General features: G+C 36.7%; 1 protein-coding gene across 2 annotated transcripts; it reads right to left on the bottom strand.

Annotated features, from left to right (window-relative positions):
- Positions 1 to 51051: 51051 nt before the first annotated feature.
- Positions 51052 to 238117, bottom strand: LOC149569968 (uncharacterized). Of its 2 annotated transcripts, none has more exons than XM_089822626.1 (11): positions 237394 to 238117; positions 210462 to 210669; positions 209519 to 210216; positions 209091 to 209378; positions 191296 to 191453; positions 111962 to 112091; positions 111308 to 111766; positions 110293 to 111062; positions 109927 to 110086; positions 107609 to 107794; positions 51052 to 51596 (listed from the first exon to the last, which is right to left on the bottom strand). In XM_089822626.1, exons 1-11 carry the CDS (start codon positions 237775 to 237777, stop codon positions 51330 to 51332), a joined length of 3708 nt encoding a protein of 1235 aa, XP_089678752.1. In that variant the 5' UTR covers positions 237778 to 238117; the 3' UTR covers positions 51052 to 51329. The 2 variants fall into 2 exon arrangements, with proteins under 2 accessions (XP_089678752.1, XP_089678753.1); XM_089822627.1 differs by having other exon boundaries at positions 209256 to 209378.
- Positions 238118 to 288358: the final 50241 nt, after the last annotated feature.

Here is a 288358-nt window from a genome sequence, read left to right as displayed (position 1 = left end):
AAATTTTAATCATCATTTTCCCATGGCATACCACAAGTTGGAAACCCCTTACACCATACTAGTGGGAGGTTGCAATTCAAATCTATCTAAACTCTATGGACTACCTCATTTCTATCTTCCTAAGGAGGTTTCCTGCTATAGACATTAATACACTAGAAAAGGTATTCGAGGAAGTAGTCACCTTTACTAAATAGGCTAACCCTAATGGAGGAGGTATGATGGTTCCAACTCATGCCAATAGGATAGTGCTACCATACCATGCTAGAGCACAAGCAGTGCCTAGTCAATTCATTCCATTAACTCCTATCCCATTACAATAGGCACTGACTACTTTAGCTCTAGCTATAACCTACCCAAGATATGAACCTCTAAAATCTACCTTCTTTGAGCAAAAGGTTGCACCATCCATTGAGGTAGAAAATAATGTCACAACCAAGCTAGATCAAATGAAAAAGAACGTGTGTCAGATAACCAATGATCTAACCCATCTGAGGTTGTCACAAGAGCAAAACAATAATTTCCAAAGAACTAATACAACTTTGTAAAACAATAACTATGGTCAAAATTACAACAAGAATTATAGCAAAAATAATACTATAGGGAACAATTTCAACCTGCCAGATCACAACAATGATTTCTAGAGACAAAATTGATACTGAAATACTCTTCTAAACAATGGAAGTATCCCTACAGACACTAATAATAATGTTTAGTTCATTGACATCATCAACTCAACACCTATCAAAGTATACCCAATAATGGCAACTCATTTTTCCATTAAAATAGGAGACTAGGTCAACGAAGAATTCATCTTTCCATTCAACCAAGAATCAAACTTTGAACTAGAAAATGTGTTTGCTTTTCAAAATGATAACTAGAAAATTTACAACTTACATAATTGAAGGGAACCCATGACTAACATAATTCCCTCCAGATTACAACCAACACCACCTAACCCAAGAGTGAATAATAATCCTACACTTGCAAGAGCATCCTTCATAGGACAACAAATTCAAGCACAAGGAAACATACCTACTATACTGAAGAATCCTACCTGGTCAACTGAAAAGTATAGTGCCATCGAAGAGTTAAAAAAGAACTAAGGCTAATATCTCCATGTATGATATGCTACAAAGTTGTCCTAGCCAAAGGGAAACACTATTGAAAACCCTTGATCATACAAAGACAACACTTGACACTAGCCCTTAGAAGATAATATCGCCACAGGTCAACAGCTCTGAGGTTATGCCTACCATGTATAAAAACAGAGCTGAAGTGCCCCCTTTTTTTCTTAGCCTCAAAATATTTGGAAGAAACCTTCACAATTACCTAATTGATTCAGGAGCTTCTTGAAATGTCATGCCACTTTTGATATCTTGGAAGTTAGGAGTCACTCTACAACCTACAAATCAAATAGTTTTCTGACTTGACAAAATAGAAGTGAAAGTGATAAGAATTTTGAAGGATGTTCGCATACAGTTGACTACAGATCTCCAAATCTAAGATATCATTGATATACATGTGGTAGAGATTCCAAAACATACAACCTATTACTAAGTAGGGAATGGACTCAGTGCTTGAGAGTATGGTTCTCAACAGACTTCATCCAATTATGGCTGCCTTGTAGGGACTAAACAAACAATTTAAAATATATGCCGAGCCAAAATTAAAGACAATGATTATAGAGTATAATACTTCAAATGAAGTGGCATTTCTTCAATCAGAGTCAGGCTCTTACAGAGTAATGATTATTGATATAACTACAATTAAAAAATCTGATAACATGATTACAGAATCACATAAGCCTACCCCATGAGAAGGAATTGTAACTCAATTCAGATAGAATGGTTGTAAATTTACAGTGTTTGGGGAAAGAAGCATATCCAAATATCTTGCTCCTTCTAGGACTTTATAGGTTGCATCAGGCAAGCCACCCATAGTTTGAGTGCTTAGACTGTCAAGAAGCAATTGCTCAAGTGTAACTCAAATAACACACTCTACAACTAGCCAGACCACAAGTTAAATACCCAAGGATAATTCAAGTTACTTATGTATGCCTAAAATCATGAACAATGAAGAGGAGATAAAAGAATATTTAAATGCTTCATACTGTGACACCTCTTCAGATAGGGGAGCTTTATCTTCTCCTCCATTGAGGGTGATTAAAGTTCTTGAAAGAAGACACTTTGTGAAAGGTCAAGGTTGGACCTTGGTGGTCATTTGACCTAAACCACAAACTACTAAAATCATAGAGCTAATTGAAGAAATTGAAGGTGAACAAAAGAAATGAACATTCACTATATCAAGAGTAACCACTAGTGACTCATCAAGTCCAACATAGGAAATAATGCAAAAGGGTCCCCAAGAAATAGTGTTTCAAATATCAAGTGAAAGAAAAGGTTTGAACAAATAAACACAAGTCAAGGAAACCAAAGGAACAATCAATATGGACACTCAAGTTTGATGGTTCTAAATGAAAACTAGGAGTCAAAGAAGGTATTAAGCTGGTTAATCTTGAAGGTAGGTCTTTTTATGTTGTATATCATTTATAATTCATGTGTACTAACAATGTTACAAAATACGAAGCCTTGATACGCAAACTCCTCTTCACATTATAAAAGGATGTCAAAGCTCTCATAGTTGAAAGAGACTCCCAATTGGTGATTCAACAAGTCAAATTGATCTATTCTTGCAATGATAGAAGATTGCTTTCTTACCAAAAGAGAGTTTGGGACTTGATGGAAGATTTTGAAGCCCTAAAGCCCTAAACATAAGATCTATCCCAAGAAGAAGAAATGTAGTAGCTGATGCCCTTGCAATTTCTGCTAGTGCATTACAACTCATGGAAAGAATGAAACTCAAAAGATTCTCAGTAGAACTTGTGGCTACCCCATCCATCTGAGATAATATTACTCACTTCCAGGTCTTTCAAGATGATCAACACATTTTGGAGTTCATTATGTGCAGTGGTTTGTTTAAAGGACAAGAGATTGACAACACACCTGATGGAAAACCTAAAGAAGATGAACTAGGAGATGAATATGGGATCATATATCTAAAATCTAATACTAGTCCTAAAGGGATGGTGGAGTTGGAATGCATTTTTTACCAAGACAAGTCAACATGCAATAAGAGGACCAATGAAGAAAATGGAATCAAAGAATGTGACTCTTATAACCTAGGCACAAAAGACAACCCTAAGATGGTGAGAATTGGGAAAGCTTATAATTCCCAAGAATGAGAAAATATGCTCTAGTTACTCATAGAATATAGAGATGTCATTACATGGAGTTATGAGGAGCCCAAAACATATGATCCTGACATCATCCCTCATGATATTCCTTTGAAGCCTGATACTAAGTCTTTTTGCCAAAGACAGAGACTGGGGAACCCCATCATTGAACCCTTGATAATGAAAGAAGTCCTAAAACTACTAGATGCCAAGATTATTTTTCCTATCCAACATTCTATGTGGGTCACAACTTGGTGTTGGTAAGGAAAAAGACAGGAGAGATTTTCCTTTTCGTAGACTTCCGAAATTTGAATCTGGCATCCCAAAAAGATAACTACCCTTTGCTTTCACTTGACAAAGTATTACAGATTTTAAATGGGTCTAAGATGATGTCTTTTCTAGATGGATACTCAGGATATAACCAAGTGATGGTAGACGAGGAAGACATATTAAAGACAAAATTCACCACCAAATGGGGAACATTTGCTTACAAAAGGATGCCCTTTTGATTAATCAATGCAGGAGCTACATTTTAAAGAGCGATGGATGAGGCATTTAAGGGATTGGTAAAAAAATGCATAGTTATCTATATAGATGACCTCAAACTCTTTTCAAAAGAGAGGAGTACCCATATTGCTAACCTAAAATAAGTTTTCAACTGATGTTAGAAATACAGTATATCTCTTAACCCTAAGAAATGCTCATTCAGAGTTACCAAAGGGAAGCTCTTGGGTCACATCATTTGTGAAGTTGGTATTTCTATTGATCCTAAAAGGATAGAAGCAATTTTGAAGTTGTTGCCTCCCCATAGTCGCAAAGATATTGAATCTTTCTTTGGGAAGATTAATTTTGTACGCAAGTTCATTAGTGGGTTCGCCAAAATAGTTTACCTCATCAATGATTTACTAAAGAAAGGAGCAAATATTGACTGGGTTCCAGAAGTCAAGAAATATTTGAAGATATCAAAGTAGTAATTTCTACTGCCTTGGTACTTGTGAGTCTTGATTATGAATTGTCTTTTAGAGTCTATTCTTTTGGTTTAGAACATCATGTGCAGGTATCCTCATGCAAAATAAAGATAAAGAAGATGAGAGACCCATCACATTTATGAGTTCCCCACTGAAAAATGCCGAATTGAGTTATCCCAATTTGGATAGACAATCCTTCGGCCTAGTAAAGGTAGTCAATAAATTTTGTGACTATGTACTCAGGAGTAAGGTATACGCTATTGTGCCAGATCTTGCAGTTAAATCATTGTTAATGCAGAATGAGTTAGGGAAAAGAAGAGGAAAATAGATGACCATCTTAAAAGAGTTTAATATAGAAATTCAACCAGTGAAACTAGTGAGAGGACATGGGGTTAACGAAGATGATAGTCGACAATTAAGAACAAATCATAGTGTCTCAAGTAGACACTATTAAAGGGATAATCACAAATGTTTGGTACCAAGATATTGTATTCTACCTCTTGTAAAATCAATACCCTCAATGGATGAACAATTCTCAACGTAGAGGACTAAAAATGAAATGTAAGTCCTACATGGTGCAAGATAAAAAACTTTACAAGAAAAACTATGTTGGGATTTACTTGAAGTGTTTAGGTCATGAAGAAGCGAGAGAAGTACTAGAACAATATCATGACAAGTATGGTAATGGACATGGATTAGTGGAGGCCATGACCCATCAGATTTTGAGATCAACATACTTTTGGCCTACTATATTCAAAGACACATTTGAACATGTACATTCTTGTTACATCTGCCAAACAAGTGCTAACAGGGAAAGAAACCCAACCATGCCATTGCAACCAATATTTGAGGTTCACCAGATGGATTTTATCAAACCTATAAACCTACCATCATCAAAAATGCATATGTTTTTTCTAACAACTACAGATTATTGTACGTGGTGGACTAAAGTTGAAACTTTCAGAAATTGTACAACAAAAGTGGTCATTGACTTCCTAGAAGAACACATTGTGACTAGGTTTGGAATGCCATTCTTCCTAGTGTGTGATAATGGATCATCTTTTGCATCAATTTTTCTTACTCAATGGGCATTAGAGAATCAAGTCATAATCAAATTCTCATCCAATAATTATCCACAAGGGAATGGTGTAGCCAAGTCTACCAACAAGAATTTGATTACAGTCATAAAACACTCGCTCACAAAAAATCCAAAAGATTGACATACCGAATTGAAATATGCATTATGGATAGATAGGGTTGGGATAAAGAATGCTTTGGGAACACCTCCATATCTATTAGTCTATGGCCAAGAACTAGTATTCTAATTCAATCTCAAGATTCCAGTGCTAAAATTTATGAGTAGATACACTGAGGATGCTAATAGGGTCCAAATCAGATTGATGAATCTTTTGGAATTGGATGAGAAGAGGACAATGGATTTAGAACATATGTCAAAACATTAAGCTGCCATAAAATGTTGGTTCAACAAGAGAGCCATGATCAAATCTTTCAGAATCTCAGACCTTGTTCTTCTATGGGATAATTTAATAGAAAAACCAAGCAGTCATACCAAGTTTTAGTGCTTGTGAATTGGTCCTTATTAGATTACAAAGATTCAAGGGGAACCTTTAGGCTAAGTACTTTACAAGGAGAATTGGTCCCATTACCATTTAATGGTTAGTTTTTGAAACATTATTTTGAAGCCCAAGAGAAAAGATAAAGTTGTGTGTGTGATTTTAGTAATGTGTTTACTTTTAGTCGTGTGGTTGATTTAAGTTATGTGTGTTTGTTTTAGTTTGTTTTTCAACTTGGGGTTAAGGCATGATTAGGATTTCTCCTTGGTAACCAAGACCACCCCAATTGGTCTTCATTTTAGGGAAGATGTATTTCTTCGTCAAAGCATTTGGATAACTTTATTTCTTATACCAACTAAAATGTAGGTGTCACTTACAATCATAAAGGACTTCTAGCCTTAAAAGTTAGAATCTATGTTGATCACTCTCAACACTTTACAAATTTAAAGTATCGATCATCTAGGTTGTCTTCAAATCTAGGTTGACAGTAGCAAAGGGACAATTCAAAACTTATCAGTTCAAATAAAGGGTCTCTTCAAAGACCTATAAAGATCACTATTTGGCATGAGAGTTTCCCAAAAATTCATTTAAAGAGGAACATAAGAGTTATCAAACTGGAAATTGATTTAGAAATGGAACACCAACACCTTGGCCACACAATCTAAACATGGTCAAGGTAAGAAAAAAGAAGAAAAATTGTAAAGGTGTCACATAAAAGATTGTAGACAATTGCAAAGGTAAGCAAATATAGAACTAGCATTTCAGTTGCTATCCTATTCTGCACAATGAACAAAAGACATCAAGGAAGAATAAAGTGGAAACACATAAGCTCTGTGAAGCAAGTTAAGAAGATTACCAAAGATTCAAAGAAAATAAATTGATAACTCATTAAGAGCCCTTTGAATAGGTTCTCTCATTTGGTCACACAGTGATGGATAATAGGTTTATGGGGATTTCCAATGTCTACTCTAATTAGCAAAGGATTTTTTTTGCATTGCTAGACATTCATGATGGATGGCATCGAGAGACATCAAAAGGAATTGAAAAACTAAACACACACTGAGCTTGAAAATTTGAGATTCAAAATTTATGGTTTCTAAGAACTTAAAGTCTACTTGTAACATTTGGAGTCAAGTTGTCACTTGACACAAATTAGAAGTATTCTTGCTGACAAAGAAATGCCTTTGTCATTTCTTCCCTTTTTATTGGGGCTATTTTTTGTGGTTTCACAACACACACCCCATTTTGAACTCCACAATGGGGACCCTCTCTATTGTTAGATCCTTTTCAAAGAATCTAGTCAGGTGCCTTGATAGATTAGGATCTCTCTCTAAGTCTAGGATAGTGCTTGGTACCTGAACATGCGATTTTCAGTAATATTAGAAGGTCTGCGAGACAATTTTGGCTTCAAAGTGCAAAAAAGTGCAATTATGCACTAGAGCACCATACACACTCACCTTTAACTATGGATGCACACATACGCATGTGTGCACCCTCGAAGGTGCACACCTTGTGGAGCTCTTGCATATAAATACCTCCTCCCTCTCCCTCTTCATGATTCACTTGTTCACTTCACACTTCCCTGAGCTCCGCACCTCTACATATTTGCAAGACCACACCTCAACCCTCTACATTTTTTAGAGGTAAACCAGAGGGAAGATGGTATGCACATGTGTGCACCCTTAGAAGGTGTGCATAATGCACATAGACAAGGAAACACCCCACTCCCCCGCCCCCCGCCTGCCCCCCAACACACACAAAAGTAAAGTGTGCATGTGTAAAAGGTGTGCAACATGTGCACTCTATATTTATTGATTTTTTGTAACCTTCTAAAGGTGCACATTGTGAACCTTGTGCACATGCGCATGTGTGCCATGTGTACAAGGTGCACATGTGTGCATTCTTTGGCATAATAAGGAGTTTTTGGTCATTTTTCTCCTATTTTGGGCAGTCTTTTGTCAATCTGAGTCACGTTTTAGGGTCGTCTTAAGTTTCCATCATCAATAATACTAATATTTGTTTTGTGCCAATAAAATGACATAATTGTCATCCTCTATGGCTATGAAGATTGCATTAAAACTAGTCGCCTTCAAACATCAAGGAGTGCCTAAGAAATCCTAATTTGGAGACAAGCACTTAGAGATTTGAGACACAAAACTTGGGCATATTGACTGGAATGCCTTTCTAATAATAAAAGCCCAAGAAGAGGTTAGACATGACATCATCTTTGATCAGAAGTGGATTAGTAAACACAACCTCTTATCCGGTGTTAGTTCAATCATCAGAATTGATTATAACTCTAGCACACCATTATGTGCCAGAAGAGAAAGTGGTCAAGAGTGTGACTAAGGAAATTATCTTGGATATTAGACCTTGAAACATTAAGAAGGTCTTCACTCTACCTTGGGTAGATCAGTACTTACAAATCACCTATGACATGACAGATAGATGGTACATAGATAACGAGTCAAAAGCAAAGGAGTTGGTACAAGGAAAGTACCACATTGATAGGACATCATTGAACAAGAGAAGTGGAAAGGTCGACATGACCTGAGGTTATATGATAGATGATACTAGCTACTCTATGATCCTTCTAAGTAGATCCATGGGCCTTCTTGTAGCTGGTCATTTAGAAACATGGATGGTTCACTTCATTGAGACTATGAGGATGGGTAAGATGCCTATTGATTGGGCTACTACCCTCAGTGATGATATGGATGAACAACTAATTTTAGTAAAGAATGACCCCCTCTTCTATATGACTTCTTGTGTAGTATATCTTCTAGCAACAAGATCTACAAATTACTTGAGGTTGCTTAGGAAGGGAAGCATGCAGGATGCAAATGCCTAGCCATACATAATTTATCCCCTACTTGTGAAGAAGAACCTCCCCTTAAAAAGTCCTGAATATAGGTTGGTCAATGAGGGGTTCATATTTTCCATCATTCAGTTTATAAAAGGGGATTATGCCATGAGAATGTCAATAGAAGTAGTACCACAAATAACACAAATTGGAGCATATTTTATCCAACTTAACACATTTTCTTATATTCAGGTAGCTGGTACTCTCCTATGCCCAAAGAAACTCCTGAGATATCCATCAGATAGACTACTTCTATTGGATATAACAAGGCAATCAGACTATGCCTTTGATAGGGTGAGAAAGAGACATTAGAAGACATGGATCTGATCGATCACCATTGGGGCTTTTGAGGCCAAATAGAAGCAGGACATTGCCACTTTAGACTCAGAATGGGACCGATACCCTCTAGAGGATTACCAATCACCTCAACCATATTTTGACAAAATTGGAATGGTACAACATTTGGTGGGGAAGAAGTTTGTACCTAAGATGACGCTTGAGGATCATTGGATGAATTGTGTAGATGACTATGATGTGAATTAGGGACTATTGTAGGATGAGTCTATAGCTTGTAGAAAAGGTGCTTAACCTAGAAATACCTGGCAAGACATGGAATGAGGACACCCCTAAAGTGTTGGATCCCTTATAAAATAAGGATAAGATATACAAGAGGCCCATCATGAATGCAAAAATCAAGTGAGAAGAAAATGATGATAATCATCATAGGGCTTGACATTTTATCAAGTTGACAAGAGAATGGGTTAGAAAACATTTTTGTCTAGATCCAATTCCTCAAGCCCCAACCCTTTAGGCCACAACTTGACCCAAGAAGGGCAAGGGAGCTAAAGTCATCGTACCTACCTACCCTATGAAGTCACTAGTGAGGCTAGAAATGATACATCAACATGAATGAGAGTTAGAATACTTTTAGATTGAGAGTTTAAAGAGCAAGAAGAGAAAGAGGGTCACTTGAGTGAGAGACCAAGAAGAAGAAGAAGCTCAAGTAGAGCCAACTACACAAGAGGAAGCCCAAGTAGAAAAGGAAGGGGCTCAATGAACAAAAGAAGGGGTACAAGTACAAGTAGACCCTACAACCCTAGTAGAAGCCTCCTCGTCACTTTTGAAAAGAGCTCAAACCAAAACCATAGAGCTAGGTAAGAAAAGGAAGTTAAAAAAGAAAACTTTGTCACCTCAGGTTTTAGAAACCATTCCAGAGGTACATGATGAGGAAGAGGGGGAACAAATTGAATATATCCCACTTAACAAGAGGACTCACTTAGCAAGGGTTGTAGAAGAAGAAAGAAGGAGGGGTTTAACTCAAATACCACCTTCTATTTCCCGAGAGTCCATCTAGGTAGAGGCCTTAGAAGAAGAACAAGAAGGATGGACCATAGAGATAGGAGGAGAAGAAATCGATGTCTTTGACATTTTAGACTTTGATTTCATGCTAGTGGGAACCAAAATGGTAGGAGAGAAGATACAATATACCCCTTGGAATGAGCCATTGGGAGAAGATTGGAATTAGTTGCCTCCTTTAACAAAAGGGCCTCTCGGTATACCTCCTCCATCATTACAACCACGCCTCTTTAATTGGAGCAAGAATTAGTTACCTCACCTCCTCTAATATTAGAGCCAGAAAGTCAGACCTTAGAGGAAGGGGAGCATGTCCAGTTACATACTGATGAAATACTAGGACACATTGCTGAGGAAGGAGAACTAAGTCTTCCCAGAAAGGAGGCTAGGTCTTTCACCCAAGCTGAAATAGATGCTCAATCAATGGTTCTCCCTCATTGAGAAAAGACCCCAGAATGAGGCAATAAATGAAAAGGGCCAGCTTCGGAACCCATGTCTTTTGCACAATACATGTCATCTATGGGAATAACTCTAGGATGGTTGAGAAGAGAGGTTTTGATCAGACATAAAAGACTTATGAAGTTCACCAAAGAGGAGGGAATAACAAAATTGATAAAAGTAGTTAAGATGCCAGAACCACCCAAGGGTGATGCTAAAACACTAGCTTTTATCATGAAGAACCAAATAAAAGATTTGTTGGCACATATTGCCTTCTGCCTCCTCACACTAATACGTAAAAATTGAATCCAAAAAATTTCCGGATGAAGGAGATAGTGCTGGGTAAGTCCATAGTGGATACAACTAAGGTCTTAAGCACTGCAAGCCTAAAACAAATATTCTTACACCTTGATAAAGGTGATTCAAAAATCTTGGTTTTGAGGAAGCAAAATGAGCTAGTAAGGGGATACCTAAACAAAATAGTAGGTCCAATAGATCCTGATCACCCAAAGACTGTGCTAGGGTCTTCTTTAGAGAGAAAAGAGACTAAACAAATCTCGGGGGGAAATTGATTCATTTTTGGATGCTTGCAAAAGATGGCATCACAATTTTGAAGATAGAGGAGTACAAATTATAGAAGGAAATTTGAACCTTCTGCACAACATACATAATAATTTTGACAAATTGGTTGTAATTAATTATTAACCAAGATTTTGGGCTAATGGATGAAGTGCATACCTGGACTAATGATTTGCAAGAATTAAAGGCTATTAAAGGGCAAAGGTACTAGATGTTATTGGAAATATATACGGTCAAAGAATTAGATAAGGTAAATGATTGGATTGAGAAGGTGTCAGCATGAAGTGAAGTTATGGAAGGATTATATGAAGATATCCAAGAATTAAAGAATAAAGCTTGAGGGCAATTTTTTGAAGTGAGCAAGTATTATAATGCCACTAGCCTAGAGATTTTTGAGGATGAGCCAAGAACTCAACTATCTTCAGTACAAGAAGTAGTGAAGAAATTCAAAGCATTATTTAAGATAGCTTCATCTGAAGATGATGTCAGACGAATCTTCAAAATAGAAGAAGCATTGCTATAACTAGATTCCAAATTGGAAGATTCTACAGATACTAGAATAGAGATAAGTAATTACCGCCAGGTGGTGCATAATAAGTATGAATTATTGGATTTAAAAGAAGCTAAGGAAATCACAACAATAATTGAAAATTTAAAAGACAAACATCTAGACATCATTTTGGCCAAAGGGAAGAAAACCCAGATGCTGGATATTTAGTTTTGACACTAAGCAAAAATTTGGTATTTTTTCATCTTGTCAGAAGGTGCACTTTTTCAAAGGTGCGCCAAATCAAGAGGTGCGTCGACAATTTTGAAGATGAAGTTGTGTGCTGACAGTTAACTACCAGTTGCTATTTTTTAGCATTCCATGCATCAAAAACACATTTTGATTGTAGTTCAGCTTCCAGAAACACCTAGAGAAGGCAAACCTTCCATTTTTAGAAGTCTTAGTGACTCTCAGATCATCTCATAGGTTCTCTCTTCTTTATCTTCTTCTTCTTTCATTGTTTTATGTCAAGTAAAGGTTCATGCACCCATTCATTTATATAAATAAAGGTGGAGACCTACTTAGCACCATTTAGAGAGTTAGTTTGTATGTAATTAGTTTTATTTTATTAAGTTTTTAGCATGAGTTTGCATTAGAAGAGCTCTCACTCCTAACACAAAAGGAGGGGAGGATTTCTTTTAAATACATGGATGTAATATGTATTCAAGGCTGATATTTTGATACAATAATAAATGTTATTGGTGCTCTCATTTTGAGTGTAGTAAATCTTGCCAAAGTATGTTATTTTTTGTGAATTCATGTTCATGAATGATAATGGAGCTAATAGTTTTATTTTGTTGTTATAATTGCATGATCTTTTAATTGTGGTGTTTGCCTTATGTTAAAAAACTTTGTTGTTGTGATGAATTGGAGAAAGGATCACTATTGTTCTTACATATCGTTTTGTCTTGTGTGAGCGTACTTTCTGTGGCCTCACGATTTGATGAAACATGAAACATCTTTGAGTTTTAATTAAAGTTTCCATGAATGAATGCATCAATGGATTTGAGAAAGTGTTGCTCCTAATTTCATTAGTTTCCTACTAGATCCTTTTGATAATTTAATTTGTCGATGCATTTTACTTTGGCTTATGTTTGTTAGGAATTTCCCTTTCAGTAATTTGCTTTAAATCTCTTGTTACTCTATCTTTGTTATTTTATTTTCAAACACTTGGTTAAAATAAGAATTCATATAGTTGCATTGATAAGAAATTGCATTCATCGTAAAGCAACAAATATATAAATATATTGTTTTTGTGGCTATGTTTCAACAAAGTTGTGCAAAATTGGTAGATACCATCAAAGGCCTCCTTGTGAAGATTCACATTTATCTTCAATTGAGTTACTCCAATAGGTTGAAAATAGCCATTTGGAACCATGGAGTTGGTCATTGATCAAATTTTCAATAGAGAGATTCGAGAGAAATTCTGTCATTAGCATCATGCAAAATGACCACTCAATAATAATTTCTTCAAATCCTCTTCATCGATCAAATCCTCTTCAATCTAATGATGTGGCACTTTACCGAGTTAGCATAATGTCTATCCAACTAAGATTTTGACATCAATGACAATATAACAACTGATATTACTCTTTTACATACATTCACAACATCATCACCTAACAATCTCCCACTATCAATTACATTATTAGTCAGGGCTAACAATCTCCCCCTTTAGCATTGATGGCAACACATAACATAAGATTTTATATTACAAAACATTACATAAGAAAATCAAAAGTATGCATTGATAATAAAATAATGTTTTCGTTATGATTCTTCAAATTGGTACTTGGTCTATTTCTTCAACATTACTCCCCCTTTGTTTGTGATCTCTTAGTGTAGGTTCAATCTTCTTTCTCATCTTCATCTTTGTAGTAATCCCCCTTTGGATAATTTTATCTCCCCCTATGACATAAATTTCTCTTTAATCATTTTCTCCATTCAATTTGTTCTCCCTTATTAGTAGTCTTCACATTTAGTCTATTCTCCCCATTTGATAAAAATGCCAAAGGTCATTATAAATTTCAACATGAAACTTATAAAGCTTTATAGTTATCCTTGTACATTGCATGTACAAATTACTTTAGTTTCATCACATTTAACTATACAACTTCAAAAATGCTCCTAAAGTGTGATCACTTTTGCACCAACTCCATAAAGCTATTACAATCCATCCATGAATTGATGTAGTAGGCAACTTCTTCTAGTGAATTTTAAATAGGGGAAGGTCCCCTAGTTTACCTCTTAGATACTCAAAAGCATCCTTAGGTAGTAGCTTTGTAAATACATTAGCAAATTGTTCCTTAGACTTCATATATTGAAGCCTCACTTGCTTCTCTTGTACTTTCTCCATCAAGTAATGATACTTGATTGATATGTTCTTTGTTTTTGCATGCATCACTAGATTTTTTTGAAATATTTATGGTACTTGTATTATCACAGTAAATAGTGATAGGCTCGGTTACCTCTTCTTACATTCCTTCCAATGATTGTTTGATCCATACAATAGTTGAACAATTGATTGCAGTAACAACATATTCAGTTTCAGTAGTAGATTGTGAAATACAACTTTGTTTCTTGCTAATCCATGTAATCAATCTTTCTCCTAAAAAGAAGCTCCACCACATGTGATTTTTATGTCATCAACATTACCAACCCAATCACCATCTACGTATACTTTAAGATTAAAGTCATCTTCTTGTTTATACCATAAGCCATAATTTTAAATTCCTTTGAGATATGTGAGTATCCTTTTCATAGCAGTCATATGAGTTTCCCTTGGATTAGATGAAAACCTTGCAATAATTCCAATAAATAGGGAAATGTCTGGACTACTATGTACAACATATTATAGCTTTCCAATTATACATCTGTATAGTGTGTGATCAACCTCAACAATAGTGCCTTCTTTTGATAATTTTACTCCAATCACCATAGGTGTACCAATTGGTTTAGACTCATCCATCCCAAATGTTTTCAAGATTTCTTCCACATACTTGGACTTTCTTCCACATACTTGGACTAAGTAACATATATGCCTTTCATTATTTGGTGAACTTGTAAACCAATGAGATTTTTATCTCACCAAACATTGACATTTCAAATTCAGTACTCATTTGTTTAGGAAATGTCATACTCAACATGTCATTTCCTCCAAATATTATGCCATCAACAAATATTTCAAAAATCAACACCATATCTTCAGATTCATTCTTCAAATATAGATTATTATTTTCACTTGTTCTAGAATATCCAATCTTAATCAAATAACAGTGTAGTCTTTCATACCATGCTCTTGGGAATTGTTTCAATCCATATAATGATTTGTTCAACTTGTAGACCATGTCATTCTTTTCAAATTCGATGAATCCTTTAGGCTATTAAATATAAAATTATTCAAGTATTCCATTCATAAATACAAATTTTAAATCCATTTGATTGACCTTTAACTTCTTGTATGTAGCATAAGCCAACAATGTTTTCACTCCTCCCAATCTTGCGACAAGTGCAAAATTTTCACCATAATCAATTCCTTCTTCTTGTGCATATCCTTTGCAAACTAATCTGGCCTTGTTTCTTACCACTTCTCCCTTCTCATTCAACTTATTTTTGAAAATCCACTTGGTTCCAATTACATTTTTGTTAGTAGGTCTTGGTACAAATGTCTAGGTATTGTTCTTTTCAATTTGATCAATCTCCTCACTCATAGAATTAACCCAATATTCATCATTTGATGCATCTTTTACTGTTCTCGATTCAAAATCAACTATTAAACATGCAAATTCTCTTATCTTTCTTCTTGTTTGTACTTCAACACTTCTATATCCAATTATTAGTTAAGGTGAATAGATCTTCCTTACATATTTAACAAATACAGGTTTAGTTCTCCGATTCTCAACATTTACTTCACTTGATAGAGGTTTAACTTTCTGTTTGGGTATAATTATCTGTAACTTGGGTATCCTTGTTTGGTGCTTGGTAGCTACATGTTGTAACTCGAGCAGAGTATCAGGTGTCTCTTCATAGACATAAAGAAACTTGTTGTAATCTTCATGTTCTTTCTTTCTTTCCACATCATTCCTCTTAGCAAACTCATCAAATCTTACATTTTCACTTTCAATCATCTTGTTAGTAGCCTTGTTCAAACATTTGTAAGCTTTAATCTTAGATGAATAACCAAGAAATATACCTTCATCTCCTTGAACATCAAGTTTACTATTCCTTGTATCTTTATGAATGTAACATCTACTTCCAAATATTTTGAAATAACTTACATTCGGTGTATGACTATACCATAGTTCATAGGGTGTCTTGTTTGTTCCTTTCTTCAATTGAACTCGATTGAGAGTGTAAACAACAATACTGATAACTTCTCTCAGGAATATCTGGGGGACTTCCTTCTAAATCATTAAAGTCCTTGCACAATCCATGATAGACCTATTTATCCTTTTAGCAATACCATTATGCTGTGGTGTCCTTGATGTAGATAACTATCTTTTGATACCATCTCAACACAGAAGTTAGTGAATTCAACAAATATAAACTCACCACCTCTATCACATCTCAAAAATTTCAAACATTTACCAATTTCTTTTTCAACTCTAGCTTTATACCATTTGAACATATCAAATGCATATGATTTCACTTTTATGAACATTGTAATCATCATCCTTGAATAATCATCCACAAGAAATATGAAGTATCTATCACCAAATCAACTATCACCACCAATTAGACCACATAGATCCATATGCACCAATTCCACAATATCATTTGAAGTGTGTGCCTTGCTAGAAAAACTTGATTTTGTCATCATACTGAGTTGACATTCTCTACACATAGAATTCTAAGGTTTTTGCAGATTTAGTTAGCCTCTTACTCTTTTCTTTCTACTAATTTTCATCATGTTCTCAATGTTTACATGACACAACCTTTTATGCCTTAACCATACGTCCTCAATTCTAGCATATAAACACATCTCAATTATAGGATCATGGTAGAATAATTTACCTTTTTTGATATTCCCGTTCCAATCAGATTTCTCTCATCATCAAAGATCTTGACCTTTCTTTTCTCAAATTCTAGCTTGTAACTTGTGTAATTCAATTGAGAAACACTCAAAAGATTATATCTAAGTCCTTGAACCCATTTTGCATCATCACATTTGATCTTATTATTCAACATTAATGATCCTTTATCTTTCATTGAGTATGGAACATCACTACCAAACATAATAGTTTCACCATCATCAATTTCTTCAAATTTACCAAAATTGCTTAGATCACCAGTCATGTGATGTGAAAAACCACTATCAATATCCATGAATCATTCTTAGTAACATGTGAAATAAGGGTAGTTTCATTCTCATACCTTTCGACATTTGGATCTTCCTTGATTCCAATATATACCATTTCAACTACTTTCTTGTCATCATTAGAACTTGACTCGGTATGCTCTCCTTCAACAATATAACATGACTTCCTTCCTTTTTCTTTGTAATCTTTGTTCTTCCTGTACTTCAAACCTTTCTTTTCATTTCTATCATTTCTATTAGACTTACCTTAGTTAGGACATTAAGTATCAAAGTGACCAACCTCATTACATTTGAAATAGATCAAGGGAAGTTTATTTTTGTATTTTTTTTTACCTCTTGATAACCTTCTTACAAGCAATGCTTTAATCTCATCTAAACCATCTTCAGTTTTAGACTCACTTTATTCTTTAGATTCCTTCTCTTTCTTTGAATTGTTGATGGTTAGTAAAGACTTACAAGTATTTCCCATTGTAACAATATTGTTATCATAATTTCTCAACTCAAATGAAGTCAACCACCCAACTAGACCATCAAGTGTTACATAATTTCTAGGTATAACTCTTACTTCTTGAATAACATAAACTTTGATAGCATAAACATGCAGAAGAGTTCTAAGAACTTTACTTATAATTTTAGAATCAACAATAGCTCCTCCAACAACTTTGATTGCACTTACAACATCCTTTATTTGGTTCACATATTGAACAACATTCTCACCTTATTTCATTCCCACATCATCATACTTTCCTTTGAGACTTTCAACTTTAACTCTTCTTACATTATCATCTCCTCCATGTACTAGCTTCAGGTTATCCTACTTTTTCTTTACATTTGAACAGTTCTTGACATCCAAGAATAGATTTCCACAATCAGATAAAGTATGAAGATGCGCATTCTGGATTCGATTGTCCTTTTGTCCCTAGTGCGTCCCTTCCTTTCATCGGGGGCATTTCCCACAAAATCTCTAAGATTCTTCTAAAAAGAGGCATTCGTTGCTCTTTCAAGCCTTGTCAAATTTTGAGAAATCATTACCCCCCTCTCAAGGACCGGAGAGACATCTTTCTCGACTCGGGGGTCTATAAGATCGCTTGCTCTTGCGGTGCCCCCTACATAGGGGAAACTGGTCGCTCATTTATTACTAGAATCAAAGAGCACAGCGCTGACATTAACCATGAGCGAACCCTTAAATCTGCCCTCGCGGAGCACTCCCTCACAACTAAACATCATATTTGTCTTGAGAACACTCAGGTGCTCTCTCGAGAAGATGATTTTTTCAAAAGAAAGCTCAGGGAGGCAATAGAAATACACAATCACCCTTCCAACCTTAATCGTGATGACGGTTGGCGCATCAGTGCTTCTTGGCATCCTCTTCTTGCTAAACTTCAATAGCCTTCCCCCCCTTCTCCCGACCGTGGTGCCTCTTCCTTTTTTTGTGTTTTCCATTTTCCTCTTTGGCTTTGGGGTTTTTGCTCTTTCGCTTGTTTCCTTTTTCGCTTTTGTTTGGGTTTAGTGGTGAACCCTCCCCCTCCTTTCCCTCTTTGTTTTATTTTCTTATCTGCAACCTACATCTCATTTACTGTCATTTCTTCGTTCCCCTCCCACACACTTGAACTTATCTTTTGTTTCACTTCCCTCTTTTATTCTTTCGTTCTTTTGTTATTCCTCCCTTTTTTATTTTTATTTTTTTTATTTTAAAATTTTGTATTTATTTATTTATTATTATTATTATTATTATTATTTTTATTTAATTAATTAATTAATTTTTATTTTTTATTTTTATTATTATTATTATTATTATTATTATTATTTTTTTTTTATTTTTATTTTTTTATTTTTTATTTTTTTTATTTTTTTTATTTTTTTTATTATTTTTTTTATTATTATTATTATTTTTTTTTTTTTTTCAAGTCTTTTTGATATTGCCTTCCCTTTTATTATTTTTTCTCCTTCTTTTTTCATTTCCTCTTTAGATTATTTATTTTAAACTCATTACTTATACATTTAATATAGCAAAATTTTACATTAAAAATTGTTATGACCTTGTCTCGTTGTTCTCCGTGTCCATCTCCTCCTCCCACCTAGGCTCTCCCTCTTATATTCTACTGTGGTCTGCAACTCATCATTTTTTCTCCTCCAGCTATTCATATCCTGATGATGAATCACAGAGTGTGATTCGAAACGTTGATGCAAAAAAAATGGCACACAATCGAATCCAGAATGCGCATCTTCATAGTTCTTGACATCATCAAATTCAACATCATTGAGAGCAGATAAAAACTCAATCATCAAACTATTATGGTTTCTATTTTTATTCATTTGTTCCATAGTCAAGGACCAATAGGTGTGGTATATTCATTCTCCAACTAGTGTGTGACATTATATCCAATACCTGAAAGATGCAACTTCATTCAATCTTGCCATGAGGAAAAATTCTCCTTGTTCAGCTTTGGTTCCTCTCCCTTATACATCTTCAATCTTTAGCTCAAGTTCCTTTAAACTTCTTTTTCCAGGCACTTAACTCTAATACCAAATTGTTAGATGATTGGGAGGGAGGTGAATCACTTATGTCTAGCTATTATATAGTCCTTTCAAACATTTCAATACTAACTAAACATCAAAAAAATTAACTTTAATCATTCAGTGTAGTCATCCAACTTAAATACTTAACATTCATTCACTTCTTTACAAACTATTAACAAATTGTTTCCTGTATTACCGACTGATAGTAAAATTCTAGTTATTACTTATGCAGGAGCATCTAGTGGTGTAAGGGCAATCTTGTATTACCCAAACATATGGTTAATGTTAGTTTCTATTTAATGTGTTTGTATTTTTGGATACCCATTTGGGCCAAATAGAGATCCCAACTCTCATAGTTCAACTATTATATTTATGGGTTAGTGTTTTTTAGCACCTCAAGATACGTATCAGTGTAGAAAATGGGTTATTTTGTAATTGAGCGATAAATTTGATGAGTTAGAGGGTGTAAGTTGGAGGGGTGATTATACTTGTAATTTCAAGTACTCAAGAAAAAGAATCAGGTCAAAATGCTTTATGTCTTGAAACTTATTGCAGTTTGAAGTTGCCTAGATACCCCCAAGAATGCTTCAAAGTCAGATTTGAAGCACTAAACAACCTTTATGCAGGCCCAAAAAATGGTAGTCAGTCAAAATATTGGACTCTATCAACCATTACGTATTCCATTAATGCCTTGGGAGGACATAAGTATGGATTTTGTTCTTGGGTTACTAATGACAAAAAGGGGTCATGACTCAATATTTGTGGTGGTTGATAGGTTCTCCAAGATAGTGCATTTCATTCTATGCCACAAGACTCATGATGCAGTGCATATTGCAAATTTATTTTTCAGAGAGGTGGTAAGGCTACATGGGCTCCTCGAAAGTATTGTTTCTGATAGAGATGCTACATTTGTTGGGTATTTCTGGAGGACTTTGTAGAAGAAGTTGAAGGCAAAGTTGAAGTTTAATTTTGCACATCATCGATAGATTGATGGACAAATGCAATAAACAATGTTGGAGAAAAAGATAATTCAAATCCAACCTTGCTCACCAACAAGATAGAATATAACATATTTATATTGAATATCCAAAACTCATACAAAGTGTCATTTAATACTTGTGGGAGATAGGAAGTAAAAAAGATCTTGCAATATGATATGGCAAGTAAGGAAAACTCAGCAAGAAAGTTAAAAATATCTTAATAACATGAGAAAAATACAAATTCTAAGAAAGCTAAGGTTGTTCGCAAGTCCATGTTGTGTTTGTTAAGCAACATGCATCTGTTCTACAAATGTAATTATATTGCCATTGTTATAGATATGTTCCAAATGCATATTTGGATCTCACATAAATATGAGAACAGGACACATGTCTCCAAGGTTTAATCATCATTTAATTAATACATATATTTCATAATAATAATTAGTATAATATATATGTATATGTGTGTGTGTGTGTGTGTATATATATCTAAAATATATGTATATGTATAATATATATGTATTATATATAGTATTATATATATAATATATATAATATGTATATTATATACTATATATAATAATATATATTATTAATAGTTCCTGCCTTGCCTTTGGACGAGAAAGTATTGGAATCATTCGATTCAATTTTTCAATTCAAATGACCAATCAACTCATAGGATTTAAAAGATTAAAATAAACTTCAAGTGTTTATATCTTTTTTAATTTTTCATTTTTTTTCTCATTCATTCTATTGGACCATATTATATTTGGTAGGGAGAAAATTCAATTTTCTCCAACAAAAATACAAATCTTTTCCAACAAGTCTATCATGCATTAATAAATGCATTAATTACAATTTTATCTTTTTCACATTTGTGACAAGTGGATTAACTTTTCAAGTTTTACATTGATGTTTATTTTTGTCATTTGTAAGAAAATACAAATATTTTCTAACAAATCTATCATGCATTAATTACAACTTTACCTTTTCCACATTTGTGACAAGTGGATTAACTTTTCAAAAAAAATCATTTTTATCTTCCACCTCACAAATGAATGTCTAATCAATATTAATTTTCACTATCTAATTTTCTAAATATGGAATTAAATATTTTATATTTCTTATTTTAAATATATTGATTAGTTTTACATTGATGTTTATTTTTGTTATTTGTAAAATATTATTTCTTTAAGTTTACACTATATTTTATTGGCTATTATTTTACAATCTTATTCTAATTTTTTTTATACCATTTTACAAATTGTAAAATTAATACTACCCCTCAAACTAATTAGACATTTTGGTAGTTTGAATTAAGTAATTAAGTAATTTTTTTTTTAATCAAATATTTTAACTTATAACTAAATTGGTAGAAATGACTAGTTCATTCATATAATATAATAATAATAATTATTTATATATTTCTTAAAATAATATAATTATTAATATTTTTAAAATTCTCTTCAACTCTCTCTATCATTCTACCTTTAATTGTCCATATAATAACACATCATTCTCTTTTTTAGCTCTCTTTTCATATCCTTCATTTCTACCTATAAATCTCCATTTTCCTTCTTCTCCAATTATTGGCAAGAACTTTGATGCATTACATCTCTTGTTATTACTTGAATACACATATGTATAGAAAGTGATGATTTGCCAATAATAACAATGTATCTCAAATTGAATTTATGACTGAAGCTACAACTTTAACACTCCCTCTTAGGTAGGCAGGATTTGTAGAACACCTTGTGCTCTCAAATATATGAAGAGATATCAACTCAGTATGATATTCCTAGAATGACATATATAAGGACATCAATATAAATCCATCAACACAAATATACATTAACATATATTACATATGGAATTTGCTTCAATTCATTATGAGACTAAATTTCTCAACACCCCCTCTTTTTAGCAAGGAGAGAATTTTAGCAATTATAATACAAGATTTGAATGCCACCTTAAGTGTGATCCATGATAGGTTTAAGCTATGGTGTTCAACAAAATCCGACTCGAAGAACCATAACAAATTGATTTTCATGGTGTTTGGAAAAATCCGGCCCAAAGAATGATGATAAGTTGGTTATCAAGGTGTCTGGAAAAATCTAACCCAAAGAACCAAGATAACACTTGCTCCAATACATTTTGGTGTTAGGAGATAGGTCAACTTTTGATAAGATCATCACCTTACAGTAGTTACCTTCTATTCATTATCATAACTTCCGGTACTCCGGGATAACAACTTAATGTAATATGTTATGATAACAGGTCCAACTATTAATAAGATCACAATCTTTCAATAATTCCCCTCTAAATATATACATCAATGAAAGATTGTCACCTTTCATGACATAATCACAACAACATCATGTAGTAATTCACATGATATCCACCATGAGCCAAGTCAGAGGGTGGACCCACCATAGCTACTACTAAAAGGTGGAACAAGAGTTTTCACCTCAGACTTCTCTCTCATAGAGGAGAGCACATTACAAATAATTTCACTTAGAACTTCTCCTCATAGAGAAGATATCATCCACAAAGGATTGCATCTCAAAATTTCTCCCTCTAACCAATGATTTTGGGAAGTCGAGTCTTGTAGGTACTCCCTTAGAGACTCTCTTCACCCAAGGATGCCTCTCAAACTCTCTCTAAATATGATATTAATCTTCCAACCTTCAATGATAAGTCATTATTTTCTCATGATGTATATAGGGGTAGGCCCATCAAAATCAAGTAGTCACAAACATATATTTTTAGATTCCCTTTGAGTATCAATCTTCTAAGCTCTTGCATTGCCTTCGAAGAAGTGTCATACTCCCTCTTAATGTAGATAGATAGATAATTTATTAATGTCCAACAAAAGACCACAACTTGGGTCTATGGGACTAGAAGATTACACCAAGAAGATAGGTGACAAATAGAGCACCAAATGGTGTAAAAAAAAAAAAAAGTAAAATAAATGAAGAAGAAGGTAGGAGACATCACGGAAAAGATTAGGTATTCGTCCTCAAAGGGAAAAAGTTCAACAATGAATAATATGGCTAGTAGCTACTAGAGGCCCTGTGGCGAGGCTGAGTGCTATGAGAGGAGTGTCACTGGCAAAGAGGTCCCCTGTGGGGTCTCACAGATCTAGAATGGCCTGTGTTAGGGAAACTGCATAGTTGCTTCACAGATCTGTAGAAAAACCTCATAATTTTAATCATAAAAGATGTTTGCTTCAAGAGCCTCATTTTATCCATCTTGATTATCAAGGTCTTTGGAGCTACTATCATTAGGTTGAGTCTGCACAATATCTGGTAGCATGTGTAAAGTACCAACTTTCTTTTCCTATAAGAACATCCTCAAACATAAAGGAAAAGATCAAGGAAAATAACACTTATAGTATGTATAAAATTACAACTAATAGAAGGAATATAAAGAGTAGATAAATATACTACTCAAAGATAAGAAATACTTATCTACAAATGAATGGAACATCTCACCTTTAAAGTGGGAATGGAACATTGTTTATCATCCCCCCTGCCCCACAATGTGTAAGTTCCCAAACTTTTATCATCAAACAATTTTTCATCACATTAAATATGATAAACTTCATCCTAATGGTATCCTTTACAATGTATGTGAGAGTTTGATTTGTAGTTTCTTCTATCATCTTAATGCAAATTATAGTTGGCATTTATAATTATATGAAATTCACACCACTTCACCCTCATGGGAATGCCAAATAATTGAGTATTACAACCTCAAAGATGCCCCCTTTTTTTCTAATTCAGCTAAAAAAGAATATGAGATTCTCTAGAAGTCAAATCTTGACATAGTTAACCATATTTAAACCAACTTGTAAGTATCATCACTAAATTCTATTAATAATTCTAGATCACGTCCATAATCCCTAAGTATTAGATCACGCAGTGGATGGTATATTTACAGTTGCTCAAGTTTGGACACAATCTATGTGGAGTTTTATTACTCCCAACATGAGCGATTTACTACTACCCCTATGCATACTCCCTATCTACTACATAATTGATACAAATATTCTTATGGTCTTATCCATCATTTACTTCCATTATTAGACTCCTCATGAGAAAACAAACTATAATTTTGTTAGAAGATAATCATATTAATATATGATTACACTCAAAATTATATTTCATTATAATATTATAAATTATCATAATATTTGAGAATAGTTATTTCCCTTTGGAGAAATATTGGTGTCCATAGATTTTGTGCATAGTACCTTTTCGATACTATTAACCATTATGTAAATATATGAAATTATATGAATTATAACCACACATATTTCAAACTCATAATATCTATTTTGATATATCTAATAGAAATAACAATGAGTTAGTTGTACCTTATATGGTATCCTTTGACATACCTCCCTAAGCTTAGGCGGTGTCTCCAAACATTTATATGCTCCTAGGTTATGACCTTGCACTTTGCAAGACTTGACCCTTCTTTCAAGGTCACCTTTGACACATGACTTGTGTAATTACCCTTCGTTCCTTTAATGTCAATTTGCATATTGGTTTTATAAACCTTAATGAAGGGGTTACTCCATGTTAGTCTATCTTTCATGTTTTGGCGCTCTATTAGTCATGTCTTCGATATGATTAGGGGGTGATTGTGTGGGAAAATTATCCTTGACTTTCATAATGCCCTATCTCAAATATATTGTAGGTGTATTACTTGTTTGATGCTTTCTTTGATAGAGTGACCTAAGTGTATTTGATTTTAAATGCATTCCAAGTGCATTCGATGCCTTTGTAAATAGTCTTCCTCACAACGAGTGCTTGGACATGTTGACCATCCACCTATTATACTTCTTACAACTCCTTTCTTGGAGCTTGGTCCACGTCACGTTTTGCCTGACTCACTACATGTTCGAAGGGAATGACTATATCAACAAGGTAATGTAAAATCATTTGCATTTCACTTTTGTTTCTAATCCGCTATAATATCCATTTTAGATGTTCTCTGCTTGTTTGTTACCAACGGGTTCTTGCTTTGGTTATCTACGGGCTTTTGCTCTTTATTGACTTCATTTGTGATGTTGATATGGATAACCCCTCTTTAAATTCACTCTACCTAACTGTGACTTGTGAGATTTATCTTCTCCTTGATATTTAGATGCACAATCCAATCTCCGCTACATCAATTAACCCAGAGTGGTGCTCTCCTAAGATCTGAGTCCATTATAGGAGTTGAGCCGGAATCATCTAACCATTGATCATGATCTATCATCTCCGATATGAATCGAAAATGGATTGAAAATGTCATCTTATCCTCTAGTGCCCACCAAGCCTGAGTTGACAACATCATTAGCACAAGTCATCTCGGTATAAGAGTAACATATCACTCACCAAATCCATCTTTATTGCCTCAATGTGAGCTCCTATCTGATACAAACATCTTGGTTGTAGCAGATGTGAGATGTGCCCCTGTCCATCGAAATCCAAATTCACACATTTTCTCAAGAGATTACTTTAGCAGTGAATCTTTTCCATTTGGCGATCCCGTCTCATGGGTCGATCATCATTTAGAGAATAACACATGCAATGTAGGTCAACCATGTTGTCGGATATTTATCATATTTGGGTCCAACACTCATGGTAGTCACCCATTAGTTATCACATGATTGGTCAAAAATATCAGTCCAATCGCTAATGCAATATACATTTTGGATACATTTATTTTAAACATTTCGCTATCATTTGCATGTTGTTTCTTATTGGCCCACATTCTTTCGCCATTATTACAATCAAATAATTTTCCCTTGGGTTGGGCATTGCCTACCATTTTTTTGACGTGTGTCGACCACCAACCTTGTTTAGCCATTTGTTTCCTATTGTGGGCTTGCATAGGAAAGTGCATTTCGCCTACATTTGACATTCCCGCTTGTTAATCTCGAATAATTTGCCAACCTAGATTGGACTATAAGATATTATTATTCTATAGAATTTGCTCTTTTCTAGTTTGGAGATTGGTATTTCTTATTACCACCGAAGTTTCAGAGTACTGAGTGCATTGCCCATTGACTCATGGACTGTGGTTTTCATAAAAGGCAAGTGATTTTTAATTTATTTTTTATGTCGACAGTGGTATTGGTTATTTTTTTACGTTTACTGTCTAGTGTCCATTGGTGACTGGACATCTCACATGTTATGATAGCCTATAAGTTTGCAAATTATATTAGGTAGTACCATAGACTGTAGTACCCTAGCAGTAGTACCCCTTTTTTGAGAATGAATTATATTATTGTTATTATATGTAGTCTAAGTAGTCTACTGTTATTGTTCATATTCTTTGACTCGTCACTATTTGAGTCTTTTGTTCAACAACTAAGTTGATTTATTTATTTTAGCCTATATTGGTTTGCAATGTCAAACAAGAGGGGTAATAGGGGTTCTGGTAGGATCCCTGAAAGCCAAGAGAGGCCACCATTACCAAAACATAGAACCATAGCAACATATTTTAGTGGTGGAAATGTTGGCAACCTACAAGATTCACAAGTTAGATCTCCAGTGCTTATTGAAAAAAGAGATTCATTACAAGTTGGAGACTCAGACCATATTGAAGAAGTTCAAGTTGGTGAACCTGATATCTTAGTCGAGGACGAACTTGAATATGATTTGGAGGTACTTCCCTTGATTAGAGAGTCACAACCTGATATTATAGAGTTGGAGTCAATTTTGGATTAGTCAGGTGAGAAAACCAAAAGTGATTCCATAAATCATGTTCATGCACAAAAGGGGAAAATAAAATTGGAATCAAAGAAAGATCGATCTCATTGGGATCTATCCAAAATGAATTTTCAATTAGAATGGGTGGAAAAGTTTTGGTTCATTGAACCAGTGGCCAGTCCAATTGATGGTGAGCCTCTTGTAGAATGCATATGTAAGATTTGTATCTCTAGATAACAAAGAAGGAGAAGAGGTTGCAGTTTAAACTTGATATCATAAAAAAGTATGTCAGTAAAGTTTACAAAAAGAAAACTATAGATGGAGTTGAAAACTACGTGCTAACTTGGAAAACAAATGATAACTATCTGCATATTAGGAATTCCAAAATATACGAGTTACACCAACAATTACGGGAGAAGTGTTCTACAGTAAAAGGTTCTATTGAAGATTTCATTGGGAAAGCAATGGAAGTGCAAAATATAAGAAAAGTAGTTCAATTAAGTGTGGTCTTTTATATTTTGAGTAGAGGATGTCCTATGATGGACTACCCTTCAATTACTACCTTATTGAGCTTTTTCAAAGTTTGAAACTATCCAAACAGTCACTAGTTAGTAAACAACGAGTTGGAATGGGTTAGATGTCTTGCACAGGTTGAAAAAGAAGATATGAAGGAAAAAATAAAACACTCAAATTTCATTGCATTGTCTCTAGATGAAGTTACAACAATTGATAATACTTTTTGGGTGTGCATGCATGTTTATACTGTAAAAGATCTTTGTCATCAACCCTTTCTACTATCTGTTGCTAAACTGAATTGTAGTGTGGCAACTAAAAATTTATATAATTTATTAAAGAGTACTCTAATTGAATGTGGAGGTTTGGATAACATGGAGATTGCCAAAAAGTTAATGTGTGTTGGAGCAGATAGAGTTTCAGTTATGCAAGGTCATAAAGGCAGTCTTTGCAAAAAGATTAAGAATGATTTGGCACCCTACGCTATTCTCATTCATTTTATGGCCCATCGAATGAATCTAGCTTTTGGAATTGTAAACAATTTTGGTCATGTAAGTAAAGTGGAATCTCCAATCAAAGAGATTTACCAATACTTTTGTCGAAGTCCAAAATGAGTTCGAGAGTTTCAACACTTTGCTCAAGGACTTATTGATGGGAGGAAGCTTCTCAAAGACAATGATACCAGATGGATCTCTTTGGATGGACCAGCACATCGAGTAATTTCTAAATATCTATCAGCGCTTGGGCTAATCCACTTTGTGTGAGATAGACTCCTTTGGCTATATTCAAGTTTAACTAATGTTAAGTAACTCTTAACTTTAATAGATATTCTCCCCATGCTACAGGACATGAGAAATATTATAAAAAAGGTTCAACAAAGAGCTATGTACATCGAAGAATATAATAAGTTGCATAAAATGACATGTAATAGTATGAATACTCTGTATCAATTACTACTATTAGATGAGTCAAAGTTTGCAAAGTGGATAGAAATCACAGATTTGAACAATCCTGGAAACTTTTTACATATTGGTGCAAATGTAATGGACACCCAGGAATGCCCACAAGCTTAACCAAGGCTGAGTTTATATTAATGCTGAGAATGCTGCAATCAATTACAAAGAGATGTATTCCAAAGGCCAAACCCTAAGGGAATGATGTCTAGAATGTTACAACAAAGAATGAACGTCCTCTATTGCCCAAAAAAGAGTGTGATTCATACATCCAAGCTCTTATCAAATGCAAGTCATAGTCATCCGATGATTAGAAATGAGACTTTTAGCCCTATTTATCCTTTTCTTCATCCTTCTGGAAGGAACTAAAACATTAATTAATTGCAAGGGCTAGAAGCTTCCTCCTTCCAATAATTAATGCATTCTCTAGAAACTCCTCCCTGGCAATAATTAATTAAATCGAGAGGCTTCCATCCTTCCAATAGTTAATACATACCGTAGAAGCTATTCCTTTAATAATTAATACAAGGTCACCTTTTAATTTTTAATTGAATGACTTTAATTTTTCTTATCCTCCACTTAGACTTTGGAGAACGTGAAGGCCAAAAGATGGGATCATTACAAATCCGCCCTCCTTGAAATTGCTTGTCCTCAAGCAATTAAGTAACATAATAGACTCCAACCCCCACCTGGATCCCAATATGTGATATCCATATGGAAGTTAAACCAACTGCAAACTCGCATCATTAGGACCAACCCCTGTAGCCTAGCATTCAAAACTTGTGCTGATGAAGTCAGAATGTCACCATAAGGCAACTCCATAGAAGATCTATGAAACATCTTCTTCCCTTTATCCATCCACATAATATATATTGGATTGGAATGCATATTATCACCATCATGCATTGAAAAAGATGTAGTTGTAGGTGAACCATATGTACTCATGCTAATTGTATCAACAATAGATGTTGCCGCATCAAAATATATGGACATAGGAACAACATTAACTGCTGCAACAGAAAACTGAACTGAATTTGTAGTTGATGAAAACTCATAATCATTAACATGTGTGGCTTCATTAGAAAATACATCAACCACTACATTTATACCATTAAACTCCTCCTTGGATGCTTCAATTGACATAGAAGTGGCTGCTGATATGATAATATCCTCATGTTCTCCTAATCCCACTATTACTGCAGCACCATCTCTCAACAAAGCTTCATATGTGGTCTCCAAAATTTGCACGCATGTCTCTACTGACTCTGCTAAAATACCCACATCACCAACATCATAGCTGGCTAGCTCTATACATGTCTTGATCCCACCTGAGGAATCAACTACCTTCTGCTCTAGAGCAACATACAAATCGTCAATGTTGATGCCCATCTTTCTAGCCATAAGTTGCAACATCATATCCATTTGCCTATTATGCTCCTTTAGCATCCTATTCTGCTCCTGTTGCATACGTTGCCCCTTCTCCAATGTACCCAATAACTGTTTGAACATCACATCTTGATCTGGACTAATATACATTTTTTCAAACACTTTTCCCTTTATCCGGCTATCTATATGATCTCCACAGGATGGCAGGACTTATAATGGGCCCTTGGAATGAGCTCTAATACCACTGTAATGGACACCCAAGAATGCCCACAAACTTAACCAAGGCTGAATTTATATTAATGCTGAGAATGCTGCAATCAATTACAAAGAGATGTATTCCAAAGGCCAAACCCTAAGGGAATGACGTCTAGAATGTTACAACAGAGAATGAATGTCCTCTATTGCCCAAAAAGGAGTGTGATTCACACATCCAAGCTCTTATCAAATGCAAGTCATAGTCATCCGATGATCAGCAATGAGACTTTTAGCCCTATTTATCCTTTTCTTCATCCTTCTGGAAGGAACTAAAACATTAATTAATTGCAAAGGCTAGAAGCTTCCTCCTTCCAATAATTAATGCATTCTCTAGAAACTCCTCCCTGGCAATAATTAATTAAATCGAGAGGCTTTCGTCCTTCCAATAATTAATACATACCCTAGAAGCTATTCCTTTAATAATTAATACAAGGTCACCTTTTAATTTTTAATTGAATGACTTTAATTTTTCTTATCCTCCACTTAGACTTTGGAGAACGTGAAGGCCAAAAGATGGGATCATTACAACAAACGATGAGGTATGTGCTAGGGTACGTGGAATTGACATACCAATGCAGTACTATGCCCGCATCAACCCCAACTCCAACCCCAATGAAGTAGGAAGCGAAGTAGAATCAGAACCAGAGAAGGTACTTTCACGTGTTACAAGTGCAGACTTCAAGAAGATCAAAGACTCTATGCTTGACTCTGTCAAGTGAGTTTGCTATAATCTTTCCTCAAAAATTAGATTAAGATTCCCTCTAGAGGAACTGCTCGAAGCAATGCCAATTGTTTTTCCTCAATACTGGTCTCTAAATTCTCTAACTGATTTTCAAAAAAGGATGACAACTTTGATTCAACATTTTTGCAAACTTAAAGTAATTAATGAAGTAACTATAAATGAAATTTTAGATAAATCTCGACCGAGAATCAATCATATTCTTTTGGAAACATAATGAGAGAATAATATAATCTTATGGAGAATCCAAATGAAGAGGGAGCGGTAACAAAGCTTTGGAAAAACCTTGGTGAGAGCAATCAGTTAAGAGAGTTAATACTAGAATATTTCAAGCTTACCAATTTATGTTTAACAATAATATTGAGTTCAGTGGAGGATAAGAGAGTTTTTAGTACTTTGGGCTTCCTAAGTCAAAGTTTAGAAACAAATTAGACAAAAAATTGGATAATTGTTTGAGACTATAATTATAGGTATGAGGTAGATAGTTTCCCTTATGACAGGGCTCTCAACATTTGGAGAAACAAGTGTCAAAGAAGAGGGATGACCAACATTTCAAACCCAAGTGGCTGTGGCAGTGGTTCATGTCCTGATATTGGAAGCAATGAAGATGATGTTGACTTTGACATGCATATTGACACTGATAGTGAATCTAAAGAAAACACAATAAACAATGAAATGTTATATGCAATAAATGAGGAGGATTCCGATAATAGTGATGCTAAGCCGGTCTAGGCGGAGTGGCAACTGTAACAACTTCTCAACTTCAAGTTCTAACTTCTGCGTGAGTCAAGTAGTAGGCTAGTAGCTCTGATCTATTTTCATTGACTATATTTTTTAAACATGTTGAGATTTTCATTGATTCTAGTTTTAATATAATAGTACATGTTTAACTTGAGATTTTCATTCATTCTAGTTTTTAGACATTTTTACTTCTAGAATTTCATTGATTCTAGTTTCTTTTAGAAATTGTAACATAATGAATTTAACAAAATAAAATCTATTTTAAAATAAACTATATTATAATTTGTAATTATAAGTCAGCCTGTAACATAATACATTTAACAATTACAACCCTTTGCAAATGACTCAATGTCAAATTGAAATGACCCTGAATTCCCTTTTGCAAATACAAAGGAGCAACAATAGCTGTAGGTTGGTTTGTAATTTTATATATAATTAGATTATTACTACATAATACATTGTGTGTACAATCACATTGTCAATTTGCCACATTTCCAATTGTACAATTTTTTCAAGTAGGATTAGGGAAATGTTTTCCATCTACTCTGTGTAATAGTATGCCAGTGCCTGACTGTCCAACTATCCTGATATGCTGGCTCTTGATTCTTGTAATAATAAACATTAAACAAAGTTGAAATTAAATCCAAAATTTGAAATTAAAGAGCAGAAAGTAACAAAACGATTATAGTACTATCACTTACTAAGTTGTTACTTCTTAGTGGTATTAGCTATGACTGCCACTGACAACAATAGTAATAGTTTGAGAAGATGACTTAGCTCCAATGAAGTTCTTTAGGGCGCTCCATTCTGCATCATTTGGAAGCTCTATTTGTTTGAGGTCGTAGATAAATAGTTGTAACCTCATCAACAATGGATACTTCATAGAGATAGTTTTACATGAAATGACGAATTTATCTATAACTGCATTCATTTTTGATAGTGGTTTGATGCAACTTGCAATTCTTTCTAGAGTGGTTTCCTTAAGTAAGTTTCCTAAATCATAATTCATGGTGTTCTGCAACTTTTTCATGTAATCTTCTTTCCAATGAATTTGCCATCTCAGTGAGCTGGATTTGGTAATCCAACATATAGCAAGTTCAGTATGTTGTGATTCACCTTCATCAAGTCTTTGGAAGCAAATTTGAGAGCTTCATCTATTTCTATTATTTGTTCACAATTGTGACAAATAACAAAGGTCATTACAGAGGCATCCAAGTGGTTGTTTATTCCATGGTTTGCCAAATCTCTATCACTAGATCTCTATACTTTATTCAAAATTTGTTTACAAAGATTTTTTAAGGAATTGGTGAAGATTCCTCTTTTACCCTCAACATCTTTTTTACATTTTCAAAGACAAGTCTGAGATTGCTATTTAAATCAAGCCATTCCAACAAACTATCGCTATTCTTCATTATTTTGTCCCAATTTTCTTGTTTGATAAGCTTAACCATGTTTATTATAGTATCCTTGACATGCTGGTCTTTAGAAGATGTCGGTCTATTTTGTGCAATTACATTCTCCATCTTTTGCTTCATTTCAAACATCTCTATTTCACTCTTTTTCTGTATTTCCTCTAGTTGCCCATGCCAATTAGTTGCTCTCTTCCTCTCATCCTCCAATTTCTTCTTCAAATCTTAGATTGTCTTTGCAATAGTTACCTCTTTTTTCTTCTCATCCTCAAGTTCCTTTTTCAAATCATGGATTATCTTCGCAGTAGACTCTTCCTTTTTCCTCGCATTGTCCAATTCCTTATTCAAATCATGGAGTGTTTGAGTAGACTCCTCTTTATTCACATTCTCCAATTCCTTCTTCAAATCCAAGATTTTCTTTGCAGTTGACTCCTATTTTTTCTTTGCATTCTCCAATTCCTTTTTCATATGGTGGATTGTGTTACTGTTTACAGTAGCACTAGACTATGTTTTCTTCGCATTCTCTAATTCCTTCAAATCAAGGATTGTTTTTGCAGTTGACTCCTCTTTTTTCTTTATATTTTTCAATTGTTTCTTCAAATTGTGGATTGTGTTTGCACTAGACTCCTCTTTTTTCTTCTCATTCCCCAATTTCTTCTACAATTTTATCAATTATCCTTGCTGTAGATTCCTCTTTTTTCTTTTCATTCTCCAATTCAATCTTGAAATTATTATTTTTATTGACAACAGATTCCAGGTCAGTTTTTGATTTATTATTGACCTGTGCACTACTCTCTACAGACTTGAACAACTGTGTAGTAGAGGCTTTTTCATGTTGAATTCTTTTTTTGCATTCATCCAATTCTTTAGTCAAATTTGGCACTTGTTCATTCAACTTTTCTTGCTAGACAATTGCCTCTATAGGAGAATAATTCTTTATTCTGTTTTGCAATTCTTTGAACCTATTGTTTGCTGCTTTCTCTTTGGCCTTCACATTATCAAGGTCTGCCTATAACTTTTCTATTTGCTTTGTAAGTCTTTTGTTTTCCCTCTCCGCTTTTAGAAGTGTAGAGTAGAAAATTTTGTTGCTCTCTTTTGATATATTGATTTTGTCAATATTTTTCACTTTTGACAAATCCATTTCAAGAATGGTAAGTTGTACATCATTACAATTTATTACATTTTTGGTGGATTATTATCTCTAGCTAGGGGCATAACAACCATGAAGTTCATCATTTCATTGTTTGGATCATATGTTGGAAATATTCTGTTAGGAGATCCCTGACATTCAGTAACTGATCACTTTTCAAAGTCTTCATAATTTGCCTATTTCTTTTGCGTGTCTGATCAAGCTTTGATGCAAACTCGTTCAAACTAAAATCTGGGTTTGCTGACACAATTGAGTGTTTGAAAGTTGAATTATCGGTTGTATTGTTGTATGCTCCTCCAACTCCAGTTAAACTTGGTCCACCTACAATTGTATTTTGAAGATTGCCAACATACTGAATATGACCCATTCCAAATCTTGGTGTTTTAGGACTATTTTTAGGGTTTTGTACAGAAGTTATTGGTGCATATATTGGTGAAGTAACCGCTGACATTTCTTGTGGTGTAATTGTCATAAATTTTTTCTTTTTTGCACAAGGTTCATCCATGCAAGTGCTAGTGGGATCAACTACAACTGGATTTGAAGATTTAACAAATAATGTGTTAGGATGACCTTTAGAAGTAGAAGTATAATGTTTTTTTGCCCTTTTTAGATGAATCATCTTCAATCTCAACAGAGAGTCTAATGATTGGTTTACTTCCTCTTTTGGGTGGGTCTGGTACTGGAACTGGATTCTAAATCCCTTCACCACTTGCACCAATGGGCCCTATACCTACATAACCCATTTTTTGTATCATAGTTGCCCCTTTATTGTATGATTGTTTAATAGAATCACTCATTTGAAGATTAACAATATGTCTGCCCCTGGTTGACCTAGAACCCTGAATACCTTAAATGCCAACACCAGACTTGAGGTCCTTTTGTCTTTGAATATCACTGCCACTACAATTGCCAAAATCATATAGTATAGTTGGATGCTTTTTATTCCAATAATCAATGAAAAGTTCATCCTCAATTTTCTCAAAACTTGTTGATGTCTTTGGTTCACCCAAATTTTGCCTCATTTTTTCAAAAATCAATCATCTTGGTTTGACACCACAATTTAGATGCACATGTCTCTTTAATTTCTTTCAGCATAGACCTCTTAGAATGTTGAGATGCTTTCTTGTAGAAATTTAAGTATGTCAGAGGCTTTGATTTGTGTGACTAATATGTGCAATGTCATAATTTGGGATGATAATTCTTGCAGTGAAATATTATTCTCTGTTGCATGTTTCTCTATCTCTTTCTTAACCTCATCCCACAAATCCTTGTTTTTGAACTTTTTTATCAATAACATCTCATGATGTTGATATTTGCTCACAGAGTTCCCATTGACAATAAGTCTTGTTTTTATTATGTTCAGTGGATCATAATTCTAGTGACTGAAAAAATCAAAGCCAAAAAAAGTTACCAATTCATTTGCCACTTTGAAAGCCTTTATCTCAGATGTGAGAGCTCCAATTGCGAAAGCAAGGAAGGAAATATCATTTTCTTTTGTTGTCTAGTGAAAAGTTCATCTACGTTCTCCATCTGCCGTACATATTCCAATGGAAAAACCCTTTCTGTATCATGCATTGGAAGTTTGCATGGTTCAACCACTAAATCGTGAAATCTTAAGGCAGTGTACTCTTTCATGAAGAACCAATCAACCAATTGAATTTGATTTCTCAATTGAATGCAATCTTTACAAGACATAAGCAATCTAGACATCGAAGTGCCTGTGATTTTTTGATAAATAGGTGCCAAAGAAAAGTCTACAAAATGGTTGTACTTATTATTGTTAGCAATCATCCTCATCTTATTGTCCACTCATATACTAGACTTGGAGTCTTTGATTTCTTCTGAGTTTTCTCATCAAATTTATAGACCTCAATATCAAGCTTGTTGTTTTCTATGTCAAATATTGGGCGATGCTTTGTTAAAAGAAGATAGCACAAGTAACTTGTGAACCTAAATGTTTTCGTCTTGCCTGTAGTTGTACTTTGTTTAATCATTAGTAATTGTTGTTACATAGATTCAACAATGTGCTGAACAAAATTATATCTTCCATCTACCTTCTCAATTGACTGACCTCGACAATGGATATTATAAATCATTTTAAGAACACTGGCCTTCACTTCCTTGTTACTATCAAATCCCAGACAAAATGATAACAAAGAAATAGTATTTTGAACCCATGACACAAAAATATCATACTGATAAGGAGGCTTATGGTCTATGTACAATGTAACACTAGTAAACGACTTTGAGTTTACTAAACCCTTATATATGAATCTTGAAAAACTCTTTCTAGTTTGTCATAAGCATGTGCTAGTTTTTCCAAGTCAATGCGCTTGTTAAAGCTTTCTAGTTTAAAACCTAGCCCTAGGTCTAACAGAGTGAAAAATTCACTCTCAGTTATGGATAAAATTTCCTCCCGAGTGTTTTGGTTTACAGTTGCCTTTCTATTTTCATCATAATTCTGAGCGCATAACATTACAATTTCAGGGCAAGGGAATACTTCAGGTATAGTGAGGTTTGCTAATCCAATAACCAAAGCAACTAGTTTATTTATATGTGCACGAATACTGTTGTTATATTTCTAATAATTGCTCTTTTTTGTGGATCTTTCCACTTATTAATAACAATGAATGTCTAATTCCTATGATTCTAAAATCTCCATGAATAACAGGATAAAAAATATCATGACATTCATCGGTGAAACCTGGAGTTTGAAGCACTTGCCTGAGTTCTATAATGTCTTTCTTATCCTTTATGCTTGCACTCGTACTGGAGGTTTTTGACTTTGTTTTGCTTATGCCTGCTACTAGTAATTACACAAAATTCTTTTTCAAGCCCTATTTAAAAAAATTGTAAAGTGTAAACCTAAGACGATAAAAATCAAGATTTCTATTGCTACAAATTGCAATGAAAAATAATTTAAAAAATTTAAATACCTACAATCAAGATCCAATAATTGGTGTTGTTCTATGATACTCAAGTTTCACACTTTTAGTCTTCAGAACACAAAATGGAATTCAGTTAGTCTTTGAAAAGTTGAAATTTGAAAACCCTATCGTATCGGACTCTTGACTTGGAGAACTTTCAACTTCATACTCTAAAGACATAGAAGGTAAATAGTTAAAAGTTAAAACGAAAGTATTAAGTAATTAATGGTTTTAGGTACTTTACTAATAGTATGTACAATGTACTTGTAAATGACATAAAGACTCAATAATGTAGTAATGTACATAACTATAATAATAAAAAGTAAAAAATTATTACATTAATATACATTTGAATTTTGAAATTTATTCATTTAAAATAAATTAATTAATAAAAATAAACTTAATTATCAATATGATTTTCGGATCAATTTGTGGAATGCTATCACTGTTGTCAAGAGTCATCCAAAATCGTGACACTTGTCAAGGACACATGTCACAACAACAATAGCAGACCCAAAATTTACTTCAAATTCATCTCGATTCATTGCCGTTGGCGTTGATTTGCCTTTTACTTAACAATCGCAACATCACTGAATCGAGATTAAGTAATCATTTTTTTAAAAGACTAAACATAATAATTATTAATATTAACAGAGTCCCGACACTTAATAGAGCTTTGCAATGACCTGACTCGTGTCACAATTCTGGATGAATCTAGGCACATGAGAAAACATTCCCCAAATCAGCCCGAAATTCATCTTAAGCCGTCGATCTTTCTCCTAGTCAGCGGTTGAGATTTTGGGTAGAATCTTTGAGTACACATGTCTCAATTTTGGGTAGAAATAGAATTTAACTTCAATCTTTTAAAATTTGTCCCAAAATAGAATCGTGGTCGTTGATCTATTATTCATTGAATGGTCCAAATCAAATCGTGAATCGTTAAAACTTAAACCTTTCGAATAACTAATATTAATTATTTAAACAAGTTTCCATAGCAATTGAGTTTGTGGCAAAAAAATGATAGAATTAGTAAAAAAATGATTTTAAAAAAAAAACATGAAAAGAATTTAAATAACATATTAATTAATATAGAGAAAAATATTGAAATAAATATTATTAAATAAATTGTTATTAATTATTATTATTTTATTTTTAAGTTTTCATGTAGTCAGTCCATTTCCGTTAGTCGACCGACAGGAGCAAGAAGTATGGGATATGTCCGGTGTTTATTCCATCAATCACTCGGATCTATGTCGTATATTAATAGATCACGATTTTGAGGGTCATCCATTACGAAAAGACTCCCCCTTTAGTGGATATGTGGAAGTACGCTATGATGATCTAGAGAAACATGTGGTTTCTGAACCAATTGAGATGACCCAAGAATCTTGCTATTTCGATTTCACTAGTCCTTGGGAACAAATGGTGCGTAGCAACGGTTAGGTCAAGTGAGCGAATAGATAGGAAATGCTACAGAAGAATCAGTTGAAAAAGTGCACCGGAGCTATTGAGTCCCCCACCTCGCCTCCCTTGCCAGCCATAATAGAATAGTGGGGGGTGGGCCCCTTCTATATTATTTAGAGGGAAGGTGTAGTTGAAGGTGGCTGGTAGGGTGGGAGAGAAGTGAGTTGGTAGGGGTGGGGGTAGGTACTAGAAAAGTGAGTTGGTGGGGGTATGTAGGGGTCTGGTAGTTGAGGGTAGGAGTTGATGTCAAAATCATGATGTTAATTTAATTATTTATATAAAATATAATTTATAATAATTATATTATTATTATAATAGTTATAATATAATATAAATAAATAATTTTCTTTTCTATCATAAACTTTTTATTGTAAAGATGATATGAAAAATTCAATAAAGATATATTAAATTTTATAAAATAAAATTGGTGCAAGATATGCAATAATAATGACAATAGTTTAATTTAAATAAAATAATTAAAATTTAAAAATATAATTACAAATGCTATATTTTTATTCATATTTATTATTTAGTTTCAAAATTAAAATGTAATAGAATTTAATTATTTATAAATTATTAACATATATTGATAATTGTGATGATTTTCTATAAACTATTCTTCATCATTTAAAATATTTCATAATGAAAAAAAGTTAGGTGACAAGATAGGTATGAAATAAAAAATTGACACATAAATTTCAAAATTTTATTTAACTTTGTTAAGGTTATAATCTTTAATTTTTCTTGAATCCCCTCTTATCACTCCATTTGTTTTAACTAATCAGATTAAAGAAAAATAGTTTTAGAAATTACAAAACTTTTAATTGGATAATTTTCAATTGAATAATTTTTTACTATAAATCGTTAATCAAATATGAAACCATAAAGAGAGTGTTGAAACCCTTTTTTTTGTTTCTAAGTTCTAACTTTATAACTATTAACAATTAATTTTTTATAACAAAGTCCTAGACTAACATTTCAACAGTGCATTGAGATGCCAAAAAAAAAGTCGTAGACTAATAGGACCAATGATTTGATAAGCCAAAAACTATTGCTTTCATTGATAATATTTGAGAGTGTATAATGTACATAATACTGATTCATAGCATAGATATTCAAAATAACTAATTAAATCAGCCTAGTTTTACTATTTCATAATTTACATTAAAGGGTAAGGCCCAATCCAAATAAAAAATAGATATCTTAAAACCATTTTTTTGCCCAAAGGGCAAGGGTTAAGGAAATGAGATTTAGGAAACAGGGAACAGGGAGGCTGGAAGCATCAGTGGGCTAAGGGGTCGAGGGCTTGAAGCCTTCAATCAAAAAGGTCTTCAAGTCTCTTAACGAGGAATTTGTTGGAGAAGATGTCATTGAACTCGTCTAGCCATGTGAAGTCAGTTTCGCTGACGTCGTCCAACAACCATCACTTCCATAGAAAATTCCTTCTCAGTCACGCCTACTTCCGATGGCGAGTCAATTGTCGTTCATTCATGCCGAGCAGGAATGGATGCTTCTGTACAATGTTCCCTATGCCTTGCTCCTAGCACTTGTTTGCTACAGCAAAAGGGATGCCAATGCCTAGGGTCAGTACCTGCTCGACCAATACAAGAATTTTGACATCATCTTCTAAAAATGTTTCTTTAAAAATATTACGTAGAAGCATTAAAATGTCTATTTGACTACCTCCAAGGTCGAGAAGAGATGCAAGGAAGCGAGAGGTAATATTCATGGACACATGGTACCTCTTATCGTTTCTTAATAATTCATGGTCGAGGACCATGAATATAGTATGGCAGATAAAAGGACTTTGGGCATCTGACTTGCAAACCATGGCAAGGACATCGTCAGGACTCCTGCCCAAAAAGGGCTTTTGCAGAGCCATTGTAGTGCATTTTAGGTGAATTGGTGTATCCATGAATAAGATTCAAGAAACTCTACAAATCGAATTTAGATTGAAGAATTTGAGAAATGATAATGAAAGAGGAATTAAAGAGGGTATTTAATGGCAGTTGCATTAAATTGTTTGGCATTCGTGATCTTTCATATCTTATTTTTTCGTATTATTATTAATATTCAAGTGTGCAAAATGTACTCGCATTAATGTTGAACAGTCGAAAGTGCCTGACATTGAGTACATTTCAATTAATGGTTTCTGTGTAATACTTCCCATGTGTCTCCATTCTAGAAAATTTCATGTGACTCCAAGTCTTTTCAAGTGAGTGGCCCCGAAATGCATCTTCTGTTGTTGATCTCTAATTAATCAATAGTTGATAAAACTATTGTATTAACAATACGAAACATGAAAGTGACGGTAGCCGACTTGGTAATAGTGACACTAACGTAACGACGTTATGACATTATTAATAATAGACCTAAGACAACACACAAGTTACAACTTGAAGTGACTACTAATTCACTTTCGGATTTAACAAATTTTCAAATTACCACTAAAGATTAGACAATACCATCATTATTCATTTTCTTACAAAACAAGTAATTCACCTATGACAGCCATCATTTATTTATCTGTCAGCAAGAAAAAATATTAATTCACCACATTCAAAATGATTTTTGCTAGGGCAAGAAAAAAATTGCCATTTAATATTTCCCTATATAGAATAAAAAGATCACCCTCAACATTAAAATTTTCCTGCCCACAAAATGTTGGATTCACTAGTATTTTAGGCTTTTTTTTTTTTTTTCACGAGAGGTTTCTTAAAGTTATCATTAGTTTCCTCAACCTCCTTTGATACATCTCCAAAAAGAAAATTGTCTCCATATACTTTGCCCAATGTTCCTTCCTTGCACAAGGCATGACCATTCATATTCTCCAACGTTACCCTTCTAGGTACACAGATGTGAATTAAATAATCGCACATAACCATCTCTAGTGGTCTTTGTATTTTGAAACTATGACTCCAATAACCATTTTAATGTTTTGAATATCTCCTTAGATTCCTTTCTTATATTTGCAATTGACAACCTAGCTCTGATACCATGTTAAGTAACATGGATCGATTCTGCAAATGTAATTATATTGTCATTGTTATAGCATTTGGATCTCATATAAATATGAGAGTATACATGTCCAAGGTTTAATCATCATTTAATTAATACATACATTTCATAATAATAATTAGCATTATATATATATATATATATATATATATATATATATATATATATATATATATATATATATATATATATATATATATATATATATATAACTTGAATACACATATATATAGAAAGTGATGATTTACCAATAATAACAATGTATCTCAAATCGGATTTATCCGACTGAAGCTACAACTTTAACAGTGTCAACCCAAGCTCTACATCTACAATCAATAATATAAAAAAATTAGAAAATAGGTTTTATATCTTAAAAACTAAGAACCCTTGCCAATACAAAACATTTGCCTCAAAATGACACTAGTTGCAAGCATTTTCCTAGGGAAAAACTTGAACCAAACCAAAATTGTGGAGGAAAACTTAAACTAGAGGGAAGTGCAAGTGAACGAAGAAAAACGTCAAGTGGATGAACAAATAGGGCATCAACATGTAGGAGTGTCCAAACACGTAAAAATCAAAATGTATGTCAAGAGAGAGCATCAAAGATATAATGTGGATGAAAAAGAGAACATTAGATTAAAATATTTTAATCCCACATTAAATCATGAATAAAAGTATTATTTGAGAGCAGATACAAAGTGGAATGGTAAAATGCTAATAGCTCAACTAAGAACTGGCTTAAATCATGAGGTGTGAAATGAAAAAATTAAAAAAATACAAAGAGAGGTGGTTAGGTGGATAGAATATAATGTTTCTGCTCATTGGGTTTATTGGAGACCAAGTAGAACTTACATTATGAAGTGAAAGGCATACAAAGACTTGCAGTACAATGAAACAAATATGCCAGTGTGAGATCTATAGCAACCCTATTTAAATAGAAGAAAGAAAAAATAGAAAATTAATTGATCAAAATCCATAGCAAAAGCAACAAAATCAGCAGAGTCAGAACAAAAAGAATTTACTGGTGGGTCCCATAGAATGGCCGGTCTCATGGATGTCGATAAAACTTTCATTTGACTAGTTGGTCTCATGGGTGTCGATAAACAATTTCATTTCACTAGTAGGTCTTGTGAATGTCAATAAAAACTTTCATTTCATTTCATTGCAATGACAAACAAATTAAGCTAGCATGAATAAAACAAGTGTAGAAGAATGTTGGAAAATCTATGTGTAAGTTTTGAGGCCTTTAACCTTGCTAGACTTACATGTCACAATTAGAATGTGACTGTTTTTGCTGGACGTGGCTATCCTCCATTTAAACTGTACAATTGACCAATTTTCAAAAAATAAAAAACATCATAGATTTTTCTAAAAAATTCAGTGTTTGATTTGCATAGTTTGTAGTAGAAAACAACAAAAAATTTGGAAAAAAAATCATTATGTTTTCATGAATTTGGATTAAAAAAAGTTTGACTTTGTTTTGTCTTTAGTACATTTTGGATGGAGATTAGCATGTCCCATATTTGTTAGTGTCACATAGATGACACATCCTCAAAAGAATGGCATAAAAATATAGAAATTCACAAATTGATTTTTCAAAGTATGACAATTCTCTTCCATATTTTATAGGCAGTAATCACTGGTATTAAATGCACAAAAAGTTTGAATGAGAAAAACTTTCTTCCATTTCAAGTTACAGAAAAAAATGTTACCATATCTAATAAATAGATTGTATAATACCTTTTCTAGTGAACCTTCTCCATGACATTTTAATCAAAACTAGTGTTTTGGGACTTTGTGAGTTCGAGGCAAAGGCGACATTTCTGAGGCAATTGGTATCTGGACTCAGACTCGACCAAGTCCACATGGACTCGTCGAGTCCAAGGACTCGCTAGACTTGCCGAGTCTCGAGCCCAGGACTCTCACCGACAACAAACATAATATTAAAGTGAAAAAATTAAAATGAACAAGGACTTAAGTTGCAAATTTTCTGTTGTTATAACATCTATTTGACCTAGAAAAGTCATTCCACCATTTGGTTATGCTTGTGATAGAGAAGAACGAGTTAGAGAAGTGTATTGGAGTTTTTAGAGAGAAATTAGCAAACTAGTTGATAGTTTGTGCAACTTTGTAGCTTGCACTTAAGCATTGAGAGGAGCTTAAAGAAGCATTTAAAGGAGGCTTCAACAAACTTACTTGCATTTCTATTGTTTGACTTTGTGTGAATTTGAAGAGGTAAGCAACAAGTTGCTTTTATATTTTATATTTTCCATTTTGTTTGCATTTGTTTTAGTCTCTACTTCTACTATCTACTATTTAGAATCTAATTTATTTTAATTTATCTTGATGACAAAGTAAGAAGGCCCTAAAGTATAAAAATATGATTTGATGCTAACTTTTTTCTATTTATAATATATTCATATTGTAGCAGCAAACACATTGACATCATGCCTCAGGGTGAGCCTTCTGGAAGTGGAACTAGGGCTTCATTTAACCCTAATGCATACCCAACTGCAATAGCAAGGGATAGGGTTTGGAAACATGCCATCCTGAGCCACAAAAAGGGAGTTGTTACATGTTGGCATTGCGGTGTAGTACATAACGAGGGAGGCATAAATAGATTGAAGTATCACCTAGCACATATACCTAGGTGTGATGCTAAAAAATGCAAAGATGTATCCCAAGATGTTATGCGAGACATGCAAACTCTTCTAGAAGAAAAAAGAATCGAAAAAGAAGCAACAAGAAGAAATGACATAACTAGCTCAATAAGGATCTTCTAGTTTTTACTCTCAATTATCTCTTATTTCACCTACAGATGCTACTGCTTCTACGAGTGTAACCATTGGGCCTCGCATTAGTAAGCAAAGACCGACACTTGATTCTATGTTTGTTCCACGCACGGCTCTAGGTGCACAACCATCGCTTGAGGGCACGGGTTGGAACAAGTAAAAACATGATTATGCAAAATTGGCACATGGAGACTTCTTCATCTACAACAACATTTCATTCAATGCAACAACGTACTTATTTATTTAAATTTAAATTTATGTCTTACTTCTCTTGCTTTCAAGTTTCAACTTTCAAGAGACAATAATCTGCTTATTTTGTTTATTTTAATTTGTATTTTCTTTTCAAATTTAATTATAATATACTAATTTGTTTAACTTTAAATTTTATTTAATTTGTTTTTAGTTCCCTTATTGACAAATTGCAATTGATGTTGTTATTGTTTGTGGTTTGGGGTTCAAAGCCCCTAGTGTTGACGAGCTAAGAGGCCTTATTTTGACACAAAGGGTGGCTAATGTAGAAGGTGCAATCAAGAAGCAACATAAGGTGTGGAAGACGAAGGGTTGCACCATAATGACTGATGGTTGGATTGATAAAACGAATAAAACACTCCTCAACTTTCTTGTCTACTCATTAGATAATTGTACTTAAGTGATTAAGTTTATAAATTATGATTCATCATTGAACATTAAACTAATTTGTTTCTTTTTCTTCAGGTGCCACAATTGTTTTGAAATCAATTGATGCCTTAGGAAAAACTAAAAATGCTGAATATCTTTGTGAGGTAATGGATGAAGTGATAAAGAACATGGGTGAGGAGAATGTGGTGCAAATAGTTATAGATAATGCAACAAATTATGTTGTTGTAGGAAAGCTTCTTATGGAGAGACACTCTCACTTATTTTGAACTCCTTGTGCTGCTCACTGCATTGACCACATGTTAGATAAGATAAAATAATTTTATTAATGTCCAACAAAATACCACAACATGGGTCTATGAGACTCGAAGCTTACATCAAGAAGAAAACAGACAAATGGAGCACCAAACGGTGTCTATAAAAGAACAAGTACAACAAAAAAGAAAGAAAGCAGAAGACATCACAAAAAAGATTAGGTATCTGTTCTCACAAGGAAAAAGTCCAACAACAATTGATCTGTGTGACTACTAGAGGCCCTGTAATGAAGCTGAGTGCTACGAGAGGAGTGTCACTGTTGAAGAGATCCCCTACGGGGTCTCATAGATCTAGAATGACCCATGTTAGGGAAACTGTACGATCACTTCACACCCCGAGCCAGAGCTAAGGGTGAGAAGGTGGTCATAATAAGTTGTGCTTGGGTCTGACTCCTGGGAAATGATAGCTATAAAGTATGGTCACAAAGCTATAAGGACTCACAGAGATAGAGCGCAATGCAATTCTGATCTGTGTACCTGAAAAAATTCGAGAGGGATCTACAATCTCTAAATAGACAATAAAATCTCCCTCTAATCTCGTAGTATATGGGGCATTTGAAAAGGAAATGGATGTCAGATTCAGCATTAGCTAAGGTACAGAGTCTACACCCCTGATCCTCTCTAGCAATATGGTGATCAAACTGGATCCGAAGTCTGTGCAAGCCCACCCTGAAGGAGCCAAGGGAGATACATAGAGCATGTGTCTAGTAATTGTGTAAGTACTCAAGGCGTACAATAATCTCATCTTGAATATCTAAGTGCTCGACATAGAAATCCATCTCGAATGTAGTCCCCCTGGAGGATCGCCCTAGGTTTGTATGATATACTGCTTGTAAATGTCAAGTTTGACATGCTCGTTCAACTCCTGCCGAGAGGGGAGTAAATGAGTAGGAGTGTCCAATGAGAACTGGTAGGGAGGGAGACGGTCAATGTCGATCCCAACTGAACTTAGCGAGATAGTAGCCTGAGCATACCAACAACGGGCTCTAGTGGCTAGATCATAGTCTTGCAATAACAACTGACAAGCAGTAGGCTAAATAAGGCTATGTTGGCCTTCAACCGAGTCTACAAAGCCACGAAGATGGTGGAGAAACCAGATCAGGTCAAAAATGGCTAAAGCCTGAATGGGTGAGCTCCAAACTCAGCCAAAATAATATTGTGGGGGGTAGATCTATGACATCTAATAATTCAATGGAGGAGTAGAGCCTGGGTACGCTCGATCATGGCCCAATCCGAGTCTAAAAGGGAAGGACCCCAAACCATCGAACCATAGAGCACTGTGGGTCTTACTAAGGAATCCAGGAGGGAGAGCTTAGACGATGTGTTTTGAAAGTGGTATCTGAAGCACTATCTTGAGCATTGCAAGGGAATCCAACCCTTTACTGATCCAAGGCTGAATGGCCGGTCTCAAGTTGAAACAAGATCTAGAAAACTTAACCCCAAGGTATGTGTAAGATGATGTAATCTCAACTTCCCAACTCTGGAAGTGAAAATGGAGATGTGAGGTCTTCAAACCGTTAAAGACCATAACACGAGTCTTCTCAAGGTTCATGACCATCTCATTTCGCGAAAAGATGCATGTCTATCCAAAAGCCTATGAAGATCCTCAAGAGAAGAGGCAAGAAGAACCACATCATCAACAAAGAGAAGGATGGAGATAAATACCTAGTGTAAATGACAACCATCACCTGAAAGCGAGGAGTCACTAAGAAAAGCCTCAAGCTCATCAATGTAGATCCCAAACAAGGTGGGCAAGAGGAGGCAACCATACTTCACCCCACTAGTGCTTTGGATAGGGTCGGGGAGGCCCTCTTTGGTCTTGAGTCTACCAATCACTATCTCATATAACCTCATGATAGTCCTCAGTAAGATCTTAGAAATATTAATATCTCTCAGTCTCTCAAAAAGGGCCACTCTAAGGATGGAATGAAAAGCCTTACAGAAATCCACAAAACAATAGTAGACTTTCTTCGGGTGGTGCCGAGCCTCCTCAATAATAGCTTGTAGTATAAAGATATGATCCATGGTTTGGTAGTCTGTCCTGAATCTTGCTTGACCCTTAGCCCTGCAATTCCTCCTGTCACGCTCACTGGATAAGACAGTATTCAATGCTATAGCATAAAGTTTGGCAAATGTAAGCACAATCATGATGGTCCTATAGTTTTTGGGATCGGAGGCCAGCCCAGACTTATGGATCAAGTGAATAACATGTCTTGACCATGAGTCTGAAAAACCAATACAAACCACTCTATTAAAGACTATAGAGAGATAAGGGTCGAGGATCGTGGTGCTAAGCTTGAAGAGCTCAGCCTGAAAACCCTCCTCATCAGCCATGAAATTGCATCTCATAAGTCTGATGGCCTTGTAAATGTTGGAGGTAGAGAATAAGTAACAATGGGGGAGTGGGTTGAGAAAAGGAGCAAGTTGACTTGGGATGTCATACAACGTGAAGATATGGGAGGCAAGGAGGTGAAGGTCAAGGGTGGACTAGGGTTGGCTACGAAGGGGGAACATGATGCGCCAAAACTTGAGATAATAAGTGTGTCATGGAGGGATTTGCCTTGTGAAGCAATAAATAATCATTACTTATGGCAAAGAAAGTGTTTGAGAGTCGTAAATTGGTGAAAGCGAGGGAATGAGTATCAAAAGCCAAGCGCAATGAGCGGTGGAAAGTTTTACAAGCATCATCAAACCACTAGTTCATGGGACAAGTATTTCGTCGAATAGATCTAGGAGTGTTGGGAATGGAGTGGTGGAGGATAAAGAGGAAAGCCAACTTCCAAATCACGGTAGCTAGTGAGTGAAACATGGTGGACACCTGACTGTGATCCATGAAGCTAACGGGGCAGAAGAATTTTCTCAAATGAAAAATGAAGAAGTCTTGATCACTATCCTCGAAACAAAAACAGGTGTGGGGGCAGATTTGAGTAGGGTGACTAGAGGTGGGTGGTAGAGGGTGGGAAGAAACATGAACCGAAAGGCTAAGGAGGGCATGATTAGCCAAGGGAAGACGAGAGATAGTAAAGTTTTGGATGGAGGGGAGGAAAGAAGCAACAATGAGGATATAATCAACCACACTCGCACCCCTACTATGAGGCCAACATGGTAAAAAGCTCAGAACCTGGAAAGCAAGAGAGGCCATTCAAAATCACTAGGTTGGAGAACTCACATTGCTGGAGAAGATGGTGACAATAGCAAGTTAGAGGTCCACTGTAATCCTCAGACAAACATTGAAGCCCCATACTAGTAGGATCCCTCTTAGTAGTACAAATCAAGTCGGACCTACAATCATATTGGGGTGTCCAGAGATCTTTAGTCCGTGCATTAAAATCTCCTAAGATGATGATGTCACCCATAGCCCCAAACTTGGAGATGCTCTCGGATAGGTCTGTAAAAGGGTTCTTGTCCTCATCATTATAAATGGCATAAGGTGAGGAAGTTGGCGAAAAGTAACATACGACAATGAAGACATCTCTTTGATGGCAACTAGTGCCTCCAACCCGGATCCACATAAATCTAGCATGAATGTTAGAAAGAATCAATGTGGTAGTACTGAACAAATAATCTCTAATCAAACAAGCAACCCCATTGGAACCACACACACCACCTAAAGCGCGAACCTCCTCTCTGCAAACTAAAAACCACTGATACCCTGTGTAACCTAGAAGGGGCTAAGCAAGACTCTCATGAGTCTCGGTAACAACCAACAAATCAACATACCCAATTGCATCATGAAGTAAGCTTGACAAAGACCATGGGGAGACATTGCATTCCAACAGTTGACAAACAAAGAGCTAATAGAGTGCTTAGACTTGCCCAATAGAGGATCTTGGTAAACTCCCTTGGATAAAAACAATTATAGAGCAATGAAGGAGTGTATGCAATTTAATTTCTAATCATACATGTGTCCTCAACCTCACGAGAAAATAGAATGACTAAAAAGAGTTGTATTGTCCATGGGTCACTAAACTTGCAACCAATTTTCTCACTTTCAAAGCTTTGTTTGATTCAAAAGGAGGTTTGAGACGCATGTTTGTTAGTGAGGAGTGGATTGCATCATCATATTGAAAGACCACTGCAGAGATTGATGACGAGGCTTCCTTTTGGACATCAATTGCTGATATTGTGATGCTAATTTTCTTTTTTGTCCTCATTTCAACTTTTTTTACTTATGAAATTATGTTATAAATAATTGTTCATTTAAAAAAAAAAAAACTTAAAGCTAATTGTTTCTAACTTTCTCTTCCAACTTTCATAATGGCTACAATTTGTAAAGCCGATTGTTGTTCTCCTACGAACTACTAATGGAGAGAAGCCCTCAATGAGTTATATTTATGAGGGCATGAATAGTGAGATAGGTATGGGCCCTTATGAGATGTCATTGATAGATGTTGATACAATCTACTTCATAAGCCTATACATGCATCAACCTACTCCCTTAATCCAGTATACCAATTCAACCCACATTTCAAGGTTGATGATGAGGTGTGGAGCGGCCTCTATAATATTGTAGAGAGAATGCGACCTAATTCAAGAGTTGGAACAATTGTAGTCTATGAGATTGAGTTTAAAAAAGCTCAAGGGGACTTTTTTGCACAGGAGTTGTGCAAGAAAAATGGATAGAATTGATGCTTGGTAAAATTCTTTGATTCTACATTTTAATTTTATAAAGTCAAAGTTATTGAATTGATTTTAAATTTTCTTGTTTCAGATGGATGGTGGAAAATGTTTGGCACTAAGGTGCCAAATTTACAGAGAATTGCAATTCACATCTTGAGCCAACCATCTAGTGCATTAGAATGCAAACATAATTGAAATCTATTTGAGCATATACACTCAAAAAAGCAAAATATGTTGATAGTGAAAAAATTGAATGATCTTGTCTTTGTTCACTACAACCTTCACTTTTGCCATAGATAGATCGTAGGCACCAATACATCACCAATTGTATTAGAGAATGTTAATCCAAATGCAAAGTGAAACATAGAAATTGTTGATCTTGTCTTCAGTGATGAATACGTGGAGTGGGTTGATTGGGTGGATCTTGGCAATAACGATGTCAATCAAGGAGGCTAGAGCGCAAGGAAACAAAGTCCCAAACCCTGAGGCTAGGAATGATGGGTTTGAGTCTGATGATGAGGATTATGTGGGTTAGGATGAGAATGAGGTTCAACTTCAAACACGGGGAGAGAGGATGACTCTACATTCTTCTATGACTTATTTTATGCGTACTTGTAGGATGACATAGGATATTATGAGCCTTAGTCTTCTATTGTTCTACACTCTAATTATTTTGATATATGTTTAGAACTTTTGATACCATGGACGAATATTATAGATATTTGACATTGTAGTGCCACTATGTTTATTATTTTAAGTTTATATTGTGTTATTCAAGTTTTTTTCCTTTAGAAATTCACTTTTATACTTATGTAATCTATGCAAAATTGTGTATGTGTATTAAGTAGCTTCTATTTATCTCGATTATTGTGTATTTGATGTTAATTGACTAAAAGATGCATGAAAAAATTTTAAAATCTATAAAAATCTTTGAATTTCATGGGTTTTCCAATTTTCCGAGTTCTTGCCGAGCCCGATCGCTGAGTCCGAGTCTGAGTCGGATTTTGACTTTTTTAATTTAGAGGCGAGTGCAAGTCCTTTAACTATGACCAAAACTCACAAAATTCATGTCAAATAACCATTTTAATGCATCCCACTTGGGATTCCTTTTCTCCCAAATGCTTGCAGTCAAAGATACAACAGTTCAAGAAATAAAATTACAGAATACTAGACACACTCAAAGATTATAAAATTTAAGCAAACTACTGCAAGAGAAACACAATGGTATATGCATATTCTAGAAAAAGGCAATACACAATCAGACTGCAGTTCCCAAAACTATCTGTCTAAAATTCTCAATGACAACTGACTTTATATACATATTTTGTAATCCCTTATGAGAACATCCTCCCGGGAAGAACCTTTTTCTGCAAAAATAGCCTGAAAGCAGCAACTGCTGCATCTTGAAGTGCATGGTCACTGGCACTATCAGGTTGCTCAAGTGGACATGCATCTTTAATACAACTTTGCAGCAAAGCAGTAACTTCAAATGCCAATGATGGAAATGTAATAGCACACCATACCATAGGTTCTAATACCTCTTTCAGAATTGTCCCAGTGTTATTTGCCTTACTCCGCAGATATTTTACAAGTTCGACAACCTGAAACAGAAATGAAGTAAGAAAACATGAAGAATAAGGAAATTTTTTTTTCTTTTTCGGACTTTAAACTAAAATGGCAAAAAGAAAGACACAATACTTGTCAACAGAGTTTATTATCAAAATATAGAAAGCTTCCAATCTTTCTTAGTGTATTTTCAGAAACAACAAAAATGAAAATTTTAAAACAGATCAGATATTTTACAAGTTCCACAATCTGAAACAGAAATGAGGTAAGAAAACATGAAGAATAAGGAATTTTTTTTCATTTTGGACTTAAAACTAAAATGGCAAAAAGAAAGAGGCAATACTTGTCAACAGAGTTTATTATCAAAATATAGAAAGCTTCCAATCTTTCTTAGTGTATTTTCAGAAACAACAAAAATGAAAATTTTAAACAGATCATCTGCTCAAAGATATATTGCTATAAAGCCAAATACTGTAACTGTCATTATCCAATGCCCCCTCTTCTTTAAGCCTACAATACACGTTGTTTGTGACAGACAACAAACAGTTTGAGCATATATTTTCCTGGGGCTAACAAATCATGTATGCTTTGCTCCTCAACTTCCACATGGCTACCCAATCAATATTCTCCTTTCGCATTCTCCCTAACAAACCTTGTGAGATTTGAAGGAAAGATTTGAAATGGTTGGCTGAGAATGAATCATCGTTGATGCAATTAAGTGTTGTCCTCTTGGTCTCTCTTGTAATAATGGGCAAATATCTTGTCCCAGAGGTCAAAAGAAGCCATTTGTTGATCTGGTGCTCACTACCCACTTCTCAATCTAATAATTATCAAGTCCCTCTTACAGAAAAGTTCTCTCTGACCCTCACTCCATTAATCAGGTGCAGACTATCAACCCTTCAAGTGGTTTGCATATTGTTGCTTGCCCAAAACCAAGCATTCTAAACATCTAACAAAGTCCCTCATCCTCCTGACGCCATCCTTATTCTAATGGACAATTGTGGTTGTTACACTGGTTGAATGCATTGTCCACTATATATGTGATGTGACAGATGAATGGATCATGTATATAGCAGATAGTAAAAGACGGCATAGCACTCAACAATAAGGGTAAGGGTATTCCACATACAGAAGGTTGAACCAATAAGAAAGGACTTCCCTGACAAAGAAGAGTTAAGGAGTTTAGAGCCTTGATTTGGAGGTGGAGTTCCAAGCAACTCCCCCTGGTAAGGGGAGCGGCCAACCAATAGAAGAGTCCTGAACTAAAGGTCAAGGGAAACAACCCATACAAGGCAGTAGTCATGAAACAAGGCTTGACCATTGAAAGCTCTTGATTGAATTCAAACAATCAAGAAGGGCTGGGTTAGGCTGATGGAAGAGGGAGAGAGGACTCCAACAAATTTTATTCAGTTGGGTTGGTAATAATGCTATTCAAAGCTGACTGAATAAATATTAAGAAATTCTAAGTGGTTCTTTTCTTCATTCCTGGATGCAAAAAAAAATCAATAACTTGGTGTGATGCTTGTGAGTTGTTGGGTATTAAAAACTGAGGTTTAGCATGGGTTGGTTGAGGTGAAGACCTTGTTTGCTGGGCATAGAAATCTCAACTTGCTGGCCTTGAATACATTCATGGTGTTAGTGTAGAAAGAAAACAAGTCCTTGATATTTGGTCCATCAAACAGTGTGTGAAGTGGCTTTGCGAGCTAGAAGGGCAGTTTGTCAGTTTGATGGTCATATCTGGGCAGCAAAAAGGTTCTCAGCATTCACAGAAGTGAAAAGTGGACTCTCCAAGCTTGTTGAGAATGCAGACTTGTGCACCATACATTGCGGCTATTTTAAATTTCAAACTTTCATTTTCAAGTACTGAACAACAAATGTTCATGCTTACAATCTTAGGTTGGTTTGTAATTTGTTATTTTGTACATTACTGCTCAGAAATTCATTCTGCAGTCTAGCAATCTCCTCCTTTGTATATCAGTTTTATGTTTGTGATAACAGCAATTTGTTACTTGAAGGTTGAGTAGTATTGTCAATAAATTTCCTGTGTTCATTTCTATGAATGAATACCAAGATACTGTGACTATTATATTTAGTTCAGTGTCAGCAAAACATGACTACGAAGGAAAAACCCTACATTCTCACATATATACTAACTGTTTGACAAAATACTCAATTGAAAAAAGTGCAAACTAATTGGTTCAAATTGATAGGGGACATTAAATGTCTTCAGACACATAAGTTTACAAAAGTTAGGCAACATAGTTGTCTAAAATTTAATTAACAATAAGCAACTTGTCATGACTGAATTAAAAGCTTGTTAGTATCTTTATTTTTCCAAATACATTACCCTTGTATGAATGCTTGTTTCATTTTGTCACTTGTATCTTCTTTCACTTCATCTTCCTCAGCTTTCATAACTATGACAAGGCCTTTGAAAAATTAAACTGAATACATCTCATATAAACCTTGAAGACAACACTATGCTATTTATTTGCTTACAATTAGCTGATATACTAATGCTGATTTACGGATTTTAGAGTTCTTATATCGCACTTCTCTTCTTTCTCTAATTAAATGGTTGACATGATATAAATTCGACCTAAGATGTGAATGTGATGATTGGTACATTCCTTGTACTCACCCCTCCCCCAAAACCCCCTCTAAATATTACTATGGATGTGTGTTCCTCTCAATAATATCAATTAAGGTTGAATAGATCATATGCAGAAAATATTATCGATCCACAAGGAAATTAATTAGTCTTCCAATAACTAAAATGCACATCTGTTTCATTTTCTCCCATACAATATTTCTTTTATTGATATAATATAGGTTTCTGTAACACTAATGTTTACAATCCTAGGTGTATTCAATAATATTTTATATCATGTATTTCTTAGATACACTAGAAGTTGAACAGTCATTTTCATATTGTTAAGAATGTACATTGCATCTCATTTTGAATGGACGAATGTCTGCACTTTTCATTGAATGTTTTTTTATTTGTCCAAGTTGCATTTATTTCATTTGTCAAGATTTTCTCACAGTACTTTCTTGTGCTTGTCAATGGTATCAAAGCATGTTATTCATCCTCCATTCTTGCAATGAAACACTACTCACCTAAAATTTCTATATTTGCATTAGGATTCAAAATCCATTCTTTTTTCACCCTTATCGTCTCCATTTGCATTCTACAACACTTGCGTGTCTTTTCATAGCCCTAAGAACCATTGGAAATAGCAATTTAGTGAGAAGTGAGGTTTAAGTTGGTGCAAGGCTTGAACAAATTGATGCATTTTGGGGGGTTGTTTAAGGACTGAGTTTCTATGTTCATCTTGAACAAGGTTAAAAAGTGCAAAGGCAGGACTCAAAACAATGTCATAGTGAAGAAAGGTGTTGGTGTGCTTTCTTCAAGCAATATAACTCAAAAAGCGCGAAAAGACAAAAAGTCCTAGAAAAGTGTCATGCCTTGTCATTTCCCTCTTATTTTATAAAACAATGTTGTTGGTTTTGAAGTAAAAAGTGTTATTCTCAATCTCATCATGGATAAAATACCCATTAGTAATTCCATTGTTGAATCTCCACTACTACTGCAAGTTTGGACATAATAAAATCCAACAAACATCCGAATGGTTTAAACCATAGAGGCATTATGAGTTTTCAATATTCATGTACCATATTATTCCAAACCCATCAGATTTGTGTTTGAAGATATTAAAAAATAAGTCACCGATATGGATGCGGATGTGGATGTGAGAACCAGGTGTGAATTTGTTTTTGGGGAGGGGGGTGGTTGGATACACACACACACACACACACACACACACACACACACACATCTCTCTCTCTCTCTCTCTCTCTCTCTGTGCAAAGAAATGCAAGAAATATATAGAGTTAAATCATTTGATAGTATGATACTTCACTATTGATCAAGATATTTGATAGTTCACAAATATTCAAATTGAAATAACTAATAAGCAATATCATATATGTCTATGTCTATGATTCCAATAGAAATCAGAAAATATTAGAATTATAAAATCAAAGTTTAGTTCATGATTCAATGTTCATCAATCAGATTCAAAATCATAACGATTCTCAAGATAATTCGCATCCTCATCATCCCCAACTGCTGCAAGTTCCAGATCATTTGAGAAGGTTGAACTTCCATTTTTAGAGCTTCCAGCGACACTTAGATCATCTTGCAGCTTCCTTCTTCTTTCATTGTTTTAAGTTATGTAAAGGTTCATACACCCATTAATTGATATAAAGAAGGGTGAAGACTTACTTAGCACCTTTTAGAGAGTCAGTTTATATACGATTAGATTTGTTTTATGAGTTTTTAGCATGAGTTGCATTTTAAGAACTCTCTCTCCTAACACAAAGCGAGGAGATGATTTCTTATAAATACATGGATGTAATATGTACTCCGGGTCGTTATTTTGATGCAATAATATATTCTCTTGGTGCTCTCATTTTGAATGTAGTTATTCTTGCTGGAGTGTGTTATTTTTGTGAATGCATGTTCATGAATAATAATGGAGCCAATGTTTTATTGTGTTGTTATGATTGTGTGACCTTTTAGTTTTGGTGTTTGCCTTGTGTTAACGAATTCCGCTAACATACCAAGTTGGAGGAAAGATCACCGATTGTTCCTACATAGCTCCTTGTCTCGCATGAGTGCACTTTTCATGGCCTTGCGATTTGATGAGAAGTGAAATATCTTCCGGTTATTATTAAGTACCCATCGATGATTGCATCAGTGGAATTGAGGAAGCGTTATTCCTATTTTCATTGGTTTCCTACCCGATCTTTTCGACGATTTAAATCACAGACGTGTTGTTACCGTGGTTTATGTCCATTAGGAATTTCCCTTTCAAGTTATTTGCTTTAATCTCTCGTTACCTTATCTTTGTTATTTGCTTTCCTAACACTTGGTTAAAATAGGAATTCATATAGTTGCATTGATAAATTGCATTCATCATAAAACAAAAAATACCAAAAATATATCTCTTTTGTGGTTACTTTTCAAAACAACAAATCAAACATCTTATCCAAAATTGGTTGAATCAGCAAAGGCCTCCTCATGAAGATACACATTTATCTTCGATTGAGCGGATTCCAGTAGGTCGCAATATCGCCCGAAACCTTGGAGTTGATCATAGATTAGCTTTTCAAGAGAGGAGTTCGAAAGGATTCCTGTCGTTAAGCATTGTGCAAAATGATAGCTCAACAAAAGTGGCACTAGAAGGAGGGCCCCAAACCATTTGGAAGAGAAAAACAACTTGTTCTTTTGAAATTCTACAGTTTTTGGAAGTTCAAAAAATTTTCCATCCGAAATTGTCAGAAGGTGCGTAGGTGCACTGTTTGAGCGAGTGCACTTCTGCAGAGGTGCACTTTTTCCACAATTGATGCAAGCTCGAAGATCCTGATCCATCTCCATTTCAGCGAGCTTTAAGATCTTTAGATAGTGAACCATAGTTCTTAGAACTCAGTCATTTTCATAAGCTTCGCAATGACAAAGGACTGCCAAAAATTCTACCACTTCAATTCCAAATTTCATCATCTCTAGTTCCACCTCTGAACCAATCTCCACCCATTGATCCACCAAATCCTCCACCAATGGCCTTTTTTGCAAACACAGTAGATTCACCAATTAACTTGCAAGGTGCACTAATGACCTTCCCAAGAATCCTGAGAAATTCTGCCCAAGGTTCATCTACGGAGAAACACAAACAACAGAGGACCATATCAAAGTCTTTAAAGAAATATGCAATCGAAAGCAAGTTCAATAGGGGAATGTGGTCCTCCGTTTATTCCTATACTCATTGGGAGAAGTTGCCTTTAACTGGTATGTGAATTTGCCACTAGGATGTATCCAAAATTGGGCCGCCTTTGAAAAATTGTTCCTTGAGCAATTCAAAACATTCGTCAACCCAACTGTGATACATCATTAGTTCATATCAATCAAAAGGTATCCGATGGAGACCATTTCACGTTTCAATCATCGCTTTCATATGGCTTACCACAAGTTGGAAACACCCTCTACTATACTAGTTGAAGCTGCAATCCAAATTTATCTTAATACTATGGACCATATCACTACTATCTTTCTATGAAGGCTACTTGTTGCAAACATCGACACATTAGAAAAGGTTTTCGAAGAAGCAATTACCTTTACCAAGCAAGCCAATCCTAATGGAGGAGGATTGATGGTACCAGCTCAAGCGACTACAATAATACCAACATATCCTGCTAGAGCACCAGTAACGCCTAGTCAATTCATTCCAATGAATCCAGTCCCGCTACAACAGGCACCAACTGTACCGGTCTTAGCCATAACTTACCCAAGATATGAACTTCCGAAAGTTGCTTTCTTCAAGCAGAAGGCAACAATGTCCGCTGAAGTAGAAAATAACATTGCATTTGAGATTGGTCAAATGAAGAAGACTGTCTCAAATTACCAACGAATTAACCCGTTTGAGGTAATCGCAAGGGCATGACAATAACTTTCAAAGAATGAATGCAGCCTCTTACAACAACTATGGTCAGAACTACAAGAAGAATTTCAGTGGAAATAACATTGCGAGAAATAACACTACAGGGAACAATTACAATCCTCTAGATCGCAACAACGGTTTCCAAAGGCAGAATCGACAATCGAATACTCATCCAAAAAATGGAAGCATCCCTGCTGATAACAACAATGCTCAGTTTGTGGACATCAACTAGTATGACAGTAATCAAAATGTACCTAACGATGGTGACTCATATTTCAATGGAAATTAAGAAGTGAACCAGATTTCACAAGGCAATAATGGTAAGCCTTCTATGCAGTACAATGCTATGATGTTAGAAGCTTATGATTCTCCACAAAATCTTGAAATGGAACAACCAGCTAGTGAAGAATTCAGTTTTTTGTTCAGTCAATAATTGAGTCCTTAATCAAAAGAGACGCTAGCTTTTCAAAATGACAATCGGAATACTTACAATTTATGCAACCGAAGGGAACCTATGACTGATGGGATTCCTCCTGCCTTGCATCCAACACCGCCTGATCCAAGAGCTAATAACAACCCAATACCTACCAAAGCACCCTACGTCGAGCAACAAAATCAAAATCAAGGGAATGTGCCTATAATCCTAAAGAATCTTGTATGGGCAACTGAAAAGTACAGTGCAGTGGAAGATCTAAAGAGAACCAAGGCTAATATGTCCATGTTTGATATGCAACAAAATTGTCCCATTCAAAGGGAAGCGGTGCTAAAGACTCTTGATCATGCAAAGGCAATGTCTAATGCAAACAAAGTCCCTCAAAAGACAGCATCACAACAAGTCAACACTTTTAAGGCAATGCCTACCATGTATACAGACAAGACTGAAGTGCCTCCCTTCTTGCTCAGTCTCAAAATTTTCGGAAAGAACCTACACAATTGTCTTATAGATTCAGGAGCTTCTTGCAATGTCATGCCATTTTTGATAGCTCAAAGGTTGGGAGTCACTTCTCAACCCTCAAATTGGATAGCGATACAAATCGACAAGACGGACGTGAAAGCTATCGGGGTATTGAAAGATGTTAGAATACAGTTAACAGTAGACCCCCGAATTCAAGACATTATAGACATACATGTGATTGAAATCCCTAAAACATATGGATTATTGCTAAGTACAGAATGGACAAAGTTCTTAAGAGGATGGTTCTCCACTGATTTTACTCAACTATGGCTATCTTGGAAAGGGCTGAATAATTAGATCAAGATTGATGGTGAGCCTAAGCTGAAGACAACGATCACAGAGTACAACGCACCAAACGAGGTAGCATTTTTCCAAGCTAAGTTAGGCTCCTACAAAGTGATGTCTCTTGACATAACTTCAGCCAAGAGACTCGACCATCTGAATAAAGAATTTGGGACACCTACCCCAAAAGAATAACTCATCACTCAGTTTGTAGACAATATGGTTGCAAACTTACAATGCTTAGGCAAGGAAGCAGACCCAAATATTTTGCTTCTTCCGAGATTTTGCACGTTACACAAAGTCAATCATTCAGAATTTGAATGCTCACATTGCTAGGAAGCAGTTGGTGGGGTAATCACTCAGATAATGCAATCAAAAAATGGTCAAACTCCAAATGAGGTACAAAAGGAAAGTTCAAGTTCTAGGCGCACATCTGAATTTTTGGGGATTGGTGAAGAAGAAAAAGAAGATTCTAATGTGTTATATAGTGACACTTCTTTAGAGAAGACCTTGTGTAAAAGGACAAGGTTGGACCTCAGTTGTTGTTCATTTGAAACCCCAAATAGATAAGATCACCGAATTAATTAAGGATATTCAAAGTCAAGAAGAGAAACAAACGACCCCTGTATCAAAGATAAATTGTGGTAACTCACTAAGTCCACCACGTGAAAGATTGCAATGGATCCCAAATAAACAATCTTTTAGAACTCAAGTGAAGGAAAAGCTACATACAAATAAACACAAATCCAAAAAGCCCAAAGAACAACCAATTTGGACATTTAGGTTTGATGGCTCTAAATGTAAATTAGGAGTTGGCGCAGGTATTGAATTAATTAATCCCCAAGGTAGGTCTTTTTATGCAACATATCGCTTACAATTTAGATGTACTAACAATGTTGCAGAGTATGAAGCCTTGATTTGCAGACTTCTCTTCGCATTAGAGAAAGACGTCAAAGCTCTCATAATTGAAGGAGACTCCCAATTGGTCATTAGACAGGTGAAATAAATCTACTCTTGCAATGATAGAAGACTACTTGCATACCAGAAAAGAGTTTGGGACTTGTTGGAAGATTTTGAGACCTTAAACATAAGGTCCATTCCAAGGAAGAAGAGTATGAAAAGTTTAACCTTCCCAATCATTGTGTCCATATCATCAAACACATCCCCCAAACATGGTTGATCTGTATCAACAAAGCAGAGAATAGTCATTGTAGCCTTGGTAAAATCCAATACAAATTGCACATGAGCCCACAAACTGTCATCCAAGACCAATGCCTTGACCTTTTGCGCCCTCTCTAAATTTGAAGCTTTCCATATGTTGTTAGGAAACTTGGATAGTTAAATAGTTTGCATAACCAAGGGAGTTACATAGGTGCAACGGTTCGCCTTGCATCCCCTCAGACATTATATGTATGAACTCTCTCCATAGAACGAAATATTGATATGTGGAGATACTATTGTGTATGGTGATCAATAAATAAATGAAATGTTGTTGCGTTCTCTCTATATTTTGTATCGAATACCTTGATTTTTTGTCTGTATGCAATAAGTTCCTATTACCCCACGAGGGTAAACATTTGGCATCATTGCTGACCAAATCTGGGAAGTGACGAAGGTAATGGAATATAGTGGATAAATTTGACAACCTATTAGCAAGAATATCATAACCAAAAAGATGGAGTTATAGAGCTTTTTGGAGGGGAACGTGCCCTGACCACGGACTTCCACATTCTGTTTCGAGAGGACATTGGGACTTTCACACCTCCAGATCCAAGAGCAAATAATAATACTACACCTGCAAGAGCATCCTTTTCTAGACAACAAATTTAAAACAAGGGAAATATACGTAGAATACTAGAGAATCTCACTTGGCCAACTGAAAAGTATAGTGCCATTGAAGAGCTAGAGAAGACCAAGGCCAATATATTCATGTATGATATGCTATAAAGTTGTCCCACTCAAAGAGAAGCATTGTTGAAGACTCTTGATCATACAAAGATAACGTTTGGCGCAAGCCCTCAGAAGACAATATTGTTGCAGGTTAATACCTCTGAGGCTATGCCTACTATGTATAAAGACAAGGCCAAAGTGCCCCCTTTCTTGCTTAGTCTTAGAATTTTCAAAAGAAACCTTCACAATTGTCTCAGAGATTCCGGAGCTTCTTGCAATGTCATACCACTTTCGATAGCTCAGAAGTTGGGAGTCACCCCACAGCCCACGAATCAAATAGTGATTCAACTTGATAAAACAAAAGTGAAGGTTATAGGAATGTTGAAAGATGTTTGCATATAGTTGACCACAAACCCCTAGATTCAAGATATCATCGACATACGTGTGGTGGAGATTCCGAAAACATACAGCCTATTACTAAGCAAAGAATGGACCCAATGCCTAAGAGGGTGGTTCTCAATTGATTTCACCCAATTGTGGTTGCTTTGGAAAGGATTGAACAACTAGATTAAAATAGATGCTGAGCCAAAACTAAAGACAATCATCACCGAGTACAATGCTCCGAATGAAGTAGCATTTCTTCAATCAGACTTAGGCTCATATAGGGTAATGGCTCTTGACATAACTTCAGTTGAAGAACCCGATAACATGGATGTAGAATCATTGAACCCTAGCCCATGAGAAGAGATCATGACGCAATTCATAGACAGTATGGTTGCAAATTTGCAGTGTTTAGGGTAAGAGGTAGATCCAAATATCTTGCTCCTTATAGGATTTTGTAGGTTGCATAAGGTGAGCCATTTAGAGTTTGAATGCTTAGATTGTCAAGAAGCAATTGCTCGGGTACTAACTCAATTGACACACTCGACAACAAGTCAAACCACAAGTGAAATACCCAAAGGTAATTCAAGCCCTACATGCACGACTAAAGTCATGAATAATGAAAAAGAACAAAAGGAAGATCTAAATGTATCATACAGTGACACCTCTTCAAATGGGGGAGCTTTGTCTTCTCCTCCACGAGGGAGGAATAAAGTTCTTCGAAGGAGACACTTTGTGAAAGGTCAAGGTTGGACCTCAATGGTCGTTTGACCTAAACCACAAATTGACAAAATCACTGAGTTGATTGGGGAAATCGAAGATGAACAAAAGAAATGAAGAATCCCTGTATCAAAAGCAACCAATAGTAATTCATCAAGTCCAACACATGAAAGAATGCAATGGGTCCCGAAGAAATAGACCTTCAAAGTCCAAGTAAAAGAAAAGCTTTGAACAAATAAACAATAAGTCAAGCCAAAAGAACAACCAATATGGACACTCAAGTTTGAGCCGGAGCAGGTATTGAACAAATTAATCCCTAAGGTAGGTCTTTTTATGCTACATATTGTTTGCAATTCAAGTGTACTAACAATGTTGCAGAATATGAAGCCTTGATCCATGGACTTCTCTTCGTGTTAGAAAAGGATGTCAAAGCTCTCATAGTTGAAGGAGTCTCTCAGTTGGTGATTTGACAAGTCAATTTGATCTATTCTTGCAATGACATAAGACTAGTTGCTTACCGAATGAGAGTTTGGGACTTGATGGAAGATTTCAAAGCCCTAAACATAAGATCTATTCCAAGAAGAAGAAATATGGCAGCTGACACCCATGCAATTTCAGCCAGTGCATTACAGCCCATTAAAAGAAAGAAACTTAAAAGGTTTTTAGTTGAACTTGTGGCTGCCCCATCTATTCCAGATAACATTACTAACTTTCAAGTCTTCCATGATGATCAACATATTTTGGAGTTCATCATGTGCAATGGTTTGTTCAAAGGACAAGAAATTGATGACACACTCAATGTCAAACCTGAAGAAGATGAATTGGTAGATGAAGATGGGATCATAAATTTCAAAATTAATACTATTCCTAAGTGGATGGTGGAGTTGGAACGTATCTTTGACCAAGACGAAACAGTATGCAACAAGAGAACCATCGAAGAAAAGGGAATCAAAGAATGTGACTCTTATAATCTAGGCACGGAAGACGACCCTAAGTTGGTGAAAATTGAGAAGGCATGTAATTCCCAAGAACAAGAAAGTATGCTCCAGTTACTCACAAAATACAAAGATGTCATTGTATGAAGTTATGAAGAACTCGAGACATGATCCTGACATCATCACTCATGATATTCCGTTAAAACATGTCGCTAAGCCTTTTCTTCAAAGACAAAGACCTTTTCTTCAAAGACAGAGACCGGTAAACCCCATTATTGAACCATTGATAATGAAAGAGGTCCAAAAATTGCTTGATGCCAAGATTATCTTTCCAATCCAAAATTCTACATGTGTTGCCAATTTGGTATTAGTAAGGAAAAAGACTGGAGAAATTCGCCTTTGTGTAGACTTTTGGAATTTGAATCAAGCATCCTAGAAAGATAATTACCCTTTGCCTTCACTTGATGAAGTATTATAGATTGTAAAGGGGTCTAAGATGATGTCTTTCCTAGATGGATATTCAAGATATAACCAAGTGATTGTAGATGAGTAAGACAAATTAAAGACTACATTCACAACAAAATGGGGAACATTTGCATACAAAAGGATGCCCTTTGGATTAATCAATGCAGGAGCTACATTTCAAAGAGCAATGGATGAGGCATTTAAGGGGTTGATAAACAAATGTATAGTTATCTATATGGATGACCTAAAGGTCTTTTCAAAAGACAAAAGTACTCATATTGCTGATCTGAAACAAGTTTTCACGGATGTCGAAAATACAGTATCTCTTAATCGTAAGAAATGTTCATTCGGGGTTACCAAAGGAAAGCTACTGAGTCACATCATATTTGAAGTTGGTATTTCCATTGATCCTGAAAGGACAGAAGTGATTTTGAAGTTGTCACCTCCTCGTGGTCGCAAAGAGCTTAAATCTTTCTTTAGAAAGATTAATTTCGTATTAAAGTTCATTAGCGGGTTTGCCAAGATAGTTTGCCCCCTCAATGACTTACTAAAGAAGGGAGAAAAAATTGCCTAGGTTCCTGAAGTCCAAAAAATCTTTCGAAGATATCTAAGTGGCTATCTCCACCGCCCCAGTCCTCGTAAGTCCTGATTACGAGTTGCCTTTCAAAATCTATGCTTTTGCTTCAGAACACTCGTGCAAGAATCCTCACACAAAATAAAGATAATGAAGATGAGACACCTATCACATTCATACGTTGCCCACTTAAGAATGCCAAATTGAACTATTCCAATCTTGGCAAACAATCATTTCCCTTGATAAAGGCAGTCAAGAAATTGCGCCACTACATACTCTGGAGTAAAGTATAAGCTATTGTGTTGGATCCTGCAGCGAAATCATTGCTGATGCAGAATGAGTTAGGTGAAAGAAGAGGATAATGGATGGCTGTATTAAAAGAGTTTGATTTGGAAATTCAACCAATGAAGCTAGTGAAAGGATAGGGACTAATCAAGATGATAGCTAACAATGAAGAACAAATCATAGTATGTCAAGTAGATACTAACAAAGGAATACTCCCAAATGTTTGGTACCAATATATTGTATATTACCTCTTGCAAAATGAGATACCCTCAATGGATGAATAGTTCCCAATGCAGAGGATTGAAAATGAAATGTGAATCATACATGCTTAGGAAACGTTACAAGAAAAACTACGAAGGGATTTATTTGAAATGTTTAGGATGCGAAGAAGCAAGAGAAGTACTAGAACAGTATCATGACAATTACGATACTCGACATGGATCAGCAGAGGCTACGACCCATCAAATTTTGAGATCAGGATACTTTTGGCCTACAATTTTCAAAGACACGTTTGAACATGTACGTTCCTGTCACACCTGTCAAACAAGTGCCAATAGAGAAAGAAACCCAACTACGCCATTGCAACCAGTGTTTGAGGTACACCCCTTTGACAAGTGGGGGCTGGATTTTATTGGACCTGTAAACCTACCATCATCAATAGGACATGTTTGTCCTCACAGCTATAGATTATTGCACACGATGGACTGAAGCTAAAACTTTTCGAAATTGTACAGCAAAAGTGGTCACTGACTTCCTCGAAAAACATATTGTGACTAGGTTTGGAATGTCATTCTTCTTGGTGTGTGACAATGGGTCATCTTTTGTGTCGATTTTTCTTAATGGACATTGGACAATCAAGTCATAATCAAATTCTCATCTAGTTATTATCCCCAAAGCAATCGTGTGGCCGAGTCCAACAAGAATTTGATTACGGTCATAAAACGCTTGTTCACAGAGAATCCAAAAGATTGGCATACCCAATTGAAATATGCATTATGGACAGACAGGGTCGGGATAAAGAATGCTTTGGGAACATCCCCGTATCTATTAATCTATGGCGAGGAACCAATATTCTCACTCAATCTTAAGATTCTAGTCTTGAAATTCATGAGAGGATATGTTGAAGATGCTGATAGGGTCCATCCAAATCAGATTGATGAATCTCTTGGAATTGGATGAGACGAGGACAGCAACTTTAGAACATATGTCAAAACATTAGACTGTCATAAAACGTTGGTTCGACAAGCAAGCCACGATCAAATCTTTTAGAATCTCAGACCTTGTTCTTCTATGGGACAAGGCAAAAGAAAAACCAGGTAGTCATACCAAGTTTCAACGCTTGTGGATTGGTCCTTATCAAATTGCAAAGATTTTGGGGAAAAAATACTTTTAGGTTGAGTAATTTACAAGGGGAATTGCTCCCATTACTAGTTGATGGTCAGTTTCTGAAACATTATTTCAAAGCTTATCACTAAAATTTATAAAATAAATGAATAAATAATTTAAAAAAAAAAACTAATTAATTATTTTTTTTAAATGAAAAAAATTTGTTTTTGCTTTCAGCATGTGCGTTTACTTTCAGCATGTGTGTTTGCTTTCAGTCGTGTTTGTTTTCTTGTCGGTCTTGGGATTAGATGTAATCAAGACTCATTCTTGATGTATGACTTGATCACCCTATTTGGCTTCGACTTTAGAGAAGAGGTATTTCTCCATCAAAGCATTTAGATAACTTTGGGTCTTTGTACCAACTGAAAAAATAGGTATTACTTGTAATCATAAAGGACTTCTTACCTTGAAGTCAGAATCTAAGATTGATCTGTCTCGACAATTTGCAAATTTAAAGTATTGATCATCTAGGTTGTCTTTGAATCTAGGTTGACAGTAGCAAGGGATAATTCAAATAACTTATCGGTTCAAGTAAAGGGTCTCTTCAAAGATCTGTAAAGATCATTGTTTGGCGTGAGAGTTTTCCAAAAAGTTCATTAAAAGAGGAACGCAAGAGTTATCAAACTAAGTATCAATCTAGAGAAGAACACCAATGCCTTGGCCACACAAACTAAATGTGGTCCGGGTAAACAAAAAGGAAAAAGAATCACAAAGGTGTTACATGTAAAGACAATTGAAAAGGGTAATCAAATATAGGGAAACACACTTCAGAATTGTTATCCCATTCTATACAATGAATGAAAGACTTCAAGGAAGAATCAAGTGGAAACACGTGAGCTCCACGAAGCAAGTTAAAGAAGATTAACAAAGACTCAAAGAAAAGGAATTAAGAACTCGTTAAGAGCCCTCAGAACGGATTCTCTCATCTAGTCATACAATGATGGATAAACAAGTTTATGAGAATTTCCAATGTTTGTGCTGATTAAGCGAAAGATTTTTTCTGAGTTGTTAGATACTCATGATAGATGACACCTTGAGACATCAAAAGGAATTGGAACACTAAGCATACACTAAGCCTGAAGATTCAAGATTCTGAACTTTCGGCTTCCAAAAGACTTGAAAGTTGTTTGTAAAATTTGGAATCCATATGTCACTTGACACATGTCAGAAGAATGTGTGCTGATGAAGAAATCCTCGTCATTTATTCCCTTTTGTTAGGGCTATTTGTTGTAATCTCACAACATGCCCCATTTTGAGTCACAAAATGGGGACCCCTAGTTTCAAAAATCCTCTTAGAGCACCCGGTAAGGTGCTTCGGTCATCTTGGACCCTCCGCTAGGTCTACGTCAGTACCTGATCTCCAATTGGGCAGTATTGGATAGTAAAAAATGGTTAAAAATCCAATTCTTAAGTGCAGAGGTGCGCACATGTTCTAAATGCGCACCAACACACTCACCTCCTTTAGAGGATGCACAAATGCACACTTGTGCATGTGCGCACCCTTGGAGGTGTGGATTGAGCCCAAGCCTATATATACCCGTCCACCCCAAATCTTTCTCCCTTGTAATCTGCTCAGCTACCTTTTGGCACACCTCCTCATCTTTGCTAGCTATGTTACTCCACTCCTCCACACCTCCAAGACTTCAAAACTTGTTTAAAGGTAAAGTCAACTGTTGGAAGTGCACACCCTCAATAGGTGTGCAAGTTGCGCACCTTGCGGATGTGCGCAAATGCGCACATTGTTTTAAAAGGTCAAATTTACAAGCGCACTTATGCACCTGTGCAGGTGCACAAGTGCACATTCCAGGCACTAGAGGGATTTTTGGTCAATTTTAGCCTATTTTTGCTCAGTTTCTTGTCAGTCCGGGTCCCATCCAAGTGTCATCATGGTTTTCCGACATCAAAATACTAACATTTCTTCCTTTTGTGTAGATATAATGGCGTCATCCTCATCCTCCATGGCAGCAAAGATGGCACCAAAGTTGGTGGCTTTCAAGTGTCAAGGAGCACCGGAGAAATCCGAGTTTCAAGATAACACATGGAGATATGAGACACATTGATTGGAACGTATTTCTCACGCTATGAAAAAAACCTAAGGAGAGGTTAGCTATTGTGTCGGCTCTAATCTGAAATGGGTTGGTGAACATGGCTTCTCAACCCAACATCAGTTCAATCATTGAACTGATCATGACCTTAGCACATCACTACATGCCTGAGGAGAAGGTCATCAAGAGTGTAACAGGGGAGATGGTCCTAGATCTCAGGGTGCATAACATCGAAAAGGTCTTCCACCTTCCATGGGCAGATCAATACCTTTGAATCTCTTATGAGGGTGCAGACATGTGGTATGGCGAAAATGAAACAAAGGTGAAGCTGTTGGTACAATCAAAGTACCTAATTGATAAGACACCCTTGGGCCAAAGAGCAAGGAAAGTTGATGACATGTGGATATATGATTGGTGATATCGGCTACTTGATAGTTCTCTTGAGTAGAGCCATGGGCCTTCCCACAACGAGCCACTTGGAAACATGGATGGTACACTTTATAGAAACTATCACGACGGGCAAGATGCCTATTGATTGGGCCACAATTCTCAGTGACAATTTGGACGAACAATTGATCTCGGTGAAGGATGATCCCCGTTTTTATATGACCTCATATATGGTGTATCTCTTGCAGCGAGGACTGCAGATTATTAGAGATTGTATAGAAAGGGAAGCATGTAGGATGCAAATGCTTGGCCCAATGTAGTATATCCACAACTGGTAAAGAAGAAGGTCCCGCTACAAAGTGTGGAATATAGGATGGTCAATGATGGTTTCATATTTGCCATCATTAGGATCATAGAAGGGGATTATACAAAGAGGATGTCAGTAGAAGCTACAACATGGATAATAGAGGTTTGTGCTTACTACATCCAGTTTAAGACCTTTACTTATCTTCGGGTAGCTAGTACTCTTGTGCCCTAAGAAGCTCCAGAGATATCCATCTGATAGTCTGATATTACTGGAAATAGGCCGACACCTTGCCTTTGCATATGACAGGGTAAGAAAACAACACAAGAAGACATGGGTGTGGTTGATCACCATTAGAGCCTTCGAGGTGAAACAAAAGCAAGATATTGCTAGGTTTTATTCAGAATGGGACCAATATCCTCTCGAGGATTACCAGGCACCTCACCCATAATTCGATCTAGCGGGGAAGAATTTTGTACCAGAAGAAGCCCTAGAAGACCACTAGATGAACGCAGTAGATAACTATGATGTCCATATTAGGGACTATTCTATTGTAGGATGAATCTACAACTTGTAGAAAAAGTGTTGAATATGGAGATTTCCCTCAACACCTCCGACAAGAATGTCCTCGAGATAATGGATCCCTTGTACAACAGGAACAAAATCTATGAAAGACCCATTATGAATTTATAAATTGGGTGTGAGGAGAATGATGATATTAATCATCGGGGTCGACATGTGGTTGAACTAACAAGGGAATGGATCAAGATACCTTTCCAGATGGATCCAATTCCCCAAGCCCTACCTCTTTAGGCTACAGTCTGACCAAAGAGAGGAAAAGGAACAAAGGTCACAATACCAACCTACCTTGCCAAATCACCAGTGAGACCAGAGACGATACACCAACGTGAGTGGGAGGTAGGGATTCTCTGGCCAATGAAGATGGTCCTACCCATCCTGCGCCGTGGGTATACCGCTGGATACAAAATCTTTGGCTCATGCCATTGTTTTGTCTCTAAAGACCACATAAATTTTGTCGTAGGACTCCACAAGTTGACCTGTCCCCTCGGGTAGCTCCGAAAGAGTATTTTGAGACACAAAAGGGTAAGGGCAAGAAGAGAAAGGCAACCCATAGAAGAAGAGAGGAAGAGGAAGAGGCTTAAGCAGAGCTGGCTGTTCAAGAAGAACAAGCTCAACCAGACAAGAGCAAGGATAGGTGCAACTGGCACATGAAAGAACTCCACCACCTTGAGGCTCAGCAAAAGAAGCCTCCCAGTCAGTGCCCAAAAGATCCCGAAGAGAGATGACAGTGGTAGGTGTGAAGAGGAAACTGAGAAAGAAGAGTACTCCCTCACCTTAAATACTAGAAACCATCCTTGAGGTGGAAGACGAGCAGGAAGGGCAACAAATTGAGTTTGTACCGCTGAATAAGAGGACTCGCTTAGCTACTGCAACTGAAGAAGAGAGGAGAATAAGCTTGACTTAGACACCGCCTTTTGTCCCTAGGGAGCCCATCCAGGTTGAGACCTCTGAAGACGAGCAACATTAATGGATTGCAAAAATGGAGGGCAAGGGGGTAGACATTTTTGACCTCTAGAATTTTGATTTCATGTTTGTAGGCACTGAGATGGTAGGAGAGAAAATATGGGACACCCCTAGGAATGAGCCATTGGGGGAAGATTGGAATCAACTACCTTTGCTACCACAGAGACCTCTTGGCTTTCCTCCTCCACCAGTGCAGGGTATGCCCAAATGAATGGATCAAGGATCAGTGGCTTTGTCTCCTCCAATGATTGAATTTGAAAGTCAAAATCAAGAGGAAGGAGAATATGTGCAAATGCATGCCGATGAGGTATTTGAGGAAGGACAAATAGTAAAAGAAAGGCAACAAGCTCCTTTGGATACAGAGATTAGGTCCCTAGCCCAACATGATACAAAAACTCACTCTAGAGTTCTTCCTCAACACAAGAAGACTCTGAAGAGGAGCGATAAGGAAAGGAACCTGTAGCAGAACTGACTTCTTTGACGCAATGCATGTCACCAATAGGCATGACACCATCATGGTTGAAGAAGGTTATGTTTAGACAAAAGATACAAATGGAATTGACAGACGAAGAGGAAATGGCAGAATTGATAAAGGCAATCCAGAAACCTGAGCCACCTAAGGGTGATGCAAAAACATTGGCCTTCATAATGAAGAATCAAGATTCAGGACCTTCTGGCACACATTGTCATTCCACCCCCTCACGTAGATACATAGGAATTGACTCTTAAGGACCACCAAATAAAGGAGGTAGTATTAGGGAAACCCATGGTGGACACAACGAAGCTTTTGATCACTACAAGTCTCAAACAAGTATTCAAACATTTGGACAAAGACAAATCAGAGCTTTTGATGCCTAAGAAACATAATGAGCTATTGAGGGGATACCTAAATGAGGTAGTGGGGCTGATAGACTTTGCAAATCCCGAAATTGCTCTAGGGGCTGCATTACAAAGGAAGCAAGTACGGTCACCCATAGATTGATTTTTGGAAGCTTGTTATAAGTGGCGTCATAGTTTTGAGAAAAGGGGAGTGCAAATAATACAAGGTAATTTGAATCTTTTGCACAATATAGAGGTGAGCAACTATCGTCAAGTAGTTAGAAATAAGTATCATTCATTAGATTTACCAGAAGCTAATGAAGTGGCGAAGATAATAGAGAAATTTAAAAGCAAGCATCCAAACATCATTTTGGTATAAAGGGGAAGAAAACCAGATGCTGGAAATCAAGTTTTGACTTAGAAGATTTTTTAAATTTTTGAGTCCTGTCAAGGTGCGTTTTTCCAAAGTGCACTTTTTCAGAAGGTGTGCTGACAATTTTGAAGAAGAAACAGTGCACTGACAATGAACTGTCAGTTGCTATTTTAGAGCATTCCATGCATCAGAAATGCATTTTGACTGCAGTTCAACTCCCATAAACACCCGAAGAAGGCCGAGCTTCCATTTTTAGAGCTCTCAGTGACTCTCAGATCATCTCATGGCTTCTATCTTCTTATCTCCTCCTTTTATTGTTTTAAGTCATGTAAAGGCTCATCAACCCATTAATTGATATAAATAAGGGTGGTTTCCTACTTAGCACCATTTAGTGAGTTAGTTTGTATGTAATTAGCTATATTTTATTAGTTTTTTAGCATGAGTTTGCATTAGAAGAGCTCTCACTCCTATACAAAGGGAGGAGAGCATTTCTTTTAAATACATGGATGTAATATGTACTCACGACAGTTATTTTGATGCAATAATGTATGCTATTGGTGCTCTCATTCCGAGTGTAGTAAATCTTGTCGGAGTGTGTTATTTTGTGAATGAATGTTCATGAATAATAATGGAGCTAATGGTTTTATTGCGTTGTTATGATTGAGCAATCTTTTAATTTTGGTGTTTGCATTATGTTAATGAATTTCGTTGTTGTGATGAATTGGAGAAAGGATCATCTGTGTTCTTGCATAGTGTTTTGTCTCATGTGAGTGCACTTTTCGTGACCTTGCGATTTGATGAAATGTGAAACATCTTTCGGTTATTATTGAAGTTCCCATCAATGGAGTTGAGGAAGCATTGCTTCTAATTTCATTGGTTTCCTACCAAGATCCTTTTGATAATTTAATTCGCAGACATGTTGTTACTTTGGCTTATGTCCGTTAGGAATTTCCCTTTCAGGAATTTGCTTTAATCTCTTGTTACTCTATTTGTGTTATTTGTTTTTCAAACACTTGGTTAAAATAGGAATTTATATAGTTGCATTGATAAATTGCATTGATCATAAAACAGAAAACACAAAAATATATCTTTTTTTTGTGGTTACATTTCAACAGACTTTTGCAAATTGGTAGGTACCAACAAAAGCCTCCTTGTGAACATACACATTCATCTTCAATTGAGTTACCCAGTAAGTTGAAAAATAGTCATACGGAACCTTGGAGTTTGTCATTGATAAGCTTTTCAAGAGAGAGATCTGAAAGGATTTCTGTCATTAAGCATCGTGCAAAACGACTGCTCAACACATACCATGGGTGAAGGAAACCCGAAGCAAGAGAGAAGGAACCAACATGGGTGGAGGTGTCAAAGCAACACGAGCGCAAGGTAGCCAAGACGCCCTGTTTGTTCCTAACACACTGAACGAGGAAATCTACTCTGGTAATCAAAACTTTATATCCAACCCCACCACACCTCAATGCAATACAGGCAATGCCGATGCGCAAACACAGACCTTGCCACCACCACAAAGGGGACAATCGGTGCAACAGGTAACACAACCAGTAGTTATGGCTTGAAACAAGTAGAAATTGCTTGAGTTCATGGGCCAGGCGAAGGAGGATCCTGTTCGCTATTGCAAAAATTGTGAGATTATTTGGATGGCTAATAGAGTTACTGATCAAGATGAGTGGGTCAAACAATTTCCCACTACACCAAGGGAGGGACCATTGACTGGTAGTCCAATGTGGATAAAACCAAATTGACAACATGGACAAAGATGAAGAAGGAATTCTAGATGGAATTCAAGTTGTTGCGAGATGACAATTAAATCCTTGCTGAAATCTACAATACAAAACAAGGAAAGAATGAATTCATCATACCTTATGGGCAATGGCTAAAGGAATTACTTGAAAAGATGAAATCTGTGCCAGACAACAAATTGAAGAAGTTGAAAATTTCCCTCTAAAAGAAAATGAAGATCGTACCTCCTACATCATACGAGAATGCATACAACTGTGCAATGGATTTAGAGAGTGCATATAGGACCTCCAAGAAAAAAAATTCATCAAATGATGAGTCCTTGGAGGAAAGTAGTGATGAGGAATTGAGTAAAAAAGTACATGCCTTACAAAAAGGCCTATAGAGGATAATGAAAGAGCTCCAAGTAACAAAAGGAAGATCCAACAAAACCGAGGAGGGCGAATTGTGGTGTACCGACTACAAAGAAGCCAAACACAGGAAACATTCTTGTCCAAACAAATCCTTTCGCAACATCTACCAAATCATGGGAAATTCCACTAAAGAATGTCCCTACAACATGAGGGCCAGGAACCAACAAGTGTTGTTTACATAGGAACAACCCTCCACATTTCGAACCAACACTCAAAACAATAACAATATTGCATCATCTGGTGACTATACAAATAACCAACAGGGAGGCCGAAGGAATAGCAATAACAACAATACCTGTACTCGGATCCAGTATGATGTGTAGGGAAGACCAATGATACAATGTAGAACTTGCAATCAGTGGGGACACTTTACCCGAGATTGCCAAAAGGACGAACCCCTTTAGAAGTTGTGCAGATGGCGTGGGTCGGGAAACCACAAGGACACCAACTACCCGAAGATTGGTGTTAACCTTCTTCACATTGAAGGGATAGGCTTGGAGAAAGAAATCTCGGAAATCACACGAGCACAAGCCAAGAAGACCATGCATCTTGACCCTCGTACAAAAAAAAAAGGCATTGGAGGCAAAGACTGGGATTGAGAAGTAATTGCAGGCTCGAAGGGAGCCAAGGGATGTGGTTGACACTTCTACCTGAGCAATGATAGTACAAAATATTTTGAGGCAGATGATGCAATTGGAAATACTTGTAAAGGTCAAGGACCTACTTGAGATAATGCCCCACCTAAGAACAACCTTGCTAAACTTTTTGTAAGTTAGTAGAACTACAACTTACAAAATGGGAACTTTAGGCAACTGTGTAGTGAGATAAATCTCTCCTCTCAGCAATAGGGTAGGCTCCCTTCTCACTGTAGGTGGCTACAACATAAACCAAACTGGAATTGACAAATGGGTGGTTCTCTGAATCAATTCCTCTTTTTTACGGGAATAATTTTGCGCTAACAACTACAATATGTAAATTAACAAAAGACATCTACTGCTACGATCCGATGGCTTAGAAGTTGACATAAGGACAACTTTAAGACAACAATTATAACTTAACTTATGTGATTGATAATAAGAACCTAGAATTTCTTACAATCAATCCTTTTTGAATAAAGACAAATAGTTAACAAGGCACAAAGTCTCTTATCAACTATCCAATTTGAAATGATATTCTAGGAATTAAAACACAAAGTCCTTAACTTTTAGTACTTGCAACCACTGCTAAACTATAACAATCTTGTTTCCAAAAGCTCAAAGTCTTCAAGAACAAAACCAAATGCTCAAATGCTTCGCAAAAACGATTATAAATTAGAACAAAGATAAATTGAATGGTTCATAAGGCACAACACTTGGTGAAGGTTTTGCAAATGGGGTTACAAGCTTTGGGTTTAACCATTGAGGAAACTCCATAGTTAAGCGCGCTCAGGTTGGAGTAGTATTGGGATGGGTGAACTCCCACAAAGTCCTAGTGCTTGACCCTTGTGAGCATCACCTAGATCCAATGAGTGCTAAGTGTTCCATTTATTCTCACGAGAGATAGATTCTTGTTGAATCACTACTCATGAAACATGGGTCAATGAGTTTGACTCAAAATCACATAGTTAAATCCTAATAGCACTATCACAATTTGACTTGCTATGGAAATTATCTCCTACTTATCAATTGATGAGCTTAAGGGGCTTTCTAATGAATGGTTTATAAGGCACAATACTTAGTGAAGGTTTTGCAAATTGGGTTGCAAGCTTTGGGTTTAACCATGGAGGAAACTCCGTAGTTAAGCGTGCTTACGCTAGAGTAGTACTGCGATGGGTGACCTCCTGAGAAGTCTCGGTGCTTGACCCCTGTGAGCATCAGCTAGATCCAATGAGTGCTAAGTGTTCCATTTATTCTCATGAGAGATGGATTCATGTTGAATCACTACTCATGAAACATGGGTCAATGAGTCTGACTCAAAATCACACAGTCAAATCCTGATAACAATATCACCATTTGACTTGCTATGGACATTATCTCCTACTTATCAATTGATGAGCTTAAGGGGCTTTCTAATGAATGGTTCATAAGGCACAACACTTGGTGAAGGTTTTGCAAATGGGGTTGCAAGCTTTGGGTTTAACCATGGAGGAAACTCCGTAGATAAGCATGCTCAAGTTGGAGTAGTATTGGGATGGGTGACCTCTCGGGAAGTCCTTGTGCTTGACCCCTGCGAGCATCACCTAGATCCAATGAGTGCTAAGTGTTCCAATTGTTCTCGTGAGAGATAGATTCATGTTGAATCACTACTCATGAAACATGGGTCAATGAGTTTGACTCAAAATCACATAGTTAAATCCTAATAGCAATATCACAATTTGACTTACTATGGAAATTATCTCCTACTTATCAATTGACGAGCTTAAGGGGCTTTCTAATGAATGGTTCATAAGGCACAACACTTGGTGAAGGTTTTGCAAATGGGGTTGCAAGCTTTGGGTTTAACCATGGAGGAAACTCCATAGTTAAGTGCGCTCAGGCTGGAGTAGTACTGGGATGGGTGACCTCCCGGGAAGTCCCAGTGCTTGACCCTTCTGAGCATCACCTAGATCCAATGAGTGCTAAGTGTTCCATTTATTCTCATGTAAGATGGATTCATGATGAATCACTACTCATGAAAAGTAGTACTGGGATGGGTGACCTACCGAGAATTCCTGGTGCTTGACCCTTGCGAGCATCACCTAGATCCAATGAGTGCTAAGTGTTCCATTTACTCTCATGAAAGATGGATTCATGTTGAATCACTACTCATGAAACATGGGTCAATGAGTTTGACTCAAACTCACTCAGTTAAATCCTGATAGCAATATCACTACTTCATCTTTTTCTTATTTTTGCCTTTTTCTGGTGCAAATACTTTTGACATTGTAGAATGATGTGCAATTGTTTCATGAAAGTTCCATAGTGCAAGAACATCATCACATGAGGGGTCCATAGAAAGCTTTTTCTGTGTAAAAACATAGATTTGGACAAGGTATGAATACAAAAAGTATCTAGAATGATTTCTGGCAGCGAACAAGCAAATGGGTTGAAACTCAAAAAGGCTCAAAAATGACCAGAAAACCCAAAAACAAGTTTTTTTGTGTGCATAACATGTGCGGACAACATGCTTTAAGTTATGCAAATGAGCGACAAATGAGTAGTAAGTCAGTGGCACAACACAAATTTACAGATGCAACTCATGATATTTTATTCGAAAAGCATGTGGAAAATATTTTCAACCATAGGGCAGCCATATGGAAGTTCATGAAATGCATGATGGTGGGATTTATACTTGCATTCATATGAGGGGAAATGAAGAGTTTTCCTTCTCCTTAGAACAGGTTTTACCCCAACTGCATATGCAAGTAAATGAAACCTTGCATATGCAACTTAGAGAAGTAGACAGAATAATAGGAGCAGTATATTATAAACAAAATCAATGCAAATCTAAAAATGGAAATGAAAAGATTTGCAATAGCACTTGGCAACAACAAAACTCTACAACTTATCTTAAGAAAAATACAAGAAAAACTTACCTCTTCACGAAGAACAACAAAATAACTCTCTTTCAAATCATTGAAAAATCTGAAAACAAATCCAAGAGATTTTGGATTTAGAATTTTTAGAGACAGCAAGACTTATATAGGATTCCAAATTCAATCCTAATGAATTGTCAAGGTTCGAATTTGGACAAGTGTAGATACAGAGATAAAATGCACAAAAAATGCAACAACCTTTGACTAAATCAATGCCATATGCAAATGCAATAAAAAAAAGGCATCTAGGGCATCATTTTAAGCTTTGAAATGATGAGAAACAAGCTGGAAATGATAATACATACGTAAGAAAGCTCCCTTGTAAAAATTGAATGCATAAAATGCTCATAAATGAGCCTTTTTAGGTAAAAAAACATACCCTAGATCGGCTGTTTCTTCTCAAATGTGTGTATTGAAGAACATGCAATCTCTCCAAAAATTGCCACTTTGCCTTGAAGGAGGAAAACACAACCTTTGGTGGAGATTTGTGGTGCAAATACATATGTATTTGCTTCACAAATGAGTTTCTTGTTCTTGGATGCACTTCTTGAGGGCAAACGTACAAAATCGCCACTTTACCTTTGTATTTGCAAACGCACAAAAATCGTCACTTTGAGTATTTGGGCAATAACTTAGTGTTAAACACACTTTTGGTGGTCATTTGAATGTTTAAAACATATGCAATGGCTGAAAAAATCGCCACTTTGCTTTTGGTGGAGATTTAAGTCATTAAAACATGATTTTAAGAACCACTTACACATTAGAATGATATGCAAATGGGTTAAAATTCGCCACTTTGCTTAGACTCACATTTTAGACTCAAAAACATGCTTAAAAAGTAAAACACATGTAGTGAGGCCCAAAATCACCACTTTTGGTTAGGCTTGTGGAAATGGGTTTTCCTCTATCACATACACATGCAATTGGGTCAAAAATCGCCACTTTTGGTTAGCTTAATGAAAACTTACTTAAGACATGTATTTACATATTATAAAAACATGTAAATAACTTTAAAAGCCCACTTAGGTGGCTATTAAAAATGCACATGCAATAGGTAAAAAAAAACTCATTTTAAATGCATTAAAATATTTAAAATGAACTTATATGAGCAACATGTGTAAATGGGTTCAAAATCTCCACTATAATTGACTTAATAAGTTTCAAATATGAAAAAGCATATTAAAAACTCATTATACAGATTAAAATGTGTTATTGGATTTAAAAAGTGCACTTAAATGATGTTGGGACTTATAATTTATTAGAAGTGGGTTTTCATATAGTGATTTGCATGTTGATTTATGCAATGAATAATGAAAACGCCACTTAAATGCATTTAAAATATCTTATGTAATTAAATCTAATATTTAACAATAGTTTTCAATAAAATGGCATGAAAATAGACTTGAAATAGACTAATTTTCTTAAAACACTAAAAAATGGTCAAATCAACTCAAAATGAGTTGAAACTTGGAAATGGATGTCAAAATCCAATTTAATTATTAAATATAATTTTATATCATGCCATTGCCAATAAAAAGTTCACTTTTATGAGGTTTTTTAATCGAGATATGCAGTTGAACGGAAAAACCCCACCTTTTCTTTTATAATTTGAGCTAGACAACTCCAATTTAGACCTAAGCTTGAAATGAGCGGGATTCCAAGTGGCATTCTCCTAAGGCAAAACAAAACAAAGAATTATTTAAAACACAAAGAAAAATGAAAAAAAGACACGAAAGTTTGCCAAAAATTGAGCATTTGTAGTCAAAGAAAAAAAACTCTTACTAGCAAACAATTTGGGATTTAACTTGACGAAAACCTTCAAAAGGACACACAGATAGAACTATACAGAGTACAATTCAAGGATAACAAATTATCTTCATGACACCTTATCGATGCGTTAAAACACAGACAATGTGCCTACGAATCCATAAGAAAATTGTGTGGGGTTGCCCCAGTTTTGTAAAGCCAAAATTGAGGACAACAAATTGCTCCGATGAGTACAGTAGAACAAACTGAGGTTCCTGGCAGTCCAATAGCAGACCTAATGCTACTTATAGTAAACAACAGATGAAAACTTGTCATAGTAGAGATGGGCATTTTGGGCACCATTCTCATTGACACCATTCTTGATGGTGGGTTAGGGGTGAATGTTTTGTCCAAAGAGACTTGAAAGAGCCTCGAGAATACGATGTTGTTATCGATGACCTTCAACCTCTTGGGGGCTGATCAACATGACATCAAGCCCCTTGAAACCTTAATGTCACAACTATTATTTGCACACAACCGTTTACCTTGAACTTTGTAGTAATCCCTCTTTAGCGGAAGGGATATGATGCCATCCTAGGGATAGGGTTGTTGGTGATTGCCAAAGCTAACCATAATTGGAAAAAAAATACTTTATCATTGGAGAGGGGGGTGGGGGAGAGAAAGTTTGTGATCGACCTCAAAACTTAGATGGTTGGAGAGGAAACGACATCCTCCTCAGACTTGGAATCCAACAACAGAGTAGACAAAGGGAAAAGGGGTATAGAACCTGATGACAAAGGCATATCGGAGTTGGGGGAGTGCTCGGGGGACAATGCAGATTCCATGAATGAACTATTTCATTAGAGATGAGCAATTACAAAATTTTTACTTCATCTTGTGATGTGTTGGAGATTGAGGAAGAGCTGAATGGGTTCCTTCTGGAATATAAAGAATATAGGGAAGGAGAAGCTCGAGTTAAGGAAAGTCCTGCCCACCAATTCTCCAAGGATGAGCCTATCAAATACAAAGAAGCCAAAATGAAGGAAATAAGCCTGGGAGATGAGCAGAACCCAAAACATATCCGAATGGGGGATGATTGGAATCCGGTACTAAAGAGGAATGCATTCAAAATCTTTATGTAGTAAAAGGATGTATCCACTTGGACATATGAGGACTTGAAGGGTGTACCTTCAGAGTTGTTTATACACTGAATTCCTTTGGTTCCCGGAGCCAAACCTGTGCGGAAGAGGCTAAACAAGAGCAATAGGAATTATGCTGCAAGGGTGAACATTGAAATTGAACGAATGCTAGAGAGAGGTACCATCTTTCGAGTTCAAACGAGTGAATGGGTTTCCCCCATTGTCATGTCTTTGAAGAAGGAAGCAAACTGGGTCCACATTTGTGTGGATTTCTGATGCCTCGACTCAATCACTATTAAGGACCTATTCCCCATCCCATTTACTAATAACATTTTGGAATAAGTAGCGGACCACAAGATTTACTCATTGATGGATGGGTTCTATGGGTACAACCAGATATTCATTGTGGAGGAAGATAAATTAAAAGCAACCTTCGTAGTGGAGGATGGTGTATACACATACAATTGAATGTCCTTCGGCCTCTGCAATATGCCAATGACCTTTTAGCGGCTCATACTAGACATCTTTAACCAGATGTCACTAGGAAACTTTAAAGCATTTCTTGATGACTGGTCCATATTTAGTGGGAAGGACAAGTGTGTTGCGGCTTTAGGGGAGTGCATGGAATAGTGTCGGTGAGCTCGCCTGGCACTCAAGCTGAAGAAGTGTCGATTTATGGTGCCATAGGGGAAGTTGCTCGAGCACCTATTTTGTTAGGCAAGACTATAAACAGACCTAGACAAAGTACGAGTAAAAGTGAAAATCGAGGCACCTACGGATATGACTGCAGTCAAATCCTTCCTTGGCCACATTGAATACTACCGATTCATCAAAAACTTTGCATAGATCTCATACTTGTTGGATTGGCTCACAAAGAAAGGGGAGTCACATGTCTTGGAGAAGGTACAAGGGGAAGCCTTCGAGGAATTAATATCAAGGTTGTTGAGTGCCCTCATTCTTGCATTCCCCAATTGTGACAAGGAATTCCAAGTATACATGGACACATCAAATTATGCAATCTGAGCTACCTTGGCTCAGGAAGGGGTGCGTGGACTAGATCACCCGATATATTTTGCAAGTAGGTTATCCAATGTGGAAGACAAGTATATCACCATAGAAAGAGAAGCCCTTGGAATGATCTACTCCCTTTAGAAATTGCAACACCATCTACTGGCCACATCATTTACTTTCTATGTAGACCACCAAGCCCTCATGTACTTGGTCAATAAGCCCATTATTCAGTGGGGGGTTAGTCAATGGCTTATGTTACTCCAAGAGTTCACATTCAAAATCATAATGCGGCCAAGACATAGCCATGTGATTGCCGATCAACTGTCCTGCATTAAGTCTGACGAGCCACCCATCGAAGTAAACGATGACTTTCCAGACACAAATTTGTTTCAAACTATTGCACTTCTTGTGTGGTCTACAAGCATAGAAGAGTATTTGTCCACAACCCAGTTTCCATGAGACATGCCCCCAGGAGAACGGAGAAAGTTGGTCCTAAGGAGCAAGACTTTTTAATTGATCAATAGATTGCTATACAAGATGGGGCCAGTCCAAGTGTTGAGATGATGTATGATGGAAGAAGTACCAGGAGTGCTTAGGGAAGCCCGCAAAGGACTAATCGGAGGACACATGGGCCTTGATACAACAAGGAAGGTGCTCCTGCTAGGCTTGTGGTGGCCAACATTGCATAATGATACAAGAAAGTGGGTTGTGGGATGCGATACTTGCCAACGAGCAGGGAAACCTCTCAAATGAGACTTCATGTTGTTCAACCATTCCCATGCCCAGGAGTTGTTTAAAAGATGGGGGTTAGACTTTCTCGGACCCCTAAGGGTTAGTTGTGCCACAAGGTGTCAAAATATCTTAGTAGCCACCGAATACTAAACCAAATGGATAGAAGCATGTGCACTCCCAAACAACTCACCATTGAGCACTCCAAAGTTGATTTATGAACAAATAATAACAAGGTATGGCATTCCAATTTAGGTGACCAACGATAGAGGTGGTCATTTTGTTAACCATGTTATCAAATTGATCACAACGAAATTCAAAATCTTTCACATGCTATCAAGTCCATACTATCCTTGGGCGAACAGCCAAGCGGAGGCAACCAATAAAATTTTGGTAGGAGTCATCTATAAGTCCTACGGAGTTGAGGGTGAAGATTGAGAGAAAAAAATGCCCTTAGTGTTGTGGGCCTACCGCACCTCCTACAAAGTGACCACAGGGCACATTCTCTTTAAGCTAATGTATGGACAAGAGGCAGTAGTACCTACTAAGTTTTGGTTCCAAGTTCGCGGATGACCATTGATAATAGGCTAGGTGATATGGAGGGCTTGAGGGAGAGGCTCTATGCCTTAAACAAAGTGGATGAGAAAAGGGTAATGGCTTAGTGAGAAACTGAGGTGACATAGCAACGAAGGAAACTTTTGCATGACAAACACCAGTGTCAAATGAAGCTTACATAGGGCCAATTAGTATTGAATTTTGATGGAAGGAATGAAATCAAGCCCGAAAAATTCAAAGTAAAGTGGCTAGACCCCTACAAGGTTCGAGAGGTTGGAGCCGTGAAATAATGGACACTTGATGGTAGAGAAATTCCTAATGTTGGGAACTAGTCAAGGTTGAAAATATACCACAAATGACGAGCAAGACCAATCGATGTCGATAGATGCTTTGTAGAAAAAAATGAAAAAATTACAAAGAGAGAACCAAATGGTGGGACCAACGAACTATGGAACCACAATCAAGCACCCTGTTGGGTGGAAATTACTGGCAGACCGCAAAAGTGAAAATATAAGGCCTCGCTCCATATTTTGTGCTCATTCTTTTCGGGTATGGATTAAGGAGAAGGTGTCACAAGAAGAAAGGAGGACGAGTAGTTTCTTAATAGTTTCTTAATTTGCAAGAGGGAAACAAAAATGCATTTTGCAGGTAAAAGAAATTGGAAAGCTCAACTACAAGTAGGGAGGTCGGATATGGAAAAGAGGGCAAGAGTATTACCTTTAGGAGTTCGAAATACAATACAACTGGAGGCAACCACAAGTAACATAAAGAAGATACGACCTAAGGTTCAGAAGGTTGCCCAAAAGAACAGATTACATATCAAATCGTCACATTTGAAGGACTTAACAAACTGGAATGCCAAAAGTAGTGGCAAGAAACCCCTAAGAAGGATGAGGTGAAAAAATTCTTATGGAATGCTAGAGTTGATTGGGCGATTCAAATGCCTCTATTTCCTATCCAAAATTTTGAGGTTACTCTGTGGGTAATGATTAATACATTTGACAGGCGTACAAGGAAGAGCACATTCGAGTATCAGAAGCATATGGTAACTGTTTCATTCATGGCTGCCAATTTCGTATGGATCTTTAGCATAATAGGGGCAGATGGGCACAAAATCGAGACAAAGACATAGAAAATGACACAAGAACGAAAGGAGTTTTGGATAGAGTATTTCCCATCACCTCACCCAAATAGAGTTGAGAGTCCATATGTAAGGCACCCAAGGGTAGAGGCATCCAAAAGTTACTTGTTCCAAAGGGCCCATGGCGATGCATAATGTAATAAAAAGTAGACTCGCTAGAGCAAGTTGGGTGTCAAATATTGCTTTACTGCAAATAGTTCATATGAATGACCTCATAAATCGAGTTGTATACGATTAGGATTTGTGCTACTAGATAAGATGTATGAATTTATTACCCTGCAACACCGCACATTTTACATGCCCCACCACGCCATTGGCCTATTTTTGGAGGCTACACTGCGGTGAATTCCCATAAATAAGTAGGAACTGGTGGACTTTTGCAAGGCCTTCAATTCCATCTCCCAGATAGCCCTTTTTCAAAGGCTTAGAGACATTGGGATCTCTGAGACTCTTCTGACAACTATCATTAGGTTATATGAGACGGATGTGGGCAAATTCAAGACTCCTGAGCCTTTCTCCGATCCTATCTAGAGCATCATTGGGGTGAAGCAGGGCTACCCTCTTTCCCCTACCTTGTTTGGCATCTATATTGATGAGCTCGAGGCCTTTCTCAGAGATTCTTTGCTCCCCAATGATGGTTGTTACTTGCACTAGGTCCCGATTTCCATTCTCCTCTTTTTCGATGATGTGGTTCTTTAAGCCTCTTCTCCCAAGGGTCTTTAGAGGCTTCTTGATGGGCTTGCATCTTTTTGAGACCTACAACAATTTGTTGTGAACCTGGGTAAGACTTGGGTTATGGTCTTGAATTGTTTGAAGACCTCGCATCTCCATTTTTACTTTCAGGGCCAAGAGGTTAAGATTGGGTCCTCTTACACTTATCTTGGAGTAAAGTTCTTTGGACCCAAGTTCACCTTGGGATCCGTCATTCAACCTAGGACTAGCAAGGGGTTGGGCTCCCTTGCCATGCTAGAAATGCTTTAGACATCGCTTGCAGGATACTACGTCTAAGTTGTCCCTCATGGACTCCTTAGTCAAACCAACGGTGCTTTATGGTTCTGTGGTGTGGGGACCCTCTCTCCTAAACTCAGATTCGACCTCAATTGAGTGGGTCTAGACTCTTCTCCTCCTTTGTATCATCAGATGACATCAATCCACCCCACATAGTGTTATTCTTGTTGAGTTTGGTGCCCATCTCTTCAGGCTCGATGCCTTCTTTGATCTAGTCTAGTTTCCTCACCGTCTTTGTAGTTTTACAGATTCTATAGAGGGTAGCCATAGATACTCATACCTAGTTTATTGCTCCATTGTTGCAGTTGTTGGTTCTGACCCTGCCACTAGGGCCCGTTGTTGGTACTCTCAAGCTACTACTATATTGAGATAGTTTGGGATTGAGATTGGCTGCCTCCCTCCCTTTCAATTTTTGCTAGATGCTCCCACTCACATCCTCCCCTTGCAACAAGAGTTGAACGGGCACGTCAAACTTGATATTTACAGACATTACATCAATACTACTTGGAGTAACCCTCCTGAGGGGTGACGTGCATGGATGGCCTTTTATGCTTAGCATTTTTTGTATACCCAAGATGGGATCATTATACATCCAGGCTACTTGTCTCGACACTAGAGCCATGCTCTATGTATCTCTCTGGGTTCCTTTAGAGTTGGTTCCCACCGGCTTCAGATTCAGACTAGAACTGTTGGTTGTGCACGATGGTTGTGATGGAGTTCCCAAATTCACTTCATTTTTTGATGCACCATATATTACAAGATCAAAGGGAGATATTACTGTTTGTTCAGAGAGTGCATGCCCCTTGCAATTCTTTTCAATTACACAAATCAACAATGCCTCGCACTTTACCTTCACGAGGCCACATAGCTCCACGACCATACTTTGCAGTTCCTATTCCCCCAGAGCTAGGCCTCATATAAGCTCATCACCATGGTCGTCCAACACTCCTGTCTCCCGCCACTCCAGATCTATGAGCCCTCATAGCAGGTTCACTTGACAATGTCACTCCTCCAGCGACACTCTGAGACGACCTAGGGTTCTCGATCGCCCTAGACCATACTCAGTGCTGGACTTTTTCCCACCAAGGAAGGACCCCTAGTCCTTGCCTCGGTGGCCTTCTTTTGCTTTCTTGTTTGCTTTCCTGGACACCATTTGGTGCTCTTGTTGTTGGTTGTTTCCTTTCCTTGACACCATTTTTCGATGCCCCATATATTACAAGATCAAAGGGAGATATTATTGTCTGTTCAGAGAGTGTAGGCCCCTTGCAACTTTTTCAGTTACACAAATCAGCGGTGCCTTGCACTTTCCCTTCGTGAGGCCACACAACTCCACGACCATACTTTGCAGTTCCTATTCCCCTGGAGCTAGGCCTCATATCAACTCATCACCACGGTCGTCCAACACTCCTGTCTCTCGCCACTCCAGATCTATGAGACCTCATAGCGAGTTCACTTGACAATGTCACTCCTCCAACGACACTCTGAAATGACCTAGGGTTCCCGGTCGCCCTAGACCGTACTCGGTGCTGGAATTCTTCCCACCAAGGAAGGACCCCTAGTCCTTGCCTCAATGGCCTACTTTTTCTTTCTTGTTTGCTTTCCTGGACACCATTTGGTGCTCTTCTTGTTGGTTGTTTCCTTGTTTGTATGATTTTAGTCCCTTTGACACTTTAGGTGGTATCCTGTTGGACATTAGTAAATTAAAATTTATCTAATTGTATCTTCTATTAAATGCTTCCTTAATTCCTTTTCTCCCTCCTTTCTTCATTTCTCCATATCCACTTCCAAATGAAATCTCGTTCTCTTTAAATCTCATGTTTAAGATTCTTCATTTAATGCCTTTTGACCATTCATTAAATTTAATTAAATTTTAATTGTATCATATTTTGATTTTGTTACTATAATTTTAATCCCTATCTCAAGAAGGGTACATTATGGTCCACCATGCCCAAGATTGCTTATCATCGAGCTAGCATCCTTTGAAATATCAGTTTTGGATTGAGATTAACCTAAGTTCCCGGTTCGTGGTTCGGTTCCGGGTTCGGGTTCGAGAACCGGTTCGCTGGTTCGACGAAATTTTGGAAAGGGGTTTGGGTTCGTTTGGGTTCGTTAGTACAAAAACATGTAAAAATTATATATATATATATATATATATATATATATATATATATATATATATATATATATATATATATATATATATATATATATATATATATATATATACATTTTTATGAAGCATGAGTTAAAATTAGAATGTAGCATAGTACCATAAACACATTTAAAACTTTAAAACAGCATAAACAATAACATATCAATGTATCATGGTGAGCATACCATCATATAGTAACATAATTCAATCAACTTCAACATCAAAGATGAAAGATTCAAAACATTTAAAATGGTGTCATTGTTCCACGTTCAATGTTTAACAGTAACTAATAGAATGAAAATCTATTAAAATTCTGAATTTCTAGTTCTAAGTTCTTCATTCTTCATATTCATCTTCTTCTTCATCTCCTCCTTCTTCGCCTACGCTATTACTTGCACCAAGGCCAATGGGATCAGCAGCAGAATCAACAATGGTATTGGCATCAAAGTCATCAAAATCATCAATTGTAAGCACAGCAGTGGAAGCATCCAAGTCCGCAATCTCTGCATCTACATCCCACTTCTTTGTCTCCCCTTCTTTGTATTCTTGACTCTTGTGCGAAAGAAGGCGCAAGTTGTTATGCACAAATACCAGGTTCTCGGCTTTTTTTGATTGCAACCTATTGCGCTTCACCGAGTGGATGAAAGAATAGGTGCTCCAATTTCTTTTTGATGCAGAAGAACTAGCAACCTATAAAGACAACATAGGGTAGGCAATTAAAAAGGAATTAATTTAATCTTATTAAAAAATTCTTTTGAAGATAAAGTGAGCTAATTTAAAAAAAAATAAAACTTACTTGTGATATAACTTTGATTGCAAGGGGCTGCAATGTTCGGAATTTTTGGCCATGGAGGTACCACCAACCATGAGCATGCTTCTTGAACCGATGACGAAGAGCATCATTACTTAGACCTGTAGCATTGACAAATGCTATGAACTCATCCATGATTACATCTCTTATATCATCATCAGGAAATATTCTTCTAAATGCTGCCTGGTACCCGTCAGACACTTCCATATCTCTGTATGGTGGCAACCTTCCTGGTAGATCACAATATTGTGAGCTATAGTATTTGGGGGTCAAGGCATAGGCAAGCAAATGTAATGGAGTGGTCATTTTGTTCCATCTTTCATCAATAATTTTGTGCACTTGTTTGAAAAAGGTCTCTTGTGGATCTTGCTCCTGCTCATTTATAACTTGCCTGATCTTCTCAATCATTGAGTCTATGCCATCATAGATCTCTCCAAGGCAAGGCCTATCCATGTTAGTGTACCTAAGCATGCTCATAATGGGCTCGGTGATCTTAAGGAGATATTCCACACGTTCCCACCATGAGTCAGCCAATAGCCTATCCTTTATTTTGTTTGCCCTTTCAGTGTTCTTTTGCTTCCATACACCCCAATTGTTGCTGATTACCATACCTTGAAGTGCATCTTTCACTTGCACAAGTCGTCTTAAGACGATTATATGTGATGCAAAACGGGTCTCAGCAACCTGTGACATAAATTAGAGCAAAAAACAACTATTAGATACATATTTTAGAAAACTAAGAAAAGTATACACATTGGCAATTGCACAAGTAAAATATGAAAAATCAGAAATTGTCAAATATTAAAAATTAAATTACTAATTTGAGTTCAAGTTCATTTACCTTCAATAGCTCCAATTTTGAGTAGTTCCTGAAAAGAGATTGAGTCATGTGGTAGTTTGTGACAAACATTTGTATGTCCTCAGCCTCTTCATACACTGTTTTGATCCACTCAATTTGGTTCCCAATCTTTTGTAGCATAAGATTGAGTGAATGGACTGCACAAGGTGTCCAAAAGATATGTGGATATCGTGATTCAACCAACAAACCTACTGCTCTACAATTCTTTGCGTTGTCCATTATGACTTGGACAACATTTCTTGCACCCACTTGTTCAATGGCCTCAATTAAGATATCAGCAATAAATGGCCCATCTTTTACTTTGCCCTCACAATCCACCACTTTCAGAAACATTGCCCCTTTAGGGGACACCGCAAGGACATTGATCAAGGGATAGTTCCTAGAATCCTTCCAGCGATTTGAAACAATTGTCACCCCTGTCTCAACCCATGAGTCCCTTATGGGCTTCAATTGATTTTCACCCCGTTGGACCTCATCATCCAACAAGGTGGTGCGCACTTTCTCATAACCGGGGCCACAATACCCTTTTGGAGCTTCATTGGCACCCCTCAACATGTCTTTCCAAAACGGAGAGTGGACAACATTAAAAGACAACCCATTTGCATAGAGGCATCTTCCCACCTTAATGTTAGCAATATCCCGGGCCTTGTTTTGAAAAGAAGTTTCTATTGGCCCCTTTCTTTTGTGTACAATGGGGACAGATTCAGTGTCAGTGTCCATTGTAGTATTGAAGAAGGGGTGGTCTTGTACAATAACATCTGAGGGGGGCTGCATTCCCTTAGCTTTTTTACTTTTATTGCTACTACTACCGAGTTCTATTGCCCTGCGTCCTTCTCTCTCTTCTGCTGCCTCATGCTCTTCAATATATTTTAACACGGTGTGATTTGGTATAGGGACACCATTTTTGCCAGGGCATTTCTTGACTCCTCTTCCAGTATAACCACATAGATGGCCTACCACACGATAATAAGAACTATTTCTTTCTACATCACATCCTCGACATCTCCAACGGAATGCACCACCTCCTGGAATGGGTTTTATAATGTCTACATACTTCCATAGAGGAGAATCAGAGTTGGTTTCCATTCTTTGTTCGGTGTTGCCTATTGATGGAGAGGTAGATGACATTACTTTCGAACCTTTCCTATGGCAATAAATTACTAATTAGATATATGTTCATAATCTATATGCAAGAAAATGACGAATTTTGAAATAATGGAAAAGATTCAAGAACTTAGAACATATGAAGATTGAAAGAGAAATGAAAAAAAATGGAAAAACTAGAACAAAACAATAGTAAATGGAATAAGATCTTACCTCTTGGTCCTTTTCCAGCCATTGCAAGTTTGCAAATGTGTATAAATGATGCACAAACACTTCAAGAACACCAACAAGTCAATCTTCAAACTCCTCCTTGCACAACCGGATGCTTGCTCAAAAACTTATGTGCTCTCCTTCAAGGCAAAACAACCTATTTAGAAACAACAAATGACTATGAGAGAGCAAAAACCCAATTCATAACACCTTTTTAGGGTACGTGGACCCCAAAAATTATTAAAAAATGCAAATAAATCACTTCATTTCCGCGTCCATGGGCGGGTTCTTGGTTGGGTTCGAACCTGGTTCGATTTTCCCAGCCTGTTCCACCCGGGTTCGAACCAGGATTCGAAAATCGAACCCTGGTCGAACCGGACCACAATCTCGAACCGGTTCGAACTAGTTCGAGGTCCGGAGGGGGGGGGGGGGGGGGGGTACCCGTGTAACTTAGAGTTTAACGATCCATTTGTGGACCTTCAAAATTCTCTGAATAGCTGTAGGAACATCTGCTCTATCTGAATTGTTTTTTTCAGTTTTGGATGTTTTACATTTTAATAAACACTTTGAGTGCAAGGTCTGATTTCTCATTTCTGAGTTCTTATTTTGTTTTTGATGTTTTTTTTGAATACCAAATGATAAAAAATTTTGTAGACAAAGCAATAAATGCATAAAACATGAACAGAAAATTTCTTAATAAAAGACAACTTTATTAGCCTCAAATCAGGTCTGATATAAGTCTGATAATGTTGCAACAGCAAACACATTACTTCAGATTTGAATTTTATTACAAATCACAATGAATCCTCACTTACCGGAAGAAAGTACGGAAGCCCAACAACTTGTAGATGGTACAGTTGCTCAACTATCACCAAAGTAGCCGATAACAATAGCAAATGCCTTCAAAAGTTTAGATGTAAATCATTATCCTTCAAATCCTAGTTGTACATTTCTCAACCCTTCTGAAGTATGCAAACTCTTATGCCAAAATCTCATAAAATATTCCAGCTATGATAAAAATATTATTCCATCTAATTGGCTTCCCAATCTGAAGTCCAAATCAAGTCCACCCTAGCAAGAACAATTATTAAAAATCTGTTAATAACAAACCCTAGCAGGTGTAGACCTGAAAATAAATGATGTTTTCAACTCCTCAGTGATAGATATGTGCAATAAGCTCAATGGAAATTCTAGAATGAATCCACCCAATAGGCTGAATGGATTTTCATCCACAAAATCTAGAAACTTGAAGGATTCCATCCACATATATTCTAGAAAAGAAACCCAAAGCTCTCAGGCTCTTAAAAAGAAATTAAACAAAACCAAGAATTGATAAGTAGGAGATAACTTCTAGAGCATTTCAAATCGTAATATCATTATAAAGATACAACAATGGATGTAACTTTGTAGTTAAGTGCATTCATTGGTGATCTCTGATGAAGTCCAGTGCTTCACCTCTATGAGAATTACCTATATGCAATGAGTGGTAAGTGTTCCATTCATTCTAATGAGAGATGGGTTTGTGTAACCATTGCTCATGAAACATGGGTCAATGAGTTTGACTTAAAAAGCAACTATAAAACCAAGTATGTCAAATGACTTCCTTAAATCCCTATTAATAATGCTCACGAAGTTTCTAGAAACCCTTCTTTTAAATTGCCTTTTAATATTCATATGACTTGCAATTTGGGATAATAAAGTAACCCTTATAAAAATTTAATGAACTTAAAGACGCCATATGAATTAATTGTATATTGTAATGTTCCCAATGAAACACATAAGTTTTCCACCACTGTACCCGAGGGGCACACTCGAGGGAAAGCACATGACAGATGTTGTACAATGATATGCTCTTGTAGGACCGTACAATGATGAGATTAGAGATTGAGTGACAGTGATCGTATAGACAAAGTATGTTCGTACAATCTATGAATGACAGAGAGATTGTATGACACAAGTATGTCTAGTGATGTACGGTGGGGAGGTTGAGACAAGTTGTTGCCTTGAGATGGCTTATAGAAACAAGGTGCACTATTGTACGGATAGGATAGGCATCGAGCATTGTACAATCAAAGAAGGATGGTGTGGGTGCTTCCTTCCATACAATGGTTTCTCAGCCTTTGACTTTTAGTGTTGCTAAATTGAAATGATCCTCAGAAATATGGTGTTTGCCCTTAGGGCCTTCAATATGGGAATTATGTTGTTGCACAGATCACAAGTACAAATAATAAATGGACTCAAAGAAACTGCAACAATGAGTGCAAGAATGGACCCCAAATAGATGGCCACCAAGAAACATAGATGTGCAGAAGATGACGATAATACTATGGATGAAAAGATGAAACACTAGATAGTTCTTGCCAAACCAGCCACTCAAATAATTTTATAGACAATGAAAGTACAAAGGCATCAAACAAGGTTTGAGCAAAAATAAATCAGAGCAATATGGATCAATCTCCAAATGAAACGATCAACAACTATAGCCCACAAGTGAAATATCAAAGTGATATTTCCAAGGGCAAAGTAGGGTGCTATGGACCGCCGAAACTGCATTCATAAAATCCAAGACGCATACCAAAAACATCCTACCTGTTAGTCATAAATACCCTATCAGAGGAAAACTCTAGAGGTGCATAACAAGTGTCGACACAACAAACACCTATGACCAAAATAAAAGATGGACGAAGATATATATAAATACAATCGGCAGCCCAAATATAAATTTTTTATTTTATTAATTTGGGCCCACATATTTATTAATTAAAGTAATTAATTAAAGGTCCTTTTATTATTTTATTTTATCCCTAGAACCAATTAATTAATTAATTTAATTTAATTATTACAATAAATTCTGGGAACATCACATATATTCACCTTATATCTCACAATATTAGCATCTATCTCTATAAACCATTTTATTAAATTATTTAAAATCTTATACTCCCTTGGTGCCAAAATAAAGTCACTTTATGAAAACCACTTAAATACACTTTAACCCCCTTTATGTTGTCACATCATAAGTCATTTAATATAATTAAAATTATTAAATTTGTTTTAACTTTAATATTTTTTTAGATTAAATAATTAACCCTTGAGAATTCCCAATATCAAGTCACGGGAATGATCCATCTACTTTCCAAATATATATGATGCCAAATGATCTCCCAAATAACTTACTATAAACAGTAAGTATAAGTAAAACATCCAAGTGACTTGATTTAGTATGTGTGAATCAAATTTGCCTATACTCTCTCTAGAAGGCACACCACAATTAAAACAGGACAACTAGTCAAATATTACTGAATTGTCCATTGTTTTACCTTTACCTTGTAGGATGATAGGATCTAAGCTTTGATACCATTAGTAATATCCCCTTTTCTGATACCCTAGTTTTTGCCCTAAATTTACAATTCCAGGTACAACCGTAAATGGAATAGAGCTACCAATATAATTAGCCAATCGTGAAATAAGATAGATCTTAGTTGAGACCCTACAATTATGTCAGGTAATCTTGAAACATAATCCATAAAACATATCTTTCCTACTAGGGTTTGGAAAACTGACTTAATATGATGAAATAAATAATTTCATAGAAAGAGTTCCTTGGACAAACATATAATGCACCTCAAGCTTATTACTTTTCATTTAGCCTAGAAGCACAAAACAACAACTTCTATTCGCCCTCCTAGTCCAACTCAAGGTTACCACTACTCCAACAAAGCTTAGGTGCCACTTGCATCCTTTATAAGTATTCCACCATAATGTGCATGAGGTTTTCCATGTCTTTTTCCAAGAATCCATCCTCAATATGAAGCACTATGGGAGATCATTCAACTCACATTAAGCCTTTCCATCAAGTCCACGAGCACAAAAATAACATCCTCAATTCAACCTCCCAACCCCACTCAGGGTTATGACTACTTGAATGGACCTTTATGCTATACTTGCACTCCCAGTATATACATTATCCCTTGTATAATGGAATGGCAGATTAGTTATAAGCTTAGAGGAATCTTCATGAACATAAATTATACACACATTACTACTTCATTATTAATTATACATTAGAATTAGAAGCAACAAAATATTTGCATATATTCATATTGCTATCAAATGAAAGACAGAACAAAATAATAATCAAATTGCACAATGTATCAATACCTTGAACACTAAATAAATTCTTGTCTAATTTCTTAATTATACCCACTTCAATGCTTGGAATCAGTTCTCCTTTATACCTACCTTATTGGTGAAAGGACACCACCTTTCATAAGAGTTGAGTCACCATTTTTCATTGTTATCTTTGAGAATAATATATTATTCCTCAAATTGATCTCCCCTTTTTATCCCCTCAAATGAAATCTTCACCCCTTATATCCTCCACTGTGTGGGAGAGTCACACCTCTTTGTAATGGTTAGAACCTCTCACAATTACCACCTTTGAAAGGGTCACAACCCATCATCATTGTTGCCCCTTTCAAAAAGTCACTTCCTTCTCTTCTCATTCTTTTCTTCTCCCATTACTGCTTGCTTTCTTATTTTCCTCCCTCCTTTCTTCCTTTCTCCATATCCCCTTCTAAATGAATTCTCCTCCCTCTAACATCTCATGTTTAAGGGAGTTGCAACTCTTCATTTTGTGTTTTTTGACCATTCATTAACTTTAATTAAATTTTAATTATATCATATCTTAAGTCTGTTATTCTATTATATTTTTATTTCGTAAGCATTATTCATTAATAAATCCTATTTCAACAAGGAACATTATAGTTCTACAATGATCTCTCCAACTGTTGTAAACAGTCATCACTATTCACTGGGCAAACACCGTCTCTTTATGAAGAAATATTTGCAATAACAGACCATCTGGCAAAAGTGGTATATGCACTGACATTTGGTTCAGTCTTGTTGATTGGCTTCACCACTTGGGGCTTGGTGGAGATGAGTGCATTTGTTGAGCAACAGATGTTGAACAATGTCCTTTTGGGTAGGCTTTTGTCCAATGATTGGAATCTTTCTAGTGCATTGAAATTTTAGACAAGGTTCACAAAGGTTATTAGAGAGCTATGTAATGTCCCCATTTTTGCTAGCATCAGTATTTGATGGATTAGCCTATTATTGTGATCCTCGTAGGCTAATTATTGTAGATAGAGGGTCTTTTGAGGCAGAGACTTGGCTATGGGAGGGTCTTGTCCTCTTCACAATTTAGTATGTTCTAGTTTGGTCTTCGTTTGGCTCATATTGGACTTCATTTGGACTCGGTTCCATGCAATTGCTATTTATGGCAAGTCAAGTGATCATTGAGAGGGGCCTTTCTATTTTAGGAGAGTGCATTTGGTGATGGTCACATGGGGAAATAAAATGTGTCTCTTGTTTCAGGTGGCATACTTAAAGGATAAGTATTTTGGGAGTTATTATTATTTTAGTGGCCAAATTTATTATTAAATCTTTAAATGGCTTATTATAAAGTTATAACTTAACTTTATAATTTCACTTGAGGGTTGTGTCATCACTAGAAGGGGCCATTTATTTAATTTTTTATAAGCCTAAGTCAAGCAATATAAAAGTGCAAGGAGTTATATTTAAAATTTAAAGCCTCTTAAGTGAAAAGCGTCTTCATGAAGCCATGTGCTAGAAAAGTTATTTATTAAAAGAATATAATGGAAGCTTCTAATTAATGGTGTGTTGGTGAAGCCAAATAAATTATGAAAGGTGGTTTCATGAAGCAAATGAATAATCCATTTGTTTATTGCTTTTTTATTATCTCTTGTGAGTTTCCATCCATTGCTGATGTATAATTGATTAAGTCTGAGCTTGTAACTTCTCTACTGTTTTACACCGTGGCTGAGAAGTGAATTGTTTACTGAGGTATTGTTTGGCATCTTCCTACTTTATTAACTGTGGCTTGGAAGATCGGTTGGTGTTGTGCATCAATTGTGATTTCCATTGTGTCAAGGGGGTGTCAATCTGCTCCCAGACGTTCAGAATGGGTGATTATTGGCATAGCATTGGTCTGTTCAGGTTTGGCAAATAGTTCTGATTTAATTCCTGCTCACCCTATTTCATTGGAGCATTGCTATTTGCAGCGATTGGGTAAATAACCTCACCTTGCTCTGTGTTTGAATCGCCACCAAATCTTGGCAATTGTCTGCTGCAAATTATTGACACCCAGCTTCTGCAATAACCACACAGTCATAACAGGGGTTTGCAATTGTATTTTCAAGGTCATCCCTGCTGCATATTACCCACATCGGGCTGTGAGATTCGACACTATACCAAGTTTGTTATTGTTGATGTTCTCCTGCAAGCAAATCAGAGGCAGCGACAAGACTATTTCAGCTGGCACACTGCTTGGAATTGAATGTGGCCAGTATATATTTGCTCTGCTGCAAATTAGATATATTTCACAGTCATCTACAAGTTCCTCTATTTTACAGTAATTCATTGTGAAACTCATTTTAGTCAGTCATATGCATCAGAAAGTTGCATACAAAGTAGCATATTGTCACTATTACCTTACAGATCAATTTTGCATCATTAAAACTATTCCAAACATCATTTGCAGCATATGAATTCAAAACAATACAAATTGAAACACAGAATAGTAGGTAGAGTCTTTGCATGCACTGTGTTTGACGAAATGTCAAACAACTGAATAGTGGGGTAAACTGGTGTTTGTTTAAGCTATAACCGGCAAGGGTTATTACACAAACACCATCTTTTTTTGAATATAAGTTCGCAGTAATAGACCTGTTTACCAAAGCACCCTATGTCCCATAAGACTCCTCTAACTCAAATAGGTTATCCTAAAAATGCTACCCGCTCTTCAAACTCAAACTCATCCACCACAAGCATCTCCTCCTATCTTCTCTTCATGCTTATTCTCAACCACCACAAACTCAAGCTCAGAACTCTCTCAATTTTTTCAAAGCCTAGGTCTTTTGTAGTAGGAATAAAATAACTATTATGTTTAGTACTTGTTAAAGCTAGTCAGGTTGGGTAGTTAGGTGGTGAGAAAATGCGTCGGTTGGTTTCCAACTAACTGACCTTCTATAAATGTCTCGAACATTGGCAATATACTCATGTTGGTTTTTGGTATTAATAAAGAAATCATTTCCTTGCCTATTGGTATTGTGTTATGAATGGTATGTTCTAAATTGCACTCCATATGTATCAGTTGGATTGTTCTATATATCTGTGAGAAAGTGTGTGATATTCCAATATACATTTTTGGCATCGTTGCCTAAGTACAAACCTGGAGGTCGGTAGGATGGAGTAATGGGAAGGCCCTTTGTGCCGCTCATTCAAGTAACAAATAGTGTCGAGGAAGAGGAGGAAGTAACCAGGGAAGATTAGTAGACACTAGATCTGGTAACGGCCTAGGAAGTTGCAATTGATTAGTACATACAAAGGGAAGCTTCTAAGAGAACGGTCCCTGAGAATACAATACACGACGAACTTTGAGTGCCACCAACATTGTACGATCTCTTGGGAGAGATCCCTCACTTGTTAGCATGAAATTTGTTACGAGTGGAAGAGGAAAGAGCGGAGACACAAAGGGCAAGGAGGAGACAACAAGTACAACAATTTGCGGAAAGGAGGACAATGGAGCGCGAAGAATGTGAAAATTCGAAAAAGGGAAACAAACATTAAAACAATTCATGCCCCTAATTCCAAATATATATCCCAAGTGGGCACAGGGAGAAGAAACTAAGAAAGAAGTCGTCTTGAGGATACTACGTCTCCAACAACAAGAGGAGAGATCTCATAACTGGAAAGGAGGACAAGGGGATTCCACGAGAATCCACGAAGGATTGATTGAGAATACAATTGAAGGTATAGCAAATTTGGTCATCTCTGAGACATCAACAAGGAAGTTGGGATACAAAAACCTAGAGACACCGACAGGAAGAGACTTCTGACAGGAGCAAAGTCAAGAAGAAGGGGATATTTTCAGTAGTTCCTCCTTGAGAAAGAACTTCCAACCGAGAAGTGTCGTTCCATCGGTAGGTGTTCCATTAGGAGGTGTTCCATCGGTAGGTGTTCCATTAGGAGGTGTTCCATCAGGATGCATTCCACCGGGAGGTGTTCACATAATGGCAATAGACAAACAAAAACTACCAAGGTTCACAGGGGACGGCTCAGAGGACCTTGCTTGCCATGGTAGGTGAATGGACAAAATGACACAGTGGAATGGCTAAAAGCCTTTTCGGCCACATTAAGGGGTATTGCCATTGATTGGCATACGTACTTGGAGGAAGGAAAGAAAAACACATGGAATAACATCCGCACAACTTTTGAGGAAGAATTCAGACTCCTGAGAGATGACGATGAAATAGTAATGGAGATCTGTAACACAAGACAAGGGAAGAGTGAATCTGTCAAGGCCTATAGCAAAATAATGAAAGAGCTAATAGGAAAACTAGATAACAAGCCAGCAGATGGACTAAAGAAACAATGGTTCATTGAAGGGATAACACCATCTCTTAAGAGAAAGATGAAGATAGTCCCACCATCTACCTTTGCAAATGCATGTACCTGTGCCATGGACATAGAGAGCAAGAGCAAAACTTCCAAGGCAAGAAGGCATGGAAGTTCAAGTGAAAGCTCGGACAAGAGCGAAGAAGAATCTAAAACCATTCAAGCCCTGAGGAAAGACATGAGGCGTTTGATAAAGGAGGTGGTAGGGAACAAGGAAGAAAAGAAAGAAGGGAGAGAACTTTGGTGTACGGAGTGTGAAAAAGAAGGCCATACTAAGGGAGCATGCCTGAACAAAGCATTTTGTGAGATCTACCAGGTACTGGGGCACGAAATTAAAAATTGCCCCTATAATTTGAAAACAAGGAGTGCCCAACTATTCCTGACCCAAGGGGGGCAATCCACACCTCCTTCCACTCCATTGAAGAACACAAATACAGAGGCCTCCCCAGGGGGATATAGAAACAACAAGAGAGGAAGCAACAACAATAGTAACAATAATAGCAACAAGAACACACTGCGACTCCAGTATGATTTTAAGGGAGGTCGATGATTCAATGTAGGAGCTGTAATGAATGGGGACACTTTACATGAGATTGTCAAAGAGGTGGACAAAATGGAGGGATGCTCTGTAAATGGTGTGGGCCAGGCAACCATGCGGATGCAAATTGCCCAAGACAAAAGGGAGTAAATATGCTAGACATTGATGATCCAGAAGGCGAGATTCTTGCGGGTCACTAGGATGTAGGCCAGAAAATTAACCTATCCAGATGCTACTACAAAAACCAAGAGATTTCAAGAAACAAAGAATCACATTCAAGATAGCATGAGAGAGGAAGGAAAGGTAAAATCGGAGAAGCCTACTTCAAATAGAGGTGTAACAAATATTGTGCGGCAAGTCCTGGAAACTGCTATCCTAGTGAAAATAGGTGATCTATTAGAAACACTACCACAATTGCAGGCAAACATAGGGGGTAAACCCGAAAGGGGTAACCCGAAAGAAAGAAAAGGATGGAGAAGTACGCAAAGAAGACAATACATTATTCACGATAGGGATGGGAAAACACCTGTCGTAGTAGAGATGGACATACTAGGGTGTAAACTCTCAAATACTATTGTGGATGAAGGTTCCAGTGTAAATGTCTTATTAGAAGAAGCATGGAAGGAAATAGGGAAACCTACACTTTGGCCTCTGACATTTCAACTAGTGGGAGCGGACCAACATGGAATCAATAGTATAGGGACGCTAATGGAACAAAAAGTCATAGATGGTACGCAACAATACCTCATTGATTTTGTGGTTATCACTCTAGAGAAGAAAGGATACGATGCCCTGTTAGGGAGGGGATGGCTGGTTGCAGCAAAAGCTACCCATAAGTGAAAGCGAAACACTCCATCTATTGAGTCGAAAGGACAAAAGTACATCACAGACCTCAAGAAACAGTCAGTAAGTCAGGACTTGGCTTTAGACACCGAAGAAGAAGACTATAGGGGGATGGAACCAGATGAAGAAGGAATACTGAGATTAGGGGAATGCTTAGAAGACGACACAAGTTCCCTTAATGGATTACTTCATGGCAAATGGGAGACTGAAGTTTTCCATGCGGAATGTAATATGCTGGAGGTACAAGAATCTGAATCAGAGGAACAATACCCCAAAGGATACATAGAGTATAAGGAAAGGATGGTAACCCTCACCAAGACACCTGCACACATTTTTGAACAGAAGGTGGAATACAAAGAGGCCAAGCTCCAGACATTGAACCTCAGAGAAGGAGATCAACACAAGGAAATATGGATAGCAGATGATTGGGACCTAGTATTGAAAGCAACAGCCCTTAGAATCTTCATGGAGTATAAGGACATTTTTGCTTAGAGATACAAAGACTTGAAGGGAGTACCTACGGAACTGTGTCCATCGGATCCCATTGGTCCGGAGCAAGATTAGTATGGAAAAGACCTTAAAGAATGAATAGAAACTATGTAGAAAGGATTGGGGAAGAAATCACAAAGATGTTAGAAATAGGGATAATATTCAAAGTACAAACGAGTGAATGGGTATCTCCTATAGTCATATCACTCAAGAAGGATGGCACTCAAATTCGGATATGTGTAGATTTCAAATGTTTGAACACGGTAACAATAAAAGACCCATTTCCCATTTCGTTTACGGATAGCATTTTGGAGGAGGTAGCCGGTCATGAGATATATTCCTTCATGGACAGATTTTCAGGATATAATTAGATTAGCATTGTGGAGGAAGATAAGCTAAAAACTACATTTGTGGTTAAAGACAAGGTATATGCCTATAATAGGATGCCCTTCAATCTATGCAATGCACCAGCCACGTTTCAGAGGATAATACTACATATCTTTGATGGAATGTCTATGGGAAATTTCAAAGCATTCCTAGATGACTGGTCGGTTTACAGCGGGCAGGAGCAACACTGCAAAATTCTGGGAGAATGCATGGAGAAATGTCGAAGAGCAAGATTAGCTCTCAATTCGAAAAAATGCAGGTTCATGGTTCCACATGGGAGGCTGCTTGGCCATATTGTGTGCAAAGAAGGATTGAAGACAGATCCTGATAAGATCAAGGTGATTTTGGAAATGGAAGCGTCATCCAATGTAACAAGTATCAAGTCATTTCTGGCTCATGTAGGATACTATAGAAGATTTATAAAAGGATTTGCCGAAGTATCAATGCCATTAGAAAGATTAACCAAGAAAGGCGAGTGGTTTGGGTGGAAGGAAGAGCAGGAAGAGGCCTTCCAAGAACTGAAGAAAAGATTAGTCGGGGCCCCTATTCTCATATATCACAACTAGGACAATGAATTTCGTGTCCATGTGGACACCTGCAAAATCATCCTGTATATTTTGCAAGTAGGCTCCTATCTAAAGCAGAGTGTAACTATAGTACCACGGAGCGGGAAGCATTAGGTATGGTGTATGCAATGCAGAAATTCAAACATTACTTACTAGCTACACCCTTTACATTTTTTGTTGAACACCACGCACTAATGTATTTAGTGAATAAATCAGTGATTCAAGGGAGGATAAGTAGATGGCTAATTCTACTGCAAGAATTTACATTTAAAATTATTGTAAGGCCAGGAAAATCTCATGTGATTGTTGATCAGTTGTCAAGGATTAAGTCAGGGGAAGCTTCGGGTAGTGGGGTGTGTGAGGATTTTCCAGAGGCACACCTATTTTAGATTGCAATGTTACCTCAATGGTATGAAAAAATTGGACACTAATATCAAGAGCAATCTTTCTGAAGGAAATGCCTACAGTAGAAAGGAGAAAAATTAAGTTAAAAAGTAGCATATTCCAACTAATTGAGGGGTTATTATACAAAATGGGACCAGACAGAATATTGAGGAGATGTGTAATGGAGGAAGAAATTCCAGGGACCCTGAAGGAGGCCCATGAAGGATTGGCAGGAGGTCACATGGGACCAGATGCTATGGCAAGGAAGGCACTTTTGGGAGGATTATGGTGGCCGACATTGTTTACAGATGCGAGGGAATGGGTATTGAGTTGTGACACTTGTCAAAGAACAAGAAGGCCACTCAAAAGAGACTTCATGCCATTATTTCCGTCTAGACCTCAGGAATTATTTGAACGGTGGGGATTAGACTTTGTGGGACCCTTACTGGTAAGCAAAAGTCATCGGTCTAAGTATATAGTGGTGGCAACAGAGTACTTAACGAAATGGGTGGAAGTACGGGCTCTTCCAGAGAACAGTGCTCTCAGCATGGCCAGATTTTTGTACAAGCAAAAAGTTACCAAATTCGGGATTCCGCTCTAGCTAACTAGTGACCGAGTACATTTCATCAATCATACCATCAGGAGGATGACAAGTGAGTATAAAATTTTTCATTCTTTATCCAATCCTTATTATCCAAGAGCAAACGGCCAAGCAGAGGCCACGAACAAAGTAATAGTGGCCATCCTATATAAAACTTGTGGAGTCGAAGGGCAGGATTGGGAAGAGCGAATCCTGATGGTGGTTTGGGCATACAAAACTACGTATAAGGCCACTACTAGACATACACCCTTTCACCTTATGTACGAGCAGGAGGCTGTGGTACCAATGGAACATGTAGTACCAAGCTTACGGGTGCCAGTTGAAAACAAGTTGGGGGATGAAGAGAGCCTCAAGGAAAGACTATGTACTTTACTCAAACTGGATGAAAGGAGGACATTTGCTCAATGGACTACAGAAGTGGCCCAGCAAAGGCGAAAATTTTGGCATGACAAACATTGTTAAAAAATGGATTTTAAACAAGGACAATTGGTACTAAGATACAATGAGAAGAATGAAATAAAACCAAGAAAATTTAAGGTCCGATGGCTAGGACCATTTAAAATATCAGAAATAAGGGAGAATGGAGCAATACAGTTATCTACTTTGGATAACAAACTTATCAGAGACCTAGTAAATGGGTCTAAGCTAAAAGTGTATGAGAGATGAAATAAATTGGCTAGTAGCTATTTTATAAATATAAAGGAGGAAAAAGGACGAAAAGCAAAAAGTGGAAGTAACCAAGAAGGAGAAAATAAACCGAGTCCTTATAAAGAGTGACAAAACATCATAATAATTGATAGAGAAGGACAGGAAGAAGCAGCTCAGTTAGCCGTACGGATATCTGTACACTAAGGAAGGGTGGAAGGAGCAGTTTAAGAAATATCTGTACGGACATCTGTATGAGGGAGAAGAGTGGTCATACTAGGTCAGTTCTAGACCATAGGAAACGACGTACGAAGAAATAGGGTTCAAAGGAATAAGGTATGGAAAGAGACATTCCCATCCGTACGGCAGCTAATTCTATTTGTATGGCAGCTAATTCAATTCGTACTGCAGCAATTTCCATTCGTATGGCAGCCAATTCAATTCATACTACAGCAATTTCCATTCGTATGGCAGCCAATTCAATTCGTACTGCAGTAATTTCCATTTGTACGACAACCATTTCCACTTGTACGACAACTACAGACATCCGTACGACAACTATTCTTATTCGTACGGGAACTAGGATTGACATCCATACGGCAAGGGTGCAGGGAAAGTAGTTCCGTATGGAAAACATACACACCCATGTGGCCAAAACAAGCGTCCTTCAGAGTATGTGAGGAATTCGTACTAAGGGCAAAAGAAGGACAAGAGTTAGCCATACAAGTACAAGGGGATACACAAGCAAGAGGAGAAGCATCCGTACAGAATTCCAAACAGCCTAGAGTGCTACACAAGGAAGTTACTTACAAGCAATCAATTCAAAAGGACGGGTGGTATAGGTGGCATATACAAACAGTTCAAGAGATTTGGGAATTGACTCATCAACACAAAATGGTGAAATTAGGCATACGGAATCCGAGCAAAGGAAACATTATCGACTCCAAGAAGAAGAAACTTGTGGTACTAGAAGTCAAAAAAGACAGAAGGAAAATGAAAAAAAGCAAAAGGAAAATGGCATAGAAAATCACAATCACCGCTGAGAATATTACATTTGAGAGCGTGATGGGAAGCGAGTGTAAGACTTGGTTGGAAAAAGCCGAGGCGGACCATCATTTGAAGAAAGTATTGTGCAGCCAAGGTAGATAAAATCATTTTCATGTCGATTTTTGAATTAAAAGAGTTTGAACCTATACTACGGAATTTAATCACAAATCAAGTCATAAATCTATAGTATAGCATTTTCAGCAACAGGTGAGTTTCTTATTCAACAGAAGAAATAAGTAGGGTTTTTGGAATTCCCAATAGAGGGCAAGAAGTGGAAAAAACTTCTATGATAGTAGAAGACAAGAAGAAATGGTTGAAATTAATGTGCCAGAAAGATCTACAAGCATGGAAAGGGAAGGCCTCTTGAAGAACAATAGGGGTCTAAAGAAAATTTTCATAGCAAATGATGAATGGCTATGTTGTAGATTTGGTGAAAAGCAAGCTCACTACAGGCAACCATACTTCTGACATTGCCCTTTGGATGCTACCTACAGTGAATGGATTGTATAAAGGGCAGGCATATAACTGGGCAAAATTTCTTTCTGAGAGACTGCAAGAATTTATGGAGTTGAAACATAAAGTGTTTTATATGCCTCAACATACGATGGCCTTGTTCTTAGAGGCAGTACCCACGCAGGTGAGTAGCGAACACCGGGAAACACTGGTATTGGCTAGTAAATTAAAACCATATAAACCAGCTATGACCTACTGGCTCCATCTAGATACCTTGGATGTAGGATCTCACAATGGAGGTGAACCCAAGAAAAAGAACCCAAAACAAACAGTAGTGATCGAAGAAGCAGAAGAGGAAGAGGATGATGAAAGTTCAGAATAAGAAGGCAACAATATGGATTCATCCTCCTCCGACTCACAGGAGGCAGAGATCCATCTCAGTCATCTCTAGAGGATTTCACAAGGAGTGACGTTTTTACCACCTACAGAGGGACCACTTCCAGTAGGGGTAGCAGAACCTTTGGAACTTTACCAGAAACCGCCTAGTGATCTCAACAAAATTGAGGCAACAAATACTTCCAAGCCAAATCAAGCAAGAGTCAAGGAAGGAACAGGTGGCAGGCAACAAATCCCAAAATAGGGGCCTTCTAGAGTATCAATTCCGAAGATGGCACCACTTATCTTTCCGGGACAACCCTCTCGTACTAAAGTCATAGATTTGAGGTGCCAAACAAAATGTGCTCATAAAGTAAGGGTACAAACACCCCATGGTCCAGAAGTAGTCCATCCGGTTGCTCTTGTGGTACAGCCAGTAGGGGAGGAGAAAACTGAGAAAATTCACACCCAGGGTAGCATGATGACACTAGCTAGTATAGATGGGGCCACGACAGATACCGTCTTGAAGGAAGTGGACAGGTTACTCGAAGAGGAAGGCATGGTGTCTTCACCCATAGAGACAGCTATTGAGGAGCAAGTTGAGATACAAAGTGAACGCGGGGAACCACCAGACATAGCATCTTTTGCAGCCAAGGCCAAATTATTCCTCACTAAGCTTCATGCCATGGAGCATTCTACTAGGAGGATCATGCAACAGGCCAAGGCTTAGAATCTAGAGACCATCATCACCACAGTAGAGGCATTGGCTGCCTTTATGCAGACTAATTACCACACAGATTGGGAACTATTAGAACAAGGTGGTTATTCGAAGGAGGACATGGCTACTACATGGACAGGCAACTCTATCATTTCCATGGGACAGGAACAATCGCATCTCCTAGAAGCGCTGACAGCAATGGAGGTTGCCTTTTGGGAAACCTTTTTGAAACTTCAAAAGGAGAAAAACCTAGCTAAAGTTTGGGGGCTAGAAAGAAAGAGTCTTCAACAGCAGTGGGCAGCGGAGAAAGTTGCTATGCAGGAAGCTTGGAACGAGAGCAAGGTCGGCACAACAGAAGCTAAAAAGATGACGCACTACGGGTATTACAAGGTGTTCGGACAAAGTAGAAGACAGCAAAGTGAGACCTGCAACAGCTAAGGGGAACTCCGAGCACAGGGATGTCTTCCCATCCTTCTTGAAGTCAAAGTTGTTTTTGTTGGTTTCATGTTCTAAAGTCATCTGGAAGACGAATTCTTTTTTTTTCGGGAGGGGGGTTAGATGTAGTCAGAATAAAATTATTATTATGTTTAGTACTTGTTAAAACTAGTCGGGTTGGATAGTTAGGTGGTGAGGAAATGCGTCGGTTGGTTTCCAACTCACCAACCCTTCGATAAATGTCTAGAACATTGGCAATGTACTCATGTTGGTTTTTGGTATTAATAAAGAAATCATTTCCTTGCCTACTAGAAATGTGGTATGAATGGTATGTTCTAAATTGCACTTCATATGTATCAGTTGGATTATTCTGTATATCTGTGAGAAAGTGTGTGCTATTCCAATCTACATCTTCCTCCTTGACTCCTGCTCAATGAATTTCCTTGTATGGTGTGGTGTTAACCTATCTGTTGCACCACTTTGAATTGATCTTCTAGTTCTACAGTATAGTGTCAATGGTTACCAAGTTGTTGCAAACAGTTGTTATCACTGTTTTCTCAGGCCTGAACTGACTTATGGTGTCAAACATCTGCACAACTGCCTGATATACTGCTGTACTTGGATCTGCAAGGATTTTTTGACCAATGTAAATATCTGGAAGTGAGAATTCAATCTTAAATACAAATCCAAAATGTGAAGGGATACATGTGGGTAAAAGGGGTTTCATCCTCACCCGAAATTTGTTCATTTCTGCCTGAGCACAGATTGCAAAAGAAAAGATCAATTCTCCCATAAAAAGTGTATCCAAACGGAACCTAGAAGAGGAGAGGCCTGACCCTAAGTCTGAGCACAATAAATAAATTTGAAATTTTAATTTACTTTATTTTATTATTACTATAATATTAAAAAATAGACACATTGTGATGGTGTTTAAATGAGAGTGCTGGAGCCAACCTGTTTTAGAAAGGGGAATGACATTGAGTAGTTACAAATAGGTGCAGCAAGCTCAAGTTGTCCAACTTCTTGACTATAATCAACCCCCTCCCAAGATAGACCATGCTAGCATTGGTTCGACACAACGTGCTAAGAAAAACAGATCTAGTTTTTGCTACTTTTCAATTATTGCATATATAGACCCGGCCAAAAACAAGTAGTTGTGCACGACATTTTAAAACAAAAATATATTACAAAAGTTTCAAAATTTGATTATTTTTGCATAGTATTGGATATAAGACGGTTCCTCAGAGGCATAAAAAATATAAAATGTATTGTAGCATTGTAAAACTTAAGTGTATATCAGTTTGTCTTAGAAATAGAACTGATGCAGATCTATTCTTTAAAAATGCGTATGAAACAACTCAAAAAAAACAAAAAATAATGCTTATCCTTCTCCTTTATGTTGGAACAGGGGATGGATCCTCTTTCCTTCATAACAAATTACCACCAAACAAACAAAGTTATAAGGAGGCATTCTAATTGACTTATACACTTGTAGTATACATTTTTCTGCAAAGTTGTATTGTAGAAAAAATTACAACAATATATTAAACATTGAGGAGAGTTTTTGAGCTACTAAATAAACTTGTGATCTTTGGCACTGCTAGTTATTGCATGATACTTCAAAAGATGGCATTTACAATTTTGAAGCAAAAGTACATGAAAATCAAGGAAATATTCTAGATCATACAAACAAGACTGGAACTCTATGCAGACTTGGCAAGGCTGACCAGACTCAGGATTAGGCAAAAAATCAGCAAGACTCGGCAGGATTCAGAAAAAAATCAGGTTCTAGTGAGTGTTGCCTAGAGAAAGTTCTTGGAGAGTCCCACCCCTAGGGACTCAGCTTGGGGTACTCGGCTCGGGACTGGCCAGGACTCAGAGAGAGTCTTGGAGAGTTCTGGAACTATGATCTAGATATTTAACATCAGATGAAACTTGAGATGATTAACTGTGATATATTTATGAAAATGTAACACTAAAAGTGCAGACCATTATTTGGTCCTTGTTATTCAATATCAACAAAATACTTTTCTTTTCATGATAGCTTTCAAATTACCTGTTTTGCAACTTCCATGCTTCGATAATGATTTGGATATCTGCAAACTAAATTAGCAATAAGGGCGACTACAAATATTTGTTGGGAGTGTTGAGCTCTCTGCAGCAATTCCTGCACGAATTCGAAGCACTGGACCATGGCTAAAACTCCTTCCATCATCATTGGTATCAATTGTATATCATAACCCTGATATCAAGAAAAATAAGCATGTCTAAATATGTGTTAAAAGAGAATTGTAATGCAAAATCTTAAAATTGTAACCAACCAACACGAATTTTGAAATCAATAGAAGCAATGAGTATTCAGTGGAGCATTATACCACAATCTTCACATATGGTAAAATACACAACTGCTGATGAGAAGACTAATACATGACAGTAAGGACCTCATTGTATTTTCTAGATTGCCACGGATATAAAGGCATCAGATTGTGTTGGGTGATGCTTTGAGAGAAGCAGTCAAATTGGAATAGTTAAAAGACTAAAACTTGATAATGACTTTTCCACTGTATTTTCTAGATTGCTACAGCTATATGGGCATCAGATCATGTTGAGTGATGTTTTAAGAGAAGCAGCCAAAATGAATAGTGAAAATGTCACATAGTAGAACAGGACTGAATGTTTGTATAATCTGTGGATATACCTAAATTTAGTTGGTATAGCTCAAATATTCTAGGATGTTGGTTCGGGTTTGGTTCCAAGTTTGGGTATGAAGGACTGGTTCACTACAAGTATAATTTTAAGGACATAGTGACACAAAATTTTGATATATTGAGGACTTTTATTCAGGCAGATTATTTTCAAAAATATCGAAATTGCATTCTTGGACATATTGTTCCCAAAAACATAACCCATTGCTTTCTTCTATTGATGTTCCACACCCTTTTCAGTATCTACTGCTATACCATCTACTATTATCTTTATCCAAGGTGGGTATTGTAGTTAGTTTCCCTAAGTTTAGTCTGCAATCATTTCGGTGATTCCAAGCGAAGAGAGTATGCCCTAAAATATCATTCCCAGAAGTAGAAAACACATCTATTAAGACCTATGCTGTGAAGTTCGTACTAATTAGGCCAACAGAAGGAAGAAAAAAATCAAACCAAATAGCCATCAACATGTTTTAAATCACAATGTGACATGTTTAACCACTCAATGTTAGTAGCTACATAGAAAAGGATGCCAATGTTGGGGTTCATGACTCAATATAAGAAATTCTGATGGAATTGATGGCACGAGAACTTCTTCTTTTCATATGATCCCAAGCATATAGAACTGTTTGATGAAGATACATGATTTATAATCAAATATAACTTTGAGGAAATAAATGTCTAACTCCAAAGTACTTCCGATCTCTCAGTCTATTATTAGAAAAGAAAAGAAAAATTGCCACTTCTTGCTCAGATTTCCCCTTAAGCAATCTTAGGTAACAAATAAGGTAGATACAAATCAACGGAAAACACTGAATTTAAAAATATGAATACCCTGGAGCAGGGTATAGGGTAAGAAATGTTATAGGCATGCATCCTAGATATTAGTACTAGTTATCTTCAATATTATTTCCCAAAAACAATCCAGTGAGATTCCATCACCCGACTAATAGAGCTCCATGGTACAAGGTCAATATTAACTCAAAGCTCATTCACAAAATCATTTTCCACCTTCCACATATTGAAAATAAAAATCCACAAATCAAAACAATATGGTAGATAATAGAGAATACCCCTCAGGTGAAACGCAATCACTGAAGTGAGAATTTTATATCTCAGTAGATGACCTGAGGTATAACTCACACTTGGTGCTAACTACCTTCAAGAGAGAAATTTTAACATATGGAACTGATTGGAATGCACAAAATTAAAATGCTCAGCTCATTTCTGAAGTTCAAGGCACTAAAACAAAAACATAAATGTAGGAAAGACTTTTTCTCCTATTTTTCTCCATAAGGTTCATTATTCAGTATACCAAGAATTTGCTATGGGCACACATTTATAAAATGTGTATTTTGAGCTGTTTAAATAAAATCCTCTCAAAAAGCAACTTGAGTTCCTCTATGAAGAGAAACTTCCTTCAAACTTAGAGCGAGGATTTATTTTTCTCCTTCAGTGCACAACTTTACTATCTCTCTCCATGTTGAAAATACTCCCTTGAAAGAAGAAAGAAAAGATATTTCAATTTTAATATTCCGTTATCATTTGGTCAGTTATATCCTATTGTGTGTTATAAAGCCCAATAGAAGAAGAACTAATAAAAAAATTATAAATCACAAACACAGGCCTAATATATAAACGAGTTAACATGCAATTAGAAACCATAGATTACCTGCAAATGAAGAACCTTGAGCAGGGTAGGATTGACATCAAGAAGAGATGATATGAAAGCACAAATTAACTGGCGAGCCTCAAGCAAGGGACCTGATTGGATATCATCTCCAAGTAATGGATTCTGAAGGCAAGCATCTAAAAGGATTTGACATGCAGTACTGCAAAATATTCAAATCTTTAGACATGCAAGTCCACCATTAGCTTAAAGTACTAGCAGTTAAAGGTTCTAATTGTAATGTTATGTATCTTCACCTTTTAAAAATTACGGATTATCTTTACCATGTCTTCATAATAATTTCTAATCTCTCATTTTCCTTTCATTACGCTCAAGTGTACAACAAAGCAATATCCTTATATTTCATACCTTTCTTGCAGGGCAAGTGCTCCCACAATTTCTTCATGTTTTGAACCACCACTCTTCTCTCTCTGGGAAACTCCAGCTAGACGAAGTCTTCTATTCTTTACTAGCAACTCCATTAAAAGGTCTAAGAATGTTGACAAAAGGGGAGTACGGAAGACTTTACTTCTGCAAGCTAGCAAGGCTAGAGGCTCCTGTGCAAGTTCTGCATATGACATATGCTCCTTTGAAAGATCCAGCTTTCCCAGCAATGTTTTTAACTTTAGCTCCTTGAATCTGTTATTTTTGTTGATGTCAGTAATTTTTAGGGAATTAAAAAGAAGTGGAACAAGGGCCTTCAGCTCTCCATGTGGTAGAGTTTTCCACCAGTCACAAAAACAGTTTTGCAAGGGTCTGGCACAGGAATCCTTCAGTAGTAATGGAACCAAATCATTTATTATCACAGACTGTACATTAAATACATTTTCAGCAGCCTCAACCTGAATAGCTTTCAATATTTGGAGGGCAGGCAGAGGCTGTGCTAGAGCATTTCTAAATATTCTACACACAATATCCACTGAAAAATAAGATCTAGAACTATTAGAATATATCTTATTGTCTTTAGTTGTGTCCAATGAAGTAATAAATGTTTCATATCCTCCAATCCATTCCAGATCCTCAACTACCGGAATGCCTTCATTGGCAGAATCAGTTTTTCTGTCCGATTCCACTGAAAGTTCAAGCAGCTTTGAAACAATGAGACGCTCTGGAAATAGATGTGAAGCCAGGCCGAGCCACTGCAGAACAATATTAATATGAATGAAAATGTATACTGTTCTGAGGAAAAAATGAAAAGAAGCAGAAACTGGACGAAGTTAAAAATCTAACTAATAAAATAGATTACCAAGTTCTTTTATTACTATATTTGAAAAACAATATTTTGCTTATAGCAATTTAAAAAGATTAGTTTTCTTATTAATGAAGTTAAAACGTTAATCCACTGTTTTGTAGACAATGATGATTATCAGATGCATAAGTGCACCTGAGGCAATAGATGTTCGTATTCTAGCCAATGATACTCCATATACATAAGTAAGGTGTGCAAAGGCAATTCTGTGAGCAGTTTTGACCATTGAATATTTTCGCTTCCCTCTAAGTGCGTCTGAGTTGAACCACCATGGACATAACCTGCAATTATACCTGCACCTTGCAAAGCTTGCTCCCTACAAAGGATGTAAAATGTAGCTAATGCTGCACGGGCCATTAATTCAGAATCTGCTTTGCAAAGTGCATCTTTGGTTTCAGGAAAAAAATCATCACAGTGAATCAGAGTTCTTCTCTTTGGTTTATCAACACGGTTAGCACAAACAGACACATGCTTAATAGCTGTAGACAGGAAACTGAAAGGAAGGGGTTGCATTCTGAAATTCTTAGTGGTTAATTCTCCATTATGATGTGGAGATGATGCTTCAGCAAACATTTGAATCACTTGAACCAGCATCTGCACCCAACCAATACATCCACATTACTTAAAAAAATTCAACATTCAGAGATCATCACACACACGAAGACCATGCACAAATTCCTAAACCAAATCCTTTTTGCAATATTATTACAATTCTCAGAGAGGTCTCATGATAATTATTAATAACATAGCAAAAGAGGAAAGCACTAGGGAAATAGATATTATACATACAGGGTGTACTGGCTCTGCAGATAATGAAATGCAGTGAACAATAACTTCAGAAATGTCAACAGAATAGCGAATGAAGTTTCCAGACATCATTAGTTCGTGCAGACATCTCAGTAACAAGTCAGCATTTTTCCTGAAAAATCATAAGATCCATTCTTCATTAGTATTCTCAATAAGTAACATCATAGTTGGAATATATGGCCATATTTGTTAGACATAGTTTTGCTATTAATCACAAGAAAGATATTTTGAGTGTGTAAGAATCTTTAGTTAGAATTAATCTGCATTAAATGATAGCAAAATAGCAATGTCATTCCAATCCAAAAAGTACCACAAATATCTAACGTCAAATAAAATGTATCACAATAAAATTGCATATTTAGTAATCCACATCTTCTCAAAATAAGACATCAGAGTTTCCATAATTTTTTAAATCAGTCGTGAAATTGTTAATTGAAAAAGATAATGGTCAAGATTTAAATACAATTGAGATTTAACCTGTCTGTTTTTAGTCATCTCAAGATGAAATCTTTGAGCGCTCACTGGACCACATTTTTTCTCATCTATGTTGGTTATAATCAAATGGCAAGGAAACCCACCTAGTGCACAAGAACCTCTGTGCGTTTGTTCTAAGGAGCCAGGAACAGAGAGCGTAATCTTTTCTTTATTTTCATCCACTAACCAGTAAGGAAAAGGTTAAATATGTACAAGTTGTCTTTTCCTAACTTATTTTCAATTCATATCTTGTTTCTCAGTTGTCTTTCCAACAGATATGCCTCTATCTCAGACCATATCTTCTTTTGGATAAATTTCCAAGATCTTCAATAATCAACCACTTCAATAATGCTGTTATATTTACCTATGCTCCACGGGGATGTATTCCCTGGGCTTTTGGGCCAGCACCCGTTGCCGATATGGAAAGGGGGCGCAGGGACGACATTTTACCATCCCCAAAGCCATTCTTAAATCGCAAAAAAGGGTACAGTTTCCGAAGTGTTGACTGAAGTCAGCAGGGGATGGTGGAACAAAAATCCGCACTAGAGACAGCCTAGCCATTAAAAGATGTCGACTAGGGATGCTAAATGAAAACATTGTGTTTTGTTTGCAAATCCTCTTTGGCCAACGTGGGCAATGTTTTTTTGGGTATTTTCTATTTTCTCAATTTTTAATATATTTTGTTGTATTTTGATGCCAAACAGCAATACAATGCTTGAAAGACAATAAAACGACAATTTTTTACACTTTTCTACTATAAAACTATGTTCCCCCGAGTTTCCGGGACAGGGATGGCAAAAAATTTTGCCAATTTTGGGGACGGGGGAGGATGGCAAACAGGGATGGCAAAAGTGACATTTTTGTTTTTTTTAAAAAAATTTTGTGTTAAAAAATTGGGGAGCCTCATACTAATGAAGAATGGATCTCATGATTTTTCAGGAAAAATGCTGACTTGCTACTGAGATGTCTGCGCGAACTAATGATGTCTGGAAACTTCATTCGCTATTCTGTTGACTTTTCTGAAGTTATTGTTCACTGCATTTCATTATCTGCAGAGCCAGTACACCCTGTACGTATAATATCTGTTTCCCTAGTGCTTTCCTCTTTTGCTATGTTATTAATAATTATCATGAGACCTCTCTGAGAATTGTAATAATATTGCAAAAAGGATTTGGTTTAGGAATTTGTGCATGGTCTTAGTTGTTACCCTCTAGATGCTCCCATATTGCATTATTCATCCACTTAATAAAAAGTATACTTCCAGGTCAACGTTGGACTCTTGGTATGCCCATTCTGACTCTGGATGTTATAGCTTGTTCATTTCCTACATCTGGCTACCTTGATAATCTTTCATTTTGGCATCTTCTAAAAAGGAAGATCATAAGGTTGTAAGAAAGCCAAGCTATTGGTATGAGGCTCTGTTTATAGCACTTTACTTTTGTTTTTATATTTCTTTGTTATCTCTATATTTCTTGGCTGTTAAAATAAGATCAATGGGTTGTAGATTCCATAATTTAGTTTAGAATTTATTATTAATTAACCTTTCCTGAAAAATGGGACATGATTTTAACAGAGTTCTCAATCATGAAGAAAAATATTATAATGTTCTTTAGACAATGGTTATGTTTACATTATTTGCCACGAAAGTAGACGGCATAAGAAATATAGAAGGAATGTTGAATGTTAATTAAAACAGATAGTTAATAAATTTGCTTAAGTTATTTCTTCATCTATCTTGGGTATTATACTGTTACAATTTCCCCATTTTTCTTTTTTGTCTTCCCTTTCTGTGCCAGACCTTTGTCATGTCAGTTTTAGTTAGTGCTGACCTTTCCCTTTTTACCCTTTTTTCTTATTGACATCTTGAAACTTTTCCCTGACCTCAATATCATGGTATGTTACCTTTCTGAAATTTATTTTGCATTTCCTCAGCCATCTGGCTTTTCCTTCCTTTCTTCCTTATTTATTCCATGCTTGGTGTCCTCTCCTTCTCACGATCCTGTTTATATCTTTTCCATGTTTCCTTGTTCTCTTTTTTGATCATCGGTAGTCTTTCTCTTCGTTGGAATCTATCAGGCTGTTGAGGTTTTCAAGTTGTCTTGTAATCTGGTTTTTTAAAATTTCATAGCTCTCTTTTTAGATAATTTATTTTTATTTGGTTATTGTATAATCTTATCTTCATTTAGGAAGAAGTTATAAGGCCACAACATCCTAGTGGAAGTTTTAATTATCTTATCTGGACTTTCTTTTCTGGTTTTCTAGCAGCAGATTTCTTCCCACCTCTCTTCTATCTTTTGCTTTCTTCCTGTTTCTCTGTTTTTTTTTGTTTTCGTTTTTTTTTTCTGTTATTCAGTTCTTTGGTTTTCTATGTTATTCGATTCAGTGTTTACTCTTTTTGATTTGTAATCTTTCGGGCTTATTTAGGCCATTTTAGATACTTGGTATTCTATAGTGCTTCATTTCTAAAATTCTTAATCTAGGACAATAATTTTTGGGGGGCTATTGCAGCCTTCATAATCTTTTATCCCATATTGAGGAAGAGATTATAAGGTTACAATATTCCAAAGGAAGAATTAGTTATAATCTATCTTCACTGGATTTCTTGTATATGATTTGATACATTTGTAAACATTCTTGGATGAACCAATGTATGAAGCTCTAAAATATTAAATGCATATAAAGGCTTAAGTTGTTAATCATTACTTAGCAAAGACATACATGTTGTTAATGTTGTAGCTTCAGTCAGATTGATTTAACCATGAGATACATTGTTATGATTACTAGTAGTTGATGTTCGGCAGCTTCTGTTGGATAAACTATGAGACTAAAGTGCATATATATATATATATAATTATGTGAGATATTATATAGTTAAATAATAATTGTTATTATACTGATTACATTATAATGAACAGACATGTCCCATGAAGGGACATGTCTCTGCTTGGCCCATATTTTTAATATAAATAGAAAACACACGCTAAACATGACAGTGCTTAGTACATTTGCAGTGGTTGTGAAAATTAACATGGTATCAGAGCCAACCTGCAAATGTATGAATAAACAATTACATTTTCCTCCTATGTATTATTAGAGATCTTCAAGCAAAATAGCAATACCCAAAGCACAAGCTAAAAGGAAGGAAACACAAAGAAGATATGTGTGGAATGAAGATAAATGGTTAACACAAATCATCCACAGTTCCAAACTATTGAGGCGACAATAATGATTTCCAACATTCAGCTATCTTCTAAGAACAAATATATGTTTATTGTAGAAGACTAACAACATCCACATCCATGGCTAATAAGGATATCGCTATCTGCAAGATATCTGGTCAAGTTACGATGAATGTGCTTAATATCGAGTGAGCATGCTATGTTTGGGTCAAACGTATAATAAAAAATAAGCAGCCACCATATTACAGGGGTCAACTCATTTATGCATGGTGTAACAAACAATTATGAGCACATATTTAGAGATAATTGTTACTCGAGGCCAAAACACTGAGATGGAAGGGAAAAGGCAGTATTCAAATATAGGCAGACCAAGAAAAGATGACAGGGACGACCAAAGTGAAATCAGCCACGTGCAAGGGAAGATGTCTCAAAATCATGAAGTTTAAAATTAAAATAAGGGCCGCTCATGGTACTTGAACCGTTAGATATGTGACTCCAAAGATATCCAAAGGACTCGATGTATTCAAGCATTCAGACGACAAAGACATGCATGAGCAAGAAGGAATTATCGAGAACAACTATGGAAGGAGTGACTCATATTATTGGTACTGGAGAATCAGACAAAACTAGTGGATATTAAAAATAGAAAAACTGCGAAACAATTCAATAGCCAATTAGGAAGTGGGAACATTATAGGACTCGTCAAAACCCATCTCAACAAAGTCCAAAGAGGGATATTATGACAGTTGTGAACAATGTGCAGGAAGGCACCGAATATGAGCAATCGGCTATTGCTGCCAATGAAGATAGATTAAACATAGACCTCTCATAGTATCCTATGTCGCATACATAATGTGAAACATTTTTTAAAGTCAAATGTTTCTTTACCGATTGAATGTTCAATCAATATTGTTCCATTTGAGTGTTACGAAGTGGTGGAGGTGACTTTGCAAGCCACGTTTTAAAGTGCTACCCGATTCTTGAAAGTTAAGTATGATGTTTAATGTGTTATTTAAATAAATGAAATGTGCGATTTAAATTCTTTTGACATTATCATCAAATAATATGTTTAAAATATATATATATTGAGGATTGAAAATAGGCATATATGTTCAAAGCATATATTTAAATTAGATATTTATCTATATTTTATTGGAATGGTCCTTATATAATTATGCAAAACTATTTATTATCATTGAGTATTATTGTAGTCTCTCTCTTATTTTTATTTTCAATACATACTATAAGAGCTATGTGCCTTGATCTTTTCCTCTGAGAATGTTCTTGTAGGAAAAGGAGGATTGATATTAGATTCAAAGGGAGTTTGACACTTCTTCAAAGGTAAAGGAGCTCAGAATATTGATGTTCAGAGGGAGTCTGACACATCCGATTGAAGGAGCAGATAGAGGATATGTTTCAATTAATCCTTGAAGATCTTGCTCACATCAGAATCAGAGCGAGTTTTTGGATCATGCATGTGACTCCATGATTAAATAGGCCCACCCCCTATGTACATCATGAGGAAGTGACGACTTCCAAATGATTATCACTTGTATTTGCAAAAGTTTTTGGAAGGTGAGGATCTTATAATAACTGAAGTCATGATATATATTTTATGTAAATGTTGAAACAGATCACGATGGATTATATCTTGTAAATCAACAACTAAGTGTTAGATGTCATTCACTTGAAGGTCTATGGGTTGTTTGTATAGATATATAATAGGTATTTGGTGAATATCATGTGTTGATATTTTGCAGGCCATCACCTTATTGAGTACTTCGCGAATATCATATGTTGATATTCTGTCGGCCAATACTCAAAGTATTTGGTGAATATAATATATTGATATTGTGGAGGCCAATACTCATGATATCAAAATGGTGGATATCTTCTAATCAAAGATATCATTAAAATTTGTCATTCCTAATATTAACAATGGTGTAATATTAACGTGTTTATCATCCCTAGCAAAGAGGGATTGTTGATGTTTGGTAGCTTCTATTGGACAAACTATGAGACAAAAGTGCATATGTGTGTGTGAGAGAGAGAGAGAGATTATATATATACATATATATATAAATTAAATATTAATTAATATGTGAGATATTATATAGTTAAATAATAATCGTTATTACATTGATTACATTATAATGAACATAAAAGTCCCATGAAGGGACATATAGCTTCTTGGTTCATATTTTTAATATAAATACAAGAAGTCGTTGCGTTTAGAAAACACATACTAAACATGACAGTACTTGGACAATTGCAACGATCGTATCAACTAACACTAGTTAATCATTCTGATTAGTAATCATTAGGCAATTAATGTATGTACATACATTATATATCTATATCTATATCTATATTATATATATAACATTTGTCTAATAATTACTAATCATAAATAACGAAACAATGTGTAAATGAATAGACATGTACCGTGAAGGGACATGTCTCTCCTTGTCTCATCCACAATATAAATACAAGAGAGAGATGCCTTTGGAACACACAAAAATCACAGGAAGTGCTATAACATTTGCAGCCATAATGCCTTTACACGGTATCAAAGAAGGCAATTCCTAGGCCTGTTAATAATGACATCTACAATGCCAAAATTTATAGAGGAACAAACTAGTTCGTTGTATTTACAAAGACCATGAGAAGAATTCAAAAAATAGATATTGTGAATATTTGAAAATTTAGAATAATCAACATGTAGGAAAATCATAGACTATTAGGCTAAGTCACAAGGGTCGAGTTCGAGTTCGGATGAAATTTGGCAAGGCAAATTTTTTTGAAAAAATTTGACATTAAATTTGTTTTATATAACTTATTAAAATATAATTATATAAGTATATCTAGTAATTTTTTTTTTCTTTTGACTCAAATAATACTATCTTTCATTTTTAAAAACATTAAACTTTAAAAACAAAATAAAATCACTAGACTATATCTTTTAAAACATAAAATAGAGATATATTTATTTTTTATTTCAACTTTACAAAATAAAATAATAAATAATAAAAATTAAAAAGATCAAAATTATTGTATTTGACATATTAATATAATAATAAATGAACTAATAATGATAATAAATAATTTATATACTAGATATTAATGTTTTAATAATAAATAATATGCATAAAACCTATTCATAACATATAAACTTAATTTTTTTTCTAATATTAAGAAGTAACATAATTATCAATGTAATCTTTAAATATTAAAAAGTAAAAACTGAAACCTAAAAAACGAGACAGATGGAGTATTAAATTGAAAATTTTCGGCAACCTCCCTCCATTAGTTCTTTGCTTGGTGGTGATAGGAAAGCTCAATAGGGCAATGACGGAGATCGCTTTCAAAGTCAAATTCGTTGCGAGTGAAGGGATAGTTTCCAAGATGCATAGAAAGCCCTTGCTGTATTGGGATGATCTCGAAGTTAGCCTAGATTTTCTGCAATTTTGGATATTTCGATGAGAGGGAGATCATCTTTCAAAACTCTGAGCAACAAATGGCTTCAACAAACTATTATTTTATTGAATCGAGGGCATTATTTACAGAGGAAATTAGTAGAAAACGGATAAAAAATGATTGATAAAATATGTTTCCAAGAAAAGCAAACGTGATCTTTTCTACCGTATGAATTTTATTTGAATTTATACGAATTTTTAAAAAAAACTATAGGTTCGCCGGATTTCGAATCTGAAACCGAAAATTTGGCGAACCTTGTGACTTAGCTATCAGGAAAGCAGTGCAAGATTCTATTCCTCTTATACGTAAATAGAGATGTTGGAATTGAAGCGACACAATAGCTAAAACAATGGTTTAGTTACATTTAAAGGAAATAACTAATTCGTTCCTTCACAAATGATGGGAATTGTTAATGCAACATAGCTATTGTGATAAGTGAGATACTTCTTTTATGTCTCAGCTAGGGAAGAACCAGATGATATTAAAATGATACACATGTTAAGTACCAAAATTTGCACCCATACTAAACTTTAAGAGTTTAGAAATTTTGGTAGTTTAGAAATTTTGGCATGACATAGGAATCACTTCGATGTGGGACATATAACTAAAGTGATACCTCCGGTTTCTAGGCTGGTTCCTATAAGGTGCTTCACTTAAAACTTGTAAATGTTTTGAGGGAAAGGGATAGAAAGATGGCAGGAAGTAAATTTAAACCTATGGTGATACACTTGAATTCAAATCTATGATATTCATAGAAACTTTAACACTTGAAAACTATGAAACAATGTTTTACCTCATACAACTTGCCTTTCTCATGCATGCACATTAATATTTTGCAGAAAGGTTGAAATGCCTATTTGCTCAGTAGAGGAAAATGAATCTTTTACAATAAAGAATGCATTACATCTACTCTATACAACCTGCAACCTGCACATTACATTTATAGGATAGGTATAAAGCTAAGACAAAACTGAAAGTAGAATGAAGTTTTCACTAACGATTTGGTCAAATCACACCAACACAATTCTGCAAATGACCGGATGATAAAAATTATGTCAAAATAGTCTCTAAGGTAGCTTCTAAATATCATCAATAGAGTTACAAAATAAAGCAGAAAAATGGCCAAAGGTCAAAGAAAAGTCACTAAGAGCCAAAAATTTGCATAATAAGAGAGAACTCCTCTACAAATGAGTTACCAACTCATTAAGTACAAATCTCATCCAGCCCACTAGGTCGAATTCAACCAAACAAAAATGGGCCCCAAACACCTCCAAAAGACATGTGCTTGATTACAAAGTCAAGCCACCTCATAGTCCATCATGAAAGCTCTTTTAAAATGCATTAAAAATCTTTAAATTGAGTCAAAATCAACCCCTAAATAGACTCAACCATTCCCTAGATTTGCTTCACTTGTCTACAAACTAATAAAACCTCCAGGAATATGTCTTCGAGCTTATAAATACACCCTCACCCTCTCAAAAAGAATGCTACTAAAAGGCTTTAATATTTATTAATTGACTTATAACATTCATCAATCAATAATTACTAAATTAAAATTAATTATTTTCAAGTAGGAGACAATAACAATAGTTTATTATTCCTATTTAACAATATAGTCATATATCTTATCACTATATCACCAAATAAAAATATAAAGGAAAGGGCATACAAAAATGCCATTAAAAAGATCATGGCCACGGACTTGAAACTTATTCCAACATAACTAAGGGGCATTTACATAACCCGATAACTGTAAAAGCTCATCATTTTGCAATTGGTCTTTGGAGAATTTGACAATTTTGAGGGTTTTGAAACCCTAGCCGTCGTGGAAGCTAGCTATGTGATGTTGGCAAAACGGTTTTATCTGAATTTTTGAACCTTAACTAGTGGATTTCTGGTTCAAAAATAGCAACACTTTATGCAATTTCCACATCTACTCTTTGAAAATACTGTGGGCGACCATTGCTTTCCGTTTATATTTCATGGTTGTAGGCGTTAATCTCTTCAATGACATTCTTCAGTGTTGTGGCTTTCAATCCGGTTTTCCTATAGCATTTTTTGAGATGCCTCTACTCTTACATTTGATGGCCACCACTGATGAAAACAAAAAGGGTTTGTTGAAGATTTTGAAGCCATTTTGTGGCTCAATTGTGGATATTTATGTGCATTTTTTGCTTACTGGAAAACTTCAACTACCTATGATTTTATCTTGTAGTCTTTATGTAATTCATTTGCATAAGTATTACATTTTAAAACAATAATTATTCTTTATTGTTGCTTAAAGAACTTTTTGTATGAAATCTCCAATTATCATAATCTGATGCTCGCTATCGATTGGCCTTGAAGAACTCTATTCCAATAGCCCTCCCCTTTTCTCTGAGTTGCTTAGTATAATACATGAGCTTCATGAAATCCTAGAACCCTTAACTTCACGTGCTTCATGCTGAGGTTACTATCTTCTCATAGCCCTTAATACTTTTGGATGCTTTTATATGTGAAACAAGGGTTTTTGTAGGTTTTCTACTTTGTAATTGATGGAAGAATTGTCATTGATGTCAAAGGGCTTTACTAGGAAGCATAAAATTGTTAGTACAACTATCATCAATGTCAAAGGTATCTAATGATGACAAAGCTAAACTATGATATATGACAAGTTTCAGATAGTGATGAAGAGTAAATTAGAAGAAAATATCGAACTATTGTGGAGAGTAAAAGAGATGAACAAAGACACTATATTTACATATAAAAATAAATATATGAAACAACAACAACATATCACAAAGTTGACTCATTTGAATACAATAGAAGTCCATGAAAAAAATATAGATGCACTCTGTAAGTGATGCAATGGAGCCTAGTGGAATAGTCCTTTGGTGAGTAACTAGTCCTTAGATCCTCTTCACTAAAGATATGCCAAACAAAAGTGTCTTTTAATCTGCCCAAATGTGCTAAGCATCAATCACAAGTGCTCAAAGAGGATGTTAGGTTATCACAACCAACCCCCTAAACAAAGAAATCCTAATCACAAGGTCGATCCTTCAATCTAGACAACTTATCCCAAACTGCCCCAAAATGCACAAATTGACAACTTCTTGACACAAGACCCCAAAATGCAAAATAAGACCAGGGAAGACTTGAGGATGGACTTGGAGTCTATTTAGGTCTATAATAAGGTGGAATGATGGTTAAAACTAGACTATGCACCAATTGTCATATGGTTGCTTCACAAATCCACCATATTAGGCTTGTAGCCCTTTTTCATGAAAATCTTACTTTACTTCAACAATCTCCACATAACCCTAAGGTTAAATCACATATTCAAGTACCCTTTTGGGATTTACTAAACATACCCAAACACCAATACCAAAAGATACAGAGTAGGGTTTTCCCAATTTCTTTCCTAGGCAATTTGCCCCACTAGGTCTCCAAATACAAAGGAGATACACTTTGCAAAGGCCCAAACTTCAAACCAATAATTGGAACATGAAGGGGCAAGCATAAATAGATACCAAACCTAATTTCAACACCTCGTGTCACTTTTGGAGAGAGTTATGGGAGATGTTGATCAGCATTATAAGTACGCACATGGATCTTGCATGCCTAGGGCATCAGATTTCTATTAGCCACCTGCACATACAAGTTTGAGACCAAGCACATCTTAAAGTACATAATCCACACTTGGATTTCACTAGAGGCCATCAAATCCCATGGTGAAATCCTAAGATATGGCAAATTATTTATGAAACCCTAGGTATGACAAGGTTTCTGAACAACTTCTACAAAAATGCAATTTCTTGAGTTATGAGATTGATCAAGACCTCAAACCAAGTGCATTGGAAAGATGATTCATCCACCTTTCTGAAAATGTAAGTTAGACTTCTATACACGTTACAACATCAATTTGGCAGGAAATTTGAGTTATTTTTATTGATTTGAATGCAAAAGTACATGATTGCACCTACCACCCACCTGAAAGGGCTTTTAGGTAGGCTTCCCCAACAGTCATAACAGCATTTCAAACCATTTTTGGCCGTTGGATATCAAAATACAAGTTTTTGCAATTTTTGCTTAAAAGTTGCTCGACAACTTTTGAGCAACTTTCGCAAATTGTGAACAAAATATGTTCAAACCTTAACTAAATGACCCAACTACGATCAAAACATGCCAAAAACATGAAAACATGAAATATCCTAATACTTTAAGCCATTTGACCATAGTTGACCGTAGTTGACCAAGGGTTTATAATTATACCAATCCTGGAACTAGGCCTTACAAGTAGGTCCAAATGTTTAGATGTTAAAACTAACCTATCCTATAGGTTCTTAGGACTTGTGAGATTCTTCATTTGATGTGGGTGCTCCTGTACCATTCTCCCCTTCACTTTTTGAACTCAAGCTCCTACTTGAGGTTATCTGTTCCATAGAGGTGCTATGTTGTTTAATTTGGTCCTCTGTCATCCAAGTTGCATCTTGTTAGGGAGTCCTTTCCATTTCACTAGATTTTGCATGTACTTGATATGCCTTGTTTGTTTCAGCAACTTGGTATCCAATATTGCCTCCAACTCAACTGGTTTGCTTTAAGGGAGGTTAGTAACATAGTCTTCATCCATTTCAGTTTGCTGACCCTATTCACTTGTTGAACCTGTCAAACCTTTATAAGGAGTGAAGTCTGCAACATTGAAAATTGGAGAGATTTGCAACGTAGGGGGAAGAGATATCTCATAGGCATTCTCACCATTTTGTTGAGTATGGAGCATGGCCCAACCTTCTTCATGTGAAGTTTTGTATACCTACCCTTAGGTAGTCTCTCTTTCCTCATGAATGCCCATACCTTGTCTCCAATTTTGAAATGGACTTCCCTTCTTCTCTTGTCTACTTGTTCTTTGTACTTCATGGAAGATTTTTGAAGTGCTTCACTTCATGCTGCACCTTGGTGATGAGCTCTGCAAGTTCCTCTCATTGTTCACTGACCTTGAAATCAGATGGTAACTCAACCAAATCCAAAGGACCTTTGGGATGAAGGCCATAGACTGCTTGGAAAGGAGTTTTTCCAATAGACCTGTTTGTGGAGTCATTTAAGGCAAATTCTATAAGAGCAAATCCCAACTTTGAGCATGTTGTTTGGTTCGACATCTTAGGAGGTTTCCTAGTGACCTATTCACTACCTCAATCTGCCCATCAGTTTTTGGGTGATAGGCAGAGCTATAGGTCATATTCGTTCCCAACTTTTTGAAAAGAGTCCTCCAAAAATGCCCTTGAAACTTTACATCTCTATCTGATTCAATGGTTTTGGGTAGGCCATGGATTCTGACCACTTTAAAGAAAAGATGTGCAATGTGGGATGCATCATTAGTGCTTTTGCAAGGGACAAAGTGGACCATCTTGCTGAATCTATCCACTATGACAAATACACTATCAAATCCTTGTTTAATTCTAGGCGGACACATTACAAAATCTATTGAAATTGATTCCCAAAGCCTTGTGGGAATTGGTAAAGGTTGATACTATCCCTAATTTGTAGATGCTCCTTTGGCTTGTTGGCAAATGGTACATGTTTCAATGAACTTCTTGACATCATTTCCCATCTTTGGCCAAAAGTAACTCCTCTTTACCATGTTTGTTGTCTTGTCTATTCCAAAGTGACCACCTAAGCCACCACAATGCTTCTCCGTTGTAATGTTTATCCTCATGGAACACTTGGTAATGCATAGTTGAGCCCCTTTAAATAGGAGTCCATTTTGAATCAGATATTTAGCAAAATCAATATGGTACTTGTCTACCATTTTTGTGCATACTTCAAAGGCTTCTCCAAAATCTGGATCACCTGCATATAAATGTTTTAGTGAATCTATGCCCACACTCTGGAGTTGAACTTCTTCAACTAATCCCACTCTTCTACTAAGAGCATCAGCCACTTTATTTGCTACACCCTTCTTATGTTTGATAATGAAGGTGTATGCTTGTAGTTGCTCAATCCATTTGAGATGTTTTACTGATAATTTTTCCGGAGAATTCAGAAAACTAAATGGATGATTATCAGTATAAACTACAAATTCCTTAGGGATTAGATAGTGTCTCCATTTCTTTAGGGCTTGTACCAGTGAATACAACTCTAGGTCATATGTAGAGTAATTATTTGCTTCATTCAGTTTTTCTAAGATGAATGCTACTGGTTTGCCCTCTTGGCTTAGGATTGCACTTATGGCCAAGTTGCTTGCATCAGTCTCAATAGTGAAGACCTTGTTGAAATCAGGGAGCACCAAGATAGGGTATTGAGAAACTCTGTTCTTCAAATATTGAAAAGCATCATTAGCCTCCTTTGTCCATACAAATTTGTTCTTCCTTCCTCCTTTGATGGTGTCTAGCATAGGAGCACACACATGACAGCAATTCTTAATGAATTTCCTATAGAAAGTCGCAAGGCCATGGAAACTCCTTACATCACCTTGATTCTTTGGTGGAGGCCAGTTGACAATGGCTTCAACCTTCTCAAGGTCCATCTTGAGGATGCCTTTTGAAATGACAAAGCCTAGGAACACAAGTTCCTTCTTCATGAAGATGCACTTTTCCAAGTTGAACACCAACTTATGTTGATGAAGTCTCCTCAATACATGTTCCACATGATCAAGATGCTCTTCTCTGCTATGACTAACTATTAGTATATCATCAAGGTATATGACAACAAATTATCCTATAAAATAAATCAATATCTCATTCATAAGCCTCATAAATGCACTAGGAGCATTACTTAACCCAAAAGGCATTACTAGCCATTCAAAGAGACCTTCAGTAGTTTTAAATGTTGTCTTCCATTCATCTCCTAGTTTGATCCTGATTTGATGGTAGCCTAACTTCAAGTCAATTTTGGTGAAATAACAAGCACCTCCTAGTTGATCCAGCAGATCCTCAATTCTCAGCATTATGGCCCTGTTGTCAGTACATAACCTCCACTTTCCATCCTTTTTGGGAGCAAGGACAAATGGGACTGCACAAGGACTTAGACTTCTCTGAATCAGTCCTTTCTCTAGCAGATCATTGACTTTCTTTCCAATCCCTGCTTGTTGTACTGGTGTCATTTTGTAGGGTGCCTTGTTAGGCATGGAGGAGCCAGGGATCAGGTCAATCTGATGACTGATATCTCTTATGGGAGGGAGGCTTGAGGGCAGGTCACTAGCAGTGGCATCACTGTGTTTGAGCAGTAGATTCTTGAATTCATTTGGAATAGGTTCCTTGTCCCTAGCACTGATGTCCTCCTTAGGTTTAGAAACCAGTATGAATCCTTGGGAGTAATGTTCTTTCAATGCCTTCATCATTTCCTTCTCTCCTATGGTGACGATAGTAGACTCTGCCTTAGGATTAGGCATTGGTTTCATTGTAAAGGTTACCCCAATCTTTGTTATGGAATAGGTGTTTTTCCTACAATGGTGTGTGCCATCTATGTCATATTGCCATGGTCTACCGAGGAGAATGTGGGAGGCATCCATCTAGACTACATCCCAAAGCACTTTATTCTTAAATCTGTAATTGAAAACTCTACACAAGCTTGTTCAGTTACTAAGGTTTGTTGACCTTTTGTAAGCCAAGGGACATGATAGGGGAAGCGATGGGGCTTGTTAGGCAACCTAAGTTTCTCAACCATCTCAGAGGACACCAAATTCTCAGTTGATCTAGAATCAATTAACAAACTACATACCTTGCCTTGGCATGTGATTTTTGTTTTGAACAGGTTCTTCCTTTGGGGTGGCTCTTGGGTTTGAGGTATCTGTAAGAAGGCTTGCCTCATCATCAAACATGCACCTTCCTCAGGTTCAAGATCTCTGCAGTCGAGTTCTCTCCCTTTGATTGGTATTCCTCTTCTCAGGACACTTTCCTGCATGGTGATCCAACTGATTGCAATTGTAGCACTTGATGGTGCCATTAACTCTTCCTTTGCCTTTGCCAAAGGTCTTTCCTCCTTTGTACTTCGCTTTGGAACTGGATTCCCCCTGATCTTTGTTCTGATCAGAAGTTTTGCCATTGTTTTGCCCTTTGCTCCAAGAGTTGTTTTTGCCCTTGAAGTTCTTGTTATTGTTATTCTCCTTCCCTTTATTTTTGTCCTGCCTCCTCTTCCATTTCTCTTCAACTTTGATGGCTAACTGGCAGCACTTATTCACAGAATTGGGAGAGTGAAGGCTAAGTTCCTCTTGGATGGGTACCTTGAGGTCATTCATGTACCTTGCAAGTTTGTCTTCCTCATCCTCCACAGTGTTGCTCTTCATACACAACTTTAGGAACTCCTACGTATAGGAACTGACATCTAGATCCTTTTGTTTCAAACTCTGCTTCCTCCTATGGAGTTGTACCCATAATCTTTAGGCACGTAGGTTTCTCTGACTAGTGCCACCATTCTATCCCAAGAAGAAATCATGCTTCTTCCCTTCTTCACCCTTTCAGTCTGGATGAAGTTCCACCAAGTTAGGGCTGCCCCCTTCAACTTGGACTTTGCCATTTTTGCTCTTTGTTTCTCTGGAATGTCTTCACATTCAAAGAAACTAGTTAGGGCCTCAATCCAATCCGAGGCTACATCAGCATTCATCTTGCCATTGGAAGTCGGTAGTTCCAACTTCCCCTCCATGGTTCTCTTCTCCGTGGACTTGAGAGCATTCAATAGAGGTCTTTGTTCTACAAGCACTTCACCACCTTCCTCAAGGTCTTCAGCCTCATCATTTTGGTCTTCTTCAGATTGTGCCCCTTTGTTCTTGTCCAACTTGCTTTCAAGTTCCTTCAACCTCTTTGCCAGAGCAGCATTACTTGCCCTTTGTTCTCTCATGATTTTTGCAAGTTCAGCATTGGATACCCTTGCAGGTATTTCTTCTTCTTCAGTATGAGACATTGCTCTGATACCACTTGATGCAATGGAGCCTGGTGGAATAGTCCTTTGGTGAGTAACTAGTCCTTAGATCCCCTTCACTGAAGATATGCCAAACAAAAGTGTCTTTTAATCTGCCCAAATGTGCTAAGCACCAATCAGAAGTGCTCAAAGAGGATGTCAGGTTATCACAACCAACCCACTAAACAAGGAAATCCTAATCACAAGGCAGATCCTTCAATCTAGACAACTTTTCCCAAATTGCCCCAAAATGTACAAATTTACAACTTCTTGACACAAGACACCAAAATGCAAAATAAAACCAGGCGAGACTCGAGGATGGACTTGTGAGATTCTTCATCTGATGTGGGTGCTCCTGCACCAGTAAGTTTATAAAGAAATATGATTTGTCAAGAAATATAATTTATCAAGAAATATGATTTGGAAAGACATGCACAGCAGATATTATGTTTCTATGGAATCCTGAGAAGTCAATGAAACCTCATTTACTAAAAGACAAAAATGGTTTATATGTTATCATCTAAAGATGACAAGCTAAAAGAATCATCTCCTGGCCACGTTAGCCAAGAAAGACAAGTTCAATAAAAATAAACTGCCAGTGTAATAAACAAATCTGCATCACACATCACCATGGTAAGCATGTGTTCTTAGATATGATGGTGAAATGGGAATATGAGATAGAGACAAAGACCATAGATGTTTCACAGAACAGAAATTAAGAAGTCTTCAAAGAATTGATTGCATATAAGAGAAGAATGATAACTTAGCTGGAGTCATGTTGGAGCCTTTATATCAGATAAAGTCTTCAGCTAGTCAATAGAATTAAAGCACTGTTAAGGAAAGCATCACAAACTATTGTAGCTGTGTCAGCAGACTATGATTATGAGTATACATACTGTGTATCCCAAGTAAACCAACCTGTATCATCAATATTTGCCTTGTCATCTAAGTTAACAAAGGTTGAAAACTCACTGGAAAAGTGAAGGTGTCGGGAGCAGCTTGGTATCAAGTATAACACATGAAATTTAATGAACAGGTAAAATGGAGTTCTTCAGCATATCAGCCACACATTTAGCAGATGACATTAGAAGTGAAATTAATATACAACCAAACTAATCAAAATGCACATGGCAGAGTCTTAGTTTATGACGGAAAAAAGAAATGGCATAGGAAGCGATACATATAATCTCGATGGGAGATATGATGAGAGAGAAAAAGACACGATGGACTCCAGAAGGAAGTGTGTTTACGGCAAGTAAAATCCGCATCATCCATAGAAAACAAGTCTATCGATTTGGGGAACTTGCGATAAAGACACAAATCATATTATGTTATGTGCATAAGTGTTTATGACAGATTATCATTTTGGAAAAAAGCATGGAATAACCATATAAAGATAATAGTTCCAGTTTGTAGAGTCAACACCTTATTCAGCGTGAAGGACAAACAGAACATGTATATGCAGTAGCGATTAAAAGAGAAACTTCAGATAAGGCAAACATATACCCAGCAGATGTTAGAAGGTGTTTGCCAGTCAAATATACCAGTTCATCTAATTGCCATCAAATATAACAAATTAAGGAATACGTGCTTAAACATGGGAAATGAAAATAATATTTCCAAATGTTTATGCTATGAAAGATTTAGATTAAAAACATGTAAAATGTGATTGGAGATTGTTAAAAAGAAGAGACATAGCTCTTGGCTTTCAAAAGTCACATCTCATTATATAAGAGATATAAAAGTGTATTATTTACATGAAAACATATAGACAAGTCAGCTGTGACTGAAGAATTAAGCATTGAGAAGAAGGGCAGTAGTCTAAAGGAAGAATAAAATATTAATATATATTCAGATGTGATACACACACACACACACACACACATATATATATCAGTAAGAAATATGTAAAGTAGAATAAAAAGCTAAAAAGAAAAGGGAATATATTTAAAGTATATTTAAAAATAAAATGTGTAAGCAAATTGAATAAAAGAAATATATATATTCAGAAATAGAAAAGAGTTTACAAGGATGTGTGCAAATATAGAAAGAGAATTTTGTAAATCAAGATATTTTACAATTGAATGCTGACTTCTAGAAGCAAGAGTGTGTATGTGCTGAAAGAAAAATTCATACAGAGATAAACTTCAAAGTAAAGAAGAGAAAGTGTGCAATCAGAATATCCATCATCAGTTAAGTAAGCAACATTGCCAAGTTGGAAAGGAAGTTCGTGCAGTGGGTCGGTGCTCACAAAGACGACAGTGGGATTTGGTGCTTCCAATAGGTCGGTGCCAATGAAGTGTGGGAGTTGGAGCTTCCAGTGCATTCATGCTCATAAACATTGAGGTCATGACCTCTAGTAGGTTGAAGCCTACAAAATCATTGTAAAAGAACAAAGTTTATATAAAAAAAATTATTTGCTGTGGTTTTCTCCCACATTGGGTTTCCACGTAAATCATTGTGTTATTGTGTTTATGTGCATAATTGTTGATTCCAGCATTTAAAGTTATTTGGATAAAAGTTTTAAATTGGCAAAAGTTTTTATTATACTGATTAACCCCCCCTCCCCTCCTCAGTATAATCATGTGCTCTTCAATTGGTATCAGAGTTTGTTCCTTCTCTCAAGCCTAACCACTTGAAGGTAGATCTAAAAAACCACAATGGGCGAAACTTTCAAAACAAAATGCCAATGTTTGATGGGACGAACTATGCCTACTGGAGCATAAAGATGGAAACTTATATGACAGCTATTGAATTTGATGTCTAGCAATCAGTTGTAGATGGTTATACACTGCTGCAAAACCCACCAACAAATAAAACCGAAAAGAGAAAGAAAACAATGCCAATGCAAAACATGCATTTTTATGCAATCTTGCAAAACCAATATTCTCAAAAGTTATGCATTATAGATAGGCCAAGGACATTTGGGACAAGCTGAAAAATGTTTATGAAGGAACCAAGAATGTAAAGAAATCCAAACTACAAACTCATCAGAAAGTATTTGAAAGTCTCAGCATGAAGGAAGATGAGAATATAGCCACTTTTCTTGATCATGTAGATGATGTTGTCAACTCAATGCAAGCCCTTGGTGAAGAAGTCAAAGAAAGTCTTGTGGTTGAAAAGATTTTAAGATCACTACCTATGAAGTTGAATTCTAAAATATCTGCAATCGAATCAAGAAAAGATTTAGATACATTGACAAAAGATGAATTGCATGCAATTGTTATTGCTTATGAAATGAGGGTTGGAGGAAATGAATAAAAGAAGGAAATAGCATTAAAGGCACCTAAAAGCGGTAAAAACAAAAATAAAATTTCAAGTGAAAGCTCAAATAGTGATTCAGATGAATCAAATGCTTACTTTAAAAGAAAGCTGAAAAAGAGTAATGGGAAGAACAAAGGAAAGTTCAAATGTTTCAGTTGCGGAAGACTCAGACATTATGCATCAAAATGCCCTCTAAACAATAGTAATTCTAGTGATGATGAAGAAGAAAAAGATTCAAAGAAAAAGGATAAGAACCACACTAAGAAAAAGAAGTTTCACAAGCACAAAAAGAGTATATACTCGAAGAAAGAAGGCAGCTCATCAAAAGATAGCAATGATGATTACCAAAGTGATCATGCAAAAGATGAGATACTCTTTTTGGCCATGACCAAAAAGCAAGAAGAAAAAAAATGTTGATAAATTATGCAACAAGGATGAAGATGTTGACGAGACATGTCATGAAGAAGAGGAAAATGATGAGTCATCTTGCGAGGAAGAAGACGTGAAGAGTTACATTATGCATACAAAAACAATACAAAATTGAAAGAAAAAATTAACAAGTACACAATGGAGATTAAAGAATTAAAGACCCAACTAATACAATACAAACAAGTTGAGAATGATGAAAAGAAGTGTACCAAATTGAGACAAGAAATTGAAAAAATTAAGAAAGGATCTAGAGGAGAGTAACACCAAACTGAACAAGTGTCTCAAGTTTGAAAAGAGCTCCAATATTATAACAAATATTATTGACAGTCAAAGATCATCAACAAGCAGGATTGGAGTAGTTTATGAAGCAGAAGAAAGCAATCGAGATCATACATTCAAAGGCTTTGTCAAGCAAGGAAGTAATAAAGCAAATCCATCCACAAAATTAAAAGGAATTGAACTTTAAAAGAATTATAGAAAGCAAGTATTTAAACCTAGCTTCTATGGATTTTGTTACATATGCAACTATTTTGGCCACAATGAGAGAGAATGCAGAACACGAATAAGAAGTCCTTTTAATCCATATTTAAACTATAACATTGTGCAATAATTATGGGCAAATAGAAAAACATTGCAGACTTGATAATGGAGAGGCTCATATAGATGACATGAGACAGGATGCAAAAGATAATAGCAAAGGAAGAACTACAAAAGATTGCAAAAAGAAGATTACTAAAGGAGAAAATGAAACTAGTGCAAGTGCAACTTGCATTTCATACACCTCCTAGTTGAGAGAAGCTGCATAAGTTCAGCGGGAGATACTAATGAGAGTAATCATTAAACCCTTCGAGGAAAACAGTGAGATAAGTTGATCACATCAAGAAGATGGATAGCCGATTGCAGTGGTCTCAAAGTGTTGAGAAAAATCTTCAAAGGAGCAGATGCAAGAGTATAATAAAGTATTTTTCTTAGGGGGAGTATTAGAGAACTTTCACAAGGTAAGTATTTGATGACTACTTTACGGAAGAAAGCCAAATAATCATCCCTTTGCCATTGATGTCAACGGGGAAGAGAGATTCAAAGATCGAGATTCAGAAGATTTGGTATTGCCATCAATGACAAACGGGGAGATTGATGGAAGAATTGTCATTGATGTCAAAGGACTTCATTAGGAAAGATAAAATTGTTGGTACAACTATCATCAATGTCATAGGTATGTAATGATGAGAAAGCTAAACTATGATATATGACAAGTTTCAGATAGTGATTAAGAGTAAATTAGAAGAAAATATTGAACTATTGTGGAGAGGAAAAGAGATGAACAAAGAATCTGTATTTACATATAAATATAAATATATGAAACAACAACAACATATCACAAAGTTGACTCATTTCAGTACAATAGAAGTCCATGAAAAACAATATAGATGCTCTGTGTAAGTTTATCAAGAAATATGATTGGTCAAGAAATATGATTTGGAAAGACATACGCAGCAGATATTATGTTTTGATGGAAGCCTGAGAAGTCAATAAAACCTTAAAGACTAAAAGACAAAAATGGTTTATATGTTATCATCTAAAGATGACAAGCTAAAAGAATGATCTCCTGGCCACATTAGCCAAGAAAGACAAGTTCAATAAAAATAAACTGCCAGTGTAATGAACAAATCTGCATCACACATCACCATGGTAAGCATGTTTTCTTAGATAAGATGGTGAAATGGGAATATAAGATAGAGACAAAGACCATAGATGTTTCACAGAACAAAAATTAAGAAGTCTTCAAAGAATCGATTGCATATAAGAGAAGAATGATAACTTAGCTGGAGTCGTGTTGGAGCCATTTTATCAGATAAAGTCTTATGCTCGTCAATAGAATTAAAGCACTGTTAAGGAAAGCATCACAAACTATTGTAGCTGTGTCAGCAGACTATGATTATGAGTATACATACTGTGTACAAAACAAAGTAGCAACCCATGTAAAACAACCTGCATTGTCCATATTTGCCTTATCATCTAAGTTAACAAAGGTTGAAAACTCGCTGGAGAAATGAAGGTGTTGGGAGCAGCTTGGTATCAAGTATAACCAAAAAAATTTAACGAACAGGTAGTAAAATGGAGTTCTTCAGCATATCGGCAACACATTTAGCAGATGACGTTAGAAGTGGAATTAATATACAAGCAAACTAATCAATCGCACATGGCAGAGTCTTAGTTTTTGACGGAAAAAAGAAATGGCAAAGGAAGCGATGCATATAATCTCGATGGGAGACATGATGAGAAAGAAAAAGACACGATAGACTCGAGAAGGAAGCATGTTTACGGCAAGAAAAATTCATGTCATCCATAGAAGACAAGTCTATTGATTTGGGGAACTTGTGATAAAGACAAAGCTCATATTATGTTATGTGCATAAGTGTTTATGACAGATTATCATTTTGGAAAAAAAGCATGGAATAACCATATAAAGATAATAGTTCCAGTTTGTAAAGTCAACACCTTATTCAGCGTGAAGGACAAACAGAACATGTATATGCAATAGCGATTAAAAGAGAAACTTCAGATAAGGCAAACATATACCCAGCAGATGTTAGAAGGTGTTTGCCAGTCAAATATACCAGTTCATCTAATTGCCATCAAATAAAAAAAAATAAGGAATATGTGTTTAAACATGGGAAATGAAAATAATATTTTCAAATGTTTATGCTATGAAAGATTTAGATTAAAATCATGTAAAGTGTGATTGGAGATTGTTAAAAAGAAGAGACATAACTCTTGGCTTTCAAAAGTCACATCTCTTTATATGAGAGATATAAGAAGTGTATTAGTTACATGAAAATATATAGACAAGTCAGCTGTGAATGAAGAAGCATTGAGAAGTAAAGGAAGAATAAAAAATTAATATATATCAGTAAGAAATATGTAAAGTAATATAAAAAGGTAAAAAGAAAAGGGAATATATTTTTAAAATATTAAAAATAAAATGTGTGAGCAGATTGAATAAAAGAAATATATATATTCAGAAATAGAAGAGAGTTTACAAGCAAGTGTGCAAATATAAAAAGAGAATTTTGTAAATCAAGGTATTTTATCATTGAATGCTGACTTCTAGAAGCAAGAGTGTGTATGTGCTGATAGAAAAATTCATTTAGAGATAAACTTCAAAGTAAAGAAAATAAAATTGTGCAATCAGAATATCCATCATCAGTTGAGTAAGCAGTATTGCCAAGGTGGAAAGGAAGTTCGTGCAGTGGGTCAGTGCTCACGAAGACGACAGTGGTAGTTGGTTCTTTAAGTAGGTTGGTGTCTGCGAAGTGTGAGTGTTGGAGCTTCCAGTGAGTCAATACTCATAAACATAGAGGTCGTAGCCTCTAGTAGGTTGGAGCCTACAAAATCATTGTAAAAGAACAAAGTTTATATAAAAGCATTTATTTGTCGTGGTTTTCTCCCGCATTGGGTTTTCATGTAAATCATTGTGTTATTGTGTTTATGTGCATAGTTGTTGATTCCAACATTTAAAGTTATTTGGATAAAAGTCTTAAATTGGAAAAAGTTTTTATTAGACTGATTCACCCCACCCCCCCTCTAAAGTATAATTGTGTGCTCTTCGGTAATGCTTTCAAAACCAAAATGTCAGTTGTAGCTATCGTTGCATCTATTCCTTCCATCCTCTCAATTTGATTCATTATACTTTGAGTTGTACGCAACAAGATTGTATATTGTAAATCCATCATGTGCACTAATAAAATTGATGTTGTGATATGGCTTGCATGCGTTTACCATATATAAACCCCAATAGTCCCACAACTCAACAAATATATTGCACTTTGACAACACTGGATCTTTTGCAATGGCCCTAACAAAGGGAGGAGCACTTAAAGGATTATTGTCATATCAAATCAGAATCTGTTAAATTTGTAGGATCTGCTGCAAATGTAATAACACTGTCATAATATGCGGTATGTGTTTTCCAATTGCAACCTCTCCTTATATTTTTATAAGAGAGTGGGAGAATAGACATGTCCATGGGACATGTCTGTTCATTACCCTAATTAAACTCTTATAGTTATATGTAATGTCTCCTTATGTGTGTCTGTGTGTGTATATATATTGGTGTGATTTATCCAAGTAAAGCTACCAAACATCAACACTCCCTCTTAGCTAGGGAGGATAAACACATGACCGTATATTACCTCAATGTAATATAAGAATATCTTTGATCAAAAGATATTCAATATTTTGATATCACGAGTCTTGGTCTCCCAAAATATCGGCATTCGACATCCACCAAGTACTCAAAAATTTTGATATCACATCTAATATCATGAGTATTGGTCTCCCAGAAGATCAATGATATTCACCAAGTACTCAAAAGGTTTTGATATCACATCTTATATCAAGAGTATTGGCCTCCCGTCCACCAAGTACTCAAAAGATTTTGATATCATATATGATATCAAGAGAATTAGCCTCCCAAAATATCAATGATATTCACCAAGTACTCAAAAAGGTTTTGATAAAACATCTGATATCAAGAGTATTGGCCTCTCAGAATGTTGAGATGCAAGACATTCACCATATACTCAATTTGTTTGATCTCATAATACAACTTATTGTAAAATTGTCACCTTACAGTAACTTCTGCAAATACAAGTGACATCATTTGGAAGTCGTTACTTCTTGATGGTGTACACAGGGGGAAGTAATTACTTCCTGATGATGTACACAGAGGGTAAGCCCATTAAAATTATATAGTACCAAGGTATATCATGAATCGCAGTCCTCTTGACTACTATAATTTATTGATCACTGGAGAATCCATCTTAACATGGTTTAATACTTTTGAATCAATATGATCAAGATCACCAAAGGTTAACTAAATCACATCCTCTATCTCGCTCCCTCTCTTTCAAGGTTGCCCATAATGAAATGTCAAGCTCCCTCTAAATCTCAATCTCCCTTTGCCTACAATAACATTTTGAGAGGAAAATATCAAGTGCTCATATAGTACATATAGAATTACAAATAAGAGGTTGACCACAAAAGTAATATTGAAGATATAATGAAAATACTGATCTCATTATTTTATTACTTTCCATGTAACTTATCATTATCTCCTTAGACAAGGTGAAATGAATTTGTTTTATTATATATATATATATATATATATATATATATATATATATATATATATATATATATATATCTATCCTAATTCATATTCATATACATAATTAGCCATACTAATTTATAAGGAGAATGCTATTTCAGAACTTATATGAAATTATTATTTCTAATTTTATTCCACATAACTTTTATTTTCTTACCTATTCATATACTAATTCATTATAATTATTATGTTAATATTAGAATAACAAAAAATAAGGAGAACATTTGAAAATATACGTACCCTTGTTATCTAATTTATTTCAAACCTTTATGTTGCACTATCTACCACCGCATTGATTATATTTTATTCAACATCATAGGGGCTGAATGATTAAAATATTGTTTTTCCTCTAACATGGAGGTCTCCTATTAATCTCTTATTAATTCATGACAATTTTCCTTGATGAGCAAGAGAACCGACATTTGAATATTCACATAAGAATATTCTCTTCCTATATTCGTTGATTTTATGACTCTTAATCCAACAATCACTACCAATGAACTTTCCTTCTTCAACGTCAAATGTCTCGTCTACTTTCAATATCAAACGACATTCCTATATCCTGCATACAAAAGCTAATCACAGGATAATGATCAATATTGATGAAAAACAACATTGAATTTTCCAACGATCCTGCAACAATGCTCTGCACAATACATTATCTTAGAGTTAAAAACATTCCAACAACACACTGACAATATTTCCATCAACCTAGACGAGCCAGACCCCGCCTTTTCTTCTTTCGTTCTCAATAATTCAAGACGTAGAGAACCACAAGTCCAATGCTACACAAAGACATAGCGGTTACAAAAACTGATGATGTTGCATGAAGTCATGTTAGATACAAAGCAATGACTCTACACAATCTTCACCATCTCAACGAGCACATAAAGTCTTTTCAAATGCACAACCGTGTCTCTTTGATGTCCAAAAGTTACAATACAAGAGACCTTGTCATTGTTACGAAGTAATGATCATTAATTTAAAGTGCTAAGAGGACTGATTTCCAATTAGGAAAGTTTGCAACCATCAATACTCTAGAACTTCAGCAGTATGATTAATCTTAGACATATCTACTCGCCTAGAACATGGAGAATGGAACAGAGGCATATAGAAGGTGCAGAAAGAGTGTTTGATTTGGAGAAGAACTGAAACCCTCACGATTTACAAGGGCCCTCTACTAGTCCATCATTCCACTGCAAACCACAATTATTAGAGATAGCAAGGAGAGTTCCTCAATGGTTCTGTGTAGTTTGACTTTAACTATACTTTCGGAGTCAACTTAGATACCAAATATCTGTTGCATAATAGTTTAATTTGCTTGGCCCCATCAGAGATCGTAATTGTTGGAGCTAGTGTAAGATGGACAGTCCACCAAAAAACTTAAATTCTAAGAAGAATAAGATGCAATTTCTATCACCCAAGATATTGCATAGGATGATGTATTCCATGTTTCAATGATATACAGTTGCAGTTATTGCAAGCTAGCTAGTATAGCCGAATCATGTAACAATCATATTCCATTAAAGTTTGTAATCTATTCATTCATGCACAAGCTTGGATCATCCTTCAACACCTCCTATTATCGCATTGTAAGCCAAAAGCATTGGTCAATTGAACACATGCTATCATTATAATATTCATTCAAATATTCCCAACAAACGACTTGCTCTGATACCATGTTACATTATGCTTGAATCATAAGATGATTACAATGCTTTCCGAAGGGGTTATAAATACTTTTCGAGGAACCTTCCCGAAGGTATCCGTCGGCCAAATACATTATGTCCGCTACAACTATTTACCCGTTGGCTACATAACAAGAACTTTCCCGAAGGGACCCATCGGCTGATACAAAAACTTTTCCGAAGGGTCCTGTTGGCTGATACACAATTTCTACCGATGACATCATCCCCCCCAAAAAGAAAAGTCGTCTCCTGACGACTAGCAAAATTAGGAGACAACCCACAAACAATAAAAGAAATACTAGAGAGAAGGAGGTGTCCCAAAAGAGTGTTGCTGACGATGTAACTCATACACATGGTCAGTCCGGATGCGCAGATCTGTTCTAAATCTGAGAATTAACCTCTACGGCCTCCTTCAGTAGAAGCGCAGCATCCATAGCCTGTCTCCTAGCCAACTGCAACTCATGCTCTGCCGCATCTTTATCCCGGATAGTCGTGTCCTCATCCTGTACAACTGCTGCCATATCCTTCAATAGTGTTGCCCGCTCTGCTGCCCATGCTGCCTACTGGTCGGCCAAGTGGGCGGCTAACTTTTCTCTTGCCTCTTTCTCAACTGCTAGGGATCTGTGAGCTGCAACACTGTCTGCTGCCTTATCCGCCTTCGCGCGTTGCCGAGCATAGTAAACCTCTTTGTACAATCCCACGATCTCATGTGCCAGCTTCATCATCGGAGTGTCACTTGGTCCCAACTCTGGCTCAGTGGCCCAATCTGCCAACATCTCTGGTGTCTCAACCGCCGACCAACCTCTATCCACAAAACAAGTCTAAAATCGCTGAGGACAACCTCAAGGAATATACGCTCGGAGAAAATGCCACTCCCTCCGTCTAGTCAGAGCCTGAATCGCCACATCATGCCCCTTCTGCAACGCAGACTTCATAGTCCTGAGGTAGTCCCTGCACCTATCCTCATCCGACCCGTAATCCTCCTTGGCGAAGTCCTCCATTAACCATTCCGCATCACTATTCTCCTCCTCATCAACGGGAGCCATGCCCACATCCGGTGCCGCCTCCTCTACTATTGGCGCAACCATGGTATGTGGCATTCCCTCCTCCTGAGACTGAGGCTCTGGTATAGGTGCTACTCTAGAATAGCTGGGAGACTGAATGGACGGGCCACGCCTGTCAGGAACGAGTCGGACTGTTGCCTCAGAAAAACACTAGCTCTATCCATCACCTCTGGTTGTTCGGACTGCGCTGGGTCTGTACACTCCTGCATTCCTCCGTTTGGTACGTTCTCTACTGGACGTTCCTGAACTTCTGCTGATTGTGCTACGGTAACAACTGTTGTTGGCTGAATTATAGCAAGTGCCACGGGTTTTGCTACCGGAAGTGCTTCAGCAGGGGCTGAAGAAGTCTCTCGGGTGACGGGTGGTATCAGGTGGACAAAGCCTACAGCAAATCCAACTCCCAAACGGACAGGAGAAGGTCGTACCCCATGTTGCCACGGTGCGGCTAGTGTGACTGCTTGGTGGGATCCACCAGTCATCAACATCGATCATCGTGTTTGTCCAAACCCAGGGATGTGAGCCAAGTGTAGACCTCCTGGCACCGACTCGGAAGTCAGAGGAATTGTAGCACGCGGAAATAGCAAGGTGGTAGCCGTGACAATCTGAACCTCCTCATCGTCCTCGCCTTCCCCTTCTTCCTCCACACTGCCTTGCTCAAAAGATGTCTCCTGTTGGCCGCTGTCTGTATCCCCTGCCATGTCCATCTGAAGCCTCTTTTGTCCTGCAGAACCCTTCTGCCCAGTGATTGTATCCAAGTGCTTCCACCGCATGATAGGAGGTTCTCCCGGAGCCAGTGGTCCAGGTTTTGCCTCTAACTCATCCGTGGGAATCATCCATGCTGCTGCATCAAGGAAGAGACCAATCACGTAATGGGGCATATAGAAGGTCCTGTGCTGGAGAGTCATAAACTCATGCATCTGTTCAACCAGCACAAACGCCCAATCATACACTTTCCCAGTCATTATTCCATTCATCATGGACACCTGCGGAAATGAGATATCGAATGCCCTAGAGGATCCCATGAGCCTGCTTTTGACCAAGTCCATTAGACATCGCCATGGCCCCTCCTGAATGTCCGTTTTCTTTAAACCCCTTCCCTTCGATGTCTCAGCTAATGCCGCCTGCTCTGCTTCAGTCAAATCTCCATATACTAATCTGATTAAAAATAGCTTCCCATCCTTTGGAATTTTCTTCGGCTGAATCTTTTTGCCCTGCTGCCCTGGAATGCCAAAAACATGTGTGAAATCGACTGCCTTGAATGATACCACCAAGTTCCTGCCCAGATACTGAAATGTGCTCCTCCGAGAAGCTCTACCATATGTCTCAATCATGGTACACAGATACCCTTCATAATCTCGAATGTAAAAAACAGGCATCTAAATGGCCAATTCAACCTGTGCCCTTCTGATGCTTGCTTTTATTGGATGATCATCAGGGGCTTCTTGCCACCATTTTCGGCAATCCGTTCCATTCAACCCTTCAAATTGTGTAGTCTGTGGTGTGACTTCAGCTGCTGCAGGTGCTGTAGTCTTACGCTTCTCTTTGCTGCTGCTTGAGCCTTCATTCAGGTTACCTGTACCTGCCATGCTCCTGCCCTCCACAACTTTAGACTGTGCTAATTGTTTTTTTCACTGTCATTTACCTGCAGACTCCATCAGTTATATCTTTGTCTTTTCCTAACGATCTTCCAAATCCGTACAGTGGAGAAATCTTTCAAACACGTATGGTGAATTGCAACCTTTGAAATGTAAATCCGTACTCTGAAAAAGTTAGAAGGAAAATCAAATAACAAAGCCATACCACCAGAAGACCACAAATCTGTACAACAGCTTCCCTCCCCAAATCCGTATGGTGGTATTTTCAATGCCCTTTACTGATCAGCCGTATAGGGACCATAGTATGTTGAATCTAACTAGAACTGATACACTGTAAAAACCGCCTTGTTTACTACTGAAATCCGTACTCCAATCTTCAGAACCTGTGATCTCATAATCCCAATGATATGGATGGAAATCCGTACAATTACCTGGCTCCAAAATTCCATACTAAGGAAGAGGCCATATACTGCTTTCATAAAAATCCGTACCTTGCATTCAAAAATGAATTTGCCGAAAACCAAATTTTATATAACCCTTTGCTGAATTCAAAGAACCGTACAATGGCTGGTAACTGAAATCCGTACACTGCTCTTCACATGGAATCAAGCCATTGAGAGTACTCACAACACAACCAGTGATGATTGGAACACAACCGTTCCTATTGGACTTTGTCGTGATCCCATTGAAGCGGAGAGGATATGATGCTATTCTGGGTCAGGGGTGATTGATACAAGCCAAGGCAAAACACGATTGGAAGAAAAATACTTTATCACTTGAAAGCGAAGGCCAGAAGTATGTCATCGATCTACACACTCAAATGGTTGGAGAAGAAGCTCTATCGTCGGATTCCGAAGGAGAAGAAGATGAGAGGAGGCAAAGTATGGAACTCGATTAGAAGGGAGTCCTACGATTGGAACGAGATGACGATCTGGATTCAGTAAATGGTCTTTACCACTGGCAGATGGAGGATTACGAGCTCTTTCCGAGTTGTATTATGCTAAGGATCAACGAAGGTAAGAAAGAAGGAAATGAATGTCCGAAGGAACACAAAGAAGCCGAAGAAGGAAATGAATGTCCGAAGGAACACAGAGAAGCCAAAGGAGGAAATGAATGTCCGAAGGAACACAGACAAGCTGAAGAAGGAAAGGCGGGTATGATTGAAGCTGAAGGAAAAAACATACAGTACGAACCCAAAAGAAGGAAAGATTCTACTGTACGACTGCATAAGAAGAAATTCTTACGTCGAACCACAGATATAGCAGAAAGGTACCGGCAGCAAGGAAGACACACGATACGATCTGCACAGGAAACAAAGAGGAAAGGTTCAATAAAAGTTGTAGCAGTACAGAGTGAATGTATTATTGACGGACAGAAGGGGCAACTAACGGAGTCCATGGTAGCGAGCTTCGGAAATAAACTGGGTGATATGGAGATGACATAGAATAGGCGTAGCAGGTTTCAACTCGGAGAGTGGGTGTTGAAGTACAACGACCGGAATGAGATCAAACCAGGCAAGTTCAAAGTTAAGTAGGTCGGGCCGTATCAGATCCAGGAAGTAGGGGACAATGGAGCAATAAAATTATGGACTTTGGATGGACAGGAAGTGCCTCAGGCGGTGAATGGCTCGAAGCTGAAGGTATACCACGACCGAAAAACTTCTGCGTCAGAGAATGGCCTTCGAGCGACCCCTTCGTCGTTGCAAATCGACAATGCCGACAGTCGAAGGGAAAATTGACTTTGCTATTGGAAAAATATATATATATATATATTTTTTAAAAAAAAATTTTAAAAAAATGGAAAAAAAAAAAAAGAACAAAAGAAATGGAAAAAAAGAAAAGAAAAAAAGAAAAAAAATGATGAAAAAGCTACTGTACGGATTTTGGAAATAAAGCACCATACGGATTCTTAACTGTTCACCGTACGATTTTGGAGGAAGTGTATGGTTTTTGCATATTATAAAGTCTGAGTGTACGGCTTTTCCTGTACGGATTTTTCAGTTCAGTGTACGATTTTTTGTGCAGTACAGATTTCATCAGGTTTTTGCATCCTCTTGCTGTACAGCGTACGGATTTTGGAAGTAGCTGAAGTGAAGGCAATGTATGGATTTTTCTGGAGCTTGGAACAATACGGATTTTAATATGTGATGTACGGATTTTATAACAATAATGCAGTGTACGGTTTCTAAGTAAAGGTTACCGTACGGATTTTCTGAGGATTGGTTGTTGCACGGGTTTTAGACATTGTACGGATTTCTAGCAAGAGTCACCGTACGAAGTTCTGGAGTGAAGCTATCGTACGGATTTTTATAGTTAGTTTTTGATAGGCCATCGTACAGATTTTAAGCTTGTGTTCTTGTACGGCTGTCTACCTCACCACACGGATGTTATAAAAATCTAAGTACCGTACGGATTTAGCAGAGCACTTGGCGAATCGACTTTCTTGACGTACGGATTTTTCAGACAAAGCCTAACATACAGATTTTTGAGACAAAGCATGGCATACGGATTTTGAAGTTTTCATTATAGACTAATGCTGTACGGATTCCATTTGCTGTACTGATTTGTATGGTTCTGAGGTCACCATACAAATTTTGCATAATATGGGGTACGATTTTTGCATAATGTGGCGAATTGATTCTATAGATTTTGGCATACGGCTTCTACCTGTTATTGCATTCAGACTTTGGAGGACGTTACAAGATATTGCATAAGGAAGGAGTTGATACGGTGGCAGGATGTAGAAGGGTGACAGGAGGTTTTCTATAAAAAAATTTTTAAAAAAAAAAAAAAAGTCAACAAATCAAGAATGCTCAGAATGAGCAACGTATGATGCCACAGGGTAGAGGAAGAACCAAAGATTGCCAAAAAGAGTGTGGGATCAGAATAAATCGTAGAAATAGTGAGTTCCATGCAATTTTGTGTGGGTTTCGGAGTGCTGATTTGGTCTTGGCGGCAAGGGGCGCTGCCCCTCGACCCCGCCCTGTATTGCGACAGGAAGCACACCTGGGGCGCTGCCCCAAGACCCCACGGGGGCGTTGCCCCCTGGGCCCCTAGTCATTGCGGATATCAGTCGTGGGAAGTGTGACCAATTGATGAAACTTGGAGCTGCTACAGGAATAGTGTTCCAGAGGTCTATGAAACAAGCATTTTGAGAGGGGTGTTACACTTGGAGTAGGTGTTGGCCGTGAAGCTGTCTTAGTGGATGCAGGGAGAGCTCGGGAGGAGTTGATCATCCAATTGAAGGCAGTACAACGACAGTTGGTTCAGTGTACCCGGATTGGAAGGCAAAAAGCGGCACAAGTGGCTATCAGGGTCAGATGTCAGATTGGCTAAGGTGACAGTGTTGAAGGCTAGTTAGTCAGTCAATGTATTTTGGTTGTTGATTTGTCTTAGAGATTTTGTAATAGTCGTCAGGAGACGACTTTTCTTTTTGGGGGGGATGATGTCGTCGGTAGAAATTGTGTATCAGCCGAAGGGTCCCTTCAGAAAGGAAATTGTGTATCAGCCGACGGGTCCCTTCGGAAAGGTTTTTGTTATGTAGCGACATGTTGTATGTGGCTGACGGACTCCTTCGGGAAAGTTCTTCGGAAAGTATTTATAACCCCTTCAGGAAGCATTGTATTCATCTTATGATTCAAGCATAATGTAATGTTTTGGCATATGCGAATAATAATAAGAAGAGTTCTACTATTCGTGTTCGTGTTCATTATCTGTGTGCAATTCTTAATTAACCTATGCGGTAAACAGCAACCTATATATATATATATATATATAATTTTTTTTTAAAAATTGTGTGATTTATCCGAGTAAAGCTACAAAACATCAACAGAATCCATCCACACAATATTCTGTTACCCAATGTCTTAGACTATCGAAAAAGCTCTATAACCACAAGATGATTGAAATTCAATGTATTTCCTGTGTAGATAGATAACCACATGAAAGCAAACTAATTCCTGCTGCTGAAGGATCACAATTTTTTTTTCTTGCCGAATTATTAGCTGATTTTGAACTTGACAATGTTGATATTGACTCATACTATGGCAAAGTCTGATCCAACGACTGGCAATGTCTGATCCCATTCATACTGCTGATTATTCTTCTTCTCATTGGATATGCCTTTCTATCACATAAATTAATTCCTGTAGCAGCATGTCTAAATCTCATAGAAGTATATGTTACTCTGCCACTTCAATGCTGAAACTTTTCTTTTCCTGTTTTGTTTCACTTGCTGATTACTCTGCTAGATGTCTGTCATAATACTTTTTCTTTCATTATCTTGCTTTAACATCTTTACTGCACTGCTTCAGATGATACAATAACTTGCACTTTACTCACAGAGATTGATATGCATATATGTACTTGTTAGCTGATTCAACAGATCCAATTTTCATAATACTTGCAGCATATCAGCATTACATTAAAACATGTCAGCACTTTCTATTTAAAGTAGTTAGTCAGCTTCAGAATGATTCCTTTTCTCCTCTAGCAATAATGTCCCTTTGATACTCAGTGAATTGGCATTATTCAGATACTTCATTAGTAATACATTTTTTCCTGTTTTGTGCTAGTAAATCATGAATGGAATGCTTTATGTGTGAGGTGAGGAAAACTACCATTGCTTAGATTAATTTGATGCAACACTTTACACTTTCTGTGCAGGACTCCCGACCATAAAGACATAAAGCTCAAGAGACGTTGAGACCTCGACTCAAAGACGGCTGATGAGGAAAAACAGAGAGAACAAGCCGACCAATCATTTCCAGGCAATGACTGGTCCCTTCGACCCTTATACATTTCATTTCATTCTTTTTATGTAGCTTCACTTGCATAGAATATTGAATGTTTCTGTAGTGAAGGCTACCGTCACAGCCTTGTTGTGTGAGAGGTACATATGTAATTCAGAATTTTACTTGTTGTTCTGCATTTTGTCACCACAAAATGTACGTAATAGTACGAAACTTTTCAACTTAGTTTTACATTTCTCTGAGTTTAGTTCATTATTTAATTGGTTAGTACTGATCGATCAATCAACCCCAATTGATATAATGAATCATTTTACTAAGGGCTTTGATCAAGTGTTTTTAGTTATTCTATTTGTTGAGCCTATGCATGATTTTTGAAGCCTTCAATGTCATTTTTCTTATTTTTGAGTGTGTTTGCTAGCTTTTGATCTTTTCGCTTTGCTCAAATCATTGCTTTCATTTTTCCCTTCATTTTAATCTATCTTACGGCTTAATCAAAGTTAGCAATCAAAAGATGTGATCATTTTAGTGCCCAAAAAGTGGACTCTTTAGGTGCAACTGCATGATTTAAAAAATCATGTTATACTTTAATGTTGACAATCATTTTTTGAAAAATATAACTTAAAATTACTTCATCTTATGTTTTTAAGTTACTTTATCACTTTAATTATAGTGCACTTTATGTTATATTTTCATGTTGAGTTGCTTTTTAAATTTTTCACTCGAGTGACTATATTATATATATAGTTTGATTTAATTTTTGACTTTTAATTCAAAACATCTTAGTAAATATTATTTTTTGAATGATATTTGCACATTATATATTAACTATATAGTGTAAATATTATTTATGACCCAATTAAATGATATTTCTTCAAAAATTAATTAAACATGTGCTTAATTGATCACTTAAGTTGTGCAAACAAGTCTTTTAACTCATTTGCATGTAAAAAATGCAAATGCTCCTAGAGAATGCATTTTTGAACTAAAGGCATTTAAATGTCTTTAAACTTAAAATATGCAATGAGCCTTCTAGAGTGAGCAATGCATATTGAAGTTTTTGAAATGTGCAATCACCCTTCTAGAGTGTGTTTTGCACTAAATGGCTTATCAATTTCATATTTTTAAAATATGCAATGCTCCTCCAAGAATGTGTTTTGCACCTTGAGGGCATATGACATATTTTTAAAATGTGTAATGACACTCTAAGAGTGTTTTACATGGGCAAGTTATATGACATATTTTTTCAAAATGTGTAATAGCACTCCACGAGTGCGTTTTTTTACCAAATGCATATTTTAAAACATGCACACACTCCTAAAGAGTGTGTTTGGCATGAAAAAGGCAAAAGACATGCATTTTAAAACATGTTACCACTCCTGGAGAATGTGTTTTGCATGTATTTCATGCATTGGCAATGATAGAACCCGTTTATGAAGATTCAAGGGCAAAAAACTTCATGTTTTCTTCCTCCAAGAACATGTTTTCCATCAAAAATGCTTAGATCTGCCCATATAATGGCTTGAAATCCATCACAAGGGGGGCATTTTTGAATTTTAATGCATACACATGCATTTGGGGGTTCATGCTTTTGCATATCCAAGACAAAAATGACTCATATGTTTGTGTTTTTTAGCCACATTTTGCTGAAAAAAGCCCAGATTTGGGGCAATTTTAATCACGTTTTGGCTCAAATGGAAGTCATTTTGAAGTTTTGACCATATATTTGCAATTGAAGAACACGTTTTTGCCTTTAGATGTCAAAAATGCTTCATTTCATGCCTCCTATGAATCACGTTTTTGCTAAAACGCCCAGAAATTTGGGTCCATGTATATACATTTGGGGAAGATGTTTTTGCATTGCCAAATAAAAACGACTCAAATACATTCATTTTATAGCCATGTTTTTGCAAAAACGACCCAGATTTTTGCATAAAAAGGGCACTTTTTTGTTAAAAACACCCAAAAATGGCATTTTCAGCCCATTCGTTTCGATCAATAGAGGTCATTTTTTGAGTTTTAATGCATGCTTTTGTCTTTGAAGACCACGTTTTTGCCATTCTCATGTCAAATTCGACCATTAAATGCTCATCAATCATTCATTATTTGCAAGTGTGGAGGAAGTCAAATAGTTGTTTGTAAGGAGAATTAGTCTTCAAGTCTATAAAACTTGCTATTTTGTGTTTACCGCATAGGTTAATTAAGAATTGCACACAGATAATGAACACGAACTCAAACAACAAAACTCTTCTTATTATTCGCATATGCCAAGATATTACATTAAGTTCTAATATGATGATCCTTACAATGATCCCGAAGGGAGATATAAATACTGTCCGAGGAACCTTGTCGAAGGTATCCGTCGGCCACATACAACATGTCAACTACAATAATAGAACCTTCTGGATACATCCCGATACATGTCGGTCTGACGGCACACATCCCGATACACTGACAAAAACCTCCCAATACACCGTCGGGAACCTCCCGATACTCCGTCGGGAACATCCTGATACACCGTCGGGAACCTCCCGATACACCGTCAGAAACCTTCCGATACACTGACGCATACATCCCGTTACATTATTTCCTGACGACATCATCCCCCCCAAAAAGAAAAGTCGTCTTCTGACGACTAAACAACAAAAACTGTCTCCTTAGCTGACCTTGATAGCCACCCGTGTTGCTTAGTCTGCTTCCAACTCTGGGTCCACTAAGCCAAGTGTCGCTGAAGTGCCTTCCACTGGATGATCGACTCCTCCCGAGCTCTCTATGCATCCCCCAAGACAACCTCTCGACCAACACCTACTCCTAGTGCCTCTGGTACACAGACAATACATGCCTGCAGCAGCTTCAAGTCTTCTCAACTGGTCACACTTCACGACTGATATCTACAACGACTGGGGGTCCAGCGCCCCTCGCCGCCAAGACCAAATTAGCATTCCGAAACCCACACAAAACTGCACGGAACACACCATTTCTGTCATTTTCTACCGATTCTACACTCTTTCTAGCAACCACTGATGCTTCCCCTTCCCTTTGGCATCATCTGCTACTCATTCCGAACAACTTGAATTTGTCGTCATTTTTTTTTTTGAAAACCTCATGTCATCATTCTTCTGCACTGCCAATATATAGCTACTGTACAGTGATACAACTTGAATACGCCGTACAAGATTACCACTTTCAATGCTGAATGCTGTTGTCTAGAAAGAAGCTGTACGGCTCCATGTGGACACCTCTCGAAGCCGTACGGTGTTCAACTTGTACTCCAGTTGTGTCTGTATGGTGACGAATGCCTTCAGTGCTTCAAGAAAAAATGACTTGTTTGACAGACTAGAAACCATACGGAATTCATTTTTCAATTCCAAGCCGTACGGTGATATGAATTTAGAAATCGTATGGTGAGTGACTAGGAACACCGTACGGTGATGAATGCTTCCAACTTGCCTTTATGTTCTCATTCCAAGCCGAATGGTGATATAAGATGATATCGTACGGTGATGCAACCTTTCCACCGTACGATGTCTACTGTTCTTCACAATGTCGTACGGTCACTTGATTGTACGGTGCTCTTCTCTCTCTTCTTTTTTCTCTTTTTTTTTGTTTTAAAAAAAAAAATTTTAAGCAGATAACTTTGTACAATATTTATATATATACAGTACTTACAGTCGTTCTTGTCTCAGTTGTTCATCTACGGAGGTGCGTTACTTCTTTCATGGTAGACATTCAACTTCCACCTATTCACTGCGTTGGCCACCTCCTTTCCATCTAGTATTCATGGTTTTATTGCTCCGTTATCACCCACTTCCCGAATTTGGTACGGCTCGACCCATTTAATTTTGAACTTGCCTGGTTTGATCTCATTTCGGTCGTCGTACTTCAACACCCACTGTCCGAGTTGATACTTGCTACGCCTGTTCTGTGTCATCTCCATATCGCCCAGTTTGTTCCCGAAGCTCGCTACCATGGACTCCGTCAACTACCCCTTCTGTCCGTCAATAACACGTCCACTTCGTACTGCTATAACTTTTATTAAACCCTTCCGCTTTGTTTTCTGTGTGGACCGTATGTGTCTTGCTGCTAGCACCTTTCTACTATATCTGTGGTTCGACGTAATACTTTCTTCTTGCGCGGTCGTACAGTGGAATCTTTCCTCCTTACGGGTTCGTACTATATGTTCTTTCCTTCAGCTTCAGTCATACCCGCGTTTCCTTGTTCGGCTTCTCTGTATTGTTTCGAACATTCATTTCCTCCTTCGGCTTCTCCATGTTCCTTCGGACATTCATTTTCTCCATTGGCTTCTCTATGCTCCTTCGGACTTTCATTTCCTCCTTTGGTTTCTCTGTGTTCCTTCGAATATTCATTTCCTTCTTCTTTCTTACCTTCGTTGATCCTTAGCATATTACAATTTGGAAAGAGCTCGTAATCCTCTATCTGCCAGTGGTAAAGACCATTTACTGAATCCAGATCGTTATCCCCTTCCAATCGTAGGACTCCCTCTTGATCGGGTTCCATACTCTGCCTCCTCTCATCCTCTTCTCCTTCGGAATAAAACGATAGAGCTTCTTCTCCGACCATCTGAGTGTGTAGATCAATGACATACTTCCGACCTTTGCTTTCAAGTGATAAAGTATTTTTCTTCCAATCGTGTTTTGCCTTGGCTTGTATCAGCCACCCCCGACCCAGAATAGCATTGTACCCTTTCCACCTTAGAGGAATCACAACGAAGTCCAACAGGAATGGTTGTGTTCCAATTGTCACTGGTTGCGCTGTGAGTATTTCCAATGGCTTCATTCCATGTTGATCGTCCGTTAGCAACTGGAAGGTAGGTGGCCATAATGTCGGTTGTCCCAAGCTTTTCCAAGTGTCTTCAAGAAACACATTGACACTGGATCCTTCGTCCACAATCGTTTCCATCAATACAGTCCCGAGGATTCCCATTTCGACGACTGCCGGATGGCGTCTGGATGTAAGGGCTAGCAACATTTGGTCTTCTCCGCCTGCAGCAATTTCCTTCCCTTTACCTTGTTCTCCTGGTATCGTCAGAGCTAGCGCAATATTCGTGAGAGCGGATCAGAGCTGAGGCATCGTAAGAAGCAAATCATTTATCTTGACTGGTACCTCTGTTTGCAAAATTTGTCGTACGATGTTCTGTTCTGTGCAGTTTCGTATGAAGGTACCAGGCGTCTCCTTCATATGTACCATTTCTGCCTATGTGGCTTTCTGGATCTCTACCCGTGCTTCCTCCAGTCTCTTCTTTTCTTCCATCGGGTCGATGTACACTTTCGCTTGCTTCCGTGTGATGGCCAGAACCTCTTCTTCGTCTGTCCCAACGGTGATCAAGTTTACTCCAAACTTCAGGCACCTAGCATCTTCATGATCACGAGGTCCACACCATCTGCATAACAACTTCGGTGTGTTCGTCGTTGTGCACTCTCGAGCAAAGTGACCCCACAAATTGCATGCGCGGCATTGGACTATCGGTCGGCCATTCGCATCATACTGGATTCGACTCCTTCTGCCATTATTGTTGTTGCCGCTATTGTTGTTGTTGTTTTGACCGCGTCGATTATTTTTGTATCCTCCCGACGTGGCACCCTCCGTACTATTGTTTCCGCTCCTTCCGGACGTGGACGCTTCTTGTGTCAGGAACACTTGCTGCGGTGTTCTTCTTTTCAGATTGAAACGGCATTCCTTTACCGAGTGTCCCATAATCTGGCAGATCTCACAATATTGGTCTTTCGGGCAAGATCACTTTGTATGGCCTTCCTTCTTGCACTCCGTGCACCACAATTCATTGCCCTTAGTCTCCTTGTTCATGTTCTTGAATTCCTTCATCATCTAAATCATGTCCTTTTGAAGGGCACGAAGCTTCTTACTGCTGCCTTCATCATCGCTGCTATCCTCTCCTGAGGACACGTCGTCATCAGAACTGGATGAGCTAGTCTTCTTCTTCTTCTTTGTCTTCTGCTCACTTTCCAGATTCATTGCCCGGTTATACGCTTCAATGTATGTCGATGGTGGCACGATCTTCATCTTCTTCCGCAGCTTTGGGTGAAAGCCTTCAATGAACCATCTTTTTTGTAACCCGTCAACCGGCTTATTCTCCATCTTATTGATCAAGTCCTTCAATTTCCTCGTGAAGACTCAGACTGTTTCATTTTTCCCTTGCTTAGTATTGAATATCTTGGCTACAATTTCATTATCGTCGCGCAAGAGTTGAAATTTTGCGATGAACTCCTTTTTAATGTTATCCCAACTGTTTAACTTTTGTGGATCGATATCAGTAACCCAATCAATTGCAACACCCCACAGGGTTGCCGGAAATTGCCTCATCCATTCATTTGTATCCGTTATACCATTGGCTCTTGAAATCGTTTCACAAGTTTTACAATGTCGAATGGGATCAGTTGCTCCATCACCATCAAATTTAGGTAACTTCTCTTTTGGTCCCGCCATCCTGATGCTCACGCTTGGTATTCCGATGCTCACACTTGGTATCCCAACAGCTGTGTTTGGTGAAGAAGGGTCTCTGTTAAGTGAATTTGTTCCTTTTGAAAGTGGATCCTAGACGAAGAGTTCACTCCACGCTCTTGCTCCTTCGGCACTCCGAGCCATGCGAGTCGATTCTCTTCCGTCTAGATTGTCTTCCCTCGGTGAACACCAATTCAAAAACTCCTCACGTGCTTCTTCCACCAACTCCACCCGCTGTCGCATTTCCTCCAACAATGCTTCTGCGCTTCTACGTCTGTCGGCAGCAATCTTCTGGAATCTCTTTCTGCATTCAGCTTGTTGTGCCAAAATCAAATCGCCGTGTGCTGTGTGTATTTTGTCCTTGTCCTTTAGTTTGTTCTTATTCTTGTTCAACTGATTCGACATTACTCTTCATTCTCCTGCCTTTCCAGGTCCATCGGGCAACAACACCAAATGTTTACCGCATAGGTTAATTAAGAATTGCACACAGATAATGAACATGAACTCGAACAGCAAAATTCTTCTTATTATTCGTATATGCCAAGATATTACATTAGGTTTTGATATGATGATCCTTACAATGATCCCGTAGGGAGATATAAATACTGTCCGAGGAACCTTCTCGAAGGTATCCGTCGGCCACATACAACATGTCAACTACAATAATAGAACCTTCTGGATACATCCCGATACATGTCGGCCTGACAGCACACATCCCGATACACTGACAGAAACCTCCCGATACACCGTCAGGAACCTCTCGATACTCCGTCGAGAACATCCTTATACACCGTCAGGAACATCTCGATACACCGTCGGGAACCTCCCGATACCCCGTCAGGAAGCTCCTGATACACCGTCGGGAACCTCCCGATACCCCGTCGGGAACATCCCAATACACTGACGCATACATCCAGTTACATTATTTCCTTACGACATTTTGGCTCTTTGATCTCCAAGTAAGTGGACATTTTCAATCTTGCTTACTAATTCATGCTTATCTTATTATTTTGATGCATATTTTAGCTTGATGTTGCACACTTGTTCATATATATGCCATGAAAAGTGCATTTTGCCTTTAAATATGATGAAACTCTCATTTTCACACTTTTAGATTTGCCCCAAACTCCAAATTCGAATTTGCACATGAAAACAACTTGCTTGTTGACATGTTTGAGTCTAAAACCAAAGGTATGAATTTGCTTTGTGCTTGTTTTCATTGGTTGTTTGTTTTCTTTTTCATTTTTCTTCTTGTTTTAGAAATTGCAAGTTCTTTCCCAAGAACTTTAAGAGTTTTTTACTTGATTCCATCTGTTCACCCTTTTCATGCAAGTGCATCATTTCATTCCACCTCCATCATTACATGCCATAGCACATTGCATCTCATTCCCCACATGCAATTACATGTATTCTCATCTTCCATCCACATTTACATGTAATTCCATCCTTCATATGCATTTACATATAAACCTATTTTCCAAACTCACTTACATGTAATCTCATCCTTTGAACCTAATTACATGATTACATCAAGTCATGATTGCATGTAAAATCGCAATTGCATCTAAAGAACCCAATTTTGGTAAAAGGTCACACTTTTAAATACCAAAGTCATAATTTGCACACATCCATATGCATCCAAATACATATGTTTTCCAGTTCATTTCCAGCCATCATATGTGTTTCATAAGTATCTAATCCATACTTCTAGCACTCATCCCTCATGAATTCATCATTGTACCTCAAATCCCAAAGTTTTCATGGATCCAGTCTCACTGGAAGATGTTTTTGTCTTCATGTTGAGGCACACTTTTCAAGATATGTCAGAATTTCTTCAAAGAACAGAGATATCCCATCAAGAAGACATGCTTTGATTCTCAAGAAGCAATAATTCATTTGATCTTCATTTTCCCAATGGTTGTCTGAGAACCTAAGTTCGTGTGAGAATGCACCAAGCACTTTGCTTCAAATAAAAAATAAAGTTGCAGATGTTGGTGGGAAAGTTGTTCCAAGTTTACATCCGGATGCCATCGAGAAGGTTTTCAAAGTGTCAGAGACTCTAGTTTGTGCTGATCTACAAAGCAGAATTCACGATAACTTGTATGAGAAAAAATTTGATAAATGACAACGGATAATTCATCAAAGAGAGTCAGACACCATGATTATCAAGGTGAATGCAATGGCACGAAATATAGGAACTCTCGATCCTGTGATCATCCAGGATAGCATCGCCAAATACAAGTTCCTTCAAAACAATCCCTAGGATTGTTTCAATTCTCTTTCGTCTTCTTCCTTCTTTAGTTTTCATGTTTGTAATTGGAGAGGATGTATTACATCAAAATGTGTAATTACATGTAATTCGATTGCATGTCCTTATTACATGTAATGCAATAATTTCTCTTGTTAGTTAGACTGGGTCAAAGTTGGTTGAGTTGCTCCCACTTTTTCTTCATTTTTCTCAACTCCTTTGCCTATATAAAGGAGTGCCCCCTCATTGTAAATATCATTTTTTGTTGTATGCAAGAAAGCTCTGCCAAACTTGTGCAAGCATAACTTTGATTGTGTAGTATGAATTTGGGAGAAAAATAAATAAAAGTTGGATCCGAAGCTTTGACTGGAAGCAATTGTGATAGAGCAAATTAAAAGCTTTGACTATAGTTTGTGTCTATTATCTTTGATTCATGTTATATTGTTGGTTCAATTATATAGCATAGTGAGTTAAGAAGCAATCGGAGCCGAGGCTTTGATTGGGAACATTTGTAGTGATACAAAGACAAGGAACTTTGACTTTAGCTTGTATTACCATCTCAAATTCATGAAAAATGGTTAAAATTCCCTACTTCTGGAAGTCTTTGTGCCCCAATGGTAGGGGTTATTCTTAAAGAATAGGTTAAAACAGGACTTAGAGCCAAATTGGTACACTTTAATCAATCTTGAGTTGGTGTTGGTTAATCGGTATCACATTTCCAACTACTAAATAGAAGTGTAATTAGAGATTTCATCTTGCCCCTTACTCGCTCCGCAGGTAAGTGAATTCTTTCCTGAAAGGTAAGAGGAAAGAATATTGGTAACACCCCTCACAAATCTCTCAACTTTTTGCTTCCCTTGAGTTGATCCAAGGAACGGTGAGAAGGGGGAGTCTTCCATTTAATGTAGGAGAGACTTTGTCTCACACGCTATGGCTGGTCTACCTATTTTATGACTGGATTTTCACAAAATTGTCGGTTACAAAATATTCACCCAACAATACAGAGCTTTGAATTTAAAGATGTATACCTGAAATGCAATCTTCTACCTCCTTAAATTTTACATGTGTGCAAAATTTCAATAACAATGCAATCCATGAATATAGTTGTTAGCTTAACTCTCAAGCTCTACGTGACACATTATTTTGTCTGTAGTGTTGAGTTTGATATGCAATGTGATTAGAAAAAAATAGACTGCATTTAAATGTCCATTGTAACAGGTATATTTGAAGTTTATTTCATAGTTCTCAAACATGAGAACTCCAGTGGTAAACAGCAGGACTGCATTGGTTCAGTCATTGCCAGAAATTGAAGAAAATGTGCAAGAAGAAATTATTCATCCTCCTACTGTTGTTACTGAGAAAGTTTATGTCATCGCTGGAAAAGACTTGCCCAACGGTGCATTTAAAAGTTTGGACAAAAGGAAGAAGCATTAATAATTCCTCTTCATATTTGTCCTCTTTGCTACTTTCCATCACCAAAGTAGCATTAGAGTTTGTGCAGAACCCAGATGAGTTTGTGCAGAAACCCAAATACTTCTGTTATCATTTTTGTCTTGATAATATGATATGGGAGGAGCCAAGCCTATATACAATTAAGAAGAGACCTTGAACATCAAGAAAAAATGGAGGCCTTTGCTGGCTCAAAATTTACATTACCTATTTGAAAGCACTTTAGATATAATTCGATAGAAAATAATAATTTGATAAAAACTCTGATATATGTATCAAGCCAGTGATTTCTCATTAGAATTATCATAGAATCTCTGTTTTCGTTGATGCATGGTTGGCACATAGTTTTCTGAGGTTATAATTTGATTTCGAGCCTACAAAAGCTAAGTGAGAGTTAATAGTCATAATATATATTCCTAGGTCTTAGGGATTTCATCAAAATGCTTGGTCTGCATCTCTCACTGTTGGCAACTCATTTATGATCATCGTAGGAGCTTGAGCAATTTGAACTGAACGGAATATTTCTGGCACCGTTTACAGTTTTTGGTGTATCTGATAGTGTGTGGCCTAAACACCTGGCAATAGTTCAATATGAACAAAAGTACGACTCAAAACAACTGACTGGAACTTCCAGAGGAACTGAATAAAATTTAGAGAGCATACAGAAGCTACTGCTAGTTCTTATGTCACTTGATTGTGTATCCAGAAGAAAAAGTATTTGTATGGATGATGGATATTTAGTGTAAATTAACAACAAAAGGAAAACTAATCTTATAGAACGCTATTGGATGGAAATGAGTGATAATATAAAGATAAATAATACATCAGACAGTATCAATAATGAAGCAAGTGATTTTCTTTTTGTAATTCAATGGTGTGATTTTTAAGGATAATAAAAGGTTGCAACCATTTGTATTCATATATCTTTGAGACATATTAACGAGATATCAATATCGTTCCACTTGGAGAAAGATATGGGTAACTGAATCAATCAAATTATTCCTTCAGTGGTTAAGAAACCATTTTGCATGAAAATAGAGATCCCAATCATGATAGCAATCTAATAATTGGAAAAGAAATAAATATTATATCTAAATAGTGGCAAATTGGTAACACTAATACTAGATATCTTCCCATCCTTGTATGAATCATTTATGGAAGATATGCATTCAATGGTTGAAACTAGAAGATTGACTTTTGATCAAGTCAAACCTAAATGTGCAAAATGTGGAATAGTGGGAGCCAATTGTTTATGAATTGTTGGAACATAAGAAATGAGGAATCACGAGAAATACACATGTACTATGTATATGTCATTACAAGAATGCTGGATATGAAGAATAAATATGATGAGGTGATAAGCATGATTAGGAATTTTCAGCTTTGTGGACAAACAATCTTATCCTACTTGCAACAAAAGGGATTTCCGGAGCCATCTCTCCACTTTATTAAAGATAATGCTTGAGGTCGAAGTCAGAATTGTCAAGGTTAATTGTTTCACAGTGTTGATGCATTATTCATTGCCGAGAGAAAAAAATTTATATGGTTGAAACTAGAAGATTGACTTTTGATCAAGTCAAACCTAAATGTGCAAAATGTGGAATAGTGGGAGCCAATTGTTTATGAATTGTTGGAACATAAGAAATGAGGAATCACGAGAAATACACATGTACTATGTATATGTCATTACAAGAATGCTGGATATGAAGAATAAATATGATGAGGTGATAAGCACGATTAGGAATTTTCAGCTTTGTGGACAAACAATCTTATCCTACTTGCAACAAAAGGGATTTCCGGAGCCATCTCTCCACTTTATTAAAGATAATGCTTGAGGTCGAAGTCAGAATTGTCAAGGTTAATTGTTTCACAGTGTTGATGCATTATTCATTGCCGAGAGAAAAAAATTTATATCTGCAAATTCTTTGGACTACTCAGGTATTTGAGGTTTGAAGTCCTCTAATGGTCGCTTCAAATATAGAGGTTGATGACTAACAAAGTTAGAGGTTGATATCATTCATGCATGATTGTCTCTCCTCGGACTCGACGATGACTAAAAACTCTTTAAAATGGAAGAAGTGGAATTTTACATTGTGCGGGGGAATAATAACCAGTGTTACACCGACGCAAGGGTGAGGCAGTTGGGGGGGGAACATTGGGACGAGTTTTGGGTGCAGCAAAAAAAAAGGGCCTCAATTTGGGGACGGCGGGGGTACGAAGGGGGGAGGAGGGGAGCGGGGGTTGCATAGTATATATATATAACTGAAAATGCTAATTATGAAATGATACTTCACTATATTATATAACATACCAAATATAGTTGAATAGAGAAAATTGAAATGTGATTCACAAACCATAAGTTCAAACTTGAAACTTGAAACTTCATAACCATTACCAATGATCATTTAACAAATTAACTTAGTTCAAGATGCAAGATTAAAAATTCATTGTTCAAATATGAAAATCATATATCATAAAGATGCCCATGATGACAATGAGCTAAGTAGCATGAAACAGTGAAATGAAATAATGTATCATAGCCATATCAAAGTGAGTACAATCAACAAAATGACAAAATGTCAATAATGAGAATGAAATCATCCCAAGTGCTCTCTAATCATCCACTATACCGAAGTCCTAATCATCCCAAGGGTTAGCTTGCTTAAAAAAAATAAAAAAATAAATGCAAAAAGTTTTTTTTTATAAGAAATTTTGGGCTAGTCAATCGACCGCACCCCGCGAGCACCCTAGTAGCACCCTGCGCACCCGAGTCTCGCGTCCCACCCGGGCGCTTGACCAATGCGGCCAAGGTGCGGTGGCACTTTTTCGGCTGGCGAGTATACTCGGGTGTGCAACGCACCCGCACTGGGTGCTTCAGGTTTTTGACCTAGGTGCACGCACCCTGGTTACACTAATAATAACCAATGTTCCATTCCCATTACTTGACAAATGCTTACATGGAGGCGTTTTTTGATTTGATGCATATGGACCTTCATTGCAGCAACTTATATCAAGGATGTTGATGTACAGATAAGTATTTATTATCCTTGAGTATTACATTTATCTACTCAATGTAGTCTCTCTTTAAATTGTATTTCTATATATAATATAAGAGCTATTTTGCCTTGATCTTTTCCCTTTGTCGTTGGGGATGTTCTTGTAGGAAAAGAAGAATGGTGCATTTGGCATGCTACCAAATATTGTGCAGGACTCAATCTTATGACAATAACTCCAAAGAAGTTTTGATATAGGATTTATTAGTGATCTGATGATCATGCTAGATAAAGTGAGGCTAAACTTGGAAGTCAAGAGGTTGTTGCATGAACTTAGAGCTTCAGAAGTGAACCACATTAGCATGAATATTTGATGTAACCAAACTTGGGAATAAACCCACAGTTCAATACATTCACTCATTTACTATGAATCAAAGTATGCTTTTGTAACAAAGGGAGTAGATAGAGGATATGTTTGAGTTGACTTTTGAGGATCTTGATCATATTTATTTAGAGTAGACCATGTCAAGATGGACTCTCCAGTGATGAAGAAACTATAACAGTCAGATGACTATGATTCATGAGATGAAGTTCCACATGTGCAGACCAAAAAGGTCTTTATGTGAATGCCTAAACCATAGATGGATCCTTGGAATACTATTCATTCAGAGTACATTATCATTGAAGATCTGACAACCGATATTTTTCTCCAAGCCTTCTACCAAACTAAAGTTTGTACATTATTGAAGACAAGCTTGAAGTAACGGATTAGAGCCTTTACTGAGAGAGAGCCTCAACATCAATGATTACGTAAAATGTACTATAACGCATCCTTCTCTATGACAAAGAAGTTTGAGGTGAAAGTCATTTGTTCTGCCCTCTGGAAAAGTTAATGGTGGATGTCATGTGAGTTACTATGACTTCACGGAAACATTGTGGAAGGTGACAATCTTTCATTGATGTTTGTTTATGGTTACTATAGTAAGGTGACAATCTTATGATAGTCTAACCTTCTATCATGATGAAAGTCATATGGTTGATATCTAAGATGATCATGATAGATTATATCTTGTAAATAATCAACTAAGAGATAGATATTGTCACATAGATATCTATGAGTTGTATTGTATAAATAGATATCATGGTGGATTAACATCTCTAAACAAACCATGATTATAATGTTCCTATGTAAGTATCACAGGGTGATACATGTGCACATACCTTATTTACATTTGAGTACTTGGTGAATATCATGCTACTTGATATTCTGAGTACTTGGTAAATATCACATGACTTGATATTTGTAGGTCACTACTCTGATATCATTATGATGAATATCTCTTGATCAAAGATAGTCATGGACATACCATTACAACCGATATTATTATTTTTATCCTCCCTAGCTAAGAGGGAGTGTTGTTAATGTTGTAGCTTCAGTTAGATTGATTTAACCACGAGATCAATTGTTATGATTACTAGTTAATCATTTTGATTAGCAATCATTAGACAATTAATGTATATATATATATATATATATATATATATATATATATATATATATATATATATATATATATATATATATGTATATATATATAAAATTAACAATTGTTTAATAAATACTAATCATAAATAATGACACAGTATGTGTTATGAGGCATGTCTCTCCTTATCTCATCCACAATATAAATACAAGAGAGATCGCTGCCTTCGGAACATACAAAAATCACATGTTGTGCTATTACATTTGCAGAAATAATACCTTAACAATATATCATATAGGATTTTTATAATTTTTTTACTTCATTATTATTAAAAATATGTCTAACATTAATCTAAGCCAAAAGGATGAGATTTGCAAACGGACATGGAGTATCATTGACAAAAGGATAAGCCCACAAGGACACGAAGCAAGAATGAGGAAATTAAACTAATTTGTAAGGGAAGGTTGTTTACCGTACTGGTAAAGAAATCAACGCATACAGACAATGGAAAAGAATAGCAAAATTATATTTGCATATGCCAGACATACATTATGCTTCCTAATATCAGCAATAGTAGATGATTTACAATGATCCCAAACGGGATATAAATACTATCCGCCAAACCTTCCCAGAGGAGTCCATCGACCACAAACATTATGTCGCTACAAACTATTTACCCGTCGGCTACAAAATACAAAACACCGACAACAATCATTCCGTCGGCTACAGAAACACCGTCGGGACCATCCAGTCGGCTGACACCATCCCCCCCAAAAAGAAAAGTCGTCTCCGGACGACAATTACAAAATATCTGAAACAAATTAACAAACAAAATACATTAACAGAGTGACTACAACAAAAAAATCTGCTTCTGTCACATCACTTCCACATTCATCCCGTTACATCTGTACCCTTTTGCTAACACAATACTGTCTCCTCAAGCTGACCTTGATAGCCACCCGTGTTGCTTTCTCTGCTTCCAACACTAGGTCCACTGAGCTAAGTGTCGCTGCACTGCCTCCAACTGGATGATTAGCTCCTCTCAAGCTCTCTACGCATCCACCAAGACAGCCTCCCGACCAACACCTACTCCTAGTGCCTCTGGTACACAGAAAGTCCACGCCTGCAGCAACTTCAACTCTTCTCAATTGGTCAAACTCCCATGACTGATGTCCACAACGATTGGGGTTCCAAGGGGCAACGCCCCCGGCGAGGTCGAGGGGCAGTGCTCCCGCGGGGTCCAAATTAGCACTTCACAACCCACACAGAAATGCACGGAGCACACCATCTTTGTCATTTTTTGCCGATTCTACACTCTTTTTAGCAACCACTGATGCTTCCCCTTCCCTTTGGCATTATCTGTCACTCATTCTGAACAACTTGAATCTGTCGTCATCTTTTCTTTTCTTTTTTTTAAGAAAACCCCACACACCCATCTTCTACACAGACTCAACAATCTCTCCTCCGCAAATGAGAAACAAAAATCCAACAATCTTTCGCTGAAACCACTCCTCCGGCAATGAGAAGCTCAACAATTCTTCCGACAATGAAAACAGACAGATAGATCATGCTGCGGAAGACCTCCCGCGGAACAGTCCGCGGGACATGTCCGCGAGCAGCTACCCGTGAGACAATCCACGGACCGGGGCTACCCGCGGGACAGTTCGCGAGAGCCACCCGCGAGACAGTTCATGGACCTCTGCCGCAGGACATGTCCACGGACAACTGCATCTGCCCGCGGGACTTTTACTACTTTTTTTTCTTTTTTCTTTTTTTCTTTTTTTGTTTTCAATTTTTTTTATTTTTTTTGACAAAAATAAAATAAAATAGAAAGACAGCACCTCAATTTTGCCTCCAGGCGTCGCCATTCTGCAACAACGACGGAGTCAGCTAGCCATTCTGTGATAGCGACGGAGTCTTCCTGACACCATATATTTGCAATTTAAATCCGTTGACTACCGGAGGCACCTGTTGCTCGTCCAATGTCTCCAATTTTATCACCCGATTGTCGCCGACCTCTCGGGTCTAATATGGTCCAACCCATCTTGCCTTAACCTTTTCCTGTTTGATTTCATCCCGACTATCGTACTTGAGTACCAACTGCCCCGGCTGAAACCTACTGAGTTTGTCATGCCACGCCTTAAGTCTGTTTTGTGTTACCTCCGTTGCCCACTGTGCCTGCAGTCGTCGCACATCTAACTTATTTCCTTGCTGTCGGTACCCTTCAAGTAATTTTATGGTGCGATGCGTTCTTTTCCTCCTGTGCAGTCCGTTCACCGTGTACCGAATGGTGGGATCTTTCTTTTTTCTGGGTCTGTATTGTATGTCCTTCCCTTCTTCAGTCGTAACCTCCTTTGCGTCATCTGCTTCTCTGTATTCCTCCGGACACTCATTTTCCTCCTTTTTCTCACCTTCGTCGACTCTTAGCATATTACAACTCGAAAAGAGTTCGTAGTCTTCTATCTGCCAGTGGTAAAGGCCATTCACCGAGTCCAGGTCGTCGTCATTCGATCCTCCGTCAAGTCTCAATACTCCTTCGTCCAGTTCCATTCTCCTCTTTCCTTCGTCATCACTCTCGCCTTCACTTTCAGAATTTAACGATGCTGCCTCCTCGCCGACCATTTGTGTGTGCAGGTCAATTATGAATCTTTTGCCTCCGCGCTCCATTGATAGGGTATTTTGTTTCCAATCATGTTGTACTTTTTCTTGCACCAACCAATCCCGTCCCAGAATAGCATCATATCTTTTTCTTTTCAATGGAATGACTGCGAAATCCAATAAAAATGGTTGCGTACCAATGGTTACCGATTGCGCTTTCAAGATTCCCAACGGTTTGATTCCATGTTGGTCTGTCGTGAGCAACTGAAATGCAGGTGGCCACAATGTCGGCTTTCCCAACTTCTTCCAAGTATCCTCCGGCAACACATTCACGCCGGACCCTCCGTCGACAATTGTGTTTGTCAAAACATTTCCCAAAATCCCCATCTCGACGACCGCCGGATGCCGTCCGGATGTGAGTGCCAGCAGCATTGGGTCTGTTGTCGTTACTTCCCTACTGTCCATTCCTGTGTCCTCCGTTGCTTTCAAAAACGGTGTATGATTCAGAATGGCCGTCCGTAACTGGGGCATTGTGAGAAGGTGGTCACTTATCTTGACCAGTCTCTCCGTTTGTAAGATCTGTCGTATAATATTTTGTTCTGCGAAGTCCCTTGCCAAGGTGCCGGTGATGTCCTTCAACTGAGATGTCCCCGCCAACGATGCCTTTGCAATTTCCGCCTGCGCTTCCCCCAATTTTCTCTTTTCCTCCGCTTGCCTCCGTGTAATTGCCAGAACCTCCTCTATATTCGTGCCGACAGTGATCAAGTTTACCCCAGACTTTGAATACTTGGAATCTTCGTGATCGCTTGGTCTGCACCATCTGCATAATAATTTTGGTGTGTTTGTTGTTGTACAATCCCGTGCAAAATGACCCCACAAATTACATGCTCGGCATTGAACGATCGGTCGTCCGTTTGCATCATACTGGGTTCGACTTCGGCTCCCATTATTATTGTTATTGTTCGCATTGTTGTTATTTTGCATTCTGTTATTATTCCTGTACCCTCCGGATGTGGCACCTGCGCTATTCGTATTTCCGCTACTACCCGACGGGGAAGCCTCCTGTGTGAGAAACACCTGCGGAGATCCTCTTGTCTTCATGTTAAAGGGGCACTCTTTTGTCGAATGGCCCATGATCTGACAAATGTCACAGAATTGGTTCTTTGGACATGATCCTTTAGTATGATCGTCGGTCTTACACTCCGTGCACCACAGTTCACTGCCTTTTGGCTCCTTCTGCATGTTTTTAAACTCCTCCATCATGCGAACCATATCCTTCTGTAGGGCACAAACCTTCTTGCTGCTGCCTTCGTCGTCGCTGCTATCATCTCCGGCAGGCTCGTCGTCATCAGAATCAGAGGAGCTAGTTTTCTTCTTCTTTGTCTTTTGCTCACTGTCAAGGTCCAGTGCTCTGTTATATGCATCCACATATGATGATGGTGGCACAATTTTCATTTTCCTCCGCAACTTCGAGCGTAGACCGTCCACGAACCATCTTTTCTGCAATCCATCCAACGGCTTGCTTTCCATTTTGTTTATTAAGTCTTTTAATCTCCTGGCTAGACACAGACAGTTTCATGCTTCCCCTGTTTGGTATTGAAAATCTCTGCTACGATTTCATTATCATCCCGCAAGAGTTTAAATTCTGTCAGGAACTCCTTTTTAATGTAATCCCAACTATTTAGCTTTTGTGGATCCGTATCCGAAAACCAATCAATCGCCACACCCTGTAGGGTTGCCGGAAATTGCCTGACCCATTCGTTGGCATCTATGATTCCATTTGCCCACCAGATCATCTCACATGTCTTACAATGTCAGACGGGGTCGACTATACCATCGACCTCAAACTTCGGCAGCTTTTTTTTGGGTCCCGCCATCACAACTGAATTTGGTAGAGAGGCGTTACTGGGTCCTGCAACACTGGCGCTGTTTACTCCAACACCGGAGGTCTGCACTCCCGCACCGGCGGTCTGCACTCCCACACCGGAGGTCTGAACTCCCACATTGGCAGATTGCTCTCCCACACCGGAGGTCTGCACTCCCACACCGACAGTCGGCACTCCCACACCGGAGGTCTGCACTCCCGCACCGGAGGTCTGCACTCCCACACCGGAGGTGTCGACAGTTGCGAACCTTGATGAAGAAGGATCTTCTGAAGTTGTTTCCCGCGGAAGTTTATCCCGGACGAAGAGTTCACTCCACACTCGTGCTCCCTCGGCACTACAAGCCGTGCGAGTTGATGCTCTTCCGTCTGAATTTTCTTCCCTCGACGAACACAAATTCAAGAACTCCTCTGGTGCTTCTTCCACCAATTCCACCCGCTGCCGAGTCTCCTCCAACAATTCCTCCGCACTCCTGTTTCCGTCAGCAATCTTACGGAATCTCCTTCAACGGTCTGCCTGCTGTGCCAAAATTAAATGTTCTTGTGCAGCACGGATTCCATCTTTTCCCTTCGCCTTATTTCGATCCTTGTTAAGCTGATTTGGCATTAATCTTCATTCCTCCCACCTTCCAAATTCATAAGGCAACGGCGCCAAATGTTTACCATACTAGTAAAGAAATCAACACATACAGACAATGGAAAAGAATAGCAGAATTATATTCGCATATGCCAGACATACATTATGCTTCCTAATATCAATAATAGTAGATGATTTACAATGATCCCAGACGAGATATAAATACTATCCGCCGAACCTTCCCGGAGGAGTCCGTCGGCCACAAACATTATGTCCGCTACAAACTATTTACCCGTCGGCTACAAAATACAAAACACCGACGACAATCATTCCGTCGGCTACAGAAACACCGCTGGGACCATCCAGTCGGCTGACAAAGGTATGCCTTTCCAAATTCCCCTCTTAAAATAGGGGCAATTGTGTTCAACATAGTTAACAGGACGCTCACGTCCCAACTTAAACCATGGGCTTTCTTCCCCTTTGTTTTCCCCTCGTGTCTACCTACACTTTGAACAAGGTCAAAAACATAATTGTAATATTTTTGAAAACTAATAAAAAAATTAACCCCTTATGCATTATATTTTATCATTATAATGTTTTCTCCTTTTCATTACGACATTTTATGCCTCAAATACCTAGAAAAGGAGGTCAATTTATTATAAGTTATTTTCTTATAAAGCTACTGTAATATTAAAAAAAATTATTTCTTCATATCCACAACTTAGGAAATATTAAAATATTTTAATATTCCCTTATTCATAAAATGCAATTCAGGGCTTAGATTTGAATTTTGTATGAAGCACTATGATCTCTAATGCCGGCTGAACCTTGCAAGCTAACTGATAGTTACTCCTACAACTAGGAACCTCGCTCCAAACTACAAAACTTCTTAAAAAAATCCTACTATGCTCTATAGTTCCTGGGTGGTCATCTAGTCAAATATTAGTTCTCTCTAGAAAATAGAAGACATCCATTAAAAGTAGGATGTCATTTGAAAGCTCAAAATGGTTCATAAAGGCCTTAGAATGCTCTATGACCCCCAAAAAGAGTCCTATATCCATCTCATTGGCCTACAGGAAGTCGTGTAATAGGTCAACCCTCTGCTCATCTCTTAATCACCTAGAAAGAGGACATTACAATCCTCCCTTCCCAAAGACTGCTTACCCACAAGCAATGCATCACTATACCACCACCATCCCAAACAAACCATATCTCGAGCACTAATTGTTCCCTTTGCTTCACCCTAATATATATACCATGCAGCCTTAATACCTAAAACAACTCAGTAGATCTCCCTAGTGGCCAATCAACATCGAAGTGACTCTTCAGATCCCACATCAAGGAATAGCCACTACTATACTACATCATCACCATAGAGTATTCATCCATGAATGTAAACAATTCTAATGATGAGAGGCCAATCCCCTCATGCCGAAAAGTCCACACCAATGACCACCTTATCTTGCTGTCATAACTCCGACTAGCAAACAACATGATATCAAACATATTATCCAACCAATGTCAATCCAAAGAAATCAACTCATACTGCATCTCTATTCAAAAGATAAATCTTTTAGTGCTCCCATATTGCTGAATCACCAAAGTAAGTCAATGAAAACTCAAGGGATGCTATATGAATCTATCCAAGGAAGCCACTGTTACATCCCAATTTTTGACCTAGTTTGATATATAGCCGTTGAGGTTCGCATGAAGTCAATTGATAGTTTAATTTGATATAATCTGGCAAAATGGTAAGTTAGTTGGTTGTTATGATTTCAACTGCAGATGACATGTTAATTGATCGTTAATCGCGAATTCATGAAATTAAGATGAAAGGTTAACTATTATGATTATTTATGATTAAATAATATATAAATTAATTACGAAGAATTTCCTTGTAGGAAGCATGTTGAATGGGATGAAAGCATTGTCATAAAAGAATTAAGTAGGGCATCACCATCATTGGGCAAACAAATAGAGGACCTAGCGACTCGGAACAAAATATATCTGTGGAATCGCATAAGTTATTTAATAAATAGTTTAATTATAATAATTGAGTTGTTTAATTAATATTTTAATTAAAATAATTAAATTATTTATAAAACATATCTTAAAGGATTTTAAATTATTTTTGTCGTAGTACTATTAATAATTGTTTATAAATGTTCATTTAAATATAACCATGATTTGGCACCATTATCATTTAATAATTTAATAATTGTACTTTATAATAATGTTCGGATTATAATAATTGTATTATTATTATCTTAATGTTCAGATTATAATTGTATTATTATAGTTTTCGAATTTTAATCTTCCAATTCTTTCCAACTTCTTATTATTTTCTTTCTTCTTAGTCAATTTAATATTTAGAATCTGAATGGTCATCTTTGGTTTTCATAGGGGTTTTCCTGTAACTAATGGAAGTCGTAAGAACATTTAATACATTTAAATGAAACCTTTAAATGTATATGGATCCTTTCTCTTGGCATTCTTCCCACTCCCGACTTTCAAGCCTTTTCACTTTCGAACCCTCTCTACTAGCCTACAAATAATTGCAGAGTTAACAGCAATTGTATACTGGGATACTGCTGAGTAAACTTGCCCCAGATTGGAGATGTAAATGTTAATCATCTTTACATTATTATTTGTAATGACTTCGATCTGAATTTGAAGCCGATTAAAGGCATTTATAGTCTGACATCCGTGAGTAGTAGCGATGGATTACAATATTGGCTCCATTAAGGTGTTTGCCCGTCAGTTGAAGAATGATCGCCCTATTCCTCCATCAACATCAATTACAGAACCTGTCATGATGCTCGGCACTCTTCCTTTTCAATGAGTATGGTTGTAGGTATCGCCAATCTTTCTTACTACTCCACTTCATGTTACTTACATGATAACTACACTTGATGAAAACGAAACATCATACAAATTTGCTTGACTATAAAATAGGAAGATTCAAGCTTGTACTGTTAAACTGAAACTTAATAAATCTTGAAAACTTAGAAGCTTAATGGAGAGTAGAAACACAATGATGTTGTCTAAAACTATTTTCATCTTCATTCTCTTTGGTTGGTTTGGAGAAGTTTCCAATCTGCAGTTTCTTCAGCAAGGCATCACATTTGAAAAAGATATTGAGACTTTGAATCTGTTATTTGACTCGTCAAGATTCTAGCAATTTAAAAATTGTAATGTTAAACATAAATTTCATACATAAATTTGATTTTCCAAATTTGAGATTTGAAATGTATAATTGTCTAAGGAAATGAAATATCTTTGAAGGAGGTTTAGACTAAATCAATTGAATGCATACATATAAGTATAGATTATCTTAGGTCTAACAGGTGCACATACCAGACCAGTGGATTAATCTGTTTAGATTTGAATGCTAAGCTATGAAAGTAAATGGGAAGGAAAATAAAGTACTTAGCTAATGATCGAAGAAAAAATGCTGTTTGGAAAAGATAATACAGATAATAAGTCTGATGCCTCCTTGTTTTGATTTAAGCTTGCCGTCTTACTTTATAGGAGAGAAGATAAATTTCATTGGATTCTTTATGATTCATGTCATAAGTGTATCATTCCAGTTTAGAACCTTTACAACCTGCTTTGCATACACAAATATCTAATTAAGTGAACACCAAGGAATTCACCAAGCGAAATGCCGAAATATGGTGAATAAGGAACGAAGTACCATAGTAAATTAATTATTAACACTAGGAAGTCATCGGCTTGATGGCCTGGGAAAGGTGAGGAGGTGCAGAAATCATGATTGTCTTCAGAATAAGATAAATAATAACATTAGCTCGTGCATGTTTCACTCATGAAGAATGTTGTCAAAATGTTGAGATCTTTAAAGAGGATATTTGTAATAATCAAATCCATATCAGTTATGATATTTACCATTTAATATGAATTATTAGCTCATGCACAATCCTGTTACTGTGAACTCCTGCTATCAAGTCATGTGGTAAATTAAAATATCGGGAAGCCCAGTGGATGGCAAGATGGCCCTGTAAATTCCGAGTAGGGAGGGCCTTTCTCGTTAGAGATTGTGTGGGGACATGTTGTGATCCGAGGTTGGGTGGTAAAGCCCCTGACAATGTTTCACCTCTCAAGACGTCAGATATGCGTCAGACAGAAATAAGCCATGCATTCAAATGTTTATCGGAAACAAGTAATATCATTTTTGTTTATGAGAAGGTAAGATTAAATTGAAGTATCTCATTGTTATCATCATTTTACTTTCATATAAATGAATATTGAATATAAGAATTTATCTAATCTTGAGAAATTGTCACAGATAAGCAATCGGAAGGAAAAGAAATCCGAAGCCCTAATTGATTGTGTGACAGTTGGAACCTTAATTGATACAGTGGTATTGGAAGCCCTAACTGAATCCATGGTATCGAAAGCCCTAGTTGAATCCGTGGTTGCGAAAGCCCTAAATTGAATCCGTCGTCATGGAAATCCTAAATCAAATCCATTGTCGCGAAAGCCCTAAATTGAATCCGTAGTCGCGAAAGCCCTAAGTGGTAAAGCGGTATCAAAAGCCTTAAATAAACCGATGGTAATTGATGCCCTAATTGGTAAGATGATATGTGATGCCCTAATTTAAGTTATAGTGGTATTTAGTTGTATTCATCAAATGATTTTTGAGATAGCAGACAATTTGAGAAATTGTTATAGTGTATTTGTGGACTAACCCGGGTGGTTGCAAAAGCATACTTAGATAATTTTCAGTCTCAGTTTTCCGAGGTATGTGATTTCAATTTCTGAAGTAATTTCATTAAAAGTTATTTCAAGTATTTAGTTAAGAAATTTTTGTTTAACTGACTTTTACGGCAAATCTTCTTCACATGAACATGAATGATGTAACTGCCTTCTTATGAAATCGAAGTTATAACTGTATTCTATGCTTATGTTGGATGTTAATTTAGACCTGTAAAATCTGGATGTTACAGCCACTAACCTAATTGGAGTCGAGGAACGTGAAGTCACCAATCAACAAAGATATCATTGTCCTATCCAATAAAACTCATGTGTGGTTGGCTCACTAGAATGGTTGTTAATACAATCATTATTATCATTGGGAAAGTGATTAACAACTAGAATATCGGTATTGCCCACTCTATGACCAACCTTTTCCAATGCGTGGTGGCTCTCCCAAATAAGTTGAAGATGGAGCTTGGCTTGATGAGTCAATGACTTGGCTTGCCTTGCCCTTTCTGACCAACCCTCGTTAAGCTTTTGCAACTGCTCTATTCAGCTGCACCAAAGTGTCTAAAATCAGTCCTATAAAGAGATGCATCCAAAAATCTGTCATGCCCAATGCTTGAATTTTGTGTAACAATAACAACAGTATCTATATCACTCAATTCCATGTGACACGGGGCTGCAATGTCATTAAATTTAAGGATTTATTGTTTCTGTTAGAAATCAGAGAATTAGGATTGAATTTTTCATGTTCATCCACCATTTTTCAAGCCTCAAAATCAAAGTCAGCCAAGATATTCTTAGCTGCCTCTTAGTTGCATTCATTAGTGCCTTAAACATGATATGTTTACCCATGTGAGTAAACTCCAACTCCATCTTTTTGAAATCTCGAGCCTACCTTCCAAGGGATTTCTACCACTGGACACCAAGTACCACAATGTACCTCTACCAATACCAACAAGAAGTTAGTCATCTGTTATAGAGTAATTACTCAATGCAATAGATAATGCTGGTATCCATTTTGTGCAGCCCATTCTAGAACTATCTGCTAGCATGACAAGGAATCCATCAAATTTCTCCACTACCAGCCCCATATCGACCACAAAGCACCACAATGTACCAAGCATAATACTCATTGCTCCTTGACAATTCCCTCCAACTCAAGGGCTGATAACTAGAAACAGCAAAAATAGTAGAAATGGTAGCACTTACAACCACACGTGCCTCAACCACATCATTATCACCCTCAAAATCTTTATCTGGAACATGTTCATCCTCTACATTTGAATGAACCTCGATAAGGCGTGGCTTGCCTTTTCCAAGGCATTTGTGTCTTGGCCCTCATGGCACCTTACATGAAAAACATAACTTCCTCGACTCATTATGAGACTCCCGAGCCAACCTTGGAGGTGGAGGTGTACTCTTGCCTTGTGTAGAAGGCCTCTGAGACAACTTTATACTCTTGGGGGGCTTCTTATCCTATTGCGACAAAGAGGGTGATGGTGTAGTTTCGAACTCGAGTGTGGTCTGAATGGCCACCTCTAGGATCTTGGGCTTAAAAGTCCTCACCAAACCACATAATCTCTCTTGTAGCCCCTCTATGAAGAGCATCATAACACGCCTAAGTGGCATTTCTAGAACCTTGACTACAATATGCTAAAAACCATTGATGTATGTCTCAATGTAAGCCATCTACCTCATCAATGCTAGATCTCTGTAGTATAGTCCCACATCCTTTCTTATCAGATCTAGCAATAAGTTTCTCTCTGAACTTTGTGTAAGAGTGTATGAGGTCTGTTGTTCTCGGCACATCTCCAGGAGATAAAAGTGATTGTAAAGGTCTATCAGTTGTACATGTGCATATCCTATCCCATTTATAAGAACCAACTGCACTATCGTCTGATGAAACTGATATGTTGCTCCTATGACTACCAACAACTGATACTGACCTACTCTCTCTATCAAGTATACCATGCTTGTCTCTGTGATTGTGTGTAAAGCAGCCTATCCAAGGCCTCCGTTATCAGTGGTTGAGTGTTCACAAGGGATATGAACATCTCTCTATCAGCCTCATCATATTGGTTTTGCCTAGTGCCATCATGTAAATCTATCATGTCTATTGGATTCTTTGTACCCGAATAAGCCTGGGCTTGTGCCCTCTTTCTGGTGTAATAGCTGTAATTCTCAGCTCTGCCTGGATGCATAGAACTGACCCAAATCCCCCAAGCTGGCATAATCAAAGCTTTGATACCACTGAAAGATGCCAACTAGAGATGTTTATTGAAAATACTGAGTTTTGTTTCTAAATATGTCTATGCAATGCTTTTTTGGCATTTTTTTAATTTATTTTTTGTATTTTGCTGTTCTTTGATGCAAAACAGTAATACAATGTTTGAAAGGTAAAATAAAACAACAATCACACCTGTATGGACTTTTCTAATAATGGACTGATCAGGAAATCAGAATTTTGATTTTTACTACAGCAAACAACAATATTAGGAAATGAACAATTCGTAACCTCCAGAGTCAAAATGAGCATACCAAGAGTCCAATGTTGACATGGAGTTTTACTTTCTATTAACTAAGTGGATGAATAATGCAATATAGGAGCTTCTAGAGGTTAGCAAGTACTCCAATGTAATTTATTCTCACAGTGACACACTAGGCTGGTGTACGTCAGGCTGGGGGACAAAGGGCCTCAATTTAGGGGTGACGGGGGAACAACGGTGGGGGGGTGGCTGTATGCTGTACATATAGAACTTGACATGCTAGTTACGAAATGATGTTCCAGTATAACATACCAGACTGAAATACTTGTACACAAAAAAATTGTGACATGAACTAGAACTATTGAACATTCAACATACCCCATGGTGACACTCAAAAAATCAAATAGAAATTATAACAGAAAACACATTAAAAGGTTCTGATTTTTCACCATGCAATGAGTGCGAAAAATTCAGATTTTATTTCCCGCTAAATAAAAGACAATCAAATTCATAAAAAGTGATTACATATCTAATTCAAACATATCCATTCTCTGATTTTTACTTTCCCAGGTCTGAAATTGAAAAGCAGCAATAAATGGCTCAAAAAAACATCTCAGAAATTATTACTCCACCTTGAAATCCACACCAAGGTGAAAACTGCAATTATCTTTATTGAATTTCACTAAACACTCAATCCACTCCAATTTGGGGCAAATAAGAGTCCCGAATGAAGCTATCACTGGTATGCAAAATTCAATGGATCTTTCACCCATTTCAAGTTGTTTAAAACCCTAAAGAATTGTTGTCCTCAAATGTTGATGATCTGCAGAAACCCTTATATCATATATAAATCCAAAAACTTTCAAGAAACAAATCAAAAGCTTAGATACATTTGAATTAATTTGCACTTTGCCCTTTTTTTAAAATCCTTCATGAGGTTCAATTAAAGAGGTTTCTCAATTAAGTCACATTAATGACCTATTGAATTGCTTGAATTGACTTTACAATATCAATTAATGCACTTTAATGATGTCTCATGGAACCCATTTACTTTATAATAAATTATTGAAAAAGTTCACTTTATTAAGAATTTAATAACATGAATTTGTGCCATCAACTTCAAATCATTGAGTCAACTAGGAATCATGATAGTCAAGTGCATAAGCCATGTGACCAGGTGCCCTAATAAAATTAGCAGCCCTTTGAATCTAACCTATTATAAATAGTAGGTCCCTAAATAACTACTAAAGCCAAAGATGCCAAAGCTCAACACTTCTCAAAGCCCATTCAGGTGCCCTTCTACAATTAGAAACCCTAACTTTGCCAAAATAGACACTTAATATAAATAGTAAGTGTACCAAACTAAACCAAACAAAAGGTAATTTTGACTTTCATGTCATTTGAAATGGGAATTGACCTTGAGTTCTACCAAATGAGACCTTCTAACTATCTGACTAAGTCTATGGGGGCTAATGATAGACTTATAAATATTACGAAGTAATTGGTAAATATTTGCTTGTTATTAACAGAGACCAAGAGGTCTATATATACAAAAGAATAAAGCAATGTTTCCTTAGAAAACGATCATAAATAATAGAAATATTCTATTCTAGCTAAACAAAAGCTAAAGAAAGCTAACAGATAACTACAGCTAACTAAATATTAGAAATGTTATAATATTTACAATAGATTACAAACAAATAAGAATTAACTAACAATAGAAGCTTATCTATTATCGTAATGCCCTCCCTTAATGGTTAATCTATCCACAACACCAAGTTGTCCACTGAATTTGACAAACTTATCAAGACCAAGAGGCTTGGTGAGAATGTCTGCAATCTAATTTGTGGTAGGAACATATTGCAAGTCTATTGTCTCGTCTTCAACCAATTGTCGTATGTAGTGACAGTGAACATCCACATGCTTGGTTCGTTCATGGAAGATTGGATTTCATGCTAACTTGATAACACCTTCGTTATCAACAAAGTGGTTGGTCCTACCAATTACATTTGCATATCCCCAAGCATCCAACGAAGCCAAACAGCTTCACAACTTGCCTTGATTTGATCTCAGTAGAGAGAAAAATTGCCTGTTGTTTCTTACTAGTCCATGTGACGGCACCTGATCCCAAACTAAACACATCCAAAAGTTGACTTTTTATTGTCAACAGAGCCTGCCCAATCTGAATCTATGAACCCACTGAGTCTAGGATTAGAACTTCGAGAGTAAAGAAGTCCATAATCTAAAGTGCCCTTCACATAACAAAGCACACGCTTTGTTGCCATCCAATGATCAGCCTTAGGAGCTGTCATAAAGCGTGAGACATAGCTGACTATGAAGCTAATATCAGGCCTGGTAGCAGAGAGGTAGATGATGCTACCTACTAGTTTCCTATATGCAGTATCATCAACGGGAGAAGAATTAGACTTGGCTGATAACTTGAGACCTTTCTCCATGGGTGTAGATGCAGGCTTGCAATCATACATACGAAATTTGTCTAACAGAGCCCTAGCATATTTGGATTGAGAGATGAATATACCAAAAGACTGTTGCCAAACCTCAACACCTAGGCAATAATACATGAGCCCAAGGTCAATCATATCAAAAGTCTAGCATTAATTCTAATTGATTCCTTGAATCAAAGATGTTGACTGCTAGTGTTGAGAAAATCATCCACATAAATAACCAGAAGGATGATGTCACTATTGGTAGTCTTGATGTACAAATTTGAATCTGAAGAACTCTTCTGGAAGCCTTGATCATTGAGGTACTTATCAAATTTTATGTACCATCCCCTAGGGTCCTGCTTCAAGCCATAGAGAGCTTTCACCAGTCTGAGAACCTAATGGCCTTTGCTAGCAACCTTGTAATAAGGAGGTTGCATCATGGAGATCATCATTCAGGAAAGCACTCTTGACATTCATCTGATGGACCTTCCACCCAAACTGTGTTGCCATGTGGCTAGGACTAATTTGATTGTGCTCATCTTTCAAGAAGGCGCGAAGGTCTCCTCATAATGAATGCCCTGATGCTAAGAAAAGCCCGTCATAACTAAATGAGCTTTGTACTTATCCAAAGTACCATCAAATTTGTATTTGATTTTGGTTAAACCATTTGCAGCCAATGGGTTTCTTCCCTAGTGGAAGATTAGAAAGGACCCAGGTGTTATTCTTCAACAAGCTTTGGTGTTCAGATGTCATGGATTGTTCCCACTCTGAAATTATTGTTAGCCTCGGAATATGTTTGAGGTTCAAACACACTATGAATGTTCGCCATGAGAGCAAAGTTAACATACTGTAAAGGTTTTCTCTTTTTCCAAGCAAATCTCCCATCAATGAGCTCATAATCACAAAGATCAACAAGTGTCTTAGCCCACAACTTAGGCCAAAAAGGAGAACGACCAACATTAGTATCAGAAGATGCTTGGTGATTAGGTTCCTCATCAGAAGAATCTGGATCAAACTCAAGTGATGAGAGCTAAGTACAACCTAATTAATGTTATATTTTAATCCATTTCATGCACTTTCATGCTCACTTCCCTATTCCATTTCCATTCCATTCCATCTCATTATTACCATTTTTACATTGCATATGGTTTAACATAAATAAGTAGTATTTAATATTGTTTTGGGATTAACATATGGAAAATTCATTATTGGTTGCTTTTTACTAATTTTTATTATCGCAATATGTTGATGTGTGGAACATTTCTTCCTGTTGTAATTGGGTAGAAACTATTATACATGATTGCTTTATTATTTCTACATCAGATATTACAAGTATATTAAAAAGGGATCTCAAACACACATCAAATAGTACATATTTACTACATGGCCGATGGATGGAAATGGGGGTTGAATCAATATCAACCACTAAAGTCCTTACGTATTCTACCATTAAATATAGTTTCCAAACACACACAGCTAGCAAGGAGTACGTGGGTATCAGCATTGTTAATACAGGTTGTCTTCCGTTCCATGCTGTCCATTTGTGAAGATATGAACAAACATGATATCTTCCATTTCTATCTACTGTTATAACAAATTAGTATCTGATTTGTGGGCAGAAAATGAGTTTGTATGTACCATCATATTCCCTGGCTTTTAGTAAAACAAAATCATTTTGTTTTATGCTATATTTGTAAACTGAACACATATAAATATGTGTGCTATGTAATATCAGAAAGACGAAGATTATTATAAGAACATATATTCATTTCTGAGATTGCTGTACGCAGATCTGAACTGCAGTGTTTTCGAAGTAAATAAAAGCAGTGTTTTTACATGGTCGCAGTAGTGTAGAAATCATTTTGCTCTATCCATCGTGCAAACTGAGTCAGGGCCCGTTCTTTGGTGAAGCACAATGGTATTTCTGTTTAAGTTTGTTTTTCTAATGTATTATTTAAGCATTCAATTTTGTAATTCGTCTTTTTGATAAATTAGATATTCACGTTTTTATCTGTTTGCTGATTTTTCAGATTAGTTAATTTAGACCTAAATGTATTATTTCTATAACTATTAATGCTATCATTATTTCTTTCATAAATTATTGTTTTTTATATTTTAAAGATTAATGTTTATTTCTGTTTCTGATGTTCCTGTCACTAGGAAGTGACAGTTCCTGTCGCTGGGATTTATTTAGTTTTTCATAGATTTGCTTCACGTGTTGTAGCTGCATTCATAATCCCTAATCTCACAATTATCTCTATCCCTTGATGGCATACTGCTCGGACACCTTTCGCAAGCTTACGCTCTTGGATTGACATGTATAGACCAGCCGAACTTCATCATCAATTGTTAATTCCTTTCTATTATTCGCCTCAATGTTGGCCTATCATCAGGTGAAGCATCTACAAATCAAGGTGATCCTGCAGGAGAAGCTAGAGGTGTCTGTACAGGGATCACATGTATAACTGGAGCTACAGGAGCTACTAGAGCCCTCCCATCAGGTGGACCTAATGGAAGCCTAACCCCCAAATCAAGAGCCTTCATAAGCTAGTCTGCTGGATCAAGAACAAGAGAAATAGGCATGAATGGTCCTCTCTATTCATCAAAGACTTCATCACGACTGTACTTGAGACAAAATGTCTCAGTGTCAATCAAGCAGTAGGCTTTGTGAAGACTATTGTATCCAACAAGCATAAGTTTCTGACTCTTGGCATCCAACTTGGTGCGTAATGCATTAGGGAACCAAAAACCTTCAAGTGACTGATTCTGGGCTTGCGACCTAACCAAGCCTCTTCAAGATTCTTACCTTTGACGGCCACTATGGGTGACCAGTTCAAAAGATAAACTGTAATGTTGACTACTTCTACCCAGAACTTCTTCAGAACATGTCTATGTTCAAGCATGGATTGAGCCATCTTGGTGATTGTGATGTTTCAACATTCAACTACATTGTTCTGTTGTGGTATGTGGGGTGTGGTTAACTGGCATTTGATGCCATGAGTATCCAAGAAGCTACAGAATTCATTATAACAAAATTGACACCCCCCCCTCTCCCCCCATTGTCTAATCTAAGAGTAAATATAGATTTCCCACACTCTTTTTCAACTAAAGGTTTAAACTTCCAAAATGCAAGAAATGCATCTGATTTCTTTTTAAGAAAATACACCCACATATTTCTACTAAAATCATCAACAATAGAAATACCTAGACCCAATAATAGGAGTGGCCATAGCATAGCAGATATCGGCATGAACAAGCTGAAGTACCAGAAAAGCTCGCCGTGAATCACCATTGGTGAACAGCGTGTGATATTGTTCCCAACCTAGCATGCATCACAAACTCCAAGCTGCTAAGTCTGAATCTCTAGCAAATTGAGGACAATCTCTTCCCAAGCAAGTTGAGAGAGATAATGCACATTTAAGTGCCCTTACCGGTGATGCCAGAGTGTGCTAACATAAGACTACCAAGCAACCATAAGTAAGTCTCGAGAATCTGTAAGTCGGAAAAGACCACGATCCTCAAGACCCACTACAACAATTGACTGAGTCCCCCTATCAATGATGGTACACTGATGCGAACTGAAGGTGACATCCAAGTGTGGAGAATGTCGCAGTAACTGATTAACTGAGAGTAGATTTAGTTCCATCCATGGAACATAGTACACATTGAGGAAAATGAGATTCCTCCCGGCAGAATGAATCTGAATGTTGTCTTTACCAACAACGGTATACTCTTCTCTGCCACCAAAAATAACGAAATCTAAGTAAAGCTGGTAGTCAGTGAACTAGTCCTCTTCCTCCATCTTGTGACCAATGGCAAGCAACTGATCACGGATTTCTTGAATCCTATCGAGGTGAGCCTGGAGCGATGTTCGCTCATCCATGATAATAGAAAATAGTGTTCTTCAGAAAGAAGGCTATGTTTTTGTTTGATGTCTCATGAAGTTCCTTCAAATGCTCCCATATCTCGACAGTTGTTTTGCCAAATAGAATCTAAGGGCATTGATCGTCAGTGATGAATAATTTGAGAAGCATTATCGCTTCCCAATTATTGAGATCCCATGTATCCTGATCAATACTAGTTGCAGTCGAACACTTTCTAACACCTAGAACAATCTAATCGGTATTCTGATATTCAAAGATTGCTAGTATCTGTTGCTTCCATGCGCTACAATTTGGACCATTGAATATCAAATTGCCTTCGAGCAAAATATTAGTCAAAAAGGTGCCAAAGCACATTTTTCAATGAAAAAGCGTAAAAATTTGTGAAGGCACGTTCTTCGAGGCAAATAATAAAAGACCCAAAAAATTTGAAGGGGTGCCCAAAAGAGAGCTCAAAAAACTCAAAAAGATTTTGTTGTCAATTTTTTGATCCGTTAGCTCAAAAATTGAGGCACGAAAATCAAGGCACGTAGAAAAATCAAACGACAACCCAATTGAGCTCTTGAAAAACCCACCAAGAATCAATAATAAGAAAAAAATTGTCGCCCAAAAATTAGGGTTTCGAACAAAAAAGTCATAGGCTGAAAAAAGCTTGAAATCAATGGTGAATCGTCAACAAAAAACACAGTTTATGGGCGTGAATCTATTACTAAGGGTTTTAAGAAACCCTTGGCGTTTCTCGTAGCCCTAGATGTGCAGAAAAAATGGATGGAAATGCCCCAAAAACAGTCACGTTTTTTAAAAACAACCAAAAAAAAAAAACGTGAATATCGATCGTCAATATTCTCAAACAAACCCTAGTTCAAAGCAAATATCTCAAAAAAATAATTTCGAAAATATTAATAATTTTAGAAAAGAAATTATGATTTTCGAAATAATTTAAAGAAGTGGCTCTGATACCATATTACCAAGTAATTGGTAAATATTTGCTTGTTATTTACAAAGACCGGGAGGTCTATATATACAAAAGAATAAAGCGATGTTTCCTTAGGAAATGATCGTAAAGAATAGAAATATTCTATTCTAGCTAAAAGAAAGCTAAAGAAAGCTAACAGATAACTACAACTAATTAAATATTAGAAACATTCTAATATTTACAATAGATTACAGGCAGATAACCATTAACTAATAATAGAAGCTTCTCTATTATCATAATAATATAGACCACCAACCATGGTGAGCTTAAAAGGGACATTACGTCTAGTTGGCAATGTGAGTGTCCGAGGAAGCAAAGCATTAATATTCCCATTTTTAGAGGGTTCATGCAATTGGCTTGATCAGTTCACCATCACGACCCTCATGAGCTGATAGTGGGATTTGAGGGTCTCAATAGTGGGGTAATAGGCTTTCCAACAACCTATCGTGTGTTTTGGCTCCATTTGAGTGACTTACTATTTATAGTAAGTCAAACTATTGGTTCCGATGAGCTCAATTCAATTGGAGGAGTTGAGTGATGCTCTTAGTTTTTATCTCAAGCTTTTGGTTTGGGCTCCAAGAATCTTGGATGGAGCATCTATTTATAGTAAGTCACCCTGTCAAATTCATTCATAATCTTTTTTCATCAGGATCACTCTACTGTTATCAGATTTCAATGTTGATGCTTCTTAAGTTGTTTTTGCAAGATGAGTGAATTATTATTATTATTCATCTAAATATGTTGGGGTTGCTATTTTGTCGGTGTTGTATATTGGTTACCTCAGTATCATAGCTCACTGGAATCCTGTAATGTCCCCATTTTTGCTAGCATCGAAGTTTCAGGGATTAATATATTATTGTGATCCTTGTAGGCTAATTATTGTGGATAGAGGGTTTTTTGAGGCAGTGGCTTGGCTTGGGAGGTTCTTGTCTTCTGCACAATTCAGTAAGCTACAGGTTGGTCTTCGTTTGGCTCAAGATTGGACTTCGTTTGGGCTTAGTTGTGTACTTACTATTTGTGGTAAGTTGGGAGTTGACTGAGATGGACCCTTTCTATTTTTGGAAAGTGCATTTGGTCACATGGAGAAATAATAGGTATGACTCATATTTCAAACGGCATATTTAAATGATGAGTATTTTGGGAGTTATTATATTTTTAGTGGCCAAATTATTATTAATTTATTAAATGGCTTGTTATAAAGTTATAATTTAACTCTATAATTTTACTTAAGTTGAGAGTTGAGTTATCATTGGAAAGAGTCATTTATTAATTAGTCACGCCAAGTCAAGTGAGAATTTTATGGAAGCTTCTAATTAATGTTGTGTGGTGAAGCTTCTTGAGTGAAGTTACATTTTGACAACGAAAAGGGCATATAGAGGTTATAAATACAAGCCCATTTGTTTAAAAAAGCATGCTTGATTATTTATTTACTTTTGTTGCCTTTGTGGCTTTTTTTGAGTTCTGATTTTCATGCCCTTGCTGAAGTATAAGGGTCTGAATTCTGGGTTGTTTCATTGGATCTACAGCTGAGGCATTGTAGACTCGAAACTGAGATCTAATTCTAGAATTGCTTTGCAAATAGTTGTTGAGGTAAAACTATTTGCTAATTTCTCCTACTGTTCTAACTGTGTCTAAGGAGATCTACATTGCTGAAGGTTATTGTTTGCATTTGTGAGAAGATTCATTAGAATGTTCTACACCAGCTGGCATTTGCATATTGGAGGGTCAATCTGGGCATATTTCAGATTGTCATTTTTCATCTAGATGCCACATTTGGGTATTGCTAACATCAATAGCCATTGCCAAAGCTGAGATATCAATCTTGGAGGAGGTAAATTATTTCTCTAGTGCCTGCACTTCATATTCAAGAGGCTGTGAATTATTAAGGGCTGGAAATGCACAGCACAAGGCCTATGTTCCATATTTCTTGGCATTGCAAACTGTTATGACAGGTCTGCATTTTCAGTTTGAGGGTTTTGGTCTACATTATAAGCTTGCGATCTGATGTTTTGGAGCCAGCAGTTTGCCAAAGGCTACCATTACCATAGAATTGAGCAGCGATCAGTGAAACAGAAGAGAGCATATGCTATAAAAATCAGGTGCGATTAGTTGCATTTGTAAATTTCAGTATCAATTGTCCAATTTGATATTTCCTTCAATTGTATTTTCACATTTCATCAAATAAATGTGAAATTCAGTATTTCTTTGGTGCATCATATATATTTTCAAAATAACTATCTTTGCAAGGAATTGGTGTTAAATGGTATATTCAAATTACTAGCAACAAGAACACAAGGGGCACATATAAACCTGAATATTCATAACATAGACAAGGAATTAGCAGAAACAAAGATAAGATTTCATGCATATTGCTAGTTTGATAGTGAATCGGGTGAAGGACGTTACAGTGGTATCAGAGCTTGCTTGCAAAGAGTTTGACGAAATGTCAAACAACTGAATTATAAAAGAATTTGGTGCTTGATGAAGTTATAACCGGTTGGTGTTATTACAAATCCTGTTGAAAAGTTCTAAATCATGGGCACAAGAAATAGTGGCCTTGTATGTAATGGTGGAAAAAGTCATTTTTGGGAGCCAAAAGCAATTAATAAATTATATTATAATGGCACATTATTATATTTTAATGTTTGTGTGGAGAAAGGTTCTTAAGTGGAGTTCATTTGAGAAACTTGTGTCATTTGGAGATTATATATATGAGCCCATTTGATGAGAAAAGTATCCGATTATCTGATCATTTGATTATCTTATTTTGCTTTGTCGTCTTTGTGACAATTTCCTGAAGTTCTATTTTTTTGTGCCCTTGTTGAAGTATAAAAGTTTGGGATCTATAGCTCAAGTGTTACAGATCAAGTTCTAAGTACTTTGCCAACTATCCCACTGTTCCTTGGGGGAAGTTTGCTGCTGGAGATTGTTATTGACATTGTGAGAGTTTCTTTGGTGATTTCACATCAACTTGCGTATGCTATCTAAGAATCGATCTATGCATGCTTTGGCTGTCGTTTTTACCTAGGAAGCTAAAATAATCAAAAGATTATTTTGTGTATTGAATAAACAATGAATAATTACAACGAGCTTACAAGCTCATATATACATAACGGATATGCAGAAATTAGAAACTATCTACATACAATAGATAGAGTATTATTAGAAATATTCTAATACCCACCCATAATGCTTAATTTATCAATAACACCAATAGCCTCCCTGAATTTTACAAATTTATCAAAACTGAGAGACTTGGTGAAGATATCAGCAGATTGCTCAAAGGTGGGAACATACAACAACTGAATAGATTTGTCTTCAACCAGCTGATGAATGTAATGACAATGTTTTTCGACAAGCTTGGTTCGTTCATGGAAGACTGGATTCTTTGCTAGTTTGAGTACTCCCTGATTATCACAGAATATAGGAGTCGGTCCTAATTGAGGAACATGCATATCTGCAATCATCAACCGAAGCCAAACTGCCTCACAAGCTGCCTTAACTGCTCCTCGATACTCTGCTTCAATTGAAGAAAGGGCCACCGCCTGTTGCTTCTTACTAGTCCATGTCACAACAGCAAATCCTAAATTAAACACATCCAGTGGTAGACTTACGATCATCAACAGAGTCAGCCTAATCTGAATCTGTGTAGCCACATCGTGTAGAATCAGACTTCTAAGCGTATAGAAGACTATAATCAAGAGTACCACTCACACAGCGCAGGACACGCTTTGCAGCTGTCTAACGATCAGTCTTGGGTGCTATCATAAAGTAGGAGACATAGCTTATAGCAAAACTAATGTCAGGTCTTGTGACAGTAAGAAAAATGAGACTACCCACTAGTTGTCTAAACGAGGATTTATCTACAACAGGTGAATCAGACTGAGTGGATAATTTGAGCCCAGGTTCCATAGGAGTGAGAGCAAGTTTGCAATCCTGCATTTTGAACCTGTCCAGAAGACTTCTAGCACACTTGGACTGAGAAAGAAAGATATTGTGTTCAGTCTGCCAAACCTCAATTCCGAGACAATAGTGCAAGAGTCCCAGATCTGTCATATCAAAAGTGTTGCACAAATCCTGTTTGATTTCTGCGATCAAATGTGCTGAACTTCTAGTAATGATCAAATCATCCACATAAACAGCGATAAACAAGACATCATCACCTACATGTTTGATATATAGGTTTGAATCCGATGGACTCCTCTGAAAACAATGGTCGATTAAATATTTATCAATTTTCATGTACCAAGCCCGAGGAGCTTGTTTTAGACCATAGAGAGCTTTGACAAGTTTACAGACTTTGTGTTCCTGACCAACAACCTTAAATCCAGAAGGTTGCGTCATGTAGACCTCTTCCTGTAAGTCACCATTCAAGAAAGCACTCTTGACATCCATCTAATGAACTTTCCAACTGAACTAAGCTGCTAGAGCAAGAACAAGCCGTATGGTACTCATTTTAGCTATAGGAGCAAAAGTCTCCTCATCGTCAATACCTTCCCTTTATGAGAATCCTTGAGCAACAAGATGAGCCTTATACTTGTTTAAGGTGCCATTAGCTTTATATTTGACCTTGTATACCAATTTGCAGCTAACGGGGTTCTTCCCTGCAGGAAGATCAGAAAGAACCCAAGTTTGATTTTTCTGAATGCTCTGAAGTTCAGCTTCCATAGCCTGTTCCCATTCAGAAATACCTTTAGTCTTGGAATAAGTTTGGAGCTCATAAACACTATGAATGTTAGCCATAAGAGCAATATTAACTGTTTGTTTGCGCTTATTTCAAAAACTCTACCTTCGATGAGCTCATCACCCCTTAGATCACTAATAGTTTTAACCCACCATTTGGGTTGGAGAGTAGAAGAGCTGACCTTTGGAGGAGCTGGAGGAACTGGAAGAGGTTCAGGAGCAACAACAGTAGGAGGATCATTCTCAGGAGCCTCAACAGGATCAACATCAGGTGTCCCAGGGCAGGCATTCTCTGTATCATTCTGCCCATAAGATGGTGCTAAAGGAAGAGGAACACTATGAGGCTGCTCCTCAGAACATTGCTCAGAAGAGGGCAAAAATGGTCCTCAAGTTTCATCAAAAACAACATCACGACTAAAGATAAGATGATTAGTGTTAATATCTATCAATCTTTAGGCCTTCTGGTTGTCACTGTACCCTGTCATCATGAGTCTCTGAGTCTTGGAATCTAATTTCGAATGTTTAGCATCAGGAATCCAGACATAGGCAAGAGAGCCAAAAATCTTCGGGTCGCTGATCTTGGGCTTATGACTAGACCACAATTCTTTGGGAGTTTTGTTCTTGACAGCTTGAGTAGGGGAACGATTCATAAGGTAAACAGCAGTAAACATTGCTTCTACCCAATACTTATTAGGAACACTCCTGTGTTGTTACATAGAACGAGCCATCTCAACAATCGTACGATTGCGACACTCAACAACACTGTTTTGCTGAGGAGTGTAAGGTGTGGTGAATTGGCACTTGATGTCATGTTCAGTACAAAAACCGGAGAATGCATGAGAACAAAATTCCCACCCATTATCTGTTCTAAGAGAAACGATACTACAACTAGACTCATTTTCAACCAACAACTTAAAATTTTGAAATGTACTAAGTGCATCTGATTTTTGTTTAAGAAAGTACACCCACATTTTTCTATTAAATCATCAACAATAAGCAAAAAATATTTGCAACTAGTAATTGAAGATGTATTTATAGGACCACAAATATCAGCATGAAGTAATTGAAGTACCTAAGATGCACGCCAAGAATCTCCATCTTTGAAGGGAGTCTGATGTTGTTTGCCAGCTTCACAGGGGTCACATACTCCAAGATGTTGCGGCTAAATCGGAGGTAGTCCAGAAACAAGGTCCTCCCGGGATAGCTGAGAGAGATACTGGATGTTGAGATGTCCATATCTCGGATGCCACAAAGTGCTGAGAGATAAATCACGAGCTGCCATAGCTATTTCAATAGAATCACCAATGTCAGTAAGCCAATATAGGCCATGATCCTCTAGACCAGCAGCAACAATAAGACGAGTATCTCGATCAATAACGGAGCATTTGTGGGCACTGAACACCACATCCAATTGAGGAGAATTTCTCATAATCTGACTCACAGAAAGAAGATTGAGTGGCATACTAGGAACGTAGTAGACATTGAGAAAGATGAGTTGCCACCCACCAAACTGTATCTGAACATTTCCTTTGCCAATAATTTTGAACTCCTCTCCTTCGCCAAACACAATTGAATAGTTGTATGGATAGAAATCCGTAAACCAGTCACACCGATGAGAGAAATGACGTGAAGCACCAGAGTCAATATACCAAGCAAAGGATCAGGTTGAATCGAAAAGGCTTTTAGCCATGAAAGCGTAGAACACAGACTCCTTTGTCTCAGAATGTTCAGCAACATTGGCCTGCTGATTGGACCCTCCCAACTTCTTATGTTTGAAAGAGAGTCGCTGACGACAATCTTTCTTCATGTGGCCATACTTACGGCAATAATGACACTAAACACTCTTCTGCCGAAAACTGCTTGAGGATTGATGGGAACTACCCCGTGGAGATGACTGAGATGGCTGAAACTTAGCTGCAAAGGCTTGTTCTGACAAGGGTGAGGAAGCAAGGCTGCCAAACTGCTGCTTCCAGTGATCCTGCTGTAGGAGTTTGGTGCACAACTCTGGGGATTTTAGATCAACATTAGTTGACGTAATGTTGAGAGTCTCTATGAAATGCTCATAAGATGTTGGCAAGCTTTTCAGGGTAATAACTACCATATCTTTTTCCTCCATTGTCCAACTGATGGCTTCAAGCTAATCACGAATGTCCTTAATCTTCGTGAGATGTTCCTGTAAGGACATACGTTCATCCATCATAATGGAAAACAACTAATTCTTTAGAAAGAATGCTCGACTCTTGTCGAATGTTTCATGCAGCTCCTTTAAATATTTCTAGATGTCTGCAGCCGACTTGCCAAAGGGAATCTGTGGTAGCTGATCATCTGTGACAAAGAGCTTGAGAAGCATAACAACTTTGCAATTCCGATTATCAAACTTATCCTAATCTGTTGTAATGAAGGTCCCACCAGGCGTGCTAGTGGGGGCAGGATGAGTTTCTGTGCCTAGAACAAGTGCATCCAAACGACGATACTCAAAGATGGTTAACATGCGCTGCTTCCAGTGGTTGTAATTGATGCCATCAAACCATTGACTGTTTTCCAGCATCAAGTTGATCAAGGATGCCATTTGCACGAAGTTCGAAGCAATGTTTAGGCTGACCCAGAAAAAATGACAAGTACCCAAAAGAGTAGACGGAAAACCCAAAAGGAATCTACAATCACAATGCAAATTCGCCAGCCTGAAAATCGAAGCATGGAAAACGAGGTACCCAAAAAATTCTGACGAAGACCCAAATGAGGTCTCGAAAAACCCACCACAAATTTGCAAACAAAAAAATTGTCCAGACCCAAAAAGTAGGGTTTCAGGCAAAACCCTAGTTGTCGGCTTTGAAGGTCGATTTAGCAAAAAAAATGGTGGTTTTACAGTTGACTAGTGTTGGAAAGTCATGCCAGGATGGAGGAAAAAAACACAAAGAAACCCAAAACACCGATGCCTGGAGGTCACATGAACGGGCAAAAGAAGACCATAAACTGGCGAACATCGGACCTCCAATAAATAGCGAAGTTGCAATAAAAAACGCAGTGTTTGCTACGGAATTTCAAGATTTGGATGACATCATTGAATGGCAGACACAGGCCGACCATACACAGAGAGAACCCACAAGTATGGAAGAAGAAATCACGCCCAAAAATCATGATTTGGCAACCGAAAAATAGACCCAAAAAAATCACGATTTTGAGTCGATTTGTAGACCCTGCAAGTTTTCCAATACTCAATTTGCGTCAACCCTAGTTTGGGAAATTCTCCAGGTAGAAAACCCTAGGCGGGTTTTAGAGAAATTCGACTGAAATAATTTTGAAAAAATTTTAACAAATAATTTCATGAAGAAATTATAAATTTTTACGAAAAAAATTTAAGTATTAGCTATGATACCATAAAATAATCGAAAGATTATTTTGTGTATTGAATAAACAATGAATAATTACAATGAGCTTACAAGCTCATATATACAAAATGGATATACAGAAATTAGAAACTATCTACATATGATAGATAGAGCATCATTAGAAATATTCTAATAGAAGCAGCGATTTTGATATCTAAAGACATCTGCGACCCGTTTCTAGGCTGAGACGTATTCATAGCAGGTTGGAAGTCCTTCTCTAAGGCCTGCGATTTGTGTTATTAGGGCTGCAAGCTACAGCAGACCATGTTCCTCGTTTTAGAGAGCCTGCAATTTATTTCCAGACCTGCGGATTGGTATTTGAAGCCTGTCACATTCTAAGGGCCACTATAATCATTTCATTTTCCTGTAAGCTATGATTTGCCCTGGAAAAGCTATAGGACCATGTTTACCTGATATACATCATTTTCCAGGGTCCTCTATATATGAAATTTACTTCTACATTTGTATTTGTTTAGTTGTCATACGTAATTGTTAGAATTGCAATCGTAATAAAGGCGATCAGTTGTGCATAAAATATTCTCTCTGGAACTATGGTATTTACGATTATTTATTTTTAAGTTAAAAAATCAAAATGTGCAAATTCAGATCTGTTGCATAGTGGTGTGAATTATATGTTGCAAATTCCATTATAGTTTCCATTTCATGATTAGTAGGATAAAACCAAGAAACATAATTGCATAACTAGGAGAGCCAGAATTGCTTGCCAAGTTGGCGATGAAATGCCAAACATGGCTTAGTAAGGAAGATTGGAGTCTATCTAAGTTATAACTGATTGAGGGTTATTACACTTTGTAGCCAGCAGCCCCACAGCGATGTAAGAGGGAGGTCATTTGTATTGTGGGTGTGCAGGGTAATGGATCCGAAAGGATATAATGACCCCACATCTGCAGATTTTCTTCCATGGGTCTGATCTAAATGCAGATCTTCATCGACACTCTTGTTTTAATTGACCATTTGGGAGATTGTCTCATCCAACCAATCATTCAATCCCGCATCGGGCTTGTTCATTAATGGTCACAATTCAAACTCGTGGCCAGAATACAAATTCAACAACTAGTCAAGGGCAATGAAAAATTGTACCAAACGGAGGGCGGCAATTCAATGCTCGTATTCCTTTCGGTGACTTTCCTACAAACTTGTCAACTCCAAACGGCAGTGCCCTAACTATATTGGGTTTCAGCGCACACTATTCCAGTGGCCAATGTTCATTAATCACACAGATCACTTTTTCTCCATTAGAGATCACTTCAAATGACATCTTCTTTACAAATCCAGCTTTATAGGATGGTTTTCCTCCTCTCAACTATAGTGTCTTAATTTAGGCACCTCCTGTTGATTCTAGGATCAAATTGCACACCAATGATCAGATCTTTGATCTAAATTATCTCATATTTGAACTTTAATGTTGTAATAGATGGATGGTTACTTTGGGGTGTTCGGCTGAGAGACTTCTACATCTCACAGAACAGGGTCTTTATTTCTTATTGGGATCTCAGTATTGATTGGCTTTGTACATTATTTCACATGAATTCCTACATGATCAATCTCATGAGTGTTGTTGAGACATTTTAATCAAAGTGGAGCAGCAAATTGTTTAGTGTTTGCTTGTGGGCAAGCGATCCCAGGAAGGGAGGACTTTAATGTCCATTAAGACAACTCACTTGTCAACAAAAGTTGGCTTATTATCTGGGTTCTTGTAGGTCAGCAATATGGATAGGGAACCCATTCATACATCTGTGAAGCTATGCACATGCCTTATAAGTCATTTTCAACAGTTTGAGATATTCCTAAATCTTAGGAGGGATTCCTACTTTTTAGGGATTGATTGATAGTTGATTGAAATGCATGGGGGGGGCCAAGATCATTTTGAAGGCTTTGGTTGCAGTTCCTATTTTTAGGGAGGATCCATACATTTTAGGGGAGGCTGTTACGTTTTTTGCAACATTCAAACATCATCCTTGGACTAGTGACCTAAGTCAGATTTCAATTTGGTGTCCAGATGATGAGTTTATGAATAAATTTGGAATATTTAAATTATCGCCCATGTTTGATTTAAATAAAAATAATGTGATTTATCAAGTCACTTTGTATTGTAAGTGGGCCCCATGGCACACTTCCGTAGGCATCATGGAGTAATGAGGTATAAATAAAAAGGGGCCATTCCTATTAATAAGGCCTAAGACCTTTGAACCTCTAACAGAGGAAATAAAATTAAATAAAGTTATTAAAATAGATGAGTAAACCCTAAAAAGGTGCAGCTAGGGTCTGCAGAGGATACAGTATCATTGGGGTAGCCATTTTGAGAATCAAGAGATCATTTTCAGTTAACCATTTTGGAAGTTGGAGCTCTGAAAGACCATGGAACAAAAACTCTTGGAAGGATTGAAAATTGGACGAAAACACAGCTCTCTGGTGACATGATTCAGTATAGATCAGATTGGGCTTCAAACTGGCAACAACCTTGGTGAGGAATTTCTTAGACCATACATTGTAAGGGCAGAATTATTGTTTCAGACCTCAGATCAGAGAGTGGATAGTGCTTTTCATACATCATCAGGCACCCACAACCAGTTGTATCACTCGCAGGCAAACCACACGCCCCTTCTAGGGTGGTGTTAGAGTTTGGAGGAGAAATGCCACACAATTCAGAATTAATTTGTGGATCAGATTCTTAGTTTGGGGCAGCAGGTATAAATCAGAGGTGAAGAAATTATTTGCAGACATTGTATCTGTTGAACATCCATGCTCTAGGTTGTACAACCCTAGTACAAATATGTAGACTATTGTATGGATGAAATAAAATCAGAATTTGTTTTCTTTCAATGTGAATTAATTTCTGTCGCAAACAAATATCATGAACAATATAGTTTCAACATTCAGTACATCCACCAGCAGAAACAATCAGACGCAATGTAGTGAAAACCATTATTAACTGTATGAAAAATATACTTGGTATTACTGATTGGACCCAGAAGTTCCGTACATACACCAGCAGAAATAATCAGAAGCAACATAGAGAAAACCATTATAAACTAGATGAAAATATACTTGGTATTACTGATTGGACCAAAAGGTCGGAGAGCAGCAGTGGCTTTTACGACTAAATTTGCCTCAGAGATTATTCCAGTGGCAGCAGCAACCTCACAAAGATCTTTCAAAGATGAAGTATTTACTGAAACATCCATTCCAATAGCATTTCTTACAAACTGTAAACAAATCAAGATAAGCACAAAGTTATTTTATGACAACTATATTAGACAATTCATTTTATCTCAATACTAAAATATGACTAGAATAAATTAGTCTCAAATTAAACTGGCGTGCATGCTTGAATACTAGCCACCTTGAAATGGTAATTTAGGTGGCATTTTTTAAAATAAGAAAAAACTAAGCACATGGATGAAAAGGGTAAGAAAAGGTACAATATAGTTAGGAATAAGAATGCATAAATAAAATATGCTTCTACAGATTTAAAAATTACAAGTTATTTCAGATGCTTTTAATTAATCATAATGACACTTATTACAACCATGGCAATTCATGGGGAATTACAACAAATCATAACCAATCTTACTATCAACAATGTGAATAAGTAGCTTGAAGTTTTATAGATTTAGTTGGTCTTCTCGATAAAGGAATGCCTTTGAAGTAGTTATATTGATATTACTTACAGATGAGTTCATATAAGGAACTGATTTATTGTTTAGGAAAGAAAAGAAATGAGATAGCTAAAAATTGAGAAAGAAACTACGTTTCTAAAAATTGCTTTAAGGCCTACACATTATGGATAAAGCAGTCCAACTTCATTTCAAAGTCCTCTAATTATTTAAAGACTATTAATACTTTTTAAACACCTCAAAAGATAAAGATTATATATTCATTGGACACCAGAAATTAAAATCTACTGCTACTATCCTAATCCATGAATAATTAAGACTAAGATAAATTTATTACTGTCCAACAAGTGACCACAAACATGTCAAATGGACTGAAGAGTCAATCAAGAGAACAACCAACAATAGGAACACCAAACAATGACCAGAAAACGAAGAACAGCAGAAAGAAGGAAAGAGAAACCAAGAGGATCTTAGTTATGCATAATGTTAAGTAATCGATTTGGACATTAACAATATTAGGGCGACAAAAATCCAATATTGATTCATAATTTAAATGGAGCAAACAAACAGGTTGCTCACAAAACCTTCAACCAAGATCCTTCAATTATGCATGTATCACCACGATGATATATTGCAAATATAATGAATAAATCAACACAGAGGATATTGTTACGATTGAAGAATACTAGGGGGGGTGAATCCATAGTGTAGCACTTTTATTAACTTCAAATTGATTGCACAAATACAATATATCGCATATAGAAAGTAAACTAAAACACAACACAAAGACAACCAAAGTACTTATAACATCATATTTTGTTTTCAAGGAAAACCCGATTAAGAGAAAAACCCCGGCAGGGATAGTACCCACAATAATCTCACTATTGCAATAATAAGTGTTTGATTAAAGGCATAAGTACAGAGAGTTAGGGAATCACTTGCATTTACACACTCGCCTGGAGCTCACTACTCTATTACAAAATAGATCTAGCCCTCAATTGGGTTCACTGATTAAATTACAAAACAAAATTGGACTTATTGTCCTTTACTGAACTGACCGGTAACATGGAAAATGCTTGAACAGTTTCAATGAAGGTCTGACAATATCTTTGCATCACTACTTTCTCTATAAACATAATTTGCATCTGCACATCATATCTGCCTTTCACAAATCATGCATACTCTATGCAATCATAACTCGATTACATATATGATCTCCTAACTCGAAAACATGTCTTGTTGGCTCCCAAAGAAACAAATAGAATCCTTGATCAAAACAACATGTATAATGCTTGCTAACCAAGAGTAAACAATTTTGATGTCGGCTCAACCAAAATATTTTTTTTTTCTTAAACTTATCTTCAACCAATCAATCATACCGGTAAATCATTATCAAATTGTCATGTTCTTCATAAAACTATCAACCCGCTATTCAACAGTGAATATCTCTTGCATGCAATCACTTCAAGCTCAACGATGATCAGATTGGACCTATTTATATGTCTACATTCTTGCTCTACAATTGCACCCTCTCTTCTAGTTCTGCTCAATCCAAACTGATCTTACTATCCTGAATTTGCTTCTGATAAACTAACAACTCTCAAGTATTAAATCCTTCATTAAAGTGTCTACACTCCAATATAGTCAAGAGTAATGAAAAGTAGTTGCCATCAATCACAACATACCGTACATAGAAGATTACTCTTGTCAACAATCTCCCCCTTTGGCATTGATGGAAATACTTAGTGAAAAATGGCAAGTGTCCATACCAAAATATGCCAAGTCCAAAAATGATCTCCCCCTAAGATGATAAATCATTTTTCACTCACTCTCTCCCCCTTTGAAAACAATGGCAAAGGAGGGACCAAAAAACTGTCTAGCAAAGTCCTACATGGTTTGCATACACATGTATTACAAGTTTGATCAAAAAATAATTACATTTAAAAATATATGAATAGCTACTCCTTAATCGGCTAATGTCTACAATCCAAATCTTCCTTATGCTATCTAAAATCTGAATCTAACCACACAATGCATAAGCTGTCTCATTGGCATGTATCAAATCTGGTGGCATTGGTGAGGATTTTACTCTAGTTGAGCTTGTGGCTCTAGGCATGGAAATGGGTAGAGGAGTAGATAACTCCATATCCACACCAATAGGTACTGCCTCTTCTTTTTTTCTTTCCTTCCTTATTTGAATCATATCTCCTTTGCTAATCCATGCCTTCTCTACAACATTGTCTACTAACCTCCTAATCTTCTTATTCCTTGCTTTCTCCATCAACTCCGTTCTCACCTTTACACACTTTTCTTTACAAGTTTTGAACCTCTCTATCTTAGGATCAATGGGACTCCTAAGCATCTCTTCACATACCAAACAGTAATACCAAGCATGATCTAATATTAGGAGGTTAGTTGACACATCCTAAGCATCTTCTACTTATCAAATGATCTAATATTCCATTTGTTGTATCCACATCTCTCTAAGTTCAACTGCCTCTATACAACATCGATCGGTTTCCACCATGAAGCAAACTATACATGCATACCTCTCAGCAATCTCCTAGGAATCTTTTCTCTCTTTGGCATCTTCTTCTGAAACATCTTGAACTGACCTATGAAAAGTATATCAATCTGATCCTTATCCTATAACCTAAGTCACAAAGGTTGGAGTTCAAATTCGAGTTCGACAACTATGAAAATCACATGAAGTTCGACAAGGTCCAAAAATCTGAAAAAGAAACAACATTATATTTGCCTTATATAATTTTCAAAAAAATATAAATATATGATTCTTTCTATAGTGGATTAGTTTCTATACTTCATATTTTGAGCTTTTCCATTCAATTACAACTTACATGATGCAAAAGAAAATTAAAATCATTCAATACTTTAAAAAATTAAAACAAAATATATTATTTATTTTTAATCTTACTACAAAATAGAAAATAAATACTAAATTTTATTTTAATTAATATCGAAACAAAAAAGAGAATATATTAAAAGTATATTGCAATCTTTAAAAGTAAATAAAATAAAACTAGTCTCAATTTTAAATTATTGAACTTTTAATACAAAATCTAAAATATAATGACAAAGCTATATCTTTCAAAACATAAAAATAAAATATATTATTTCATTTTTTGTTTTGCAATACAAACTAAAATTAATAAAATAATACTTTAATTTACTCATGTACAAATTAATCAATAATGTATATTAATAATAACTACATAAACTATGGTTGATCAAGAGTTTATGGATGGCTCTGCACTGCGATCTGGTGTTCTGCGAGGCTAGGGCCTGCGTGCCCTAAGCCTGCTACTCCCGAGCATCAGTTGCGGTGGCTGCAGCTGCTTTTTCTGATTTTCGCCTACATGTTGGAGAGATTTCTACATTGGAGGTGTGGAGTACTGCGAGGAAAGATTTGAAGGTTTTTGTTAAGTCGGGGCTGGCCTAAGTTTGGCGCTCAGCAGGTGCCTTCTTTCCTCAGTGGCATGGGAAGCACTATAGGCTTCTGGTAGGTCTGATTTTTGGAGTTTAGCCTGGAGATATTGCATTTAAGTCCGAGCATGGGGCAATCGGATGCCCCTGGGGTTCAGATTTCGACTAAGGATCTGGAAATGGCTGATACATCTTTTCAAATGCGAGGAGGAGCTAAAGGCCAGATGGACAATATCCCATCTGGAGAAAACGTGGCTTCATCAAATGGTTCTATCCGAATTAGGAAGACGAATGGGTGTTTGGAGAGATCTGATGATCGACCAATGTTAGTCATTCAACCGGAGCAAGTTTCAAAAGATGTGGAATATTAGGGCAAGCATGCACTCATATGCAAGTTTTTGGGTCTCTGACTCCCTATACCTGTGCTGGAATTATGGGCGCATCGGACTTGGAATCCAGAAGGGGATATGGAAATTCTAATGGCAGCTAACAACTATTTTATGGTTATTTTCTCATGCATGTCGAACAGGAACAAAGTATTTGAAGGAGGCCCATACTTCTTTAACCAAGTTGGGCTATTTATCAAACCCTAGCACACTGGGTTCAATTCCGCTGAGGAGATCCCGTCTCGGGTCCCTGTGTGGATTCGGCTTTCACGTCTACCACTGGAATTTTGGAGAGAGGATATTCTTCATTTGATATCTCTTTTGCTTGGGAAAACTGTTGGGTCAGCCACCCAAACACAGGATCGGAAGGTAATTTCATATGCACGAATATGTGTGGAGGTTGATCTTACTAATCCGCTACCTGATTCTATGGAAATTTGCTTAGGTCATTGTTCATGGATTCAGCAGTTGGACTATGAGACTCTACCCTTCAGAGGAAGGATTTGCCGTGAGTATGGGCACTTGCAAGGCAAATGCCCCCGAAATAAATTTTCTCAATCATCAACAACCACGATGCCGACCCCTAAGGATGACAAGGGTAAAACCCCTATGCCAGCTGGTCCCTCTGGGGATAAGGAGGGTTTTATCCCAGTGAAGCCGCGCAATAAAGGAAAGGGGCAGAAGAGAACTTGGACGAATAGACAAGGTGATAACACCTTCAACAGGTTTAATGTGCTAGAGACCTTGATACAGGAGGAAGGTTTACCTGTTGTGACACCTCTAGGTGATGGCTCTCTTTTGGATCCCCAGCTAGAGGAAGTTGAGAATCTAGTCTAGATTCCTGAGGAAATACAAGGCCAACCAGTTGGTGCAGATGAATTGGTTCAAGAGTTAGGTTGTGATATTCCTGGTGGCTCACATCCTCGTGACGGTCCAATTATCATAGCCTCTACCCATCCTAGCAAGAAAGGAGTGACCGACAACACAAAAGGCTCTAAAGCTACATCCATTTTGGGCTTACAGCAAAAGCCCTTTAAAAAAGGGACCTAAGAGAAATCTGCTAAGAGTGGAAGGAAAACGGATCAAGAGAAAGTTAAGATGATGGGTGAGACGTTGGTTGAAGCGGGGTTTGTGAAGCCCATTGACTCCCACTTCGCGCAATCTTCTAAATGATTGTTATTTCATGGAATGTTAGGGGGTTGAACAGTATCCCTAGACAAAAGGTTGTTCGTAGATTGATTGATTCTCACTCTCTAGATTTTTTTTCATTCAGGAAACTAAACTTTCAGTTGACGAATTGAATAGTTGTGGGCCAAAGTTATGGCCCCATGGTAGCTGGCACGCAATAGATGCTCAAGGGAGCTCAGGCGGTCTTGCTTGTCTCTGGAATCCTAAGAAGGTGACTCCCCTGTGGTGGATTGTGAGCAGATCCTCCATCTCTTTTATGGCTTCTCACTTTGAGACAGGTGAAAGGTGCTTGTTTTCCAACATTTATGCTCCTATTGACTTAGTTGGCAAATTTCTTATGTGGTCACATATTATATTTGTCCGTTCTTTAGACCCTTTCCTTCCTTGGATTGTTGCTGGAGATTTTAATGCAGTTACTAATGTTGAGGAAAAGAGGGGCGGGATTTCTCGATTGGGTCCTTCTTCTAGTATGCTTAGAGACAATATTAGTTCTTTGAACCTTATTGATGTTAAACCTGCTTATGGTTTGTTCACCTGGAATAACAGAAGAAGTGGGATGGAGGCTATCTCTGAAAGGCTTGATAGGTTCCTGGTATCTTGTTTTTGGATGAATTTTAGATGGGCCACCAGTTCAGATATTCTTGATTGGAGAGGCTCTGACCACTGGCCTATCAGGCTCTCTATCTCTCCTTTCAAGACTTCTAAGAATCCCTCTTTCAAGTTTCAGCTGATGTGGTTGAGGGATCCTTCTCTTGAAAATCTCATGATAGCCTGGTGGTATGAAGGCAGGCCCCCTCATGGTACTTCCATGTACACCTTTGAGAAGAGACTTCAGCATGTGAAATTCAGGTTGAAACAGTGGAATAAACAGTGTTTTGGGAACCTTCAAGAGCATTTAAGGGAAGCCCGGGCCAGGTTGGACAATGTCACTCGCCAGATCAGGGACCATGGAATGACTCCTGATTTAATGTCTGAAGAATCCTCAGCTCTGAGAGAGATTGAAGAATGGGAACTTCGTGAGGAAATTTTCTGGAAACAAAAGTCTCAGGTGGATTGGTTGCAGGAAGGAGATAGAAACATGACTTTCTTCCACAACACTGTCAAAGCTCGCAAGTTTGGAAATTCCATTACTTCTCTTGTTTCTTCTTCTGGAAATCATCTCTCTTCCAGGGAGGCAATTTCTTTAGAGGCCACTAATTACTTCTCTCAGCTCTTCTCTAAGGAGGAACCTGTTTCTTTGGTGGAGACAAGGGCTATTTTAGATTGCATTCCTCATCTTGTGTCTGGCAGTATGAATAGAGATCTATTAAAACCTGTTATGCTTGAAGAACTGGAGAAGGTGGTATTTGGTATGAAGAAAGGTAAAGCCCCGGGCCCAGATGGATTTCCCATTGAATTTTTCCAGGAGTTTTGGGAGATTATTAAGTTTGATCTTCTAGAAGTTGTTCGGGAATCATATCAAAATAAACAAATGCTCAAATCCTTGAATGCTACTTTCCTGACTCTCATCCCCAAGATTGATGGAGCTAACAGGTTGGATCAATTCAAACCTATTGCTTTATGTAATGTCACGTACAAAATTATCACAAAATTAATTTTTGAAAGGCTTAAGCCTTTTCTTGCCTCTTTGATTTCTGAGGAACAAGGAGGTTATGTTGGTGGTAGGCAGATTCTTGATGGAGTGGTTATTGCTTTGGAAGCTATTCATTCTATGGCCGCATCCAAGGAAAAAGCTATGTTCATTAAGCTGGATTTAGCTAAAGCTTACGACCGAGTTAGTTGGGAGTTCCTTGGTCGTGTGCTTCTTGCTTTTGGATTTGATATGGAGTGGGTGGATTGGGTTCTCAGCTGTGTGAATTCCACATCCTTTTCAGTCCTTATTAATGGAGAACCTACTGATCTTTTCTCTGCTTCTCGGGGGCTTCGGCAGGGGGATCCTATCTCTCCATATCTATTTATCATTATGGCAGAGGCTCTGGGCAGATTTATAAAATCTCAAGCAGGAAAGGGGCTTGTTCATGGCTGGAAGTGGCACAATGATATTCCAGCATACACGCACCTCCAATTTGTGGATGATACTAGATTGATGGGTTTGGCTACCATAAATGAAGCAAGGAACTTCAAAGCGATTTTGGATACTTATTTGAAAGCTTCTGGACAGCAGATTAATGAAGGTAAATCATCTATTTATTTCTTTAATACTCCTCAGTCGATTCAGGTCAAGATTGCTAGAATTCTCAAGTTTCAAGTTACTTCCCTTCCTTTGATTTATCTTGGAGTTCCACTAGCTCTGGGGACTCAACTGAAAGATTATTAGCAAGGTCTGTTGGACAAATTTCGTAGCAAGGTGAGTCATTGGACTCATAGATGGCTCTCCTCGGCTGGAAGAGTCACCCTCCTCAAGACTGTGATTCAAGCTCTTCCCATTTATAAGTGTCTGGTGCAAACTCCTCCCATTGGAGTTATGAAAGATTTTGATGCTTTGTCGCGACAATTCCTTTGGTCAAGCAATCTCCTCTCTTCTAGATGGAGCTTGGTCAAGTGGGACACTGTTTGCCTGCCTAAGTTTGCGGGGGGATTAGGCCTTAAATGTATGGCTCTTGTTGTCAAGGCTTTGGCAGCTAAGTTATATTGGAGATGGTGCAAGAAGCAAGATCGCGGTTGGGCTAAAATTCTAGCCCATAAGTACTTCCCAGGAGGAGATCTTCAGGATATTCCTAAACTGGAGCTGGATGGTAAGGGATCCTTTATTTGGAACACTCTTAAAAAAGGTGCTCCTCTCATCAAGGACGGCCTCTTCTGGATATGTAATGAGGGATCAAGTGTGTTATTCTAGCAAGACTCTTGGGATGGCTATCCTCCAATTCTCTCCAGCGATCCACATCTTCAGCCTCTATGTCTGATTTTTTCAGCTGCAGGATACACCAAAGTTGTTCACTTCAAAACTATGAAGAGATGTGGTTCGATGATTGTAGCTAGTTGGAAGGATCCTCAGGATTGGCCCCCGGGGGGCTCCTTGAAGATTCGGGCTGAGCTGGCCAATCTTCTCTCTCTTAGGCTGTGCAGTTCTTCTAAGGACAAAGATATCCTGGCTTGGGGTCCCAGCCCTAAAGGCATTTACAGTGTGGCCCAGGGGTATGCTCGGCTGGATAGTCAGTATAATGAAATCCAAGAAACTGGTGGCAGAAGGTTTGGAATAGATTCTCATGGCCTAAATGAAATTTTTTTCTTTGGCTGGTTGCTCAAAAAAAGTGTCTTACTTGGGATAACCTCCAGAGAAGAAGATTTCAAGGTCCTTCGCTTTGTCCCCTTTGTAGGATGCATGGAGAAGATGTTTCTCATTTATTCTTCTTATGCCCTCTCTCTAGAGAAATCTGGCATAAGTGGTGGGAGGCATGGTGTCATGGATGCATTCATGCTGAATCTCTTATTGAGTTTTGGGATAGCCTGGGTAGGCCCCTTGCGAAAACTTCATTCCTCCAGGTGGCCTGGGCTGTTGGACCTTCCTTCATTCTTTGGAATCTTTGGTTGGAGCGTAATCGTTGGATTTACTGTAACTCCAGCCTAGGAGTCACTAAATTATGGCAGGTGATCTTGAGCAAGCTTCAGGAAACTATCTATGCTAAATGTGATACGACGGAGCCAATGGATCCTCATGACTTCAAGACAGTTAGGAATTTGGGATTGGTGAACAACGGGTTGGGTAGTAGAAGCAGTAAGAGATCTCAGCCTCTAAAAAGGAGAGTGTGTAGGATAGGGAGATGGAGACCTCCACCAGATGGTGTCCTAAAGATTAACACTAACGGCTCCTCCCGTGGGAATCCTGGACAGGCTGGTGTGGGAGGGATCGGGAGAGATGCAGATGGCAAGGTTTCTTTCATATTCTCTGTTCACAAAGGAGTTCATTCCAATAACGTGATGGAGGCCTTAGCCATTAAGGTAGCTATGGAGCGCGCTTGCTCTCTTGGATGGAGGAGAATAGTGTGTGAATTAGACTCTCAGATTGTTGTGGACATGATAAGGAACCAGAGAATAGAGGACTGTAACTGGCATATTGCCTCTCTTGTTAGAGAGATTCTTCACTTGAGTAGCTTTGTAGATGAGATCTCATTTTGTCATATTCCCAGGGAATGGAATGGGGTGGCTAATGTCTTGGCTAAATGGGCTTCGGAGAAAGGAGTTGGTTGGGGTATTTCCGATAGAGATGATCTTCCTGCTGATTATGTGGGGATTTTCGAGCTTTTAGTGGAAAAAGATAGAACTTAATGGCTTTTAGGTAGTGGTTTGATGGATTGGGCCTGAGGCCTTTGTAATTTGGCTTTTTCTGAATAAATTTTTACCCCTTTTTCCCAAAAAAAAAAAAAAACTATATAAACTATTTATTACAATCTGAATCTTCTGTATTTAGATTACTATATTAAAATAATACTAAATATTAGATATTAAAATTTAAAAATAATATTCATATAAACTTTTGACTTCTAAAATAAGAAGTAAAATTAAAACGATTTAATATTATTAATTAAACAATTATAAACTTCAAAATTATGAACATTGATAATTCTAAACTAAAAAATAAATAAAAACGAAATGGGAAAACCTATGATAAAATGTAAAGTTCTATATAAATTGAAAATCTTTAGAAATTTGTGCAACTGGCGAGCTTTGGCCATCAGTGAACGACTTTGGTGGGTAGTGAACTGGAAGGTTTCAACAACCAACGACAATGTAAGGGTTTCCAGCATACCAAGCCATGCACAAGGGTTTCCAGCAACAAAGCAACCACAAGTGATGGATTCTTAGTGCCCACAAGTGAAAAACGCAAACAGAGATTAGCAGCCACAAATGTTAACACCAACAAGAGAGCCACTAAACAATAGACAATTTCCTAGAACACTGTGATAAGCTTTTCCCTATGCCTCAGAAACCTCTATGAAAGGATATTATTTAAATGTATTTTTAGAAGGGTTTGAGTCACTTTAGTCATATGAACTTGATGCGAATTTTTTCGAACTTTATTATTTTTTTATTCATTTGCCGAATTTCAAACCTCATGCCTAAAATTCGATGAACCTTGTGACACATCCTATGACTAATAAAATTATGATATCTAATGTGCTAAAGGTACATCCTTTTGCAAGTAACTCCAAGAATGAAGTTCATCAAGAAAATAAATATGAGTACAATCAAAGAACAGTACTTGAATATCTTTGTTCTATCCCTAATCCTCTATCCAAGTTTTCCAATAATTAAGTGTCTTCCTTAAACATTCAATAAGCAATAAAAATGATAGCGGCTGATATTGAATGCTGCTATAGTATACCTTGTAACCAAGAATCATAGAAGCAAGTTTTACATTTGGCTTAATGATATCGTAAACAGTCATAGCTCTCTGATCCCATTTTGACTTAGTAAGCTCCTCTACAACCTTATGCTTAGTTGATTTCAGATTAGCAATTTCAATGGTGACACTAAATCCAATGACTTCCCAAATAAGCTCCTCTATAATCTTGATTGGTTGATCATTAATCTAAAAAAATTATCATGAATCTTGCTAAACACTATCTTAATCCATTTTGGTTTATTAAACTCCACAAAGTCATATTGAATTAGATTAACTTCCTTTAGCTTCGAAAACTTCATCCTTCAAGATTTTGTTCTCACACATAGGCTTATATTGCTTTTGAATATCCAAACTATCAATTTCATCCAATTTGCAATGAATATATGCGAATGTCCTCAACATGCATAACATTGTGGGGCTAATGTGAAAATGCGCCTCTTCAATGATTTAAGTGGGTGCAATTTGAATTCATACCTAGGTTTCTACATAATGCTAACTATCTGAGGGATACTCATGATTATAATTAAAAGTCTTGCAAATCTGACAAATTGCTCAAATCTCTTGCCAAATTGCCTTAGATCTCCTCTCCTCAAGCTCTTCAAGTCACAATGTGAATAATATAAGTCGTGATTCACTTATTATTTTAATTTGGTCATTAAATGTCGTCCATAAGCTAACTCCCAAAAAGATTATAAAAACCAGTAAACCGATAAATCGTTTGTCATCACCAATATATCAATAACTTTGCTTGCAATTCAAAATGTAGCATTCTAGGATCAATTTTCAACTGCACTCAATATCACATTTTAAAAATGATGCCTCTCCAGGGGTCTTCAAATTTTCTACTATATTCTCCCCATTAGATCTTTGACCTAATCAAGTTGTTGATTAAGAATTCACATTAGGGGTGGGTGCAATCTGTCCAATAGAATCAATTTGTTCTTTCCTAACCCATGTCATCTTTAACTTGGCTTACATCAATTTTATTTCCTTTGTCCTCATTGTTTGCATTATTCCTCTTAACCAAACCATTCATTCTTGCTCTATTGACTCTAAATTTGCAATTCCTAGCAATATGTCCATAATTATTGCATTTGTAACAAACATCTTGATTAACATACCTCTGATCATTCATATTAGTCCTCAGCCTACAGTTCCTTACAATGCGTCAAAAGTTATTACATTTGTAGCATGTAGGATTCCCTCCATTAGTATTAGGTCTAATCTCCGATCTTCTTCTAGATTTGCATTATCTATATTTGTGACCATATTGCCAACATGTAAAACAATTTTCGATAAAAAGTGTAGCATTTAAATTGCTCTGGCATTCCTTTAACCTATGACCAAGTTTGTCGCACGTAAAACATCTTCCATTGAATATCTACTCATCAGTCTGATTTGTAGGTTCCTCTTTGGGTTTCTCAATCTGATCTTCTCTAGCGTCAGCTGCCTTAAGACATTCTCCTTGATCATAACCTAACCATTGCTTATCTCCAACCAAAGTTTTCCTTACCAACTACTCATCAAGCTTTTCAATGCTCAATTTGAAACAATCTTTGAATTTCTTTGGTTCGACTAAGTCATTACTTAAGACTTCATCCACTATCTCAAGTTCTTGCTCATTATGCTTTGTTTCATCCAAATCAAGTTGCATCTAACTGATCTAAGTGTTCAATTTATGACATTCATCTGATTTTTCCTTTAAGGCCTTATCAAGTTTTTCTTGGATTTCTTGCCTCTGATTCAGATCCTTAGTCAACCTAAGAACTATGATCTCCATCTCATTTTGCAATTCCTCTTTTTTGTTTCATTACCTTCTCAAGTTTCTCCAACGAAAATTTGTCAACCTTAATACCAGTGCTCCCATCTGATTTTATCTAACGAATGACTTCTCTCCTCTTAGATTGTGACTTATTCAACTGATCTCTAAGAGACTTGATAAACCATCAACTTCCTTAAGCTTTCCTTCAACTCAATGTTCTCTGCTTTCTGCTTGTCAATGTCTTCAAGTGTAATCAAGAGTTGCTTCTGAACGTTGTCAGTTTACATTAGGGTTCTCCTCAAGGTGTTTGTCTTCTTCCAAGGCACAAAGCTCCAATACTAATTAGGATCGAAGAATACCAAGGGGGAGAGGTGGGTGAACCGGTATTCTAGCTTTTTTATTAACTTCAAACCATTTGCACAAATACCATATAAAGAATATAGAAAGAAAACTAAAACACAACAAAGACAATCAAAGTACTCATAACACCATATTTTGTTTTCAAGGAAAACCCGGTTAAGAGGAAAAACCGATGGAGATGTTACCCACAATAACGTCACTACTACAATAATAAGTGCTCGATTAAAGGCATAAGTATAGAGAGTTTGGGAACGCACTAGCATTTAGGCACCAACCTGGAGCTCACCGTTCTATTACACAAATAGATTCTCTGAATCGGGTTCACTAATCAAATTACAAAACAAAATTGGACTTACTATCTTTAGTGAACTAACTAGTAGCATCAACAATGCTTGGACAATTTTGATGAAGCTTTGATCATAACTCTACATCAATACAATCTCTAAACACATAATTTGCATTTGCGCATCATATATGCCTTTCACATAACATGCATACTCTTTGCAATCGAAAATCGATAACATATATGATCTTTGGCTCAGAAACATAAATCATGTTGGCTCCCAAAACAAAACGTACAAAATCCTCAACCAAAACAACACAAAAATGCTTGCTAACCAAGAGTAAACAATTTTGATGTCAACTAAACCAAATATAACTTATTATAAAACTTATCTTCAATAAATCCATCACCTGGTAAACCATTCCAAACTATCATGTTCTTCACAAAACTGTCAACCCAATATTCAACAATGAATATCTCTTGATGCAAACACTTCGAGCTTTGCGATGATTGGATTGCACATAATTATGTCTACAATCTTGCTCAACATTTATTTCCTCTAACTCTATTGATTATGCTCAATCCAAACTAATCTTGCTAACTTTCTTGAACTCTACTTCTAATAAATTGATAACTCCCAAGTATTAATCCTCTAGTAAAGTATCTACTCTACAAAATAGTCCAGAGTAAATGAAAAGTAATTGCGATCAATGATAACATACCATGCATAGCTGATTACTCTTGCTAACATGTATGCAAACAACAGAAATGAATTGCTAACAACTTAATATTTGTGGTTTTTAAGACTAGAATATCTCTGATTATTACAAATTTGTCCTCAAATAAAGACTTCACAATTTTGGGAAAACCTAACAGACTAGGGAAGGTTTTGTACCCCCAAACTACAAAAACAAGACTTAATTCCAAACTCAAATTGCAAGCAGAAAGATAGTGAGATGATCAATGACTTACAAATGCTCCAAGGACACCAAATGTATATGAGGTCCACAACTCCTTGAACAAGCAAGTTGGCCCCAATACAAATTCAAATGTGTGTGTAATATTCTCACTCTTAGCTAACAACGAAAATTCCAGAATGACTAATGACAATCTAACAAACAATTGGTGCTCAACATTAAACAAAGTTCAGGTATCTCTGATAATTACGTTCAACTATTCCCCTTTTTATACTTGGTGCATTTTGTTAAACAGTTGGCGTGTCATTAGCTACCTTTAATAAAGTAAATGACTATCTCTAATTTACTATTGCATTGAAATTTGCTTGAGAAAGAAACAATTAATCTAATAGAACTCAAAATGCTGATTATGCACAAAATCATGGTACGAAATTATTAATGATTACCAGCCTTCATATAAGTTACTATATTGGTGGTACAACATAGGCAGTCATTCACATTTAATATGTGTAATACAAACAAATACAAGAGGAGTGAATGGTGACAGACCCGTGATCCTTGCGTATCACCTATTGGCAGAGATACCCAAGTCTATTTGGACGACGGCAACTTGACTTCATCTCAACCCGAGCTGACTATCATCAGTATCCTGTGAGTTCCTTCCTTGTCTCAGCTATATTAAAACACGTCCTCAAAGACCGCTCCAGACTTCCCTCTGCTGTCGATGTCTTGCTGGATGCTGGGGTAGTCGTTCTCTATGCTGGATACAACTCGTGTCTTCTTGTGGACTTACGGCGACTAGCAACCAAGGGCCCTACTTTGCGGCGGATACGCTATGACCTTCTCGACTGCAGTGGAACTACCAAAGTCTAACCCTGCTAAGACCCAAAAATCTGCCAAAACATCAAATCAAACTTGGTACTGAGTCTGTTGTTTGCCGAGTCACTCAGATTTCTAGGTATTTCGATTTTCACCCAACCATAGTAGCTGAACCAATCATGTGATTACCAGCCTTCATATAAGTTACTATATTGGTGGTACAACATAGGCAGTCATTCACATTTAATATGTGTAATACAAACAAATACAAGAGGAGTGAATGGTGACAGACCCGTGATCCTTGCGTATCACCTATTGGCAGAGATACCCAAGTCTATTTGGACGACGGCAACTTGACTTCATCTCAACCCGAGCTGACTATCATCAGTATCCTGTGAGTTCCTTCCTTGTCTCAGCTATATTAAAACACGTCCTCAAAGACCGCTCCAGACTTCCCTCTGCTGTCGATGTCTTGCTGGATGCTGGGGTAGTCGTTCTCTATGCTGGATACAACTCGTGTCTTCTTGTGGACTTACGGCGACTAGTAACCAAGGGCCCTACTTTGCGGCGGATACGCTATGACCTTCTCGACTGCAGTGGAACTACCAAAGTCTAACCCTGCTAAGACCCAAAAATCTGCCAAAACATCAAATCAAACTTGGTACTGAGTCTGTTGTTTGCCGAGTCACTCAGATTTCTAGGTATTTCGATTTTCACCCAACCATAGTAGCTGAACCAATCATGTGAACACTAGGTTTTCGTCTAGCTTCACTTGTTTCCAAAAGGTTTGTCGTCTTTTGGAAATACTAGTCACATTAAAGCAACCAGAACTTTCAATATATTCAATTCATAAATTCTTATGTATAAATCCCAAGGCTAAGTCTCTTATTTATAACCTCGAAGTGAGGGAAAAGAGTTGGAATAAGAGATGTGAGATAAAACAACAATTTCGTCCTGTAGTCACTTAAGTCACTGTATAAAGTAAATGACTTTATAAAGTAACTTTATCAAAGAACTTTTAATTTAATAAATGATGTACTTAAGATAAATCTTCCATGTGACTAGTAAGCATCCTAACTGTTGATGCCATTAATCTATCTGGATGTGGAGATAGATTAACCTGGCGCCATAACAATAATGCAAGGAAAGGGACATGACGGTGTGGCCCAAAACATGGCACAAAAACACCACAAGTTAGAAGTAGGTTCTTACCAAAGACAAGGTAGCCACAAATTACAAATAAGACTTTGCCAAAAATAGAAAATTATTCCCTTTAAAAAGGGGCATTATAGAGAGGGCCTCTTGGTCATCCTTACTCTCTATCTTAGGAGACTTCTGGGAAGAACTTTTGTAGGAAGCGTCACTAGAAATGGCCTTATTTGTTGGAACTTGGGACCCATCATCTTTTCACCCACTTAAGCTATGCTAAAGATGGGTGTTAGTGTAGGTTTTTATTTCCTAGTTTGTTATTTATTTTCCCATTCCTAGATTTTTACTACATTCTTTATTAAGCTTACTTAGGATTAATAAAATGAATAATTAGCGTGAGTGGGTGCAAGGTGTCGCCATCTTCCATGGGAATTACACTTGCCTTTTGTAGGCTGTTGTGGTGGTCTCTTCCCATTGGTCATATTTGTCACCTCTCCCCTCTCTCATTTGAATTTCCTATACATACTCACTCCCAGCTAGTCTTACTCTATTCTATTGTAGTGTAACTGCATTCTGTGGATTTTGCTTTTGCATTCTCCTAATGCTACTCCTAATGCTAATTGGTGTCTTTGGGATTTGTAGTTCCCTCTTGAAAGCTAACTTTGTGTAATTATTTTGATCTTGTATCATTTTCATTCCCAATTCTATGTCTATTTGTTTGCACTAATTATTCTAGGTTAATCATCTTTTCAGATTCTATCAACAACTAGATACAAATAACCCAGCCAAAAATTAGAGTGAAGGATATATACTTGGTTGTAGACAAAAAGACATCCAATAGACATTGACTTCAGCTGATACCTATACCAGAGACAGAGATGGATATGATATCCATATAGATAGGATGGCATGAGATACGAGAACCAAGAACTATGGCAATGAAAATTGGAAGAGATTGTTACAGTAAATGCTGGAAACAAAGTATTTAAAGATTAGCAATCTAGTTCAAGCGAAGAAACTGGCTCCAGTAATGACAGTGAAAAAAATGATGAAGACTTATTACACATAAATGAATGCATCAGCATATAAGTTATCACTCTGGCTTTATTGACCATAAAATGCTATTTCTGCAAGGTGTAAAATTTTAATAACCTGAAAGAACTCCATTTTGATTTTAAGGAGCAATCATCTCACTAATAAATTTGCAGTTTGTGTGTGTTGCCAACAACACATGGATTTCAACAGGTCTCAAACCAGTTTAAATATAGAAGCCTGTCTATCAGCAATTGAACCTGGGCTATTGGCATAGACAGACTCCAATTTGCAACTAGAACACAGCCCAACTGAGAGATTTGATTGTATTTAGATGGTAGGAATATTAATCAACAGTAGCATTGAGCTTGCCGTCAGGTTACTATCCATACTTTGCATTTCTTTCTGTGCTTCAAAATGTAATAGCATTTACAAAATTCTACCAAGCAAAGTATTTTCAATGTTATTTCCAAAAACAACCAAACATTCTCATTTTGACTTTTCTATAAGCCACATAGACCCATATATTTACTTCTCATTACCATGGCAATACCAGGGTAGTTTGTTAGTAGTAGCTGTACAACTAACCACACTGCCACTTCTGTTTCTGGCTTCAGCGACTCTGATTGAGAAACAACAGGCCATAGTAGAAAGAATACACAAACATAATAATGAGTCTTTGTCACTGAGCTTAAAAGGCCAGGTACCAGACAAAGAAATGCAATCCCCAACTGAAATGTACGTTCAGCAACAAATCCCTTGGATTGGTTACTTGTTACTTGACTTTGAGTTACAGTTTTACCAGCTAACGCATGAAGCCAGAACATTACCTGTCATTAGCAGGAGAGGTAATCAGACAACACAGAACACAATATGCTGGTCATAAAATGGTATTAACGAGAAAATAGTTACAGCATTATACTAATATCCAGGCTACTAGAAGAAAAATTTACAAGTTAACAGAGTTGACCTCCTCATGGGTGGGTTGCAGGTCACATGCACAGATGAGTACACAGTATAACCTTAGATGCCCATGCAACTGTCCTCTCCAGCCATGTTCATTAAATAACATTTCTGCATCGACAAGAAGTACTCGCCGTAAACGTTGAATAATGCCCTCCAGGTCACCAATATATAATTTGAATTCCTTTGAAATATTACTCGCTTGAGTTAAACTTGGTAGAAAAGATCTGTGTTTCTTTTGTCCCGAGCTAATAAATAAAAGCATCCATTCAGAAGTCTGTTTATCAGAGAAGATTACTCTTGAAAGAAAGTCAAGCTCATCATGCAATAGTTCAAGAGTTATGTGCATAACCATGTCTGCAAAGATGCATTTTTTAACAAGAGCTTCTCGACAACCTACAGCTAACTGGGGAACAGATTGGCACAAAAATACAAATACCAAACATGTCTGCTGTATGCAATGAAAAACTCCACGATTTAGTTTATATTTGCTAGCATCCTTGGAGGCTTGACATTGATCACTGTTGTCTAAGAAAACGGATATATCAGAAGACAGAGGGTCTATTTCTATTTTTCTCAGGGACTTTGATAAAAATTCAGCAAGCAATATCACACTCTCTTGACACAAGAGAGGATTATTTATTAAGATAGCCGCTAGAAGGACCCCACCCCATTTTGCTGTAAGCAGACCCTTCACTAGAATTTCTGCATAAACAAAGAAATTAAATTCAGTTTAGTTACCATGTCAGAATATATTTATAACGAGCAATGAATATGTTGGATTATTGACGACTTAAGGACACACTTAAGAGGCAATACACCTTCAGACTAAATCAAAGATATAAATGAAAGATAAAGATACAAAAAGCTGAAGAGGCCAAATCATTAACTAAAACTATTTATAATGCTAACTCAAAGATAAGATTTACAAATCTTACAGAAAGTTGAACCTGGTTCTAATAGATCAGGACAACGGGAAACTGCAACTGGAAGCATAGACAATAGATCTGAAAAGAAAATTTCACTGCTCCATATGCTTCCCTCAGCTCTGCATTGTTGAATCCACAAGCTTTCTGCATCAGGGCCAGATTCAATTATACAAAAGAAATCTGATGCACATTTACGCAAGGAAGTGATTGCAATCTTTACCCGATCAATCTGCAAGACATCATGCTAACCAAAGATCATTATGCAATTTCAATTAATCTGTTCTGTTTAATCCAAAAGGCAATTATAAAGCAAAGAAGCATAAAAAGAGTTGCATATGCAGAGTAGAACACCATCAGTTAATAATAAAATGACATTCAGAAGGCTAAGGAAGTAGTGAAAGACAAATTTCAGTGGAAAATTATTAGTTAGAATTTACTAACCCCACCCAGACATTTGAAGTCTAACACTGAAACCTTCATCCAGGACTTCTTCAGTGAACAATGAGATAGAAAGGGAATTGATCTATGGTTATATGTCTTCTACATGATTCTGTTCTGATCTGCTATGCAAAGTTATATAAAACCAAAACAATGTTACAACTTACAATCTAATTCACCTACATTCTAGTTGGCTAAAAGATTAGGATCCCAGACACACAATGTGGTTGAGGCAATGTGGATTAGAAAAAGCATATGTGCAGAGAGAGAATGAGATCCTTTGACCCACTATACATTGATTGAAATGGGTTGACAAATCTTTGCCAATCTCTTCTCAAAAATCAATCATAGTTATCCTAAAAAAAAGTCCATTGAAGGTAATGACTAAAAACATTACACTGAAGGTTAAATTCCACGTTGGAGTTATTTAGAATCTGATAGATATCAATAAGGAACTGATTTTCTGGTAGAAACCTGCCATTCTTCTGGGAATCTGCCTTACTGACCAGAGTATGCATTTCATGGAGGTTGTTAACTTACAATGCTCGCTAAAAATGAGTAGAGTGCAACAAATGGATGGGAAACATGGTCATTCTCATGTGATCACAACATCTGCAAAAAGTTTTGGTATTTTGCCAGAATGCATATTTCTGGGCCTTGTCCCTTTGGACTTATTGTACCTACAATATCTAAAAGATAAATATCAACAGTAATCTTTATAACTATGTTGACATTCGAAGTTTGTCCAATGCTAACCTTCCCAGAGGAGCAAAAATTTTTTTGAAGGACAAACTTTGAACATTACATGCAGATTCTCAATGTACAATGCTGACTAAAAATGAGCACAATGCAACAAATGAATGGGAAACATGACCTTGCTTGTGTGACCACATGGCCATTCTTGTGTGACCACCACATCTGCAAAAAATGTCTGTATTTTGCCAGAGAATGCATATTTCTGGGGTCCTCTCACTTTGGACTTATTGTAGCTATAATACCAAAGGGATAATATCAGTGCTAATCTTTCTAACTCTGTTTACATTTAAAAGTTTGTCCAATACCAACCTATATCCTAGAGAAGCAATACAATGAAAAAGGGTCAAATGCTGAACATTAGTGCTTTCCAGATAAATAGAGGAATGGAATCCACTCATATGACAAAAGCTAGCACTGCCAGGATAGTCATTTAACAACATAAAGTGAATTGAAGAAACATGTGAGGTTGAATTGATGATCAATGGGAAGGTTTGTTTTCTCGTGTTTCTATTGCTAGCAAATATCTACAGCAAGTTTCAAAGAGGCCTCTGAATTAATTTGATACACTAAAGAAATTTTGATTTCAGCTCTCTGCTAAAAGATATATAAACCTCTTCATTTATATTGCCTGTTGTAATGGTGATGGTTCAGTCTCTTTCCCTTTGAACTGAAACAGCCTGAGCTCATTTCCTACAGGAAGCGGATTTCACTCAGTCTTCACAATGAGATTGGTAGAATAAGTATGATCTCTTTTTCACTCATTTTCGTTATTCTTTGTATATTTAAATGGGCATTTACACCAATGAGAACCTGAGTTGATACTTCTTCCTTTGTTAAGAAAGTTCATTTAATGATTCACGTGATCAGAGACCTTATGGTAGTTTGAAGGTCTAAGATTGAAGAAGTTAGAACCTTGGATGCTCCAAAACTTATACCAGGGTACATTTATTCCTAGAGTTTTGTGGTTTTGATTTTTTACTTTGACATTTAGAATTTAATGTTTTCACAGTCCATTATAATAAGAAAATAATCAAGGTTTCAGATTTTTTAAATACAAAGTTTCGATGACTGGGAAATCTTCGCCCCTCTGAGCATCACCTAGATGAAATGAGTGCTAAGTGTTCCATTCATTCTCGGGAAGATGGGTCCTTGTGAACCACTGCTCATGAAACATGGGTCAATGAGTTTGACTCGAACACTCAACAGTTAAATCCTGGTAGCAACATACCAATTTGAGTTGCTGTGGAAAATACCTCCTACTTATTGTTGATGCCACTGTTGTACCACTACATAACATATAGGAATTGAATACTTGATAAGGAATATCAAACATTCAACCCTCTCTTGAAAAGTAAATACTCATGAAGACATAGGAAAAAAATTCCAATGTTCCTTACACCTATGGATACTAACTCAATTATATTAATGGGATTTGTTGGTTAATCACGTAGGCGGGCTTACGTTATTCATTCAAGGATGTTGGACTTTTGCTGTGACGATAATGATCTAGCTTTGCAATGTATACTAGCGCCAAATGATGTTGATGGTGATGATGATGGAGTGAAAGTCCACCAATGACTTATACTTCTCTAACTTTCTTCTTGAATGAACTCCAACTAGTACACTACTTGCTACTTTACCTCTACTCCTATGAATGGAAAGATTAGCAAATGGACAGCGATCAAATCTAATGAAAACTTACCAATGACTCTACCTCCACAGATGCAATGATTCAAGGGAAATAGACTAGATTACCACACAAGGCTTCCTAACCAGCCGCTAGGATGCTAGTGGCCTAGTTTATAGATCCCTATCAAACATCCACTAATATCACCATACAACTATCCATCTACTCTTACTCTTACTTAACAACTTTATTGAAATAAAATCTACTTTAACAACTTCAATGAAATTTAACTCTAACTATTGGAAGTAGAAACCATGCAATAACACCTAGTGCTCTTAATCACCATGCAAGACACAACAATGATAGAGAAGCAATTTTGGTAATATCTTAAGCAACAATTTTCTTCAACCCTAATTAACTATTGGAAGTAGAAACCATGCCATAACACCAAGTGTCCCTAATCACCATGCAAGTCACAACAATGATAAGAGAAGCATTTTGGTATTATCTTAAGCAACAATTCTCTTCAACCCTTTACAAATGAGAGCAAATGTCCTTAGATAGGGGCCAAAATTACAACCAACGGTAGAGATTATGAGGCAAAATCAACGATCCAAATCTAATCCCATAAACCCTACTTAGGGTTGCCACCCCATCGGCCAATGAGAAGACGCCACCTCATAAATGGACCAATGAAAAAAAAGGAAAAGTGGCAACCAATGAGAAGGCACCAAAATGGTAGCCAATCAAAATCAGACACCTATCCTACCCAAGAAGGAGAATTTGCCACTTGGGCTTACATCAAATGATCCTCTAATATAATTCTACCCTTTTCTTTCATCTTTTTAGCCAAGGCAATGAACTTGGCTAGCTTGTCGTTGATTTCTTTCATGTGAGGGCAAAGCGCATGCTTCATCTTGAGCTCAGTTGAATTCATCATGCTACTTGTTGCTTGCAATGTCTTCTCATGATCCTTCTCATATTCTTTCGCATATCCGATAAAGGCATTGAGGGAGGCAAGGGTGCCCAAATGTTTCTTTTTTATGGCAACCTTCCCCAACTCATCCAATCTCGATCCAAACTCTATCTCATTAACGTTCTCCTCTTTGATATCTTCAAAATCAAGTGCCACCCTAATGTCACCCATCATAGTTGAAATGGAAGTGTCAACGCCTGGGTTGTGTTGTGCAATCTCATTCTATATCTCTTCAAGCATCCTTAATCTAATGGTCAAGGCAACAATCCAAGACTCCATCGTACTCATTCCTCCTTTATCTACCAACTTGGTTCTCTCCAAATATCTCTCTGTTAGCTCAATAAATGCCTGTAGCCTAGAATGGCTAAGTCCTTGACTGGAAGGAAATCCTTCCACTCCCCTTCAAATGCTTTGAATCTGTCTCTAATAGCCACCAATGACCTGAATGTCAAGATAAAAGAAGGTAAGAAATTTCACCCATCTTGAATTACATCACTGGTCCAATCTTTGATTTCGTGCAGCCGAGCCGATATTTCTTCTATGTTGCTCCCGCTGTCTTGCGGAAAGGTTGTCTAATGCAACTGTTGGATACGCTAGCAATCTCTCCAATACTTGTTTTTGGCCTCCAACTTTACAATCCTTTCGTTTGCCTTCCTCAATCTTTCTCTAATTGAAACCATGCCTTCCTAGATCTCCTCACATTCCATGTCATCTGTGATTCTTCCCAAGTTATGCTCTACTATCTCATATTCCTAGGCTACAATCTCATCTACTGCCTTGCTAACCTTTGGTATAGCAATCTGAACTTTTCAGTGACCCTCATCGTTGCTCCTAATTACCTTTGCCACCATTTTTGCAATTTGTCTTTATTTCTCGCTATTTTCCTTTTCCACTAACCCTTGAATATCTTCAATTGTTCAGGCAGTCACCACCTCACCTCTTGGCATAAGCATTTGCCTTAACCATAGTGGTGCAGTGCATCTCCCCAAATTTGGATACAGTTCGACTAGCAAAGCATCACCAACAGCCTCAAGTGCCTAGCTTACTTCCTTAATATCAGTTGGCCTATCTTCTTCTTCACTAGTGACTGTCACATCATCTCCATGTTGGTTCTCCAAGAGGGGAGAGTACTCAGTACTATCACTGTAACCACTTGATCCTAGGTCAAAGCTCACCTCTACCGCAACCCCTTGTCCACTTGTATTATCCCCTTCGCTTCTAGCCTCAATTATGCTCTCCCTTGACGGTGCTGCATTTTGTTTCTTTGTTGGAGGCTACTAGTGTTCTTTACTTTTCTCAACCTCCAAATCTTGGTTGCTGGCTACTACCCCCACCTTTCTGTTCAACTTTGTAATTGCCTTAACTTCTCATTGTACCATGACTCAGTGTGTAGATCAACTGTCCTTGTAACTGCCTCTAAGGAAGGATCCTAATGATCATCCCAATCCACTGGACCCAACTCTATTCCATCCACTGTATCATAATCTTCCCTTAGCGCATTTTCATCATCTTCCAATTGATTAGGAATATCAAGACCTCTCCAGCTGATTGCCCTCATCATGCTCACTGACAACCTTGAGAAAGCTAGTTTTCTCACATGAAAGTCATCATGTGCATTAGCCCAAAAATCTTCTATAGTAGGAATATGTTTGAATGTGTTTCGTGAGATGCCTTAATAAGACCATTAGGATCGAATCCTTGTCTTGCTCTATACCATCCTAGCTGATATCGCTCTAGCTCTTTCTCCGCAGCTACAAAGGCGACAAGATTGGGCCAAGTATCATTGCCTATTCCAAATAAGAAGGTGATCCCTGTCTCATCCTTAAGTTTTATCATCTTGTCATAATGCTCGAGTTGCCTAGCCAACTCCATCAAAATTATCCTGTCAGGTGGGTACCTTGGAAGTCTCTTGGGACAAACCATACTTCCTACTACTCTGATATATGTGAATTGCGGAGATTGATGAACCAACTCCCATACTTCTTAACTTTTACTTCCGCTTTCATTGAGAGCCTTCTAGCAAGTGTCTCATGCAATATCCTTACCATCTTCGTGGCAAAGGCATCATAAAACATCTTATAATATTTGGTGTTGTGTAAATGAAGTTGTGGATAGCACTCATGCACCAAACATTGCCCTGGCCCATTGTCAATCACTCCTAAGGCCTTAAGTCCAGGATTTTCATATAGTCTCGCAATCAAATAGAAAAGATAGGATCCCATATAGAATTGTTTTTGATTTTGCATTGTCCTAAGTTGCAACTCTAAATTCTCACTTATAATTCTAGCCCAATCAAATTTTCTCTTTCCATTTTCAATTTCATCAATAAAATAGTACATCTAGTTCTCGAATTGCATACCTTGAGCCATGCCCATGATTCGGCGGAGAAACACAATAAATTCACCATACTCCAACTTGAAATCTGACTGGGTGAGCTTTGACGACTTGGTAACTCCCTTCTTGCCTTCGTGTCACCAATTCTACTTTAGATGAATGAAGTAGGCCTCCTGGTTATCCTGAAAGAACTTGGTCATTTGGTCCATCGTTACCACTGTCATGCCTCTATATTGGGGAATATTGAATACTTCTTCGATCACTTGTCCACTGATTTTAGCCAACACTCTCTTCCCTTCATCAAAAAAGATGGACTCGGTCACAATATCAAACCGTGATGCACATTCCATTACCAATTTTGAACAAGGCAAGGTAGGAGGGAAAGCCGCCACGTGTACAATTTCGTTCTTGTAGATTTTATTTGCCATGAGGGATTGTCCTTCCTTCAATCTATCCTTCAACTGTACCATGTTCACCGTGCTGATATTGGTATCACTTATTCACCTCACTTTCGAGAAGAAGGTGGTCTTAGCCATCATGTCTTCCTTGTCTTTTTCGGTATTTGTTCCCTTTGAGTTCTTGCTTGCACTAACACCTACCATCCTAAAAACTTATTTCTACCCCTTCGTTCTAAATGATATGGACTACATTTATTAATCTCCAACCTTCTTTCTATCGATGGAATCTAGCTTATTTATGCCTCTCCAAGTCCTATCTCTACACTTATCAATCTCCAAACTTTTTCCTAGGGATGGGACTACCACTTATTTATGCCTCTTCGTTACCTTATAATGGACTAAACTTATCAATCTCCAAACTTCAATCCTAGGGCAGTCTAGCTTATTTCTGCCTGTCCAAGTGTCCTATATCATGAAATCTACACTAATATCTCCCAACTTCAGCCTATCAATGGAAATGATGAAATGGTAGATGAATAGTGCAAGAAGAAGATAAGGGAAACGAACCAAGCAAGAACAAGGAATAGAATCCACCTTTAAAACCAATCTTCACCTCTAAAAATGAATGAGAATTTTACCTTAAATCTGCCTTTACTAATAACTGGGCCTCTTCGAATTCAAATCAGATCTCAAAAATTTCAGTCCCTTCACAAAATATGATGCCCTAGCAAAAATCAGAATTCACCAACCTTGCAAAATCTGCTCATGCCACTGAATTTTGACCTTAAATTGCCTTGCCAATTCACCAAATAAAATCGCCAAAGCTGAAGAAGAAAATCACAGCCCTTGGAGGAAAAATCAAACTTCAAAATCGTTGCCAATCTTGCAAAAATCAGGCCTTTTCACCACAAATTCAACCTAGGGCAGAAATTGCCCAACTTGAAAGGAAAAATTCAGGCCCCAAAAAAAATCACCTTAGCTGAAAATTCGCTCACTAGAAGAAAATCGCTCCAACTTGCAAGAGAAGGAAAGAATGAATGAGGAAATAAGAGGGGGGAAGCCCCTCTTATACCAAACTTTTTGCCTCTCCAAGTGGGCCTGTTAGTTCCCAAAACCGCAAATTGGAAATCCAAGAGCCTGCCACTTCTTCGGTAGGATCTCTCAATCAAATTTTGGCCAACGAACGCAAATCACTTAGATTCCCTTGCACTTCAAGCTCCGCAACACCCAAGCGAGTAGACCTTCACCTTGAACACTGACTACTCAACTCAAGGGTTTTCTATAGCGAATTTAAACTTTGTGAGTTCCTCGGTTGGCAAGGTCTTAGAACTCAATCAGAATGAAACTAGATGTTGAGTATTTGGATAAAATTTTAATAATAATGAATTTGATTTTTTGTAAGAAGGATATTTTGAATTTTCTGACTTAAATAACAAAAGACCAGTGCTTTGTTAATCCGGGGGATAGAGTCAACTTCGGTGAACTTTCACGTACAACTTCATAATGTTCAATGCACTTATACTGCCAACAATTTTGATTAATCCAGATGCAACAGACCAATTATAATGCAATCTTAAATCAATCCAAATTGAATTTTAACTCCGCGAATAAGGAGACAAACTGGACAGAGGTATGGAAACAATTTAATATTTCACAACACCTATGATGATCAAATTTAAAATGCTAATTGATCATGTCCACTTATCTGATATCAAAATTGTATACAGAATTCCAAAAATTAATTACAAAGGGTGATTTGCCTACAGTTTAAATCTCCACGCCATTCAAAAATAAACAAAAGACATTTTATTTTATTTTAAAAATAAAATAATGGAATTTACATTATGAAGCCATATTTAGCCCTTATTCCTCCTTACAAAATATATAAATATAAAAAATGCTTTGAGAGAATATATAGCATTCGGATATTTCTATTTTATTTTTTTACAAATGAATCATTCTTCTTATATATCCTACTCATGACTTTTCAAATCTAATGACATATTCCTTCAGACAAATCGTACCTCTTCAAAATAGGAACTAATCTGCCCTTTGCATCAAAATACATAAGTTGTATGTTTAGTTAATCGGTATTGTTTATACATAGCTTAGGGCCCGATAATTATATTAGTTCAAAGACAAGCCCACACTGGAGCATTACCATATTACCTTTATTACTTCCTAACACTGTCGAAGACTTCATACTTTTACTGTTATGGCTTTATCGTGGTCATTTCATTCTGTGGGTAATGCCCAAGTGCTTCTTATTAAGGATACGTGATTCCTTCTGAAAACTAGGTGCCGCATTTCCTCAGACAGTTTATTGCAAAAAATATACGCACATCTATTTATTACCGCATTACCAGTGCCGTGACTTGGTATCCATTCTCGCTCTTTATTTGCTCCTGTCAAAAACGTTTTGATGGAAGCCTTCAATACACACACAGACTTCACTCGGTTCATGCACTCCTCCAATGACTTATCTTTTAATTTCAGTATGTGTTCCACTGCCCCTGGTTATTGGTCCATGTTCCACGTGTGTGTTGACTTGCGAATAGGGAAGTTCAATACTCCTCTAAACTGATCTTCATATGTCCCCATCAGACATTTTGACTTCAGCAATTGCTTGCATTTAAGAATCTAGAAGACTACTTCTGAAGCCCAAGAACATGAGATATACAGAGGATGCTAGCAATGGGGTCTGCTTATTTGAGCTCTCAATGATAATAAACAACAGATTCATAATTATTCTCTGACCTGTACGTATTATATTGCAGACACACAATTTGGATATGGAGCATCTCCATTAGTTTCAGCAAATACACTACTGAAACTTCCAGATTGTTTGCACGAGAGGCTCTCTTCTGGCTTTAAATTTCTATACATCCCGTGTTTTGAAATCTTCTCAGGCTCTTAACAACCGAATTCATAATTCCCTTTCAAATATAAAATTTAAAGAATTTTCCACTGGCAGAATTCTTTCTTCAATCTTCTATCTTCTGTAACAAATCCTTACAAATCTGAAGGTAATTGTGAAATATTTACAACAGCTAAGCAATTGCCATTTATATTTTCATGGTCATAAATCTCATTTTTTTATTGACTCTAAAAGGGTGGAAACCTTTGGACAACTCCAAATCTTGCTCGGGCAAACAAAAAAATCCCAAAATCCGCAAAAATTGCCAAGGCTTGCCCAAAAAAGGGGGACCCCAAAAATTTTGGGGTGATGGTGTGAAAACCTCACAACATTTATCAATAAATCATCTAGCAAACCTCTACTTTCTATGCTGATTCTGACACTGATGAGCACTAACCGTCAATTTTAATCTTTTTTCCTTAAGAATGGAAAAATTCTCAGCCCATTCTCCTTGAAGAAGCATCTCAGAAATTGAAGTGGGGTAGGTTTGCTTCTTTGCTGTTTTTAATTCTCTTTGTATTAAAATGGTGAGTCAAGCTCATCCCAGAAATTGAAGTGGGGTAAGTTTGCTTCTTTGTTGTTTTTTATTCTGTGTATTATATTGATGAGTCAAGCTAGAGGAATATATGTCACCACTTCTTGCTCTGCTCATGAAAGATCATTTTATTGGAGAGATGGCCCAATAAGTATTTAAAGTAATAATATGAGAGAAACACAAAGGCAAAAATTGTTCTCTTCGATGGAGGTATGAACAGGTATAAAATCATTGTACTATATGGTCAGCCTTCCCATGATTTGCTCCTCAGAGTTTTCTCTTTCTCCAATCACTGTTTTCTGTTCCTTTACAGCTACTATGACTGAAAAGTTAGTTATGCTATCTATGAAAGACCGAAGCCTTCTCATATCTCCTGTTTGGTATATCTTCCTCTGCTCGCTCTTGTCAATGAGATTCCCTTTGACCCAGTGTATCCCTTTACTCTGAGTGTTGAAACTCAGCTCCTCCAGCTAAAACAAAATCACTCAAATGCTCCAAGCTCAACTATTCTGACCCAAGAGATACTTTCTTTAATATTACTTGTTTATCTTCATGATGAGATGCTTCAATGACTAATATTATTTTGATTATCAATATCATAGTTGTTAGATGTTAGATTATGTTGCTATTTGGTTTGATCATATCTGCATGATGATGCTAGTTATGTGACATGATACTTTATCATGATATCTGGTTATTTTTTATTTGGACTTAGATTACGGATTATATTTATATCGGATGGATGTAGTGGACTCATTATTATTACGCCTTGGTGCTGTGAATATCTGTCATTTACTTTGAGTAGATATATGCTCATATGGCCGTAAATGATTATTTAATGTTTTAATCTAATTTCAATATCAAGTGATTATATGTTGTCATACTGCACTGTACCACTAGTATGCATTGTTACCCATTGGTGCTAGTGCGAAGTGGGAACAAAGCCATTATAACTTGCTTGCGAGATCTACATGGTGTTCCATACTCCTTCAACCGTGACTATGTGTTTGTAAGTGCTTCGGCTATTTATATATTAAGCATCTGCACTTGATGTTTGCTTGTTTACTAAACAGGTACCAAGGACAAGCATCCTTGAGTTACAAAATTTGAGTGTGTACCTATATCCTCAGTAGTGGCACAAGGAGATAGTGGCCTTGACCTTTCATGCTAAGTCAGTGTCATCCCTATATGGATGACATATTTATATCATTGTGTTATCATTATCCCTCCAGTAAATGTTGGTAAATCCAGACTCATAAGACATTTTGTGACTAGAACACTGAAGTTTGTGCACTTAGGGTTCCGCAATTGTAATAGAAAATATTAAATTAAAATGTTGAGTTAATTGTATCTATGGATTTTTAATGATTTAATTTATTTACCGGCTAATTTGTTGTAGCTGAAACCAAATCTCTGGTGTCGTTTTATTTAATGTAGGAAAGGGGTCAAGCTAGTTCATTACATAATTTATTATTCTAATTTATAAAAATGATGATGCCGAGAACTAGCCAAAATATGGAATTATTCTTATTGTAACTTAAATCAAAAGGGTTTTTAATATACGTTTGCAAATCAAGTTTTTAGAAGGACCTCCGCAATCTGACTTCTTTCCCGTTGCTTGTTTGATGGAACTAGGGACCAAGCTATTCAAGAAAAAATTAAGAAGGGCTTTGAGCTTCTGCCCTCGAGTAAACAAAATATGTTTGGGATGGGGATTAACTTTGCTACTGATACTTTCAGGAGTGCTCCACAAATTACTATCTCCAATACCGTCTATTTTTATTTAAATGGAACTTCGATTATGTCCACATTCAAATAGTGTTGTTGCTCGATGATAAGGATGATTGAAAATTAAACATCTAAGTTTTGGGTCTTAAAGCAAGATTCAAATTTAGTTTGGAAGCTTACGTTATGTAACAATAATTGCTTATATGTTATGAAGTAGCATGTTTCTTAGAGGCAATCTTGCACCTTTTTACTCTTCTATAAATAAGAGACATAAGAAGACAGATTCAAAAAAAAAAAAGCTTTGGAAGAAAAAGTATTTTACATTCACTTGTAAGGAGGAATAAGGACCAAAAATATGGCTTTCTCATATGAATTCAAATATTATAATGATAAAATAAAAGGCCCTTCGTTTATTTTTATTAAACGCATGGAGATTAAACTGCAGTTGATTCATCCTTTATAATCATTTTTTAAAATTTCATAAACAATTTAAATGTTAGATAAGTGGACAGGGTCATTTATGGCATTTTAAACTCGATCAATATAGATATAGTGAAATATTGAATTGTTTTCGTGTCTATATCCAATTTCTCCCTACCTTGGGAGTTAAAGTGCATTCTGGACTAGTTTATTGTGTATCTATACTTGATCTGTCAAATCTTGATTATTATATTGTTTATAGTTCAAGTGCATAGAACTTTATAAAGTTGTACGTGTTAGTCTTCATTGTAGTCCACTCTGTTGCCCGGATGAGTAGAGGCACTGGTCTTTTTATTATGTAAGTCGGAAAATCTATATCTTCCTTCTTACAAGCATTAAATCCATTATCGACATAATTTATACAAAACATTTGATTCAAATATTCAGCATTCAATTTCATTTTGATTGAGTTTGAAGACCTTGCCAACCGGAGAACTCACAAAGCTTAAATTCGCTATAGAAAAGCCTTGAATCAAGCAGTCAACGTTTGAGGTGAAGGTCTACCTGCCTAGGTATAGCGAAGCCTAAAGTGCAAGGGAATCAAGGTGATTTTCGTTCATTGGCCAGAACTGATTGTGGAATACTCTTGGAGAATTGGCAAGCTCTTGGATTTCCAATTTGTGGTTTTGGAAACCAACAAATTGGCGACTCTATTGGGGAGAGTTGCTCACAATAAGTATTGTGAAGTTGCCTAGAGTTTCAAATTTCACAGATCAGAAAGCAATTCTATCAGTTGATTTGAAGCATACTCTATTGGAAGTGAGAACCTGTAAGATAAACACAATCAATACATTCATCGAAAGAGGTGGTGACTCTATGCAATAATATTTCAGTTGGTAGCTTTGTTGAGGAAAAAGACTCAAGAAATGATTTGATCATGTACTATGGAGAATATGTATTATGAGCAAGAAGGGGATCTATGTTACACCATGGAGGGAGCACACATACACCCCTTAGATGCATTTTTCAATTTGGAAAGATATGAAGGCGAATCTGCAGCACATTTATTTATTAGGATGATGAATATTTTTCGGGAAGTACCTTCAGACATCATGCCTCCACGCATGGAATTCATAAGAAAAATTCATGAGTTGGGAATCTTGCCAGATGACCTGGATTTGAAGCTTCTCTTTCAAATATTAAAAGAAGAGGGTGAAAGTTCAAGTTATATATATCCTTTGGATGCATTTTCGAACTTAGAAAAACAAGAAGAAGAATCTACAGTACAATTCTTCATGGGAATGTTTAATGCCTATCAAGAAATACCTTTGGAATGCAAGCTTCCATCCTCTAATCTTCTTAACAAAATGTGAGAACTAGGTCTCTTATATGATCATCATTTCCTTATCTTTCTCAAACTTATGGATAATGAATTGGTTGCAGAAAAGAATGAATGCAAGACTGAAGTAACACGAGTCAAATGATGTTTCAAACTTGAATGGAGCAAAAATTTGTAGACAATATGAGGAGGAATCCGATTATGATGATACTTGTATAGCAGCAAATATCAGTGAATGCAAAAAAGAGGAAGAAGATTCTCTTAGTGTGAAAGAAATTTCAACCTTGATAGATCTGTTATATCATAAACATGTTAAGCGAAAAGTCCAAATTTTTTCTCAATTCACCATGGTGAGCAAGTTGATGGATCAGTGCATTCTCAAGGGGGACTGGATGAAGGAGATGGTATGAAGATGAAATAGAACTACATACAATGTATGAATAGGAGGAAGTTTCACGAGATAATGAAGATATCAGTCTTAGTGATCAAAAATCTGATGATCCAAATGAAAGCTCTCATAATAGTATGTCTAAATTTTCTATGTTCTTGAATCCCTTGTTTGATGAAGAAGCAGATGAAGATGTGTTTGAGTTTTCTGTGTTCTTAAATCCATTATTTGAAGAAGAATTTCTATGCAATCAAATCCATCAGCATCAAGATGAAGATAGCAGGCCTAATGAGGAGCATGAAGGTGTTGAAACTCAAAATATGCATGGGAAGGTTTATTCAAAAAATGAGACATCCCTTAATTCATCCTATGAACCAAGTGTGCACCAAATATGTGAAGATGAAGTGAAATCATATGAGCATAGTTCTGAAAACTTTCCAAATGTCCTATCTGGTCAGATTCTTGATGAGAGAGAGGTAACTATTCCTAAATATGGACTATCTTTGAAATCTTCTTATGGAGATAAACAATATCTACAGTATGAAAGTGGGGCATGTTATGTACAAAGGGATGATCAAGCAAAGAAGATTGATCTAGATGCTGGTATGACCGAACAGATGCATAGCAATCCTCTATTCAGCAAAGACCACAAAGCACTTGATGACTTCCTAAAGGCTAAACAAAAGTTGGATATCAAAGATGACATTTATGAAGCAGAAACAAAAAAGCATGCCACGATCAGCAAGTTCAAAGTGTTACATGATCAGAATTATGTGTTTGATAGAGGAAAGGATCAATGTTCATTTTGGGGGGCCTGGGGCCACCCTATTTCAGCGTGCATCATCTTAAGCATGGATGCTCAATCTGCTCCTCCAAAGATAGCTAGAATCTCATTACGTCCACAAGTCAAGTTATTGCCTAAGAGTCCAGAAAATTGAAGAACTATGAGAAAAATTATGCACTCTGCGATTTAGAATTGGCAGCCATTATTCATGCTCTACAAATGTGAAGACACTATTTGATAGGGAAACCGTTAGAACTAGTATCAGATCATCATAGATTGAAGTATATATTCACTCAACCCAATCTGAATGCTCGCCAAAGAAGATGGTTGGAAATTCTAGCAGACTATGATTTTGAAATCAACTATATCAAAGGAAAGGAAAACTGGGTAGCTGACGCCTTGAGTAGGCGAAGACACATTTCTACCATAATAACAATAAACACTAGACTTAAGGAACGGGTGCTTCAAAAATTACCAAGGGATGATTTCTATAAACAAGTATGTCTAGCCCTCCAAAATGATCCATGTGACGTCAAATACAAAGGCTACTAACTAGAAGTAGGTGGGATCTTAAGCTAATAAGGGGAGAATGTGTATACCTAAGAATTCTGAAATCCGCAAAATGATTTTGAGGAAAGCCCATGTTGCTCCTTATTCAGGACATCCTAGGGCAACAAAATGTTAGCTGATATAAAACCATTATACTTTAGGAAGGGTATGAAGCAAGAAGCAACCGAATTTTTTGCGAGTTGTATTAAATATCAACGGATCAAAACTGAACACAGGTATCCAGCAGGGTTGCTACATCCAAATGAAATTCCAGAATGGAAATGGCAAATAATTAGCATAAATTTCATACAAGGGTTACCCGTGACTAGAAACATGGCATAACACTATTCTTGTGGTAGTGGACCAACTTACAAAGTAGTTCATTTATTCTAGGGAATTTAACAGATAGAGCACCAGAAATTGCTCATAAATTCATAAGAGGAATTTTCAGACTTCATGGGGTTTCAAAGAATATTATCTCAGATAGAGATGCTAGAATGACATCTAGATTTTAGCAAACTTTGTTTTTGCCCGGAAACAAAATTGAATATCAGTTCAGCCTACCATACAAGAACTGACGAGAAGACAAAGAGGGTAAACAAGGTGTTAGAAGATCTTTTAAGGGTATCTTGTTTGGATCAGCAGTACTGTTGGGAAATGCATCTTCCCTTGGTAGAGTTTTCTTCATAGTTACACCGCCCTGCGGGATAGGGGGACGAGGGAAGGGGGAGACAAGTTTCTGAGACGGGAGGACAGAGGGGCCTTAATTTGGGGACAGCAAGGGAACGGCGAGGGATCGACGAGGTTGTATATACTATACATATGGTACTTAAAATGCTTCTTATGTAAAGAGGTATTGCAATACAAGATATAAAGATGTAAAAGAGTAAATACTTGAACATTGCATTGAATTGGAACATCAAACATTTAACATAAATAATCAAATTAGCAAATAGTTAACACCGAGACGTGCCCCCATACTCGGCCGAGGTGGTGGAATGTGGTGGCGCTGCTAGGGACGAAGGAACGGAGTCCCCAAGTCCCCGATGTGTGGGTCAAAAGAGGACTATGGTTATCTTATAATAACCCATATCAGTCTAATATTAAGATAGCACCATTTGAGGCCCTATACGGATGAAAATGTAAAACCCCTGTAAGTTGGAATAGGATTGAGGATGAAATAATTGTTGGTCCTGAAATGCTCTTAGAAATGGAAGATCAGATAGTTCAAATCCATCAAAGGTTGAAGGAGGCGAATGAAAGCCAGAAGATCTATACAGATGCTAAAAGAACTTCAAGAGAATTTGATTCTCAAAGTCAAACCACATAAAAGTGCTATCAAATTTGGTAGAAATACTAGGTTGGTCCCAAGATATGTGGAACCCTCTGAAGTGTTGGAAGTTGTCAAACAATGTAGCCTACAAAATTGCTCTACCTCCAACCCTTGCTTGGATGCATAATGTGTTTCACCTGTCTTATCTTAAGAAATATATAGTCAATGATGAGCATATCATTGACTGGGATTTCTTGCATACAAGATCTAGGGTATAGAACAACTCAAAATACTCAAGGTATGTAAGCTATGCTTACAAAATAGGGATATAACATAGTGCAAGTTCCAATGGGACCAATATGCTAAGGAGAATGCTACTTGGGAAGATTATGATGAAATCTTACAAAAAATTGCCCATCTTTTCTAAAAATATGAACTTTAGAATGATACTATTATATTGTGATCTAAATTGATAATTTTGAGACATTATAGCAGCTCTTATGTAATTGTTATGATTGTTATTTTTATATACTTATTATGTTACATCCCATATATTATTTTAATTTTAAAATATTCTATATAGCCGTTATGATTCATGTGAGTTAGAAATGGTTGGTTAATTTGGTTATCGTTATTATTTCATGTGAATTGGAAATGGTTGGTTAAGATGGTTATTTGTTATGATTATATTATCTGCATTAGAGTTTATTTGAAGTATATTTTCAATATGTTATTTTCTATGCAGGTGTGCAATGAAGGGGGGAAGCATTGATAGAGAGGGGTTAGGGCACGAACACCAACCTAGCACTGAGTTAATTAGATATTCATCCAAACCACCTTGGCTAGGGAAAACAAACTAGGGCAGACTAAATAATACCAAGTTCCCACTTTGAGCTGACTAGGCCATCTAAATTAAAGATGTATGTATGTATGTATGTGTGTGTATATATAGTATGTATATATATTCATATGAATAATAAATGAAATAAACTTGTTACATTTAAATTGGAATATGGATGCCCTACATAACCTGATGTTGGATGCATTATATTATATAAGTAATAACCTTGGTATTTATATATATTTGTACATATTAAAAATATATACAAATATATGTATATACTTTTAATTTTTTATATAACGTGTGTGTGTGTGTGTGTGTGTGTGTGTGTGTGTGTATATGTCTGTATGTATGTATGTAGACAAAATAATAGTTACAAGTATACCTAAATAACATAAGTATTATTTATATAATAGTATGGGTAAAGATTCAATTTCCATATCAAATTTAATTTTAACTCATGAAAAAGTCTATCAGCCTTTTACAATTCTTTTATTATTTAGGCCTTTTATATTTCTTCCAATATTGTTTGTTCCATTGACCATGATTATAACTCATAGTTGCATGCCTCCAACACCTCTCCTTTTCTCACAAATCATAACTCAATTTTTTGCTCTTTTCGTACCCATGTTGGTGAAGGAAAAAAAAAAGATATCTTCTCTCATACCACAAGGTTTTTCTTCCTCGGCAAGAGCTTTATTTCTATCAACCAAAGCAATCTGCCATTAGTATTACCAATCGTAGTTGTTCATTGTGGGACGGCAACTCACTCATTATATTAGCCACATCTGTAAACGTAAATAGAGCTTTTCAAACAAAATTCATGCCTTTGCAACGTAACAACTGAGACACCAGTTAAGCGAGCTCATTGAAGATCGTTGATTATCGACTAAGCCAAGTTAGAAGAGCAAGTGAATTTCAAATCAAAGGTTCCTTATTCAGATTGTATTCCTTTGAGATTGTTTATTTGTTGTCATAACAATATATATTAGCTTACCTTTCATAGCATACTCAAAGACAATCCAGTTAGACCTTTGTTTGCAATATGAAAAGTTCATATGAACCATAATGGAACTATTATACCAATCATACCAAGAGCAACATAGGTTGATAATTCCTTTGTTATGTAATGTTTTTCAAAAACTTTTTTTTATTGTGTCAACTTTCAAGAAGAACCAATTGATCATGCCAAATATACTTCCAAATACAATGGCATTAAAAGTATATGTCCCTGAGATTTATGGAAGCTTGTCCATGGCTGAAAATAAAATTGGCCACACGGAAATCATAGTCTTTCCTACCTTTTTTTAATTATGGGTACAGAAAGAAATTATTTTACATGATTGAATACTATATAATGCAAATTGGAAAATCACACCAAAAATCATCAAGGATAGCCAAGGATGGTTGAGATAAGTGGTGTAGTCCATATGGATTGAACAAAATAATAAACCTACAAAATCAGAAAGATGAATCAAAACTATGAAAAATAATATAACTAGAATCTAGTCAGCCCATAGTGGGAACTCGATGTTAGTTATATCTGTCAAGTCGAGTGATGGGTGATCAGGCCCATAGTGTCCTTTGGAAATCGTTGGCCAGGATAGGTTTAGTGGTGAATAATGTTGCTATGATCACCAAAGGTCAAGATAACTCATACTTGAATGGATAGTCTGTTGGGAGGTACCCATAGTCTAGTCAGCTATGTAGCTGACAACTCTAACACCAAGTTGCTCAGGTGGTGGGACGAGATGGTGTACACAAGCATTATCTCATGCAGGGTAGGGCCATTCTTGGTAGAGAATGAGTGGGGATTACACTAGGTCCGTGGTTGGGAGGTTAAGCCTCTGTCAATGCTTTTCCTCTCCACCAAATGCCTAAGCTTGCACAAACAAACACGTTTGTACTCCTCTTGATGTGATACGATCTTAACCTTGTTAGTATTCCTTTGTTTTCTTTTAGTTGCATCTATATCTCAACTTCAGCATCATCTGTATATCCTATGCAATTACTTTCCTATTCATATGAATTGGTAGTTAAGATATGACTATTAGATATAATTTTTTTTATTCATGTAAGTAGAGATAGTTAATCTATTCTATTGAAATCATTCTTTTTTAAAAGTAGTTTGAATTCTTCAGTTGATAGTTTAAATCTTTTCATAAGAATGCAGTTATGATTTAGCAGTTAATTGGTCATTTTTTGTTTCTTGTGCAAGGTAGTTTGTTTCCTTCTATTCGGTAAAAGAAAGAATAACTTAAGGTTATTAGTCCTTTATAATTAAGTTGTTACAATTAAGTTCATTTGAACACATTTTGAGTCTAAATAAGACTTTATGTAAAATTATGTCATTGAATTGTAACACGTTGCCAATTTGAGCAACAAGGTCCTGAGTAGGTCTCGAGGGTCAAATCAAGTAAGAAAACCCATGAAAAGGTAACAATGATGTAAAAGGTCATAAATAGTCTATTTTGATGTGTTTGCTAAAGATCACAGGTTATTGATCTATTGTAACTTGTAATGGCACTTATAGATTTCTTTTGTGTTTTACCTTCAAGTTACCTTCTCAATGCATATGTATATGATATTAAGAGGCATGTCTCTTTATCTCTCATTAGTTATCAATAACATTTGCTTATTATCATGATTAAGAATATAATAATAGCTAATATATATATATATATATATATATATATATATATAATATTGTAACTTGTAATAGCACTTATAGATTTCTTGTGTGTTTTAACTTCAATATGATATTAAGAGGCATGTCTCTATCTCTCATTAATTATCAACAACATTTGCTTATTATCATGATTAAGAATATGATAATAACTAATATAATATAGTTTTATCCAGCTGAAACTAAAATACCATTAACTCTCCCTCTTAGTTAGGGAGGATAAATGCATGAACAGATATTACCTCAACGTAATATCAAGAATGGCAATTTTAAGGATATCTTCGATTAGAAGATATCCACCATTTAGATATCATCTCATGATATCGAGAGTATTGGCCTCCTGAATGTCAAGTAACATGACATTCACCAAGTATTCTATGAGTAATGAGTAATGGCCTCTATAAAATCAAGTTGCAAGATATTCACCAAGTACTCTAAGTAATGGCCCCCTGAACATCAAGTCACATGATATTCACCAAGTACTCTAATAATGGCCTCCTAAACATCAAGTTGCATAACATTCACCAAGTACTCAAAAATGTTCATAAGGTATGTGCATACATATCCTCAATGATACTTACCATAGGAACATTCATGGTCTGTTTAACGAACTTAATCCACCATGCAAGAAATAATCTATTATGATATGCTTAGACATCATAAGATGTCCATCATAATATAAGGTTAAGTTATTGAAAGATCTTTCAATAACTTCTACAAACACAAGAGAATCATTTGGAAATCGTCACTTCCTCATGATGCCCACAAGGCCCAAAATAGTCATGAGATAACATTTATGATTCATAGTCCTCTGACTGCTACAGTTTCTTGATCACTGGAGAATCCATCTTGACATGGTCTACTCCCTCTGAATTAATATGACCAAGATCATCAAAAGTTGATTGAACATCCCCCGAGAGAAAAGAAAAGATCAAGGCAAATAACTTTTATAGTAGATACATGGATACAAGCAAAAGATTAGCTAAGCATCAAGTTTATTCTCCCTTGAATGCAATCTCTTATGCTTCTTGATCCATCCTAAAAGTAGAAGCATACAAGATTTTATATTCCAGTGTTATACCATAAATTAACTGCACAAGAGATTCATGAACATTATACAAGGGTATGTAATACTTATCTCTTTATTGGCAGATATTACAGCCCTCTAACAAATTATTCCACTAAACTCAGTCCTCAACCTTAACGACAACAGGGGCAAGCTCCCCTCTCTCCAATTTGAATATAATCATTCCCTCAACATTCTAGATCATTAAGGAATCTGACGTCTGTTCATTTCTTCAAAGAAGCAATGCAATATGAAGAGCCATGTTAACACATACTACAAATCTCACAACATGATATATCATTCTTCCAATTATAAATTAAGAAATGGTACCAAATGAAGGGAATTGCGGGTTTTGTGTTCAACAATGAGAATTCATATTTAGAGTCGTATTCAATTAATAACTTCAACAATTCCATCGGCATCCAATCAGGCTAAAGATATCACCACTAATAAGATGCTTCCAAAATCTTATATAATTATTTCATTAGAGGTCATTCTCATAGAGTGGTAGTCCAGACATCTGCACATTCAACTTGCCACACTATTCACAGTAAAAAAAGAATCATGGATGAAAGGATCTTGTGAGGATAAATAGATTTGTAACACAATTGGAAATGGATATACAACATCCAAACATAGAAATGAATTTTTGTGTAATTTTGTGTTACAAACTCTATCTGTAGAATCATCGGTTTCAGTACTCGATCCTCTTCCTCCAATTAGCATTCCTCTGCACAAAGGAGCCTACTACCAAACAATTGTTTATTTGATGTATTACAAGTCCTAGCTGACACTGCGACAATTGTACTGAGTGTAATCAATGATAAGGCGATCATAACCAATTTCTGCAACTCATATCTGCAATCGTCAAATTTATCACAGTTCCTTGTGACATGGAATTAAAAAAATCATTCATATTTAGAGATTCCAGAAATATTGACTTCCCTTTTTCCTTTTCTCTGTAAGGCATTTATCATCACCAACTCGTTGGCATTTTTTCCACAAATTTTGGGTTTCTTTGACCAATTTTTATTCTCATAAAATCCACTTGACCGGTCACTTCTATATTGATTTTTTCTGTGCTAACTTACCTCTACATACTAGTTTGAAAAGAGTTCTACAAAAATGATCAAAGCCAAAGTTTTAAATAAGAAAAGTAAAGATATGTAAGATGAAAGATGCACACACTGTCCTATATGAAATGGTCTCAGCTCCACCCTCATGAACAGTCAGTTGATCACATCCTTGTAATTTCAAAGAGAGACACGATGGATATATATCAGTGATAGATCCTAATGGATATCACCAACTCAATTCATTGCAGAATATTCACCTTAATAAAGAATCTGATCCAATATAATTCCAAAAGGCCATACAATGTTCAATACCAAGAACTAAGTGACATTCCAGATTAGTTCGCCATTGAAGACTGCATCGACATATTATGCATTCGATGGAATTACACCATAAGCATCTGCATCATCATCAACAATAATGAAGAAAGGATCATGGAATGTAATTATTAATCAACCTAGCTCTGATACCATGTTAAAGATCCCAGCTTATTGATCTAGTGTAACTTATAATGGCACTTATAGATTTTATATGTTTCAACTTACCTTCTCAATGCATATATATATATATATATATATATATATATATATATATATATATATTAAGAGGCATGTCTCCGTAGAGACATGTCTCTGTAATTCTCATTTATTATCAATAACATTTGCTTATTATCATGATTAAAAAAAAAAATATATATATATATATATATATATATATCTTATTATCATGATTAAGAATATGGCAATAATATATCAATAACATTTGCTTATTATCATGATTAAGAATATGGTAATAATATATATGTACATATTGTTACATCCCAATTTTTTACCTAGCTTGAAATATGGCCGTTGAGGTTCACATGAAGTCAGTTGGCAGTTTAATTTGTTATAATCTGGCGAAATGGTAAGATAGTTAGTCGTTATGATTTCAAGTGAAGATGACATGTTAGTTGATCGTTAATCACGAATCCAAGGAATTGAGATGAAGGTTAACTATTATGATTATTTATGATTAAATAATTTATAATTTAATCACGGAGAAATTCCTTGCAGGAAGCATGTCGAAGGGGTGGAAGTATTGTCAGAAAAGAATTAGGCAGGAGCATCACCATCACTGGGCAGATGGGTAGACCTAGCAACTTGGAACAAAATACATCTGCGGGACCCACGTGAGTTATTTAATAAATAATTTAAATTAAAATAATTGAGTTAAAATATAAAACGTATCTTAAAGGATTTTCAAATAATCTTTCGTCATATTATTTTTAATAATTGTTTATATACGTGCATTTAAATATAAAAATGTTTTGGCATTTTTATATTATAATGAAGTGATGTTTATAAGTACATATAAGATTTTAATAATATTTGAATTATTTTCAAATTACAACTTTCCACCCCTGTTCTTTTCAATTTAATATTATTTTCTTTTTGATAGCACTTGGCATAATTAATCGATTTAAACATTTAGCAATTTGAGTTTTAATCTTTCCAACTTCTCTTTCTTATCTTTAATTTGAATTTTTTGAGGTATTCAAATGGCTTCTTGTAACTGAAGGAAGCCGTAAAGTCAAGCTCGTTTCTATTTCTTAGACTCTCATAATCATATCACGCATTCTTTTTCTTCTCGGCTTCAAACTCATTGCTATCAGTAACCCAACAACCGAGTTCAGACTTTGAATTATTTTACTGCCTGAACCTTTCCTGGAGTGATCTGGAGTCTTTCCCAAGCACAAACCATTCGGAATTGTTTAAAGGGGTCACGTAAGGTGTTTTACTTTTCTTGCTCTATTTGCAATTGCTTATGTACGTCGTAAATTTGATTTGTGCAATAGTCTTGTACTACAAACTCTACATTGCGCATCCTGAAACTGGATCACCAAATGTTGTGCCAATTGCAGATCTTCTTGTCTTTATTGTTCTAGAAGCATCTTTTTGATGGAATGTGGAAGTTCAAATTCAATTCAACTCATTAATGGCTCGAGTGTAATTATGTTAAGTTTATATAGAGTTGAATGAACCAGGATATTTGAAAGCCTCTGTATTAATTTTAGTTATATTATAAGAAGAGAAAGAGAAATGTCGTTTCATATGTCACAGCTTAGCTAAAACTCACATAGGGATAACGGATATGATCATCCACAGCTCATGTAAATGTTTTGGAACATTTTTGGTAAGAATTGTCTTAATGGACATGATACATCCATTACTTCCTTTTTGATATGCCAGCCTATGCTCAATTTTATTCATCTCTCCCAATTAAAGATTAACACTGTTGGATGTTATATACAGTCTAAATAAAACATGCTGATAGATATTTTAATACAACTTCTTAATTTGCAGATAGATATTTAAACATAGCTTTTTAGACGAGATCCATAGGGTCTGATAATCATGTCTCCTGCTGATCGTTAATTAATAGAAATTCACAGCCATGGATAACGAAGATGGAATAATAATGATAGCTATTAATTAAAGATCCTGCCAAATTTATTTCTAATCTATCTTTTATTCATCATACTGAAAATGTAAATATTATCATGAAGTCCAAACACCAAGGAATTCATCGACAATGATGCCATCAATGGTCAAGAGGTGGAGTTAGAGAGAAATCAATTATGATTATTTAATTAATTAAACATCAATTTTGAAATCTCTAAAGAACATAATCATGTAATCACAGAATATGAAATGATGGATGTAAGTAATCATCTTGAATAATTGACAGAGTCGTCTGCTCTGAGAATTCCGAATGCCTGGGACTCACTCGGTTGTGTGGCCAAGAAGATGGGTGATAAGGTGAGAGAAAAGAATCATCAATAATATGAATCATTATCAAATGTGATAGAACAACGTTTATCATTTTTAATGAGAATTAATTAATAGCTCATGCATATTCCTTATATTGTGATTCTCCTGCTACCAAGTCGTATGGTCAATTAATTACCAAGAAGCCCAGTGAGTGGCAAGATGACCCCTGCCTATTCCGAGTAGGGAGGGCCTTTCTCGTTAGAGATCGCGTGAGGATAAGTCGTGGTCCGAGGTTGGGTGGTTAAGCCCCTAACAATGTTTCACCTCTCCCTAACTAAGATGCCAGTCGTGAGTCGGACGAAGATAAGTTATACAGTCAATTGTTAAACGGAAAACAGGTAATAGCACCTTTATTTATGATGAGGTAAGATTAAATTGAGTTATTTCATTTTTGTTGTTATTTTACACCTAGATATAAGAGATAGAATCATGGATTGCTTTTTATTTATATGAATATCGAATATAAGCATATTTCTAATCTTGAAACACTGTCACAGTTAAGAAATCAAAGGAAAAGGAATATGAAGCCCTAATTGATTGAGAGATGACTGGAACCCTAAATGATATAGTGGTATCGGAAGCCCTAGTTGAATCCGTGGTATCAGAAACCCTAGTTGAATCCGTGGTAGCGGAAGCCCTAAATGAGATAGCACTATCAAAAGCCCTAAATGAACCGAAGGTAAATGATGCCCTAATTGATACAGTGGTATGTGATGCCCTAATTTAACATATTGTGGTATTTACTTGTAATTATCATTTGATTTTAAGATAGCGGTTTGTAGATGATAGTCATCATATGAAATTGTTATAGTGTATTTGTGGACTAACCCGAATGGTTACAAAGGCATCCCTAGTTTGATTTCGATATCAGTTTTCCAAGGTATGTGGTTTTCAATCTCTGTAGTAATTTCATTTGATGGTATTTCAAGTTTTTAGTTAAGAAATTTTGTTTAACTAATTTTAACGGTAAGTCTTATTCACATGAACATGAATGATATAACTGTCTTCCTATGAAACGAAGTAAAAACTGTATTTCTTTGAGTATGGTATTTGTTAATTTAGACCTGGGAAAACCGGATGTTACACACACACATGTGTGTGTGTGTGTGTGTCTGTCATTCTAAGTGTTCCCTACTCATGAAAAATGGGTCAATGAGTTTAACTCGAAAACTACTTAGTTGAATCCTAATAGTAATATCACAATTTTATTGTGGAAAATATCTCCTACTTATCAATAGATGAGCTTAAGGGGCTTTCTAATGAATGCTTCATAAGGCACAACATTTGTCAAAGGTTTTGCAAATGGGGTTGCAAGCAAAATGGGCTTAACCATGGAGGAAAATTAGTAGCTAAGCATGATTGAGCTGGAGTAGTAATAAGATGGGGAGGCCTCAGGAAGCCTTGGTGCTTCACCTCTATGGGCATCATATAGATACAATAAGTACTAAGTCTTTCATTCATTCTTGTGAGAGATGGCTTCAGGTGAACCGCTACTCATGAAACATGGGTAGTTTGACTCAAAAACTACACAATTGAATACCTGATAGCAATATCAAAATTTGACTTGTTGTAGAAAATACTTATCAAGTGTTCGATAGTGTCTAAAACAGAGAAAGCGTGGAATACTTGGTGATTTCTAGTCAATCAATTGTTAGGCGACATTGCCGATCACATATCAACATAAAAAGCCTGAGTGAATTCAAAAAAACAAATCTAAGTTAAAGCATGGCTCAACACCCTAAACCTGGTACAAGTCCTTGTTTCACAGAATAATCCCTGGCAACTTTTAAATAACAAACGCGTGTAGCATGAGTATTCCGATTTACGGAAACAAATATTCAAGCACCTATCAACCAAACACTAGAATTCAAGAAGAGGATGATCCGATCAACTTAAACGTAAAGAAAGCACAAAACATTTCATGCATTAGCACAGTATATTTGCATAGCTCCCATCTATGTTTAAAATAAATAACGTATTATCACGAACAATTAGAGGAACTAAAGCGTACCTTATCGGCGGCTTCATATTTCAAGCATTCGTCTTCAGGACAATGTCGATTCAACAATCCCCAATCTTTTTCCCAAGAACCTTCGTCTGAATCATCCGCATTAATATGGCCTGCATCTTCAATATAACTATCAGCCTCTTGATCATCTTCGGCTAAAGCCACGGATTCACGAACTTCATCAAAGTCGAGAGACGCGTACGATACAACTTTGGGAGTTCGAGGGTTAGAAACTAGAGGCAAAAGAAGATGCGGTGCAATAGGAGGGTTGTCTAGAGCATAGAGAACCAGTGAGGGAGCAAAGTCTTGGGCTGTTGACGGACTCACGGACTCTACTTCTGCAGGTGAAGCTCCATAGTGCAGGAACTTGGTAATCTTTTCCGCCATTTGTTCACCTACGCAGCTGTCCGTGCTAGAAAAAAGGCAATGATATTAGAGCACAAAATGCAAACCCCAAACATTGCCTGACATTGTTAAAGCTGGTTGTCTCGTCGGTAAACTTCTGATTCGCTTCAAAGAGCTTTTGGAGTTGGTCATGTAGATCATCTGCAGAAGCTTCCGAGTGAGCTCTCTATCCTTGTGTAATGGCCATCTCTGTCGGTTTAAGCAAGCGCTTGGTGTGGTCGCTGGAGCCAGAGCAAGAGCGTTTCTCGACCCGTTGAGGCGTAAGGATCATAACCCACATTTAAAAGCTACGGTCCTACGTAAGGGGGCTACCCAAAAAAATCCGAGAAGGTTTCGAATTAATCAAGAGTATCATGCAATGGTTTTTATTTTCCTTAATAGAGGATGGGTCTCTCCGTTTAAAAATTTAAAAAGTAGGACAATAATAATGATGCCCATAATGATAATGGTAATAAGCATGATAATGATAATGATAAATGATGCCCATAATGATAATGGTAATAAACATGATAATGATAATGATAATAAGCATGATAATGATAATGATAATAAGCATGATAATACTAGTAGTTGCCATTACATATAACAAAAAGTTAGGATAGTGTAAAAGGGAACTATCTAGCACTTGTATCATAGGAGGTGCAAGAGAACACTTGACAGGCAATTTTAGATGTGATAGGTAACTTTGGATGTGACAATTTTGATAATTTTTAATTTATTGAAAGTTTTAATTCTTTTGAAAATATTTTAATGATTTCATTAATTTTTAGATATAAAATATTTGTTATGTGTGATCAATATGTAAATATTGATTCGTTAGTCAAAGTTTGAGTACTTTTTATCTTTGAATAGAATTGATGTTGTTATGCTTTGTACAACTTTGAAGAAGACATTATTATATAATTAGAATTTTGAAAAAGTAAGTATCGTTTGGGTTGCTTCGCCCCTATCCTTCCAAAAGCTCATTGCTTCGCTTAGTTAGCTCTGAAGTGAAGAATTTTAACAAGTGATAAACTTTCCATATTGAACATTGTGCAACCCTTACAATGTGTTCTTTGCAATTTAGCATTGGAATACACTAGTCATCTTCTCCTACAGTATGAATTTGCACAACAATGTTGGTCTCATATTCTCCAGAAACTAAACATCTGTATGCCTCTTCCTTCAACATTATTTGAAAAGTTGACCAATTTTATTTCCTCGTTCTTTCTATTTGTGCATTTGGATTTGCAGCCCTGTTGCAATAGTACAAGGTATCTGGTGGGAAAGAAACAAATGTATTTTCAAGAAAGTCTCTTCACCATGAGATGTGGTCCTAAAAAATATTGAATCTTTTTTTGCTAAGGTTGTTGCATCACACGCTAGAAACACTTTGGAACGCCATGTTATCTCTGCTTGGAATATTAATCTTGCCAACATGTGGTAGGGTCTCTCATCCCCTTCAACCTTTTTAATAGACCTATCTTCTAGACAGTCAAGCGTAGAAAGGGTATTAAATGGTCTCTGTTAGTTGAAAATGTCATTAAACTAAAATTTGATGGATGCTCTTGTGGTAACCCTGGCACGTCTAGAATTGGGGTGTATTTAAGAGATCATAAGGGGGAGTTAATCATGATTTTGGCATAGTCAATCCCACCTAGAACAAACAAAATGGTTGAAGCTCAGGTTATGCTCCAAGGATTATCTATGGTGAATAAACTAAAGATTGAGAATCTACACATCGAAGGCGATTCAATGGTTATTTTGAATACAAGTATAAACAAGTCAATAGGTAGCTAGAAGAATGCCTATATTCTTCACCGTGCTTGGGTTCTAATGAAATCATTCACTTGAGAGACCTTTTCTCATACACTGTGCGAAGGTAATGCTCTAATGGATACTCTTGCAATATTGGGTGTGATAACATTTCACTGGATTCGACAACTTCAAGTGTGACTAGTGATAACTACCCTCGACTCCAAGCGGTTATTAGCTTGGATAGAGTGAGTGTTGCTTGATCAGGTACCGATCTTCTCTCACATTGACTTTGTGACAAGTTGTCTTCATTCTTACGAAGGGTAAAAGGCTTTTTTGACTTGCGATCGATGGTGCCTCAAGTAACAAGTAGTTGTCTGATTGTCTTCATTTACTTGCTTTTGACCTATTACTAGTTATCTTCATTCTCAACATACCCGAGTAGTAGTCATCTCCAAACTTTCAATTGGTTATGATGTCTTTGATGGCTCGTTGGTGATTGATTAATTGTGTCTATACCTTGGGGCATTTAATGAGTTTAATTACTCTCTTGCATACAACGCTTTTATCAGTTAAGTGGTAAAATGGAAGCACTTTAATTAGATGTAGACTTTCACTTTATGGGGCACTGAGTCATTCAAATAAGTGTGTGCGAGGGAAAAAGGGGGATTTCCAAGTATGATTCCACTTATGACCCAAATTAAATTTGTTAGGACCCAAAGGAAGAAGGGTCCTAATACTAAATCCGAGTTGTAAAGAGGAATGCAATACCAAGAAATACACTCTCTTAGGCCCTTGATAGGATAATGTGAATGTGATTTTGAGCTAATTGCATAAGAAATGTAATTCTAGATGCTATGTGAATACAATTGGCCCAATTAAGATGCAAATATAGGGTAAAGATATGAAATGAAATGTAAAAGACTCACTTTGAAATGCATAGAGGAAGACATATTTATGCTCAATAACTTTCAAATCTCAATCTTTTTTGAACTTTCATTTGTGGTTCTTGGAATGAAATGACAAAAGGAACAAAACCCATAAATTTCCTTAGAATCTGAGATTGAAGGACTAGGTGGACATGAAAGGACATCCTACGACCAAGTTGATGTAGTTTGTGACTCTAAAACTAACGACTACAAAAAGCTTGTGAACTGTAGGTTCTAGATCTGTAATCCTTGTCACTCCCAACCTACAAATCAATATAGAAAATAAAGGTTTGGGGGTTGGGGTTTGATGAGGGCTTGCCTTGGTCAAGCCCTAGGTTAAGGAATTAACTGTAATTGAGAAATGTAAGTGTAAATGTCTGTAAAACAAGATAAATGTTAGGATTCACCTTGCTTGTATACATATGTAAATGTATTGTATTGTAGATCCTGAATTTAGTATGAAGGATGTAGGATATCTCCATAATTGCAATGGATCTACCATAACTACATCATGGCACTATGGATATAAATGTGCATCAACGAAGAAGATAATGAATGTCTCAATGTAGATCCACCTCATTGATGGCCAACAACATACTATATCTTGAAGAGTAAATGCTAACAAAAGAGCCTTGAATGCTTGAAGAAAGTTGCTTGCTTGAATGCTTGAATGTTATAACTCCTTGACTTTAAAAGGAAAAAATCTTCACTTGGGAGCAAGAGCTTTACTTACTTGAGCAATGATTGAGATGAGATGTGAAAATGAAGCCCTCAAACCTCATTTTATACTATTTTTTGAGCGGGAAAACAACTTAGGCCAATGGGGGAGTATAATTAAATATTTGGCAAACTCAAGGACTTTTGGACCTTAAACTCCACAATCATTGGGGACTAGGTCAACCTAGGAGGACTAGGTTGACCTGGTCCCAAAAGACAGGTCAGACAGATCAAAAAAAAATCAAGAGAGAGCAAAAAGATAACAAACTTATATAATCAAAAGGGTAGTAAAATAATAACTAGAAGACCATGTTAGAAAGAGAGAGATGACAAATAAGAGTGGAATGGAAGAAGAGAAGAGAAAAAGAGACATTGAACTCAAGTCCAAGAGAGGAATTATGGAAAAGGGTATTAAAAGGTCTTAAAATGCAAGTGTGTCCATATAAGATGGTATGCTTAGCCCCCACTTTAGCGAGAGTATGAGTTGCCTCAAACTTGTGGTAATGTAGATCAAAATAAAATGATAATCTTATCGCAAGTTAGGAGACAAAGAAATCATCAAGCTAGGAACAATGCATAGATTTGAAGATAACCTAGAAATCATACCAAGCCATAAAGGCTAAAGTGCTCTAAATCATACTAAGGATCTGTATTTTGTTGGAATATTCAAATGGGAAGAATGCTTCTTAGAGGGGGGGTGAATCAGAAGTACTAGCCTTTAGCCTATTTTAAATCCTTAATAGCATATAACTAAAATTAGCATGCATGCATATAAACATTAAACAATCATGAGAAACAACATGCATCACTACATAACACTTGAGATTTTGGTAACCTAGAAACCCTCCAAGAATAAGAAGGTAAAACTGGGGTGGGGATGATACCCACAAAATCACTGCAACAATAATGTTTAACCACTTATGATGGTCTGCCCTATTAAAGGCCTTCCCTATTAAAGGCTTTACACTATGTCAATAGTGACCTGGTTAAAGGATTTACAAACACTTCACATGAAATGTTACCCTGTTAAAGGATTTAATCACCTTTTCAAAGGATCTACAAAATAGCTATTAAGGTAACCTATCAACATAGGGTTTCCTTTCTAATACAATGGCTAGAGAGTATTAGGTATACAAACCTGATAGCTTACAATCCTTGATTGTTGAATACAGGCACTTGATCTACTTTCTCTGACCTTGATCCTCTAAGATCTGATATTTGTTTGTATCCCTTGCTTTGTTCTGATCAACTGAATGTCTAACTGCTGCTCTCTTCCTCTAAGTCTTTTTACTCTTCACTTTGAACTCCACTATAGTTTCCCCATACACTCCTTCATCCATTCATAATACAATGAGATTTTGTCTTCCTTATAAAGACATTTGAAGACTTAGGGTTAGGTGTGGATCTACAATCCATATTGAATCTTTTTTTCTCGTTCATTCCTTGCACTTTTGTTATTGGTTGCATGCCTTCTTCATTTTTTTTAATTGGTTGCATGTAGTTTGCATAGGAAAAATAAAAGATTCAATCTTATCTGTTTGATCCTTCTAGATCCTTCAATGTCAGCCATAAAAATGGTTTACATCTGAATTAGTGAAGTTACAAACTCATATGTGCATTCTATGTTACTCGGCACTTACTAATTTCTGATGCTCGACACATGTAACAAAACTATCTCACTCTGCTCCTGTTGCGTTTCTATTTTTCTCGGCATCATCTGTGACTTGAGACTTAAATATCACTCGGCTCCTATATCATGCTCGGCACCTAAAGTCACTCGGCACTTCATTTTCACTCGGCACCTGAAGGCTGCTCGACTTCAATGTAGAAAGTGGTTAAGTGTGTTGGCACTCAAATGTCAAAACCATCCTGAGACTAACAATCTCCCCCTTTGACATGAGTGTCAAAAACACTTAACTAAGCATTATTTATCTGACCTTATGAGTACATTCACTAATCACAAAATTATTCTAACTCCCCTTGAGTTGATTGTGCCATTATCTGTTCTATCTTGGTAACCAAAATTGTTGTGATGAATATGTCTCATGCTGAATGTTGATATAACATTATATCTCCCCCATTCTCTTTATCTCCCTCTTTTTGACACTTATGTCAAAGGATTCTAAGGGTTAAGACCATATTTTGCCAAAATTTTACTATTTACCTCCATAATCATCTTGAGAGAAGCATCCCAATTACTCAAAGCAATTTCAAGAGATTTGTATTGGATGGCAGTCTCTGCAGCAAGATGAACAAGACCATCTAAAGTAGACAAATTAGGGTCTTTCTTTAGAACATTTTCTACATAGGCTTGTTCCTTATGGAGGATTTCCAAGTGTAGGGTGATGGAAGATTGAAGCTATAGCAATTTGGCTTTGATGGTGCTCTATTTTGTTGTCAATTCAGCCAATTCCTTCTGAGTACAAAGCGTTTGAGAAAAATGCTTCTCACTTTGAGCTGGATCCTTAGGTAGCTGCATGCTTGAAATATTCAAATTCCTTTCCAAGCTCATTATCCTCTGGCTGGTCTCTTGTGTGAAATATGAGAAGTCACACAAATTTTTGTACAATGAGAATATATTCTCAAGTACCTATTTGACCTTTTCAATTTTCTTGGCCAGTTCAACTTGTGATAGTGCTATTTCATTTGCAATTTTCTTGTTTACTTTCCCTTGAAATTTCTTTTCAAACCATTCCATTAGTTTTACATTGGTCTCTTGGTCTTCATTTTGTACCTGGTCCACTATATTGGCTAGTTGCTCCATTATGGGCTTTGTTTCATCAAGTACCTATAAATTGAAAGCATCTAGAAATATATCCTTAATTTCTAGTAATGCTTGCCTCTATTTGTACTTGTTCCTAAGTACCTCTTGCTTCTTCATCCTTTTAAGTGCCTCTTGCACTTCAGTCATTTGGGCAATGGTCATGGTGTCAAAGTCATACCTGGGAATGACTATCTCTTCATCAAGAGTAGGGTCTCCATAGTGAAGTACCCTTGCAACCTTGGTAGAACTTGAGCCCGGTACAGATATCTACAATGGTTCTGCAGAGCTCAGCTAGTGTGAAGTTTCAGTGGGAGTCCCTGTTCTAGGCAAGTTGGCCAATGTTTGAATTGCCTTTTGCTCCTTCTCCTTAGGGCTCTCCCCTTCCTTGTCTTGTTCTTTTCTACCTTGATCAATGACAGTTATCTTAGGCAACGCACCTTGTGTTTGTGCTATAGATACAGAGGTATCTTTCTGTCTAGTTTTCTCTTTTGTTGTCTCCCCTGCAAGTGTACTTACTGAAGTGTCAACCTTAGCAATTGTATCTTTGACTTTGTGCTCTTTAGGTTGAGTACTAGTAGCTGTAGGAAGTTGTGAAGGTGGTTCTTGTGGATTCACCTTTTCCTTGGTAATTTCAGCTACTACCTTTTGCAATTCCTCTACACTCACCAAAATAGGGCTACTGCACAACTGTGATTGCAATGTTGTTTGGTGAAGAATCTTCTTGAGATCCTCTGCAGTGAGTGGATTGATGTTCTGACAAGAGGTGCTAGGAACATCCTTTATTGTTACAGATTTTGTAGGTGTAGTTGCAATATGTGGAGGACTAGGTGGTGGCAATTGGGTGTCTTGGACACTCTGTTCTTGTTGCTGCTCCTCAACTGTTGCCTGTTTACCTTCTTGAGCATCTTTCTCCACATCTTCCTCTTTTTCACTTTCATCAATATCTTCTTCTTCATTGCTCCCTTCAAAAGGGTCCTCTTCTCCCTCCTTTCTTATAGTCAATCCATAGATTACCTTCCATATTTGTGTTGACTTTTTGACAACATCTTCAATTTGATTCTGCAGGATACTGAAGGCTCGGTATTTAGGTGCAAATTTGCTTGCATATTTTTTGCTTGCCTTACTAATTTGACCTTTTGTAAGGTCTGGCATTACACGAGCCAAAGTTGACTCTCTTATTTCCTTTTCCATTTTGAGGCAGTAATGCCACTTATTCTCAATTAATGTGCTTAGCTCCTTGGGTATTGAGTCATGAAGTTCAAGTGGAGTAATCTTGAACTTTTCCATCATAGTGTAGATGGGCTCCTCAATTATGTTTTGTTGTTCTATAGACAACTTATTGAACTTTATGGTCTTAAGACTAGACAAATCTACATTATCTCTAATATCATTACAAATGCTTTCTAATTTGGATGAAGCAGAGCGTCTTACCATTCTAAATTGTTCTTCATCAGATTTTGTTTCTTCTTCCTCTGACTCCTGTGGTGAAATAAAATTTCTTCTCTTCTACTTTGCAGGCCCACCTTGCTCTATTGCCTTCTTCTTTTCTTGTTCCTTTTCTGCTTTGGTTGTTCCCCTTGTATCTGCCCTTGTAGTTGGCTTTACTGGGCTAGGTTTTGTCACAGTTTTCTATGCCTTAGGCTGTGCAACTGGTTGCTTCTTTGCTTTTCTTTTCTTGGGCTCAGCCTTGGGTGCATCCTTCTTTGCACTTTCCTCTTCTTCAACATCTTCACCCATGCCTTTGGTTAATGCAAGTGGTCCTTGCTCTTGCTCTTCTTCATTTCCTTCTGCTTCTTCATCTTCTTCGTCCCATTCTGTTGTGCCTTCACCAAGTTTTGCCTTTAGCTTTTTAACCAATTTATCCTTTTTCTTGAGTGTGGAGGTAGTCTTTAACTCCATATTCACCTTTGACCTTACCACATCATAAGTGCCAAAGTGTGGGGCACTCTTGTCTATCTCTTCTGCCAATAATGCAGTTATTGTTGCAGATGCTTCATCTATGTTGATCTCATAACCAAGAGGCCTTAACCATCTCACTCTTGGTATGATGGCTTGTACATAGGTATAGTCAATATCTACAAGAAAACAAACATCATTTAAATGTTTCTTCACTAAAGAAACTCGAATCTTGAGTCTTTGCTTCGTTGATTTCTTAAAATCTTCAAAATAACTTGTCATCGGTGTGTCAAAATTGTCTCCCATTTGTTCTATATATTCATTAATTTGGGCTATGATAGTTCTATTATTTCTCGATGCAACTTTGCCAAAAGAAGGAAATTCATTCTGAACATAGAAGAATATACAAACCAAATTTGCACCAAATTTGCATTGGACACCCTTTGTCCTTCTTATAGCTGCTAAGTTTTCATTAATCTGTTGTAGTTGCAACTCTACAAGATCATAAGTATGATCCTTTTTCACCAATTTGTAGCCTACATCTACTGCAATACAAGGCACACTGTTGAGTCTATTGGATTGATAGAATTTATGGGCAATAACTCTAACAACAAATTCAACGAGAGGATCTTGAATGGTGTCAATTGTCATTCCTCTTTTATTCCACTTGGCATCTGTGTTTTTCTCAATAACCTCCTTAGAATCACTTCTCAAGGTCTTGTACCGATCTAGGGTAGGATATCTAGTTACCCTATGAATGATTCTTTTTGTGATCTTTATGGGAACATCTTCTAACCACAGACTACCATCATGAATTCTGCTTAACACAAGTCTAATCCATTCTGTCTTAAATACGGTGGGAAAACCCAAAGCTCATGTTAAACCCTTCCTCTTAGCAATTTTATATTCATCCTTCAAAACTCCATCGACACACAACTTCTCATAGGCTTCCCTTATTTCCATATCTCTTATGGCTCCTATCTTACAGCTATAGCATCTCCTTACGTCCTGAACTATTACAACTTTTGGGGATATGAGGGAAAGGGCTCCGGCAGGATCGTTCTTATATGCAACTTTAGGGATGGGATGAAAATCAAGATGTTTAAACTCATTAGATACTAGTTGGACCTCAAATGACTCTTTGTCATGGGTTTTCTTAGAACTCGAAGCCAGTTGTGCAAACTAGGGTTTCCTTTACAAAGAAATATGAAACTGCGTAGCTCAGCACAAATTAAAATACATCAAGATCGATGAAAACATGTTGTAAGAGGTTGGAATCTACTTGGAACACTAGAGTTTTTGCTATGAAGTCACTCCACTCTCTTTCTCTTCTTTGCTTCTCGTTCATGATGAAGAAAAATGATTAAAATCACGATAATGTACCCTATTTCCATCGCATTAAATGTTCAACTGCCCACTCGACTTCTAAAGGATTTTTAACATTACTCGGCTTGCACTACATCTTCGCTTCACTTGGCTTCCATTGGATTTACTCAACCCGACATCAATCATCAACTCGGTTGCTATTAGGAACTCAACACCCACTAGAGTTTTACTCAACCTCTAAGGACAACTCGACAGTTTTGTAAGAATCTTCATATTATGACTTGACATCTTTGCTTATGTTGATTTCTTCTTTTCAATACTTCTTTCTCTTGGGATTAGTGTATGATATAACTTTGTATATCAGTCCCATGCATCTATTCATGTTTAGTTTGATGAAGTGTGATCACTTGACCCATTGGGTGAAGTGATCCCTTCACTTGATGTGCTGCACTCATCTTTCTTCTTCCAAGTCTTATTCATTTTCCCTCTTATTTTTTTGACATCAATCTTTTCTTTTCCTTTGTTGGCTTCAGTTTTTGGTGCATTAGACCTTGTAGGACAGTTTCTGCTGATATGACTCGTTTTCAAGCAGCTAAAACAAGTGGTTTGACTTAGCCACCTACTATAATTCCCTCTGAATTGTGTCCTTATACATTTTTTAGGGATATGTCCATATTCCTAACAATAATGACAACTATACCTAGTGTTGTAATCCCAATAGTAGTGATTTTCATTTCCTTTTGTTTTTGCTGGTTGATTTGATGTCCACATAGACTTTGATCTACATTTAAAGGCTCTATGTCCATACTTCTTGCAGTTGTAGTAGTGACCTTCAAATCTTGGTGTCTTGATAGTCCTAGTTCTGCATTCATGTGCTTGATGTCCTTGCTTCTTGCACTTATGACAATAACTTGCACTCTTAGGCTTATCATGCTAATGGGCATTCTTGCTTCTGCATACATTAGAGGTATGTCCTTTCTTACCACAGAAATGACAGGTAGGTTTGGTGTTCTTACCTTTGTTGCTTCTTTCTTCTACAGTCTTGGATGACTCTCCTTCTTCATTGCTGGTATATCCTAATCCTTGAGTGTCATGGCTGGACCTTGGGGATTTCAGTAACTGCTCAAAATACTTGATGGCCTCATTGGGTTTGTTGAAGCTCTCTGAAATTTCCTTTTCTCTTTTCAAGTCATTTTTCAATTGCTCATTTTGCATTTTCAGTGTAGAGATCTCAATGTCCTTCGTATTCAGCTCATGATGAAGGTTCATCATTTGGGCAAGTGTATCCATCTGCATGTTTGAGATCCTTGTTAATTATGTACATTTTTCTTCAAGTCTGTTTGCAAGATTCCTTTCGTCATCTTCCATCATGACTCTATCCTCATCCATTCTTTTCTTTTGTTTAGTGATTTCACATAACATTATGGCCTATGATTCATGTTCCATCTTGAGAGATCTTATCTCTTCTGCTTGAACTCTATTTTTCTCCATCAGTTCTGCTATTGCTGCATCAAACTCTTTAGTGTTTCCATTGGCAAACACTTGTGTGGTATCAATCTCACTATAGTTTATATCATATTCAGCTATGGCTATCTCCTTTCTTCTTTTCAAGGATTTTCTTAATTCCTTTCTAGCTTCCTCTACCTTGTGTAGAGCGAGATGCACGTCTATCACCTAGTTCTCACTGATCTTCCCAAGTTTGAAAACTTCCATCTTCAGATCTTTTCCTCCAAGCTATTAGGCTTCTCCTCGTGAGAACCAAGAGCTCTGATACCAATTGTTGGAATATTCAAATAGGAAGAATGCTTCTGAGAGGGGGGGGGGGGGGGGGGGGGGGGGGGGGGGGGTTGTGGGGGGTGAATCAGAAGTACTAGCCTTTAGCCGATTTTAAATCCTTACTAACATATAACTGAAATTAACATGCATGCATATAAACATTAAACAATCATGAGAAACAAGCATGCATCACCACATGACACTTGAGATTTTGGCAACCCAAAAACCCTCTAGGAATAAGAAGGTAAAACTGGAGTGGGGATGATACCCACAAAATCACTGCAACAATAATGTTTAACCACTTCTGATGGTCTGCCCTGTTAAAGGCTTTACATTGTGTCAATAGTGACCTGGTTAAAGGATTTACAAACACTTCACATGAAATGTTACCCTATTAAAGGATTTAATCACCTTTTCAAGGGATCTACAAAATAGCTGTTAAGCTAACCTATCAACATAGGGTTTCCTTTCTAATATAATGACTAGAGAGTATTAGGTATAATAAACCTGATAGCTTACAATCCTTGATTGTTGAATACAGGCACTTGATCTACTTTCTCTGACCTTGATCCTCTAAGATCTGATATTTGTTCGTATCCCTTTCTTTGTTATGACCAACTGAATGTCTAACTGTTGCTCTCTTCCTCTAAGTCTTTTTACTTTTAACTCTGAACTCCACTATAGTTTACCCATACACTCCTTCATCCATTCATAACACAATGAGATTTCATCTTCCTTATAAAGACATTCAAATGCTTAGGGTTAGGTGTGGATCTACAATCCATATTGAATCTATGTTTCTCAATCATTCCTTGCACTTTTGTTATTGGTTGCATGCCTTTGTCATTTTTTTAAATTGGTTGCATGTAGTTTGCATAGGAAAAATAAAAGATTCGATCTTATCTGTTTGATCCTTCTAGATCCTTCAATGTCGGCCATAAAAATGATTTACATCTGAATTAATGAAGTTACAACCTCATATGTGCATTCTGTGTTACTCGACACTTACTAATTTTTGATGCTCGACACATGTAACAAAACTATCTCACTTGGCTCCTGCTGCATTTCTGTTTTGCTCGGCATCATCTATGACTCGACACTTAAATATCACTCGGCTCCTGTATCATGCTCGGCACCTGAAGTCACTCGGCACTTGATCTTCACTCGGCACCTAAAGGCTACTCGGCTTCAATGTAGAAAGTGGTTAAGTGTGTTGGTACTCAAATGTCAAAACCATCCTGAGACTAACATATTTTCCCCTAAGAAACTTCAAATCCCAAAATCATAATATGAGAGATGCCACTGAAAAGATAGAAAAAGAGGAAGGGGGTGTGATCAACTTGACTAATAAGATTTGTATTCTTTATTGTGAATTACACAAAAGGGGATAGGTTTGAATAGTCTAGTGGTTTTGTGTGCTCGATAATCAATCCCATGAAGAAAAGAAAGGGGTAGGATTGAATGTTCTAGTGGATTTGTGTTATCAATAGTCAATGCCACAAATTTGAACCTTGTGGCAGCTTTACACTCCCACAATATAGTACTCCTACATTATGAGAATGTTTTATGTATGCGCTAGGATAGGTCAAATTCTATAGCAAGTATGTGTGCCATGCTAGTCAACCAATCCAAGACATGCAAAAAGAGAGAGTAGTTGGCCCTAGCAAGTTGTGTCATGCTAGTGTATTCTATATGGTACATTTGAAAAATAAAACATAAGAAAATAAGGGGATCATTTATGCCCCCTCGACCCCCATAAGATGGAAAAATAATTTTTTATTTTGTCATCTTAAGGAAGTGATGAAGAAGGATAAAGAAAATTTAGCATCAAGATAGTAACCACAAGAAACACCCAGTCCAAACCAAAGAGGTCACAACTTCTATGAGGTCATAGATGTTGGAATATTCAAATATGGAAAGAGTACTTATGAGAGGGCGGGGGGTGAATCATAAGTACCACACATTAGCCAATAAAACTTTTAACTGCAAGTAAATTGCATGCATGTAAATACATCAAACAAATATGAAACTAAACACATGCATCAACAACTCATAACAATGGAATTTGGTAACCCAGAAACCCTCCAGGAATAAGAAGGTAAAACTGGGGTGGGGATGGTACCCACAAAAATTACTGCAGCAATATTGTTCAACCACTTCTGATGGTCTGTCCTGTTAAAGGCTTTACACTGTATCAATAGTGACCTGGTTAAAGGCTTTACAAACACTTAACATGAAGTGTCACCCTGTTAAAGGATTTTAATCACCTAATTAAAGGATTTACAAAATAGCTGTTAAGCTAACCTATCACCATAGGATTTTCATTCTAATACAATTGCTAGAAAGTATTAGGTATAATGAACCTGATAGTTTACAATCCTTGATTGCTGAATGCAGGCACCTTTTTCACTTTCTCTGATCTTGATCCTTTTGTGATCTGATAACCCTCACTTCTGAAAGTAGATTTCTTTTTTTGTGCACCCCTGTATGTCCACTCATATTATATTTACAATGAAATTACGTCTTCCTTATAAAGGCTTCAAAGACTTAGGGTTAGATGTGGATCTACGATCCACATTGAATCTCAAATTCCCGCTCAATACTTGTCTTTTGCTAATTGGTTGCATGCCTTTCCAAGTTTTCCAATTGGCTGCATGAAAATTGCATAGGAAAAATAAAAGATTCGATCTCATCATTAAATCCTTCGAGATTTACCTTATGTCGGCTGTAAAAACTATCTGCATCATGGTTTGTGCAATTACAAACTCTTATGCTGATATTCTAAGTTACTTGGCTCCTGAAGCATTGCTGATGCTCGACACATGCTATTTCCTGGATAGCTCAGCACCTAAACAAAACTATATCACTCGGCACCTACTGTTACTCGGCACTTGTTAACACTCGACACTTGTTAATCACTCGGCACTTGTTAACACTCGACACTTGTTAACACTCGACACTTGTTAACACTCAGCACTTGTTAATCACTCGGCACTTGTTAACACTTGGCACTTACTGTTACTCGACACTTGATATAGCTTGGCACTTCATATTACTCAGCACCTACTCTTTGTTCGGCATTGTTTAGTGGAAAAATGGTTAAGTGTATTAACACTCAGTTGTCAAATTTGTTCTTTAAGCTAACAATCTCCCCCTTTGACATGAGTAGCAAAAACACTTAACTAAGATCCTTATGACTCCTTATTAGTTGATCCTGTATGTACACTCAGTGAGTTTTGTCCTGTTTCTGCATTCTGACTGATCAAAATTTGCTATCTCCCCCTTTTATCATACTTATCATTTCATTCATGTACTTAACTCCCCCATACTTAATCTCTTCTTATCACTCCCCCATACTTATTCTCCCCCTTTTTGACACTTATGTCAAGGGTCTTACAAGGTAATGCCATACTTGGCCAAAAATGTACTATTTACTTCAAGGAGTACCTTCAGAGCTGCATCCCAATTTGCTAGTGTGACATCCAATGTCTTATGTTGGATGGCAATCTCTGCTGCTAGGTGTACAAGTCCATCAGATGAAGAAAGATTGGGTTCTTTCTTGAGGACTGTCTCTGCATTTATCTGCTCCTTGTGAAGTAGTTCCAAATGAGGAGTTATTGATGACTGAATTTGCATCAATTTAGCTTTTGTGGTTGCCTCCTCTACTGCTAAGACAGCTAACTCTCTTTGTGTGTGAAGCGATTGGGTAAAATTCTTCTCACTCTGAGCTGGATTTGTGGGGAGTTGCATGCTTGAAATCTTTAGATTGTTTTCCAAGCTCAGTATTTTTTGGCTAGTGTCCTATGTGAATGTGGAAAAATCACACAACTTGTTGTACAGGGAAAAGATGTTTCCTAGTACAATTTTAACTGTTTTAATTTTCTTTGCCAGTTCTTCTTGTGACAGTGCTATATCACCGAATATTTTACTATTTACCTTGCCTTGGAACTTCCTTTCTGACCATTCTAGCAATCTGGCATTTGTTTCCTGGTCTTCACTAGTCACCTGGTCAACTATATCAAATAGTTGCTCTATAATTGGTCTTGACACATCTGGCGACTGTAAGAAAAAAGCTTCTGTGAATATGTCTTTGATTTCATTCAAGGTAAGCTTATGCTTGTGTTCTTTTCTTAGTGCTTCCTTTCTCCTTCTTCTATCCAATGCACTCTAAATTTCATTGATCTTTTCTTCAATAAGAATGCTACATTCATAATATGGGATCTTTATTTCTTCGTCAAGCTTAGGAACTCCATAGTGAAGTTTCTTGACTGCCTTTGATGAGCTCGAGCCTGGTGTCCTGATTTGTAGCGATAACCCAGCTGTGCTCGGTTGTTGAAGAGTCTGTGTTGGAGTACCAGATTTTGGTAATGCAACCAGTGTTTGTATTGCAGTCTCCTCCTTCTTCTTCGTCTCATCTTTTTCTTTAGCTTGAGTATCCCTTTTATGATCGCTAGGTGGGGTTGAACTTGTTGGTTGTTCATATGTTTCTTTTATTTCCCCTGCTGCTGTACTCGGCATTTGAAGTGTATAAGTGACTACACTTGGTGGAGGTGGTGGTGGAAGAAATAGAATACCAATAGTTTGTATGGTCGAAGGTGGCACTTGTGCTTTTACCTTGACTATCTTTGTTTTAACTTCTGGATTCTGTAATTCATCAACACTGACCAATACAGGATTTGAACTTAATTTTGCTACTAGTGATGATTGGTCAAGGATTTCTAAATCCTCTATAGTTAATGGATTGATGTTTGGATTTGAAGTGTTTGTAACATCTTTTATTTTTATAATATCTGCAAGTGTGATGGTGGCATGAGGAAGACTAGGAGGAGATATGTGTGTCTTGCATACTTTGATCTTGTGGCTCAGCTATATCTTTCTCTTCCTCTTTCTCCTCTGTATGTGCCTTGTCTTCCTTTTCTTCTTTACTCTTCTTCTCCACTTGTTCCTTCTCTTTTTCTTTGGTTCCTAACACCTTCTTTTCCTTTGTCTTGGCACTTGCCTCTGCCTTATATTCTTCATTATACACATCTTCTATTTTCTTGTAAACTATTTTCCACAATCTTGTGGATTTTGTAACTACCTCTTCAATTTTATTCTGTAATATGTTGAATGCTCTATGCTTGGGAGTGAATCTATTATTATGCCTTTTTACTGCATTTGTTACTTGATCTATAGTCAAATTAGGCAACAATCTAGCTAATGTTGACTCCCTTATCTCCTTTTCCATTTGTAAACAAAAATTCTATTTATCCTCTACAATTTTATACAATTCTTTTGGCATAGATTCATCTAATTCTAAAGGTGTGTGCTTATATTCAGCCATCATAGCATACACAGATTTCTCTAATTTATTTTTCTCTTCTTTGGTGAGCTTAAAAAAATCCAGGTTCTTTAAACCTTTTAAATCATCATTCCTAATTTTTGAACATAATTTATCAACAGCAGTTTGAGGTTTGTGTCTTACCACTTGAAATTGACTGTTGTCCTCTGACTCTATCTTCTCCTCATATGTTTTAGGCTGGGGAATAAATTTTATTTTCTTAGACTTGGCAGCAGTCTTCTTTGAGTCTTTCTTCTTTCCTTTTGCCTCATCTTGGGCTTTTTGTGCTACAGCCCTTGTGGTCGGTCTCTTTGGTGCAGGAGCAACTACTTTCTTCCCCTTAGTTTGAGTAGTAGGAGGAGTTGTGGCTTTTCTTTTAACTGGTGCTTCCTCGGCTTCCTCTTCCTCAGCACTTTCCTCTTTATCTTCTGCTAACCCTTGAGTCAGACCTTGAGGTTTATCTCCCTCTTCTTCAATGTCTTCTCCTTCCTCTTCTGCTGTTCCTTCTTCTTCAACGCCAAATTTTCTCTTGATTTGTCTCACCATTTTTTCTTTCTTCTTTACTATAGAAGCAGTCTTCAAATCTGTTATCACCCTTGATTTAACAACATCATAGGTTCCAAAAGTTTTTTCATTTTTATCAGCTTCTTCTGCAAGTAGGGCTGTTATTGCTGCAGAAGTTTGATCAATATCAAGTTCATAACCTAGTGGCCTAAGCCATCTTACTCTAGGTATAACTGCTTGTATATAGGTATAATCTATATCTACAAGAAAACAAATGTCCTTTTCATATTTCTCAGTCAATGAGACTGGAATCCTCATTCTTTGTTTCATGGACTTTTTGAAGCCCTCAAAGTAACTAGTCATTTGGGCATCAAAATTTTCACCCATCTGTTCAATGTATCCATTGATTTGTTCAACAATTGTTTTGTGTGGACTCCATCTTACCTTACCCATAGAAGGGAATTCTTTCATCAGATAGAAAAATATGCACATCAAAACTGATCCAAATTTGCATTGATCTCCCTTGCTCTTCCTTATAGCTCCTAGATTTTCATTAATATGTTGAAACATGAGCTCCGCTAAATCATAAGTGTGATCCTTTTTTATTATCTTGTATGCAACATCAACTGCTATACAAGGTACACTATTTAACCTGCTTGATTGATAGAATTTGTGTGAAATGATTCTCACAGCAAAATCTAGTAGGGGATCTGTCATTGTGTCGATAGTCATTCCTCTATTGTTCCATTTAGCACCTGTGTTTTTCTCTATTACTTCCCTTTTGTCACTTTGCAAGGTCTTTAGCCGATCTAGGATTGGAATACCAGTAACCCTATGAACAATTTTCTTGGTGAATTTTATTGGCCCTGACTCTAACCAAAAAGCTCCATCGTGTATTCTGCTCAAAACTATCCATACCCATTCTCTTTTGAAAACAATAAGAAATTCTAGGGTTTTGGTTAATCCTTTTCTTTCTATTATTGAGAACTCATCTTTCAGTCTTTTGTTCTCACATAGTTTGTCATATGCATTATAGATTTCTAAATCTCCTATGGCTCCAATTTTGCAATTATAACATCTGCGAACATCTTGGACCATAACAACTTTATCCAGAATAACTGATAATGCACCTGTAGGATCATTCTTGTATGCTACTTCTGGAATGGGCTTAAATTCAGGTTGTTTAACTTCATTACTGACCAGCTGTATCTCATGACTCTCTCTACCCTTAGTGGTTCCTGACCCAAATGCCATTGTTTTCCAAACTAGGGTTTATGATTTAAACAAGTTTATAAATTATGCGTAGCTCAGCACTTAAGTAAAATACCTCAAATTGATGAAACTTGTCCTGAATCGTTGTTGAATCGCTATCCTAAATCCCTTGAGAGTGAGAATTGGTTGGGTGAGATTAACTTGATTGAGTTCTTTTTCCTCCATAGACGAATCACTAGAAGAGAGAATAAGATTTCCATTATCCTCCTTATCCAATGAAGCCTTAGAATAGGGATTATGAATGTTCATTAATGAATCATCTCTACTAGGAACATCAAATGAAGGGAAGGTCACATTAATGAAGTATTTATAATGTCTTCCTCTTTCTCTAAAATATCACTAAGAGAAGGATATATATTACGAGAAGAAGAAATGTGAAGCTTTTTATGTTTAAAGGAGAAGGTATCTGATAGGCCAACATTGGGGCAAATAATAATAAAGAGTTAATTATTTATAATTAAATTCAGCTGGTCTATACATGTCAATCTGAGACCGTAAGCTTGCGACAGGCATCAGAGCAATATGCTATCAAGGGATGATAGTTGTGAGATGAGGATTTATGAATGTAGCTAAAACACTCAAAACTAAATCTACAGGAAAATAAAATGATTGCAGTGATAGGAACTATCACTTCTTGATGCTACAAAGATTAGAAACATAACTATCTTCCTAAAACAAAAATAATAATGACAATAATCTATAGATAAAATAGTAATTAAATCATTTCTATATAATATTCTAATTACTGAATTACTGATCTAAAACTCACTAATTGATACAAACACGAAAATATGTTGTGATGATAATCTAAGCAAGAAATATGAATTCATACAAAATAGAATAACACACAATTTTTCACCATGGAGCGGGCCCTTACCCCTAGCTTGCATGGTGGACAAAAAAAAGACTATTTCTACACTATTCTAATTATGCAGAGCATCCTTTTATTCATGAAATATAATGGCAACATCCTCCTTCACATTATTCTGTGTTTTTGCAAGACCGTACACCCGCTACATTATGTTTCCTATTGCTTATATAGATGCAGCTTTAGAAAATGCAATAACTATGGTGATATATACTCCACGCAAAGAATAGCAAAAATATGATATGTGCAGATAACATACATTTTGTTGTTACTGTACAAATAGATTATTATTGTCTTTAGATTGATTATGTTGCAGTCTTGTTTTGGCCCATAACCAATAAGTAATAAGAAGCAATTCAGTTGTAACAAAATGATTAGAACCATAGGCTTTTCAACATATATCCAAGTAATTCTCCTTGTTGCCATCTTCACATATTCACATAGGTTTTTCATTTCATTTTTGTCCCATTTTTGGTGAATGATATCTACAACAAATATATCTATTTCAAAGTGGATGGAGCTTTGTATTGGTGAAAGAGCTTGAAGAAGACGCATAGAGGGTGACAGGAAGAACAATCAACATGCTAGATAAATACAATTTCATTTATTTATTCACATATTCTATCTAATAACTAGATTAAATATTACTCATAAATATTAGATCATATCCAACATAGAAGGATAAAATAGAATTAAAAAGTGGGTATTAAACTGAGCATGAGGGCTTATATTAAAGCTAAAAGATGACATAATTTGGGACATAAATTGCTCTCATCAGTATCGACCATGTTATCTCTTTCGTGAGGAAGAGAATATTCATTATTAGCATTAAGAGGTTCATCCCAAATAGTGACATTATCAGTAAAAGGAACATCTTTATCTATGCAACACACAATAGAAGAATCAACATCATGAATCAAAGTAAACTCTGTGAAGTGGGAAGCAAAAGAAGATATAGGACTATCTTCATATGGTAAAGCTAAGCTTATAGGAAGGTGATGTTTTATGTCAAAAAGATAAGATGTTTGGAGAGTTTTTTAAATGATTTTTGAAACACGAAAAAAGAGAAGTGCATGTAGAATAGATCCAATTAATCATATTTTTATTGAAATGTATGCAAGATACCATGAACCATCAAAAAATTATGCATGAGAAATACATATATGATGATGCAAATGTCATATTGATAAAGAGGTCTAGAGAAGAAAATCTAAATGCTACTAATGCAAAGAGGAAAATAAGGGAGATCAGAGGATCTAACCCTAAAATCCACAATAAGTCAACGTAAAAGAAGGGAAAAATAAGGAATATCTAACTCCAAAGATCAAAAATAAGGGGGACAGATGTCAAGTTCACCAAAATGTTCAATAGTAAAATGAAAGCACTTTAATAGGATGCAGTACTAATAAATACACTATATTAGGCCCTTGATAGGATAATGTGAATGTGAAATTGAACTAATTATTGCATAAGAAATATAAATCTAGATGTTATGTGAATATAATTTGCCCAATTAAAATGCAAATCTAGGGTAAAGATATGAAATGAAACGAAATATAAAAGAATCACCTTGAAATGTGTAGAGGACGATGTATTTATGCTCAATAACTTTTGGATATGAATCTTTTCTAAACTTCCATTTGCAAATCTTATAAGGAAATGACGAAGGAACAAAACCCATAAATCTCCCTGGAATCCGAGATGAAAGGGCTAGGTCGACATGGAAGGATGTCCTATAACTAGGTTGGTCTATATTTTGCGACTCCAAAACTGATGACTCTAGAAAGCTTTCGAATTGTAGGTTCCAAATATATAATCTTTTTTCACTCCCAATCTACAAATCAACATAGAAAAGAAAGGTTTGGGGGTTTGGGTTTGATGAGGGCTTGCCTTGGTCAAGCCCTAGGTTAAGGAATTAACCATGATTGAGAAATATAAATGTAAATGAATGTAAAACAAGATAAATGTTAAGATTCACCTTGCTTAAATGTATGTAAATGTGTTGTATTGTAGATCTTGAATTCAGTATGAAGGATGTGAGATCTCTCCATAATTGCAATGGATCTATCATAACCACATCATGGAGTTATGGATGTAAATGTGTATCAATGAAGAAGATAATGAATGCCTCAATGTAGATCTCCTCCCTTGATGACCAATAACATGCTAGATATTGAAGAGGAAATGCTAACAAAAGATCCTTGAATCCTTGAAGAAACTTGCTTGCTTGAACACTTAAATGCTAGAACTCCTTGAATGTAAAAGGTGTAAATCTTCACTTGAGAGTAAGAGCTTCAATTACTTGAGCAATGATTGAGATGAGATATGAAAATTAATATATTGAAAAGGTCTATTTTAATATGTCACATTCACCCACTTGGGAATACATTAAAGAATGTGGACCAGGTTCTTTCTTTTTAAGTGTGCCTTGCAACTTTTTCCAAGCTATGGGCTATTCTAACCATCCTTGGTCACAAATTCCATACCCGACCCTTCACCTAGTTGGGTGTTGCTTTGTGTGAATCTTTTGCTCCTGGTATTGGCTCCTCGTGCTTTTTTTGCGCTTTCTTTGATTACCCTCCAGCCTGGTGGCTTTGTTAGCAGGTTGCTCCCCCACCAATATGACATTGTTGGTCCAGCGACACATTCTGCAATCTAAAATTGGATGAGGATGTGGGTGAGTGCCATGTGGTCCCAATGGAAGAATATACCTTTATTAGTGGACTTTTGTTTGTACAAGTGACTTCTTGAACTCAATTAGCAAATTTCACTTCAAGACACCAAAGCAATCCCTTTTTTATCTAAGTAATGGGTGCCTTGTATTTTTGTTTACTGCGACCAATCTTTTACACTTTTGCAAACTTTGTCTCATGATGCCAGTGCAGTACCTATTTCACCTATTGAGAAATTCTTAGATGTGTCTTCTCTACACGTGGGTTTCTTGTGATAAGGATGAAATGTTACAAATGATGTTGCCCCATTAGAGTTTTGGTTGTACTGCACTACTATTTGGTTCCTTATGATGGCTTTTGATGACATCCTCCTTTTCCTCTTTCTAACTAATTTGGTACTTTCTCATACTCCTCTATGAGATTTACTATGTTGACTAGTCCAACTTTGAGATTATCAGACGTGGGTTTTGTGTTGAGTTCATGACCCGTGCTTCTCCGCATATTCAATAGTATGCCTATCATGAATCAATGATAATGGTTGCATGTTTTGGTCATGTTCTAACCTATCTATGCACAATCCCTATGATTTTGCATTATAGTTCATAATTTATTTGACTACTATCTGTATTATATGAAATATTTTAGATACACTAATTGTAGCCCATATGATATGTGAATTCTAGCTTTGATTATGGCTTCTCTCTCTTGCTTTCCACTAGATCAGGTTCAACTAGGAATAAAAACCTATGTAATCTTTTGTATTCAGTAGGGATTGAAGGTTTTCTTGTTGGTTCTTTCCCTCATGAACCTTGAGCCAATGATATTTATTAATATATTTGTGACTTTCCACTTCTCCCCCCAACTCCCTAAAAAAAAGGGTATCATTTGGGTTTGTGATATCTGTTTTGTTTACATATTCAATTAGTAAACATTAATTTAGTATAAATGCATCTGTCATAGTAGTTAGAATACAATCTTAAAATTATAATATTTGGATATGAAATTGTATGTTATCATCAAATATAGATTCATTGATATTTATTGTTGTGTGTTGTGAAATCTTAGCATGTAAAGAACATTAAAGTTAATCTAACATTCACAACTAAAGAAATACAATGATACGCATGAGAGGACAAAGGAGACACAAAAGAGGAATGAAAACCAAGTATGGTAAGCTCCCCAAGTGTGACTTTGATACTTTGATGTGTCCAAATAATGGTGGATGTGTGCTCAGAATGATCTCAAGCTTCAAGTGATGATTTGTGATCAATTATGAGGGTGAATGAAAGGTTTAACAATGGGAGCATGGATGGATTTTTCCATTATAGATGGTATTTTGATAGTTTGTGAGCTCTCAAAATAACATTATAAGTTTGCATGGGAAGTGGATATATTGTGAGAGGGGAAGGGTCCAATTTATAGACTAAGGGGTGGTGAGATGGATGGTTAGGATGCAAGGATGGAAAAAGGATGAGGGAGGGTTAGGATGCAAGGAAAGGGAAGCACATGGATTGTGCTTCTTCAAATCCATAGCCTTGTAACAAGTGTCATAAGGGGACTGGATGGGGGAAGAGGGTCAAAATGAATGGTCAAAGGGAGTTATGAGGGAGGAGTGTGGAAGAGGGATGTAAGAGGCCTTAAAGAGCCATTAAGGCATGTAAGAGCATTAAATTCTCTTAGATAGGAATGTAAGAAGAATAGGATAGAACTTTGACTTTGGTTTGGGTTAGGAAGTCTTAACCCTTGGTTAAATTTGTGCACATGTTTAGGCGTGGGATTAGGCTTAGTTTATGAGGGGATTAGGATGCAAGCGGGTTAGCATTAACGAGATAGGTTACTTAGTTGGCTACCTCTAGAAGGAGATAGTGCACACATGCACATGTGCCCTAACACGCACTTAAGCACATATAATTTCAAAAGCTCATCTTTTCCCCCAACTCAGGTTCTTTGAACTTCCCCAATCAGACACTAGGGCTCAACCTAGACACTTGGAGGAGTCCAAAAGTGATCCAATCTCTGAACTAGGAGTCTGGTAGACAAAAATTTACTAGAGGGTCCCCACTTCTAGGAGAAATAGGGTTTGCATTGTGAGACCACAACAAAACCGTATTAAACCTTAACCATATGAGCAATATAATCATAAACCATAACAAGATACTCATACACAATAACACCATATATGTTAACTAGGGAAACCCTTAATCAAAGGGAAAACCTAGGTGGGGATGATATCCACAAGATGATATACTAATACAAATATTCCTTGTTAGAGGATGAACCCTATTAAGAATTTAAAAAAAACTTTTAGTACATATATGTCCCTGTTAGGAGACTTTGAATCCTTGGTAGGAGTTGTAGAAGGTAGATGAACCCATTGTCCAAACAGCTTCAGGGGCAAGACCAATGAACCCATTGTCCAAATGATCTTTGATTTATTCCTTGTAGAATAATAGAAATGAATTGCACTTTGTTTCCCCTTCTTTTGTCTTGTCAACCAAACTACTCTGCTTATTTTGATCTCGATACTAGACCACCAACTTTGCATCCAATAATCTCTTTGATTGCTTACTCACATTTATCAAATACTTTGCTCTTGTTCGCACTTTCCCAATCACAATTCACACTTTATACTTACATCTAAAATAAGGAAAAACATCTTTCCTTTATACCATGTCCTCAAAATAATTCCTTTAGTCTTCCTTGAGGCTTTCCCAATTGATTATAATAGGACCGCATTAAGATAATTAATTATTTCACTATTACACAATACTATCGACTCACAATCTTTACAACTTCTCACACGTGTGACTCTAGACCTTACACACTCACTGATGTCATCATTAGACTATCCTCTATCACTATATAACTTTTCATAGCATTATTCTATCTCTATTAGGAGATACAATCCAATCATCAAAAAGTACTTATCAAGTACTTTGTCTCTGTACTACTCTCTATAAATCAACCATATCTTCTGCATATCTTTGACTTATGTCGCACACACTTAACCTTGATACCAAGACATAGTGTAGAACATGTCTTTAACCACACTTCATCTAAACATCAAACCTCTATTCATACATGACCTCGATCTTTGTCTACTACTTTGCCAATCTTCACAAAAACCATACTATGTTGTCATCAATGACAAACATAGTCATGAATATAACATGTCAATCATGATATACACTCTCTAATGCTTAGGATACTCTCCAAAGGAATACCATCAACATTCATGCTAAAAATCTCCCCCTTTGGCATTGATGGCAACATAGATGAAAAAATCTAAGTTCTAAGAATACCAAAACAATACTCTATTACAACTGTTGTTGTTCTCAACTTTTCAAATCCTCTTCATCAATCAAATCTAAAAACCTCTGGAACACTACTATGTTATGCATCTCTTTCTTTAGGACTGACAATAGTTCTTCACACTAAACAACTCTCAGCTTCTCCCCCATACATCAACCTCTCCCCATTGGAGGATCTTCTCCCTCATACATACTTAGGAGATGTTTTTCCATGCACACTTCTATTCTCCCCCATTCATATTTAGGAGATGTTTTTCATGCACACTTCTCTCCCCCATTGACATCAATGACAAAGGCTTCATTATGTCAATCATCAGCTCCAAGTCTTCAACTAGCTTGAGTGTCCAAAGACATTATTCAAGACCAATTACGAAGAGTCTTAAAAGACTCTTCTAATCTGAGATACTTCCCCATATAGGAAGCATCAACATTTAGTCCAATCAAACAATAATGCTCTGTACCATTGGACTGATGTAATCTCTGCATCATCTACTCGGAAGTAGGCAAGAGCATAACCCCACACATACCTCTCAAGTACTCAGATATGTCTTTAGGAAAGGGCTTCGTAAAGATATCTACAATATGATCTTTAGTACTAACATATTCCAATGTGATCTCTTTCTCTACAACCTTCTCTCTCAAAACATGATATGTAATAGATACATGCTTAGTCTTAGAATGCAATACAAGATTCTTAGACATACTCATTGTACTTGTGTTATCATAATGTATGACAATAGGTTTTGAGAATTCTATCCCAATATCCTTCAACATCTACTTCATCCACATGACCTAATTACAATCATTTGTTGCTGCTACATACTCTACTTCAGCTATACTCTGTGAAATACAATCTTATTTCTTGCTTAGCCAAGAAACCAATCTTCCTCCTGAGAAAAATTCTCCACCACTGGTGTTTTTTCTATCATCCACACCGCTTGTCCAATCCACATTAGTATAAGTACATAAAGTTAAAATCACTTGTTTTGTCATACCATATCCCATAATCAGATGCTCCCTTCAAATATTTGAATATTCTTTTTACTGTTGCATAATGATACTCCTTAAGATTAGCTTGAAATCTAGCTACAATCCCAACCGCATTTGCTATATCTAGTCTAGTGTGATTCAAATATTATAAACCTCCAATCATTAATATGTACTTCTTTTGCTCAACTGTAGGTGTCTCATCTCTGCTAGATAACTTGTGACCAGTTACCATTGGTGTACCAATAGGCTTACAACTTGCTAAGCCAAATCTTTTCAACAAGTCTTTCATATATTTATCTTGTGATATGAAAATTCCATCATTGTTTTGCACAATCTGCAAACCTAGAAAGAACTTCATGTCACCAATCATGCTCATTTCAAACTCATTCTTCATTTCTTCAGCAATCTTATCACCTGCTTCATCATTGCCTCCAAACATTATATCATCAATAAATATCACTGTTAACCATTCTTAATTTCTTTCAAATATTAGTTAGCATCTACCGTACCTTTAGCAAACCCAAGTTTTGCCAAATACTTGTCCAACCTTGCATACCAGGTTTTGGGTGCTTGCTTTAGACCATACAATGCTTTCTTCAATCTGCATACCATATCCTTGTCATCTGTCAAAGGAAATGCTTCAGGCTACTCAATGTAAACCTCTTCTTCAAGTTCTTCATTTAGAAAGGTTGATTTGACATCCATCTGATACAATTTTATCTTCTTATTTGCTACATAAGACAAAAACATTCTTACTGCTTCCATTTTGGCTATAGGGGCATATATCTCTTCATAATATATTCCTTCTTGTTGTAAATAACCTTTGCTTCCAGTCTAGCTTTGTTTCTCACAACCTCACCTTGTTTATTCATCTTGTCTCTAAATACCCATTTAGTTCCTATAACATTATTGTATTTAGGTCTAGGAACCAATTCCCATGTGTCATTCTTCACAATCTAATCTAGTTCTTCCTTCATTTCTTGAATCCAATGATCATCTTTGCATGCCTCATCTGTACTCTTAAGTTCTGCTTGAGAAATCAAACATAGTTCTTCATTTACTTTGTTTCTTGTCATTACTCATTTGTCTTTGCTTCTAATTATCTATTATGCAGGGTGATTCTTTATCAAGTTCCTATTAGGTATAGGAGGTTCTATCTCAACTCTTATATCTTCTCTTGGTTCAAATCTATGTTCACTTCTTTGCACAACAACTTGTACATCATTTTGCAAGTCATTGTTAGTCTCAAATAATAGTTCGACATTTTCTCTAACAATTCTATGGTTGTCTTCTTCCTCATCATAATTATAATCCATCATCTTCTCCTTAATTCCAAACTTTTCATCAACTCTTACATTAGAACACTCAACAATTGTCTTAGTTCTATGATTAAAACATCTGTAAGTTTTTCTTTTGAATGAATAACCAAGGAACATACCTTCATCACTTCTTGGATCAAAATTATGAACATCATCATCTCTTTTTATGTAACACTTGCTTCCAAAGATTTTGAAATACTTTACTGAAGGTGTATGACCAAACTACAATTCATAAAGAGTCTTATTCATACATTTTTTTAGTTGTACTCTAATCATGGTGTATACTGATGTATTGACTGCCTCTCTCCAAAATGCCTTGGATATATCATTCTCAAACATCATTGCTCTTGCTGCCTCTGATACTAATCTATTTCTCCTTTCTTCTATCCCATTCTACTCAAGGGTCTTGGGTGATGATAACTATCTCTTAATTTGATTCTCTTCACAAAATATGTTAAACTCTCTAGAAGTAAATTCTACACCTCTTTTCTGATCTCAAACATTTAATCTTCACACCAGATTCATTTTCAACTCTATTCTTAAATATCTTGAACTTCTCAAATGCTTCATATTTCTCTTAAGAAATGCTACCCACAATATTCTAGTGAAATCATAAATTACCTTTCTCCATAGAATCCTCTTATCTTGGTAGGGCCACTTAAATCTATATAAATAATCTCTGACTTCTTTGTAGTAGTGAACTTCTTGCTAGGAAATGATACCTTCTTTTGCTTAGCCATGATACATTCTTTATAAACAACATTAGTAGGCTTCATGATCTTAGGCAAATCCCTAACTGCAAATGTACTTCTAGCCTTCACAAGATTAACAAAATTATGCCATAACTAACTATTATCCACCTTTGCAACCAAACATGTCATTTCACTAGGATTCAACGTAATTACATTACCTTTGAATCTTGTAACTATACCTATCATCTTGCCATCTTTGTCTTTGATAGTGCAAGTCTTCTCTATGAACTATAGTTGATAACCTTTATCCGCAAACTATCCAACACTCAACAAGTTATGCTTTAAACCATCAACAAAATAAACATGATCAATGTTAGTTTTTCCATCAAAAGTAATAGATTATATCCCTATGATGTGATAGGTCACATTATTACCAACTCTAACAGTGCCTCCATCATGATTTCTAAATTTAACAAATTTGTTCATATCACCAGTCATTTGATGTGAACATCCATTGTCTACAATCCAATCAGATTTATGTTCAACTTGAGAAACTAGAGCCTTTTCTTCTATAATTTCTTTATCAAGATCATCTTATTTAATGGCTACAAATCCTAGTTCATCATCACTTTCACTCTGAACTCTTTCCTCAGATTTCTCATCTTCATTTGCATATAAACAATATCTAGGTTTTCTAGACTTGAAATTTCTCTTATACGTTTTCTCTCTTTTAGGACATTAGATGCATAATGACCAAATTCATTACAAGTCCAACATTTAAAAATATTCTTACCATCCGGTTCTCTTCTCACAAGAAAGGCTATACCTGTTGGAAATAGTATATTGGAAACAATATACTGAGGGGTGGGGGTGGGGGTGGGGTGAATTTGGATCTTAAAATTTTGACTTCAAATCAATTTCATAAATTCATACCTAATTCATCTCATATAATAGATCTACCATAAAAATTGTAATGCTAAAACATAAATGAAATACATCACATCTATATAGAGTTCAACACATAACATAATGATATGGTTACCTAAAAATACTTCAAGATGAAGGTAAAACTGGGGTGGGGATGAAACTCACAAATATTCACTTTTGCAACAATAAAGTTAACTGATTAGGGTTAAAATGTTTGATGAAAAGATATGAGCTACCCTATGAGGGGTCTTCTCTGTTAAAAGCTTAAGATATTGTTAGGTCTCACCTTGTTAAAGGATTTTACACTCACAATGAAGTAATGCAGTTGTTAGGAAGTTTACACAAGCCCGTTAAAACCACTATGTTAAGAGATTTACCCTATCTTAATTAACAATAACTGACTCAGTACATGACCCTCGATTTTATCTTCAAGTTGATCTTGTGTATCCTCTTTGTTGTATCTCTGATTAGATCTCCTAATTTGATAATTTTGTTCAATCCTTCACTGCTCTAATTGCTCTCTCTCATCTACTTTCAAAATTTGTCTTTACTCCATATGTGCATACACTCATACGCATCTCCACATACACAGATAAGCATACTCCTCCTTCTCTCTACATATGATTCTAGGGTTATAATCATCCTTAAAAGGATATCCTATGAAGGTTCTAGATTTTGATCAATGACTTATACTTCATCATCTTTTGTCACTTCTACCCAATTTTTTGATTGGTTGAATTGCATGCCTTGAGATCATTACCTTCTAAAATGATGCATGATTATCTTCTTAGCTGGCTCTACAAATGTTAAATTTTATGTAAAATTTGGTCGAAATGGTTTACACATGTTTTTATTCCATTACAAACTTATATGTCAAAACTAAACTACTCAGCACTTGAATGCTCTAATGCTTGGTCATGTGTACATTTCATGCTATGACTCAAGTTATACATATCTATTTTCTTGGCACTTAATAACTTGTCAATGTGCTTGGTCACTATTGTATCACTCGATACCAACTATATTGCTTAGTGTGTGCATATTCTAGGTCGCTGCTAAATACTCGATAATCACTATCCTGCTTGGTATAAGCTTTGTATGCTTGGATTTTACTAGATAACTTGGTTGCAATCATGACCTTGTAATCTTGCCCAGTAAATGAGTAAGTGTTTGTACACTAATCGACAACATAGGCTTAGAGATTAACAATTTCTCCCTTTGACATTAGTGGAAAAAACACTTTGTCATGGAAAAAATAATAATTTCTTTCAAAAATGAGTACTCCCCCTAACACCATTGTTTGATCCTGTAAAATATGATATCTAATCTTTGATCTGCACATTTCTTCTCCTTGACTTATTCCTTATATCCCCTTTTTATTCTTTCATATCCCTTTATTTCATCTCCCCCTTATTTTTTTCATTGATGGAACTTTGGGCTGCTGGGGCTAATTGATTAATTGTTGATGACTTGCCACAATATTGGGATAGCTATTATTCCATCACTCCTTAACTTCTTCCAAAATTTGAAATTGAATCTCTCTAGATCAATGAATCCGGCTATATGTGAAAATTGTGTCTCTTTCTTCAAAATGTCTTTGGCAATAGAGACCACCTTCTGAATAATCTCTATATGTGGCAATAATTTTAGTTGAATCAATGCCAACTTATGCTTGACTCTATATCTTTAGCCATGAGCTCAACTAACCTCTTATGACTGAATGTCAAGTCAGTATATCAAGATGAGCTTGAACTTGCGTTCTTGCACAATATAGTGATATTTGCTCTTATGTTTGCAAACAATAGCTCTAATGATCATGTGGTATCTGTTGTAAAGGAATCAATATAACACAATTTGAAATATAAAAAATTAATGGATTTCAAAATTGTTTCTAGTTGTGTGACTGATGTAGAAAGCTCATCTTGTCTATGTATAAGTTCCTATGAGACTTTTTGTATCACTTTATACTCCATTCTTCTTTCAGACCACTGTAATAATCCGTCATTAGTCTCTATGTCTTCCATCTGAATCTTATCAACTAAGTATACTAGCTGATCCAAAATTGTATGTTGGTTATTCAAATCTTTGATTCCAAATGCATCTACAAAAATATCTTTGACAATATATAGTACTTGCCTTCTATTTTGCCTTATGGATCAGCAAGGTTTGTAGCTCTTGCATCTTCTCTAGTGTAAGATTATTCAAATCATACATAGGTAATGTAATCATCAAGGCTCATTGACTCATCACCTTCCTCACTTGAATGAGTCACATATTGAATCATGAAGGTGTATCACTTGGTAGTGATAGCTGCAACTATTTCCCCTTTTCACTCAATCTCAATGTTTGTTTCTATACTTGTGTAGAAATCACCATAGGTGTCACAGTTGTTTGTTCTGCAGCCTTGGCACTCGACAATTAAATAAGAGCTCGAGTAGACTCTTGCTCTATTTGTTTTACTTCTTCTTATGTCAATTTCGTGCATGAGTATTCTTCAAAATTTGTCACCTTTGTCAAAATAAGCATACAAGTTAACGATGTATATACAATTAAATCCTTACCAAGTTGTTCGACACTTGTATCCTCTATAAGTGATGTCACAGTAATATCATTAGTCTTCTTATCTTCAAGCTTTGGATAATCAACTATCTATAACAAAATTGGGTTAGTACAAAGTTTGCTTGTATCTTTTATTAAGCCTTGAATTTCCTCTTTTGTCAGTATATTTGGATTACGTGGAGGGGTGTCAGTGTCATCTTATATTGTGACAGTCTCTTTCTATTCACACTGACTAACTAGTCGTTGAATCTCTTCAGTCATCTTGGCCACTTCTTGTTATTCATCTTCAAATTCTATCGCATCTCGACCTTCCCTCATTTCCACAGTTCGAGTAAGAAATCCAAATGCTTCTTTCCATATCCAAATACTATCTTTCTCAACTTCATGAGCTTTATTTTTCAAAATCATATATGCCCTTTCTCTCAACATAAACTTCTTGACAAAATCTTTAAGGGATATAGACATATGAGTCTTCCCCAGATCTAACATAGCTTGTTCCAGTGTTGTCTCTTTTAGTTGTTTCTCAGTGATAATGCCCATTACCACTTTGCATCCACTCAATTATACAATCCCACTAGAAATCCAGTTCTTAATTCTAGGGGTGTGCATTTTAATTTGATCGTCATTTGAATCATGGCACTTTCAAGCTTATCTTGATCAAAATTGTTCAAAAAATCATATTTGATGCAGGGAAATCCACAATAAATTGTGAATCATTGAGGTCCTCAGAACACCTAGATTTGGTTAGATCAATCATGAGGCATCTAGACCAAATTGTAAGACCTAGTTCCAAGATTGGCACAGTTATAGGCCCTTGGTCAACTATGGTCAAACATCATCAAAGGGCCTAGAATCCTAGTATTTTGATTTATTTCATGTTTTAACATGTTTAGGACCAATTTGGTTCATTTAGAATAGGTTTCATTAGTTTTTTTTGCAAATTTTGCAAAAATTGCTAAAAATGCAAAAAGTGCTAAAAAGTTGTCAAGCAACTTTAGCAACTTTTTGCAAAATGCTACAAAAGCTTCCCCAATGGCTCAAATAAGTTTAAAATCTTGTTATGACCATTGGAAGGCCTATGATAAGCCCTTTCAGGTGGGTGATAGGTAGAAATGATGTACTTTCACTTTCAAATTAAACAAAAAACCTTGTTTTAGTGCAATCTGTCTATTGTCTTACATTGTATGTATTCATATAGACTCATCTAGTGTTGAAATTTATATTTTTGGATAGGTGGATGCAATATCTTTGTAATGCATTAGTTTGAGGTCTCCATCTATCTCCTAACTCAAGTTATCCTCATTTTTGTACAAGTTGGTCTTGAAAGTTGCTAACCTAGGGTTTTCAGACATTTTCACTCTTAACTGATGATTTCACCATGAGAATCTAATGACCTTTGGTAAAATCCTAGTTTTTGACATGTATGTTAAGATGCAATTGGTTTTAGGTTTGTACTTGTAGGGATGTATGAGTTATTTGATGCCTTAGGCATGCAAGACCTATGTGCATGCTAGGAAAAGGGTGCAACTGTTAGAATTCTTTAGAATAACTGAGAGGGGGGGTGAATCAGTTATCCAAGGTCCAAATGCCCTATTAATACCTTTTTACTACTTTTAATGAATCCATACACTTTTCATCTATCCAAACTTAAATCAATCATATAAGCAAATTACAATAAATCAATATGCAAAGATAAAACATCCAAGATCAACACATGACACAATGATTTACGTGGAAACCCAATTTGGGAAAAACCACCAGTAACATGCTACTTGATTCTCACTCTTCTGAAGTGATGCCCTGTTAAAAGCCTGCCCTGTTAAAGGCTTACAACACACTGTTAAATGTGACCCTGTTAGAGGATTTCACCAAACTGTTAGGAATGGGCCTGGTTAAAGGTCTTTAGAACATTCACTTGGAATGTCACCCTGTTAAAGGATTTATCTTATGGCTATTAAAACAACCTAAGTCCATAGGATTTAAACTTACTGTTACAATTGCTAGAAAGTAACGATAATGGTCTTTTGATCTGATATAACTTACAACATACTTTGCAGATTTCATATCACACTTTCAGTTCAATCCTTATGCTTGGCTTCAATCACTTCAGCTCTGACTGCTTGTCTTCCTCTCAAGCTTCATCTCCTTGAGTCTTCTTACTCATTCTGTCAATGCAATCATCCTTGTGGTCATCTATCCAAACATAGTTCCTATGCTTTCTTCTCCTTAGCACCTTCTTCAGTACTTCATGCTTTTATGCTTGACCACCTCTCTCTCTCTCTCTCTCTCTCTCTCTCTCTCTCTCTTCATTAGCTTATGTCTTCTTAAATAGAAATCTGATTTGCCTTTGCTGCTCAATTCTCCCTCTCCAATTTTAGGGTTTCAAAATGGATTAGGTAGGATACAATGTATCTACCCCATATCTTGTTCTCTTATAGAAACTTCGCCAGTTGTATCTTAAAAACATTCTACATGGTGTTTTGTGCCACCAACTCATCATTCTTATCTTCCTTTTAATTCACAAATTTCTAGATAACAACCTTGTCGGCTTAGATCTGGTGAATCTTCGATTTCCAAAATAATGCAGCAACTCAGCATTATTGAGTTACTGGTGCTCGGCACCTCTGTGTTACTCGGCACCTATACCTGCTTGGCACTTGATAAACTCTGTGTCACTCGGCATCTGAACTTGCTCGGCATCTGAAGTTTACTCGGCATCTAAAGTTTACTCGGTATTAACTAGGAATTTGCTCGGGTCTTACTAGCTTGCTCGGGTCCTTCTCTCTAATGAACTTAGTTGAGCTTTACAAAAGACTTAGCTAAAACCTTAAATCTTTGTATCTTATAGTATGTCATCAAATACACTTTTTCATTAATGGCTTAGCTGATCCTTGTACTTCATTACAACATCATAACTTCAACCATTCTCTAGGTGTTCTAGTTACATCTTATTGATTGCCTCCTCCTTGACAATCAACTAATTGATAGTATTTGGATCACTAAAGCAATTGTCATTCCTACAAGTAGCAAGTTTGACATCAATGACAAAACAATGATTGAGGACATTCTTTTACCAGTTTCATATATTATTCCAACAACTTTTCTTATGATCATTTCAATCATTTCCAACAATCTCCCTCTTTGGCATTGATGACAAACCAAACTGATCGATTAATCAACTTAGTTACCACCAAGATTGTATACGTTGTCTTGCTATATTTTTACTACTGATCTCATATATCTCCCTCTTTCTTTGTATTGATCAGATTTCTGCATATTTCTCCCTCTTTGACATAAATGCCAAAGATGTAGCATCTTTATCATGCAAAATATAAGCTTTGGCTTCTTGTTGATTTTCTCCCTCTGTCACCATGCTTGTGACTAATTTGGAGTTTCTGCTCCTGTTGTCATCCTTTGCATCAACCTATTAATATTTCAATGATTTATTCCTGTTGATGCAGGGCAGCTTCCTTGTTGCCTTAAACTGCTTGAGTTAGGGGTAGTACCCCCAACTTGCCTCTAAGATATTCATAGGCATCCTTGGGAAATGGTTTGGTGAAGATATCTGCAGTTTGTTCCTTTGTGTGAATGTATTCCAACTTTACTTGTTTGTCTTCTACCAATTCTCTGACATAATGATACTTGATTGCAATATGCTTGGTTTTTGCATGCATCACTGGATTTTTGGATATGTTTATAGCACTTGTATTATCACAATACAATATCACAGGTTTTGTTACTTCTTCTTTCATTCCATTCAATAGATGTGTGAGCCATACAATGTTTGTGCAATTGACTGCATCTGCCACATATTCTGACTCTGCAGTGGACTGGGATGTACATGTTTGTTTCTTGCTAGTCCAGGTGACCAGCCTTTTGCCTAGAAATAATGCACCTCCACTTGTGCTTTTTCTATCATCAATTTTTCCTCCCCAGTCTGCATCTGTATATGCATTGAGCTCAAATTTTTCATTCTTTTTGCAGTATAGACCAAAGTTATCAGTTCCTTTAAGATATCTCATTATTCTTTTTACTACTATGAGATGATTTTCTTTAGGATTAGCAGAGAACCTAGCCACTATTCCAACTGATAATGCTATGTCTGGTCTACTATGTACAACATATTGTAGTTTTCCAATCATGGATCTGTACATTGTTTGATTGACTTCAGTTGACTCATCATTTTTGGACAGCTTATTTCCTGTTGCCATTGGTATGCTGACTGGTTTGGATTCCTCCAATCCAAACGTTTTAAGAATTTCTTTGATGTATTTTGATTGTGTAACAAATATTCCATGTTTGAGTTGATGTACTTGCAACCCAACAAAAAAATTGATTTCTCCAAACATAGACATCTCAAATTCATGTTTCATTTTGTCAGCAAAGTCTTTGCAAAGTACTTCCTTACCACCAAACACTATGTCATCCACAAAGATTTCAGATACAATAATGTCTTTACCTTCTTCTGCTTTGATGTACATGTTGCTGTTGTCATCAATTCTTTCAAATCCAATTTGCACTAGATACTTGTGAAGTCTCTCATACCATGCTCTAGGTGCTTGTTTCAAACCATAGAGTGCTTTATGTAGCTTACACACCATATCCCTATTGTTTTCATCAACAAATCCTTCTGGTTGTTCAATGTAGACTTCTTCTTCTAGTATACAATTTAAGAAGGCAGATTTTAGATCCATCTGATAGACTTTAAAATCTTTGTAGGCAACATATGCAAGTAAAGTTCTTACTCCTTCCATTCTAGCAACAGGGGCAAATGTTTCCCCATAGTCTATTCCTTCTTCTTGAGCATAACCCTTGCATACTAGTCTAGCTTTGTTTCTGGTAATCTCACCATTCTCGTCTAGTTTGTTTTTGAATACCCATTTGGTGCTAATCACATTCTTGTCAGTTGGTCTGGAACCAGACTCCAAGTTTTGTTTTTTCTTATTTGATCAATTACTTCTTCCATAGCTTTATACTAGTCATCATCTTGTAATGCACCATATACTCTCTTGGGCTCAGATTTGCTGATCATACATGATTCATGTCTTAGCCTGTTCCTTGTCATTGATCTTGCATCTTTGTCACCAATTATCTGTTCAGCAGGGTGATGTCTTTTTACATATTTGGATAACCTTGGCTTTGTCCTTGTTTCCATGTTTGATCTTTTGGATTCAGGATCACTATGCACTTCATTGTTAGGTTGTTCTTCATCATGTGTACTGTCTTTAGAATCAGATTGTGCATTTTCTTCATTCTGCAACTCGGCTTCTGAATGCAACTCGGCATTCACTGGTTGTGACTCGGCTGAAACTGATACTTGTTTTTTATTTTCAATTTGATTGACATCATCCTCATCAACAGTCATTCCTTCATAAGAATACACAAAGGTTATGTATTCTTCTATTTTCTTTGGTATTTCAGCTTGGACTTCTGTGTGCTCATCAAAATTTACATTTGCACTTTCCACAATTTTGTTAGTGTTAATATTCAAACACTTATATGCCTTACTTCTAGTGGAGTAACCAAGAAATATACCTTCATCACTTTTTGCATCAAATTTTCCATTTCTAGCATCTTTAAGGATAAAACATTTGCAACCAAACACTTTGAAATGTTTTACATTGGGTGAGTGACCATACCATAATTCAAAAGGTGTTGTATTTGTACCTTTCTTGACTTGTACTCAGTTCAGTGTATGAACAGCTACACTTACAGCTTCTCTCCAGTATTTTAGAGCAAATTTCTTTTCCATCATTAGTGTTCTGGCACAGTCAATCACAGATCTGTTTCTTCTTTTAGCAATTCCATTCTGTGGGGGAGTTCTAGGAGCTAACGTTTGTCTTTTGATTCCTTTATCATTACAGAATATCTCAAATTCATTTGATGTAAATTCACCACCTCTATCTGATCTTAGGCATTTCAAGCTTTTTCCAGTTTCCTTTTCAACTCTAGCCACATACCACTTAAACATTTGAAAAGCATCAGATTTTTGTTTTAAGAACATAACAGTCATCATCCTGGAATAGTGATCAACAAATAGCATTATGTATTTATCTCCTCTATAGCTTTGTATTTCCATTGGACCACATAAGTCGGTGTGAACTAACTCAAGTATCTCTTTAGATGTATAGTTTTTGCTTTTGAAACTTGACTTTGTCATCTTTCCTAGCTGACATTGTTTGCACATGATATTATCAGGCTTCTTCAATTTTGGTAAACCTCTAACTTTCTTCATTTTACTGATGTTGACTAGATTGTCAAAGTTGACATAACATAATCTTCTATGCCATAACCATTCATCATCAAATTTTGCAAATAAACAAGAAACATCATCCATATCAAGGTAAAACAAATTACTCTTTGTTTGATCTGCTTTTCCTATCAGTTTACCATTAGTATCATAGATTTTTGTAGTTTTGTTTCAAAATTCCACTTTGCAACCTATATTGCCTAACTGTGAGACACTCAGTAAATTGTAGTTTAATCCTTCAACATAGTATGCATTATCGCATGAAATTTGTTCTGTGAGCTTAATGGAACATTTTCCTTTGATTTGATATGGAGCATCATTACCAAATCTAACACTATTTCCATCATACTGAGTAAAATTAACAAACTTACTTTTGTCTCCTATCATGTGATGTGAGCATCCACTGTCTATGATCCATTTGTCATTCTTGTTTATACATGTTACCAGTGCTGTGGGCTCTTCTTCATTAGATTGGTCCTTCATGGCTACATAAACAACTTCATCATCATTGTCATCAGAATTTTCTTCAACAATATAACACTTCTTACCTTTTTCTTTGTAATCTCTCTTCTCATCATCTCTTTTGTACTTGTATTTGTTGCCTTCCTTGGAATCCTTTTTCTGTGGACACCTTGCAGCAATATGACCTACTTTATTGCGATTGAAACAAATGATAGGCATCTTACCTTTGAATTTTCCTTTGCCCCTATGAAATCTTCTAGTGAGCAATGCTTCCAATTGTTCCACATCTTCTTGATCAGTGCTATTGTCACTGGATACATACTTCATTTTTCTTCCTTTCTTTGATTTCACCTGTTTAGCATCTTTCAGTGATAACTTGGCCTTAAAAGTAGATTCAACATTTTCAGATCTGTAGTTGTCAAAGTTAGATAACTCAAATGCAGTGAGTCTACCTATTATACCTTCAAAACTTAGATTATTTCCTGGTATACATCTTAGCTCTTGTATTGCTAATACTCTAATAGCATAGATAGGGAGAAAGGTTCTTAAGAACTTACTATTAATAGTATCTTCATCGAGTTGACCACTCAAGCATCTTATTGCACTTACCACTTCCTTTATTCTTGCACCATACTGAGCAACATTCTCATTTTCTTCCATTTTCATGTCATCAAACTTTCCTCTGAGACTTTCTCTTTTTGCTCTTTGTACATTCTGATCTCCTCCATAGATGCCTGATAGGGCTTTCCACATTTTGAATGCAGTGTCACAACCTTTGATATCATCAAATTCAACATAGCTGAGTGTAGAGGCAATTTCCAGCATTGTCTGATTGTGTTCTTGCTTGTTTTTCATGTCTTCTGTAGTAGGAGCACCTGTTGGATCTACATGTTCAGTGACAATTGACTTTTGGGCATAATCTCCTATGGATCCAAGATGTAGCTTCATCAAACTTTGCCATGCAACAAAGTTGTCTTTGTTGAGCTTGGGAACTTCTCTCTTTGGCATTTTGATCTTCTCTGCTTGTAGTCCCTTTAAACTGAATCAATAGTCAAGCTCTGATACCAATCGTTAAAATTCTTTAGAATAACTGAGAGGGGGGGTGAATCATTTATCCAAGGTCCAAATGCCCTATTAATACCTTTTTACTACTTTTAATGAATCCATACACTTTTCATCCATCCAAACTTAAATAAATCATATAAGCAAATTACAGTAAATCAATATGCAAATATAAAACATCCAAGATCAACACATGACACAATGATTTACGTGGAAACCCAATTTGGGAAAAACCACCAGTAACATGCTACTTGATTTTCACTCTTCTGAAGTGATGCCCTGTTAAAAGCCTGCCCTGTTAAAGGCTTACAACACACAGTTAAATGTGACCCTGTTAGAGGATTTCACCAAACTGTTAGGAATGGGCTTGGTTAAAGGTCTTTAGAACATTCACTTGGAATGTCACCCTGTTAAAGGATTTATCTTATGGCTATTAAACCAACCTAAGTCCATAGGATTTAAACTTACTGTTACAATTTCTAGAAAGTAACGATAATGGTCTTTTGATCTGATATAACTTACAACACACTTTGCAGATTTTAGATCACACTTTCAGTTTAATCCTTATGCTTGGCTTCAATCACTTCAGCTCTGACTGCTTGTCTTCCTCTCAAGCTTCGTCTCCTTGAGTCTTCTTACTCATTCTGCCAATGCAATCATCCTTGTGGTCATCTATCCAATCATAGTTCCTGTGCTTTCTTCTCCTTAGCACCTTCTTCAATACTTCATGCTTTTATGCTTGACCACCCTCTCTCTCTCTCTCTCTCTCTCTCTCTCTCTCTCTCTCTCTCTCTCTCTCTCTCTCTCTCTCTCTCTCTCTCTCTCTCTCTCTCTCTCTCTCTCTCTCTCTCTCTCTCCATTAACTTATGTCTTCTTAAATAGAAATCTGATTTGCCTTTGCCGCTCAATTCTCCCTCTCCAATTTTAGAGTTTCACAATGGATTAGGTAGGATACAATGTATCTACCCCATATCTTGTTCTCTTCTAGAAACTTCGCCAGTTGTATCTTAAAAATGTTCTACATGGTGTTCTGTGCCACCATCTCATCATTCTTATCTTCCTTTTAATTCACAAATTTCTAGGTAACAACCTTGTCGGCTTAGATCTGGCAAATCTTCGATTTCCAAAATAATGCAGCAACTTGGCATTATTGAGTTACTGGTGCTCGACACCTCTATGTTACTCGGTACCTATACTTGCTCGGCACTTGATAAACTCTTGTCACTCGACATCTGAACTTGCTCGGCATTTGAAGTTTACTCGGCATCTGAAGTTTACTCGACATCTGAAGTTTACTCAACATCTAAGGTTTACTTGGCATCTGAAGTTTACTCGGCATCTGAAGTTTACTCGGCATTAACTAGGATTTTTCTCGGCTCTTACTAGCTTGCTCGGCTCCTTCTCTCTAATGAACTTAGTTGAGCTTTACAAAAGACTTAGCTAAAACCTTAAATCTTTGTATCTTATAGTATGTCATCAAATACACTTTTTCATCAATGGCTTAGCTGATCCTTGTACTTCATTACAACATCATAACTTCAACCTTTCTCTAGGTGTTCTAGTTACATCTTATTGATTGCCTCCTCCTTGACAATCAACTAATTGATAGTATTTGGATCACTAAAGCAATTGTCATTCCTGTAAGTAGCAAGTTTGACATCAATGACAAAACAATGATTGAGGACATTCTTTTACTAGTTCCATATATTATTCCAACAACTTTTCTTATGATCATTTCAATCATTTCCAACAGCAACATCATAGCCATGGCTCTTAATAAAGAAGATGAAGAAATCCCTACAAGGGTAAAAAATGTTGAACTAGCAAAGTTGATGAGAGAAGAAAGAGCAACCAATTCTTCTCTTCCAAAGAGGTTGAGAGAACTTGAAGGCAAGGTGGACAAACAAAAAAGGGCATAATCTAATGAAGAGGATCATAATATTGAGGCTGAAGACCTTGAGGAAGATGGTGAAGTACCTTCTAAAAAGAGACCTCTTTTAAATGCTCTCAAATCCATGGAGAAAATAACCATGGAGGGGAGGTTGCAATTGCCAACTTTAAATGGAAAAATGAATGCTAATGTGGCATTGGATTAGATAGAAGCCCTAACTAGTTTCTTTGAGTGTGAAGTCATTCCAAAGAAGTAGAGGGTAAAGATGGAAAAGTCCAAGTTGAAGGGATTAGCCCTAGCTTGGTGGAACTTCATCTAGATAGAGAGGGTGAAGAAAGGAAGAAGCATGATTTATTCTTGGGATAGAATGGTTGTACTAGTCAGGGAGACATATGTGCCTGAACACTATGAGGTACAACTCCATAAATGAAAACAAAGTTTGAAACGAAAGGATCTAGATGTTAGTTCCTATACATAGGAGTTCTTGAAGTTGTATATGAAAACCAACACAATAGAGGATGAGGAAGAAAAACTAGCAAGATATATGAATGACCTTAAGTTACCCATCTAAGAAGAACTTAGCCTTCACAACCCCACTTTAGTAAACAAGTGCTATCAACTAGCCCTTAAAGTGGAAGAAAAATGGAAGAGGAGGTAGGATCAAAACAAAGGAAAAGAGAACAATAAAAATTTTAAGCCTAAGAAAACTTCTTGGAACAAGGGGTAGAATAGTGAAAGAAAACCTACTAATCAGAACAAGGATCAAGGAGGAAAAAGTTTTAAAGGGAACTATAGAGGAGGAAAGTCTTTTAGAGGTAGAGGAAGAGGCAATGGCCCTCTCACATACTACAACTATAATCAAGTTGGACATGATACAAGAAAATGCCTTGAGAAGAGGAATAACAATCAAAGGGAAAGAAGAGCACAAATTGTGGAGGAAGAGAAACTTGACTGTAGAGATCTTGAACCTGAGGAAGGAGCATGTCTAATGACAAGGCAAGCATTTTTGTAGATCTGTCACACCCAAGAGCCACCCCAAAGGAAGAATCTCTTCAAGACAAGGATCAAGTGCCAAGACAAGGTATGTAGTTTGTTGATTGATTCAGGCTCATAAGAAACCCCACACCTTTCCATATTACGTTTCTTGGTTAACAAAGGTTGACAAACTTTAGTGATAGAACAAGCATGGGTAGAGTTTTCCTTAATAGATTTCAAAGATAAAGTACTCTGTGATGTTGTAGAAATGGATGTATCTCACATACTTCTAGGAAGGTCCTGGAAATATGATGTTGATGCCATCCAACATTGTAAGAAGAATACCTGTTCTATAAGTAGGAATGGTGTAACTTTCAACATGAAGCCCATGTCTAATACTAAAGCAAAGCCTACTATTGTAACCATAGGAGAGAAATAAATTATTAAAACCTTGATGGAACCTAGTGCCCAAGGTTTTATATTGGTCTTTAAGCCAAATGAGAACATAACTTCTAAGGACAAAGATCCTATTCCACAAGAAATACAAGAACTTCTAATAAAGTACAATCATGTTACTACTATTGACCTGCCCACAAGCCTCCCTCCCATTAGAGATATTAGTCATCAAATTGAATTGATACCTGGCTCTTCTCTACCTAACAAGGCACCTATAAAATGACTCCAACTCAACATGCTGAAATTGCCAAGCAAGTGAATGATTTGTTGGAAAAAGGCTTAATACAGAGAAGTCTAAGTCCTTGTATTGTTCTATCTATACTTGCTCCCAAAAAGGATGAAAATCGAGGTTGTGTATTGATAGCAGGGCTATCAATAAGATTAATATAAGGTATAGATTCCCCATGCCTAGAATTGAGGATCTAATGGATCAACTAGGAGGAGCTTAATATTTCACCAAGATAGACTTGAAGTTTGGATACCATCAGATCATAATAAAACTAGGTGATGAATTGAAGGAAACATTCAAAACTACTAAAGGTTTATTTGAATGGTTAGTGATGCCCTTTGGGTTAACCAATGCCCCTAGTACTTTTATGAGGCTTATGAATGAGATATTCATTAATTTTATTAGCAATATTTTTGTTATTTACTTGATGAAATACTAATATTTAGTCATAGAAATGAGGAGCATCTTGATCATGTGGAATAGGTATTGAGAAGGCTTCATCATCACAAGTTGGTGATCAACTTGGAAAAGTGAATGTTTATGAGGAAGGAACTTGGGTTCCTAGGTTTTGTGATCTCACAAGGTACCCTCAAGATGGACCCTAAGAAGGTTTAAGCAATCATCAACTGCCCTCCACCAAAGAACCAAGGTGATGCAAGAAGCTTCCATGGTCTTGTCACCTTCTATAGAAATTTTATCAAAAACTTCAGTCATTTGTATGCACTAATCTTGACACCATTTAAGGAGGTAGGAAGACAAAATTTGCTTGGACAAAGGAAGCCAATGATGCATTTCAATATTTGAAAAAAAAAGTCTCTCAATACCCAATCTTGGTTCTACTTGAAAAAAAAAAGGTACTCATATCATCATCAATATGTGACCCGATTGTAAAAGGAAACTGAGTCCTTGCTATATGTGCTAACTCCCGAACTGAACTCACCTCAAGACAACGCTCAGAATCCTGGAGAGCCAACTTCATTGCCTCCATGCCTTCCTTGATCTGCTGTAAGTCGTCACAAGAAGAACCTGTTGTGACTCCTTTCTGTCTCTCCTGCAGTTGAATCATCCAAATGTGATTCTCAATCAATCCATCTATCCTATCATGATGAGATAAATCTGTGACAATATTCTTGTCCCTTGTCTTCAGCTGGCGTGCCAAACCAAGTAAAGAGCTACTAGCCTCTATCTCATGTGAAGAAGCATCCAACTGTGCCTGATACTCACTTTTTGCAAAGTCCTGAATGCTCACTTTCTGATCAACTGTACCATCCTCAAACATGACAGAATCCTCAACTGATGTAACTTCATCCAGCCCAACTGTACTGGAATCACTATCTGTGTCAATCGCACAATCCAGTGTGCCTGTGATATCACCTTCTAGCTCAACCTGCACAACGTCTGTAACCCCTCCTACCTGTGAAGATGATGTAGATAAACCATTACCTGAAGATATGCTAATGTCTCCCTGTATCGAATCAACATGTCTGTTAAACTCCTCATACAAGTTTCTACCTGTCATAGGGAAGGTACGATCCTTAGGCCTATCAAAACGTTTAATCAGTCTCTCCTTAAACTCCACATATGAGGTAATGTGTGCATGACCCATAGTGACCATACCATGATGCCACCACTCATGTGCTAACTCATCCAGGTGAATTGCTGCATACTTAATAGCTTCTTCCTCAGGCATAGGGTTCATTTGAAAGTATGTGTCAAGCCTTTGAACCCAAGCTCTTGTTGTAGACTTCCCTGAGCCATCATAATATGGTAATTGAAGTTTCCCTACTTTCTTCCTTAGCTCATAGCTCTGGCTCTTGTCATGTCCACGAGGCATATGCTTCATCCGCACATCTATATACTCCCTAAAGGTAATTGCAACAGTAAAATCTGGACCTCTGGCTTCCCAATCTCTCCTTAATCGGTCCTATATATCAGTGATCTGGGGCTCTGGTACGAGCTGCTCTAGAGCTCTAGGAGGAAATGTGGGAATCACGGGCCTCGAACTCACTGTCCTAGCTTGCTGGGGTGCATGACCGAAATTGTTCCCAACTTGTTCACCTCCATTATGTGTCCCATCCTGATTATTCCCATTCTGATTTTTACCATTCTAATTATTTCCTCCACCTACGTTAGCATTCAACCCCATTTGATGAGCCATCATCTGCATCATAAGCTCCAATCTCTGACTCTATTCCTGTGCTCTCTCCTCTGCTGATCACTGTCCCTGTGCTAAGGTGTCTAATAACTGTAAGAATCTTTCCTTTCCCTAATCTGGACTGGCATTCATTTTGTCAAACATTTTTCTCTCTATCTGGCTAATCCAAATTTCCAATAAGACCTCCACAGGATGGCAGGAAACCGCTCTGATACCACTGTAATAACCCCAACAGGTTATAACTTCTTCAAACACCAAAAATCTTTATACTTCATTTGTTTGACATTTCGTCAAACACTTTGCAAGCAAGCTCTGATACCACTGTAATAACCCTCCTCAAATCTGCCCTCAAAAAATGCTGATACAAGCTCAAGGAATTTCATCAAACAATTCACATGCAAGGGATGTATGACTGATATAGTATTTCAGATAGCTTTAATTGACTTTTTCTTCAATTTGCATCAATGAGAATCTTGTGCTAGAAGACTACAATGGACTACGCAATGACCTAACATGAGTGTGCTACTAATTTTGATAATATTAAGTGCATATATATGATCTAAGCATGAGAAATGAACACCTACAACCAACTGACATTTTTACAAATAGTTGGTATGCAAACTAACTAGCTGATAAATAATGATATTAAATTGCTTAAATGACACCAGCAACTATTATCTTCTTAATTGCAATGAAAAAATACAATGCTCATGAAATATGGCCAAGACTTTGGCATTTACATGGATTACAAAATGATAATGCTGGTACAATGCACACTTATAGCTGAAAGCTTATAACACCCTAAAAAGCAATACTACCAAAAGAACCTGGTTGTAGATGGCTATAATAATTTCTTTCAATGCTGCCCCTTCTACTTTGCTTTTTTTGAACTGCTTTTTCCGCTTGCTTTTTCGGTTCCATTTTTTCGGACTGCTTTTTCGTACCCGCTTTTTCAGCCTGCTTTTTCGATTCCGCTTTTTCTGACTGCTTTTTCGTACTTGCTTTTTCAGCCTGCTTTTTCGATTCTACTTTTTCGGACTGCTTTTTCGTATCTGCTTTTTCGGATTGCTACTATGTTGAATCTCAAGACCATATCTTTCAATGGTGTCAAGATTTCCAGCTTGAAGGGATTTCGTCCTTCAAACTATTGAGACATAATCTCCAGAAAATTCCCCAATTTTTTTGATATTTCCAAGCTTGCTTAAAAGAAGCTCTTCCATTTCTTTTATAGTGTTCTCACAAGAGCTCCATCCTTCGTTTTCTCAATGTGGGATAAAACATAACTCCCTTTATGTTACTTATGTCTCCAATGTGTTATAAAATAAAGGGGACTCTTTTAATTTAAATATTTCCCACAAACTATAGTTTATGCATTAATAAAGTTAAATATTTAAATTTAACTTTATAAAATAGCTTTATCAATGCAAAAAAAATCTTATCAATGATAAACAAGTCTTCTTGCCGATTTTAAACAATTACCATCAACATACCATTGCCACTAGATGTCCGACCATATCCAAGATGACTTACTATAAATAGTAAGTATGCCCAAAGTTACCTCAAAACTCCTCAGAAAGACCTGCAACTGAAACTATCTAGGCCAAATGGCCTCTAAGCCCCTTTAATATCCTAGTTAGCCTATGGGACCGTGGGAAAATAGGCTAACGGCAACATCATGCTATGAATGCTAAAAAGGGGACATTACACAAATTTTGCATTTAATGACTCCATGAATAGGTCAACAGGCAAGACACCTTTCCAAACAGTGTATGACCTTCATCCTAAGGGACCACTAGACCTGGTAGAGCTACCCTCTGATTTCAAAATCAGTGGTCAAGGAGAAGAAATGACATAACTTATTGTAAAAGTGCATAAATAGGTCAAGGAAGCATTATAAAGATCAACACTGAAATACAAGGAACATGCTCACAGAAAAGAAGGGAAATCCACTTCAAAGTTGGAGACAAGGTTTGGGAATTCTTGAGAAAAGAGAGGCTACCTAAGGGTAGATATTCCAAACTTTAGATGAAGAAGGTTGGACCATGCAACATACTAAACAAGATGGGTGAAAATGCATATGAGATCTCTCTTCCCCCTACATTGCAAATTTCTCCAGTCTTCAATGTTGCAAACCTCACCCCCTACAAAGGCATATCAGAATCAATAAGTGAACAAGGTGAGCAAGCATACATCCATGATGTAGACTATGTAATTGATCTCCCTCAAAGAAAACTAGTGGAGTTAGAAGAAATTTTGAACACCAAGTTGCTAAAAGTAGACAGGAACCAAGAAGTACACGCAGTACTTATTAAAGTGGAAAGGGCTCCCCAATAATGATGCAACTTGGATGACAGAAGACCAAATCAAACAACATGGCACTTCTGTGGAGCAATTATCCTCAAGTAGGAACTTGAGTTTAAAAATCTAAGGGGAGTATGGTGTAGGATCACCCACAATAAATGGTGAATCATCAAGGTCGTAAGAACACCTAGATTAGGTTAGATCGATTAACGAGGCATCTAGACCAAATTTTAAGACCTAGTTCCAAGATTGACAAAGTTATAAGCCCATGGTCAACTATGGTAAAACATGGTCAAAGGACCTAGAATCTTAGGATTTTGAATTATTTCATGTTTTAACATGTTTTAGGACCTATTTGGGTCATTTAGACTAAGTTTCATTAGTTTTGTTTGCAAGTTTGCAAAAAGTTGCTAAAGTTGTTAACATGTTTTAGGACCTATTTGGGTCATTTAGACTAAGTTTCATTAGTTTTGTTTGCAAGTTTGCAAAAATTGCTAAAGTTGTTGAGCAACTTTAGCAACTTTTTGCAAAATGTTACAAAAAATTCTCCAATGGCTCAAATAAATTTAATATATTTTTATGACCATTGGAAGGCCTATAATAATCCCTTTTAGGTGGGTGATAGGTAGAAATGATGTACTTTCACTTTTAAATAATAAAAATACCCTTTTTTAGTGCAATCTGTTTGTTGTCTTGTAGTATACGGATTCATACAGACTCATCTACTGTTGAAACTTACATTTTTGGATAGTTGGATGAAATATCTTTGTATTTGATCTGGTTTTAAGTCTCCATCTATCTCCTAACTCAAGTTATCCTTATTTTTGTACAAGTTGGTCTTGAAAGTTGCTAACCTAGGGTTTTCAAACATTTTCACTCATAACCAGGGATTTAACCATGGGAATCTAATGGCCTCTGGTGAAATCCTAGTGTTTAACATGTATGTTGAGATGCAAGTGGTTTTAGGTTTGTACTTGTAGGGATCTATGAGTTATTTGATGCCCTAAGCATGAAAGACCCATGTGCATGCTAGGAAAAGGATGCATCATCTCCCACAACTTCAACCAAAATTTGCATCAAGGCTTGAAATCAAGTCTGTGACTTTTCTAGGGTTTCCCTCACATTTTACCATAATTTTTTTGCAGGATGGAGTCTTAGAACATGTACTTCCTTTGTAAATGGAGGCTTAATTGCCCTAATTGCTTAGGTGAGAAATTGAACAAAAGCCCATTTGTTTGTGTCATCAAAACTTAGTGTCTTAGTATGTTTTTAAAGTCCCAAAAGGTTATACAAAACAATAATTTTTTCCTTGGGTTGTGTGGAGATGTATCCTTTTCCTAACACGCCCATGGGTCTTGCATGCCTAAGGCATCAAATAACTCATAGATCCTTGCAAATACAAACCTAAAACCACTTGCATCTTAACATAAATGTTAAAAACTAGGGTTTAACTAGAGGCCATTAGATTCCCATGGTGAAATCTTTGGTTATGAGTGAAAATGTCTAAAAACCCTAGGTTAGCAACTTTCAAGACCAACTTGTAATAAAAAAAGGATAACTTGAGTTAGGAGATTGATGTAGACCTCAAACCAGATGCATTACAAATATATTTCATCCATCTATTCAAAAATTTAAGTTTCAACACTAGATGAGTCTATACAAATTTGTACAATGCAGGACATCAGGCAGATTACACTAAAATAAGGTATTTTTATTGATTTGAAAGTGAAAGTATATCATTTCTACGTATCACCTACCTGAAAGGGATTATCAAGGCCTTCTAACAATCATAATTTTTTTTTGAGCTTATTTGAGCCATTGGGGAAGTTTTTGTAACATTTTGCAAAAAGTTGCTAAAGTTGCTTGACAACTTTTTAGCAATTTTCGTAAACTTGCAAACACAACTAATGAAACTAAGTCTAAATGAACTAAATAGGTTCTAAACATGTTAAAACATGAAATAAATCAAAATCTTAAGATTCTAGTCCCTTTTATCATGTTTTACCATAGTTGACCAAGGGCTTATAATTGTGCCAATCTTGGAACTAGGTCATACAATTTGGTCTAGATGCCCCATTGATTGATCTAACCTAATATAGGTGTTCTTAGGACCTTGATGATTCACCATTTATTGTGGGTACTCCTACACCAATATTGAATATCTTTGAATCCAATAATGATTTTAGATTTTGTCAACTTTGTACATACCTGATCCATAGTCACTGGAGGGAGTCTCTTCACTATTTAAAGTTTGATGGGCTCATCAGACTTGGTCATTTCATCATCTTCCTCCTCCTATTGTGCTATTATTAGTTTTTTCCTCATCTTTCCTTGTACTCTAGCCAATTTCCTCCTTCTAGATGGACTTTTTGTTAATTGCTTAGTAGGGGGTTGTGTTGTTCTCTTCCTAGTGATGATTACCTTGCCCTTTGGCCCTTGAGGTGTCACCATTTCTTGCATATCTCTATTTAGGTCGACCTTTACCTTAGGATCAATCACAAAAACCTTTTTTTTTTTGGTGCCCTCCGGCTTCACAACATCAAGTTCTTTCCCCTTTCCTTTCTTGACCTCTCTAGATTGTCCAAACCCTTCTCCTTATTCCTTATTACCACCCTTGGCAATATTTCACTTCTTTTGCTTCCCTACTTTGGGTGTGCTAGATTCAATAGTAAGATTGACAATCAAAGTTTCATATGTGCCAAATTTCTCAACACTATCATATATATCTTTTGCCAAAAGTGCAGTAACTACTGCAGTTACCTCATCTACATTTACTTCATAGGGCATTAGCCTTAGCCATGCTAACCTCGACAAAACTGCTTGTGCATATACAAAATCTATATCCATAATGAAACATACTTCATCATAGTATTTGTCCACAATTGACTTAGGAATTCTCATTCTATTCCTCATCTTTATGTTGAATTCTTCAAAGTAGTTGTCCATTATTGCTTCAAAATTTTCTCCTAGTCTACTGATTAGGTCTCTAACCTACTCCATAATTATTCTATTCCTATCCCACACAACTGTTCCAATAGTAGGAAAAGATTTTTTTACATAGAAAAATATACAAACTAATAAGGATCCAAACTTACAAGAGGTTTTCTTCACTTTCCTCACTGCCTCTAAGTTCTTTGTAAGTTGGTGAAGTTATAGCTCGACAAGATCATATGCATGATCCTTCACAGTTTTGTAGCCCAAATCCA

Source organism: Cupressus sempervirens, chromosome 3 (genome assembly GCF_028749045.1).
Source record: "Cupressus sempervirens isolate cs-2001-9-10 chromosome 3, ASM2874904v1, whole genome shotgun sequence".
NCBI classification, from domain to species: domain Eukaryota; kingdom Viridiplantae; phylum Streptophyta; class Pinopsida; order Cupressales; family Cupressaceae; genus Cupressus; species Cupressus sempervirens.
The sequence above is the reverse complement of the archived record's forward strand: the minus strand, read 5'-3'. Positions and strand labels throughout refer to the sequence as shown.

Excerpts from the sequence above, each read along its gene's own strand:
- LOC149569968 (XM_089822626.1), bottom strand. The coding sequence starts at position 237,777 with ATGGCGGAAAAGATTACCAAGTTCCTGCACTATGGAGCTTCACCTGCA. Across the intron at positions 210,670-237,393 it reads AATATGAAGCCGCCGATAAG|ATTGATCGGGTAAAGATTGC; the intron begins GTACGCTTTAGT and ends GATGTCTTGCAG. Across the intron at positions 209,379-209,518 it reads TGCAACCCACCCATGAGGAG|GTAATGTTCTGGCTTCATGC; the intron begins GTCAACTCTGTT and ends TGCTAATGACAG.